The sequence below is a fragment of the Ptychodera flava genome, chromosome 6 (genome assembly GCF_041260155.1).
Source record: "Ptychodera flava strain L36383 chromosome 6, AS_Pfla_20210202, whole genome shotgun sequence".
Taxonomy (NCBI): Eukaryota; Metazoa; Hemichordata; class Enteropneusta; family Ptychoderidae; genus Ptychodera; species Ptychodera flava.
The window spans coordinates 35,549,809-35,815,292 of record NC_091933.1 but is presented as its reverse complement, the minus strand read 5'-3'; the positions used below and the strand labels follow the sequence as shown (position 1 = coordinate 35,815,292).

Below are 265,484 nucleotides of genomic sequence, written 5' to 3'. Positions count from 1 at the left end.
TACTCTTCCGATTATCTTGACCAATTTAACACATACGTCATAGTGTTTATGGGAATGTTTTCGACATAATCACATAATTGTTTGCGTTTAGCGTTTGCCCTACTTATCAAATTCGTCAAACGTTCACCGAGCATTCACTCTCGATACTTTGAACTTTGAAAACGAAAACAATTACCGAAGATGGTAGACTTTGGAATTTTGTTAAAGCGCTGAACGACCTAGCGATTTCCGTTCAACGCACGCACGTGTTTAATATCACCCGTTACCTGTGTTCAGGACATCAAAATGTCATTTTGCCGCAATTTAATAAACTTCATACGTAGGTACAAATGATATCACTGGTATCGTCAAATACTTACCCACCGTACATAGCGGTATCCAGCGACCCGTGTACTATACTAAGGGACGGACCATTAGATCTTGGGAGGGGGGTGGTCAAAAACAGAAATAAAAAATTTTCAGAGCAGAAAGTTAGGAAAAAAAAAATCTTCAAACTAGTTTGCAAAATAAAAAAAAAATAAGAAGACAAAGGCGTAAAAAAAAATCTGCAAAAGTCTTTAAAATTTTGAATTTTTTTTAGATTTTACCGACAGAAAGCAACTTTCTGTATTTTTTAGTACATCCTCCCGGCACATTTTAATTTTAATTTATACATTTAGAGTGACTGTATCCCTTATACTGGAAGTTGTGATTATCTTATCTTTTCAGGACTTTTGTATTCTGATCACTTGAAATTATGAAAATTATGAAATTATAGAACCTGTTTTCTAGTTGTTTCCTGCGTATAAACCAAGCAGGTACACTAGGTAAAACATTGAAACTATGGTATGGTTGTCAAGACAGAAAGTTGTATTTGCCTTTTAAGATCAAGGTAAACAGATGCAGGCCACATCAGTTTCATTTTTTTCACAGCATTTTATTGCAATGATGAATGCAAGAATGGGTGAACAAGTAGAAACACGTCAATAATGATAAACAACATATCAAGTCATTATGTATTATTTTGCTTTTAAAAAGGCATTTTCAATTCTTTTTCTCAAAAACAGCCTCAAAAAACAACAGCAACACATGTTTTAACATTCAACAATACACTACGTAGAATGCCATCTATCCAACAAATCCCAACACAAAAACACACAAAAGGGTTGAACTTTGAAAGTTTCTCATAGCAAATACTGAATAAATCTGCATGAATAATCGTTTTTGTGTGAGCAAATTTCAAAGAAATTGGACAAGCCCTTTCAGAGAATACAGATTTTTTTGACCATGAATGGCATAAATTGCCCTAAAAAGACAAATATTGAAATTACAACACATCTATACACATCCAATCAATTTGGACATGCTGCTACAGAGAAATAGATGTTTTGATCAAAAAAGGGCAACAATTGCTCTAAAAACACAAATATGCAAATTTAACTATATTATTTAGCTTATTTTAGCTTCTCAGTTTGTCAAAATCAATTGTAAATCATGAGATATGCATGATGTTTGGTGGGGTGAATGTAGCCATTTCACCACGCAGTAGAAAGGGAAGCCAGGAAACCAAAATAGTCAATTTTCAAAACTATAGGAAGCTATTGAGGAGCAAGAAGACCATGTTTCAGAGGAAGATGTGTAATCCGAAAAAAATGCTCCCAAAGTGCCACCAAATAACACCATTTTCATCTCTATTTTTCAAAAGCTCTAACAGCAGGAGGGGGGACACCCCGCTCCTGACCACCCCCCGCAAAAATACTCCCCAAGTGCCACCAAATAACACCATTTTAATCTCTATTTTCAAAAAGCTCCAACGGCAAGAGGGGGACACCCCCTCCTGACCACCCCCCGCAAAAATACTCCCCAAGTGCCACCAAATAACACCATTTTAATCTCTATTTTTCAAAAGCTCCAACGGCAGGAGGGCGACACCCCCTCCTGACCACCCCCCGCAAAAATACTCCCCAAGTGCCAAATAACACCATTTTAACCTCTATTTTTCGAAAGCTCCAACAGCAGCAGGGGGACACCCCTCTCCGAATTCCCCCCCCCCCGTGACCGCTTGCGTGGCCGCTTGTGGTGCTTGGCACCACATCTTTGCCCGCTTTATCTTCAGACAGCGACGAACTAAAAAAAAAATTATAAATCTGAAAATTTACTCTGAAAAAAAAAATTGCACAGCTAATCTCAATTGGAAAAAAAAAATTTCAGAAATTTACAATAGTAAAAAAAAAATTTTCACAATTTCATTGTGACCACCCCCCTCCCAAGGTCTAATGGTCCATCCCTAAGTGTACCTTATGTGGTATCACTCGGGTAACATGTGCTACCTGATTCAACACTGCTACTTCATACCTCTTAAATCAAGCATATTATCAAAAGATATATCAGGAGATTAACCTTTTCAAACTCCATATATTAATTCCAGATCAGGGTGATGGCATGTAAGAGGACACATGTGTATTTACTGCTGCTCCTTTGTGTAACTCTGCCGGTATCTTGGATTTTCAGTCGTCTGTTGGTCTCAGGAGGTAAATTTCTGTGCCTGCTTTAAAATCGTGTGATATCTAGTGTTTCACATTTCTACCTTTTATTTATCAATGCTGAAACGATTCCTTTTTTATTTGCAAAGTTAATATTGTGATGATGGAGATGTGTATATGTTCATCTTTAGATGTGAAGAATCTTTACAATGCATGGAAGATTTGTAATATATCTCTGTCACCAATGGATACAAGAATGATAGAATCACGTGACCGACAGAACGGACTCGTAGTTCTTCCTTCACACATGGTGAGCTCAGATAATTATGGTTCTGAAATCTAGTTTTTTTGACTTAACATATAAATCAATTTCACTGACTTTCTATTGCTTATTTATTTATTTATTTATTTATTCATTTATTTATTTATTTATTTATTTATTTATATGACATCCAACAGGCGAAGCCCAATAACTGGATGCATATTACACTATTTAAAAGTGACATGGCCCTAAATTAAAAGGATTATTCTGGTAGGTTGACAAGGCGGTGATTGACGGAATTCAGAACAAATTTTATAATCCTCGACGCTTCACATAAAAGTTATTTTCTTGGTTATGTCAGAAATACTTCGAAATAAAGATGTAAATGAACTTTTGCCCAAACTTTCCTCGGGAAACTTTAAACAATTTTCTTTCGTTATGAAGTATTGAAATCAGGAGTCACAGTGCAACGTTTTTGGAAAAGAGAAACAAATAAGAAACCCAAAATTAACCGATATTTAAAATCAAAAATGGCCACAATATCCTGTGTTAACGCTACAGAGAATGTGTACATTGAAGATTTTCACGCAAAGATAAGATTTTGAAAACATGAAGGCTGGGTTTCGACGGAACTCTGCTCAAAACTTTGGTGATTGATGAAAGTTAAAACATAATTGTTGACTGGATACCGTATGTTGTGAGTTCGATCCCGATTGTAAACACCATAGTTTCTACCCTGGGTTGATAACTCTGCTGGTGGACAGAATTTTCCCCGAGGCTGTCTTTCGCCCAGTAAAGTAATGCATCCATTGCTTAGATAAAGTTTGTGTCCGATGTGTGATAGTGAGTGTACGAGCGTGAGTGCTTCTTAGCTCTACAACGTGTGGAAGGGGTCATAGTCAGAAAAATTGTAACAACTGTAAACTCGGTTATTGAACCACTCTTTTTTGAGAGTGGGGATTTGGCCGAGCAGTTATGTCTGTTGCTTCTCTTCTTGGTGACTGGATACTGTATGTTGTGAGTTCGAATCCAATATTGTTAACATGTACATCGTAAAATTTAAATGTTGCAGCTGTATATGTTGACATGATGTATCCAGATATTATGCATGAAATACATTGTTTGTAAACAAGAAACTCGCACACGCGCAGTTCCGACGACCCCTTCCCTTTAATTTACTACACAGGCTTCGGAAATGAGTCCTGATCTAAGCGGTTCATTTGACATCAGGAAAACCACAAGGAGAACGCACAAAAACATAGGCCACATGACGCACATTTATAAAACTATGTTCGAAAAAATGATTTTTTTTTTGTATTGCTCTCTCGCCAGTTGTATTTCATGACCGTTAATATGCCCTCACGAAAAAGGTTAGGTCGATCGGGAATTTTTTTAGTATTTAAGTCATCAAATAAACCAAAGTTTAGGAAAACATGTTTAGAGGTATACAGTCACCTATAATCTAAATATGCCCATATATGGTCAAAGGGAGTTTCTTGGTATTCAAAATGCCCATGTGAGGGCGCTGTTTTTAAAAAGCGGCCACCCTCTTAAAATCTGTGATTGGTTAGATTTTCTCTTTTCATGGTGACTGTGGCAAAATTGGAACAGGTGACAGTATACCTTTAAGTTCGGGGTTCTTAAATTGGGTCAATCGATTTACTGGAAACATATTTGTTTATTCGGTCTAATCTCTACAAAGTCTCCTTTTCTTGTTGTGAGACCCAGCCTTCAAAATGTCCACTTTGAAGACACTATAACGCTCAAAATTTATTTAATTATTTATTCTTTATTTTATGCACTGAAAATTAATAAAAGGAAACCATCTTTTGATCTCAATGTGTAAAAGGTTAATCACAACTAACACCTAGGGCAAACTCGCCCCGGAAAAGATAAATTAGAGTAACATTTTGTCGACGGATTTCAATGCTTCCAACAATAAGTGATACTCGACAACCGTGCTGTCACAATTTTCTGTCAAGTACCGAAGTCTGTCATTAGTGTCACCAACAAACATCTTCAAATTCAAAAAATCTTCGACAAATCTGGTAAATGTCTGAGAAAGAAGGTACAGTGCTGATGCTCTGGAGGATGTGAACACATTAAAACTATTGTCTGCCCTGGCCCTGTCCCGTTAGAACTTCCAATTGCTTAACATCCGAATATATGGATCCATCGAACTAAATGCTGGTGTCAGGGGGGGACGCTAAATTATACGATGTATATTTTGTGTGTAGAAAAAGAGGCCGGGAGAGAGATAAGCGAGAAAGAGTAGAAAATAATTAGAAAAAGGCACACAGAGAGAAAGACAAAGTTTGTAGACAGATCGGTGGACAGACAAACATGACACATGATATGTGGAATATACGAACAATTTCATAAATAACAGTCATGTTACAAATCATTACTAAGATCATCCAAGCGAATCAAAAAACAATCAACTAAGCAAAGCAGGAGTCAAACAGGAGTAAAAAGGGACTGTTGCTTTTTCTCAACAGAAAGACAAAGACAAAGCGGATATCAACGAGAAACGGAAACATGTTCTGCAAAAACTGTGCCATGCTATTGGAAGGAAGAACTCAGGGCGTGGGATTATCCTGTATAACGACCAGTACAAGCTATTGTATTGTTCGGTCCCAAAGGTGGCGTGTACAAGTTGGCGAAGGGTATGGTTAGTACTGATGGGTCTCGAGAAGTCCACAAACGGTATCCATCACAGCGTTGTCCATGGAAAATACGGTCGCTTCTATCCCTCTCTAAATAAACTAAACAACAGAGAGAAAGTAAAACGAACTGAAAGCTATCTCAAATTCATGTTTGTCCGTCATCCCTTTGCGCGTCTGCTGTCGGCCTATCGCAACAAATTTGAAGTTTTTGAGCAAAGGACGAGTCGGGCTTTCTTGCCTAAATATGGTCCTCAGATTATACCCGGTTATCGATTCAATTCGAGCCTCTCAATGAGACTGAGTGGTGAGAAGACCGGCATACAATTCAAGGACTTTGTCCGCTATGTCATCAACACAACCGATTCTGCACAATTCGATGGACATTGGCGACCCATGGACCAGCTCTGCTCCGTTTGCAGCATAAACTACGACATCATTGGCAAATTCGAGAACCTGGCAGAGGACGTTCAGTATGTCCTGAGAAGAGCCAGCGTCGATCGTTTAGTTAGCTTTCCACTCACCGACACTCATGTGACTAACAGTTCGAACATTGAAACTCTCAAAAGATACTATTCTACGCTGTCTACCGAGGAGATAGTAAAGCTATACAGACTGTATGAAAACGATTTTCAATTGTTCGGCTACCCTTTCCCTGAAGAGTTCTTACTCTGGTCTTATTCGTCGTAATATGCTCCGTTGTGTTTCCAATAGTGTCCTACGAATTCATCGTTTGCTTGAAAATAGACTGACCACGAATGTGTTTGACAGCGACATTCATGGTTAAGAATTCGACAAGCAAGCTTTTACACGAAATTTTCGACCACGGATCGAGTTCTAGTATTAAATTACTCTAATATTGAAGAATTTCACGTTTCACACAACTACATCACAAACAAAAGACCAATATGCAGTTTTGAAGAATGTTATGTAACTTTATCAATGTTCATCATTAATTCCATATCTAAGGAGAGGTTTGTCAGTTTATCAAAAATATAAGTTGAAGAGTGTAATGTCCAAAGAATGTTGTGTACGTCCAATGTCATGAATCGACAATAACACTGGTGTAAACATGCAGTGCAGTAAATTCTGATACTTTGTACATACTGAACTGAGAGAATGAAAAGAACATGACAATATTAGGACATACTACTGTATTACTATGTGCAAATCTATCGAATTAGCTATAACACTGCACAATGCACTACCTAAGGGTAGACACCCTGACCTTCAAGTAATTATGTACGATTGCATGGAATAAATCACAATTTTAGATGCATAAGCTCTAACTTTTCAGACTTAATGGTACAGTATTGGACTCTGCCCTGAGGACAAGCCATGATTCTCTTTTGTAGGAAAAAATTCTTCATCTCAGACAAGTTTGGAAAAATATTTTCCTTTTTTCCGGCAACTACCATCTGCCACATATTATTTATTATGCAACAAAAGGTATTGTAATTAATGTAAATAGATTGCCTTCTTAAATTGAAAGCAATTTTTGCCACTCTTATCATGTGACAAGTTATACAACCAGCATACGTCTGAGATGAATAACTACATTAGTGAAACTTTATCAGTGTTTGTAATTTCAGAACTATGGCATGGATTCTTATTAAATTATCAATGTTTATTCAGTTGATTTGTCTTTGACATATTGTGGTTCTGTATTTTGCAGTTGGGTTATCACCAGATGGTTAAATGTTACACAATATTCATTTTGTAATTATACTGTGATATAGGCAGAAATGCCGTTTAGCGTATATCTATATCTATTACTTCACGTCATTCTGTCCAAACGTTTTGAAACATAGTTTATCATGGCCGAAAAAGGATGTCCATGGTTTGATGTGGCTAGTGTGGCCAAGTATCTCAACAGGACCTACAGTGCAGGTCAGTGTTTCACCTTTCACTTCGGTTCACGGGATGAAACAAACTTAAAGAGAAATGATTTCCACTTTAGTATCATCAATTTCCCACACCTCACACCTTACTCTCACCAGCTTATGGGGTATACATTTCCCAGCTTATTCGATATGCAAGAGCATGCAGTTCATATGGTGATTTTGTAGAGAGACAAAGCCATCTCTCTTACAAACTGCTAAGTCAAGGCATAGAGTATCATAGACAGAGTGGCAACACTTGCATGCCTTTTGTTCCATGGTCGTCTCGGTAGACTATTGGCTTTTCATATTAAAATGATGGTGTTAAACTTTTTGGAAGCTTGGTTTGTGGTTGATAATTACACGAGATTATGCGAAACATACGACGAGATGGCATCGTACTGCCAGTCGCGTAGCAACCATAGTTACTTTGTGAGCTCTCAGGCCAGAAACACTGCCTCACGCCAATCAAAACATAACACGCCAGCAGTTTCATAAACATGTCCTTTCTTGGCGCACGTGTAAAAGACGGTATGACTGACCGTAAACCATTGAGTAAAACCAGACAGTATCGATAAAAGACTTTCAAATTTGGTTCAAACACACTCATTATATATTCATGAAAATATGAGAGGAATTTTTAAAACGGTAAAATCCACTTTCCTGAAGCTCAAAACACTCCCGTTTTCGCCAGCACATCAATTCCGATCAGCACCACACGACAAGCTTTGTCGAACATTCTTTCGCTTAACAATTGGTGAAAATCCGAAAATTACCGAAGGGTGCATGGTCGGCACTCTTCGAAAAAGAGAGCCAAGAGCTTCGTGAGGCGAGGCAAACATGGATTGCTTACGTAACCGCTTCACGCCTTAAACAATAGCTGTTGCCACTCTGTCTATGATATTACTCTGTGGTCAAGGTTACACCAAAGGAAGACTTGTTTCTACATTCAAATGCTTTTTGGCAGGTATCGCAAGCTGGCAGAAAAATACAATACCTCTTTTCGAGAAATGATCGCTGATGATCTGCTGTAACCTTCGACCTTACTCGCACGTCGCTACGTGCGCTCTGCGTCTATAGTGTACACTCGTCTAGACCTATGGAGCGCGTAAGCCAGAGCGGCCTCGCAACCAACAAGTAACTGTGGTTTAGTCTCATTTTCATGTGGAGAGTTTGGTTTAGTAACGTAAGTTTCACACATTGACACGTCACTTGTTCTAATGGTTGCTCTTGCTTACCATGTACCACACGACAAGTACACAACCATGCGCACAGTTGGGCACATTCGACAATTAAAATTCATTATATTACCATGCGCTGCCCGTCGCATTTCGATTGGTCGAGCTGAACCACGTGACTGACCACAATACACAGTAATGGTTTGTTTACATGCCCGTGAATATGAATAATAAGATTAACAACTCAAAGTATCGTAACTTTACATCGCAAACGTAAATCATAATCAATCACAAAATACAATGGAGCACTTGTAGGTCAAGTTGAGATACTTTTTTCTGAAAACATCTCCGGATTTGCAATTCCTGATTTTCGAATTGCGAACTCTCGTGAGATTTAAGTTTGTGCGCATGCGCATTGACCGCAATATGCGTACTTCCGAACAGAGGTAGGACATATTTATCAGCGACTGTCGTAATTTACTCAGTGGTTGCTAAGAAGATGCCCGAGTTCCAGTGTGCAGTACGGGACTGCAAAGCTCACACCCGGAAACTCCTAAATTTAGGAAAGTACCCATGGATGTCTGGGGTGACTTTTCATCCATTTCCCCATCGGATATCGCAGAAATATCTTCGCCGTAAGTGGATCGATAGTTGCCGTCGAGAACCGTCCTGGCTCCCCAACAATTTTCAAGGGTTTGCTCGCGGCACTTTGATTCTGACAATCTCCCTTCTCCTGGCGACTGGAGTCACAATATTGTGCCTCATAAATTTCCTTATAATGATTGGGGCCATTCTTCGGATCCATCCCGTCCCAGAAACCAGTGGCAGTTAAACCGAGGGGTCGAGAACCATAAAGTACTACAGCCAGCGGAGGAGTTGCATGATCTGGTGGTTCTGGAGACCAACTCAAGCCCATCTCTTGAACTTGAAGTTGAGTATCATTACGGAACTCAAAAACGTATTCCGCCTGTCTCCATGAAAGGTGAGTTCATCATTTTTAACGTCCTGCTTGCGAAGGTTGCATCTGATTCTGAATGTAAGTATTTTTATTGCCTATTTGTATATTCATCACGCTGTCGATCGCGTAAGATGGGTACACTGGCCATTTCATCATTGTCGTCTGCTGTCAAAACGTGCCTATAAATAGTTTGCGTGAAGGAAAATTCGAATAATTTTGGATAGAGAATGGACAAACATGTTTTATTACGGTTATAAGTAAGTCGGGATGCTATAATTTATAAAAGTAAGTCGATTTTAAGCATTTAGTGAATCTTTGTGACCTAAATATTACTTTTTACTGCGCGTATGCGCGCGCGTCAAATGTGTCCTTTGTGTTAGCGTCCGCGTCCATATACGCACATAACATGTCTTTTGAACGAACGTGTTCCACAGAAATAATATAGTGGCTTTGCCGAAAGTGTGTTTTTCATATTTATGATGAATTCTAAGGCGATATTGGACCGGATACCATACTTGAAAAGTCCCTACCAATATCCCAGGCAATGTTTCTATTTTCCCATGGGTAGACATTAATTAAGAACTTTCAATGTTTTCATTGACCAGCACATACCATGCCATGCTAATCCAGTCTCCCTACAGTCTTTCAAATTCATAGAGAATGAAAAAAAGGAGACTGGCGGAAGGTAAGAAGGACAATGTTTTCTAAGGAAGATCGGAACATTGCAAGGGAAGTTGATAGTGGGGAATTACCCACGTAGGTCTTGTAATTTTACAGTAAATGACTGTATTCCTCAAATGTATAGTTGCCAAATTGAGAAATAAATAATCGATTTTGCCATCTTTTGATTGTCAGATGGAGTCTTTACTGTCACCAGCCCACCCAGTGAAGATCACTTATATTGCAAAACTGATGTGGATGAAGTTTCCAGTGTATGTGTTGCTACTCAAACAGAAATCACAGGTATCCACAATCTTCTTTTAGAAAACCTTTTCTGCACAGTGTTTTATATATTTGATACTGTTATGAGATTTCATTGTACCTTGTTTTTATTGTGTACCCATCCCTTTCAGATAGCTATCTGTTCCTCATTTTATTATTTGTGCACTTATCTCTTATTTCCTTCATCCCCTGGGCCTGTCTCTCTGGCCAGGTCCTTTGATTCTTAATCACAGTTCTGTTGTTGATACACAGAAAGGATATTTTATTCGCAGTCTAAAATTACAGGCAATAACAGATAATGTCCCTTTTAGACAGTAAAGTGAAACTTGTTATTTTTTGATTTCAGGGTCACATCTATTACAAATTAAAGAAGAAAATTTGCTTTTAAAACAGAAGATTCATAAATTGGAGACTGTTCTAAATGACACTGAAACACTACGGCGAGACTTGACTGTTGAAAGTATTCTTAAAGATGATAAGAGCTGTATGAAATACACAGGTAGAGTATTTTCTCCTTGAATCATACTTACACCATGAGATAGACAGTTTATATCAACTGTATCAAGGTATTGACTGCGTATAGATGACTCTTACTTGAGTTTCCATTTCAGTACTTGTGAGGCAGTAGGAAATATACATAAAGCCAGAAATATGCTTTGAAATTTGATGTTCAGGTTCGTCTGAGGGACCTTAGAATCTTTTTCCAATCATTGCTAATTTTTTTATACTTTAGACACATAGTTCTTTTCCTCCCATTCGGTCCTTCAGTCATTGTTCTCATTTGTTCTTGGTAATGTTTAATGGTGTCTGAACATGTATTGTTTGAATTTCCTAGTTTTTATTTGGTCGAATCTGCAATTTTATGCTTCAGTTGCATAAAACCTACTTTGACATATTTGTACTTTCCCCATGTACTGAAATAATCATGAATATAGTTCAAATCACTTGTGACTTGGAAATTGAAGCAAGTTTCACCTTCCTCCTGAGGGGTTGACAATTTGTAATAGGGGGGGGGCGGAGTTGGGAATATTTTTGAAAACTATTCCTAGCAGACATAAATGAAAATAAAATCCAGCCACAGATGGCTTTACAAAAAAAAAAGGACTGAAAAGATAAAAAAATCCTGTGAAGCTTGCTGAGAAAAAGAATTGCCACCTCATGCGTCTTCGAGACCCCCTGAATATCTTATGGTCCACCCCTTAGGATATATCTTTGTTTAAAATCAGAGAATTTTTAGTGAGGTCATCTATGTTATACTAACTGCATTTCTTTATAGTACAAAATTATTAATCATGGACCTTTTAATTGTATTTTTCAAGTCATTTCAGCTATTCATCCTTGTTTTGATATAAAATATGCATTTATCAATAGGTATAAAATCAAGGAGCCAACTTACTGATGTATTTGACATTGTGTCAGCAACAACAGCTAGTGGTAAAACCATCAGATACTGGCGTGGAAAATCTAGTGTCAGGTACTTACCTTGTTTCTATTTTATTCTATCATATTTGACAAACATTTTTGTGGCCCTACCCCAGTAATATTTGTTATACAGCTCCAGGGTTATCAGGTGGATGAGCATGACTTTGGAAGGGCTTTCAAATATTATTTGTTTTCAGTGGAAATGACAAAGTATGGCTGATGCATTTGAATTGTATTTATAGAAGGAAAAAATACATAGTGTACGTTATGTAAGGAGTGATGGAGGTTAAAGGAAATGATTTTCATTAAAGGGGAAGTTCACCATGGCTGATTTTTACATATGTGCTAGCTTTGGGGTCAGTTATTCAAGACACGCCACTGTCGCCATTTTCAACATGCAGAATTTTAAACAAAAACAGATCGAAAATAGTACCAGAAGTTGCATTGCTAGAGGCTTTTGCTTCAGGGAAAAAAATGCAAAGCTTGGCACTTCATCATGTGATACGGAATGGACCATTTTCCAATGATAATGGCATTATTCTTCCACTCATGTACAGACACACATAATCTGTGTAACGTGAGTCAACGAACAATACCCATTTTGAAGTGGATCCCTTTCGTAACAGCTGATGAAAGCATCAAGCTTGACATTTTTTCCCATGAGTCAAACCCATGATATGAAGCCCTAAAATGCAACTTCAGCTATTATTTTTAGCTGTTTCTGTAAAATATGTTAGAAATGGTGAAAGTGGTGTTCTTGAATAACCAACCCCAAAGCTAGCACATATGTAAAAATCATCCTTGGTGAACTTCCCCTTTAAAGTACTTTGTTGTTTGAACCAGACAGTTCAAGAGCAGCTTATGCTTTGGACTAATAATGGTCACAAGGTTTTTCATGAATTTTTTTACTAATTAAACTTTCTACATTTTTTTCAGAGAAATGAATAATGATGGACAACATAATGAGAGATCCACCTATAAAAAACCAGGAAGGAATAGGAAGCTTCGCCCTTTTCAAGAGTTCCTAATCACACTTTTAAGGCTTCGACAGGGACTGTCATTATTTATTTGGCTGATATGTTCAGTACATCAGCCACCCGTGTATCCCAGATTTTTATTACTTGGATTACTGTTATGAGTAATGCAATGTCACCTCTTTTAAAGTGGCCATCCAAAGAAAAATATTAAAAATATGCCTCACAGTTTTAAGATGAAGTATAGGGCAACCAGAGTTATTATTGACTGTACAGAATTTTATATCCAAAAGCCATCAATGCCGAAAGCACAATACATAACATACTCTAATTACAAATCACGGAATACTTGTAAAGCCCTTATTGGTATCACTCCAGATGGATATATCAGTTTTATTTCAAAGTTGTGGGGAGGAAATGCGTCTGACCGCCATATTACCAAGGAATGTGGGATAATTGATTTACTTGAAAGGGGGGACTTGGTCATGGCTGATAGAGGCTTTTTGATTCGAGATTTATGTTTAAAGAGGCATGCTGATCTTGCAGTTCCACCTTTTACACGCAAATGTACATGGGGTAAGGGGAAACATTTAAGTTTAAATGAAATTGTTCAGACTCGGAATATTGCCCGTTTACGTATTCATGTTGAAAGAGCCATTGAAAGAATAAAAAATTTTTCACTTCTATCTCGTACCATACCATTGACTTTGAAACCTGTTGCTAATCAGATGTTAGTAGTTGCTGCAGCATTGTGCAATCTCTATGAACCACTTGTGAAGAGATAGTGTGGTCCATAAGTATGTCTCATCTGTCAATCTGAGTTAATCTGACATTGGCCTCTGAGATTACTTGTGTGTCTCATTCCTGTGCTCTTAAACAGGTTGTTTTCATAAAATTTAGGTCCAATTCTTCATATATTCCAAATGAAATTCAATAATTTAGTTCCCAAATAGAAACCCCACACAACAAAAACAATGTTCATTTTTTATTGTCAAACTAGACTACTTCTATATTTTTATATGAATAACAATTTTTCTTAGCTTATGGTTGAGGCAAATGTTTTGATTTACAGAAACTCACATCAACCTTTCATAAAAGACCGAGATATTCAAAGAACTAGCACTTGCAGCTGTATATCACATTTTCTTGCTCAATTTCACTTTGTCATATTACTACCTTAAACAATACTGTTAAGATACATTGTGTCTTATATGTACAGCTCATATTGATTTATAAATGAAAAGTTCTGGATATTTTGAAGATTTCATTTTTTATTTCTGAGTAATAATAATTTTTACAGGAATGACTTGCCTTTTGATGTCATTAGTACAAGTTTGTGAGTTGCAAGTAGTGTGAGTGTTGATGGCATGACAATATCCCCTTGTCCGTTGGATACATGACTTGCAATTAGAACCTCTTTGCTGCTCACGATGGTAAAGCCACTGTGTCCAGGGATGTGCATTTCACATTGGTAAAATTACAGTATCTGGTGGTGTATACATTTGTAAGCTGTGTTGGAGTTCACGGTACATTTGAATAGATATGAAGAGCAGTTTTCTATGCTAATTAGGTGTCATGATCAGACGATGCTGTGTCATCACTGCTATAAAATTTGCCTTTAGAATATGACATTTACCAAATCTCAAGAATCATTACCAAGGCAACAGTAATTTGTATCACATATATAGCAAGCTTTTTATAAACTAGAACAAGAACAAACATTTAGCTTATGAGATAGAAAACTACCAGCAACTTTCACATTAAACATTAGGTAAAACCCATGACATGAACACATTTGTCAGTTTGAAACACCATGTACTCCATAATGACCTGTCATAATAAATTCTCTCCACATGTACATACGGATGTTTCCCTAAAAACAGTACAAAATCACAATACTCCACCTTAGCTAATGCCATCTGCATCTGTATCTGTGTCAACCATGGACCAGATCCAAGTTGAACATTTTTGTTTTCATCCATAGTTACATTATTTCGTTTGAGTTGAGTGTACTGCTCTAAAGTACAATCAGCGCCTGTACTTGGACACTTTATTTCAACAACCCCCCTACCATGACATTCACATTCAACCATTGCATCTGGGCTTGCTCCTAGATAAGGTTTATCTGGATCAACAATCAAACCTGTTTCCCAAATCTTAAATTTCCTATGTAATTGGCCAGCTTCCATACAGTACATACTACGTGCAACACTTTCCCTATCATTACCATATTGTGTATGAATGTTTCCAGAAAAATTGTTTTGACCGAAAATAGTTTTAAGGAGAGAATGAGTTGGTGATGGATTTTGTACATGTATGACTTGATGAGCAATACTAGCAGTTATCCTCCCTATTCTTTGTTTAACCCACTCTGATTCATAGCTTGACCCCTGGTATTTTCCTCATTTTATCACAAGTACTCTGTGTAAATTCTGATAAAAGAGACTCCAGTCCACCAGTGTTATGTTTTTTGCAAAGTTCTAAGAATGTAGGCATTTCCTCATCTGTATCTGAATCACTGCTCGAACTGCCAGACAGATACCGGATTGCAAGTGAATCTTCACTTGAAGCATGTTTCCACCTGAAACAAAAAAACAAAACAAACATTAGTGATTTTCAGATTTCTCTCAATATTACTTACATTGAATATATCATAACTAAAGTTATCGCATAACTTTATACTATACATATTCCAGTACTTATGGAATTAAGAGTGATGGCTAGCCTGTATCATAATTTAGGTAGGTATAATATGTATGGATTTTGTTTTTCTGTCTATATATCTGGTATAATATACATATTCCAGTACTTATGGAATTCTGAGTGATGGCTAGCCTGTATCATATTTTAGGTAGGTATAATATGTATTGATATATGTTTTTCTGTCTATATATCTGGTAGTCTGTGTATGTATACATTTTGTGTATATGTATCATATGTACGTATGTATGTATGTATGTATGTACCGGTATGTATGTATGTACATATATGATATGTATGTATGTATGTATGTATGTAGATACCGGTATGTATGTATGTACATATATGAGTATGTATGTATGTATGTATGTAGGTAGGTAGGTACCGGTATGTATGTATGTACCGGTACATATATGAGTATGTATGTATGTATGTATGTATGTATGTATGTATGCATGCATGCATGCATGCATGTATGTATGTATGTATGTATGCATGCATGCATGCATGTATGTATATGAATGTATGTATGTATGTGTGTATGTATGTATGTATGTATGTATGTATGTATGTATGTATGTATGTATGTATGTATGTGTATATGTATGTATGTATGTGTATATGTATGTATCTATGAATGTATGTATGTATGTATGTATGTATGTATGTATGTATGCATGCATGCATGCATGTATGTATATGAATGTATGTATTGTATGTATGTATATGTGTATGTATGTCTGCATATCTGCATGTATGTATGTATGTATGTATGTATGTATGTATGTATGTATGTATGTATGTATGTATGTATGTATGTATGTATGTATGTATGTATGTATGTATGTATGTATGTATGTATGTATGTATGTATGTATGTATGTATGTATGTATGTATGTATGTATGTATGTATGTATGTATGTATGTATGTATGTATGTATGAATGTATGTATGTATATATGTACCGGTATGTATGTATGTATGTATGTATGTATGTATGTATGTATGTATGTATGTATGTATGTATGTATGTATGTATGTATGTATGTATGTATGCATGCATGCATGTATGTATATGAATGTATGTATTGTAAGTATGTATGTATATGTGTATGTATGTCTGCATGTCTGTATGTACGTATGTATGTATGTATGTGTATATGTATCTATGAATAATGTATGTATGTATGTATGTATGTATGTATGTATGTATGTATGAATGTATGTATGTATGTATGTATGTATGTGTACCCATATGTGTATGTATGTATGTATTGTATGCATGTATGTATGTATGTATGTATGTATGTATGTATGTGTGTGTGTATGTGTGTGTATAGTATGTACGTATGTATTTGTATGTGTATATGTATATGTATGTAAGTATGTGTATATATGCATACACATGCATAGATGCTTGGATGCATTGATGAACTGTGTATGAGAAGGTATGTCGGCAGGAAATCTGGTCTGTATTATCTGTAATCTCATAAAGAAATGACAGCAGCAAAGTGAGAAGGCTTTAAGGTAAATACATCACTGCTCTCTTCATTTGATTTGAATCACATTGGTGACACAGGTAGATATAGGTTGGTAGGTAGGGATGCAGTTTAAGGAAGTAATGTGAATTGGATTGTTGGTCCATAGATATACCGGTAGGTAGGTAGGTATGCAGATAGTTTAATAGGTATATGTGAGTAGGTTTGTATGTCTGTATGCAGGTAGGTATGTCTGTAAGTAGGGTTGTATATATATATATATATATATATATATATATATAATATATATATATATATATATATATATATATATATATATATATATATATATATATTATTGTAGTATATGTGTGTGTGTGTGTGTGTGTGTTGGGGGTGTGGGTGTGTGTGGGGGGGTGCATGTGGGGGGGGGTGCATGTGTGTGTGTGCAGATAGGTATAGTGAAACGGTAAGGCATGTTGCCATGTACATTATTACCAATAAGCTTGTTAAAATAGCCTGCATCATAAAAGGCTCAACTTTGTCTAGACATTTTAGAGGATAATTTTTATTTCTTGATGTGTAATTTATTCAGCAGATTGAGCATATTGAATCACTTGCCTCAAAATAATTACTAAAGTTATAGAGTGAAATGGAGTGGAGACCTAGGCTTTATTTCACCATAAGATTCAATTGTTTATACTTGTGATGCTCTGTCACAACTGCATGCTCACCAAACAAGTTGACCACTCCTCTCTCCATGTAAAGACACCAAAGAATATGTACATTTGTCTGTTTCAAAGCTCACCTTTTTTCTAAATCATCTGGCATGTCAATTACTGGCTGATACATAGCAAGTATTGGTTTTATGAGTGGAGTTGACCTATTTGTTCGTACATCAATATCATCAAGGAGCTGTGGGGTTGCTGCCTTCTTAGGACAATCCCATGTACATGCTATGTCAGTGCCAACAAGAGTGTGTCGATCCTGATGTCTGTCAGTAAACGACCACAATCCAAACAATAGTGCTGCTACATGCTTACATGCTTGATCATCCCTATACAAAAATATTTAATTGTCTCAATTAGACATTGGTAAATGCAGCCTGAAAGAAGCATGGAAATAATGTATTGAATTAATTAAAGGGACATTAGCTGTTACCTTTGGCCATTTTTGGAAGAGCTTTGGTTCTGTGCTGCAACTATAATTCCTTATACTAATCCCCATATTTTGCAGAAGCAGAAATGCCTAGTATTCTATTTGTCCATGAAACCTCTACATGTCAATGTTGACATATGAATTATAGTCCAGACTTGAATACAATGGGCAACAATAACCATGCTTATTATGCTTAACATTGGCTGTGACAGTGTTGATGAACTAATATCCAGTATTTCATCATGGTTCAAGGATTCAAACAAAAACTCTACAAACACAAAAATGATGAAAAAGCTTAGAGTTAAAGCTCAATCGGTCTGGCATACTGGGTCATGACAAATGAATTGAGGTTCTGAATTAGAGATTGATGAGAAAAAAATTAACATTTTTATGTGATGATATGAAACAAGAAGATTTCTGAAAATAACATGAACCTTGATTACTTTCCTTCCTTATGACTTTGAGTTGAAAAATGCTACATTCATCCATACCAAGAAATGTTATTTATGAAATGTTTTAATTATTTGAATATTTAAATAAACAAGTTTTACTTACGCAGGGCACTCACAAGATGATGACATGATATTATTTTCTTCTAAAATTATCCAGATCTTATAAACAGCTTGCTGTTCTGTTTCCCTGACACAACTCCCCTGACATATGTGAAATTATCATTGTGCTTGCTAAGCTGTACCTAGAAATAACCAAACGTTTTCAACATATTGGTAAAACAGATAATAGAATAAATTAAAATTATCATTTTTTTCAAATTCACAAAAAAGAAATCAACCTACTTTATTAACATGACCATCATTATGCAACTTCCAACCATCAGATGACTTATATTTATTAACCATTGATTTTGACCATCCATTGCTGAGTAGATAGACTATCACTTGTGGAAGTTCAACATCTGGTAAAAAATTGAGGTCATCTTTCCACTCTCTTACACTATCTGGGTTGACCAACAATCTGCCATCAGTAGTAGTTCTTTCAAATTGAAAATAAAACAAGAAAAAAATTATTAGGTGCAATATCAAGGATGCTGTATTTGCTGTTGTCATATTTTTTCCAAATAGGAATAATGCAAATTGGAAATCTAGTTGATGAAGTTCATTATTATAAAGGGACAATAGCTGTCATATTTATTCACAGTACATTTTATAGCATGGGTTGAATGTCACAAACCTCTATACAATTTTATGAAATTGACTGAAGTTGATGTAAACCATACACAAGATATCATCTGGTTGCATCAATTAGTCCCATGTAATTAATACGAAGGAATTTTTTAAAAAAACACTCTATCACATATATAGAATAACGAATGAACCACCCTGTATTCTCATTAACATAATTGCAACTTCTCCTCCAATCAAATCAAAGGCCGTTTAGCCTACTTATGGGTGAGACTGTGAACTTTGCCCTTTCCTTTGCGGCGACGTTTGCCTGCGGATCCGTAGCCCGATCCCTTTGCTGGTTGTGTTGCCACTCCCCAACACAACCAGCGAAGGGAGTGGTAGGGCTACGGATTCACAGCAATACATATCCGAGATCCGAGTTTAATAGGGTCACGAACAGACAACCGACTTCTATTGCACCTATTTCGTGTGACACATGATACAACCACAGACACACTGCGAAAAACGTTAACAACGCTGACGCCGATTGCCTCACGTTTCGGAGATGCGGTGCGTGCCGAGATTTGCGTACAGCTAGCTAGCAGAACAATGTCGTTGAAATCTTTGTTATTACGTCGTTTGTCCGAGCGTCATTTTTCTAGATTAGCCAATTAATGATACATTTTAAGAACACGGTCGCTCCTGTGTTCAGACCAAATACTTCGTGCGGTATAGTTACATAGTTTCTGTGTTGTTTCGTCTGCCGATCAAGTAAGGCTTACATTTATCATGGAAGTAGCAATTGGTCTACTGCAAGACATGTAAATATATGGTGTTGTTGTCGTACTGTGTCATTTTGGATAAGATCTATTATTTTGCGCCTTCGGGTGACGCAGCTGTCAAAATCCATGATATTGCTTACATCTTTACTCAGGCTACTAATATTTTCCAAATCCTGCTGCGCGACGATTTTCCACCCCTCCCTTCCCCGTAAAAAAAACCCGAATGCTCCATAACCGCAAGGCCCAAAACGACTCAACGTTTCGCGCAATCCAGAAAAATTTTCTCAAAGCAATCGGATACATCCTCAAATTCGCAAAATATGTGAATCGGCCCAAAGCAACTCCCCCTTTGGTTGCCTCAAAAGCTTTCCGCCCTCATTTTGGAACACGCAAACGAATGAAAAAAGAATAGAGCAAGACGCTCACTGACGCGGATTTGGCGAAATTTGCTGATAATACGCTAAAAATCCCATGTATCAACTCCTTTGAAACAACATGTCACCCAATCCAATCGAGAAATTTAGTTTCTTCAAGCATTAAAAAGCTTAAGTTTCGATTTTTGTGTGAAAAACGTCATTCTAGAAAGTACTTTCAGTAAAAATTTACGATACAATTTCAACACGGTAAAAAAAAATAAATCACAAACCTTCTCCTTTTCAGAACACTCTCCCGACAAAAGTCATCACGCTCGAGTGGTACATTCCTCTCCTCTGCTGTCTTACATAAGTCTTCCAACTCCTGTTTTTCTGTAATTTGTTGTGCTCACTCCCGATCTCTCAAATACTTCTTCAATTCAACGACTGTTTTCGGCCGTGTCCTTGAAGCCATTGTTCGAAATGTTACGCAATCTGTTGTCCTACCGTGTTCCGTTGCTAAGATTAATACGCATGCGCATTTTCAGAATCTCGCGAGAGTTCGCAATTCGAAAATCAGGAATTTTTTCACAGCGCGCGTGACAGTGCGTCGCCTAATGCTCAATTTCTGGGGCCCAGTTGTCGTTCGCTCCTGAAATTTTCGTATATTTTGACGGTTTTCTTGGGTTCGCTGATAATATAATGGAAATAACAGACTCCGCTCTGACCATTAACGTTTCTTTGTGGGTGCGGGCTCGAGGAAAGCCAAATTAACGGGCTCGGCAAGCCTCGCTCGTTAATTTTTGGCTTTCCTCTCGCCCTTGCCCACAATACGTTAATGGTCAGCGCGTCGCCCGCTATTTCCATAGTGTTCGAATAAAATGAGTTTGTCGACAATGCTGGTTCAACATACCTGCTTTTCACAAAAAGTGCACAAGTATTTCAGTCAGTCCGACGGCAAGGAGGATGCAACTGTTAGGAGACGCCTCGGGGGAGACATGGACTTGAAATAAGGCATCTTTCACTTTGATAGAGAGACAAGTCCCGTAATCTTGTTGCAGACTAGTTGCAACGTTCCGACCAAACACCCATGTGGGTTTTCTTTTAGGGTATAAAAGCATGAATATCAATGGATAAAAAGATTTGAATATGAAAAAATATGTAAAAACCAAAAAAAGTGGAAAGGATAAAGACAAGGGCAGAAACGAGCAAAAAACACAGGCAAAACGCAATACTCTGCTTCAGAAATAGTAAAACATGGACAAAGCTGCGGTGGAAATACGGAATGCAGGTAAGTCACATTGATAAAATATAGTTGTTTTCAGATCCATTCTTGGGAAATCATTTCTTGACTGTTGTCACGGGATACGGGATTACAACAACAAGACTGAAAACTACATGGAGTCTCGTTCACTATCCAAAATATATGGTAACCTGTTACAGAGGATATTAATTTTGACGTCAACTTTGCTACAATTGCGTAATACCTAGACTTGTTACTTTCTGCCTAGTGACCAGTGTCTCGAACTTGCAAACAAGGCTATAAAATGGCAATGATAATTCGCGTAGCAGTGTGAAAATTTTTTGATCACACATGATGTCCACACATATAGTGGATGGTATGACGAGTTTACATTTCAACTGTATGCAGTGTATGTAAATAAACACTGTACATATTGTATACAGAAAGTGTCTTTACGACCACAAACACAGAATGTAGAGGGGAGCAGGTACACGCAAGACAGGAGAAAGAGCAACACCTGGCAAGCACTTAGGAGAAGGAACAACACCTGGCACTGTTTAACGACTTTGTATAAAAAATGAGCCTGTACATTGTTTCTCTATCCCGAACTCCTCTCGTTAGCTGTTACCCGAAGGGAGACTGTGACCTGTAATAAACTAATAACTGTCGATTGTGTTATAAAAGTGACATGCGTCTCTTTTGTCGTTCACTGATGTTAAGAGCAGTTTGACAGCTTTTCCATGATCTTTATGTATGATTAATTCCAATATGGCCATTAATAGTTAGCAGATAGGGCCTATTAACATACCAGATTTCGATGAAAATGATTGTTTTCGACAGGACTGTACGGCCATCCTTAATTTTCCATTGCGATGTATGATCGTGCTACGAATGTTGCTGCAGGCCTACTTGGTAACAGTCATACTCTGCTTAGTAGGTAACTAGAATCTTAAGGAGCGGACTCAAATATTTGTTGGTAGTCAACGACGTGGAGCTGATCAGTAACTACAGACAAACATCCGTCGTCGTCTGTTAGTTAACTGTTTTGTATGCAGAACTTTTTCCCGTCATCAAATCATCCTGTTGCTTCAAAGATGTGCATGGATTTGCAATTTGCACATTTTTTTTGTAGATTTTTCCACTCACTTTTCAATATTTCCCCTTGAAAATGTTTTGCAAGAAGTCTGAAGAATTCTATGAAGGAGGTCATTCACTTTGTACTACACATTTACGGAATTTCAATATTTCTGTATTTTGTAAGGATTTTTCTTTTCATATTGTTTGCTCAAAATAGTTTCTCTGAAAGCAATGGTTCGATAGCTTTCAAATTTAGTCTGTTTATTTATCTTTTGCCTTCATGAGAACTTGTTCCTATACATTTCAGGAAATTAAAGGAGTAAAATTATTCACGATATACTGTCGGTTCTGTTGTCAATGTATCACTTATTTCAATCGCTTGAGCAAACATTATCGTCGTCACGAAGTGGTTATACGTTAATTAGTAAATATTTCTTGTCTTCAGATTATAAAGTAATGTCCCGTAGGGGTGACAGTGTGTGTGGTTATATATATATATATATATATATATATATATATATATATATATATATATATATATATATATATATATATATATATACATAGATAAGGACTGTCATACCCTTTATCTTTTTTTAACTTTCAAATTTACTCTGCCAGTAAAATACGTTCAGCATTTAATGAAGATCAACACTAGCCTTACGTTGTTCTGTTTCTTTATCTGTATTCCCCTTCTGTAGGCATTTTCAACCTGACGAAGCCCTACTTTGGGCATGTTAACGGAAACACACAAACGTTGTGTCAAAATTATCGACAGGATAAACAGAAAATATACAACCAGATTAGTAAACGAGTGCAAATTTATTCATCCGATATATATATATATATATATATATATATATATATATATATATATATATATATATATATATATATATATATATATATATATATATATCGATAGATAGATAGATAGATAGATAGATAGATAGATAGATAGATAGATAGATAGATATAAAATATAAAACAAAAATTACTTAAAGTAGACTTCTTCTGTCTGATGATCGCAGGATGCATGAAACTTAAAGAGGCACTCCCACTTGGTAACATTTTTAAAGCACACTTTTTTAATGCCAACGGTCGATATTTGATGTGGCGACTCCGCGCGGATCGCGAGATATCGATAAAAACATGTCATTTCCCGAGCGTATTTTTCACATCCCGAAGATTTACGTTCGTTTCTGGTTATTACCCGAAATCCCCCGAAAGTGTGTTGTTGTGCTAATTGACGATATTCTAGGGAGTCCAAAAACGTTCGAACGACGCAATTAATTTACGTCCCACTGCGATGACTTTATATACATCATTATCAATGCCCTTACCTTAAGTAATTCTTTTTTAAAACTTCTAAGTTTTTGTCGTTTTCATTATTCTCAATCAGTTGTATAAGTTTTTTAAACAATACCACATAGATATCAGTTTTTACGTGTAAAATATTAGTTGCCTCTGATTACTACATTTTGTCGTCTGCCACATAGTTGCGCGTGGTTCGATATATAGCGGCCGCCGCGTGTGGTATGCGCGCATACCACGCGGCGGCCACTTTGTATCAACCGCACGTATCTGTGCTATTCACCTATGCGAATACTGGTGGAATCAGCAAACTTTGTTTTTCTTTTTTTTGCCGAGTCAATAAGACACGGCTTTCTCCCACGGGACATGACCGATCACCGACGCGAGTGGTACCGCTGTGGCGTACAGCAGCGTCAGCGTAGACTCGTACTCCATAACTTAGTTGACAATGGCCCCAGTGCCGAACGTTCTATGTTCGGAAGCTGAATTTAGGTGGGCCACTGGAATTCAAACTTTAACTTTTTTGAGGACATGTTTTTATCGATATCTCGCGATCCGCGCGCAGTCGCAATGTCAAATATCGACCGTTGGCATTAAAAAAATGTGTTTTAAAAATGTTACCAAGTGGGAGTGCCTCTTTAAGTAACAGATATCATTATTTTGTACTTGAAGTGATTTTGTGTTATTATTTATTACTCTCTGCTTTAGTATCGAGCACTGTAATTTCCCACGAGGACATCTGTAAACTATATATATATATATATATATATATATATATATATATATATATATATATATATATATATATATATATATATATATATATATTCACATTATGTTGATAACTCTCTGATAGAAGTATAGATTCTGAGGTCAGAGGTCAGAGTGAACGTTGAACAACTTGGTCTGCACCCCTCGCCAAGCTCTCCGTAGGGCCTACTATAGGCAGGTATGACAACAAAAACTCGTTAATTTTGCCTTCTTTTGAAGTGGTAGTGCGTCCGACATCAAATGAACTTCATAAAACTACTATGGCCTCTAAAACCACCAAGGGAAAATCAAACAAACTTCCAGACGACGACAAAACAGTTTGGCAAAGTGAAAAACCCAGGCCTAGTCGGGCCCTCTAGGTTGGCGATCTAAAATTTAGCGCGAATTCAAACACGTTGGAAATTCCCGCAGAGACTGAGTTTCGCAAAGCTATATTGTGCCTCAGCTGGCCATGTCGCGACGCCAGGGATCGCTGCCAAAATCAAGCATTTTGCGTACCCTCGATTGATGATTACTTTTTTGCCACCGAACACAGAATAAAGTTTGTGCAGGTTCGATTTTGCTTTTTGCTATTATTTGTTTTATTGAAATAGCCACTTGTAATTTGCATCGATCGCAGCCTGCCATGCCTCTGCGAGCGCGGGGTTGATTACCGTAAAAACCCTATCAATTCGACCAGAAAAAAATAATTACGATTTGAAATCGTCGAATAGGAAATTAAAACAGCCGAAATAATTTAGTGGTCGAATTAATTGAAACGACGATAATGAAATTTACGCGAGACATGTTTGCTATGTGGAGCTGCTTCAAAGCATGGACTGTTAACTTTTATGGGGTCGACAAATTCGCTATACTGTAGGTTACAAAAAACCCTCAAACCTAAAAAGCACGTGGGTGTACGTCACATCAAAATCAAAGTGGCCGCGATTACAGACGGAGCGATCTGTGACACTTTGCCACCGGCCACTCGATGGACGACCCGTAAGTTGACATCGTGTGCCGGCCCTTGGAAATATATTGCAACACCGTGACAGGCAGATTAGATAATCTAAGAGCGTTTAATGCATTAAAATTTTGTAAAAATAATAAAAATTGACATCACCGATCATAAGCAACGTGGTGTTGAAGATAACATTTTTAAGAGAAGTCTCTGACGGCCATTTTCTCAAAGTATGGTCTGACTTCGTAAAGTTGGGAAACCAACATCTGAAGATTTACTTCAACTAATACTTTTGGATTTGTTCTACTCTTATTATAATTTCTGGAAAGTAGATGTACATTTTCGATGTCTGTGTAGCGTCTATACTGAAGTCATATCCGAAAGACTATAACCAGTTCGCGACAGCGTAAACCCCCCTCTCTCTCTCTCTCTTTCTCTCCTGGCATTTCGATGTTTTATTTTGTCGACATTTACAGTAAATATCAGTTTGAAGTTTCAAGTCAGTGCTCAATGCAATAGTCGATGTCAATTTCCGGTATCGGGCATAGTTTCTGTCGTCACTCTAATCGTTAGTTTTGTCCTGTTATATTCGATATCAGACTCAAAACACAACGTTAACAACGCTGATAATATATTGCATATTTCGTATCGAAAACCGGTAAAGTCTGTGACACTTTTGCTTCCAAATAGACATATTAAAATGCACAGGGAACTTCGTGGTATGGCACTTATATGAATTTTGCTGTGGAGAAAGTCCATGACTTTTAAACTGGCCGTACAACCAACAATAAACATGGCGGAGCAATGATACCGACTTCAGAGACTGCGAATTTTTTTCATTGCGAGCACTGGTGAGACCGAGTCGTCGAATTTTTTCCTGCTGGCTTTTTCGCTTTGAATTTGAATTTGAATTTGATAATTACAGGTACATGTAAAATCAAGAAAGGCGTTCTCTGTAAATCAATAAGCCTTTTGAATATGAAAAAATCGGACATCTGAACCTCAACACGCAGTTTGAAAGTTGCTCTCCGAATCAGGACAGGGACATCGGTGAGGTCGGATTTCACGTAGTAGCTATGGAAACCGATGGTTCATTTATTGTAAGAAAGCATGTGATGTACTGCTCCTGCTCGAGCTCTCTTGGCCCGTGGACTTTCGCCGTCTCGCCTCTACACCGTCTATTACCTAAACATGCCAACAATCGATCACGTAATAGTGTTCAGTCTTCAAATTTGGATACATTAATCTACCAATCATCAACCGTCGAACACATCAAAAACAATGGTCGCGGCCACGGATTCAAGGACGTTCACACAAGTAGACACTCAGTGGCGCGCAGAATTGTTTTTACTAGTTTTGAGAAGTAGTCTTCTAAAATAACTTGTAATCTGTGTACTTTCGCACATCGAACCGATATTGTATGCCTATCACCGTTGAAGTTTATGTCTTTTATTGTAGAGTTGTTTTTATCCAAAACACATTTCCAGAAGAGTCCCAGAGCAGTCAAATGAAAGGATAACTGCTTCAAACGAATGAAATTGCACAACGAAAGAATGAAAATCAACAGCACATCGTGGACGTGTTTTAAAACAATGGCGCTCGGGAATGGGATTATTCTATCCTAGTGACGGGGACGGAAAGCACAGAACTATAAAGCTACTGGAAAAACGTTCTGTTTTTCTCGCGAATTTAGCAACTGTAACGACTCTTTATTCTCAAAGTTACTTACCTTTCCATAATAGAATTAAACTAGGTTTAGGGGCTTATGCACACAGTGCACAAGGATGTACAGCATAATGTTTTAAAAAGTCCTCTGCTGGGGACGAGCAGGGGTTTACACTCTAACGGATACAGTAAAACAATGGTCACGGCCATAGGTTCAAGGACATTCACGGGGAGACACGATGACAAAGACAGTCGTAAAATTGCTTAGACTTGTTTTAAGAAAATATAATATCTGGTCATCTGTGTACCGTTGCGCATCGAAACGACAAGTGCGGGCCTATAGCTTCGAAATTTTATGGGCGAGACATCACGACTGAGACCGACCGTAGCGGCACAGCCAACTATTCCGAATTGTGTGTCCGTGTTTAATGCAAACATCTCTGTAGGTGATTCCGGTTTCTCAATCAAATCCAAAGCCCGACATTGACAAAATTGACATAAAAATATGATGTCCGAAAATTTTTGTTTTATTCAACTAACTGATTCATCTCCTTTGACATCCCCTAAGCCACATGTAAACAGTCCGGAAAGACTGTGACATCGATGTCTCCCGGGCCCCCACGCATACAGCATGGCCATGCTCAAATATTTCTTCACCATTTTGCAAAACATCTTGTCAACTGGGCACATAGGCCACGTCTTTGTACGTTGGTCAAAACTGATGGCAGTAAAGGTCAGAATATAACATTGTTCAAAGTAAGATTGAATATGGAAGACGAAAATGCTTTCATCGATTGACAAAAATGAGAAGGAACGAGTCAGTAAATATCGAACTATAAAGGGGAGAACGAGACTTCCACGATTAATCAACTGGGAATTGTATTTCGATCGACAGATTTACACAACCAGAGAGAGCATTTTATTCAGCTTTAAAAATAAGTCACCGCCTTTCCATTTGCGTTTCCATCTACTCTGTCCCGTATTGGTATGATTGGCATCCGGGTTTCGACTGCCGTACTGACTGATACATGGTTATTTCTTCAGCTGTTTTTTCATTGTTTCGCGTAAGATACAGCATCTCTTTTCGTGCACAAGGCATGTTAACGTTTAGAAGGAACCAGTCACAGGAGGTAAGGATATTATATACCGTAGGTGAAATTATAATGGAATATTGAAGATGAAAAGACTTATCGGTCGACATAAATTGCCATAAACCGAGAATCGAGATTGTCTATGATTTACTAATTGGGAACAAATTTTTATTTTTTTTAAAATATTAGATTGATTCATTAACACAACCAAATAGAGCATTTTCTTCAGCTTGAAAAAATAAGTCGTCTCTTTCCTTGACACTGCCCCCCCCCCCCCCCCCCCCCATTTGCGTTTGAAAATACTAGTCTGTTCCCAGTTGGTAAGAACGCATGGAGCACACTTGAATTCGCTTTAAATTTTAGATCGTCAACCTAGAGGGCCCGACTAGGCCCGGCTAGGCCCGACTAGGCCTGGATTTTTCACTTTGCCCAAACAGTTTCGAGTTACTTCCAAGATGGCCGTCACAGTGCAAGCAGTGTACAGACGAGGTCTGCAACGTCGTCGGCCGCCGCAAGCCTTTCCCCCGAAACGCTGAAGAGTCTTATAAAAGAGTGTCTCCAGGATTTAGAACTAAAGGTAAACGGAATCTCAAATACCACTGACACGATTCTTGCAGAGCAGAAGCAACTTTTTGAACGAGTGTCTGTGGTTGAGTCCCGCTGTGACGAATTTGAAAAGACGATTCAATACTCCAGTGACGAAGTGGACGCTCTCAGACACAGTCCCCTGTGATCTATTCCGCTCTTGGACTATGCGCCCCGTAGACGTGTGTACATATGCTTGGGTTTTTTTCTCGCTTATGTACACACGTCTATGGGGCGAATAGTCCCAGAACTGAATAGCTCACGAGTGACTGTGCTCTTAGAGGTAAATGCCGGGACATGGAAGCACAATTAAATGACGTCTGAACCCTCCTCGTACAAAGAGTAGTCTTTGCACCTTTTGTGAACGAGTAGAAGAGACCTTGACGCATCTTTTTGTTGAATGTGAAAGTATGTATTTAGAATGGTTCCATTTTACTATGGGGTGCTTCTACTGAAGCCCCACAGAAACTATCCGCTAAACAAGTTTTGCTGGGTGACACCTCTTTCTCGGACCTTCTGAATCATCTGTTATTGATAGTAAAGAAAACAATTTTTGATTGTAAAATAAAGAAGATGATCCCTTCTTTAAGATTAGTGAAGATAAATATTGGAACTTCAAAGCAGACTGAACTAATATTGCAAAAAGAAATGAGCGATACAGAAAGTTTTTAGGCAAATGGTCGAATTTTGAAGTATGACTCCTCTGTCAGAAGTAGAAGTATGATGTATGTGTATGTATTTTCCGTATTTTCTTTCTTTTCCTTTTTTCTCAACTAAGTCATCTGTTTTAAAAGGGAAGAACTCGAAATAAAAAAAAAGTGTTTAAAAAAGTTTAGATTCTTAAGAGACTGTCAAGCCACCTTTTCAATTATTAAAATTGTAAGTACGCGTACGCATGCGCTCTGGAGGCTTATCATGAAAGAGTTCTTGTCACGAGATTAAATTGATGGAGGCTGTTTGATCAGTAGATCGCCTTCATACTGGAAAGGTTTCCATGACGCACATTATGAGTACACTGTCAGATCTTGAAAGGGGTGGTCAGAGTAATAATAGTAGGCATTTTTTCTACATAATTACTTTCAGCAGAAAGAAAAGCGTATTTTACCAAGAATTTCACATTTTGTTTTTCATTTTCCTCCACTATGCCTCTTTTGCAAAAGCATTATTTTTCATGCCTCATTTTTTATTTTGAACCACCCTTTCCTAGGACTAATGGTTCGTCCAACAGATTCATCTTTTATTTTGAACCATTCTTTCCTAAGAACTAATGGTTCCTCCCACAGATTGATCTTCTTAAAATTCTACATAATAACAGTTGAGGTAAGAAAACAAAGCTGCAAAGGTGATATTTTTTAAACAAATACTACTGCCCCATATAAGCTCATATATTTATGTATTGTAGCTCATTTGACATTACGGTGGAAAGTTGTGGTTTCGTTTAGATATCAAGGTAAGGAGTTTTTGTTGATGATATTTAAATGTAGTCTTCTCCCTTAAGTTTTGAAAACAACCACAAACGGTCAATCTGGACGCATTTTCGTAAATTTTAGGATCCTATTTGTTGGTGCTGTCTTATCGACAACCAGGTGAGCCCTAAGTGAGTGATTGTTCTTATTTTACACTTTCAAGAGTCATGCTGTTTGTATGTCCTGACAATCGATCTATACTCTTCCGATTATCTTAACCAATTTAACACATACATCATGGTGTTCATGGCAATGTTTTCGACATACGTATGATATTCACATAATTGTTTGCGTTTAGCGTTTGCCCTATTTATCAAATTCGGTCACCGAGAATTCACTCTCAATACTTTGAACTTTGAAACGAAAACAATTACCGAAGATGGTAGACGCTGGAATTTTGTTCAAGCGCTGAACGACTTAGCGATTTCCGTTCAAGGCGTGTGTTTAACATCACCCGTTACCTGTGTCCAGGATATCAAAATGTCATTTTTTCAGCAATCCACTAAACTTCATTCGTAGGTACCAGTGATACCAGTGGTATCGTCATATATTTACCTATCGTAGCGGTATGCAGCGACACGTGTACTTAAGTGTACCTTAAGTGTGGTATCACTCGGGTAACGTGCTCCCTGATTCAACACTGCTACTCTTAGTACCTCTTAAAGCAAGCATATTATCAAAATATATATCAGAAGATTAACCTTTTCAAACTCCATATTGTAATTCCAGATCAGGGTGATGGCATGTAAGAGGACACATGTGTATTTACTGCTGCTCCTTTGTGTAACTCTGCCGGTATCTTGGATTTTCAGTCGTCTGTTGGTCTCAGGAGGTAAATTTCTGTGCCTGCTTTAGAATCGTGTGATATCTAGTGTTTCACATTTCTACCTTTTATTTATCAATGCCGAAACGATTCCTTTTTTATTTGCAAAGTTAATATTGTGATGATGGAGATGTGTATATGTTCATCTTTAGATGTGAAGAATCTTTACAATGCATGGAAGACTTGTAATATATCTCTGTTACCAATGGATACAAGAATGATAGAATCACGTGACCGACAGAACGGACTCGTAGTTCTTCCTTCACACATGGTGAGCTAAGATAATTATGGTTATGAAACCTAGTTTTTCTGACTTAACATATAAATCGATTTCACTGACCTTCTATCGCTCATTTATTTATTTATTATTTATTTATTTATTTATTTATTTATTTATTTATTTATTTATTTATTTATTTATTTATTTATTTATATGGCATCCAACAGGCGAAGCCCAATAACAGGATGCATATTACACTATTTAAAAGTGACATCGCCCTAAATTAAAAGGATTATTCGGGTAGGTTGACAAGGCGGTGTTTGACAGAATTCAGAATAAATTCTATAATCCTCGACGCTTCAGGACATAAAAGTTAAAAAGATGTAAGTGAACTTTTGCCAAAACTTTCCTCGGGGAACTTTAAACATTTTCTTTCGTTATGAATTATTAAAATCAGGAGTTACAGTGCAAAGGTTTGGAAAAGAGAAACAAATAACACAAAATTCACCGATATTCAAAATCAAAAATGGCCACAATATCCTGTGTTAACTCTACAGAGAATGTGTACATTGAAGATTTTCACGCAAAGATAAGATGTTGAAAACATGAAGGCTGGGTGTCGACGGAACTCTGCTCAAAACGTTGGCGATTGATGAAAGTTAAAACATAATTGTTGACTGGATACCGTATGTTGTGAGTTCGATTCCGGTTGGAAACACCATAGTTTCTACCCTGAGTTGATAACTCTGCTGGTGGACAGAATTTTCCCCGAGGCTGTCTTTCGCCCAGTAAAGTGATGCATCCATTGCTTCGATAAAGTTTGTGTCCGATGTGTGATAGTGAGTGTACGAGCGTGATGCTTCTGAACTCTACAACGTGTGGAGGGGGTCATAGTCAGAAAAATTGTAACAACTGTAAACTCGGTTATTGAACCACTCTTTTTTGAGAGTGGGGATTTGGCCGAGCAGTTATGTCTGTTGCTTCTCTACTAGGTGACTGGATTCCGTATGCTGTGAGTTCGAATCCAATTTGAAACACCGTACCCTTAACATGTACATCGTAAAATTTAAATGTTGCAGCTGTATATGTTGACATGATGTATCCAGATATTATGCATGAAATACATTGTTTGTAAACAAGAAAGTCGCACACGCGCAGTTCCGACGACCCCTTCCCTTTAATTTACTACACAGGCTTCGGAAATGGGTCTCTTCAAGGGCGTACCAGATAGTTACCGTAAAAATTTGAGTGTCCCAGGGATGCATTCTGCCTAAAACACCTGATCTAAGCGGTTCTTTTGACATCAGGAAAACCACAAGGAGAACGCAAAAAAAAACATAGGCCACATGACGCACATTTATAAAACTATGTTAGAAAAAATGATTTTTTTTGTATTGCTCTCTCGCCAGTTGTATTTCATGACGTGTCCTTCAGTTCCACTGCCATCTGTCATATATTTGTCATGCCTTTTAGGTAGACAACCTTCATTTACAAAGTGAAAATTGGTTTACGAATCTTAGCAAATTCATTCAGCTGAGGAGAGTTATTTTATTAATTAAAATTTATATATATATATATATATATATATATATATATTATATATATATATATATAACATTTCCTAGCTGTTCTATCTCTGAAATAAGGGTGATTGTGTAAATTAATTTTTTTACATTTGGCGCCTCGTAAAAAGGAAACCATCTTTTGATCTCAGTGTGTAAAATGTTAAATACAACTAACACCTGGGGTAAAATCGCCCTGGAAAAAGATAAATTAGAGTAACATTTTGTCGACGAATTAAATGTTCCCAACAATAACTGATACTCGAGAACCGTTCTGTCACACCTTATTATCAAGTACTGTAGTCTGTCATTACTGTCACCAACAAATATCGACAAATTCAAAATACAAATCTGGTAAACGTCTGAAAAAGAAGGTACAGTGCTGATTCTCTGGAGGATGCGAACAGATTAAAAATATTGCCTGCCCAGGCCCTGTCCCGTTAGAACTTCCAATGGCTTAACATCTGAATACATGTATATGGATCTATCGAACTAAATGCTGGGGTGTCAGGGCGAACGCTAAATTATACGCTGTATATTTTGTGTGTCGAAAAAGAGGCTGGGAGAGATAAGCCAGAAAGAGTAGAAAATAATTAGACAAAGGCACACAGAGAGAAAGACAAGGTTTGGAGACAGATCGGTGGACAGACAAACATGTCACATGATATGTAGAATGGAAAATACGAACACTGTTATGGAAAATTGCACAAATAACAGTCATGTTACAAATCATTACTAAGATCAACCAAGCGAAACAAAAAACAATCAACTAAGCAAAGCAGGAGTCAAACATGAGTAAAAAGGGACTGTTGCTTTTTCTCAACAGAAAGACAAAGACAAAGCGGATATCAACGAGAAACGGAAACATGTTCTGCAAAAACTCTGCCATGCTATTGGTAGGAAGAACTCAGGGCGTGGGATTATCCTATATCACGACCAGTACAAGCTATTGTATTGTTCGGTCCCAAAGGTAGCGTGTACAAGTTGGCGAAGGGTATGGTTAGTACTGATGGGTCTCGAGAAGTCCACAAACGGTATCCATCACAGCGTTGTCCATGGAAAATACGGTGGCTTCTATCCCTCTCTAAATAAACTAAATAACAGAGAGAAAGCAAAACGAACTGAAAGCTATCTCAAATTCATGTTTGTCCGTCATCCCTTTGGGCGTCTGCTGTCGGCCTATCGCAACAAATTTGAAGTTTTTGAGCAAAGGACGAGTCGGGCTTTCTTGCCTAAATATGGTCCTCAGATTATACCCGGTTATCGATTCAATTCGAGCCTCTCAATGAGACTGAGTGGTGAGAAGACGGCATCCAATTCAAGGACTTCGTCCGCTATCTCCTCAACACAACCGATACTGCACAATTCAATGAACATTGGCGACCCATGGACCAGCTCTGCTCCGTTTGCAGCATAAACTACGACATCATCGGCAAATTCGAGAACCTGGCAGAGGACGCTCAGTATATCCTGAGAAGAGCCAGCGTCGATCGTTTGGTTAGCTTTCCACTCACCGACACTCACGTGACTAACAGTTCGAACATTGAAAGTCTCAAAAGATACTATTCTACGCTGTCTACCGAGGAGATAGTAAAGCTATACAGACTGTATGAAAACGATTTTCAATTGTTCGGCTACCCTTTCCCTGAAGAGTTCTTACTCTGGTCTTATTCGTCGTAATATGCTCCGTTGTGTTCCCAATAGTGTCCTACGAATTCATCGTTTGCTTGAAAATAGACTGACCACGAACGTGTCTGACAGCGACATTCACGGTTAAAAATTCGACAAGCAAGCTATTACCCGAAATTTTCGACCACCGATCCAGTTCTAGATTTAAATTACTCTAATGTTGAAGAATTTCACATTTTACACAACTACATCAGAAACAAAAGACCAATATGCAGTTTTGATAAGAATGTTATATAACTTTATCAATGTTCATCAATAATTCCATATCTAAGGAGAAGTTTGTCAGTTTATCAAATACAGATGTTTAAGAGTGTAGTGTCCAAAGAATGATATGTGTCGTCCTATGTCATGAATCAACAATAATACTGGTGTAACATGCAGTGCAGTAAATTCTGATACTTTGTATATACTGAACTGAGAGAAAGAAAAGAACATGACAATATTAGGACATACTACTGTATTACTATGTGTAAGTCTATCGAATTAGCTAACACTGCACAATTCACTACCTAAGGGTAAACACCTTGACCTGCAAGTAATTATGTACGATTACATGGAATAAAATCACAATTTTAGATACATAAGCTCTAACTTTTCAGACTTAATGGTACAGTATTGGACTCTGCCTAGACTTGGTTCAAGTCGATGAATTTTAAAAAAATAAAATCATTTATAATAGTTTCTCTTGTGTCTCTCCTATTTCGTACAAATCTATCCGGAATTTGGCAGCTCACGCCAGGTTTTCCCAGCGATTGAATGCGTCACGTTTGAGTCTGCGCAGTAGTGAGTTAGTTTCTGCCGGATTCCGGGTGAAACTCCGCTGTATAGCGTTCACTCCACTCATCGCGTTCACCCTACTCATCGCGTCCACTCACGCGTGCGTTTCACATGAAAGCAGAATACAAATCATTGCGTTCACTCCACTCAAACATTCACAAATCACAGACTTGAACCAAGTCTAGACTCTGCCCTGAGGACAAGCTATGATTCTCTTTTGTAGTAAAAAATTCTGCATCTCAGACAAGTTTGTAAAATTATTTTCCCTTTTTTTTCAGGAACTGCCATCTGCCACATATTATTTACATACAACAAAAGGCGTTGTAATCAATGCAAATAGCTCGCCTTTTTAAATTGAAAGCAAGTTTTGCCCCTCTTATCATGTGACAAGTTATACAACCAGCATACGTCTGAGGTGAATAACGACATTAGTGAAACTTTATCAGTGTTTGTAATTTCAGAACTATGGCATGAATTCTTATTAAATTATCAATGTTTTTCAGTTGATTTGTCTTTGTCACATTGTTGTTCTTCTGTATTTTGCAGTTGGGTTATCACCAGATGGCTAACGTTAAACAATCCGTAAGTGTGACAGCATTCCTTTGTAATTTTACCGTGATATATGCAGAAATGCTGTTTAGCGTATATGTCTATATCTATACTTCAGGTCATTCTGTCCAAACGTTTTGAAACATGATTGTTTATCATGGACGAAAAAGGACGTCCATGGTTTGATGTGGCTAGTGACGCCAAGTATCTCCACTGCATGTACAGTTCCGGTCACTATTCCAACTTTCACTGTGGTTCACGAGATGCAGCAAACTAGCTTAGAAAAAGCGTCACATGAAGAATATTTGTTAGCATGTCCCCTTACCCCCCCCCCCCCCCGAAACAGCCGCCTAATGATAACTTCCCCTTTCCACGGTTGCCGGATGTATCCCACATGATTATGTTAATATATGGCCCCTTCTGATGCCGGCCCGTATACATGCGATTGTGCAGTACCTTTGCCAAAGCTTGGCATATTTGTGGTGACCTTGCCTGACCCCTGAGCACTGACGTCATGTCACTACGCATACACACTACTTGCCAGTTGCAATGCGCTGTGGATGAACAATGTTGCAAGATTTACAGGTTGTCTCTCGACCAGATCTTGTAACAAACAGCCAATGATTTGTTTATAGTTTTCTTCGCCATGTTACAAGGAGTATATCTTGACAGGCACAGGCAACAGGTAAATTCGGCCAATGTCACAAAATCACAATACGAGTTTCTTAGAATGATACACTAATTTTACATATTCTTGACCTTGACCTTATAATGTGGAAGGGAAATTGAAGTTGTTCTTAATTGCCCTCCCACCAGCATATGACTGCTCCTCGCCGCTACCCACACGTTCAAACTCCCCACTGCTCTCTCCGCATCGGTGGCATGGCTTAAACCTCCTCAAAGTTCCATCGACCATAGCATTTCCGTCCCTCTACCAATTATATGGTACGGTTACAGGAATTTTCTCCCCGCCAATTGTAAAAACTGAAATTTCTCGCGTGCCCAAAGTAAAAATTGACTATTTCTCCCCACCCACTGATTATTTATAAATTTTCACGCCCACTGAAAAATTACGCAAAAGCATTTCATTGGCTGCACCTGTCTTGATTAGTTGCGAAATCAACAATTTTCCAATTCTCAAAAATTAGTTTAAGCGAGGCTTTCGTTCTAAAATAAACTTTAAAAAGAAAGTCAATTAAACAACCTACCGGAAATACCCAGCGTACAAAGGTACCCTTCCCATAATGCATCGCCCATGTGCCCATTGCCCGGAAATCAGACCCGAGTACAACAACATCGGCGCCAGGAATACAAACGACCACCTAGAAGTCACGTGATCGGACATCTTTTCAGATAACGCTGTGGTGCCACCCAACGGCCAGCGTATGTACGTCTGGACGTCATCACAAATAAGGATTTCAGAAATAAGCAGGCGAACCGCGCGCCACTGCCGTGGGTCATTTTGACGTTCAGGAAGAATACATACACGGAACGGCAGTAAGTATGCCAGTTTATCCCAATCGATGATTAAAAAGATAGCTACTTTACTAATTTTATACCATTAGTAATTATTCGAAGTTTTAATTTATTCTGGTAAATTTCTGTGTCGACATGGTATGCATTCATTTGGTTACTTTCTGTGTCGACATGGTATGCATTCATTTGGTTACCTCAAAAATCAAATAAATCATTTTCGAAAGTCGCAGAAAATTTAAGCATATCTATGGTACAGTATTCACGACAGATGTGCGGTCATTCAAAGTTTTCTATACATTTCCGCACCAAGACATGTGGTTACTGAACTAGTTCCATTGTATCGGCAATATCCTCTGAATGAACAACATGTAATTTATTTCTACCTATAGTCGTTTAAATTTCCTTATCTTACACTTCATAAGATGAGGGACAAGCCCTATCTATAACATAGGGGAATGCATCAGCTGCAATTTATGTGAATATAGACTGCATATCTGATATGATAGATTTCATATTCTAAAGTATTAACTTTAATAGCCATATTTACCTTATGTGTACTGTATATCTTTGTGGAAACTGTGTCGTCGCCTACATTTTAATTTTGTAATATCATTTTATCACTAAAATTGCCCAATAATGATAGATTTTGCAACTTTTACAGTGGGCGATAGTTGCAGCAGCTGTCGTTAATTACGCTGACACGTTCACATACAGAAAATTTCCGTCTTGCTTTACAGACAAATCGTATCAAATAATGTCTGGCACTTGAAATCTAAGAACAAACCATTCAAACTATCTTGGTCAATCCTATCGAAAGCAAGTAGAGTTACTCAAATGTGTCAAAAATGCAATCTTTGTCTAACAGAAAAGCTATTCACAATTAGTGCAGATAAGTCCAACCTGTTAAACAAGCGTTCTGAGTTTGTCTCCAAGTGCCGACACGAAAACAAATTTTACTTGTCCAATTTCCATCCAACCTACCACAACAAATGGTTTCACCCAACTTGATACTTAGATGTAAGCACCCGAAGTAAATTTCATACAATAAAATCTACCCATCTGACGATCCTGTGAATGCATAAAACTCAAGTAACAGATCGAAGTATACAGATGTCCTCGTGGGAAATTACAGTGCTCGATGCTAAAAGCAGAACGTTATGAATAATAAAAATAATAACACAAATTACTTAAAGTACAAAGTAATAATGTCTGTAACTTAAGTTTCATGCATCCTGCAATCTTCAGACAGAACTGAAATGGTTTTTACCTGACTGATAACACCTTCAAGATGCAAATCACATGGAATTGTTCCGTAAAAACAAATAAAGGAAAAACACAGAGCTGTCAAAGTTTATGATCTTTAAAAGACATAGACCAGGTCTTTGACGTCCTGCTCTTTTATTGACAAAGCATCGACGTACTCTAACCATTGACCCTCGAGGAAAACTGTTTTTCTCGAGGGTCTATGCTCTAACACAAGCAAGTGATGTAATATTTGTATATCAGAAAAGCTACACATTATCAATGCTGACAAATCTACGCTCTGAGTTGGTTTCAAAATGTCACCACCAAAACAAATATTATTTATCAAATTTTAACATCCTCTAGAAACAAAATGGTACGTCCCAACCATATAAACGGAAGTGTAGCTGCTAAATTCCTTTCTGTCTGAAGATTGCAGGATGCATGAAACTTAAGTAACAGATATTATTACTTTGTACTTGAAGTGATATGTGTATATGTATATACATACATACATGCATACATACATACATACATACATACATACATACATGCATGCACATACATACATACATACATACATGCATGCATGCATGCATGCATACATGCATACATACATACATACATACATACATACATACATACATACATACATACATACATACATACATACATACATACATACATACATACATACATACATTATAGATAGATAGATAGATAGATAGATAGATAGATAGATAGATAGATAGATAGATAGATAGATAGATAGATAGATAGATAGAAAGATGAACAATCTGTGGAACAGAGTTCTCTAACCCATTGCTTGCATTAGATCTTTCATTCTTTCTTAACAGTTCCCTCCAAATGAAACAACCTCCCCTACATACTGATGAGACATTTTCCGTTTGTAGGTCAAGATGAAGTACCGATGTGCGGTGTTAATAATCACAATATTGTCTTGTTTGGCCGTGATAATGGTGATTCCAATGGAGGATCTCAAAGGTGAGGATTTAAAAAAATCTTCACTGGTCATTCGAATTAGCTAACATTTTAAGGCAAACAACAAGCTCTTCAGTGTATACTATCATAGACAGTGGAGGGGGGAAGATATACTATGTAATAAGCTAGATATGGATTGGTAAAACGCACTCTTGTGCCATTACACACCGCTGTATTTGATTTATCTGGGATGACTCAATATCAACCTGTTTTGCTTAAAATGGCAAGCTTTCACAAATTTTATGCATATCTGACCCTACTGCACTCACATAGAACTCACTCAGTATGCAACGTGTGGGCACTAACTTTTAATTATATTACCATGACCTGTCCGTCGCATTTTAATTGGTCGAGCTGAAGCACGTGACTGACCACAACTACACAATAATAGCTTGTTTACATGCCAGTAAATATGAATAATAATGTCAACATGGTAACTTTACAACTAAAACATAAACTGTAATTTGTATAAAGATTACAATCAATCACAAACAAAATGAAGCACTTGTGGGCCAGGATTAGACACTTGTTTTCCAAAATATATTCGGATTTGCAAAGATTTTACAGCGAAGGCGACAGCGCGTCGCATCTTGTACATGTTCTGAGGCCCCGTTGTCTTTCGCGTAGGAAATATTCTTAAATTTTGACGGTTTTCCTGGGTTCGTTCATAATATAATGAAAATAAAGGACAACGCGCTTATCAATAAGGTTTATTTATGGGCGCTGGAGAGAGGAAAGCCAAAATTGACGGGCTCGGCAAGCCTCGCCCGTTAATTTTTGGCTTTCCTTTCGCTCTTGCCCATAAATAAACATTATTGGTCAGGGCGTCTCCCTTTATTTCTATAATAACATTACGACATTTCGGGCAATCAATATAGATTGTTGAATTTCATTCGTAGAATATACTGTCCTAAAACTTGTTTTAAGTTGTATTTTGCACAAAGGAGTATTTTCATGAATGAAAATACGTTTCATCAATAACTAAACCCATTCACAATTTTTCCCTTTGATGTCTGACACCGAAGAGGCAATGCATTCTTGCCGAGTCACCAAGACATTTCAAGCACCACCGATGAAACACGGCGTCAAAGTGGTGAAGGTAGGTAACACACGGACAGCAATCACTGACAAACAGTATGGACAGTTACTTGTTCTTTTGCATCAACGCAGGGGCCGTTTTGTTACATCAAAACTATTGCATCGATTCCGTAATTCGATTTTACTTTGTAGACAACCTGAGATTGGTGTGGTGTCAGTTGATTCAACAGACTCGCATGTAGAGATGCGGGAAAATAATCTTTTCATTTTCGTCATTCTAGCACAAGGAGTGAGGAAGCAATTTGGTTTATAAAAAATGTACTCGGGAAACGGTGTCAGTGTTCTCGTTTCCTTGGCAAAGAGACATAAATATTTTATTTTCGCCAACTGCACTTTTGTCTACATGTATTTGTTAGTTAATGAATTTGTGTCCGAAAAGAAACGGAATATTAATGATGCACCGTAATCTTAAATAATAACCGCTGCAATCTTGAAGGTTGAATATGTCATGAAGTAATTTAGCCGGATCAAGTCGATGGAGTGATATGTGCTTCCATGCGATGTATTTGTACAAAAGATAAGAACATGACATTTTCTCACCATTAAGTTTGTCTATTCACTTCTGTACCCGTAGTGTATGCATTCATTAGGAAAATAACAACTTATTTAAATTGATGTAGTTTCCCACTTTATTCAGCTACTAATATGAAATACAGTTTTTCCCCCATCACTAAATTTAGTGCATACTTTGTAATGAATGTGATTTGTACGTTCAATAGTCGACCAGCCTTTGCCCTCGAATCACGGATGTTGTAGTTAGTTTATCTTTTGCTTTGCAGCTACCTTTTGCAGGAATTAATAATGATAAAAATTGAAGGGAAATTAAACGTCGTAATGGACAGATCATTTCAAACCATCACTTTCTCCGTCCCTAACTATATGTGGTAAAAACAGGCTACATTAAACTTATTCTCATCATGGAAATAAGCAAATATTTGAATATTTTTCTATAAAAATCATAGCAAGATCGACCTCTCTCCTATTTCTATTCTCAGGAGCATAAAAGAAGCGAGATCTACGAAAGACGGAAAGCTATTCTGCGTAAAGGATGCAATCGTCTCAATGTCAAATCCGATCAGCATGGTCAAGTTCTTTACCTAGATAAGTACAAATTGTTATATTGTCCTGTTGCAAAGGTTGCAGTCACAAATTGGTACAAGGTGTGGTTGGTACTCTCTGGAATAGCTGATTCAACCAATAATATCACGGCAAACGACACCCGGGCAGCCAAAAACTTGAAGGCTTATCGCTATCTGGAGAAACTAACGATAAAAGAGCAACAGAAGCGCCTCGATGGCTATCTCAAATTTTTATTCGTGCGCCACCCCTTTGAACGCCTTCTGTCTGTCTACAGAAAGGGCGTTGAAATCCCCGGGGAGAAGTCCCCGATGTATGAGGCAATTGCAGACTTTCTGAAGAAACGTGATAGCAAGCGTAGGGAAGTCAAACATGTTAAATTCGAGGAGTATGTCCAATACCTCGTTGACAAAGCTTCTTCGAAAGAAGTTTTCAGCGATAAGAACTTGATACCGATTCACAAACTATGCTCCATCTGTCACGTGGGCTATGACATCATCGGCAAGCTGGAGGATATGAAACAGGACGCCCACTACATCCTACAACAAGCTGGCGTCGATGGGAAAGTAGTCTTTCCTGCAAACGATGAAGATGCTACAAAAAGTTCAGATACTGGGAGTCTTAGACGATACTATTCGAAAGTTTCGCCGGAGAATATCTTGAAGTTGTATCGTATCTATCAGTTCGACTTCAAGTTACTCGACTATCCCTTCCCTGACTCATATTTACGTTGGTCTGATATAGCGGGAAATTAATTATGGATTAAATGATGTTGTTTAGATTTAGTTTACTTTCAAATTTGATTAGAGACCCTAAAATGAAGTAACTCGGCCAACGATCTCTGTCTATCATACAATATGCCTAAAATCCACAACATGAATATGATTCCAAAAAAGCTGGTATGGTGATTCAGATTATGTGTATAGGACAGATCGGGCAAGATGTTAGCTAGCTCTTTGCAAACGTTTAGGTCGGCATGGTACCTCAGTCATGGAAGAACTGAAAATATACATTGCATCACTTTTCAATATTGCGTATTTTATTTCGCTGGCCTTGTATGCAGAATGTTTCTCGTTGTCGTGTGGTTGTTTAATTCGTCTGCACGCACTGCAATAGTGTTTTCATGGCGTTGCGGTGTCCTTCGTTGAAAAGAAAATCAATGTTCAACTATTTTTTGTCACTGTCCATGGATAAAATGAATGATTGGGAATTGATTTAAGATAGAATCTGGAAACTTACACGCTACAGTAAAACGTGATACCAGAACACCGTAAAACAACGTCAAAAAACAACCACAACGAATACAGCAATGGAAATAATCACATACATATTAGTAAATGCGGAAATATGTTGTCTACTTACAAGTAATTGAAAACACATTTGCTGTTCTTTTTGTACTCAGAAGTTTATTAATAAATTATATTGTCGTCAGTAGCCCGCTCGCCATCAAATCATGAATACATTGTATTATAATTTTGACCAGTTTGCCACACGACAAATCTTTTTCTTTTGTTGACTTTGGCATTCTATATTAAATCAAAAACTTTTGTTTGTTCAGTTTAATAAGTAGATAACAATAAAAAGTGATACTTGGGATAAATTTTTATGTTTTGCTTCAGAATGTTAATTTGCGTTCAGAAAACACACCGATGGTGGCGTAATAGGGTTACATGTTGACGTCAATGACGTCACTTCGTCAAAGATGGCTATGACTGAGCCTGACCTCTGTTATTGCATGGGTTTCATACAACCTGCGACCCCAGAAATGGTCACTGTACGGTTCAGATGGAAATTAGGTGAGGACATAGAAAAAATGTGTCCATAGTTTATGCCGTTACGGTTTTTTCTTTGGTTATAAAAATGGCTTTCAAGGGTAACGTGTTAAATAAACCAATGGGGTAGGCCTACATCTGTACAAGTGCTAAGTTATATACTTTTGTCGAGATCTGAACTTAGCGTAGGACAATACAGGTGCAGTGACTGTTGTACGATGTCCCAAAAGATGCAAATAATACTGGCTTTTGTATCCGGTCTTTCTAACCCTTATGCCTACTAGGCAGCGGAAATGTTCATATATGCTTGGTATTTGTTTTATGTCTCTTTTTTCAAGGGATAATGTCACAGAAGAAAACAGACGCTAAATTCTTCACCAACCATGGCTTCCCCATGGATTTCTCACACATCGTGTACCCGCGCTCAAACCTTCTTGCTGATTGGTGGTTGACAGTGAATTTCAAACGTTCTTCAGAAGTCCGTAAGCAGATCTCAGAACGGGTAGTATGGACTCTTTAAATTCCTGTTGGTGAAAGTGGATAGAAGTAAATTCTTTGAATGGATGCTTGTCAATATAAGGGGAGACATCGACATTTATAAGTACCTGTTATCACATATAAGGGACTGGTCAGTTTCTTCGGCCTGGGGGGGCGGTGGATTCATGGGGGTCACCCTGTTTTTGACTTTGGTGATAGGGGGGGGGGGTCACCATGCTTTTGAAATGCCCAATAGGGGGGGTCAGTGTGTTTTTGAATTTCGACACAGGCTCATCATTGCCTAAAATGCATCGTGTCAGCCACAAATTTCATCATTCAGTTGCATTTTTCGGCGCGCCCTTCGGGCGCATAACTTTAATAATCAGAAGCTTATTTTCAGCACGCCCAACTTTAACATATCAGGCATACATATATCAGAGATATCTGTATGTTCAATATTTTTCAGTGTGCTCTTCGATCACATTACTTTGATATATCAGAGAATAATACCATTTTTCAGCACGCCCTTCCTGTGCATGACTTTTATATAAAAGTAATATACCATACCAGAGATATCAGGATGTTTCATATTTTTCTCCGCGCCCTTCGGGCGCCATACTTTAATAAATCAGAGATATATGCCCGAGATATCTTGATGTTTGCTAAGTGAAACTGTACCATTATGAAATCTGCATTTCATATGAAAAGCGTGACAAATTCCTGATACTTTCCTGTTCTCTCTATGAGAATTCAGTATGAGAAAGCAACATGCACAAATATTTCACAATATATATTTGATACAGTGACTTATTTTAGAGATAGAAAAATGAAAAGATATCTTTCGTTGTCATCGATGCAACTGTTTTCCTTTGTGTCTCAGGTTTTCTGTAGAATGATGCTTTTTTATGACCAAAATAACAGTTAAAAGGGCAGTTTTTGTCATTATTAGCTATGCTTCTATGGTTTCAATGTTACAAGAAAAGGTCATCTCAGACACTGCACACATCAGATTTGGCTAAAATGCCTCTCTATGGCTCCTCAGGAAATTTAATTGGATGGCTGGCAAGTCTTAACACCCATCAAAATTTTTGATTTACTGCTTTTTTCCTCTTTGATATTAATGATTGACATCCATTTCTGTTCAGGACATCTGGTTAAGCATAGAAAATGTAAAATACATTCACAGCTCATTCAAAATGTACTGTATTCAAACTTCAAGATTGACACTTTGAAATTCCTATCTTACAACTGACATGTCAACAATTTCATTAAAACACAGAATGACAGTTAAAATATAAATGTATGTAAAATATTATATATATATATATATATATATATATATATATATATATATATATATATATATATATATATTTTAAGTCCACCTTTTGTTTTACAGTTGTCGAGTGCAGGGGGGTCACCCTGTTTTCGAAATTTGGGATAGGGGGTCACCCTGTTTTCAAAATTTGGAATAGGGGGGTCAGACACTTTTTGATGTCGGCAAAAAATAATCCACCGCCCCCCCCCCCCCCCAGGCCGAAGAAACTGACCAGTCCCTAAATTTGTTTGAAAACTATAGCATTCTGCTCTATGATTTGCCCTGAATTTATTCATAGACTTCTTTAACTCTACCTCAAAAGATTCTCGTCAGATTTTCAGTGTTCATTGTCCTTTGGATTGGTTGCCAATAACGATAACCGTTGAAATAGCTAGATATCACGACTGAGACGGCTTATGCGTCCTCTGGTTACAAGTTGGTGACAAATTATCGAAGGCAAATTCATTACTTTAAACCCTGCAGTCAGTATCGTGTGTAGACTTACATCGTCGACGGCACTGTTCTCTGATTCTGGTTCATATTGTCGATAGCCACGATGTCATCTTCATCCAAATGAAAGTCGAACACCTACAGAGTTGTGAAGAAATCAATTATCACATTGACAGGAAATACTTGTAGAAGTTACGGAATATACCACCCTGGGTTACTTCAAAGAGAGCAGCGACAATTTGAGATAGCGCATTTTCAAAGTATTATGCAATTCTGTTTTTGGCACACCACTCATTTCCCGCCCAATTATAAAATCCCCTGCCGTTTGGTGAATTGATGTACAATAAGCTGTCGTCGTGACATGTTCGATCTCGAAATTCCCAGCGGCGGTTCTTCCGTAAGTCGTTAAAACTCCGATATTAGTATGGTTTATCCGAGGTTTGAATCTTTGAGGAAAGCTACTTAGGCATTACAATTTTCGCAATCTGTAAAGTACCTACTTGAATATTTTTCTTGATACGTTCGAATTTGCTGCTCTTGGTGAGAACAACAAGGCCCTTGTCTATTGCGTATCTCACAGCAACTTGTGAGGGCGCTTTGCGATGCTTCTTGGCAACGGCATTAATAACAGGATCTTCCAGTAAGATTTTATCACCAGGAGAGTATCTGAGGGCATGGAACAGGACAAAGACATCAAACTTCAAAGCAAGAAGTTTATAATGACGGAAGCGATGGCCAGACATAAACACGAGGAGCCATTTTATAATTGCAGTCTATTCGTTGGTATATTGGAGAAGGGGAAGTTTGGCTGATGTCGATAAAGAAACACAATCTGAACGATTGTTCACCGGACTTACCCGGCTCGATGAGCAGTCGGTCCAAGGGGGCTGTAGGCGACAACTGTGATGTTTTTCGACTTGCAAAATTCAATTAACGCGGTGTTTGTAAAGTAGGGATTGACTTCAATCTGAAAAATTGATAAAATAAAGCCATTAATGGGCGAAGTACATTGAATTTTGACTAGATAATGTTTGCTTGAATAACAGAGGTCAGCATAGCTTTTCTCAGTCTCTCTCGCTGGTTTCACTTCAATGACTTTGAATTTCTCGATCTCAATTACCTTTCTTAAAAAGATGAGCAAATTTAGCTGTCGTTTATTTGTTTTTTCTCATTGACCGGGCATCGGTGAGGGATTTATTTAGTTCACCTTCATGGTACGACTTTTGGGTTGATGATTTTTTCCCAGTAGTGAGTGCTATATGCCGAATCTTTTCAAAGTACTTAGGACACTGGAAATGGCGTCCATTCGCTTCGAGATTCGCTGAATTGATTTCTTCAAAATAGGGATTCTGAACTGACAACCTCACTGAAAAAGTCGAGTGAAACGTCTTCGTCATTAATTGTTTTCAGTCGTTTGGGACAGCCTACCTGATTAATGACTGGCTTAATGGTTGCGACTTCAAGAACCCTCCGGATCTGTTTCTCGTTGAAGTTGGACAAACCGATGGACCTGACCAAACCTTCCTCCACCAAACACTCCATACCCTGAATAAAATGAATCATATTATCTACATTAACTCATCAACAGTCGTTGTTCTTTGGTGTATTTATTTCTGTGTGCTATGATACAGCTCAGTTGTTGCAGTATAAATGCCGCTCCATACAGAACACGGTTCTTTAATTTTTTTTAAGATTACACTTGATATAGCTTGTGATCAGGTGATAAATGTCCTATCTTCAAATGTTCATCTAAAACCGTATTCTTGCTTGCATTAAGTACTATATTACATGGTTTCATGATATTCGGTGAGGGCACACAGATATATGGGCCATGTGACCTATGTAAGATGCACTACTGCAAAAGTTTTTGCCAGAGTCAAAGTAAATTTGCATATGTCCATATATGGTGAAAGAGGTGTCGGTGATATCTACCACGGCAAGTCAGTGTTACTTACGCAGTTTTGGCGGCGCGCTTTTTTTTTGCATAGCCCCAAGTGAAAATCAACGATTGGCTTGTACAAATACACGTGATTCGGTTTCTTGAGGATCGAGTCGAAACTAATTTGTTTGCTGACGGCTTACCCTCGGGTGTCTAGGGGTAAAAACAGTGCTCTCTGCACTAAAATTACCTTCCACGTTTCGATGTAGTCGACGTCAGCAAAGATTGGATAACCATCATCTCCTTTAGGAAAAATCTGGTCACCTCTCTGTTAGCTCCAATAAAAAGTAATACCGCAGTCAGAAAATGCACTACCTTTCCACTTTACGCATGATACATCGACTACCAAGTGTCTTAGACAAATTTGAAGTTCAAAAGTTTTGCAAGTCGGCATCAGACAGAAGAAAACGTGCAAGTATGAGCAAAGACACTTGCAGGCGAGTTCAAAGAAGACTATTCATATAATTATGATCTGCCTGCGAATAGTAGCTAGCATCAGTTTGTATTGTGATATCATACTCGTCAATAGTAATATCATTACAGTATTACATATTATTATGAAATTACGATCATTGAAAAACCAGGTCTACATGTCCCACGTATTTTTCCGTTTGAATTTGAATTGATTTTGCATTACTTATCCATTTTTGTCTCATCAAGTTCTGTTACAATTGTCAGCATGAATTCTGGATTAAAAACCCACCTTGCAAAATTCTCGGCATGATCGATTTGAGAAGGCTTAAACTTACCTGATATGCGACTGGTGTGTGTATTAGAAAAAGATCCAAATATTCCAACTGGAGGCTCTCCAATGACCTCAAAAACCCGGACTTGACGTCATCTTTCCCATGATACGTGTTCCACAACTGAAAATAATTTTACTCATGTCACTGAAACTTGCGTGTCATATACTAATTGATAGAACTACAAAGGAACTCAAGCTCCTGGATATCCATGCAACCAGTTTTCAGAATTCAATAATCCATCTTACGTTAATAGTACAGGCTGTAAAAATTAAGTTTAAACAGGTTCAAATTTTACCAATGGCTAAATATACAGAGAGTAAGAGAGTAAGAGTCAAAGTAACGAACGGACTAGGAGAGCATTTAGGATATTACCATCGCTACAAAAGATTGGCAAGGTGCGGTAATAATAGGTGCGTACATATAGCGACTTCATGAAGAGCCGGTTCGACTAAAGTGTATTTTCCAGGTGCGACCCCCCCCAAAAAAAACAACAAAAAAAAACAAAAACAAAACAAAACAAACTTGCCCTGGTTTTCAGTAACGGCATTAAGACTTTAGTCACCGATATTGGATCGCAAATGAGGTATTGTCTACCTTGCTCGTGACAAACATATCCTCCCGTGATAGGCTTCCTCCGTCAAGTTTCCCTTTCATAGCGTTGCCGACCCCGACTTCATTACCATAGATAAAAGCGCAGTCAATATGGCGGTAGCCGGCGTCAAGTGCTGCCATGACAACTGCCTCGGTCTCGTCAGGCGAACACTGTAAGAGACAGTGTGATGTTATATGGAGGTGAAAGACTCCACATTCGCAGTTAATAGCAGTCACCTTCTCACTCCATATTGAAGAGCATGAGCAAAATGACAAATTTTTTACCCAAAAAAATGGCATGAAAGCAAAGGGCAGAAAAGAGGTGTTCACCCAGGTATAGGAACTACTAGTATTTGAATGATTCTTATATATGCATTCTTATTCTGAAATGTTACCTTCCATGTTCCAAGTCCAATTTGAGGGATCCTATGCCCGTCTTGTAAAGTAAGTAATGGAATGGTGTTGTTTGCTTCTGTCATAATGGTCGCAACTTGCTCGCTAAGCCGTGCAGTTTTTTAGTGCAATACTGCTACAGATATTCAAATGCCAGACAAAAAAACACTATGACCAGCAACTGTGTGACAGATGTGGCCACGTCATCGCGTCACATCTGTTTAACAGGCCACTCGGTGGAATTACTTGCTAATACTTTACAAATGCGAAATAGCAAATTTATCATTTTGGAGCTAGGTATTTCACATAAATTCTCTACTTACAAGTAGTGTAAATGTAAATGTGTCGAACTCTAACATTCAAGCTTTTGACACTGATTTGAACTGCATTGTTTATTGTGCTATTTTTTGCCACGTGTACTGAACCTGCTGCCAACCCAACCACAAAATGTGTTTACCCACTGAGCATGCTCCAAATCCAACCAGCAAATGTGTTGACCTACAACTGATCCTTCCATCACGGTCTACCTCAGTTGCGGAATAACCAATGTATGATCAGTACCATTAAACATTTAAGAGACCTGAATCGCAGCAGGACGCTTATATAAGTATGCCTGTATCTAACCACAGTCTCTCCATCCACAAATTTACCGGATCCGTTGGTCAGGAAATAATGGGATGAAAATAAATCGCATCCCTAACAAATCTCATTCCTCAATGCATATCAATAAGAGTGGAGTTTAAGTTGATGTGTGTCGTCGTTTACAACTTTGTAACTGGTTATTGAAAAAAGGTAGTAAGGTCGGTATTTTGTCATGCTTGAATCGACCAACACAGAACTTGGAAGAGAGTTATTGCATGCATTGATTGGTCATGAATTTGATGGGGCATGGATGAGCGGTCGTTTGCAGGTGAGCTATCAAACGCTAAAATGAGGCAACAGCTGCCTGGTAAATGGCATCGAGCGCAACAGGGCGCCATCTTCAGGCAGAATCTGCGCAGTGCGAGGGTGCTTCACGCTATTGTCGGTCTGGAAAGACTGAGACAGTGTGCACCTCGAAAGTAAAGTTTGCTCAAACTTTCCTCAATGAAACTTTCTACCATTCTCTTACCAAATCAATAATACATGTAGAAACCATGCGTCACCGTACAACATTACCTAAAAATCTATCGGACTCTTGAAACTCAAAATGTCCTGTATTAAACGGTGGAGTAAGTAGAGATCTTACAGAGGAAACAGATGTAACGTTTCATAATATAATAGGTTCTTTGTTCCTGAATACAAGTATGGTTATTTACCTGTTCTCCCAAAAGTTTGTCAAAATACCAAATGTCAGCCATTACACATTGCAGACAGCATGCAATGTCATTGTAGACCAATGAATTCCAATCAGGGCCAAAATTCAGTCGTCTACAACTTCGGACACGAGTCATGCAAAGCCTGTCTTGAAAAAATGAATGCAAGACATTCCGATATGATGTTTAGAGTAGAAAGAGAAACTGTAGTTTTTCCAAGCATAATATTTAGTAATTAGTGTGAAATGGAAAGATAGAGCCGACGGAGCTGCAAGGCGAAGGACTCAGCATCACTTTCACGTGAAATAAAACGATCGACGAAAACAACAGGTGGTGAACTCGTCTGTTTAAGAGGAGCCAAGGAACAAAGTAACACGGTGCAAAATCCCGTAGGCGAAAAGTAAAAGCCGCGGCGTGCCTCGTATGCATCATCAGAACTAACAAACGGATTTCGTAATATGCATCGCTTTCTTGACACGGTGAGAACACGACAATTGCATTAGCATGTTCCGAACCGCGCGTGACATTCCGAGATATCGCGAGAATATGTGGTTCGCAGTGGACGCGTTCTCGCAACACAGGACAAACTGCGTAAAACAGGACAAGTCGCTAATTACTTTAAACACTGCATAAAATATATGAAGTTGCAACCTTGCTCAGTTCTGCACTTTTTCTAGTTCCATACAAAGTTTGAATTGTATTACTAAGCTGGAAACCTGTTTCTACGGGCATGTTTTAAAGTCTCGCGAGATCTCGCAATCAGCGGAAAATCGTCTATTGCATTAGCAAGTGTTCAGTATGATCTCATCAAACACCGCCAATTTCTGAACATCCCAACGAAGGCTATCAACACTCCATAACTTTGCGCCTTGAATTATATTTCTTGGGGAATGCTCTGAATATGCCATACTGATTTATTTTATCACAGTGTCTGACAGATTTGTTATCGGTCATAGAGTCGCCATTTCCATACACCGTAATGCTGTTTCAGCAAAGTCATTGAGTCAGAAGGCGTTTTAGATGTTACGATTCTACAATATATAGCCGTCGCATTCTTCAGTGGAGTCTTGACCCAGTGTTTTGCTTTTGCCAGCATATTCTATCGCTTTGTGTATAAAGCGTGAGGCGGTGATGACGTCACCCAAATCTTTCAACTTACTAAACGAATAACGATACAATTTGTCATCGTCACAATATGGCAATTGTCTTTCATCCTATCAGTGGCCTTGTAACAAATGACACGTTCATCACAAACAGTTACCTGTCAGTTGAGTGGACAGCATATCTCACATACATGTCACAGATTTCGATCCGTTTGCCAAGTTGGCCTCACCCCCATCCTGCGGTAAGAATTCACCTTTTCACGTAATTCTACTCACTACCACTACAGCAAATAGGTGCAGCCAACGAAGCTATTCATTGAAAAAGCTATTCCGGGAGAAATTTTTGAGGGCAGGGGAAATTTTAATTTTGCTCGGGTAGGGGACATATTTTTAGGTGGCAGGGGAGCAAATTTTAGTTTTCTTTGTCGGGCAGGGCAGATATTGGTTATATCGGTTGATTGTCCCGGGGACAGGGCTTGGAGAAAAATGAGGACAATGGGGGAGCTACTTTAAAAACGGGGACAGGGAAAGTTGAGCCATGGTGTTTCTGGTAGAAGATCACTGCAGTATGTGTCTGCATGGGAATGTTAATTTTCAGGGAATTTTTTTCACACGGCACAGGAAAAGCGACAGGTTTTTCATCTAAGGGTAGGGTAGCTTCATGTCTGCAGGGAGAAATGGATGACAAATATTGAGGGGATTTTTTCCAGGGCAGGGGAAATCGGCAAGTCTTTTTCGCCGCAAGGCGGGGGAGCTTCAAAAATTGGCAATGGGAGGGGGAAACAGGCAAAAATAAGTAGGGAGTGGGTAAAAATAATTTTGAGTGCGGGAGGGGGGGTCAAAAAATTTTCAGTGGGAGGGCAAATTATGAACAGCTAATTTATACCCTCATGACTTAAAATTAATCAGTTCACACTATTTGTCATGCACAATATATCTTGTCGTAGTAAAGACCCCTTTTAAAGTGCATTGTTCGTTGGCTGCACCTGAGCAAAGCATGTTAATATGTATTGCATCGTTGTAAGTCTTTAGTCTTTTTTTACATAGACATGCAGTATTTATTCAAGCGTCTCATAAAATATGTACTTGCCCTTAGATATGAAAGAACAATACGACAGAGGTTCTGCACATGACATAACTCCCGGTGATATTAGGAATTGCAGCTAAAGATAGAGTCTCTCCGTCTGTTGATAAGTTGTTTACGGGTTTGCAATATCTTCTCCCGCCTCATGTCTTTATTTATTTACGTGCACGCTCTTTTACATGTGCCCAGAACTCCAAAACTCACGTGCAACAATTTATAATCCTTGAAAGATTAACTTCGTCGCAGAAAAATTTATCGGTTATACAGTGACATAATAAAAAAAGAATTCTCTGAGAAGATACCGGTAAATGTAGCCCGCCTGATATCAGCATTGAAGGAGACAGAGCCATTGAAATGGTCTGTTGCCCGGATGGGGAGGTAATAATGTCGTTTTGAAAAGTTGGTAAGACAAAACCTTGCAAAAACTTGTGGTGTTTTGATGACACATCTTCGCAGCATGATAGACAGCTCCCGCAGCGGTTCGCTCGAACAATTGCGTCAGTTGCATCACACTGGATAAGACCTTGCCATAATGTACCCGCATTTTGCCTATAGAGAATGTAACTTGCGTAAAAACTACGTGCTGTCTACAGAACGCACCCATTCGCTGTTGACATGATGTTTCTGATTCTGTACAATTTGACATTTTATTGTGGAACCTGTCTAAGTGTATTGGATTTTGGTAAAAATACACTTTGTTTAGAGATGTTTGCGTCATTAAATTTAATCTCTACATATTCTGTGGCCAACCTGTAGAGTGTACACAGAGTTCACCTCGCTCTGAAGTCATCTACAGTCTTTCCTACCCTGCTGTATTACTTGAATGAACTAGACATCTACTTGGACATATATTCACTGAGAATGATTGAAGAGAAACAAGGAATAAAAGAATTTCAGTAATATCACATTTCTGAAAATATCAAAGCAGTACTGTTATCTAGATGCGTTCCCCTCTCTCTCTCTCTCTCTCTCTCTCTCTCTCTCTCTCTCCCTCTCTCTCTCTCTCTCTCTCTCTCTCTCTCTCTCGTGTGCATTTAAGTCTTTTATCGTCTCTTCAGTATATTGATGTCTTTTACAACGAGAAATCGTTATTAAAACATAGCAGAAATCACGGTGGCGGTCGTATCATAGCCATGGGAACGGTTGATTTATGGCTGAGCGATGATTGTGTTGTCAGGCTTCTCAAAGGTTAAAAGAACGAAATCCATCACATGCATCTTTAAAGGTTAAAAATAACGGGGGCAGACTACAAATCCGCCCTTCATAACTCGTTTTCCCCGCGGGTATGAACCATGTCCGACTTCAAAGTGCATATCGATTTACAAATGACCATGAATGCAACTATTCTCCTGTTCCAGAGTACATTATGTATATCATATAGAGAAGAAATAAATGCAGTCTCGTTTTCTAAAACCCTATTGTAGCCTTTATCCCCCGGGATACCAGAAAGAGTAAGACAACTCTTTCCAAAACAGCATTTCAAAATAACCATCTTCATATACAAATGTTTCGCAGGGCTAAGAACGTTAACGCTTTTTGTCGGGTTTGTCGCCGGAGGACAGGTGCACAAGTCAATGCAATCACAGAATCGGGTGATTCCTACATCGCATTGATTATAAGATGTTTCAATACTCAACAGTCACCTTTACAGTCACTCTATCTTTCAGACACTCCGAGAATAAACATTTTTACAACATCTACGCTGTGAAGTTACATCCTCACAGCATACCTTTACATTATCCAAAATTCTTCTGTGGGATATACCAACTCATGATGAATATGGCATAGTTGTGTTTATGTTTATGTTGTTCTTAATAACGATATCCCATGTTGCAACAATGCAATGAACACCGGAGACCTCATTCGCTATTTACAAATACTTCTGCAGATGACGACCACCGGCGTATACAATATATGGTAGCCGGCACGCAGACATCAAAGTAATTAAATCACCAACTTTGCCCTGGTGGAAACAACCTGTTGCAAAGTTTTCCTGATTTGAAACGAATTATCGAACAAATGAGAATACGATACATCTGTCTTGTTGGAATTAAAATAGCTGTTTAAACACACCGATTGGGTATTTTTCATGTGTTTCGATGCAGTGATAAAAGTTTAGAATTCCAATAATTTTACAGTGTTATTATTGAAACATTCACCCGTGGACAATACGGATGCATACCATATACTTTGCATTCTTGTTGGCGGCGGATGAAATAACACACTGATATGGACGGCGCACAAACACAGTACACGTCTACACGTGTATTCACGCTCATCGTGTTTATGCAGCATCTGTGTAGTTCGTATGCAGTTTATGATAGAACAACTATGAATTATCAAAAGCTGAATAATGTCCTATTACAACATAGACATTGGAAAGATGAAATATGGCATAATTATAGAAACAATCGTGAAAATAAAGCTACGGCCCATCCTGATATTTTCAAATATTCAACTCATACCAAAAGATGCTCAGTTCTAATTTGCAAAAAAAAGGACTGTCGACTTCTTAGAGTTTGCTTAAACCAAATAAAATGATTCATATCCCTTATGTATTAAAATTTCTCGAAGCCTGCATTACTGATTCATGTTATTATATTTATCAATAATTTTTTTGATCAGAGCCATCTTTGTATCAAAAATTGATCATGCAAATATTCCCACGATACAAAACATCCGATCAAAACGACTAATTGGTTCTATTTTTTTCTATCTCGCTATATTTGTATTTGTGTGTAACATTTCAAGTCAGTTCAATATGCAAATTGTTCATAACATCACGACAACAAAGTCATATATGTAGTATGAAAATTGCAAAAACTTCGAAGCCTTGCATCGCACACGTGAGAAACAGCCAGCTAGCTGTTCTTAGATACAATCTTTGCAAATCATGAATGATACATAACCGATTCAAAGTAAATAAAAATTGTCAATTGTAAATTTCTCAATGTCAGTGAATGGCGGTAAACTGTAAGGTTGTCACAGCAACCTCGTGTTCTTTCATAGCTGATAGTTTGACGAATTTCAACCGACACGATTAAAAAATAATGTAATGTACATAATATTTGGCTAGTTATTGTACGAAAGAACACATATACGTGGAGTGCAGAAATACGGAAAATGAACATAAAGGTAAAATTATAAATCTTGTGAAGACTGCATCAGATTTGACGAAGCCTGTGAGCTAAGGAAAATTCTAAAAATAGTTACAAGAATCGTTCATATTCATTTCAAACTTGCATTTCATAATTTTACAATCATATGCATGTATGAAACAAGGAGACAAATTATTATAGAATGTGTAGGCTAGCCGAGAATGCAATGCTAAATGCTAGTTGCATAATTAATTATTTACAGGGTAAGAGTCAAGAAAAGTTCTTTCATTTTGAAGATTACTACCAACATTGATCATATATGTATACAGTAGTATGGAAAGACATTTAACGGCGTGTTAATGTAGTAAAATGTTTGACTCAATATTTATCCTGATATGTTTATATTAGGTGATGGAAAATCTATCAAAATTTTAAGTTTATCATACAACTTTCAAATGATTAAATAGTTAACACAAATCCTTTTGAAGTGAGTCATATGTTCGCTTTTAGAATTTGATGTCTGACCATTAGCGGATTTGCATACGCATTTGTCCCCACTCGGTTGCAATAGTTTCCGTCTTTGGTATTATGAACGAGTGAAATTGTGATTATACAAGCTCATGGCGATTATTTCCTCATATTCACTCGCCTCCTTACAGACTTCAGCTAATTTCGCAGCCTAAAAAAGGGCGGATGGTCTCCTGAATTCTGAATTCGTGTAAGCCCTCAGTACATTGTGACTGGACCCGTCACATCTCGCCTTGATTCCCTTTTTATTCAAATTTTGTCGTGTTTCTTATCGTTCAGACGGGAGAGTTGGTGAAAAGTATCGCATGAATTAATTCCAGACTTTTCCGGCGTTGACAGAACGAGACAGAGTCTTTTATGTAAAAGAATAAATGATGTGTGTGTGTCTGTGTGTGTCTGTGTGTGTAGAGAGAAGGGGTGTCATTGTCCCTTGATACAAATCTTTGTTATACAAAGCATTACTGTTCCTGAGGCTAATACTATATCTTTACGTATTTCAATATGATGCACCCATTATTCCCTGCCGGCGGTTTGTAAGATAACGAATGGCACGCCAACAATGGACATCTCACACCTAATGCGATTTTTTTCATGAGAAAACCTTAGGTCGTCTACCTGTAGGTACCGCAACAGTACTTGGAAATCATGATGAAAAGACACGTTCGGGTCGATGCGCTTTTTTTAGCGGAAGGCTTCATTGAGGCCTGAGCGCAACGATTCTCAAGACCACGTGTACTGTTTCATACCGCCAAAATCCACAAACGAAAATTGCCCAGGCCGAGTCTTTGTCCAGAAAAGGCTGAGGCTTTGTACTGTTTTATTAGTTTTTTCACAGTGTATACATAAAATCAGCAGAAGTGAGATTGTGTTAATTTTGAAAAGGAAACAGCTAACAGGTAGTCTTGCGTGACAGCCGACATGACACATTGTTACACCAATACGAATAACTAAGCAAGGAAGAAGGTAAATACAGAAATTTTATTGCGTTCCACAACGTAATCATGGACTAGCAATTAATTCAATAACATCTGTCTTTCAAAAATTTACCGAATAATGTTGCTCTTAAGAATTCTCAGCGATTAAAATATCTACTTTTTTGTCCTTTTGATGCATATTGATTGCTATCAAAATGTTCCTAAGAAATCTCCACTATTAAACCTGTTTGATGAAATGCAAATGTCAGACTGTTATTATACACTGTGCCAGAATAAACTTAATACTTTCCAATCGACGTCATACATATCATTTTTTCTGGGACATTTACAGAAAACTGTAGCGCACAAATATTAGAGTAATAGCACAAAGTACCAAGACACTTGGAATCTTTTAAAGGAAAGGGTCGCATTTCATGAAATTCGAGGATAGGAGCAAGCGTCTCCGCGAGTAGAGTGAAATCCAGCTTGCTATAATCGTCTTCATTGTCCAAGTCTGCGAGGGCACCGCGGCCGATGTGCGTACATACGCTAACACAGCGAAACAATGCATAAGGTAGATATATTTAGGTTTTAGCGATATGATAAGGAATGACCCAGTGACGTTCACGTTTCGCTAATGAATGATGTGGCCGCTGAGATTATATTTTACACAACACGTCCAATGAAAATGCATGATTCATATTAGTCCATTACGTCACAGATTGACGACGTCCAATTTCTCTTCTTACGTGATGAGAAATTTTCTTGTAAGAATTCGAACCCCAATTTCGAAAACTTTCATTTAGTTAGTGCATTTGGCCCTATGAAGATCATCTCAAATCCCTTCTAGACGTAACTTCATCTAATCTTCCAGAAAGAATTATACGTATTCTTTCAGAACCGATGGGCTGGACCGATGATGCTGGCTCAGCCGTGTTGTCGACGTGTACTCTGTGCGTTGACGATATCAATGACGTCACAGTATGGCTTACCGGTACCATTACTGTGATTTCTTAGCTGAAGACGTGTGAACATGCGCCAATGATGTCACAGTGAAACAAACGATACCCAGCGTCACTCGCATCGACTTACTGTCATCCATGACGTACATTTTGCCTTTTTGGTGCAATTTTAAAAACTGACGTACAAGACCAGGCCTAGGTAAGAAATATTAGCAAAGCGTACGGTCCATATCGTCAGGATGGAATTCTAGATAGCTAAGCTACGAAGTCCCACCTATGAGATGTAAAACACAGATAGTTGATGACAAAATCTAGGTTGTCAAGACGCAATTTTGACGATTTTTCCCGTCATACATGCCGTTTCAACATGGCGGCCTAGGATAACGTCGATGCGAAGGCAGCAGTCGTGGTAAGTTTTTACCGTTATTTTTAGTTTTGAAGTGAGAAATCGTGAAAAAATGTATCGCCTTCCGGGTCAAATATCATGGAAAATGCCCTCGTGAAGTATTTTTGTCGAACGTTTGGTATTTTTAGATAAGATAGATGTTAATTGCGGACTGCTGTGGGTCTGCTAAGCTGATCTGTGCGATATCCATAGAAAACCACGTGCGTATCAGTACAAGTATGGTACACGGTATGGTGCAGTGCAGTGCAATTTAAGATCTCAACTCGTTGACTTGGTCGTATACAACATGCGACTTCTACCATCTGATCTTTGAGATTACCGTATGTGCAGGGTCTAGCTTATTAAATGGTACTCATGCAAAGTTTGCTCTATTTCCTATTAGTATTGCAAAATCGCACAGATCTGCTGGTAGACCCACAGCAGTCCGCAATTAACATCTATCTTCTCTAAAAATACCAAACGTTCGACAAAAATACTTCACGAGGGCATTTTCCATGATATTTGACCCGGAAGGCGATACATTTTTCACGATTTCTCACTTCAAAACTAAAAATAACGGTAAAAACTTACCACGACTGCTGCCTTCGCATCGACGTTATCTTAGGCCGCCATGTTGAAACGGCATGTATGACGGGAAAAATCGTCAAAATTGCGTCTTGACAACCTAGATTTTGTCATCAACTATCTGTGTTTTACATCTCATAGGTGGGACTTCGTAGCTTAGCTATCTAGAATTCCATCCTGACGATATGGACCGTACGCTTTGCTAATATTTCTTACCTAGGCCTGAAGACGAATTCCATCCGCCTTAGTGTGTTGCCGGAGCGATAATTCATTAAACTCTTTCGTTGGAAGAAACTCGTCCCACCCATTACTAAATGGTATCACCTGACTTTCGACATGCTTACCTAGATTTCTCAAGACTGTTTTTACTTCGTCGGCACTGGCAATCACTCGCATACTAAAACGGGAGGTGACCTCCTCCCCTCCCAAACAAAGCTGACAGACACTCAGCGCTTTTTTGCGACTTTGCATGATGATGGACATGTTCAGTTCCCTCTGCGGATGAAAGCGTTGTACCGTTGCAGACTCGAACTCAGGTGAGTCAACTTTAATACGCCTCTGTGTTACGACAGTTTTGCCGACACATATTTTTTCTTCTCTTGTTCCACTTTTGTTTTAAAAATCCCTTAAAAGATTTGAAATCCCAATATTTCAGTTTTGGTCACAAGTAGATATAGCAGGCTCTATTTGTGTAATTTCTGAGTAAATAAGTGGCAAAGGGCAAAGGGCGTGACTGCATCATGATTGTCGCTGTAATGCAAACGCTAGGAGGGACACTGGAGAACCACTTCAGAAACCACGTCCTCCGAAGCTAATAACTGGAGTTTGTTTCCTCGTGTATCGTCACAGTCCTCAAAATAAACAACAGATTGTTTCCTGTGTCGCCATCTAGTAGGAAAGTTGTTTCTACCTTGTGATGCACATCCAGTGCAACCCTTCATTTCACCTTCCATGAGTAGGCAACTCTGGGTGTTATTTCAGGAGTGACTTGTTGATCTATAACCCTTGGAAAACATACCTTGTCCTTTTTACGACACTCGAAATGTAACTACCGACTTCAATTATTAGTAATCACTGCATTCAGACTTTCCCCTAAAGAATACAAATTTTACGGGACAGAATGCGGATGCTGTTCCAAAGACGCCCTTGCCGTGTGCTGTTGGATGGCGGCAGATGGTGACAAATTCTTTTAATGAGGCTTTCTTGGCCATCCTTTCTTACAATCACAATCCCCACGTAATTAACACACTATACGCAGTAAGCTTTCAAACATACATCATAAAGTGGATATATACGTACCCTTCGAGAAAATTAGCATAATTGTAATAGGGCTTCTATCCCGATATTCGTGATACTTACTCTTCAAGGTTCGACCGATCATCACTGCAATTTTTCTCCATTCCTCACGTATTAATGTACGCATACATGCATGCATGCATGCATGCATGCATGCATGCATGCATGTATGTATGTATGTATGTATGTATGTATGTATGTATGTATGTATGTATGTATGTATGTATGTATGTATGTATGTATGTATGTATGTATGTATGTATGTATGTATGTATGTATGTATGTATTACTATGTACATGTACAATTGAGTGAATTGGTTTGTAGTCGCGTTGAATACAAACGAAACCAACCAACCAACCATCCAATCAACAAAGAAACAAAACTAGAAACAAACAAATGAATACATTACAAGCATTTACAATTATGGTTATATAAATATTGCATGATATCTGTAGCCCAGTCGTTGAACATATGTTGTTGCCAAGAATCTCCTGAGGTTTTCTTGCAATCTTCATTACTAAGCTTTTGTAAATAGTGAGATCCCGAATTGAGAGTCAGTCCCACTGTAATAGCTGACATGGCAAAGGGATTAGAGTGGCACTGCGGGAGCAGCATATCAGAAAAGTAAAAAAATACGAGGGTTCAACATGTGTCCAGTCTTCAAAATATCTTTGCTTCGCAACAAAGTTTCGGCAACACACCAGAGACCTTCATCAGAGTAACAGATGTAATAAATACACAATGGTTAACTTTTTATCATAGTGTTATTTTACCACAGTCTAAGCAATTATTGATATAATCAGCGTCCTCGTTAATGTGGGCAATTTGCGTGTTGAAACGTAGTGTGAAAAATACATCATTGAAGACTTGAGACGGGTCGAGTCACCTATTCCATCAACTTGAGAAAAGCTTAATTAAGATTTTTAATAATGTATGATTGCAATCTTACAATTTATGATTTAAAAATGTATTTAGTCTATGATTTCTGTGTACTCTCTTGACGTGCAGGCATGATATTCTGCAATAGCACTGAACACATCATGTTTGGTTGAATTTCGCAAGAGGTTATTCCAAGAGACCATACTATTCTACAACCCTAAATTTACATATACGGCAAACTGTCACGTCATAAGGACATCATAGTATGTGATTTATTGAAATCAAAAGATCCACCCAACTGCCAATGAAGTGCATCCGTCTAGGCTTTCCCAGCAACTTTCGTCGCACTCCAATTTAGGCGAAATGTGAACTGTTGGCCACCGCGGGTAATAGGTCTTGGAGATCGATTTGATTTGTGATCTCCTCGCTAATTACTCCTTGAGATTTCATTAAAAAGCACTCGTGAACTTTACAGAATCCTCAAACGGCATGAGTTAAGCCAGATTAAAAGAAAAGATTTAAATGCAAAAGGGGATATCTATGATCAGCCTGCCGGCACACTCGAACAATGAAATTAACTCTCCCCTAGGCTAAAGAACTTCGGTCTTGATTACACAGCCTGAGTAAAAGATTAGTAACGTTGCATATATCATTACGTGTAATCATGCAGCCGAGAGAATAAATAATAGGTAACCTTTCTACATATGAAGATGACACCACTGGGAAAATTAATGATTAGACTAAAGTGGCTGGCATTTAGTATTGTAATGCTATAAAACCGATCTCCTCTGCCAGATTGCATGGGTTAACAGTCAGCGGAGTATGTATTTCGCATTATTAGAATGCACGTGCACGTTCTGCGGATCATGGTTTGACTCGTAACCAGCGCAATGGCACGCCGGGGCACCAGTACTCGAGGCGTCGGCGACTGTCAAAGCGAGACCTCGCAGTAATCTTTAAAAAAAAACCTGCAAAAACACTTGCCGGCACAGAACTGAAGTTCATCTCTCCGTTGGACTCCGCTGAATGCCATATTAGTCAAACAACCCAGAGCGGCAACTCGGAGCCACATAAAGGATTGATTGGTCTGAATCTTTCATGTCAATCAGTCACTGCAAATTTTCATGCATCCATCGACGATAGAAGAGGCATATTGGTCACGTTAAATAATACAACAACCAGAAGGGGCACCTAATTGTGGTGACGCGCTTTTCGAATGATCAAAAATGAAAATCAGCGACTGTTTACTATAAGAATACGGGCGAATTCTCTGCCTCTGCATACAAATCGCGAAACGAAGAGAAAAATATGTTGGAAGGCGTCGTACACGTCGGCTTGATAAGGAAAAAGCCGTTAACATTTCAAATATTATTCTTCACATCAAATATTCATCACTCGCCAATGTTTTCTCACCTTTTCTTATCGTGATCTCATCTGAATTCAACCATGAAATTAACTCTTTTTTTCCGATTTTCGAAGTAAGTTAATTACAATGTACTTCCGCTAAAACCAATACAGCCTGGATGGAAATTTCGTAGCTGGCGCAATACAAACAAACCAAAACAGGTGTTCGGGTTACCCATTGCCATATGTAATTCAATTTCGTAATGAAAGGGACACACCGACTGGAACTGGCTTAATTAAATTCCAACTACGCCCTATCAATCTCTTTTTTTTCAGCCGACGAGGGAAGGAAGTAAACCGCTCGGGAATTACTTTCTAATTTTGCTGTCTGTTTCCATCCTGCGCTCTGATTGAAAGATTGCGCCGTGATAGCTGAACGAGAGTAGCAAGACGTTTATTCTCCCTGGGTATGGAGGGACAGGCAGGAGCGATTTGAGATGTATATCAATCCTAGAAGAACATTACAATAATTGACTATCACGGCATTTGCAGTTCTCAGTTAGTGTTCAAAGTTCGATAGATGTTTTGATCTGATATGCTGGAGACTCTTGGATATACCAATTACAATAATTTCAACTTCATCTTCCCGCGTTATCGGTCCACGGTGATGATCCTGTGATCCTATTTTCGTCCGTCAATTTTTAGCGGAATCTTCGTTTCATGTCCGTGAAGGAAGACGTTTAACGTCATTATTCGTCGGTCCTTCTTTTCAGCATAAAGTTACCATGGTTACACACATGGTAACATTGTGTTAAAGGTCCATTACATGTCCATTCTGTCATTTTATGATTACACACTCTACAAAGATCAACACTTGCTGGCGTTAAATTTTATCATGTTCCGGTCATGTTTGACCAATTATCCTGGCCCATCATCTGAAGGCGTCGGAAGAAAAGCATACACAAACGAACAAACAGGCTGCTGCGACCGACATATATTAATGTTAAAATACCCAGTATTTGCCCTTTAAGATGGAAAAATTCACAAAACTTTTAGTAGCTGTGTCACCTGCAAGTTCTATAAGGTGGCGCCATAGTACCTTATACATCGGTCTTAACGATGAAAATTCTCCTCTATTTAGCAGTTGTTGCCTTCAGTTCAACTTCAGTGAGAAGCATTTTGTTTCCATCTTATTTCACATGTCTTACATAATCTCTAGGTGGTGGTATATTTTATCACAAAGAGGAATATTGTGTGGTAAAGTTGCTGAACCAAAATAGAATCCTGAATCAGATTACGTCACTTTGTTGATGAAATGTCATAACTTGAATCGCTTATTCTTGAAATTAAGAGGGGATGTATTTTATGTTCCGTATTTGATACGGACGATCGATCTGTACTGTTTGAGTCAGATTATACCATTCACTTTTACTGTTTTAATATTTCAGCAAATGTTTTGCAAACTGGAGTAGGGGAACGATTTTGAAAATAATATTTTGTTATTTAAGCGTATTCTAGTGAACATATTCCTCACTGCTGTGCTGTAGTAGCCCCAGAGCCCTTATCTTTACTAACAAATGATTGTTGATACGATTAGGTGATTTGCGGCATGTAGTAGTCCATGGAAACAACAATTACGTCTGACTAGGCCTCAGCATGGAAACCAATCTCAGACTAAAGTTTGATTCCACTGACAAGTACATGATAAACTGGGAACTGTATCACAGTCTCGTCTCCACTTGATGTGACTACCCTGAGCATGGCATGACAGCGTAAACGTCTTCTACGTGATTTCAAGGCTTTACATGCTCTGGACTCGTTGCCACACTTGATTCACATAGACGAGACATATACTGGCAGACGGCATACAAACTGGTAGGCGAAATACAAACTGACAGACGAGAGACAGACTGCTGACTTGTAGACGAGAGAGAAATATCAAGAACAAAGAAAGCACGTAATACAAGTGTTTGACAAATGGAAATAATTCTTGTCACTCGCTAAAGTTGTTGATAACAAAAGAGTAATGTTTGTGTAAGTTCGATTCTCTAAGAATTACAATGCCTTGTGTAACCCTGCAGCATTTACTAACGCAAGATCAATAGGCCCTATATTCGTCATAATTATATATACATATATTCACCAAATGAACACATGATTTACAATTGCATATAAAGATATACTGTACGAGGCACAGGCAAATTCAGGACATAAAGTCGATGGACTATACAAGGAACGGAAGCAGGAAGAGATTTCATCTGCTTCGTATAGAGTGAGCATATCCTGCCTAACACCTCTAGCACTTTGCCAAGCGCCATTTTGTAAGTTGTGATGGTTAGTTTCGAGGGAAAGACATTGTCCAATAAATACAGTCCGAAATATTTGATGAAGGAATGAACGTTAAAACTTTACATGCCGAGGATCGTCTGAGATTGCGTGATTTGTACTCCGATTCCATACTCATAGATCGATTACGCTTCTCGCTTTGTATCTGTATGACTCTGCTGGACTGCTGCCCCATGAATTTAGATTCATGCTGTGATGACGAGCCATCTAAATTCAAACCTCTCTTCACAAGAAGTCCTTGACAATCTTCACATATCAATGATGTCCATCGAGCATTTCTTTAACGTGGAGCTCTTTAATGTTCAACATTGAAAATGCATATGTCGATGACACATGGCGACGATTTTCTTTGAATTATTGAATGGACTCATTTATTTTGACCATTGATAGCCAAACGAAAGGTAAATTGAAATCATTCTAATAATCAGAAACTATAATAGGTTCTCTTCTGAGGTTTACATGTTGATGTCAATATACAGAGACATGTTAAAGTCGTTTGTGACGTTCACCCCAACTGGTTTATCCTGTTCTAAGCGTTAGGCACTAGTTATTACTTGCTCCGCTGTTGTTCGCCTTGAATTTTGTTCCAGGCTTCTCAACAATACTACCTCAGTCTATCACATCACAACTTCAGATTTTCTAACAAAATTGATATATTTGGTCAAGGAATAAATAAAGCGACAACAATTTCAGTTTAAATTAGCAATGTATCATGTTACAGCCTCCATGAAACGAGCCTTAAAATAATAGACACGTAACTCTCACAAGCCCGCCATTGTCTGATCATGAAACGAATAAACTGTATGTTGCTCAAGTCTCGATGCTTCACGAGTTGACTGGTTTGCGTTTAATGATTTAGATGGCCATAAATCAAACAGCTTCGATTGAACTCTAGAAAAAATTGAAGCGATCGTTAAACAAGACGACCTCTGGATAATCACGCCAGGTGTCGTTTTTGCTCCCAAGAGTTTCGTGCGAATATAATTTAATGGATTAAGTGGATGTCAATCACGGCGTCAGACCTTCACGCGCGATGAGGTTTCCTGATAACGAGATGCAATCAAGATCCTCGAAAATTTAGTGTCTTTATATCGTGCAACTCAAGAGACTTAACACTTGTTAAATCAGCAAAAAATCACGACATAGAAGGTTACAGAACTCTGAAAAACGCCCAATGGTTGAAGTCATACTCGCTTTTATGATTGCAGACGGGGTAAATTGTCAGGCGATGCTTTAAAGGTTCGAAAGGCCTTTGTGCAGAGATAGACTTTGACACACGGCTGTTAAAACATGATGAATAAGCATCGTTTAAATGAGTTCTCTGCACAATAGGTTAGGATTGCCTTCAATACAACACCTGCTCCTCAAGGTAGCGACAGAAACCGTTGAACTTGAAACCCTCGATCCATCATTTAACGTGATCTTCCGCTACTATTGTCGAATTCAACCTGACAATAGTCGGGTGTAATTTGGTTCATGCTTAATTGGAAGTCGACATCGGTCGTCGGAAACTCGGAAAAGAATATATCACTTGATAATTTGTGTTGGCAGGAAGAGAATTTTAAATACATTGGACGGCAGTGAGATTTATTGACTTGCTGTCGCGATGTTGACGTAAACATGGTACGATAAATTAGATTTTGTGAATGTCGTACATGTCAAGAGGGATGTTGTACGCACATCGAATTGAAATTAGGGGAAAAATCATAAAGCATTTTAATCCAGCAATGTTGGCATCATCATCTTGACAGTTTTATCCCCTTTCTCATTCAAGATTTATCAGTAACAAGTAAGTCGTAGATTCACTGTTAATATAGGAGCTGCTTTCAATAAAGCTGTACTGCGAACTGAACTCTAATGAACCAATTATCCATTCTAACAAATTCAACAAGCGTATGACAAAATGTAAGAAAAATTTATACTTATATCGTCGTTTTATGGCAAGTATCTGCAACCTTGATAATTTTTTTACTACTTTTTTTTTGATGTCAAATGCCGTTTTTTCTGTTCCCCGAAGCATGTTGAGATATATAGTATTCAGCTCGTTGTTTTTGATTTTGTTTTTGTTTTTGTTTTTGTTGTTGTTGTTCAGTGAATTCTGGTCCGCGCTAGAATTCAAGTGTGAACAATAACAGTTGCCTTCTACACGTGTAGACGCTGTATTGACAAGCTAAATGGTGGATGTTTAATCATACTTTGAGGAGTTGAACAAGAAACTGAAGTTGACATTGAACACAAAAATAGTGGATAATCATGAAAAGTTACAGTTACTGGCCCTTTAAATATCATAACCACGCCATTATAAAGTATCAATGTGTGGTTTTGGATGTTTTTCACAGCGTTTCTTTGATAGGCTGCTGGCTGTACTCTAAGCATACAAAATCAGGTCGTGAAGCCATGCTCGGGTGCATACAGTTGCAAGGTAAAATCAACGTTTTTTGACCGATTGTTATCGACTGCTGAACCAAGTAGTGGAATGTTGATGTTTTAGCATCTTGGAAGTCGACACAAGCGTAAAAAGCTGTTCGACTGACATAGGTATGAAAGTACTTAGATTCCTTTTCAAAAAGTATCGGGAAACACTTTCCTCAAAAAGATTTCAATTGAAGTATTGGCATGAACAGCGCAGCCAGCGGCAGAATAGGCAGGATGAAACTAAACTACAGCTTGAGGGAACAATTGCAAACTTGAAAGTCGTTGTGATAGCTCAATATTTCGCTCTTATGATAACAGTGCGAAGTACGACGATATAGTTGGGAGAGTCTCATCTTTTCATACCGACTAAATGAAAAAAAATATCCTTTAAGATGCAGCCTTAAAAAGAGGCAGATAAATTACTTCGATGAAGTGGTACTGTAGGTTTTGTTTGATTCATATTTTTTCGCGTACATTGTGTCACGGCAACCTTTGAACAGTTCGATTCAATGTTCTGTGAATGTAATGACATCTGACCATAACATCACCACTGATTTTGTCTTGTCACAATTTATTCTTCATGACACGCATTGTCATGTAACCGGAAATTGATTATGGGAAACTGGGGGTAAATGAAATACACAGGAAGCATGTTAAATCGTTATTTATTCATTATTACACACTGAGACGAAAGACCCTGATTAAAGTGCAAATATTGTAAAGTGACAGCCATTGATTATCAGATGGTGTACATATTTACCATGAGAACTACAGAGATCTTCAATTACATCTGATGACTCGAAGGTGAAATAAACTTTTACAGAGTAACCCAAATATCCAGTATGTGTGTTGTTTTGTTTTGAAACGAAACGTTCAAACCATTTAGACTGCCAAGCACCAAGGAAGATACCTTTAAGTATTTCAAATTAGTCTAATACGGCAGTTATGTCCTTAACAGCATCACCCTTGATAGAGGGAATTAGCTGAATGTTGTCGTTTTATTTCCTACACGAGGGAGGTGGGGGGGTTTAATTATTAATGTTGCAGTGCACATTGTCTAGCAATGTCAAACTTCATTTTTATCTTTTTCTTTCCCTGGAAATTTGCTGTTCATTCCGACCGGAGATGAAGGTGCTTAATATATTTATCTTCGGTGAGGGAATCAGCGTACTTTGATCGTACTTACACCTTTCAACGAGTTGAGCTTGATTCACTCTAATACTTTTCAATCAGATAGTTGAATACATATTAAAACAGGGAAAATCAACAGAGTTTGGTAGACGAGCTGTTAAAAGGTGAACGCTCGTACGTCGGGTAAATTCTAAATATGACATAAATGTGATATTTCAGAACTAAAACGCAACAACATTTGTTACCTATCTCGTCTATTACAAGTTTTGTTACGTATCTCCTGTATCAAATTTCCACAGGCCGATAACGCCATCTCGGAGCGGTGTGCGTACTTAACAAATAAAATGTGCCAAGTACGCATATTACGTGTCTGTCGCGGAATTGTCGTATCTCTCATGCATTTCAAGAAGTCGTTTGCATTATTAAGAGAGTAAATGACCCCAGGCTGGCTGTCATGGTGTATTTCACAGCGTTATAAAACAATGGGGAGCCCTAATCAATGAGCTTGGTGTCGTATCACGTCCCTTATTCCAACTTTTCATCTCATCTTTCTCATTTTGATTAAACGCCGGCCAGCGGTTGGTCCTGCAATCACCTACAGTTCGCGAACATGACTATTCTATCGAGCAGCGATTTCAAGTCATATAACAATTTACGGACGATAGTACAATTTACAGCAAAGCTCGCCAGGAACTTTGTAAGTTAGTTGCATTTATTCAGCAAACGAAATCGACTTGATGGTGCGGTTGTATAATTTTCCAAAGAAATAAACATTCCGTGTGGCAATTGATCCTCTCACAGCCTTGGGTATTTCTTCATCGTCTTAGCGGATGACTTGACTGCCGTTCACTTTATACTCTGGAGAATCTATAATATTATGTATCTTTTGTACCGTGTCTGTATTCGGATCTGCTTTTTTTATTGATGTTCTAAATTCTGCGAAATGAATGATTCAATTTACCGAGTGTTCTGAATGTTGTATGCTGGAGTACGCGCAATACATCACTGATGCTATCGAGCAAATCGGGGATAAACTACGACGGTAGACACAAGCAGACGTGGTGAAGTTGATAGAAATATATTTTGGGAATGTAGAATATACTAGTTCGTCGCCATATCCGTCCTACTTTTACTCAAGCCTTCAACTTCATTCGACCTGATTGACTATGAATGCTTTTCCGGCGATTTGATTGTGATTTTGATGTGTTTTGTAACAATCACCGTGAATAGCAGTTCAGGATGTGTGACATTATTGAAATGTTATTGAAACTTCATGTTCTCGTCCATGGACAATTGCACTGAGTCAGTGACTATATTACCGACATATATCATTGCCTATTATCAATACTGTGGTTGGAGGACAGAGGGCAGGTGTCCGGTGCCCAAGGTAGGGAGGAGGCAAGCTATATACTTTACAAACTTTGAAGACCAATTCCCAAAAAATGGCGTCGCCGAGGAATCTGATGACATTACCCGAGTTCACCTTAAAAAGTCAGAATTACTGACTACACAGAATAAGATTTTCGACAATGCTTTCAGGAAAACACGGCATTGCAACTGAAAAAATACCTGTGAAGAGCACATTTTCCCTGCGCTAATGCAGATTAAAAGGTATAGTTCAAGTGTTCGGTGTCATCCGTCGAGTAACCAGGGGCAACGGGAAGCACAAGGTTCATCGGACAAATCCCTGGATTTGTTCGTTAAATTCAATGCATACGATTTGGGTCCAGGTAATTAAAAGCAATATAATAAAAATTACAAAACGAAGTCAGTATCAACAAATATTGCTGGAGTAGTCTTCGTTACAACAACATGTGCAATGTATAGTACAAGTGTGTTTGTTGAAATGTAAATCACAGAATATTAGTTCCGAATACACTCATTATTCATTATTTTACCCATTTCTATGACGATACCAGTATATTCATTGCAAAAACGCAGCCATCTGATTAGTCGAGACGTGATATTGGGAGTGCTACATTCGCTATATAGCACACTTTGAACACACATGAGCTCTTAGTTTGAGAAAAGTATATTGTTTAGCATTGCAGGCCAATATTGCAATACACTGTCATGACATAATACTAATAACCATCTCAGCAAAAGGTATACCACTCGGTCTTGACAAGTTTACTTCATGTATGCATGTGTTATTCCTCTTCACTGGGCATGGCTTGTTGCTTAGATCACAGTCCTATTAAACATGGTACCGACGCGCAACAATATTTCATTAATTTGTAATAGTATCAGTGTAGGAGATTACAGATTACCATGAAAGTAAGTTTTTTTCATCATTTCATAATGGTGTCTATGTCCGATAAACCCCTTTTGGTGTACTTAGGCCGACTTGAAATGCCGGTCAAACATTTACAATACGTTAATTTGATGCATTTTGTAACTCACTCCAAATGCAAGTAGATTAATGCTTAGAAAGACTGTTATGTTATTAACATTGGAAACGGCGACAGCCTGGCAGAGAAAAGCTGCAGCACGGTATGATGTAATCAATACAAATGAGAATGTAACGTATAAGCAATATCAAATTGATATAAAAGGAATTATCACCGTTAAAAACAATGACATGCCAACGAATATAAAGTAGATCACAATTATCACCACCACCATCACCACCACCACAATCATCATCATCATCATCATCATCATCATCATCATCATCATCATCATCATCATCATCATCACAATCATCATCATCATCATCATCATCATCATCATCATCATCATCATCATAATCATCATCATCATCATCATCATCATCATCATTATCATCATCTTAACCACCAGTATCGTCATACGCACAGTGTGAATTTGAAAATAATCAATGACCTGTTTAATGCGATCAAGGTTGTATTACATTTATTTGGAAAAACGATAATTAAGTTTAAGTGTCATCGGCCGAGTTGATTCAACTCCCAGGTGAAAAGGGGTCAATTAACGTGTAAATTTCACAATCATTTCGTCCAAAAAATCTGACTCTGTAATTTCGAACTTTGAGTGTCGACAGCAAACAGATGGCATTATCAAAACGATTGTCACGAAGATGTCACTCTCGTTATTTAGGCGTTGCGTGTCTGCCACGATCCTTGGTGATTATAATAATGGCAAAAGTACAGTCTATAGATGACGCTACAACCTTTTTATGTCTTTAGGCGATTGGGGCACCCCATTTAAGGTTCGCGAAAACAAAAAGATATCAAACAAATACGCTGTAAATGGTGTTTACACTACTCATCCATATTATGTAACGTGGACCTGTACTGACAGTGACTAGTCAGACTTTGAAGAAAAACCCTATTCATTATTGAATGTAATAACCAAATTTCAATTAATAACCAAACTCACAGAGTAGATTGATGGATATCAGTTGTTCTTAAGAAAACAGATAAGTCAACTATTTTGCATGCAGTTCAATTAGTTTTGTGATCAATCAGCAAATTCATTTAGGTCCGACATTTCTCTCCAAAATGAAGCCTTTAAATCGTTTCAAAAGAGTAATTGTTGACTGGACAAAAAACCCTGTAGGTATATTGGTACATCTAAAATGTACACATGTTGAACATTTGTTTTTTTGTACCTTTTCCATGCTTAATTCAACTTGCAAGCTGCAGGCTACGGCTTACTTACTTTTTCTATTATACATGGAAGTAATAAGTAGCAAGATATCCCAGGATCCAATTCGGTAAAGATAGTCTCAATTCACTGAAAGAGAAAAAAAAAGCCTTTAGGATATTTATAACCTTTTCATGAGTCGTATTAATTGGAATTGTTCACAGAAATCTCATGTTTGCATGCCCAATCAAATATTTATATAAGAGTACATTTATTTTTGTAGTCAATTATAAAGGCATGCCAGTTTGAAAGGAGCAATATACCCGACCAAGTATGCACTGTAGATTTGATATTATCATTTGTGATGGTAATCTACAAACGTAAATCATATCGATTGTGCTTCTCTGCTCGCTGGCGAATTCGTGAGACACTGTATTAGCTGGCGCTAAGTCACTTACCTGCGCGTTGATTTACTGCGTGTGTACCTAGTACCTGTCATCATCGGTAAAAGTAAATCCGAGAACATTCTAGTGATGTCGTGAAGAAACATCTTGTCACGTATTGTCAGGAGTGGATGGGCGATTTGACCGAACAACAACAACTGAGAATCGAAGTTTTAAAAATCATACTCTAGAGGTAAGGAGAGAATTGTTTTCATCGTTATCCGTCGTACGGGCGACAAAATTGCCTCCTTGACGATAATTTGTCGCCGCTTGCGCATTAATTGCTTGCCCTATCGCAACTTTATTTCGATTTCAGACATTTTGAGGACGTTTCTCACTTTCCACTGTTGAGGTAAAAGTTCCCACCGTAGGCCCTATGCACCTAAAAATTTACAAGTTAGAACGATCAGTTCCAGACAACAATGTGTTCAATTATTTTACGTCATAAGTTTGAAATGATACAGTTGAATTCAATGTACAAATCTGAGCTGAAGATAAAGTTTGGTATCGGTATGTCGGATAGACAAAAGTTAGGTGTACAGTGAACGAGTCATCATACTCTTTTGACTTAAAACAGTAAAGTTAATCTCATATTTGCATGAACTTTTTGAATGCGGGAATCTAATATTTATCAACGCACTGCAATGCACAGTAATCTGAAGATTTTGGAAAGAAAAACATTAAAAATACCAAATACGGTTTCAATCAAACAGTTTTGAAATTTCGTACGTCTTAAAACGTCCCTGAATACCGTTAGAACTACATGAGAGTCCATTAACGAAAATCCTTTTCGTCGGTAAACAGAAAGGACCATCTGCAAGTCGTGTTCCTTGTAGCGGAAACTATGCTGCCAGCGTTTGTTTGCGCTGTCCGCAACCGTCTTGACATGTCTTTAATTTTATGTCACAATGTTACATCAACTCAATTCTTCTGACCACCAACATCCGTAGTACAAACATGTAGGTAAAAGATTACTGACAAACGGGGAGCTACACACACGTGCTCGCGTGCGTACATACATACATACATACATACATACATACATACATACATACATACATACATACATACATACATACATACATACATACATACATACATACATACATACATACATACATACATACATACATACATACATGTACAAGTGACTTACAAGTCCTAGAATCCACAGAATTAAAATGTTTGCATGGTTTCGGGCTCATAATTCAAACTGACAGCCGTTTGGCTAAAGCGCATTCCATATGACTATATGAATTTTAACAACCGTACGACACATAGGCTCCACTTGGACAATAAACTGACAATATGGTTCAATGACTATTCAATTTTCATATCGCATGGGGAATTAAAGACTTGAAGACCTACAAACGTTCTTTCAAATCGAAACCTCATGCCAACATTACCCCACAAACATGTTTATTTTTCTTCCTGTGATGCCTAATTCAAAGGTTATAAGGAATAAGCGATTTTGTTGAAATCCAAGATGGCCGACAAATGAACCCCGTGAGACAGTATTTGATTTTGGAACATCAAAATTCATTTACTGGACACCCTAAGGGTTACAAAAACGTCAGTTAAAATATGCCCATGGTGTGCATGGCAACCCTATATTCCGACTAGACTATATGCTCTCGATGAATAAAAATACACGGTGCTTTTCGTTTCACGATCCTTAGATATTCGATTTGCTTACTTCCTGCAAAGGTAGCAAACACAATGCCAAAATTCTATGCCTGTCGGATACCAACATTGTGATTTATAACTTCTCTGACACAAAGATGCAGTTTTCATTCAGATGGTTCCAAAGCAACTACAAGTTTATTTCCTTCGGCGTTCTCTGTGATATTGCGATATTAGGTGAGACGCATTACTGGTCTTCTTTGTAATTGAGAGGTTCCTCGGTCGAAATAAATAACAGAATTCTGATCAGGATATGCCTGGTCAGATCAATTTCCTATCTGTACCCAAAACGCGACAGCCATTCTCACTATGTTCAACCATATACAAGCAATTTTTCAAATAATCGAAAAGTATTGTAAGATGCGACACTCATAGGACGATTTCAGGATATATCCAATACTTTACAGTCACTTCCCAATCACATTATCCGTGCATGCAAATTTCAGCCTACTCAATTTTTGATTTTAGCAGATTACCCCAAAGAACGAACAGGGAACGATGCTTGAATGTATAAAACCATCGACAATAGACACATTTTCAAAATCGATCGGATCGCGCGCACTCAGTTTTGTCGAATGGTCACACGGTATTTCTGAAGAAGATTTCCAAGCGGCTTTAATGACGTCATGTGCCAAAATGAACCATTCAGCAAAGTAGAATGGTTTTGATTACTCGATGTACGTCGCATAGCGACAAGTCACTTCAAGTTAACAGACAAACGCTTTGGTTTATCATCGTGTGTTCATTCGATGTGAAATGAAGCGACGGTAATCCAAAGTAATATTAGCTTTTCTATGATACGAATTGTTATATGTGATAAGTAGAACTACTTTCTAGAAAGCAGTTATGTTGGATATTTTTTGAGTTGTGGAAATGTAGAACACGCTGAATAAACAGAGATAATACCAAGCAAAACGGAGTCAGTATGACGTAAATATTGTTGAGAGAAAAACGAAATAAGATCCGCAAAATCTGAAATCTCAACCATTCACCATATTAATTGATTGAACCACAAACACACAACGGTTACAGTAACACTTTGTATTGAAAGGATATTGTAACCTCCGTAAACGTAATATTAACAGCAATTGTAATAAAATCAACCACAAATGTAATAAAACAGTCAACCATTAATGTAACAACCCGGAACCACAAATGTAAGAAGCAAATTAACCATAAATGGAATAAACAAATTAACCAATAATGTAATAAAAGTCAACCATAAATATAATAAAATTGAACTAGTATATGTGATCATTGGTTTCAATGCCTTTAGTAAATAATAAACTTTAATAAGACGAGTGCAATATCATTGCAAAACTTTCTGAAACTAGGTTTCCGTTCCAAAACACAGAATAAAATACATTGAGAACACTATCAGAAAACGGAGAGATACCAATCAAACCGTTAGATAAAGAAAGTTGAACAGCAGTTCAAGACACTCATGATTACATAGCGTCAAAATAACTCGTCAACCAGTGACACCACACAAAGTTTAAAACAGACGACTCAGAACAAACAACAGAGAAAAATATAACCTCATATCAGAAACGTACGATACAAAACATGTTGACGAGAACATGTGTCTATAGTTCAATCTAGTAAAAACAATACGAACACTACCTGTGAACACAGTCACAGTAGAACAAAATAAGGCATCCTCGCTTCTCCAGTGAAAGAACAAACTTCGAGGGGGACAACATAGTAATACATGTACATACAATCTATTATTTGTTCCACACAATTTATCAACTGAAAATGAATTGTAGGCGAACGATGAACAAAGTATGGCAAACTTTCGAAACATCGCGTTAAAGGATTGCAGTGTTATACAGTCTTTCCACTCTGAAGTAAAGACTGCACTGACAAGCAAATTACAGTTGTCTCTCGCCGTGTCCAATCAGTTCTATACACAAAACTGCAAAACATAAAATACACTCACAAAAATGCACATACACTAAACGCAAACAACCAAGATATGAACGATGTGTGGAGTTGCTTTCCCAATATTACATAGATAAATATTAAGGGCTAATTCTTCGATTTCGATGACAATGTAGATTTATTACATTCATGGTTGATATTACATTCATGGTTGATATTTCATTTATGGTTGATAAACATTACATTTATCGGTGTTTTATTTAATACATCTATTGTTACCATTTTGTCTAAACTGAACCGTTCATGCAGGGACTGAGAAAATTGTTCGGTTTGGAGAGGTGTTTGTTTTATAGAGGTCCTTTTAACATATTAGAGTTCATTGGAATTGGATTGGGAGAAGGGTTCAGTTTAGACAGGTTTCCAGTTTAGAAAGGGTTCTGTTTAGACAGGTTTCACTGTATTACAATTATTATAGTTGGTGTTTTTACAGTGGAATTTGATCGAGTGTCCGTTTTGCCTTGCAGAGCTCGACAAGTCTACATGTTGCTTATCATTAGAAAAGTAAAAATTTGCAACAAATTGAGTCTTTGATGTTAGATTACAGCGCGCGGCGAACGTTTCCCATACACTGTCTAGTCTACAATCATACAGTCGTTTCAGCATGCCACTCATGCACAACAAGCTTGACACCGCACTATAGCTATAGCACATCATCAAAGTTTTCTTTCAGCTATTTGTGTACTTTGATTTGGTAAAACTCTGACAAAACGCTCTGGCATATTTTTCGAGTGTCGGATCTATATCTCGAGGAAAGTCCTCAACATCAACCGGACTGACTCTGGGCGTTTTTTTATAGTAGAACATTGTATTTCTTCAGCAAGGTAAAGAATATTTTGAAGGCAGAGAGATATCACCGTCCCCTCAATGCTAACCCGTTGCCGTGTATGATGTTGTCCGGGAAATCAAGTGCCAAAATACAGTGAATTATTTCAGAAACACTGGGTGTGTTATTCAATGGCACAAAATGTACCGTGTTGATTGAATTGCACTTGCATGTGCAAAATCTTCAAGTCTATTTTGTAGCTCAGAGAAGTGTCAATTGAGAAAGTTTCATTTAGCTGAGACAAAAGATAAAGCGGGATTAAAGTTTCATGCAGGAGTGTTTAGCATTTTCTGGTTGACAATATTCAGTGTTGTATCGTGTCAAACTTGTTGATAGAGTAGACTGCACTGGCAATACTACAGACTGCATGCTGAAGGAACTGTTGCCGTGATTGGTGACATCGAGAGAAGAAGAAAAGATTTTTTTTTAAGAATTTACTTGTTTCTTCATAAAGTTCCCAATTTAAAAGTGTGCACCTAAAAGAAAACTGGTGATGGGCATGTAGTGCAGTGTTATGCTTGTTGTGAGTGACATGTTGAAACGACTACAGTGATCGTGACGAGACAGTGTATGGGAAACGTTTGCTGCGCTCTGTAATCTAACACCAACCAAAGACGAAGACTGAATTTGTTGCAAAAGTTTACTTTTCTAATGATAAGCAACATGTAGACTCGTCGAGCTGTGCAAGGCAAACCGGACACTCAATCAAATTCCACTGTATTACATTCATAGTTGATTTTTGTTACATTTATGGGCGATATTACATTTATGGGTGCATTTTATCACAATTATGATTGATGTTATATTTATAGAGATTTATGGAGGTTACAGATAACCTCCTGAAAACCGCAGTTTTGTGAGCGATTAAATATTCTCAAGCTCATTCTTTGAACAGACAGCGGGTGGTTATGCATTGGGTGTTTTCCAATATAACTTTAAAAAGTCACAAATTATAAACCGCCCATTATGTATCACTCGATAACCTAGTAATCTAATTAATGGATTGGTTCTTGTAGGGACTGTAAACCCACAACGGGGCATAATATATACTCGAAAGACACATGAAATTTACCTTAACAAATAAATACTTAGCGTGTTCTATCAAGTAGCCCTTATATACTATACAATAAGGACGCTGCATTTTCATTTTTTCTTGGAGAAAACAAAGCTGGAGATTTCGTCTTTGGCACTCCAACACAGTAATGACACCACTCGGCACACTGTACACTGTGGAGATCCAACGTTGGAATGCGTCATAGCGTCCACAGTGTGAGAAACGTGTAGTCTAGTGTAGTAGAGCAGCGCCATCCGAAGGAAATTTGATAGCCGTTAAAATGCCACTTGAGAAAGACGGATAAATTGCGTCAACTGTCTGGACACATTACAGGGATCAGGGAATTTCTCTCTGTGTGTTTTGTTGACCACGAGTAAGACAAAGTGAAATCGCCGTGATTTGCGGAGCAGTTACGGATGTGGAGTTGTATATGTTGAAGTTTGGCAGGTAAAGTCACTAAATATCTTGCATATGTATAGCTGTAAATTTGCCGAAGACACGGTCTACTTTATGTAAACGATATCTGTTCACTATTTTGGACACCTTTAGTATTCTATACGACACCTGTTGGTTTTGAACTGAGCCGAGAACGGTCTGGACATGGCAAGTACCATAGCAAATGATTAATGATTGTTGTGAACAGTGGAGGCAACAATGGATAGCAGCCGCAATCCGATTTATCCGCAATTTATCCATGCTACTATATATCCTACATGTAGTTTGATAATACAGTCTGAGAGTTGACGTCTTTACGGAAGGAAGGGGAGGGGATAATGAATGAAGGTTGTCATCAGTAAACGTGTGATATTGTGCGCCAATTAGAACTTTAAAAGGGTCATGGTGTAACCCCGTTCCTCGGAACGAAGAAGAGATATCTCCATGAATACCCAGAAATAACAACAAAAACACCAACCAACAATATGATCACAGTCCACGGGTAGCAACCCGAGGAGTAAAAAAACTAATTGCTTATAGGAGATACTGGCAATATGGCACTTGTATTTCGAGAGAATTTTTCCCTTTATTGTCTAAGTCGAGTAGATCACAAAATATGCAAACGCGAAATTTGAAATTTCGCTATGAGAACTGATTTTACCGACGTCACGTCACGCATGCGCATTTAACGTGTTAGTAGACCTCTCAACTATAAATGAGTCCAAAATTCAGAAACGTGTATGTGTCAAATTTGATATAATTTTGCCTTTGAACAACCCAGTTTAAACCGCAAACTATCGTTAAAATAAAAGTAGTTGTCAACCTTTCATTTACATTCTACATCGCTGTTTGCTTTCTGCGATCTTCATGACCTTTCTAGAATGCTGACATACAGGCCCAACACAAAGAAGTGGCCAATGTTTTGAGACGGTCGCTGTTTATTCTCTCTCTAGCCGCTTCTCCTATAATTTTCAGCGCGGACACCTGTTGAGTCAGATTGGAACAGACGCGTGTCATGTGTAATTTACGACTGGGTAAAAACATAACGCTAATATGTTTATTGACGCCGGCGTGAGTTACTATGTTAGTTCAAAATTGTGACCTTAGAATTATACAGCAGGAATATTCTGTGATTAGTATTGCGCCGGACAGTCCCGGCATTTAGAAGCGCATGCATTTGAAGAACTTTGGATTTGACACACAGTAACCATGTATTTGTATTTCGCGTCTGATGTAGTTTGTGTCGTACAGGAACATTATGGTACCATCATTAGGCCTTTAGTGAGTAGACAGGGAATTCGAAAATTTACTATATCACGTTGTGACGTAAAATCACATTTTTCCTGTGAACTCTTTCATGGTGGCACTCACATGTCACTATTCGTTTCCAAAATCAATGTGACTGGGTATGGTCGTTTGCCGAGTTTTGTCTTTGTTGACTGTGAGAGGATAATGTTCTCATGATCGGTTTTGCAAACAAAATTATCAGATACGGGATCTCTGTTATGTGTACACTACATATGCACTGATAATCATACATGGTGTACCTACCGTCTCTGTGGAAAAACCCTGTAAAAAAACCCTGTCACACAACTGTACTCCACAGAACACCATCTCCAGAACACGGAGTTATTTTTGTTGTTACTGTTAGTTGCCCACACCAAAAATTGGTGTTCAAATTCTTTCTTTATTTTCTGCCTTCCACACCCCCTTCCGACGGTGCGAATCCCGTTGTCAGCACGTCAGCGCGGATTTCAGCACGATGGAAAGTGTAGGGATCACATTTTGACATTTTGCTGTCTCACGAGATGGTTTTGTGATAACTGTTGGGGAAAATGACACCCGCTGGTTGCCCTGCTGCAAGAGATGCACACCTGTGTACAGAAAGCAGATATTCTCCCGGCTCATTTTCAAAGAACATTGACATTTACACAGAAATCTTTCCCTCCGCGGCTGAATGTCGGAACATTTATGTGTCAGGAATCGACAAGACATCCCCCGGGTCCATCCGATTCAGAGTTCGGACTTAAGTTGCCCACGTTTTCTGGAAAAGATCCAACTTACACAACACCGAGTTTAACGACTACTCAGTCAGACACAACCAACATTAGTATTTAATAGTATTTTTAGTAGTAGCTTTAGTTTTTTGCGTAAGTTCTTCCTTGCCAGATTTCTCCTACTTACTCGATGGATCCAGTAAATTAAATCTACCAGCCATGAGCCTCAGAGTTACCGTCGTATGCATTGCTTTGTTTGTCAGCGTTTCCAGCAATCTCCACACAGAGATTGTAGCGCGCTGTGGATAATATTCTAACCTAGCTAGGTTATAATTACCCACACCGTGTAGTGATATACACTTGGGGAAAGGTCCAGTATGGAGAGAGACGGAATGGCCAAGTAATGAGACGGAGTACGACGATGTCTGTGACCAAATTCAACTCTCTGATTTTATTGCTAAACTCAACTCTATATATACAGTAGGGTACACTTTGATATTTACTGAGAAGATCTAAATTCGTGAGAAAAGGAAACATTCTAATAAACAATTTGTGTAGGCTTATTGACGTCCATATACAGTCAGTGTATATCAGCAGATTAAATTGAACACCCAATAAACAAACTGTGTGTGATCGTCAATATCTAATAAACAGTCGATCCGATTATCATTAATTAAAGAGAGATGACGGATCAGCCGATTAGCATTAATTAAAGAAGGGCGGAGATTAGCTTAACACACCTGTCCTGGTTTCCAACATCCTGCCGCCCGCGAAAATGAATTACAGTACTTTTTTTTTTTTTAATACACTTCAAATGAAAATTTCATGATTCATTCGTGTAAGAAAGAGATATTTGAAATTAAAACTTGCTATAAGGGACACAACGTAATATCAATATTGAACGGTATAAAGATCTATAAAATTAGGCTCGACTTTAAGAAAAATATTATGCAAAGCTAAATGTCTTTGTCTTACAATATTTCTTATTTCTAATCGCAAAAAAATACATAATCATTGTATCTCAAAGTAGTCTAAGTGATTAGACTGAGGTTACACAAATAGTGAATTTTGGATACAAAGAACTCTCATTGTAAAGGTGTCACATAGATTTACACGAGTTATGTAACAAGTGTCCGTACACTGTAATGTCCATTATTCAGTCAAAAGATAATTCTCTTATGCGTTTTCGGGCCTTTATAGCTGCTGCACGCACTGGTCGTGTGGTGTCAACGTTATTGTTGGATACGGAACGTATACCTTGAATGTCTACGTTGCTTTGATTGTCCTCTGATTCAAGATTGATTTCCAAAGGGTAAAGTTTTGTAATAGGTCTGTTAGTCTTGCCAGATCGCGTTCTTATGTAAGCAGAACGTGCCAAACCATCATTTCCTGTTTCAAGTCTTTCTACTAAAGCAAGTGACCATTTTATTCGTGGTACAGATTTATCTTCCACCAGCACTACATCACCCACACGAATGTGATTTTGTAAGGCCCCCTTCCCAGAGATTTTGTCCTGTTCACGTAATGCATTCAAATACTCTTGGGACCATCTCCTCCAGAAGTGATTGTGAATTTTCGCTAAATATTCGGACCTCTTTTGGAGGTTTTCATGGTTTCCGAAAGTTGGATCATTTAGCTCGTTTTCATCAACAGTGTAGTAAGGTAATGTCGTGATAGGACGGCCATGTAATAAATGTGAAGGGTTCAAGGGTGGTAGATCGTCGGAATCTGACGAACCCAGGTTCGAATCCTGGTCTCGGCACCAACAAATGTAGTGACATACACTTGGGGAAAGGTCCAGTATGGAGAGAGACGGAATGGCCAAGTAATGAGACGGAGTACGACGATGTCTGTGACCAAATTCAACTCTCTGATTTTATTGCTAAACTCAACTCTATATATACAGTAGGGTACACTTTGATATTTACTGAGAAGATCTAAATTCGTGAGAAAAGGAAACATTCTAATAAACAATTTGTGTAGGCTTATTGACGTCCAATATACAGTCAGTGTATATCAGCAGATTAAATTGAACACCCAATAAACAAACTGTGTGTGATCGTCAATATCTAATAAACAGTCGATCCGATTATCATTAATTAAAGAGAGATGACGGATCAGCCGATTAGCATTAATTAAAGAAGGGCGGAGATTAGCTTAACACACCTGTCCTGGTTATAATTATCCACACCGCGCTACAATTTCTGTGCGGAGATTGACTTTCCAGGTCTAGAATCCAGGGAAGCTGTGGCAGTGCTGTCGTTGATTACAAGTAAACACATTCAAGATATGTGTGTTTGTGTTTAAATTGCCTTGTCCCTTTATGTTCTCGTCTGTCTGTTTGAAATCTACGATGATTTTATTTTTATTCTTTAATGTTTCATTTCCCATTTCTGTAACTCTTCGTTGACATGTAACGCCGGGATTTTCGTTAAATTGAAGCAGGGCATTAACTTGTGAAAGAAGGTGAAAACGATATACGATCCGAAATTTGCGTATCGCTGTGATCCCCGCTTGTTCCGATAAATCCCCAGTGTTGAAAGTTGACACACATGTAGTAACAACATACATAGGACCGATAAATTTCAATCTCTTTTCCGCTCTGAATATCGAATATCTTCTCAAAGATAATTCCACTTCCCGTGTATGTAACCTATCCCACATGTTTTCCCCTTTCCCACTCCTGCATTCGTCCGCAAATCTAGATAAAGTAGTGGAAATTTTCAAGAAGGTCGTGTCACCTTGCAACACGGATATCGATACTCGATACGACGATTAATGCAGACAAACAAAGCTACGTTACATTTGCTCGCTGCCAGAAAGGAAAGCAATGTAGTGTGCACAGAGATTCGTCCCCTGTCTAACCTATTGTGCTGATCGATGATTCTAGTCGCACTCTATCCGGATTACACAAGAGAAATAAATCCTGTATCGTATCTTCATGACGTCATTGTGTTTTCTTAGAATCCGCGATACACCTACTAATCTTCTCAATGCCCAAGTGACATCGTCAATCTGTTCACATTTACATTATTAATTTCATGACATTGTTTGCATTACACTGATGCACTGTGTCCCGTCACTGACAGGAATTAAACCCGAGGCGGAAAACGAACAGCTGTCTCGTGGGATATATCATACCATGTGTAACCTTCGTTAAGAGGAGAAATAAAAGGGGGCCAACTTCACGCTCCGTTAGTCAAACTTTTCGAATTTTTCACTGAATTTTTTTTCGATTTAAATGAGAGACGATTGTGATATGCAATATTTTAAAAACATTAAGATGCAAATTTGTTTTTTGACGAACGGTCCCTTTTCGTAAATATTTCTTCCCCATTAATTTCCTATCTTACGTAATGACTACTCTCGTGAAGGCCCGCGTCGCGTACTGAAATACTCACTCAAATGTGAGCAGGGTGCAAATTGTTGGTCGAAGCCATTTGCTGATAGATATTTAGTCCCCAGTTATAATTGTGTTTTACGCCAGTTCACGTAGTCTTTTATATGTTGCCAGTCTTTCTTGGGCCCTTTTTATGTCAACTTTAAGATTCATGGATTACCTATTAGCATAATGTTGTTGTTGTTGTTGTTGTTGTTGTTGTGTTTCCTCCCAACTGACAGTATAATAGGAACGTTTGCTATTTGCACAAAAGCAGGGAAAAACTCATTAGGTGATAAAGCTAAAGAGCTTCATAGAAATGTTCACATCATCTTCCAAAGATAACAATGGATAACTTAGTATAAAATAAATGAATGATTTACAATAAAATCAACGATTGAAATTGTCACACTGGCGCCTACGTCACTCACCACGTGATTCAGCGCGTTCACATCCTAGTGGACATGAAACTTAATGTGTGATAACAGCGGGTGATTTATATTTAACTCTCATAGCCAGTTCTCTGCCACAAATCCAGCTTCTCTGTAGACAAGAATTGGGTTAAACCAAAATGCAGGTAAGAGAGGTGGTTTAATTCAAAGCCTGTTGTTCAATATATGTATAAAAAAATAAAAGAAATTTATGCCAGAAAACTGAAATGTAGGTTTAGTTACTTGCAGCAAGGAACGGTTTTATAACGGATACATTTGTGTAAATTACACAATTTATTTTCAGCTCGATTCACATGATCAAGGAAACCCCCGTTTTCCTAATGCACACACACTTACACACTTCGCTGCCTAAGGTACAGCAATTCATCTGAAGTTGTGTGTCTAAAGTGCAAAGAGTGTCACCTGAATCGCAACGGGTGATCGAAAATACCTAAAAAATGCGCAAATCGACAATGATTCGGCCTCTTAGATTGTAGAAGTGAAATTCTAGACTCTAACTCTAACTTTCTGTCTCAAGGCGTGGAATGCATGCATTGTGTCTGTATTTGTTGAAATTTGAAACTATTAATCTTAGGATAAATTATTGTGGCAGAGTAATTCAAATGTTTGCGTTATATTAGGTAGCATGCCAGTGATATTCGTCTCGGCTTGCCTGTTCCTATGTCGTCCGTTCGCATTGAAATCGTAGCCCAGGGACCAAAACGGGATGCTGGGTATTGCGTCATCGTTGCCACAGAAACGACGGTTCGTACTGGCCTTTCTGACATACGCATATGGCTTCACAGTTGATAAATTACGGTAAAGCTTCGTAACCGTGGCAACGGAGTGATTGAAAAAGCGGGTTTCTTTTTCGGATGGAAAGAAGTAGAACAGTGCGTTTCTTCTTTCGCTGTTACCGCTGAATTGCCCGTGTAGAAGACTCGTAAACAGCGATGCTTTCTGTTTGTCTGTCGTCTGCACAATTTCGGCATGGCATCGTGCATCGGCGATCATGACATAATCAGAACAGACAGAGGACGATATTGTTACCTTACGAGCATATGACGATAATACGGCAAATTGTCTGCCGCCTCGTTACATAAAATGTAAACTCACTGTGAATACTCGCCTTCAGTAAATTAGCACATTTTTCGTCCGAGAGATGTGCACAGTGAGTTATTATGATATGTCGCGAATGTGTCATATTCAATTATTGCAACTTTAATAAGACTTTCGAATGTTAATGTCACTCACTCCAGGGACCAGAATACCTGGCAGGGAGAGATTAACTGCAGAATAAACGTTTACATCCTAAGCCAGACCGTGATATTTGATGACATTTTGACCATTTGTTAACCTCGTGTTTAATCTAATGTACATCAACAAAGCCTTGGTAGTAATACTGTGCATTTATTGAATATCTTTTAAACAACAGTCGACAGATTTATGACCACAAGCCGTATAGATTAATAATTCAAATCAAAATTACACCAAAGATAAATTATGTATCTTTAATCTGCAGGATATGAGAGTCATATTCGTGCTTTCTTTCCCACTGGACAGTCGACCTTCGGTTTACCACCGCCGACGATGACTTAATCCTTTGATCCATTGCAACTTCTTAAAAATTACGAACAAAAGATTCGGCGAAACCGTTCATCTAAACCCCGCGAGACATGCAGTAACTCCAACATATAATAAGTCTTAATCTTAAAGGGTCAGTAGCTGTAACGTTTGACGATTTCTTTTCACTATTTTTTGTTTTCAATATCACCTACAGTTTCTTGTTCTACTCCCAAAGGCATGATGGGATACACAGTGTTACGCTTGTCATTCCACAGGCGCGTGGAGTGTTCAGTGTTGAGTATTAAAAGCATACCACATGTGCGACTCCAAGCGCCTGTGGTAAACTCAGCCTCTGTATGTGCAGACTGCATTTAGTTGTTGACCTCTGAATTCTAGGCAAGACTAGAAATTCAAGTGTTAACAATAACTGTGATATCAATCATACAAACAGAGGTAAAGTGCGCAAAAATGACTATTTAATCAAGTAGGTGCGTATTTCCTCGTATTCAAATGTTTATTTCTCTCTGAATGGCAAATAGATGCTATTTTGACAAGCTAAATGGTAGGTCTTTCAACATGTTTTTGGACGTAGAACTAGAACTTGGAATTAACATACAAAACAAAAAAGGTAAAAAAACTCATCCAAAGTTACGGTTACATGCCCTTTAACACAGGAGTTCTTACCCAATCATGGGTCGATGACAATGCATCTGAGTCGTATGAATACACGTGAAGTGCGTAAAAACGATTACTATAGTAGTGATAACAATCGAGTTATCAGTTAACATCAAATATTGATTTATTCAAGTAGGTGAGCATTTCCTTGTGTGTTCAAATGTTACTTTTCGCTGAATGATATTTCTACTGCAACATGAATTTTGTTCAGTAAAACAGTTGTAGTTTGATAGACTCTTTCGACTCTGCTATAAATACATTTGCTACCCCAAATATTCGTATTGGCAACATTGCACACCCGCCTGAGTTTTGAGCCTTTGCAAGACCCCATGGAGACGGCACCATATTGGTAAGGTTTCACAGAAATAACATATATAGGATTTCCCGGTCTTGTAGACCCCAAATTTGTTTATCAAAGATATGCTTGTCGCGGACTAATGTAACACAGTGAAATCTGTCTTCCTATCGGCACGAGCTGGAAAGCAGCCACGTGATGGTGATACAAATTGCTAAAGACATGTGCGCGCACGAACCGCAGCAGAAATACGTCTACTCCTTTGCTCATATGCAGATATTGTTTTATTTAAACCTCTATACGTTCACCATCATTCCCACAAAATATCGATTATTTATCAGTGACCTTCCTTAAATCCTCTTTCTCCACAAGACCTTGGACTGATGTTAATATTGCACAAACGTAAACAGATTTGCGGAGCTTTCATGATTGAAAATGGCAATATGTCCCTTCTCCTTGACCTTCGTTGCAGTTCTAAAGGCCTCTAAATAAACTCAACGTTTTTCATCGGTAGCGTAGGCAGTGTCGACTCAACAAAAGCAAGATTCGTTAATAAAAATGTGACAGTGAACACAGCATGGTCGCCCACTCCCCACTTACTGTAATTACATCTGTGGGCCATCCCTTCACCAGGGTTGGTTGCCGACAGTTATCGTCAATGCATCGGGTTTTTTACGCAAACTAGCTCAGACAACTGTGGCTGATATGCTAGCTTTTACATACGATTAGATTAACTAGCCTTGACATCGGATTCCGAAGGATTTCTCTGGATGCCTCGAGTCGTATTCGGAATCGAATTGTTGGGGAGCTTAGTAAAACGTGCAAATTGGACACGAGTAGGTACCTGTGGCATGCGTATTACCATGAAAGTCAGGGGGACTCGGTGATTGTCCAACGTGATCAAGTGGTCCATACGAGACGTTGGATACATTGCATTTCGTTTAACTGCATTTGTTAAAATCTCGTGTCACCTACACTCGCTGTTCACTGGCATATGTTAAAGCAAGTTGTTATCTATATATAGAGTGACGTAAATAGAAGTCCAAATGGTTCGCCTATGAACACGGATATTATCATAACCCAATGGCCCTTAAGGACGTTTATCTCTGACCCTTTGGACGAAATGAGTTGTAAATTTGAATTCTGATGGGCTGTTTGAAACATCATCCCCATAGAAACGTCTCACTTGTATTCTATAAACAAGTTGCCAGACGGTTTCTGAGCAACAACAAAACATCAACCCTTATCTATTTCTGAACACGTCCCTCTGGCTCTGAGATCAACATTGGATGAAAAGAATGATACTGACTCCGTTTTTAAGAGACTTTTGATAACTTTTGAAAGTATTTCCATTATTTACACTCCATATAACAAGTTATTTTCTTTTTCACCTCCCTACAATACATTGATTTCAAAAGTCTTCGACTCACCAATGTGATATCATGCAAACTGAATCCCCGTCGGGACTTAAATCAAGTCATAAACGATCAGCCATCACATCCATGCAAGTTATGTTGAACGGTAATTACACATTATACAAACAAAGCAAAAATACTGAATACACGTCTCAAAAAGTTACAGCTATTAAAATGGAGGTATGATGCCAAATCGATCATGTAGATGCCAAATTCAACATGAACTTTACAAAGGCAGGGTTTATCGACTTTCTTTGGGAAGAACATTAGCGACATCTTTGATATAATTAACTGACAGGTATTCTTTGATTCTAATTAACCATAATTAAGCGAAGTTATTTAGTAAGGCAAGAACCCTTTTCGAGGAACTGCAGTGAATGATGGGCATGCATTACTTAAGAACTCAGTAAATGCATTATTAAAAAAATCAACAACTTTAAGGGGACAGTAAAATATGTTCACAACTGCCCTGCTGTTGCAATTTGCAGTGCGCACGCGTTCACCTCTCGTCAGTCTCTCTTCACGAAAACGACAACTGCCTCCGAGTCCTGCCAGCTCCAAAGCTACCCACTCGCACGGCCCTTTCGCCGCCATTTTATTTGGCTCTCACGTACACACCGCGCCTCTTGCTATAAGCGATCAGATATCTACAGATTTACATACTTTTCGTGTCAAAACGCCTTTTAATTAGATGTTGTCGCTGTCTAAAAATGTAGGCGTGATCCCTTAACCGCTGAAGAATTTCAAAAACTTATGCGCAGACGACGGTATTCCAATCTATGTAGCCCGCTGGACTCTTTCAAAGTTGCCTGCAAATACTACGGGAATAAATTTTCCAAGTCAGTGACGGGACAAAGTATGATCAATGAATAACATAAAATAATAAAATAAAATATTCATTTTGATCTATTTTGTGCCAGATGAAATAGTGGTCTTTACGTTCGGTCCTTATGTTCGTTCCAGGGGAAATGGCACGTTGCCGACGCAGCTGTATGTATCTCTGTACTTGACGTTGGCCTCTATATCAGATCAATTTCCTTTCTTCATGGCAGTTGTCAAAATTGTCAAAAGCCATGTGCAACTGGCCGGATACGAATGTACTCACCGTGAAATTGAATGTCGATGATGCTTCCAGAGGTTTCATTTTTTCATAGCGGCGTGACACAGGGCAGTTACAGGATCCCCTTAGGGAAGGCCAATGTTCGTGTTTCCAAGGTTATACCTTGAACGTGTTCGCCTTGAGTATGAGTGTTTGAGTCGATAGAATAATTTTTTTCGCCGGGCCATTTCCTTCAATCATATCTCCAGTTAATGTATCGCTAATGATCAATGAGTCACAAAGCCAATCAAAAGCATTTATAAAACCAAAAAAAAATCATTTTTACTGTTTAAAATACGCAAATGGAGGATCAGCAAGTTAGAAGCTTCTTCTTTCAAAGAGATAATACTTCGAGGAGTTCTCACATACATGATGAAGATTCTAAAAAAAGGATAGAATTCCAGAATTCGTCGTGATCTACTGAGTGACGATACCAGATATGTTTCGTTTGATTTTACGACAAAATCCTGGTTTATTTGAAATCATCATTATTAACTTGCCGGTAGAAATTACCTATATTAATTAGGTGAAAGCTGGACTCTCAGCGAGTTGTTATCAAAGCTAACTTGTTTCAGAGGGTGATCATGATTAAATTCAACTGTACGTTCTTCAAATTTCCATTCAATTTTTGGCAAATGAGTATGCCCATCTACAAACGTTGCTACAGCATGACGTTCCTTCTGACACTGGAAAAAGGAAGATGATGATATTGCTTTAATATCGTTAGCAAGATTCTCTTCGAAAATACAGGTCTCTTCTATATAACCATTCTTCTGTGAAAGTTTTTGCGGTGTTTAAAAAAGTCTTCATCACACATTAACTTGAAGTTGATTAAATTCATCATTGTTTAAATGATGCAGCATAATTTGAATTCAAAGTTGTGGTAAAAATAGTTGTGTCGATCAAAAACAGTGCTTACAGGACACGTGACTTCGATTTAAAATTCAATACGCCGAGGAATTTTGAACCACCGGAATCTAAGAAAACCAAGAATTTCTTCTTGAACATTAACAAATATAACCGCGGAAATCACACGGCAACACCTGAATACAATCTCTAGTCAGTGCGAGGCCACGGTGTGTGAAATCTTGTCGCATGCGAAAAGTAATTCCTCCATTTGTGTACTGACCCTACCGTGACCCCCCTTCCCACTTCAAGTGGACCCCGAAATTGCAAAGTAGATCTTATCGTATGTTATATCATTCTTCTTACGATTCCTACGCTCAGAAAACTAATCAAGGTTTGACCCCTACCCCCCACCTCCAACCAAGAAATTAAGTTTCACAATCCGTCAGCCGTATGATAGCCAGCTTCTTACTTAAAGTTTGCAATTTCCTGATCAAATCTCGAAGGATTATCATTTTCCTCCGGTCCTATTCTTCTATTGAATTTTGAAGCAAAGAAAAGTGACTTTAAATCTTGTTCAGATAATTAGCCTGGGAAAACGTCACTAACGATAAGAAAAGATGTACAAACATCGACAGCAGAGGGGAAACCGCTTATTACTGTTTATAATTAAAATCACTCCATCGGGGAATTTCTCTTATCTACGGCTCAGTGATGACAACCATAAGGAAACACTAACCCTGTTTTATTACGTGGAGACTAAAACTTTGCTTTTTTGATGATCCCTTGTAAAGATAAATCTCAAAAGAAACGGCAGGGACAACACTATTGATATAATGTGGGCGAGTTTCTAGATAAGCCGCTTGGGGAGGTCCCGTCCTCTCCGCTTTCAGTGCGTTTCAAAGTCTTCTTTTCCTCGGATTTTCCCATCACATCGGCTTTTCTCATTCCTCTTACTACAACGGACCTTACATCTCTGGGTCTTATCTTAATACCTGTGCAATAAAGTATACCTACTTGATTCTTTTCGGAGCAAAGGCACGTCAGTTTCAAAATATCGTTAAATCCTGGAAAGACATTCCTCGGAGAGTCCATTGCGTTCTTAGCAAAACATACCCGAATACTGACTCCCCAGCCAACTATATTAGATTCGACTCTTCTATCTTGTCTTTTTATATTTTACTCATAACAGGCATATTTCACATTGTGATAGCAATCTTTAACTTGGCAAATCTTGTAACCCTCCAGTGTCGAGGTTTATAAATATTGGTTCATGTAATTTCCGCTTTGTTTCGGTTGTTTCTGTATCTGCCACTTTCTTTCAATGGTTTCAACAGGTCTTCTAATTTTGGTACAGTGACAAAATTACAAAATATGCGAGAGATAATGCTCTGTAAGTCCTACAGCATATCAATTTAATTTTAATTTGATATATAAGAACAAAGTCAGTCTTGTAACTCGTTTTTTTTTTATTTCAAATCTTGCATACAGTCATCAGAGACAATACCAGACACTTTTCAAGAAATGGCTTTTGGACACCGTGGACCGGAGGCCCAAGCAGTGTCTCATGGAGCCATAATGTCTGTGTGTGTGCGCGCGCGAGTACGCGCTTGTTTGTATCCGTCTGCCCGTCCATCCGTAGTCGGATATTGTCGTGTCATAACTTGGAAGCCATAGGTCAGAATGTCATGCAATTTGGTACATAGCATCATCATATCGCTAGATCTCATTAGACTTTGGTGGGTGTGGTCTGCATAATTAACAGTCATTTGCATACTTCATGAATTTGCGCATTAGACTATATCTCAATAATCATTCTACAAAATTTGATGTAATTATGCAGTTACTCAAACTGTTATATGGTCTTAATATGTGAAAACTTTGGCGGGCGTGACATGCAGATTATAAGCTCATCTGCATATTTAATGAATCTGTATTTAGGCTGCATATTAGTTCTGGATGCACCGATTTTGACTGGATCTATTTTATCCATTGGTCATACTTAGTTCTATATATGTTGTCGGGTTTATTAGCATCACATTCTTACTATTAGCTTATTTGCATATTTAATGACTTTCTGTAAATAGGCTATATATCGACACTGAGAGGGCCGATTATGACCGGAATTTTCCAATGCAATGATCATACTTAGATCTAGTTACATTGTAAATTTGGTAACCAAGACAATTCAAATTAATAGCTTATATGCATATTCGATTAGTTTCTGTAATTAGGCTATATATCAATATTTAGTGCACCGATTTTGACGGAACCTCTGATATTCATTGATCATACTTAGATCTAGTTATGTTGAAAGTTTTATGAGCATGAGATTCTTATTACTTGCTTATTTGCATATTTAATGAATGTCAATAATCTAATCGATAGGACCATTTTGTGTCACTGCCGTGTTAACTTTACAGGGCTGAATTTTTGATACATGTACTTCCCTATCATTGAGATAACGTTCTCGACTGCTGTTCCACGAGACAAAATAGGTGCTACATGCGGTGAAATAGCGGCAATATAGCTCGTTTTCAGGAAGACAGCGAATCCTTCAGGATTACTGTAACTGTGAAAGGAGATTCTTGTGATAAACGCGAAAACCGAAAATACAGTCTATCGAGGGTGTATGACAAAGCTCTTAAGCCAACCTTAGGTCAGAGGGTTCCTTAGAAGTCAGTCACCGACCAAGAGACTGGTTTGCACGTGTGATATCGAGTCAATATACGGTATTTTAGCCCAAAACAGAATAAACACAATAGCATGAATTAACTTTTATGTAACTGTATCAACAAGTTCCGGACAAATATATTTGTGAAAGCAACAGTGATGATGACGATGATGATGATAAGCACAAAACAGCTAATTAAGAGAGGCGCCATCTTATCTCAACTGTTACCATTCAACGAATTCATAATAATTCTAATCTTTCACTGGGTTTAAACTGACAACTCATGCAATGAAACACATGTGGCATTCCATTTTAAATCTGAATATTACCTCGGCACAGCTTTGAAACAAAAGAATGTGAAATTCGCAGTTTGCTGATTAATGGTACATATCATAATAAAATCATTTCTAGTCATCATCCTCGACATTAATTAGTAATAACCGTGAAAGTTAAGTAATTAAAAATCAATCTAGAACATATTATTCCTGTGCCATCGATCAAACAGGTTGGTTGTACAATATCCTGTATGCATGGACAATTGCACATTGCACAAAACGTACAATGATTTATGGACCGCATTGATCCCGCATTATGTTCACGGATAAGAACGCAGAGGGACGATTTAGTAATGGAGCCCACTTTAATTAAACTCGTATATAATGGAAAGTAATGGATATCGTCACACAAAATATTGCCTGCTGCAAAGAGTCGTATTTGTGAAAACGCTGTTTCTCGTGAGAAGCAATGTATCTCGTGCCGTTAGCGATATCAGTCAAATAACGTGAGTGTATTCTAGTAATAAAGTGACACAATTGACGAGTTCGGTGTATTATGCAATTATTTTTTTATCCTTTGCGCAATCCACGACCGCTGGAAGAGTGATAAAGGGATGTCATGGCGCCGTCACTGTGGCTTTGTCGTTTGGCAAATCATAGATACTCGGACTCTCAAACTTGTCCTTTTTTTCTGAAATACCACTTGTGGGGGTTCATTTTAAAGCCATCTGTGTAAGAAAACTTTTCACCGGCTCAGTTTTTCGAAAGTTCATTTTTCTCCGTAGAGTTAACTCAGGGATGGCGGCCATTTTGAAATTTAAATATCGGTAAAATCTTGGGTTATTTGTTTCTCTGGTACCAAAATTTTCAGGGTGACCCCCGATTTTTATTTTTGATTTTGAAAGAGAATGGTTGAAATATTCCTTAAGGAAAGTTTGAACAAAAGTTTACGTCTTTCACTTTTGAGGCGCATACTACCTTAATGGCTGTAAGATTCAAAACCGGACTGCTTCAGTCGTTCTTTAACAGTTGAAACAATGTATGTCACTCAAAGGTGAAGCGGTTTAGTCATGTATTTTTGGTTGTTAGTCAGTGGTGTCATCAACGGCATTCATGTATTTGTATCAACATTGTGACTTGCACGTCAACTGTTCTCCACAAACTCACACAATGCTGTCGACTCCATTCAACTCTCCTAACTGTAAAATCATTGCATATGAGGCATTGCTATTTTGTACACGCAGAACGAACACAAGCCCTGAGTTATTAATACATCAGATTCTATACAATAAATGTCTCAATGTCTTTCAGAAATAATCCACAACCTTGTAAAGATTAGATTTTATTGCTCTTACCTACTTCAATGCAGTTATATAATTTACCAATATTGCCAAACGTCAATCACAAGGCACACACTAAATCCAAAGGCTTTTTCAGGTACAGAATCGATTTAAGAAAAATGATAACCAATAAACAACAGGGATTAATGCGGATTATGCTGAAATAGAGTGGGCTTTCTTATCTCTGTTGCCGATGTCATTGAGATAATCTCATATAGCATTATTTTCTTCCAGCTCATCTTTGTACAATTTTCGAAGTTGTAATCTCCTCAGACACCAACCATAATTAAGGTATTAGTTCGTTCGGGTGAATTGAAGGTACCATTACGTCTGCTGATCTACAAAATGAAACTTTCAGCAGCAATTTATTCGCTACACACAACTGTCTTTGTGTAGGATATTGCGAATTTTTATGAAAGCCGGAGTCATTTGCGGCAGGTGGAATAATTACAAGAGAGTCATATAGCCCGTCGCGGAGAAAGTGTTTTATTGACGCTAAAAATAGAGAGCAGAAAAAACGGATATGGACAGGAGAATAGAGAGATATATCCGGGCAGACAAACAAAGCAATTAATTTAGACGTATTTACAGAGCTACTGAAGAAATTGCCGCAAATCACAAGTTAGGCGGCTAAGCAGGGATGCTTTAAAGTCTGTTGGCTATTTGACAATGTATCAGTGACTTCAAGCGAGGACGAGACTGGCAGTCATTATAAAAAAACGCCCCTTCACAGCAGGACCGACACAATTGTACACTCACTCTAACAGATCAGATTTATAGGCATCAGACCATGTGCACATCCAACAAGTATTGTTACACATAAACCATTGATATAGAATGTAGCCTAAGTGGGTCCTTCTATGAGGGCTTGCTATGTCATGGCGGGTCTCAGCCTTTTCTTCGCCTAAAATCATTGACAATTGTTGCAATGGCAAGATAACTCTACACCGTGCGCGTCTGAACGGCGGTTTCAGGTAATTTCTAAAGTATATAAGAGCGAGAGAAATTGTGAAACAAATTTAAGGAGCGGTCAAGGACAGAGAGTCTGTCGGGGAGGAATAGACAACCAGGCAGAGAGAGATAAATATGGGAGTAAGGCAAGAGATGTTGAAACAGTCACTGAACACAGACGGATGGATGGAGACAAGTAAGGGGATAAAAGCTGAAAGAGATGGAGCAATAGAGAGAGATCGTATACTTGAGCGTATTTTGTTGATCTGAACTTAGAGTCTGTTCTTAATGGGAGCATCTCTTATGCAGTGACTGAACTTGAACCATCATTGTGTTTTTGTTTCCGATTTGTCATTTATGTGAGCAGTAGCGGAGAAGGAGATAATTACTGTCAGGTGAAAACGATGAATAGTGGTAAGATGAAAAAATTGCGACATGAGCGATCCCATGATGCAGTTTATTCTTGTTGTACTAAAATATTAGGCTACGACTTTTCATTTCAACATTAATTTCAAATTCGATTTTTTTATGCCTTATTTGATGAAACGATAAGAAAAACTGTAAAGTCATTCAGTAAGTTTTTTGAATGTAATCATACTTGTTAATCATGAGCTAAAATGACAATTACCTACATTCATAGTAAGAAATTGATTTGCGTACATCCTAACTTTCAGATACATGCTTGGGCGCACTGTCGATCCTTGCCGAAAAATATTGTGTTGACGGTTATTATGAAAAGTGTTCTGGAAGAACATGTCGACTTATACTGGTCATTTTTGCTCTCAGAATATTATGTGGTGATGATGTATGTCTGTCTGCATCGCAGTGTGTCTGTGTGTTTGCCTCGGGCATATGCAGTGCCGATGTCTATCTGTCTGTCTTGCAGTGTGTCTGTGTGTATCTGCCTTGGGCATATGCAGTGTTAATGTATATCTGTCTTGCAGTGTGTTTGTGTATCTGCCTTGGGCATATGCAGTGCCGATGTCTATCTGTCTTGCAGTGTGTCTGTGTATCTGCCTTAGGCATACGCGGTGCCGATGCATATCTGTATATCTTGCAGTATGTATGTGCGTCTGCCTTGGGCATATGCGGTGCCGATATCTATCAATTGTGTGAGCCTACTGTTCTAATGGATGACCAAAGAAACCCTAATCCGACCGAACCAAATCTTGTCAAAGCGATGTCTTCTTTAATCTCCAGATATGATTACCATGTTTGTGATGGCATGGTTTGCATAATTAGGCGTAGTAAGCATATATATCATTTCAAATATGCTTTTGACTTGAAGAACATCTGGTCTGAGGATAACCAAGCTGTGAGTCATGTAGATGATGTCAATTGCTCAAAATTTGCATACGAGCGGATCATTGCAAATTTGCACCCACTTTACATCTCAACTCAAATTTCCAATGTGCGTTTCTATTAGAATACGCTGCCCAATATTACAGAAGTTGGTGCACAGAATCTTCATAATCTGCAGAACTGAAAAATAGTTATACTAACTTTGGAATCAAGTAAATCCCTGCTAAATATCTGGCAAGGGTCCAACATATGAAAGGTTGGTAAATAGATTCTTTAATGAAAGATTTCAAGAGATTACACTGACGTGAACATAGGTTTTCAGTGGCAGCCAATCAGTCAGTTTCGAAAAATTATAACAAAAGGCGGTGTTTCACGTGGATGTACTATTCATTGGTATTTCTAACAAACGTGTTGATCAAAATGAAAATTTGTAAATGAGAGTTAAAACTGTTAGTAAATGTTCTCCCGCTACGATTTTAAAACAATCCTCTCCCCTCTCCCTCCCCTCACGATTATATCACCCTCTCCCCATACCTGACAAGGAGCACCTTCCGATGGTCCATTTCTGATTACAAAACTTTCATCTCCCCTCCTCGTCATATCACTTTGCCCTCCTAACCGACAATCCTAACCGACAAACCCCCGAAAACAACCGAGACACAATCTCTGCCCTCCCGATACTGAAAATTTTTGCTCAACCATTATTTATCGACCCGCTGGTACGAGAAATGATCCATGTTGGCCGCCTACAAGCGAAGAGATCGCTTGCAGATGTAACATATTTTTCCGCGACATCTGTCAGCTGTCTCTAAGTTATGACTGTCTATTACATGTGCCATTGCACTGTGGAGGGAGGGCGTCCGTTCCGCAGAGGTCACTTCAAGACATTAGTTTGTTTTTATCAACCTACAATTTACCGGAGAATTCTCAGCTCATACATATGTTATTGTCCTATATCACGATAGCGTCAGGTTACTGTTCCTACGCGTGACGTACACATAGCTAGTCTCCACAGTGCGGTTCCCCTCCTTGGCTGTACCTGTAACGTCAAAGATATACTGCCACCTGTTCCAATTTTGCCACAGTTACCATGGAAAGAGAAAATCTAACCAATCACAGATTTTAAGCGGGTGGCCGCTTTTTAAAAACAGCGCCCTCACATGGGTATTTTGAATACCAAGTAACGCCCCTTTGGCCATATATGGGCATATTTAGATTACAGGTGACTGTATACCTTTAACGCTCGTATTCTTACGTTCACTTCACTGTTTCTGTCGGCGTACTTTCCTCATGAGTCTCATCCGTATCTTACCACCTGATCTCGCAGAACACCTCGTTTCGTTTGTGGGCTGCAAGATGGAATGTCGGCTTAATAATATTTCATGACCGAAATGCAGCGTGGCTCAATAATTACTGTGTTTTCGTGGCAACCTTCGCATGGGTGTAAATTGCTGTCTTGGCAGAGAATTGAAATGCAATATTCCCTAGTTGTAAATCACACAACACATTCACACCTCACCTCTGCTGAACTCCCGAGGTATACATTGATACTATTAGCACATAATATAGCACAATAACTCACAATTAGATGAGTAATATGGAGAACCCTTAAAACCGTGGAGAAATATTACCCGAGAACCCTTAAAACCGTGGAGAAATATTACCCCTGACAATATCGGTAAACGAAAAGATTCACCTTATCGAAAGTAAAAAAAATATTTTAGACCAAGATTGGCTATGTGAACACAAGCGGATAAAAAGTCTGATTCCTATCTCCCTCCGTCCCCTGTTTCTATCTGTAGTACATACGTATTTATGCATCTGTTTGTTTTTATGTATGTATGTATGTATGTATGTATGTATGTATGTATGTATGTATGTATGTATGTATGTATGTATGTATGTATGTATGTATGTATGTATGTATGTATGTATGTATGTATGTATGTATGTATGTATGTATGTATGTATGTATGTATGTAGGTAGGTAGGTAGGTAGGTAGGTAGGTAGGTAGGTAGGTAGGTAGGTAGGTAGGTAGTAGGTCTACAGGTAGGTTGTGAATGTCTATCTGCCCGTCTCTCTCCCCTCTCTGTGTCTGACTCTGCAAAGAAAGACTGGTCAAGTCGCTGTTACAACTTTCAATAGATGACGTCATTCCATTTATACATGTATATGCCACAGGAGAGCTTTAGGTCTGTTTTGCTGATATGTGACGAACACTTAATAAGTTCTATAATTTTGGGTTTTTCAGTTTGTATGACTTTGCCGCGAAAGGAATGACGAAACAATGAGCAAAAGTAAACGAACGAACACACCACAGTTGTCCTTTTAAACATGCAAGAATTGAATTCGGTTACGTTGTTGCTCGTAATCAATGTAGTTCAGAATATTAACGGACGTAGGAGATTCTAAGAACCCGTGTACTACGTCATCAATGCCAAATTAAGCCATTCATCTATATGAGACTGACCGCTTATCAGACCGTAATATCCGACCGGAAGGCAGAAACAACTAGGCCCCGGAAAGAAGCAGGACAGACAGATTCACATACCCGCAGCCATCATTATTGACTAGTAGCAATTAGCCTTCTCAGGAAGATTAGCTTCTCGGGCAATGATTTGACATGTCTTTGCAAAACTGCGGCACGTAACTGGCATTTTCATAACCTTAACAATTATTTAGACACATGAATGTTTTACATTTAGCGAATATAATTTTATTTCTCTATTGAGAAGCGTGAACTGTATGCTCATCATATGTTTGGTATATGTAGTTTGCACAGTAAAAATTTCAAAATTTGACGCCGTGAAGGTACCAGTGCATGCGCCGTCTACGCGTTGCATGCTGGGACGTTACGTCATATTCTGCATAGCCGAGCGTTCAACAGTCGACGCCGTGTTCAGCAGAGTAGCCGACTGTTCCAAGAGCTGCCAGGGAAATCAAAAGATGAATTTAAAGCTAAATCTTTGAATTGAACAACGCATGACTCATATCAAGCGAGGTCAGACTATGTGACTCTTGTGGAGTGACGTAACATAGGTCGCTGCGATCTCGAACTTCAATCAAGCCATCTCTCTTTAACGTCTTATCATCCTGCCATCATTGCCTCTTTCAGAGTTATATGATCTCCTCGTCGTTTAAAAATCAATTGTGTCAGGCAAGCTAAGGTTCTCTTGTTGCTGGCAGTGGAATAGCACGTAAGTACAATCAATTCTCTTACCCTAACAACATTGTGATATTCAACGGCATAAAATACTCGGCTTTTTTTAATCGCTCACTCAATGCTCGCTCACTCAACGCTCAAGAACTGTTGATGATGCGATATTGGGCAAAGCTATCCCTAACACTACGCTTACTGCAACAACAGTCAAAAACTTGTTCCACGGGACATTGTTAAATTTTCATTATTTGTAGTCTATTGAGACCGGGCTGATGATAAACAATGTGAATGATGAGGGGCGAGTGTTTCGTTGAAATCTCAACCGATGAAGTTCTGAGAATGCCAATTATCCTGGTATTCTAGATTGCAATTTTATCAGTAGAGTCGACACACAGGAAACCAGAGCGTCGGCTATCTTTTGAATCGATTTAAATGTATACTCTCATGCTTTTCATCAACCTTAAGAATTTCTATTGGAATATTGAGCAAATGTGCCTTTGAGTCCGACACTTATTTCCGGCGTATCATCCTAATCCGTTCACATCAAGCCATATTAGTGTACCATGATAACCAGTGAAGTCGTGCCTCATCAGAAGAAACCAAATTTACCCCGGCTTTCCGTTGCTGATCGGTTTGATTACGTCACTAGATACTTCGCTGTGATTTAAAAACTCCAGTGTCGACCCATTTGCTGACGATAAGACATGAGAATTTCTTCGTCTCCATCTTTCTATCCTTGTTCAAAGCTTTTCCGTCAAATGCTTGCGTTAGCAAATGCATTGATGATATTCTGACGATTCCCGACAGGTACTAAAAAAAACGATATTGCTCTCACATGCCCGATTTATGTGTAACACGTTCGTTTAAATGTCAATGGACCTCTAAAAATCCTGGCACGTCACGCTTGAATTAGTAAACATGACATTTGATATCGTATTACACCGATTACGTGGTCTTCGGGCTTGACTCACTAATAACTATAAATCTTCCTGGAAGCACATACAAGGTATAAATTTGACTTCGGTTTTGTAAGAGTACCACATTGTGACGGTTCTGGCACTATTCTTGCAGCGCCAGAAGATATTTGCATTTCAAACAGGAAAGCATGAACGACGTGTCAACAAGACTATTTTTACCCTGTGTATCATAGAAACTCTATAAAGAAATACATGAAGTTGAATCATTGACTGGTTCTGTAATATAATCCTGATGACGTAATATGGTTCTATCGACTTGACCTTGAATATTTGGAAAGTTACTTATTTGTCTTTTGGTTTTTTCCTCTGTATGATATACAAATGTGGATCCAAATTCAGTTCACTAGCGAACTTAAGTGATATGTTAAAAACAATTATCGGAGTTGATTACTTGCTCACCCTCAAAGTTTGTTGACCCTCAGATACAAGACATGTGACGATAACCACTAAATCATCGCTTCCAATTCAATTTTATATGACAAGACCTTCGATCCTGTCACTTCCATCCATTAATCCTTTCTGTCTATTTTGATGAAACTCTGTTCTCATGAATAACATTTTAAAATGAACTAATTTCTGGCATTAATGTGCGTACCCGGGATCTTCACGTGATTTATTTGCGTTTCGTGTAAGTCGAAAATAAAACCACGCTGACCTATGCTTAGAGCTGTAAATCTCAGAAGCATATGAGAGAGTGAGCCTGTTTTGTGTGATCTCTCTCCTTAATCACTTTCTTATTATCTCATTTCAATACGCGAGAGATTATAGGCGCCCTTGTTATTTCACCACAATACCGGCACACGAACGTTATTTACCGATTTTGTCGCTTTACTTCACACAAATGCACTTGGTTCAAAATTGTCGGTAGGCAAATAATACATCATTTTATAGTAGCAGCTGATCAAATTGATCCGTTTGTGAAAATTAAGCGCCATATGCATTTATTCATTTTGTGTTCTTTTCCTGCACAAGAAATACCCATTATTTTATGTTTTCAGATCGCTCAAATTCGATCGAACAACCGTGTATCGTGAGCGTGGGTCCCTACATATATAAATTTGTTATGTACGGGGGAATATTTTCGCTGCCATTTTATATGCGAGATGAGCGAGACCTTCAAGTGGAAGATTACACAGCTGAGTCAGTATTGGCTGTCTGTAAAAACGTGAGGGGCTTTTAATCTTTAACTCCATCAGGAGTTTCTTACTGCGGAGCTTAAGATAGAAACCAATGGTCTAATATTGCTGAAGTTTGTGTATATTTTTGTGCACGCTTTGGATACACTTATTTCAGCTCAAAGGTCTTGTCCCTTCTCATGTCTACGTTGGGCGCTTTAAATAAAATTGTTTGTTTGCCGTCTGCTTGCCGGTAGGTTTTCAAAGAAAAATTAAGAAAACAAACACATTGTTAACACTATTAGAGAGAAAAAATATTATTTTTCCAAAAGAGACCAGATAAAAAAATGAGCTTATGTTAATACACTTGTGAATTTTGTCCTTGTTTGTTTTTTTTCCCCGACTGGCTGGTAGGTTTTTCAAAAATCCAAGGACGGCAAACAAAGAATGTTCGTGAAATGGCCTCATTGAATGTAACAACGCTCGTCGAGTATTTTAAAGATTTCCATTTTGGAAATTTTGCAGAGTGACGTCGACAGAAAAAATAATTGTGTTTTTTACTCCAAGTGTTTCCATAAAGTTCAGCGCAGCTCCCATGGACAAAACATGTTGCATATATCCCCACCACAAGTTCAGATATTTTAAAAAGAACTTTGAAGTGTCGCTAACTCACCCGTAAGGTTTGTCATTCCATAGAAAACGATATCGGCACGTATTGTATCTGATCCAGGACTGTCGTACAACGAATGGGAAACTTAAATGCAGCACCTTATAAGGTATGATGACACTTACTTACTTGCAAGACAAGATATGATTATTATTGATTCGACCTTTTTATACAATCGCAAGATAGCATCATATTGTCAGACGAAACCGTTTCTCCTGGTGTAATTTTTTTCTTTAAATTACTCAGAATATAGATGTCATCCCTGATATATTTACGTGTAAGTAGAGATCAGCGTGATAGTGAAGCGAGGTGTTTGAAACCAGCCGTTTGATCTCAGAATAGATCCCCTTTATCAGACTAAATTTCGTGAAATCGCATGCCGGGGTGAGCAGTTTAAAACGGAGATCAGCTCGGCAGATTGGTTGCCTAGGCAACATTGCCATCGCTGAAACGAGCTCGCCGAAGATGAGATGCAAAGTTGTGATAATACCAGATGTGGTGGCATTGTCGCCACATCTTTTACTGCAATATGTATTTATGGGAGCTTTTCTGTTCGCCAAATCGGCGATTATCTTGCCAGTTTTCAAAATGCGAAAAGAAAGATTGGCCTATTATTGCAATTTTCTGAGTGTCGGGGCTCTGCAATGTTGGTTTACTACAGACAACACATGGATGGTTAAACCTATTTAGATTCTATCTCAGATTCGTTGTGAGAGCAGATGCTAAGATATGAGTGTGAAGTTTTTCCAAAAGTCACCTTTTTATCTGAAAAAAAGTTTTAACTACAAGTATCGCCCTCGACGGAAGAAAACACGTCGGGTACCCCAAAAGTTTTCCCTCAAAGTCATCGGCAATTATAATTTTCGGCAAATTTTCGACAAATACTAGCCAGAAATCATGTTTTATGACAGTAATGAAAATGTGATGAATTTTCAGGCTTGAAAACAATCAGCTTTATTAATTTAATATTCTTTGCTCGTCGTCTGCTTTTTTGGCTTGTCGTGGCTGAGATTTTCACTCATGTATTATGCATTAAACATACCAAAATTTATAGCCTTTGCTTTTCATCTATTTTCACCTAAAGGATAAAATATTACTGTCAACCTCACACAGTGATCGGTTTTTGATATAGCGAATAAGAAACCCAGGCTTACTTAAGCTTATCAAGTGGAGAATGAATTCCCGCCAAAACCCTGATCTTCTGTAAAATCATAGTGTCAGCTGGTGACCTGACTTAATCCGCACTGCCTTGAGAGGTAAACTGTAAGGGATTTACCAGGGTTGCTTATGTACAGGCCGACTGTCACATAGGCATTTATGAAAGAGAAGATCTGCCTCACTCATGAAAGCGACGGGAAGGTTTCACTTTTCAGTATGCTTATTCAGCTGTGAAAAAAAATAATCACTTCGCCGACTTCCACAGTGCTTGATAAGGCGAGCCGTCCTCTTAGTGATAAGGCAACATGAAAATCACCCAGAATGATGCTTCCATGGCTATGCTACTAGCTGAACGCATCCAGGATATGTCAAAAATTTCCTAAAGAAGTTATAATTAGTGTCCGTTACTGCCATTTACCAGGTAGTCTCTTCTATTGAAAAAAGGAGAGAAAAAGAAAATCGGTTTCTATCATTGGCTGAATGCTTGATATTTTAAGCCAAAGAGAAAAAAAAACTTATGCAACCAGACGGATGTAAAATGATAAGAAATGTAATGGCCTAAGATTTTTTCAAACCTTTTACTTAGATTTGCGCAGGGTATCAAAATGTTTGCATTAATTTGAGAGTCCGGATTGCCGCTCTAGATTTCTCTAAATTTGGGGACGATTCGGTTTGGTCTGATATCATTCTGTTACCTGGGGCGATCTAACTGCAAAATACCACCGTGATTGTATTCCCTTCACTAAAATTAGCAGAAAATATCCATAGGCATGCCACAAGAGAAGACATCCTAACAACTCAAACCCTTATTCGTGATTTCTCTACCATATTCCACGTTGAGCCATATCTATTCGGTTATCGACGCCTGACACAAAAACGTTTTAAAATGTCAACAATGTTTAAGTCGACAGCGTCAGCAATTTTCCCACTGTTAACGATCTGATCTCGTGCAATAGAGTTATTAACCTTAGTGTGGTGAGTTTGTGTGTGCTTGAGCGTCGTATATCGGTTGTAAGCATTTGCTATAAGGTGCGGTGTCAAAACTTTTTAAAGTTGGGCTTAAAAGTTATTTGGTCACCATGGATGTTAGGCATGTTTATTTACAATATATGAGTAGCACTGCGCTATATTTAGGGTGGCCCTCAAGTGAAAATCATTAATTGCTTGTTGTACATGCAGATGACGACAAGAACATTTTACACGCTGCACGTTAAGATACCATATTAACAGGATTGATATTAGTAATGTGCGTTTCAACTTGTTATTTGTGAAAAAAGGAAAAGAAATGTCAATGGTTAGCGAATCGGAAAAGATCATCACATTGTTATTTAATGATTATTAAATTCGGTCTTTTTGACGTTGCTCTGCTCATCGATACACGTGTGAAATGGACAACATGAGTTCTGAATGGTGACATGAAACGCATCGGATTCCTTCTGTACAGTATTTGGCGCTAGTCAGTTGATCCTGTCACTGTCTGTGACTCTTCTCACGTGCATGAACATCACGCTTCTGGTCTAGTGGCGCAAAGATCTGTCATATAACCTCTTCGCCAGACAGGTGCAGCCAACGAACAATGCACTTTTAAAAAGGTCCTTACTATGATAAGATATATTGTGCATGACAAATAATGTGAACTTACTAATTTTAAGTCTAGAGGGTAATTAATTCGCTGTTCATAATTTGCCCTCCCACAGAAAATTTTTCGACACCCTCCCACACTCAAACTTCATTTTTACCCACTCCCCACTTATTTTTGCCTGTTTCCCCTCCCCACTGTGAATTTTTGAAGCTCCCTCGCCCTGTAGCGAAAAAAAACTTGCCAATTTCCCCTGCCCTGGAAACAATTCCCCTCAAAAAGTTTTTCGCCAAGCCCTGTCCCCAGGAAAAGCAACCGATATCCGCCCTGCCCTACAAAAAAACCCAAAATTTACTCCCCTACCACCTAAAAACATGTCCCCTGCCCTAGCAAAATTAAAATTTCCCCTGCCCTCAAAAATTGCTCCTGGAATAGCTTTTTCGATGAATAGCTCCGTTGGCTGCACCTGGCCAGACTTAGATTTCTCCTCAATGTGACAGACACAGGCGGCTACCACCTGTAACTTTCTCAGTACACAAGCGGTCGAATGTCAAAGACGTCACAGTAGATCGGAGACCACATTTGATACTGGTTTGCCATGGGTGGGATAACACGTACACAATCCATTCTATGACCAGTGGCACGTGATGTCAGTGACATAATTCTGTGACGTCTTCCCTGAGAATGGCGTAAAGCCCGGCGCAACACCACAGTATTCTACGATATGGAGATAATCCGTAACATTACACTCGCATCACTAACGTAAAGCCTGAGTAATGTTTCACTTCACGGATTACAGTCTGGATTTTAGCAGAGTCACTTGAAAGAAGAAGACGAAAACCAGACGAAATGTCTCGAACGAAAATGCGTCGTGTATATTTTATCTGGTAATGTAATGTATAGCATGCAACAAGTAGAATATGAGTAAAATTCATTCTGCACAAATCCCCTTGCAAAGATATGCCTTTATGTGTCCAAATTTACTTTCATCAAGTTAAAATTTTCTCTCATGTTTGCATTCTTCAGCAAAGTTTGCCACCGGGCTTTTATTGCAACGGCCATTCGAACGTGTAGCCGACTAAAAGTCAAGTTTTTTTTTTAACGCTCTTTTAACCTATGTATCAATTCTTTCATGATACACCCGTAATAGCCATACCCAAATGTATGCCTTGAGTTCATGAGGTCAGGTCAACCTCTGCCTCTTTCAGGTCGATGTTGATGATCTTCTCTCATATGGACATTGAAGCCCTGTGATTGGTCAACAAGCCAGCATAGTTCCAAAGGAGGTCGTCAAATTTAGGGAAACAAATTGGCGTGAGAACAGATAAGGGCAGCACGTAATTATGAATCAAACCACATTAAGTTATTATCCTCATTTGTAAAATGAGTTTGATGACACACACACGTTTCAATAATATATGTTGAGACGCTTTAAAAAATGGGAGTTGAGAGCATTATAGATGACCCGAGCCACCTCCTTAAAGATGATCTAAAGACACCCGGAGGAACCATCAACGATTATGACAAACTCAATTTTTAATCCTCAACTCGAGAGAAACAATGAAAAATGTATTTCAGACTCATGTTTACGAGTTTATGCCTTCGTTATGGTCAGCTAACTGACAATCTAGCAAATCACGGGACCTCGATATCAAGCCTCGGAAAGATTAATCAATACTCTAGGGTTATTTTTACTTAGCTTGAACTGGCTGTGCAACTAACGTTTTCAAGTGAAGTGCGTAATCTTTCTTCATTCGCGTCGGAGGTGTTTGACTACTGTTTGATAAATTTGCACAGATCGTGCAGTAAGTGGTCTATCGCAACTTTTATTTGACTTCACAGTCGCCGTGTGCGGGGATTGAGGCGTTGGTTAGAGTAGTTTGACCCTATCTGTATCGATCTGTTGATTCAACTGTCATTTGCAATACATCAATTACCATTCTCCGCTACCCGTGTCATTGTGTCAATGAAGTGTGGCTATTAGCGCGAGTAAAACTAATTATCCCTAACTGCTGGCTTACGATGTCGGAATCCTTAAAATACCCATCCTGCTCACGGTGAGTCACCGTAACCATGGATACATTCACGTTCCTCTTTTCACGTCCTTTCGTCTGATTTGCGCACGCTCCGAGATGGACTAGTGCTTTAACTGTACCCATCGATTTCACAGTGACTACCGTACCGACCCCAGGATGTTATAGTTTACAGATGCTCTTCGAAATGTTTCACAAATAACATCGTTTCCATGAAAATCAGAACGGCTTATCACCGATGCGTCTAAGGGCCGTAAGTTTCTCAACCTGTTGTGATAATTGTTTTCTTTGCATTTGCTCTATGCGTAGTTAAGCGTACATTATTTGATGTGCATCTACGTAAAACAAGGATAACACATTTTTCGAACATGCTTTTCTAAAAGTCTTCCGCTCCCAGTGTTGGTCGAACTCGCTGTATATTTGGCAGTATATTTGGCAAATATACTGTGGCATTTTCTTATTTGCCAGCAGCGTTGTACGACCTTGGATAACGTTGCCGAACTTTCGATCGCAGGCAACAGTGATAACATATAGGACTGCATCCCTGGTAAAAGTAATGACATCCTCGATTAGTGTGAAAATGTTTGCTTCGAACAGTTAAAGGTACACGGTCACCGTAAATTTGCAAATTCCATATATGGTAAAGGGAGCGGGGCTTAGCGTACGTACCGTCAACTGATTGTTGTCAAGGATGCCATTTTCTTCACTGCGAAGTTCATATGTTTTCGTCGATACGATGGACCATGGACGTAACCAACAGTCGTCTATAGCCCTATTTGGTGCAATTGAAGCCGTTACGATGGAAGTAATTGAAGGGGTAACAGTGTGTGACCTAACTGTCGCAGAAACCCAGTCTACTTGATCAACTATTTTGATCAACTATTACTGCACTATGTAACAGTTGAACTACGTAAAAAGACAGCATTGCTTGTCAAGCTGTTTTTTATTCTGTTTTCATATCAACTGAATCTCGTCTATAGCGAGATAGATGTGCCGGTTACGTATGGTATAGCCTTACTCCGATATCATCTGCCATTGATGGCCTTGTTTCGTATGTAACAACGCCACTAGAGCTGCCCGTGGAGGTAGCACTCTAATAATTATGGAAAGTGAAACGACTGACTTTGAGGTACTAGGTGCGTCATAACTCTAAATGCGGTGACTCATCTCAAATCCTCTCTCCGTCTTAAAGATTAAACAGTGATGCCGTTGGACAGGACCACGAGATGCCATTTCATATCGCGAATGCACCGAGGGCTAGAACACAGTATCAGCTCGCTCATTCTTAGCATCGATGAGGTTCTGTTGACCTGGTTAAGAAGTTGACGCAAGCTAAGAAACAATACACCGCAGCTTTTAGCCATTTAACATGAAATATTCGGTATAGTTGCGGTACCATGCGTCATTGTCAGTGAACTTGTACAGGCAAGAATATTTAATTTCACCGTGAATGACAGTGTGAAATGTAATCGTATAATTGCTTTATCGGATCAAACGAATAGACCTAAATCACTTAGATGTAAGAGGCTGTGCAAACCCTTAAATTGAAATCGCATTATCAAAGGAACGAGATTTCGATAGGGAGAGTTCGAGTTATTTGTTGATCGTCATAGACACAGAGCGAGATGTTTCCACGTTTCCTGTAAAAAGAAAATACCCTCTCAGAGAGGGAGATGATAGCAATGGGATAGGAAAGGGATGTGTAATTATTAATAAAATCAGTTCCCCACTCTGGACAGGTGGCAAGATTTCAAATGTTGCTCATACTTCGGCCCGGGATAGTCGCTGCTTAATCTATCGACTCAAAATGTTAATTTTAGCGAAAACGAGACGAATTGATTACGTCGATTCGCTATTAATATTTATCCATTATAATACTGATAGAAAGTCACTTACATGGGTACAGTAAGTTTTAAACTTACCAATATCACAGAGTAATATCAGACAGAGTAGCAACAGCTATTGTTTAAGGCGTGAAGCGGTTACGTAAGCAATCCATGTTTGCCTCGCCTCACGAAGCTCTTGGCTCTCTTTTCCGAAGAGTGCCGACCATGCACCCTTCGGTAATTTTCGGATTTTCACCAATTGTTAAGCGAAAGTATGTTCGACAAAGCTTGTGTTGTTGCTGTCGTGTGGTGCTGATCGGAATTGATGTGCTGGCGAAAACGGGAGTGTTTCGAGCTTCAGGAAAGTGGGTTTTACCGTTTTAAAAATTCCTCTTATATTTTTATGAATATATAATGAGTGTGTTTGAACCAAATTTGAAAGTCTTTTATCGATACTGTCTGGTTTTACTCAATGGTTTACGGTCAGTCATACCGTCTTTTACACGTGCGCCAAGAAAGGACATGTTTATGAAACTGCTGGCGTGTTATGTTTTGATGGGGTGAGGCAGTGTTTCTGCCTGAGAGCTCACAAAGTAACTATGGTTGCTACGCGACTGGCAGTACGATGCCATCTCGTCGTATGTTTCGCATAATCTCGTGTAATATCAACCACAAACCAAGCCTCCAAAAAGTTTAACCACCTTGTAAGCTCATTTTAATATGAAAAGCCAATAGTCTACCGAGACGACCATGGAACAAAAGGCATGCAAGTGTTGCCACTCTGTCTATGATACTCTGTGCCAATATTAAAAAGATAACCTGAAAAGCACGAGGCATTGGATAGAATAAAACACTTCGATATCTTTCCAAATAATTCGGTGCTAATACGAGACATCAACGTCTGTCCAGTGAAATACTAGTACTGCATTCTTTGTCCACCTGCAATTAACATTTATGTCGTAACAATGGGTTAGAATTTCGCCTTTACGAAAATGTGGACCCCCCTTTTCGGTTATGGCGGACAATAAATACCATGCTCTTGCTTTGATATTAAAACCCTGCGTTATAAGATGCCCTGTCCACAAAACCCTACCCATTGTCTAACGGAAATCATACTGTCACGCAGTCCTCAGACAGTACCAACCCAGTGGGTTGGTGCTGCTGTAGATTCAAACACGCGCATGCATGCAGCTGTTCTGTAAGATCATCGCGAATCTCACAATGCTATCGCCACCTGGCCTAAACATCTCAATAATCTGCAGCATCGTATATCATTTCAACTTGGTGACATTACGTATCGCGAAAAATGAAAGGACATGTTTGAATTATGTCCTCCTTTTAATCTTAATTGACATCACCATATGACCTACAAGGTTTGATCACAATGTAAAACAAGATATTTGTGACAAAGCAAAGAGGGTTGCCTTTGACCACAGTGGCTTATTATATGTTTTCTACCAACTCCATGCGACGGGGCCTTTGTAAGACAACGGAGTCAAACTAGGGGAATGACGTTTTACAAGTGACCGTCTTCCCTCCTTAAACGACAAGACTACCAGAAACTGTTCATCTCATTGTGAAATATTGTAAAGCAACAGTGCTACTCAGTAGTGTCGTCTGCGCATTTATGCTCAACGGTTTGAGCGATCTCGTTCAAAATTGTTTATCACGTGGGTATCGAGATCATTACAAGACGCTACATAAAGACACTTTTGAAATGCTAATTATCACCAATGAACCTAGAAATCAACATTTTTGTAAGTTTTGGCGTTTAATGACTCAAAATCAGAGTCTTTGTCAGCATTTGTCTGATGATTTGCATTTCTGACGTCGTCAATTTATTTCGTTGTAAACGTAAAGATGGTTGAATGTTAATTTTGCGTAATGGCCGCTTTTAATTTTTGTCGTTCGGTTCAACGTAATAAAATGTAAATTCTGATAGCCTGAAAGTTTTTATAACCATGGAAGGAGTTACACAAAAAAGTGGAGCGTTACGACCCATTAAGGGCAAAGTGCTCTCTCGGTGCATTTAATGTTCGGTATTCAAAGTTTTATTGACAAACTCACAAAACATTGGCAGAGTACGATTAGCCAGGCGTCCAATCTTGAAATGAGAATGATATTTATAACGTTTATATGTTCCCCCTGCGTCTACTTTGGTGCGGATTTTTCAATTCATCGCCAACAAGCTTACAATTTTCCCTTCAACTGTGTGGCTTCAATAATTGAAAAGCTGGTACTTCAATTATGCAAGTGCTCGTATTTGGCGGAGATAGATCTCGCAGAAATTCCAGCCGAAATTCCGCCGAAGGGAAGTCGTGGATTGTTACATGTTCGATTCTCCGAGGAGCCACCATATCTCATTCCTGCTACACGAAATTCTGCAAAACCTTGCAAATAAGCCCCTTGTCGGAGTATCTAAGGCCAAATTGTGCTCGCAAGCTCTTCTGCTATGAAGTAGAGGAACTGTCACGTACGCAAGCCGTATCCTAGTTCCATACACATGATCTCTAAATGTGAAACAATATACTCCCCTGTAGAAAGTATCGCCGATATTTCTGTCTTAGTAATTAGAGGTTATTACCCGATATCGCCTGTTGCTGTGTCGTATCAGCATGAATGTCATTTGTGCTGCGTCAGACACTCGACTCCGTCTCGTGTCTGACGCAGCACGATATTACACGAATGCTGATACGATGCATGGCACTGGCGATATTGGGTAATAACCGATTTATCATATACTTATGCAATCTTTTATTTTAAGGCTTCATTTTTATTTCGCTTGCACATAAATATGTAAACATGGGTGTAAACAGGCTTTATTCATAAACAACATGTATGCGGTGTCTTCGCAGACGTCAACACCACCGATAGATCCTTCATACCTCAATGAACGGTTACACCATAAGAAAAGATACCGGGACTTTAAAAGATAGTTGCACGGGAAAATCTTTTTATGGTGCAATCGTTACCGGTCAAAAGCTCCCCTCTGCTTTAAATCTCTCCCTATTTCGATAGTAACACGGAGCGGAGAGAGGCGGCCATTTTTGTGGTTCACATTGTCATATCAACAGGTGTCGCATGTGACATTGCTGTCACGCCAAGCGCCCAGTACCTGTTCGGAGGTAGACTGTGCAGTGCGAACAGTAGAATATTTGCTACAGCTTGTCTAAACATTACAAGAACTTTAATGGAATAACCACGGTATAACATTACAAGATTCAACTCCCTCCTTTAAGCCATTCAAAGTTTTGTCGGCAACATCGCATCGTTGACGGAGAGCGGCAGACATTTTGTTTGTATACTTTGTTTAAATATAATTTGCAATGTAGTTCGGGAACACACCAAAACTTGTGACGTTTTTCGTGTATATTCCGACGTTTACCGTAAAATATCACGGCTGATTTTTGACGGTAAAAGTCATCAGGATGGGGCGCTATGTGCATGGGTATATGATATTGATAGAATATCGATCTTTGTCTATGTAAGCTTACAAATCTTTGCTTTGTAAAAACACATCGCCAGAGTTCTGAACGTTTATTTGAATTAATGAAGCTGTCGGTTGTTAAACTTAATATCCTTAACCCTTCCAAAGCTCTTACCTATTATAATATACGACAAGCATCTTAAGAGATGAGACAGAACTCCTTAAAATCAGAAGATAAGAACTATTGTCTTTTTTCAGTGTTTTTGTGTGTTCCAACTCCAGCTTCTCGGTTTACCTCGTTTAGTCCGCTGAATTACATCGTACTTAGCAACTTAATACGTTGTGTACACGTTATTTTTTGACAAGAATTTTCGATCATTTATCAGTAATTACAATGCATACACCGTCTGTGATGAAAGATAAGTGGTGGGAAAGGAAATGCTTGCAGGTAGTATACCACATATGGTAATATACGGAAGAGAAAAAATAAAATAAATTTTCACAAGATACAGTAACTGTTACTTTCCCTTTAAAGTATCACTTGTTGCGCATACAGGCATTGTTGGTAGGAATATATTTCATATATATATATATATATATAATATATATATTGATAGAGAGCTAGGTAGAGAGCTAGATGGATTGATAGAACCATACATACATACATACATACATACATACATACATACATACATACATACATACATACATACATACATACATACATACATACATACATACATACATACATACATACATACATACATACATACATACATACATACATACATACATACATACATACAATAGACTTTCCATTTACAATAAAATAAGAATCAGTGTAATAATATTCTCTCTGCTCCCAGCTGTTATTGATTGACTTCTCATTTGCATGCCGTGAAATATGCATTAACTCGCTCCGGTATGATAGGCGCATCGGCAGCAGACGGCCACTGAACTGAAAGTTCAGACTCTGTCTCCCCAGTATACTGTCGGTGAAATTGAAAAGAAATGATCCAGTGAAAATTACGGTTTTATTTAGAATTGATGATATCGAGATCTAGTTTTCAGAATATATAAATTCTATTTCTCAATGTCCCCTGCGAGTTTTCATGTGACATTTAATACCACGAGCAATAGATAGATTGTTAGCCGCGGGAAGTCAAATGTACCATAAATTGTCAGCCAATAACACATTTTACAAGACATATGTACGAGGAAAATTACATTTAAACAAGAAAGGATTACTTTTTAAGTTTCTCTCCGATGAAAATAATCAGTTTACAAAGGTATTGACTTCACATTTACTCCAGCAATTCAACGACTATGGGGAAAAAACACGTAGCGGGTTAACGTTTCGAGCGCGTAGGAATACCGGCAACATTTGAATGAAGTAGAATCGTACACCACCAGTCAAAAATCCAATAGATTGCCACAAACTCAAATCACTGCACTTTCCTCCTCATTTTTCGTCCTACCATACACGGTCTAGGTACACAGACAGCTCTCAGTGGTGCTAAATACTTGTTGCCATCAGGAAAATGCGAGAAAACCTAGCGCAACAGTTATGACAAGAACGGCAGAATCCTCTATCCAGGGCGACGATACATCTAAACCTCGCGTGATGCCGAGACACTATTACCGGAATTTTATTAAAATAGTGGAACAAGCGTAAAATAGTGGAACAAGCGAAACGACCCTGCTCCACTATCTTGATTATTCCGTAAACATTTCATATAGCAACCTCATCCCCTATCACTCGTTATCACCGTCTTCTATTGTCACAACCCCGGTCCTCACTGAGCAAAACCGTTGTGAATATGGCGTGTCTGCATTTATATAGCTCTTTTATGATTTTCCTGAGGGCTATTCAGCTGTCAGTTTATGGCATCTAGCTTAATATGCCCATCAATGGAAGTCCCAGAGCGTGAAACGCATAAAGCATGTTATCTGGTCATGATAAAAGCACATCGGTACCTAAAAAGCGAGACGATTTCTAACACAAGGATCACCGGATCACTAGCATCGATATGCAACTCTTTATGTTGACACACGACGAAGAGACATGCGAGCATGCTGTTATTCTTTAAAATACTTCCTTTTGAATTGTATCGCACAAAGTATAGACCGGTATTATTTTTGTTTAGTTTCATTTCTGACCATATAAAGATTTTGTACATATATAAGAATTTCCATTGTTATAGAAAACGTCTTTTCCCAGAGATGTGCTCTAGAAGTTAGTTTTTTCATTAGTAGCACGACTCGGATATGCCACTTCATTAGAAATCTGCATATGAGAAAAAATAGCCATATCTTTTAATTATTCACCCTCTTGCTTTGTAATCAACACAGCACATTATGAAGTGGCAAAAAATTCAAGCACAGTATAATGCCTAAAAGCTTTCGGTCGCGGGTAAACCGATTCTTCGTCTTCACAGACTATTACGGTTTCTGGTAGTCACAATCCTGACCATTTCTGCGTAATGTTCCAAACTCCGTGATATCATAGAATTCATACTGCCATTTTTCCCTTTGCCGGATCAGCGTGGGAGCTGAGAAACAACGCCTCTTTGATTTGTCGCTTTTTTCTCTCATCTTTTTACGGTCTATGCCGACGAAATTTCCCTGACACTAACACTCTGCTTAATGGTACATTATGAATGTATGCAAAACTGTCTTTCAAATGGACATTCCTCAAGCCCCAGCCACTGTCACCGGGCAATATTGCTTCATTTAAACGTAATTCATCAAAATTCTCTCAGAAACGACGTCTGCATCAATTCGAACGATGATCGATCATTGAATTTGTCAAATTTAATTTATCAATACCGATCTTTGTCAGTAAAAACATAACACTATTAATTCGACCACAAAAAAGTTCGACGACAATATTCGAGGAAATGATTTTATAAAATATTATACTGGTGAAATATTGCCACGGAAATGGCACGGTGTATGTAATGTCAAAAAATTCTTTATGGTTAGATTTAAATGATGTTCGTCAATTTGTAAAGTCCCCAGCATTTTCAAGTTACAGTCAGCAATAATATATGCAGTCAGTGAGCAGCTCAATGTGACATGAAATTGACTTTTTCCCGCCCGAGCGACATCCAGTCGTCCAGCAATCATTCCTAGAGGCGGTTTAGCAAGTTCAGATGTGTCGATGAGAAAGGCAGTGTATCAGATACTGTAGTTATGATTAAAAATTCAGTTATTTCGCCAATTTGAATGAATTTAATATCAATGCGCTGTGAAAACAACCATGACTTGTATATCTAGACAACACCGTCAGTCAGTTCTTCTGCTGTAGTTGTCATCGTTTAATTAGATTTAGTAGAGTTCAATGTTTGTCGTAATTTTCCCGGCAATTATTGATTTTGCGGATGACATTTTTTTCAAGCATATAATTTAATGAATTTTCTCCAAGAGCTTACACGTTTTAAAGACGTTTGTAATTATGTTATTTCCGTGTTTTATTTCGACAGCTGTGAAACATAAACCGCGTCCTAAGACATTTTCTGTCATGCCGTGTAAATGTACATATAATCTGGTGAGCTAGTCGGCAAAGAACGTTTGGACATTGATACAAATAAACGCATACCAAGACCACCTAACGATCTCGTATAAACTTGGGAACCCCGTTACTATCACCGGCCTCTATTGCAATATCGTGTTCATGTCGAAGAAATGAACAGGAGGTTGCATTCGCGACCATACCCTGACTTCAACACTTATCTGCCTTGACGACCGGATGATATTACACTGATTGTGCAAATTGTCACCTTCTCATGATTTAAGTGGCGGCGGCATCACTCTTACTTTGATGAGATACCGCCCACTGACCGCCACCTTTTGTCAAGGACTCACTGCGCAGGCTCACATTAACGGGCATGTCACTCGGCTGTCTTACACAGAGATCGGAGCAAAACAGCAGGATCTGTGAAAACGCTGGTGGTTCATTTGTGTTTGCGTCCACGCTTCCCGTTTCCTTACAGTTTGGTAAGTGCCTTTCCCTACCATAGTAAGATGTCAATGCCTGCATCATTTAAAGTCTTTGCACGATGATGTCAAATTTTCGATGATAAAGGCAACTTTTGTATTCGAGAATACAATGCAGAGAGAGCAATGGGTTTAGGTATTTAACCTATCGTCTTTACAGCTTCCCCTTTTAGCTCGTCACAGAAGTAATTAGTCGCTGTGAGATTATTTCAAAGGCGTCTCTCACAATTTGCGTCTAGGAATCGATGGACACGATTAAGTATTTGAGATTACTCTTGCAGATAATTTACTGTGGGTCTGTGTATGAAAATAGGGAGTGTAAAAAGAGAGGAGTTATTTAAAATACACCGTCAGCGTGACCAGGTATCCAATACCTCCATGACAAAAACAAAGCAGCTGCTGAACAAGATTACGGAAATTCGCTGTTCTCTTATGCAAGTCTGCAATGAAGGGAATGGTGATATTCAAATTAACATATAGGTCTGCCTCTCCATCACTATACGGCCGCTGTTTCGATGCTACACGGTGCCTCGGGATATTGTGCCATAATCAATACGTCTGTAGACTTCTACGTACTCGTTCAGACAAACATGTGGATCACGGTTGCTGAACTTTTGGCATGCTCCTTTATTCGTCGCAGATCGGGCGGCTTGGCTTTTCCTATCCTTTGTGTTTTTGTGGGATACGTCTCTTCCCCCGTCGACACAGCTTACTTGGACGCTACGATTGGCGGCTAACAGCGTTTACTGTACAGCTGTATTGTATTTCAAAATGCTGACGAAGGAGTCAGTGTCATTTACTTTCTCCTGTGGAGTCTTCCCCCGTGATCGTAGTTAACGCAATACTCGCATCTTAATAGACCCAGCATACAGAAATGTGCCTAGACTGGAGATTTAATCAGATGAAGGTATACAAGTATCTGCTGAAGACTACATCTTTTCAAGCAAAATCTATACGCAGTGATATCCATTTCGCACCCTGTGAGCGATATTGTTATTCCTCAAATATTCAAAATGCAAATTCGCTCTCCGTCTGGATGTTTCGTTTTTACACTAAATCGATGAGGGTAACTCTGCACGTAGTCGACCTCCTTAAACCCATTCAGGCGTAATACTGCCTTCGCAGAAAATCAAACACAATCGTTGTATAGGATGCAAGTTAATAAATAACATACGAATTTCTAAACCTTTTCGCGAAAAATAAGAGTTTGAGGCATTTTCCACCGTCTTCCTTCTCTTGAACGCAGATTGTAACACCGTTGGCGTTTTAATGCTTTTAAATTAAAAATCGTGTTGTGTTCTGCCCTGTCACAGTAACGATAAGGACAACGCCCCGATCTTAACCTTCACCCTTGGCCTGACGTCTAGGCCACCACTGTCTCATTTCTACTGTGTTTTTCTTCTTAAAGATCAACCAATTTTGCTGTAATTTTCTTTAAATTGTTCGTATAGAGATATAAATAAGCTTTATCGGTGTTGTTATGAAATCTCTTATTTACCATATATGATGGATAAACATTGGATATTTCTGCAGAATTCAAAATTATTCAACAACCATTTTCTGAAGGGCATTTTCAAATTTACAAAGGGCATGCCTTTGTTGCTTTTGAACATGAGTAATTGTTGATTTCTAAATACAGAAAGATCAGACTATTATACTTTTTGTGGCCTTCGCTTAGGATGTATTTATTATAGTTTATATAAAACTATTATTGCCGACCATAGCTTGGAGAGGAGGCAATTATTATTATTTTTTATATTAGTTTCCAGATTTCGTTTACAATCGTAATTACAAATAAAGACACATCTCATGGTGAGCACAATAACATGAACACCTAAAAATTGAAATGGCAACCTTACAGAAAGTGAAAATATAGTTATTTAGGCTTTGGGTTATAAAGTATTAGTAGTTTGGGTTATAGAATATTAGTAACCTATCTACATATGACTTTCAGGCAAATAAGTAGCCATTGTCTGCCATTGAAACATGTTGAACGTGAATAATTGCCAACTGTCCTGGCGGACTCGATTTGTGCCCATTGTGATTGGATAAGACTTGACAGCAACAATGTGACGTTGATCTTTCATTATAAGTCGCTTAATTGCAACAACTTGACAGTCATGAGCAAGAGGGTGTAATTGTTGGCATCCTGCCGTTAAGCCAGGCGCTGTCAATATTGCTAATTGACATCGTCAGGGCCTTCTCACATGCACGTGTATTCCCTCGTGTGCTTGGACCATGGTGAAATTTTCACGATTTCTACTTTAATTGCATTCTAGAAAACTTGCATAATGGTGATCAACTAAACACTCCTAGGTGGTGTCAGATGACCAATCAAATGTTCTTTATGACCGTAACATGACCAACAAAGAAACGTCAAACACAGATAAGAAAGATAATGTTTTAAAACTACACCTTTTACTTTGTTTTGATAATCTTTTTTAGTTTAAACAGGCTCTAATGAGAAGTATTTGGCAGCGTAGTTTACTTTCACATGAGCAGTATATTTATGTAATTCTTTGATCTGACAATATAAATTAAACTGAGAAAACATTTACTCTATTTAATGGGACAAACAGACATCAACTGAACACATTATGTCCCTATCTCTGATTTCGGAATATTTAGATCAGTGAGAAATGCAAACAAGACACGACTTCTACTCACTATTAAATCGATAACGTCGTCTGGGATCTGATTGTGCACGCGTGAATGCCAATGTGCGTGTGACCAAAGTACTGTCATGCGTTGTAAGGCGAATCCTTAAGAATGTCCATTTGTCACGTTGACACAAAAGGTAATTCATAGGCGAATTTGTTGGATATCTGATAAAAATGGTCGACTAACTTTGCGATTTATTTAGGAGGCTGAATATTGACAGCACTATGACAGAATATGTGGTAGATGGTCGAAATAATGCACTATCTTGACTATATGTATTAAACTGACAGTGTTTAAAATTTGGGGACTAAGACCACGGCTTAGTAGGTCCACAAAGCAAGCTCAAAGACCCCGGATGAACTGTCTAGACGGTAGTTAAACAATGTTACTTCATTTCATGTCGCTCGGCCAAATTAACCATCGGAATGTAGTTTTCATGTCAATATAGTACAATGGTGTACCTGGTATATGCAAGGAGCTGTTTACATATGCTTAATTCCCAGCGATCTAAAATGAGTTAGGTAGCGGCACATACTGCAAATACAGTCAAAAACAAGGAGAGGAACAACCAGGAATGTGAAAATGTTTTAATAAAGGGAAGTAAAGTAAGATTGACAGTGTCAATTGGCAGATTTACAGCCGCTTGATCTTGTGCAAGCTCTACAAATCATCTGTAATATGTCGATTTTCCTCTTCTTTGAGAAAGGCTATCGATTTTATTGACCGAAGAGGTCATTTATTTTCTACAAGACAGCGAGTTGCATGTACTGTCAGGTAAAGCTGTGCTGGAGTCGATACGCCCAACATCTCTTCAGCTATTGGCTTGAAAGCCATTAATTGTCTCGATAACAAGTACAGTCTGGACTCAATAAACGTTTAACTCATTCGGTCAGTGTAAATTCGCATATACCTATATGCACATTGAAAGAGGCGTGTCATCCATTTTAGCTCATATGTTCAGATACGTCAGCTATTTCTGTACTGGTATCAGTGTGTCTGTGTGTCAGTCTGTCTGTCTGTCTGTCCGTCCGTCTGTGTTCTGTTTCTGTATCTGTCTGTCGGTGCGATATCTCAAGAAGGGCGTGTCGGATCGGCATCAAATGTGGTACATAGATTCTGTTTTTTATAGCAAGAACTGGTTAGTTTTTGGTTGGTGTAGCTTGCATAATTACCTGTGATAATACTTTGCTTAATTATTTGTTCATATTCTCAGAATTACAGTACCATACCTTATAAATCTTACAAGTGTTGATAAAGGAATGATATAACAGATTTGAAGGTCATGTGGAAATTTTGTGACGATGGCTCATTGTATATTTAATGAACTTATTAGGGATATATATCTGGAATGGTTCGACGATATTGGTTATGTATATTTAAAATACTGAAATAGGTCAGCGAAAGTCGTGTAACATTTTTTACATCAGCTTATAACTAATTTGCATATTTAACAAATTTTCCTAAATAGGAATGTATGTCTTGATAGACTTGACCAAGAAAGTTGATGAAATATGCTAAGATGATGATTTGATCGTGTAACGGTAGTGAACGACATTTAGCATTTTCACGTCAGCGAATTGTTAATTTGCATATTTAATGACCTTTAACAATTGATGACATTTAACTGGAAGGACCTGGCAAAAGTTGAGAAAACCCGCTATATATAATGATCAGACAATGTTCTTGTGGTAGTGAAAGACATTATGCATTTTAGCGTCAGCCGATTTGTGACTTGCATATTTAATGAGATTTCACTATTTGAAACATAAATCTTGAAGGACATGACGAAGGGTGATTAAACGTGCTACATTAAGTGATAATCCGATGATATGACAGCAGTGAGAGATTTTTAGCATTGTCATTTCAGCTAAGTGCTAATTTGTATACTTAATAATCATTTCAGTAGAAGTTACGCATGATAAATGTTGCCTGTGATGTTGATCATAACAACATTAATGCCGTTACAAACGCATGGCAATAACGCCATAGAAACATGTCAATTTACAGACAACTGCACCCTATACTGAAATACGAAAGCATTTTCAGTTCATATCTGGTTAATCATGGAACGTCTGTAGCCCAATGTAGTATATGCGGCGCACTTTAGACATGACAATCCAAGTAAAAAGTCGGTGATTGCTAATATAGATACAGGTGACCGATTTCCTTTAGAGTGTCATCGCAATTATGTGATTTCTTCAGCCTTGATCGATAAATCAATGAAAAAGTCGGCCATTGCGTCCTTGTTGCATGGCTGATTATTCGATAACTATGTCTCGGATTTTTTCCCCGCTCGACTTCAGTGGAACACACGCCGACAGAAACAGGTGGCTTTTTGACTCGATCATTCGAAATTTAAAGGACTTGTCGCCCGCAATCTATTCTCAGATCTTTCCGGTGGGCAGTGTACCGTGTCTGTCTTATTTTGATGCGTCGCCCTAGTAAATGGGATTCATTATTTTCTCATCTCGGCGAGACTTACGAAAACTAAATCTGTTTTGAGTTTTCCTCTTGGCCTTTCAATCGCAAATCTTATTTTCTATTTTCATCTACCATCTGCGAGGATACTCAATCCGTGGACCTACCTAGGGTTACCGATACAATCAATCTACTGACGTTTGCGGGAAGTTCACACATTGTATTTAATTTCATCCTCTTACTGTATGCTTTGTGTACCTTTCACATTACATGTTGTGAACTCCTTGTAGGTGCGCTGGCGGTTTTTATTTATGTTTCTTAAACAACGTATCACTGTATTACAGTTTAGCTAGGCCGTTTATATGATATGAGTATGTCTGCAACTACAGTTTATGAGATTTAAAATTTACATTGAGTGAACTATTTTACTCCTTTAACTACAAATAGCGGTGGTTCTCTATGGTTTTACCCTACAGCTAGTCTGGTCTGACAACATGTATCGGTGCAAAATAACATAGGAACTGTAATTTCCGAAGCAAATTTCTTAACCGCCACCACTACTGCACAGTACTAGAGATTTCCCACAATACATCACGATTTGCACTAACGTAGATTCCCCTGTGAAGTCTACCATGTCTCCCATGTGTAGACAAATTCCTGGACCACTTGTAAAAATTCTGAGAACGTACTTTTAAAAACACCTTTCTTCTCAATTCCCATTTTAAAGGATTAAGAAAATTGTGCTTGATTGAGAGAAGAGAAAGGATTTTTGTAAATTTTCCACTGATCGTGTCCTCAGCCATACAGAATAAAGTGATGGAAAGTAGGGAGACTAGTTGCACCTGTTTTATGAAACAAAAGGATATTGATTTTTTCCAAATAGAAAAGACAAAGGAAATTTACATGCTAACTATTTTCAGAGAATGACCCCTTCAGTTGGTAATAACTTGCTTCCCAAAACTGTGACATTTGTAGTACCTGAAGAATGTGACCTTTATGGTTATTTTATTGATTTCTTTGAAATTTATACTACAATATTTCAACGTACTTTTAATAAATATAATTAATCAATTATCGTGAGACTTCACATTATTGCTTTTATACAGAACTGAAAAAGTTATAAGAAAACTAACGTCGTTGGTACAAATCGAATAGCATTGTGGGTAATTTACTGTACTGTGATACTGGCTTTGAAATTTGTCGCCTGGATAGATTCTGTTAAGAGTTTCGAAACCCGAGTGTGGTTTCTCATCAGTCGCAGTGTAGATTCTTTCCTTAGTTTGTGTTTGTGAAAATTTATTTTAATGCATTTTAGTGGTCTTGTTTTCCGATTTGCGAGGCAAGTATGTTAATTTTGGTCACGTTGTGAGTCCGTTTGGTGGTTCGGTTTGTTTGTTCTATATTTCTTTACTTCGGTAAATTTTGTTTTGACTGGTGTGTCTTTTAGATTTTTGCAGAGGTTTGTGAAGTTTTAGGCAATAAGTACCACTGCGGGGTAAGGATTTTATGTTTATTGGATCAAGATACTTACAAGTATCCTAGTTGATGTGCTTGTTCTCGTACATTTTGATAAATAGTTCGTTTACTTTGTTTACTCTTTGTTCTGGCTTGTTGTGTATAATACTGAGTGTTGCGTAATTGCCTTTCGCATTCGAGTACGTAATCGTTTGTGTTGACAATAACGAAAAACCGACCCTTGTCGAAGGGTTATTTTCCCGAAATTTGTCCATTGTTTGCAAGCTGGTTTATCGCGATTCTTTTGGCACGCGACATGTTTTGTTTCCTTGTTTGAAAGGGTATCTCTAAACTTAACTATGGCCAGGTTTTCAAAATTTGATTCAAGGGAAACCGTTACTATACTTTGATTGAATTCTTGGCTTTAGATGTCGTTAAAGTGTGCTATTTCACTGTCATCTAGTACAATTTTCCAAACTCATATGGAATCAGCAATGTTGTACTAAAAGGACAAGAAGATTTAAGTCAAAATTGCCCTGTCAAATGCTACTCATTTGGATAATTTTAAACCTTGAATCAAGTAGCTCGGCCGTTTACTAGCATCAGTACCAGGTTGAAAAATGTTCAAAATATCTTAAACTAGAATTCTTCCTATGTTTCCAAAGAAAATGAGCACTTTTTTGTGCCATTTCATGTTGAATACACAATTTTTTTTTTAATAATTCAGTTCCGTGTATTTATGTATTAATATACCTCTTTCAACACCAACAAACACCAACGTGAGCAGAACGCAGTTGTTGATTCATATTTCACCCCTTTTTGTTCCTTCCTCTACGAAAAAGTGCACATTTGTGCCATTCTTAATGTGTTTTGAAACTAAAGTTCTCGTATGTTCGAAATGAAGTATGGATATTTAAAAGAAAGCATCGTTTGATCACAGCTACCGTCAGCTCGGTAAAGTGACTCGTTGCAATCATTTTATTTATTTATTTGTTTATTCATTCATTTGTTTATTATTATTTATCTATCGTTTTGTGTTTGTTTGTTTGTTTGTTTTTACGCTTTTCCGTACAATAATATTTGAAAACCCCGTGGAAAGGTAGCATTGAACAAAGATACCGTGATAGAAATCGTGGTTCATGGAAAACTGCTGTAGTTTCTGTCATCATTACTGCAAGCTGATGGTCTGTCTATACAGTCAGCTTTCCGTGACGAGTTTTCTTCTTTGGTCAATCGTTGCTAGTATATTCACTTAGCTCACCCATGGACACCAAATTTAGCGTCTCTATCTCTGATAAGCCATTTCAAGGATCTCTGAATCGTGAGATAATCGATGAAGCATTGTTCTAGACTGTCACTGATGGTCAAAACTCAACGGCCGTCACACCGTTAGCACTCGTCAGTCTGATCGGAAGAACGTCTGTTTCTATGTCGAGGATATCTCCAGTGCTAACTAAGTGATCATGGCGACACCTGCATATCTCATGATCTCATTTCAAAAGTGAGCCTATAGACGGTCGGGCTAAACCATATCTACGCGTATAAAACAAGGTTCATTTATTCAACCCGGATGTAAGATAACTGCTGTCACGTCGAAATTACTGACTACATCGGTTTGCAAGTGTTTCATTCTGTACAATGCTTTATAATCCAAGTGACGCAAAGACTGACAAGCCTTCGATGAATTTATTTCCGAGTTGAAATACCAGATTTCATGTGTTTTACTTACTGGTGTTTTTTCACAGCCTTGAGGAGAATGAGATCGTTCAATAGTAGTTTATATATGTCATTTTTGATATATCAAAAGCGTGCATTCTACGGTTGTCGGAAATCAAATAAATTTATTTGTACGTTTCTTTCATAGGACCACGAGGATCCAAATACGAGATCTGCATAATAATGATTGCATTAAACCACCTGTTTGAGTGCTTTACAAATACGCGATACCTGATGATTAGGTTTGAAAGTCAGATAATCGCAATCATACCAATCCATAATCCAATAACACTATGTCAAAATTGTAAGACAATAGTTGTAAACATAGACACAAAACAGCACAGAACAGACAGTAAATGACGGTACACAAACTAAGTCAAATTCATGAAAGAAAGATATATGGACCTCTGCCAAAAGACCAAGAAGGATGTCAGGTGTTTCGAAAATAGTAAGCGCATCCTGCCCCACATGTGGCACCCGCCATATATCAATCTGTAAGTCAGATAGGTAGTGGTCACTAACTAAGGCCCATGACTTAGAAACCTCGGTCTTAATTTAATTTCCATATCACGACATTATTGGCGTAGGAACTGGTACTACACTGAGATAACAACTATTTTATCAAGTGTTAAACTACACAGTGTTGAACTTTAGTAAATGCCAACGCCTTTTTCGATAGAATGGCCTCCTATTTTTTCAACTACTACTAAAAAGATGTTTTTGTTCTTTTTTTCACAGATAAACGTTAAAACCGTCGGGAATCAGGAAACCTGGAAGGAATCTGAATCTGAATCTGAATCTCCAATAAGTGAAGATGGGATATTTGTATGGCTTATCAACAACCGCCCTGCGACAGCAATCTCTGCGTAAATGATGATATTTCTTGAGAGTTTTCTTCACAAACCGGACAATGGATAGCTGCAGACTATACATAATTCGGAGAATTATCGAGGAACCCCCGTCGTGAAGATTAGTGGATAGTTTAGACACAAACATTAGCAAAGTAGGAATTTCAATCTAGACCATAACGTAGTAAAGTAGTATCAACTTCGTGAGTTTTGTGTTGGTGTGTCTGTTTGTGTCACACGATTGATCCTTCAACATATTTTTTCATCGTCGCAATCAACTTTATCTGGATTTATCGGCTTGGATACAAAGTCGTTCACAGAGCCTGGGTGTCACGTGTTGTAAAGCGTAGCAGCGAGCATTCGGACGAGATGGCGAGTGAAGCGCCGACATCGAAGTCTTCGACACACCGGAGGAGACGCCATCAGTATTACAAACATAAAGCATTTCGAACTGACTCTGCCTTAGTGAAATTAGCAATAGCTGCAGGTGCTGGTTGCCTTTGGTCGGCCTTCTACTCGGGTATGTCATTTCCATAGTTTCTTCTTCATGTCTTCGTTTGTGTTGTTTTTTTCGTAAATCTCTTATTTATTAAAAACGATAGAGATTTCACACCTTCTAGGGTTTACATGAAGAATAAATAAAGCAGCGTACACAAATCACGAAAAGCAAACAAAGCTCATGCCCAAAACTTTGAAAATTAGGAATATATCCCCGTTGCTGAAAATGGTTCGTGTCTAATTTGTAGCTCAGCGTAGACTCACATTTTAACATAGCTCTTAAAGGCTTAAAGGTGTACTGTCACCTGTTCCAATTTTGCCACAGTTACCATCGAAAGAGAAAATCTAACAAATCACAGATTTTAAGCGGGTGGCCGCATTTTAAAAACAGCGCCTTCACATGGGCATTTTGAATACCAAGGAACGCCCCTTTGACCATGTACGGGCATAATTAGATTACAGGTGAATGTATACCTTTAAAGGCTTCTTAAAGGCATTTCTTGTCACCTTACCAGTACTTGCTAACGCACGATTGCCACTTAAAACTCCCGTATTTATAAAATAAATGTTACAAATCTGTAAGTCGAGCTCTCTCCCTACATACCTCCTGGCTATGCTCATTCTTTGCCAAATACCACCTTAAATATTTATACTAAATATTTATACTTATTTACATAATACTTTGTTTGTGTAGTTATCTTTTCCCATAGGATGCACATTGTCCAGCGTTCCCCAAGTATACTTCCCATTTCCTAAAAAATAATGTTCCTAGAGTTCCTCCACAAAAAGGGCAGACAGTGATAAATGTGCCTGTAGATATCAATGTTAGCTTTGGTATCAAGAATAACCTTAAACGAGTGACTTAAGCGATCATATATATATATATATATATATATATATATATATATATATATATATATATATATATATATATATATATATATATATATATATATATATATAATCTTGTAGGATCCAAAGGAAGGTGTAGGTGATGAGTTAGCAACCTTACTCACCATGCACAGAGGAATGGAAAGTGATCTCATGTAATGGACTGGAACGACGTCATTTATCCGACTGGTCCATTGTAGCTAAGTTGGTAGAGCATCCAAAATGTATTCATGGAAATGTAGGATCGAGTCCCGCATGGGTCACCTAACTTTCAATGTTACCGTCTTTAATCAAACAACGTGATCAATTAGCATATAAGCTTATAGTTCATCTTTCAAATTCAAGTCCTGGACCAGTTGCCATCGATCACTAAAAAACGCCAAAAGACAAACACTTTTGCCAGATCTTTCGTCCCCCCCCCAAAAAAAAGGATGCTGAAGCTTGAAATACACATACATCTTACACCATCGTTGTAGTTATTAGTATTATCATTCAGATGTATCGGTATCAAAGTGCAATGACACGTGTCATTCGTTTACTCGTCAACCTGGTAATTACCTCCATGTTCAGGCATTGACTTTCAAGAAGTCTTTTTTTGGCTTTTATGTGAGATCAAAGTATTAAAGACAAAATAGTGTATTAGTACCAGACGAAAGGACTGTTTCTCTAGAATTCTCATACCTGACAGTTCATTAAATGCAGAACAGTTTGATTGTTGATTGTGTTTGAAGAGTTAAACGTATCTAAAGCTTCCAAGCATAGCATACACTGCTTTTTAGCATATGTAAATGTAGGAGCTGATTTTCTCCTTTTGAGTCGAATATATACTTGTCTCTGAGATCGTTTGTACGGCTAAGAAGTGTATTGACTTTCGGGATATCGTATTCTTGAACATGCACAGCTGTCATCTTTATCCAGTATGCTCCAAATCGTCAAATAATATTCCCTTTGAGCGAGTGACAGTATCAAATTTACATTAAGGTTAGTCACCTAATACTGGGCTGTCGTACGTGCGTCGTTAAACGCGGCTTGGAAACCGTTGCCAGGTTTAGTTGTCTCCAAGCGCCAGGCATGTTGTCTGATTTCTGCTTTTATGTCATCTTGTCATTCCGTGCAACGTTACATTCCATCTGCCGGAAAAAGAGCCTTGCGGTTGAAGCTTTCATCTCGATGTTGCGATGACATTGATTGATGTAGATGGAGTCCATCAGATACACTCTCACGCTAGCCAGGCGACACTATTCTGACAACACACACCTTTAACATTTCCTGTCCCCATACACCGAGGTAGGTTATAAAGTGTGTTCCTCGCGTCACGCTTCGCTAGAATGGAGTTTCTTCTTACACTTGTTGAACCCTCGCAGTGACGACTTTCGCATATAGCTAACAAATTGATGGCTGCACACGTGTCTTGTTAACGTTTCGCGACATTACATCGACCTTGGACGTCAAGTTGATGATGATGTATGTTCAGTGCAGCTTACTTCCTATCAATGGTTTTGTCATTACAACTGAGAATTGTCGATTCCTTTCGATCTGAAGTATTAAAGGAGATCAGTAGATCACGGAGTCGCTTGCAGTTTCGGTCAGCCATAAATAATCTGTTCATGGCAAATAGCCATTTAAGGATTTCACTGAATTATTTATCCTTTAAAAATCCGCTGGCGTGCATAAGCGCCGTACACAAAAAGATTCTTTAAATATGATTTAATTTTTGGGTTTTAGGTGCATAATATGAATGACGCTTTACATATAATTAATCACCAACTAAGTAACATTTGAGTGGCAGTAGCAGTAATCGCGTCCGTCTTTAATTTCAGTCTACTCAAAGTAATATTTACATTTCTGAAAATGCATGTACGCTCAATTATACATTCGTGTGTGTAGTTTGCCATTTTGCAAAATTCAATCCATGCGATATTGAGTCATTCAAATTTTAAATGTCATGCAAAATTCAGCTATAGTCAAGCAAGCTTTTCTACTCAAATTTAATTAAGATGCCATTTACATTTATAGCGTCTTTAAATTCATTTTTTTTAAAGTTTCGGGTTTTTTTTGACATTTCATTTTTTTCCTTCCTTGAAGGTAGTACGCACCGCGAAATTTAGAGCCTTAAATTTTTGCTGAAACATTCCGCAATGCAACTTATCAATCCTTGCGTTAACTCTATGGGGAAATACAAAATTTTCTATTTTCAAAATAAGCCCTCCCCCCTCCAAAAAATGTATTTACTCCAAGAGCTTCAAAACAAACCTCCACGAGTGGTAGACCAAGTAAATATTGCAAAAGTCTGAGAGTCCGAATTCTACCTTGTGTGACCAACGTTGTCCAGACAGTTGCTATGGTTAGAATTGACGCAAAAATCCTTTCATAGCGAAACTCTGTGTTATTACATCACGTGTTCACCATTACGTAACACCTCTGAAATCAACGGCGTCTTTTTAGCGTTACCTAGTGTTGATGACGTCATCGATTCTCAAGCATCTCAGTCAATATTGAGCAGAGCTCTTTACTGAGGTCACGTGTAATCATACGTGGCCATTCTTGTTGTAGTCTATATTTTGGGGAAGGTTTCCTGAAATCAGAATCCGATGTTTGTCAATGTGTATCCAATGCACGCAAATTTGAGCCTGTACTGATCAAAAACACGCTATGCTATCAATCTTCTTTATACCTATGTCGTCTATATGATAATTTTGAATAAAATGTCGTCTGATCTGCGAACGCAATGAAAACTAGAAAAGTAGCTTCATCACGGCCAATATGATTATAAATATAAAATGGAGTGACGGGGAGACAAAAGGGGTTTCGATTTGCCATATTCTACAAATATTGTCGACATTACCAGTGCACTACTTATGAAATCACATCCTACGTCGCTCATTTCACTTTAGTGGGTCAGTGAGTGAGTCAATGAGTCAGTGAGTGAGCGAGTCAATAAGTGAATGAGTAGACTTCGTTATAAATAGCTACTCTAGTAAAACATGCCGACTTTAAGCTTCCCCATCCCACCAAAAAATAACAAGCGTAATTTTTAATGAAATCACGGTACCAAAACATCAGCAAGTCTATCCTCGACTACTTATGAAATCAAAAAGAACTCTTTGTTATGTGCTAACTTTCCCGTTTTCTCGAAGCAATGTTGTAGAAACACCTTTATTTATTTATTTATTTATTTATTTATTTATTTATTTATTTATTTATTTATTTGTTTGTTTTTTTGTTTGTTTGTTTGTTTGCTTGTTTTATTATTTATTAACTCTTCCTCTGAGAGGAAGTGAAGGGATGTAAGTATACTTACATAGACATCATTCAGCCGCTCATTTCGCGGACTGAACACTACCTGGCGAAGACTACTACTCTTTGTGTGCTGTGCATTATATGTTGGCGATTGAATTACTTGTGACTAACTGAATTGCTGACTTGCAGCTTGCCATCTGCGAGAAGTATATTATGTAAGTGGCGAAAACATATAAAGAGGGTAAACAAAAACCTTGCAATGAGCTTTACAAATGGTGATTTACACCTTCATAAAATTTCAGGTCTGTCTGAATAAACCTATCATTCAATCAGTCAGAAGACATTAAACAACTGATGGGCAGGATGTTCTACTTTTACAGAGTTGTTTACCAAATACCCGGTCTGGACTCTGTTCAGAAATGTTTAGAGCGTTATAATCATGCTGACAAACTTTTTCAGAAACAAAGTCAAAAATATAAAATTCTATGTGTGTCATTGTGTGTTTCCATACCTTTAAAATTCTCCATACCCATCAAGTTAAGTGCCTGAGTGACTGAGTAAAAACAGGCAAAGGGTACGGAAAAAAACTGCATGTATATGTTGAACCCGCATTTCTGCCTCCAAATCCCAAATCGGAGCTTTGCGTCAGATCGGCTGAGTACTGCATCAGCGAGTGAGTGGGTAAACTAATACAAAACCTTCAGCAGGAAGTTCCATTAGACGAGGAGAACGAACCGTGGACATTCTTAATGGACACACTGCTAAGCCTCGCTCGATAACAATATTAGACTTAGAGTATTAGAAGTGAATACCCGATGCAGACCTGAAGCGTCGGTCGTCGAACTCGCTGGATGAGGCCACAAATACATGTTTTGGACCTTCGTGTCTCGTGACAACTGTTCATATCACATGTCACTTGGACGATTTTGAAACCAACATCTTTGCACTGTCTTTGTTTTTGTGTTCCGGAAGATAATTTTACTGCAAACGAAGAGGGGAGTAACCACAAGTGTCGTTTCAACTGATATCTAAGTTACCGTCATTCCAAATTCAAACTAGTGGTCTTTATTTCCCTTAACTTTAATTCCATAGAAAAAATATCTGCACTTAGCTTTCTAAGCATGTGTTTTTTTAAACACCAATCACATGATAGATTCCATAATTCTTTAACTATAACACTGTAAAGCTGGAAAATGGAAATTTGGTTTTCTATACTTTTTGAGTAATGCCGTACTTATATATATGACGTAAAATATTGATTAGATGGTAATTGATATTCAATATGAAACCATTTTCACTCTTGAAACACCTAAATATTTATAGCAAGAATCATTCTTGTGCAATTGATGTTATTGTAGGCGCATAATCTGCGTCACTGAGAAGGCACGTATGCATATTAAACCACGTAAAAGCTGACTATACAAGTTACCCCATGTCTTGTTCCCTATGTCTTGGCTGGAAACAGTAGAAATCAGTGCAATATCGCATAGCTGTTTGCTTAACCTGACTTAACTTTAGAGTTTCACGCTGTAAGGCGGCGATCATCAAAGATTAGACGACGATGTCTGATGATCGTCACATAGCCTGAAACTTTAAGTCAAAAAACTCTCTCTCTCTCTCTCTCTCTCTCTCTCTCTCTCTCTCTCTCTCTCTCTCTCTCTCTCTCTCTCTCTCTCTTCTCCTCTCTCTCTCTCTCTCTCTCTCTCACGCCAAAATAGCAGTGCTCTACAAAATCATCGAAACATAATCTCAAATAATGGCACATACATGTAGGGTAATTTGATAGAAATTCACGGTAATTAAACTATGATTAATGGAGCCCTTAGTATTCCTACCTATGTCCACTTATCATTCGTAGCGCGTTTGTGTATCATTCGACATTAACGCCGATCCCCATGGCGTTGACGAGAAGATAAGATGATGAAGTATCACAATTTACATCCACTTCACATGTATTTCACGGAAAGACACATGACCGGTTACATTCAACAGGTACTTTTGTGCGAAAAGAAGTTCGACTTTTAGTAAAACTTGCTTTTATAGCGATTGAAAATGTTTTGTTGACCTAAGGGTCGTATTTTAGAAAGAAGTTTACCCGGATTCTCCACCTTGTCTATTGTAGAAAAAAAGCTGGAACTGGGGACTAGTGATGTTGTATAACAAGTATAAAAATGTAGTCTATCAATTCCTTTCAATAATTATAAGTTACCTTTCCGTATCCGAATGTAGACTTATAGCATGCTCTGGAGTTGGTGCCAATCACCGCATACGCCCATCGATTGCCATTAATTTGTCCGAGTAATTGTATTATGCAGATCCCTCGTGAACACATACCGATAGAGCTTTCAAAGGTGGGTGACATTGTACGCGAAATCGGGGAATTACTGTAACTTATCCATCAAATTTCAAATCGTCCATTATACTTGGTATAATAAAATCCAATGATTTTCATCGCAAACGTAAGAGTTTATGTAAATCCATGTCTGGCACCCTATATTTCAAAAAACTTATCGGGGCATGTGAAGTTTATGGTTACAAATCTTGCAAACCCCTATTTCCTGCTGTATGTTATCGTTGAATACACAAGTTCCCTCTTGTCACGAGTTCTACGTCTCTGTGACAGGGCAATTTACATGCAACAGTATGTGTACGATGATTGATGACCGAGCTAAGTTTTTCAAATAATTGGATTCAAAATGATCGATGCCTTCGTTTTATAGGTATTTGATGTACACATGGATTTTATTCTCTAAGAGTTTTAGCAATTTACAGAACTATCACGTCTACACGTCTACTCTGCTGATAACGGAAACCAACCAAGCAAAATTACAAGCCAAATTCCTTTCCTAATTGGATCTTAGGCACATATGCCCAAAATAATCTACTATATATTCTCTGCATACATACAATTCGGAAACATGGTTGTGCACTGGTAGTTGTGCACGGATATCTCTCGTCCGTATGGGTATTTTAAGTTTTTGATGCTAATCAGGACTTCACAGCCTGTGAAGCATTCTAACGGTTGCACACTTTTCTCGGCGCAACAAACGAGTGATTATATAGATTAGCACTGAAGTCGGGCAATATCGTAATCATTCGTAAATTAAACTTCGTGTCGAATAATTACTGCTTACGTTATTCTTATCTTTTCATTTTGTCGATAGGTTCTCGCTTTGTAGCTTCCCATCCCGTTTTATTTACCTTTAGGGAAGAACCAGTTGATTCCATAGGGCTAGAGGATTTTTAGAAAAAAAATTGTCGGCAGAAAAGAAAATGATCCAGTAATATCTTGAGAAAAAAATGATTATTACAGACCCAAGAAAAAAATTGTCAGAAATTTTGGGCAATCTAACTCTCATTTGGTGGTGCTAACATTTTCAAAATACATGAGGATGTCTTTTTGCCAGTATTGGTGATATAAACGCACAACAAAAGTAAGGTCAAAACTTTTTCCACAAAAGGCCTTTGTTGTATGTTACATCCGGGCAAACAGATTTCATGGTTTATTTTGCAATAAACATTGTCATGATCAAAACTTAAATAGAGATGTTTTCTAGTGTTAACCAATGACATGTAATTAGCTCGAGAACCTCATTTAAGCAAAACCTAGTCAAGAATTACAAATTTTAATTGCTTCCACATATGGGAAAAAAAATGCAGAACAGACGATTGAAAAAAATTGCTGCCACAGTGGTGGGAAAAAATTGCTGCCATATTCATTTCTTCAGCCCCCCCCCCCCGGAATCTAATGGTTCTCCCCTTATGGTATCACAACAAGTTTATACATTGCCGATAATCGACTATTTTTATGCAGCAAAGCTTGCCGCGAAACCACAAGATCGGTGCCAATTATGCGTGCAGAATACCTCTGAAAAAACATATCTACAGTTGATTAATTGACAGATCAGAATGAATTACAGAGAGCGAAACCGGGCTTTAAATTTTCATCTACCGAGCACAGGCACGAAGCAATATCACTGAGGTATTTTGGAAGGTTTGCAGGGACTTAAAAAGTTCCAGAATGGCATTGTGAGCATATCTTCGTCGAGAAATTGAAAAACGTTCCGTCTTTTCGAGAGTACTGTGTTAATTCAACGTTAAACACCGGAAAGAGACATCTAGAGATCGAGCCGTGTTTGTAACGGTTACTTCAGACAGAACATGAATGCATGTATTGGTATATGACTTCGTCAGCGTCAGCCCTTGTGTAATTTTCTCATTTCTTCCGACGAGAAAATTCGTAATGAAATCAACCTTAACTCGCTTAATTCCCCGAAGCCCCGATGAATCAAAAAAAAAAATTCCATGCAGCAGCCGATGTCGTTACATGAAAAACGAGACCGACTGTCTGCTTGAATTTCTACGCACGTCTGAACAAACGAAGTAAAAACTAATGAGTACGGCTTCTCTGTCTAGCCTTCAGGCAAAACATGGATGTTTATTAAAGCAGGGCGCATGAAGGAAATCTTCCTATGCGTTTTGTTACAGCCAAACTTCCGACGATTTTCAGATCATTGTTACAAATTCATGTAACCACTTGCCCGCAAATGCCACGGCCGTTACCTAAAAAAATTCCCGGACTAAAATATTAGGTCTTACAACAAGATAGTCTTTTCTTTGGTCTGTTTCAAACGGCTGAAACCTCTCCTTAAATTTACAAAAAACAGACAGCAACTTAAGGGCTCATTTTCTACAGCGTTATAATATTCCGTCGCTACTGATATTCCGCGTGGACAGCCCGACATCCTTAACGTTTTCAATGGCAGATTTTGAGGGAGATCTTGATGTTTCCTCTCTATTTTACCATTTTCAAAGTGGTGCCTATATAATTGACCAACTTTTGAAGCATGTCATGTTACATCATAGTATAAAATGTCATTATAGAAATCACCACTCTCTGTTCAACTAATGGAATTAGAGAAAATTGAAGCTTGGTGTCACGTTAATTTTTTTAATGCGCAGTTTCTGCGATATTACGCTCAAGTATCTCTGAATATTCTCATTTCTACTCTTTTCATGTAGATGGTTCAGTTTGAATGGCAGCGTTCGATGCGGTGTCCAATGCTCTCCTTGTGACGACATTTTTGGTTTGTTTGTTTTTTCACCCAATCCGTCATCCAACAAGCAAAAGATGAGATACCTGCTACCATTAGCCGATAATGCATTGAGGAGTTTTAGTGCCTTGCTCAAGGGCACAAACACCGTGCTAGAGTCTCGAACTCACCATGTCATCCTCCGAAAGTGAGTTTGGTATCCCTACCACCGGCCCACGGTGCCTCCAAACATTTTACCAGGTTCTACCGAATTCATATTGATCGGTGCGTGTGCAAGTGATCCGAGCAAACAGTGCGCATGCTTGCCATGATAAAACTGACGCAAATTCGTGAACGAAGTGAATAACCTGGATAAGTAAGACATGGTACATGTACTTATTTGTCGTGCTTTTTTATTTTACCTTACTTTGAAATGGTGACTGACATTTCAGTGTCCTGGTACTTTCAACAGGGTGTTGTCAAAACGTAGTCGGCCGTAAAATACACCCGTAATGAGACATCATTCGTCAGATGCCCAATGATGTATGGGGACAAAACGGCTTGAAAATCAGAGCACATTATGGCCAAGCTAATTGTGACTTTAATAGGGACTTTAATACTGATGTCTCCCAGGCTCAATATCAATATCCTCGTGGCAGGCTAGTAAGAAACCGTAATGCATCCACTCATGACATCCATATTTCAGTCAGTTGCCCTTAGCACAACAGTTGCGCCCTTTATAATCCAATACTGTTTGTGGCAATTAGATCAGCGTGTAATGAGTTCTTATTCTTCTTCTGTCATCAACCAGAATGACAATATCCTGTGGGTTTGCTTCGGGACTTTGCCCACACATATTACGCGCTTAATAGTACGTATTTCAACCTTGCTAATATAGAATGCTTATGATGCTCACGCTGTAGTGACTTACATAGGAAGGGTAGGCAATATTGGAATAATGAACTAAAGTAAACCATAAAACTAGTACATAGATTGCGACCACACTTCAGAGTTTAAACGGATTCTATTTTTGTGTCAAAGTATTCCAGGAATCTTAAATTTAGTTTCTGGATAAAATCGGTAAACAACATTGACGCGGAACCGAATAGTCATGCAGCGGTTACTATTATGGTAACCGAGCAATTTGCTCCACGTTTCCCTCAAAATGTAAAACATATACTGCCACGAATGATGGTCTCCCTGCTTAACTGTACAAACACGTTCGTTCGTTCGTTAAACTTCAGATTACATTTTCGGTTTACATCGCCGAATACATGGTCCTTTCTGTCTGGAAGCAATCATGTAGCACCGGGTGACAGTACCTAGCACCCAGGAGTCTGCGCATGAACAGTAGATGAGTTATCTCGCTCATATGTCTGTCGTCTGTTAATTCTGTACCATAAAAAATATGATCAAGTATCAATTAATAAAGTGAGATCAGATTGTTTAAGTCGGAAGTCGGAACAAGACAGAATTACAGACGATATATACACAAGTACATGAACATGTGTCCATGCCGCACAGTATTCTGGGTAAATCTACCTCCTTAACACACTTCCACATTTATCAATATTCTTTTGCCGTAGCGTTATATTTTTATCGTGTTGCAATCAGCGTAAAATCCACTCGCATATTTGCTACGGTGTTTACGGGAAGGTTGCTAGACGTGTATAACTGGTGTGCCAAACAAATATATTGGAAATCCCAGAAAGTCGTTCAACATTTTAATGAAAAATCTAAGTTTAGGTTCTCGAATGTTCGGCTTAAAATCATGCGCGGAACGATTTTGCAGAGGGAATGACAAAACAATTTCAAAATCTGGTACATAAAGTTTGATACAGATGTAATTGCTTCCAGAGTTTTAGCTTAGCCCGGTGTATGTAGTCCGCAGCACGTACAAGAACACAACACTGAACTTTGTCAACCTTTAATTTGTAACCTTCCGTTCAAAGTGACCGTGAGTTGACCCTATATTTCACGTACTTAACTCGCTTTTTCATTTCCTTGAACTTCCGCGACACATCAATTCATTAAACTTGACACCCCTCCCCCGCTGAATTACCAAGTTTTACTGTCAATGTCATGCTTGAATGTTCCTGAGTTACTGACTTCAGTTCAACTTTGTTTGCCACCCAGGCGTCGATGCCGAGGTGTGTCCGAGATATAAAGACTTCCTGGGTCGACGACACGAAGAGATCGATTGCTCGCTCGATGAGAATGGACCACACTGCTGTGGACTGCGCAGTCTCCTCTACTGCTGCAAGGATTTCAATTACTCCATATCAAATGACAAGCATGTAGCTAACATCATTGATAGGTAAGTTACGAGTGTACTTCTAAGAAAGGGCAACAATCCAAGTGATTTTCATGTTGTGAATATCCCCTCTCTTTATTGAGTCACTTAGTTTGTATTATCATCTGTCACAGTAAATCCACGATTTATATATTATTTTTACTATAATTTTATACTAGTATATTGATGACGAAAATACAACGATCTGATTGGTCGAAGCGTGAAAGGAACAGTGCAAAATTAGCGTTATAGCCCAATTGGAACGAACATGTGCGAGCTCTCAGTCAGTGAAAAATCCCCAAAACGTTTCACGACTGATTTCAATAATCTTAAAGCAATATACCACCCCGGCAATAGGTATATCTCTCGGTTTTTACCAGTTCACAGCAGATATGCATTCTCTGTAGCTCATGCATGAACTGGTCATCTCATGGCATCTAACGATTTGCTCCTTATAAGGCACAAAGAACGTTCTAACGTTCAAAAAGAGCATGGGAATAATATAAGACCTAATTATATTTTGTTGAAAAAATGAGCTCTGTGCTGTACTTTGCCATGCACGCATTCAGAGTTCCTATAGTAGCCAGGTACATGTACAGTCGACGCGATTTCGCAAACACTTGTTTACAGAAAACAACTGCACCGATCGGGATTGTGACATACCCCCAAGGGTGAGCGTGGCTGATGATTCTTTTTTGTCGTTCGTAAGAGATTCATAGAATTTGCGTTACAGTTGGAAATTGCGGATGGAATCTTGACAAATTTTCCTCTAAACAATTCGTCAATGAACCACGTACAGTTCTTAGGGTAATTTAACTGTAGAAACCAATTCTTCTCGAACTACATGGATTTCACTCCCTAGAGTTGAGATACAAGGGGTTTGGTACTTTACCCGACGGTGGTCTTCATATCCGGCAAGCTTAAATGCATCATATTAAACCTCGAAGTCGGCCATCTGATTACTATGGTGATATCATGCGTCCGGGAAAATAGCAGAATTATTAAATCGAGCCAAGAGACTGACATGCAGCTCATATCATGCTTACTGATTACTTATACTGATATAAAATGAAGCCTAATTAAAATTCATCAGTGAGGGCTTTGATATGGCGTCACAGTCTACTAACCCTTGAGGTAAGCTTAATAAAAACCGAAGACATCTAACTGGCACATCGAAAGGTAAAACCACCATCGATAATTAATGGACATGAAAGGCAATTTGAACACCTTTTTGTTACGTTATCCATAATGAGGAGAAAAGATTTGGTATGTGGCAAAAAGTTCGCAATTCTATGTGCCATAAACAAGCAAAATGGCAATAATATAGAAACGACACACAAAATAGAGCGACAAAATCTTCGTTTGAAAATGCAGTCGCAGTTGCCCAGGGTTTGAAAATCTCCCATTGTATTGCACTGTCCATGTGCAGGTCACAATGACTTCGTAATTATATATCAGGCAAATAAGGCGGGAAAGTTTATAACATATTCTTCCATCTTTTAATCAAATTTTACGTGCCACTGATATGTTGTTGCATCAATGGAAGCAACTGGACGACAAAATGAACTGCGATTCTTTCAGGGCACAATCAACTGATAACAGTATTTTCTGCAAAATGTCATGCTTGTAGATGTCGCAGGTGCGTCGAGCGCTTAAACTAAAAACTGATGGCGAATATTTATATGTTAAAACGAGGATGCTGGCGATGCATTTATGCTCCTATCAAACACTTTCAATTTTATCCACATGCTCCTTTTTTAATCATTCTCTTTTTCTGTTTTACTGACATGTAAACAGCTGAATCTAAGTTTAAAAATCAGTTTCCTTGATCAACCCATGTGTCATTTTATTCTTGAAATGTCAGCTCAAACATTATCTATCACCTCGTCTGATATGTAGGGTGGAAATATCGAAACACAAGTAGGTTTAAGAATCCATCTTTAATGACAGGTGAACGCGAAGGAGGGTGATCTTATCACGGAATGCCCTTTTAGCGCCCATCAGTGACATTTAATAGGTTCACATCACGAAAAGCTGGGATGTCAGTGTAACTCAGTCAGAGAGAAAGGGCTTCTCGTTTTGCACAGTGATCGATATCGGTCGTTTCACCGTAAAACGTGAACGAATATGGTCGTTGACTGAACGCGGTGTGTATGAGTGAACAGATCTTTTAAATGTGAGAAACAGACACAACTCTGGCTAGTTTCTATCGTAGATCTCTTTCGATACCATGCTGAGTGAAGCATACCTATTCAAAGCGCACTCATGCAGAACACAAGTTCCCTTTTACGCGTTTACATCAATATTCTCAGATAACACTAGTCCTTATTGTACATCTGTCCATTTTGGAAAGAGTCACTTCAAAGTAACAAGTGCACGGATAAAACTTTGTACTTCAGTAGAACGACGATAAGAGACATTGCAACAACACGACTTTTTTCACAGTTACTGCAACACCCTGACAATATCTCATTGGTGTTACAAGCGTAGGTACTTCAGTTGAAATGTGTTTTCATTGAATCTGCTAGTGCATGTCCCTAGACTGAAAATACCTCGTGATTACCGAATCTACGTGAGATTGTTAATCAGTACAAAATACGCAAACTTCCACAGGGTTATGTTTGATCAGTGTTTTGTGTTTGTTTTGTTGTTGTTATTTTGTTATTGTTCTACGCTTTACAAAGAAATGTCTGTATTTCATGAATTAGTTTATTTAGACGCTTGGATTGAAAATAGGCATTTGCGTCTAAGGGAAGAATTTCTTTCAAATACTGAGAGAGCAACTTTCCCAGTACCTGTTTGAAACACAACTGTGAACACGGCAACGTGCATCTTCATCTGAGCCACTTCATAGCAAAGTCCGTTGCCCTTTTATAATTTAAATAATGGAAGCAGCCAAATATTTTTCACATGATACTCACGTAAGAGATGTGTAAATTTCGCAGAGAAACTAACCTAAAATACTTTTCTGAAATAGGACACTCCGCCACCACAAAGCCTCATTAGCGATTTAATTCCAGTCTTGACGTCATCAAATCAGAAAATAGATAAATACCTCTTTGTCAATTTGGAAAGAATGCGTTTATTCATTAATAGAGCGTCATAAATAGCACCAGTAGGTCAACTCGAGGTCATGAGGGCGTTATCATGATTTAATTACCATTGCTTAGAGATGTGACAGGGCCTCAATATTAGACAGTAATATTTAAAGACACATCAGGTACACATAATTATGGATATTCAGTATATCTTATTTGTGATTCTATCTATCTATCTATCTATCTATCTATCTATCTATCTATCTATCTATCTATCTATCTATCTATCTATCTATCTATCTATCTATCTATCTATCTACACATCATGTACACATAATTATGGATATTCAGTATATCTTATATATATATATATATATATATATATATATATATATATATATATATATATATATATATATATATATATATATATATATAGGCATACATTATTCTCTCAAAAGTATTTATTGCGTCATTCAAACGATAGTTTTAGGAAACAAAGCTGTCAACTTTGTCCCAGTAGTTGGATCCCAGAATGCATTTCGATCAGACAGAATTTCAGGAATCCCCGGACAAACGAGGAGTTTACCAAAAGACTGCTGTTAATCATTAATTGGAAGGATTTATGGCAGTGCTGATTCACTCTGCGGGATAATCCAGGTCTCTAGGGTAGGGGAAAGTCAAGATAAAGCCACCTACGACATTGTGATTCATTGGAGTGCCATTGTCATGTCGTAAAAAGGAAATACATTGCAACCGCATAAAACAGATTTGTAACATATGGAAATACCCCTAAAGGGATTCCGTGCAAACGATAGAATGGGGTAAAAATAAATACATAAATCTAAAACCGTGTTTCTGATAGAGTGGCTTCCCTACATAGGGCAATAAAGTCGGGCAATCGTTATCAGTCATTATATTTATTTCGAGGGCATGGGAAAAGTGCAATGGCAGTATTTCCACTTTGACCTGCAAGAAAATATTTAGGATCTTCGGTTTTGAAAAAGTGTCGGTTGGGTTACCGAAAACCCACCTAACTAACTTTCTATTTTGCTTTGTCTTTGGAGACAGGGGAGGACAAACCTTTGCTAATTAGACAATAAACTTTAAAACGGGTGCCAATAGAAGTTGGGCGTGCGATCAGTATAAATATTTCAGAAAAATCATAAATTTTTGCACCATATGTTAAAAATCTCAATAAAACAATTAGACATATATACATGAAATTACTTATAATGAATATAATAGCAGATGTTATATATTATCGGATCGACATATTTTGTAGCTTTTTTGTTTTTTGCTTGTTTATTGCGAACCTTAAAAGTGCTTTTTTGTATAAAGTAGCGATAAAAGGGACCGATATGGTGTTTTGTGATTTGCTCAGTTCGATTTCTTTACTCCACTAGGTTCCTTGTAAACTTTTAGGGTTTGGTAAGAAATACAGAGAGGAGTGTTTCAGAAGTGGTCGCAAAATGTTACTTACTTAGGGGTCCCAACTTTGAGCCGCGGTTTAATAGAACCCCGGGGAAGTTTTAGATTTTCCACTTTACGGGGGCAGCTATTCTTAATTTTTAGCCCGTAAAGATCTCCATGCAACACCTTGAAAGGTAAAACCTAGTCATCACATTGGAAAAATAAAACTATATTGGGTTGAAATATTTACAACCGATTGTTTGGTCTCATACACTTTGACCATAAGCTGACACTACAAAAAGTGATTGGTGATCATAAGATACAATGCTTTGAGAGAAAGTAGTAAAAGGTATAAATTAACTGATATCCTTGTGTATCGGGAAATAAACGGAAATTTTGAATTGTCGTCTTCGAAGTACTATCCCGGAATATTCCAGTCTTTTCAATGACGTCATTCATTCAAAGCAATAAGTATTGCATTGCGATATTAAATTTACGGGCAGCGATCAGCTAGCTATTCGATGTTGTCTCCATTCCTGGAATAATTTGCATTCAAATATGGCTGCATACTTAATGATATCAGTCTTTGATGATCGTCATGATGACGAAAAATTAATTGCTGGCCGATATACCTCTCATAGCGAAACTAAATAATACTTATTATTCTCGATAAATTAATGACTAGTCTTGCAAAAAACGATACGTATTTCCATTTCATCAAGTCGACTTTTTGTTGAAATAAATTTCTGTCAATTAAAAGAGCGATGTCTCTCTGGGGACTTAATAGAATCCCTCTCAACTCTGTTGTTGCTTAATTCCTAGTTAATCACTCGATCATGGTAATTACAGCAATGGTGGATGGAGTTATGTTTGAAATCAGCAGTCTGTTATTATAGCTGTGGGGGCTTCATTACCTTCACCGACATGATTAATTTGTTCGCTTTTCCCCAGCTCCCACAGTATATATTTCACCCTCCGTATTCAAAATTCAACTCAGCGTGAGAGACATTCTAATCATGTGCACAGTGTTACATCCATGAGCTCACGTTGGGCTTCTCGTAATGATTTCTGTGCTCGTATCGTAAAACTACACCCATTCCTGTTTCCAAGAGATTGATTACGTACACGGCATCTTTAGTTGATTTCTGAAATTGGCTGATTGCGTAAACTCTACTGCTGTCTCTAACGAATACTGTATGCCTGTCTCGGACTGTGGAACATAAAAAAACGTTTCTATTACCAGAGGAGTGATAGCAACCATGAATTTCAGATAGAATGTGCCTCGAGACCGAAATACTTCAAGGGCCAGTAATGCCAATTTTCGACCATTTTTCATGATTTTTATTTTGTGCGTCAATTGTAAGTTATTATTCTCCTTCTAAAAGAATGTTGACACACCCACTATTTAGCTTTGTCAACATAGCGTCTATATGTGTAAAATGAATTGTTATTGTTTACATTTGAATTCTAGTCTGGACTAGAATTCACCTGTCCACGATAATAATGCAGTTTTTCACTTTACAGGCTGAGTTAACAAGCTGAATACTGTGTATATCGATATACTTTGGTGAGTGTAGCAAGAAATTATGGTTGACATTAAAAACATAGTAGTGAAAAAAATCATCAAAAGTTATCATTACTGGCCCTTAAGTTCTTACTCATACTTTCCGCAAGGAAACTTTCAACTGTGCTGTTACCAAATCAAGAATAAAAATCAGAGGTTACCGTGCAAATTTTGGTACAAGAGAAACAAATTTCCCAACGCTTAGCGATACTTGACATTACGTATAAAAACGACCGCCATCCCCGTGTTAAACTTTATGGGAGAAAATTAAATTTTCTATTTTCTATAGAAAATTAATTTTTTTATTTTCTATTTACTTACTCCAACCATAGTTACTTTGTGAGCTCTAAGGGCAGAAACACTGCTTCACGCCAATCAAAACGTAACACGCCAGCAGTTTCATAAACATGTCCTTCCTTGACGAACGTGTAAAAGACGGTATGACTGACCGTAAATCATTGAGTAAAACCAGACAGTATCGATAAAAGACTTTCAAATTTTGTTCAAACACACTCATTATATATTCATAAAAATATGAGAGGAATTTTTAACATGGTAAAAACTCACTTTCCTGAAGCTAAAAAAACACTCCCGTTTTCGCCAGCACGCCAATTCCGCTCAGCACCACACTACAACAACAACACAAACTTTGCCGAACATACTTTCGCTTAACAATTGGCGAAAATCGGAAAATTACCGAAAGATGCATGGTCGGCACTCTGGCGAGAGCTTCCTGAGGCGAGGCGAACATGGATGGGTTACGTAACCGCTCCACGCCTTGAACAATACCCGTTGCTAGTCTGTTTCTCTATTTGTCTGTGCTTATAGACAGTAGAAGCTGCACTACAAGTTGAAGTAACGAGCGATCAAACTAGAAGGTTGAAATTAAATATATTATATAAAAGTGGACAAAACGATATTTACAGGCAGTTAATCAAAACCGAGACACAAAATTAAATGGTCTCTCAAAGCGTCATTAATTTTCACACTTCAAATATCAATTACCCTTGTTAATTTCAAAGCTACTTACGGCTAGACGAGTATCAAATTTGAGAAGGGTTCATTTCAGAAACTATTTTGAAAATTTTACTTAAGCACAAAATGGAGCAGAAAGGTGTCAGCTGTACGTAGTTGACTTAAACACCATACGCACAGGATAGGGTATCAATATATTGTGTAAAACGTATCTTCTCTCTGTCTTTGCCATGTTATTGGCCAAAATACAGTGCGGCGTTTCAAAGGTTAGATTTACAATTATTTAATGTTGGGAATATAATTTTTTACGACAATTTACCACTTCTGTGAAAATATGGACAGCCGATGAGTAAGTTAGTTAAGTCATTTTATCTGAAAACAGAAGTAATCAAGATTTGGCTTCTACATCGAAATGCATACCATTGAAAGGATTATGTGTTGTAGTTGATGTCGTTAGTTTTGTTGCTGTTGTTGTTGTTGTTGTTGTTGTTGCTGTTGTTGTTGTTGTTGTTGAAAATAATTAAGCTTACATCTGTGCTACTCCAAACAATTTCAAGGAATTCACCGTGAAATGATTCAAGTTGTGTACGTGGCATATTGTTAATCGTCATTTCTGGCGCCTTTTTCGTATCGTTCACTGCTTTTCCAACAAATGTTGCTAGTCTACCCTATGATAGAAAATCTACATTAACAACTTTAACGTCTGCGTCTGGAACTCATTGAAAGTGGCAAAGTCGCTATCTTTGCAAATTATTTTGGTCATTGTTGTTTCATATGGGAAGTTACTTAAGCTTTTCTTCTCACCGAACCATGTTGAATTATAAATCATCGGAGCTCTACTCAAACCATGAGTATGCATATAACATATTAATATGCCGATGACGTAATTTATGGTAAGTACCATCAATGGAAGCATTTATCGTGCATCTACAAGCAAAGACAGAGTAGAGATCTGACAATTTATCATGTTTCAGTGACAGAATAACAATGAATAGTTGCTCATATGAATAAAAATTAACCAATAGTTTGAAAAGACAATGACTTTGTCCCTTTAAAGGCAATCCTTGTCAGAGAAAGTGACGACGCATTTTCCCGCAGTGAAACACGCCAGGAGATGTTATGTCGGTAGGCAGTGCGATTTTTTGAACTGAACAAACAAGTCTTAGACATCACTGTGTATTCACTGCAATGGGCTACGTGTGTACTCTCACTCTGTCAATGCAAACACGTCAAGCTACATGAGAAATTGCGTTGCAGACACATAAACCTTTAACGGAATGCAAACACCGAAAGTTCATTTCAAATCGGTGGATCAATGTAATGTAATCACAGATTACGTGACTGTACTGTAAAAAAACATGGATGTTGGCTGTTGTTTTTAGCGCCATTGTAAATAACATCCCTGATGGTGCATATTATACACTGACCTCACATCGACATTGCTTTCTCCGCCTTTCCCTGCAGTTTTACAGAATCAACTTAACAATATTATACAATCGATCTGAAGTTTACATGCAACTCAACAGAACTCGAAACTTAGGCTGTTAATAAACTGTCACCGGGAGTTCAAAGCATTCCATAAACTGTAGTGAACTTCCTAACATGGAAAAATTGTTGTAATACGCAATGGTCAAATATGGTCCAATACCATACGTAGCGAAAATTATTTCCCAATTACTACACGTGTCACGCCTAAGCGTTTTGTGAAGAATTCTTTGCTATGTCTCCAACAACCATCGCACAGGGTATATTTATCTGAAAATGTGTTATAAATATCACAGCAGAAACGGTCGCTATAGCTTCATTTAAAATACCCAACTAGCTTCTTGATACTGAAGGCTTGCGTGACAGATCACTGTGCCCAACTTTGTATAATGTCGTCGGTTGGTGTAATTTTTCAAATAAACCATCGTCCTTGTCTAGATGAATCTGACTGCAATCTCGCGTATGTTTATTATCTCAGAATGCGGTTTTGAATCTCTTGATTACAATGAACGTAGCTTTTTGTTGTTTGCTCGAGCAAAGCAAAGAGAAGATTTTACTTCCAAAAAGAAACAATTTTATCTTTTCTATCGGACCGTAGGGTATTCAGTAGTCATTAATGATAATAAAGAAATATGAAACATTATTATTATTGTTATTATTATAAGGAAATATGGTATGAAATTACCGTTGTTATTATTATTTTCATCATAATCATCATCATCATTATGAAGCACCATTGGCAATGTTGAATTCCTACCGAAGTTCGCCAGCCGAGCGAAAAGTACTCTGTCTACTCTTTACATGTAGATAGAGTACTCGGCTGGCGAACTTTTGTAGGAATTCAACATTGCCAATGGTGCTTCATAATGTTGATGATGATTATGATGAAAATAATAACAACAAAAATAATTTCATGTTTCCACATTTCTTTATAATAATGACAATAATAATAATATGTTTCATATTTCTTTCTTATCATTAAAGCCCCATTAGCTGCTAATTTTATGCATTATTTTCATGATTTTATTTTCGAGCCAGAATTGGTTCGTTTAAATTTACTGAAGGACGTGTATTAAAGTATCACCTTTCGCTGATTTTGACCATGCCTATAAGTTTTAACAGATGTAATAATAAATGGGTGCCGCACCCATAAAATGGCTCCCCCACGGGAAAATACAAAAAACAGTATTTTCCTGCACATATACATCGTGATCATTACAGAAACAAGAATGATGCCATTTGCTTGAATGCATCACACGATGGCTAACAAATTGTTGTTGTAATCTTTATTTTCTCTGTCATATGACAAGTTTTTGAAAATTGCGGGAAATCTAAAATGACGTTAAAATCTTTGAATTTACATGTCACTCACGACACTCATGGCAGCGTTATACATTTTTTCAGTCTCTAATGGGTCTTATTCTAAGAAACATCTTGGAAAACTAAGGATATTTTGAGATAGGTTTATTAAACATTTGCAGCTATTGGGGCTTTAATGACTACTGAATACCCTATGATGGGACTGCACATTCTAACCACACTAGGTCCCAAGTATACCCACTACTACAGGGCACTCTGCTAGGCAAAGTTGATCATGCAAACTTCAGGAGTGTGATGGATTCTACTCACGACAGGTTATAAAATTCATTCAACTACAAAAGAAGGGAAAATAGATACATCCAAACATCTGTGCTCATTCATATGCAATTTGCAATTTTATCATTTCACGACGCTTTGAAGTACAATGGAGGAAATTTCGACCCTCTGGGCCATCGATAAGCTAGTGGTTTTACGGCTCATCTCTGAAAGCTACCGTGCATTGCCCGTATGGCGCGTGGCATGACACGTTTTGTCCATTTTAATCTGCGCGGATGGTGATGTACAATATGGATATATCAAATTACGGAAATGGAGTGAATTACTTGCCACCGAATGATTCGTTCCGAAACAGAAGAAGAAGGAACTTAATTATACCTAGTGGTATGATTGATTATAAGTCTTTCCTTATTTTACCTTTGGGTTCATGCGCCGACATTTCATCAGGAAACGATCCTATCTAAAATTGCTTCCTTCGAAAACTTTACCACGGTGATTTGCCGTGTCTCGTCGTTTGATGTAGTACATGTCTGCCGGGATCTGTCCTGTGAACTAAAAAAAACATGTTCCGCCGCACGATGCCATCAAGTATTCTGGTGTTTGTTTAATCAATTAGAAAAGTGGATGTCGTGACTCCGTACACAGCTGTATATATCTTTGGAGCACACTGACGAGACTCTACGAGATTTCTTTGCAAACTCGACTGACAGGTGAATGATTATGTCTGTGCCTTACGACATGTCTGCGACTACTTCCCGCATAATGCCAACGAGACTCTACGAGATTTCTTTGCAAACTCGACTGACAGGTGAATGATTATGTCTGTGCCTTACGACATGTCTGCTACTACTTCCCGTCTAATACCAACAAGTGAACGACACACTTGTGCACTTTTGAAATTTGAATATCGATTCAGAAATCGAAACATTTTTCTTGGCGCAAAGAAAGGTACATTTTATCATATGTTCTCGAGTATTTTTTAATTCACCAATATCCCATGGTAGAACTTGATTGTGTTTGGTCAACCCTCCAAGGCTTTACGTATTATTAAAGGACCAGTAGCTGTAATTTTTGATGTTCTTTTTTCGCTACGTTTATTTTAAATGTCGACTAGATTTTCTTGTTGTACTCGCAGAAGAATAATGAGATACACAGTATTCGGCTGGTCAATCAAGCCTGTACATGTGTAAACTTCATTGTTATTGTTGACAAGCTAATTCTGGTACGGACTAGAATTCGAATATAAACAAACAGTGCATTTAAAAAAAAGTATAGACGCTGTGTCGACAAGCTTATAGTAAGTTTTCGGTATTGGACAAGAACTAGCGACTGTCATACAAAATAAAAAATTATGAATTAGTCATCAAACGTTATAGCTACTAACCCTTTAATATATGTCTGATCAGGGTTTTTACTTAATAAGTCAGCGGTTTATAGAGTCTTAAAAGCACATCACTATGACAAGGATACAACGATTTTCTTATGCTCATTTCACACTGAGCGCCGTATTACAAACTGAAATTGAACGCTGGAAAAAAACTCTAGACAAACGAGTGATATCTTGACTCATCAAAAGTAGCAAACACAAACTGTAAGCTTATGCTGTGCCAAAATTTGAATGTTTTGAGTTAGCATCAAGTGAAATCTGATAGCCATTTCAGATGAAATATGACAACGTAAGATATTTATAGGGAAGAGAAACAAATAGATGGTGTTAATTAGTAACCATTTTAATAATTTAAAGTCAACGTCGACGTCATAACATTGTTTATGCAAGTAAAGTTAATACAGGTAGAGATGTTCATACTTTTTCGATGAGTATAGAATATCCAATGTAGTGAGGCTGAAAAAATATCGCACAGAGGCGCTAGCTGTGTAGGTTAACTCATATTCAGAACGAAGTTTTGCTCTACTATGCAAAGATCGGGCCGATCACGTGAGCTCGAAAACTACACACGGCCGCCCAAGCGATTTCACAGCTTGAGAGGGACATCCTTGTGACGTCATTGCTCTGTTTCCCGTAATCGTTTTACCAGTCCAGTTCAAAGGTCGTTGCAATGCGTAACCCTGGTGCCACGCTTTTACATCACGTCTTGCTATCAACACCTTGGAGACTTTTATTCATCGTTCTTGCGTACGACAAACCCTTGTGGATGTCAATATTGAGACACCAATGAAATATCTTCTAATGTGTTGAGTCTTGGATTGATCTTATTATTGATTCAGTGACTGTCAGTATGTCAGATCTAATAAATCCTACTTCCAGTTATATTTAACTTATAATAAATATTTGACAAGCTTTGGATTCGGAAGCAGTGATTTCAAGAGGCTTGACAAACCTGTGAACGACAACAGGAAAATTTCACTGACCGATGTGCAAACGATGGTGATAGAGACGCCCTCAACGAAAGAGTTTGTTAACGACTACCTAAGTAATTTTTACAGCGGTGTTACTCACGACTTATTCAGTAAAACCTCTTTCAGAATACCGACGCTCATCACGCCCTATTAGTCTTGGATGATTTATATATTTGGTATTTTATATCACTGAAATTTAAAGTTTCACACGCTGAAAATTTGCAGTGCGTTTTTAGGTTGAAGGTTATCGGGAAGTCACCGTGTTAGTCACCCGTTAAATCAGTCTCGTCAAGTTGTGTATGCTTACAATACTGACATCGCGTTATTTTGCCGAATAAAATACTACTTAACGTTTCCTATTTGATCCGGTGTACGTGACACTTTAGTAATCGACTAAACGAAAAAGATACTAAAGAAAACACGATGTCTTCGAAGAATCCCAGTAGCGACCTGACTTGGCAGCACAACGGGGAAAATGACAAACCGCGTAAATATCCTTTTATCCTCTCCAAGTCTTCGTTCAATCTAATGGGATGATTCGCGTGTATTCGTTTATTCAATTATTTCATACACTGTCTTTGTTTGCCAAACCCCATCCTATTTGTTCGCTAGCTTCTCTTCTGTTTATCTTTCATTTGACAAGTGTAAGCCTGGTTTTACCTTAATCGACAGTGTGTAAACTACAGAATTCCAATGTCCGAAATCGAACATCAGCCTTCGGGTTTAAGGACTGTATAATTAGATTACTCTTGCAGCCACGTTGTTTATTCCATTACAAGTCGGTGGAAGACGATAGATAGAATCGTCAATTGCCTCTTTCCTACCGTCCGTGCTTGACGTAGCAGAAATACAATCTCAGGGATAAAATACCGTCATCCAATAGTACCGAATGCATCCTTTGGGTCACAGGCATAAATTTGAGATGGCAACAAACCATCTTAAAAACGAGTTTCAAGAAATAAACAATGACAGAAACAAAATGCGTATTGCAGTAGTCAATAAGGATTTGTCTCAACGGGGATTCTAATATTCGTACATTATGCTGACAGCGACGACCTTCAGATGATTATAACTACACGTTCATTTGAGGATTTACGTTGTATTTTCTTTCGTTAACGCCCTTGCAAAGAGCATTCTTTCTCACGACATTTTGCTACAATGGCCTATATCAATACTGATTGTACAAGTGTTGAGGTTTGTGTTGTACGAGCCGGAACACCTTTGTATTCGTTCACTATATGCTTTCTCTGCTTCTGAAATGAGAGCGATTGCGACGTGAACTTTTGAAAGGGGAGGTCGGTATATGGAAAGCAAACAAACTACACGTAACAACAATTAGTCTAGACGAAGATGGCCTTTTACTCTTACTGGCATGTATCTTGCCGATGTTCATGATGGTCTTACACAAACAGAATATTTAAACACCTCATCCGCATTTGCTTGCTTTGATCTCACCGCAGTGGTGACGTCATTGTGCCCTTGGATCGGTGTTTTCCAGTCATTCATACCGACAGCGCAATTAAGCTCTTCTACCTGGGGAAGGGTCTCACCTGAAGGTTGTGTCGAAATATTTATTTGTATTGAACAAGGTCGGAAAACGCCGTCAGCGATGGCTTTAAGAGGAGCACTGTTGTGAGACGAGGAAATACATTTAGTCTGTTGGAAATCCCAGGGAAGAGCAAACCTAGAGAGAATACAGCATGCAAGGGGCGGAAAAGCTAATCAAGAACCGTCTGTTTGGCTACGAACGATGTTGTATGCCTGCAGGTGTAATCTCTGTCGCGCAACATCACATCTTCTGAACAATCTATGCAATATGATTGTTCCGTGTGTAGCAAGTAATCAGGTTCACATTCATTTGCCGCTTTCTCACGTTTGGAAACACAGGAAAAACTACGCACATTGCAAAGAAAATTCGCGTATCTTCAGTGGTGATGAAAGTGATGGGTGCAAAACGGTGAAATCACTGCAACATGCTGTCCTGTTCTGTTCGTTTAAGTACAATACGTTTACATTGTTAGTGTAGCATTACAAAGACAGGCGTAGTTGTAGTTGTAGATAAAATGATTGGGCACATGTCTGTCGTCTGTCTTGCCCTATCAGTATCAACCCAAGGAGGTCCTTGTCATGGACACGAGACCTGTAGCTGACACATTCATAATCCCCATACAATTTAGAAAGATTTGAATTTAGGAACAGAGTCCTCTTAATATATAATATATCACTTAATTTCGCATTTGAAACCTCGGCTGTCATTCTGGTTCTTTTTACCAAGTAAACCTAATCTTATTTATTTCCGGGAGAAAGAAATTGTCATGTAGAGTGTTATCTACCAACTCACATGTATGTCAACATTGCACGCTTCTGCTATGTATGCAACGTGCCGAACATTCTAAAACGAGGATACACTTTTATGGAGTGACTGAGTGAATAAACTTTATTTCATGAACAAGCAAAAACCTCGTTTTCATTTTCTCGAAGTTTCAGATGACAAGACAAGCTGCCGAAGTGAACGCAAAGTATTTCATACATTGAATCATAGAGGGACTGTGATTGACTCCATATGGACATCTGGAGATAAAATGATTGATTATCAAAACAGTTAAAATTGTCACGTACAAAAGTAAATGTTATTTTTTTATCGAAGAAAAGCGATTGTTTTGCATGTTGGTTTACGCAATGATCCATTCATATAACACCACAGCTTTGATTTTATTACTGTTGCATAATGGTAAAACTTCTATTCTACAGGTTCTATGGATCAATACGACCAGCTGCAGCTGTTATTCACTCATAATCCCGGTCTTTTTACTTCATGTTTCAGACAGATTGTAATTCTGTGTCTCCTGTGTTTCTATAGACCGTCGACCTCCTCCCCCCCCCCCCCCGCCATTTTTACGACTATCCTAGTAAAGTGTCATGACACTTCAGGAAATATTATGGCTTTGACTCCTCTGAACATTCAAGATTATTTTCATGAGCTTAAATTGCTCGTTGAAAAGTTTCCAGATCTTGCTTTCTTAGCGTGGCTTCGTCAATCTCTTTGGTAACATTTCGTACAAAGCTGGAGTGGGTGAAACATATCTTGAGTAGTAAAGCAACTGAAATTTGTCGAATGGTTGTCACACAAGCATAAAGAACCTTTGTGGAGGCTTTCACATCTTACGTATGAAAACCGTCTTTCTGGGGAATAATTCCGACTCGATCAAACTTTCTTGCTGATCTTAAGATTTTTTCCCTTCTATTGCAGATCATTCAATAAGGACGACATAATGATGATACTGCTGTACATGGGAGTAGGACTCCTTTTCGCGATGACTGTATTTTTCTACAACCACTGGTGCGGAAACAGATCAAGTACACGACCCTAAACCACAATGCTGGGAGGAGTGATTGTCCATCGACGCAATGGGCAGATTATACGATTACCGTTCATAAAACTAAATTGCCCGATACAGCACAGTACACAAACAAAGAACATCGCGGCCTGAAAACAAATTTAGTGACTCAAAGAATACTTAGAACTTTTAAATAATATCATGAGAAGTACGCGCTACCTGGGAATGTGCAAGTCTCGCCAATGCACATTAGACCGTTGGACGTTGAGCACGACTCCTGTATTAGATCTCTTGCCTTGCAGTAAATACATCAACTTTCCGATTGGCGTCTTTGTATCGTTGATGATATCGTCCGAAATATTAGCATAACACACAAGCATCTTTCCTTCGAATACGCTCTGGTTTTTTTACTGTTACATCTTAAGGTAGTATGCGCCTCGAAAGTGAACGACTTAAACTTTGCTCCAGCTCTGCTCAATAATCTTTCAACCATTCTCTTTCAAAATCAAGAATAAAAATCGGGAGTCATTGTGCAAATTTTGGCTCTAGGGAAACAAATTAGCCAAGATTTAAGGATATTTGAAATTCAAAATTGCCGCTATCTCTGTGTTAACTATATGGAGAAAAATAAAATTTTCGATTGTCGAAAAATTAAGACGGCCAAAATTTCTCTTACCCCAAGAGCTTTAAGATGAGCCCCAACAAGTAATAGATCAGAAAAGAATTGTAACATTTTGAGAGAATATCTGTCCCCGAGGCGCATTCAACTATAACTACCAACCCTATCTTCAAGCACGAAGTTTTTCGCTCCATCAGTTTGACTCAACTTTATTACTTCATGGAGACCACAAAAACTATCAGGGTTAGTCTAGATGCAGTGAGGTGGGAATTACCCGACATGCCCTCAGTAAATATCAGTGTGCGGAGCCGCGATGATATCATGATAACTACACGTGGGTTGCTCAGCGAGGCAGAGCGATGTACTCCTTGGTTCTGATCCGGGTGGATATGTTTTTATCAGCTTGACCGGGCCACGTCATTGATGAGCTAATACCGACCAAAGAAGACGTTTACGGGAACTCAAGATGATCCTTTTAGACAAGTCCAGACGGCAGACTCATCCACCAAACATTTCCAACCGTCTTGTAAGAAGCATTCACATAGATCACTCCAGAAAAATAAAGTATTTCACCCGCTGGCGGAGCAGAATCATTATCAGAAGTTGAGAAAGAATAATTGTCAACAGGATCATTCCGTAGATTAGTGGGGCATGCACCTCGCTCGCCAGGAGTAATCCAGACCTAGTTTGATTACGAGGTACTGCGTCAAGGTGCCAGCATTACCCTTATTAACAGGGATTATCAGCAGAGATCAGATGCTACACATTCGCTGTAAATCAGTGTTCATGTCTAGACAATTAAACCGAAAATGGCTCCATAATCTGTTCGCTAATTCCACCTGCACCCATAGCAGGTTGAATTGATGTGCCTCATTTCGACGTGTCTCCTGGCAGAGAAGACAGAGTTTGAAAAATAAAAACCCTTAACGAGTAGTCCATGTCAGTCGATGCTTTTAATTAGAGCGCACACGCAAAATGGTTATCCATTCATCGAAGACAGTGAAAATAGAGAGATAGCATTCCATCGGGAAGAGTATCAAAAGCACCAAGTTTCAGAGGGCGAAAATCTACAACGCTTTTTAAAGTTGCCGTTAGTAGTAACGAAGTCGGAATTTAATTACATCGACAAATCAAGCCTTTTTACAACTGGAGCTGAGGAAAGTAATCCATTATCTGTGTAAGCTTTAGTTGAAAGTGATCATTTGTGACAACTTTCGTACTGTGAATGAACTTGTTCAAAACATGTCATTGATGCACACCAATACGAAAACTGTGTCAGGGAAGTTAAGTCCGAGTCGTAAGATGGATGGCGATAAATGAATTGAAAGGAGGAAGATGATACCTTCGTTGCTTTTTGCTGCGATAAAGTAACAGCGAAAATGGTCGTCTATAATTCATAAAGAACAAACCCACATTTTGTTTCATTGTGAATCTCGTTCAAGCCTACCAGTTTTTTCCCCCCCACAGACGTATTTATTCCACTTCGGATCCCGCCTCCCAAACGTAGGTACAACTTGAAAATTCAAGGAACGTCTTTATTATGAGACTTTAACACGAATTACATGTCTGAGATCATTGCTGTTGCAGCCTTGGAGGGACCGAATTTCTGCTTTTAGACGATCCAGATTTTCATTGCGCACGCATGCGCATACTCCACATGTTAATGAACAGTCGAATACAAGACAGGATTTATCGCACGAAGTGTCTGTTGACCGAACCTCGAACTTCCATCATTTGAAACATAGCCCATTTTTATGAATACGAAGACGTCACGAATACTCTCTAGAATAAACAACCAAATATTTCAAATTACAGAAACTTTAACAGTAGAAAATGGCGCGAACAAGCCTATTCCGTTTTGTAGCTTTTTCAATCGAGGTGCTTTTAAAATGAAATGATGCATGTCGATTTTTTAAAATAAGTCTACACCGACCTTTTTCAGACATTTTCACAGGAAATGTTTAAGCTTGATTTCTTTACAAAGAATTGTGATTGATGTCAAAATTTGTATTGACTGTCGATGGTTTATAACAGTAAAATTTTTACAATAGCCCTCTCTCTATTTCCTGAGAGAGTTAACCGGAAAGCCGTAAATTTACATGACGATATATTTTCTGTGCTTGTATTTTCTTGTCCTATTTCAAAGCAGTTTTTTGATATATATAACTTCATGCTTTGAACAGTCAATGCACTTCTTAATATGCCGTGTTCCATTTGTGGATGGCAGTTGCTGTGCTGTCGGAACTCTAACCTTCTCGTGCTTTCCGAGACTAAATTACACCACGCGCTTGGATCCCAGACACAGTTTCGGGCTAATATCGTGTTTAAATCGTCCTTTTTTTTGCCATGTTCATAGTCTCGACGATGCACAGCAAATGAGAGGCTATATCTGTCCCGACCGCGATGATTACTGCGATTAGATGTCTGATTCTCCAAGCGGCACCTTCGGCCAGTCAACTCCGTCGATGAATGCACTCGCTCGTTACTGTGATGTCTGACGCCTGTCATCAGCAAGGGATGCCAAGTGCACACAATTAATAAGAATGCACCTGTCATTTCTATCCATTAAAAAGGTCGTTATTGGTCCTTCATGGTGTACTTTGATGGAAATCTGCTCTTTTTTTACCAGGCTCACCAGCATTCTTATCAGATTCCGTCTGACAAATGACAGTATCAGTTTTTGAGTCTGGTTTACATGTAATCTGTGATCACTCGGATTCAGCCCTTGTAATGTCTTAGTTAGGATTTTTTTACATCCACCTTTTACCTGGTACAAGCTGTCTTTGAATTGTCTGTCATAACTTGATGGTCACTTACATTTGAAAATGTGTTGTATTTTTGTCTTTGAAATCATATTATCAATCGACTCATACAAGTCACAAGTAGAACATAGTAGCCTCTGATTGCGTAGATGTTAATACATGATAATAAAGGTTTACATTAAGCCGTATAGTTACAGAGCACCTCGTTGCGTAATTCAATCGCACGACAGCATTCAAAGTGTTATGAGTTTGCATAACAATTATGGGCGTTGAAAGCCTGAAACACGATCCTTGATTTCGATTAATTTTTATAACATTGTCATTCGGTGAGTTTAAGTCGCTTTCTCTTTCTATAACTTTTGTTTCAATTTATGTTGTTCCATTGATTGTAATCGGAGATTTCACATTTACTCCGCCATTTCAGTTGAAACGACAAAATTGTATTTATTGCATATCATTATATTTATCAATGTTTTGCGACAAGGTCTCATTTACATTCCTGTTTGCATATGTACATTTCGAATTATAACATGATTTTAAAATGAGAATAAACCTTCGAGAGCCTTAATTTTGTTTCCATGAGAAACTTAGTGTGATACTTGGCGAGCATGTAGGTGAAGAGTGCTCATATTTAAAATTGACCTTCGCACATCTTATCCATTTGTCATTAGCAATCAACATATAATGTATTTCACAAGTTAACCCCGAGAATGACGCCCTCTGCCGGTCATTTTTTGTCGCTGTTATGGGTGCAGTGATATAAGTTTTTCAGATTTCTCTGAAACCTATTTTAAGGGCACTAAAGTTTTTTTAAATATCCAAGAGAGGTCTTGGAGTAGGCCTAAGTTACTCTAAAGACGTTTAGAAATCTGTGTTGTCCTCTTAAACACCAAAATATTCCTGGTGTAGAAGCAAAATCAGTGTGGGTACTAAATCTTCCCCAAATCCTCGGTGATGGAGTTAGAGGAACAATTGAATTCGATATGCAACATAGTTGACGCAGTACAGTTGCAATAATCTCCAACTTAATAAGGAAGCTATTATGTACCATTTGTTTATATGCACGTAGCTCTCTGTGACCAGGTCGAATACAATATCGACTCTATGAGCAGCCCCTCATCGCACCAAGCTAAACTTCTTGCATAGCATCAACGAGTTTTTCATCACAGTTATTCACGACATTTCAGTGTGTACCATTTTACATAAGCTCTTGAGACATATTTTGAGTAGAATGACGAAAACGATGAGTACGAGTGACTCATCTGTGTAGCAGCTAGAATAATGGTGGCAAAGAGATACCCTGTATGGTATAAGAGGAGCCTCACAGAGCTACACTACTCGCTGTTAAAATCTGTAAATAATTAACGGAACAAATTGTGCAAATTGTGTGTAATATCACGTGACATCGAATCGTCATGGTAGCGTACCACAGCTCGACATTTAATTTGATAAAAGTTAAAGAGACTTTAACATACGATTTTTCGGTTGTTATGTTTTCATCTCACAAACACTTTCTCTGTTTACTTCCTAGAGCATGACGGGAAACATGCATGTACTTGTACGATACACATGCTTGTTTACCTACTTTGCGAAGTCACATCACTATGAATTCACCTCCTGACTTTAAGTCCGAGTTTGCCCTTTTGGAATGCTTGACCTTGACAGACACCGTATATAAACGAGAACTGTATACGATGTTATAAACCGAATACTGAATCTTATGGCATGACGCAGGTTACAGTGTATACGGAAACGAGATTCCTACTCTCGTCCACTAAAGATATGTTCTACGTAGAACAAGGCTGTCTTAATATTGTATGCAACGAGGGGCATTCACTTAAAGGGCCATTATTTGTAACTTTTGACCATTTTTTACCCCGGAAAATTCCATGTTGGAGGCTCATATTTGTTGCAAAATGTTGTTTTACGAAGAAACAAACATGATTAGTGATGTTATAGCCACATAAAACTGCTAATTTTTGTTCAAACGTGTTGCCCTTCCGAGCTCGTTTGTTGACGTCTGGCATGCTCGGCGTGCTGGGGAGAACGCAGATATTGTGACGCCGCGATCACGCGAAATGTACAAGTTCACGTTTATTGCGGGATCAAAACAACATTGCGTCGTGGATTGCCAGACATCTGGCTACGCAAGGTGCTCGGACAATGGACTACGACGTAAGTACCGGGCATAAGTAATGAATATTTATTTTGAAATTGCTGTAAATGGCTCGCGCAGGTGCAGAAGAATGCCTACGTTGCAATCCGCGTGTCAACAGAGTTTGTATTTCTGTCCGGACAAAAATTGAAATTTTCGTTGTAAAATCACATGTTATTTAGTTGTAGGGCACGTAATGTTTCCGAATAAAATGCGATTCTCTGTTATTTGACAGGCTATTCAACATGAGCCAGTGATCATTTCAATCAAAACAAACGGAAAAATCGCCAGAAGATACAGCTAATGGAACTTTAAAGAACAGAAAGTCTGAAAGTAGACAAACAAGTCAGACCGGATTTTGCAAATTGAACATTTTATTCTCTGTATCAATTTCGGAATGAAGATCTGTCTTCGAACAGGTATATAATTATTATATCCGCCGAGCCATTCAGCGACTACCTCAAAAAAGTTGAGGCTGTAATTAGCATTCCTACGCCTGAAGGTTTGATAAAGGATTGATAACGCTGACGACGTTTTGTAATTAAATGATAATGATGTCTCAGATGTGGTCCGTTTATTGAATCATAGACTTGGGCCGTGATTAGTATCATCAATATGAAACGTATGATGCATGTCGCTAATTTCATCAATATTACATTTGTAGCTTGGGTAAAATCCGAGACAAGCTGACTTAGGCTATAGACAACAATGGATAATACATATCGCATACGATGCTAATACACTTACTGTTTTAGCTAAAGGCAGTAATAAGACTTACATTGAAAATAGAAACGTCTTTGCGAACAAAGACGGAGTGCGTCTTAAAAGTATTTCTTAGTTTGGACTTGTTATGCGATGACGCTGGTAACGAGATACGAGTACTTGTTCTAGTCTTGTCTATTTCAGAAACGGATCGGGAGGCATAATGATGAGAACGCACTCATTTGCATCCGCTACACACTTTTCTTTACGGTGGCTATCCTCATCTACGTCTTTCCCAGTAAAGGATTAGATTAGTGTAAGATAAGAAATTTTGCCAAGAACATCACAGCAGAGATGTAATACTGAAAGACCCATAATCATTCTGCAGACGAAGCAACAAGGCTGTTGTTTTGACCAGACAAATTTTAAGGGAGCTTGAACTGTTGAACCTCACAAACTTACAATACTGAAAATACCCATAATTCAGTCTGATATTTGTCAACAGATCGAAAAGGAGATTCGTGTATCTAGGTTTCTAGTTGTTCGTGTTGCATAATAATTTTGTATGGACTTCATGATGGCAGTTTTTTTGTGAAAGGAGATATCTATTTTGCCAAGGTTTCAAATTTGCAGATGGCCATAAGGTACATCCTTTAAAAGAAACCTGGAGTACCGTTTGCACCTGTTTTGTCGACATAATTTATAGTGTTTGAAAGGAACGGCATGTATGTGTCGGTTCAGTACGGTCAGTGACCGCCCAAGCTGGTCATTTAAGCACTAAATGCTCCTTTTTACACTTAAATTGTACCAGACTCTGTACGCGTGTGCCTTAAGAAGCACTGAACTTATAACAGGTTGCTTGAGGCAGAGCACACTTACAACCCTCTCATGGACGCTCGATGCAAATTTATCTCTACTTCAAAAGCATCGATATGCAGGAGAGTTGTCGTTCCCGAGATTGCATATATTTTGTAGAAGGTTAGTCAGGTTATAAGGGACTATTATCACCTCAACTATTTCATTGATTTATGAGGTCGTGAAACAGTTTAATTGAACACACCACGAGGGAAATGATTAAAACCGTCTGTGGACGATTTCAGGTTCAGTTCGCAGCAACATATAAAAAAAACCATAATGATTCCCCTCTTGGCATTCCACTTTGAACTCCTTCATATAACTTATCCTCACAAGGACACAATGACTAAGTCAGTCTCTCTCTCTCTCTCTCTCTCTCTCTCTCTCTCTCTCTCTCTCTCTCTCTCTCTCTCTCTCATACAAATATAACCACGTACCTAAATTTGTCCTATATAACTTAACTCACCATTTTGTGCTTCACGGGTATAATGAAAAATAGAAGTATTCTGAGGGAAAATGCAAACTTGAGGTAGTGGCATTCATAAATGTACTCAGAAACTAAATTAAGTCATGACAATGACCAAGAAAACCATCAGGGAGAACAGACAGACAAGAGAACATCGAATCGCTCTTTGCCAAATGTTCGCAATTACATGTGATGTCCACGCAACGCAGCCTTGTCTTGAAATGAGAACAATCAATAGTAAATATAAACAATCCTTGGTACCTATGTGTCGTGCTGGACATGGACTCAGAGATACAGCCCATTACTTGAAAGAAAGTGTGATGCATGAGCTCGCATGGTGGCGCTAAACGTTAAAAGTCACCGGGAATTCCAAAATGTAAACAGGGGGCCACTGACCGTCATGACATGTTTGGTCATCTTTCATGTGGACAACGGTTTGAGGTTGTCCTCAGAAACAAACAGAATGGAATTAATGCACTGAAGATTATTTGGTGTGGTACAAGATACATTTCTTGGGAAATTCATCACTATTAATTGCACAATCCGATATTTCGACAATCTGGCCTTTACTGAGACATGTGGTCGACAGATGCGTATGTGCGCTGCTGCGTAGTCCGATGGGTTTTAACCAACAACACTGCTACATTCTTGCTTTTTCTAATTTCAAATAGTAAATTGATTTGAAGTGTGCTTGAAAGGTAGCAGAGCAGAGGTTCTTTGTGGGAAGAAACGCCGACAGCTTTTACATAAAATTATTTGTTATGAAGCCATTTGCCTCAACACATAGTGTATGTCTAAAGTTTAGCTGCATATACGGTGCTGTGTTCAGTGACAAGATATCTATTTGTCGCTGAATAGACCAGCATGGCATCATTACAGTACCTTGACCCTTTGACCTTAGTTTACCTTTTGGATCTAGTGATGTTTCGTCTTCTGAAAGACATCTCACTATTTTCGTCAAAACAATTTGAGTATGATCCATCCAGCCATATTGGTCACCATGGTAACTGATGGAAAATATTTGCATATGAAAACGTTTCTTTATTCGGTCGGCGTTTAAGAGTCAATACCACAGTACGGGTACGGTTTCCCGTCATATTATTTTTTGGAATTCAGTGAGACTGAATAATTCAAACAGATTGGTTATTGTAGGTTTTTAATAGCCAACATCTAATATTTTCATCAATGTAATGGACGGATTTGCTTCGTTAGTCTACATGAAAGGAAATTCTTCACACAGTGCACACTCCACAAAGAGTACAGAAAAGTGCCGGTGTACAGAAGGGACGAAGTAATGCGTGTCACTGACATTACCACAACTCCATCGGGAAAATAAATGCATGGACGTGTGAAACACATATGCTTGGTGACTTTTACACATGTAACTACTACAAGGTACACTCGCAACTGGTTTGTTTTGTTTCTTCATCTTTTCAAAATACGATTACTTTTTATGTCTAGACGCGACGCAAACTCAATCCCACTAGTTTCAAACAGAAAGTCATCTGAGGGGATTAGGATGCCTTATTCATAATCTGGTCACCGACACTTCGTTACGTGTATTTGAGTACCCAACGATACTGCATAATTTGACCATTTGCCCAATAATATTACACATTAACCCAAATTTGTACATTTTCATGCTCTGTCTAGCAAAGTGCTCGTATCGGTTTTTCTAAAACATGACTAATTATAAATTGGAGGCTGTTCAGGTTTCTCCGCAATAATAATTAAAAATTCGTAACATCGCACAGAACTACTCTAGCGTGACCACTGAGTTGTCGTTTTCAAACAATACAGTGCCTGTCACAGAACCGACACCGATGCTGTGTCGAATTACTTCAACCGTATCTGGATAGCCTTGGTGACATAGGGTTCGCCGTTGAGCTGTACCTGCTGCAAAGGGTGACTAGAAAATGCGTTTATCGAATACACGACGGAATTCACACCAAGCTGCCGACTTAGCTAGCTGTCACATGAATTTGTTGCATGACTGTTGACAGTTTGCTGTACTGGGTTCAACGCTGATACCGCCACGTAACATATGCCGGCAGCGGTTACCGTCGAATCCGGAACAGACGCCGCCATTTGACGTTGATTTGTTGCAAGTACTGCACTTCCTCCTGAAATTAAAAATTCCTCGATTGTAAGAAAATTATGAGCAGCCTTATTTGAACATTATGAATTTATTTCCCTGATGTTAAAAATCATTCAGGATTGTAATTACATAATCATTTGAAGCAAAAGTTCATTCGCTATATACCGAAAATACAAAGTAAGCTCTCGGTATATGTTTAACTATATATTCCGATCTTTTTTATTTTTTTTTTTTATTTAGGTTTTGGTCGATGTTGTTTTTTCGATCCAGCAGGAAAAATTATGAAAAGTGAATAATTTTCTCTCCCGTTCCGTTTTTCTCTTACGTTTTTTTTACTTTTTTTTGTTGTTTTTAATTTGTATTTGAGTAAAAATTGTCCTGTGATTTGTTTGATGATTGTTCGTTTGTAAATTTGTTTGATTTTAATACCAATTAAGGTAGTGCGAGTATCGGAATTGATAGACTTAAACTTTTGCTAAAACTTTCAACAATTCCCTTTCGACACAAGGAACAACTTGGAAATCAGGGATCATCGTGCAAAATGTGGCACGTGACACACAAATTACCCAATTTCCCGACACCTGTAATTCAAAATGGGGATAATTGAATTTTCGATTTTCTCAAAAATAACCCGGTGAAAACTTTGCTTACTCCTAGTGCTTAAAAACGAGCCCTAAGCAAATGCTAAGTGCTAGCCAAATATCCCCGAGGCGCATTCTACAGTACTAGTTAAACTACTTTAGCATATTTTCTTCTGCACATATAACACACAGGTCGTCGTTTCGCTTCTGGAAACATACAGTCAGAGTTTTGATCCCGGAAAATGTATTTTGCCAGCTGTTCCCTAAGATTTTAAAAGTACACATATCTTAAATATATCTTTTAATCGTCAGTAAAAGCATTTGCCATTATTTATACAGAGGAACACAATATCAGCCACCGTAAAACCTGTCGAATGTGTTCGTTACTTTAATTTGGAAATTTGGCTTTGGTCTGAAACCTTCGGCCCGAAATCGAGTAAGACCTACCGGTGACCGTAGACGTGGATGAATATCTGGTGTTCCGGGAGGTCGTGCGGATGCAACAGTCATTACATGGACGAAAGACGCATGCGCAGATGGTCACAACAACTGCGACGAAAAGAACCACGATGAGGCCGACGACGGTTCCTATGACAACAACGACACTGTTGAGAAAACAGAGAGGCGAAGCACATCTCCTTAGGTAATCTGTAGTGACGAGTATCGTGAAAAAAATGCTGGTAAGAATATTTTCTAAGAGCTACCAACTTATCTACTCAAGTCTATCAGACTGAACTTCAAAATTCAGGCTTCCTAAATATAACGTGTGGCGAGCAAGAAGTTTGTGATTGTCTGGTATACGAAGCATGGAAACATTCATCTGGAACTGCAAGAGAAAAGAATATTATTCGGCGAACCATTTTTTCAACCTAAAAGCAAAGAATGGCAGTGAAATGTTTGCAAATTTCATTATTTCATCAGCATGACCATTTAACATCAAAAAAGACCAAATTTATGTTATGAAGGGTAAAGTGGTTGACAATGTCACCATGAATAGATTGAATATCAATTCAGTAAATTGTAAAATATTGTTTATCCGATTTAGGTTTTAGGTTTTTTTTGATCAGACGTATTGTTTGTTTCTATGTTGTCATTGCTTCAATTTTTTACTTCGTTTGGCCATTTTCCTAAGACGAACAAAGACATACTTTTACAGGAGACTGGCTTTTCAAGAAACGGTGCGAGCAATGATTAGCATTGAATGTTGGATCAGTCATGTGTTCATGCAAACCTATTGTATTGCGCAAAAGCTCGAATGATCTTAAAATAAACTTGCATCTCTGCTCCAGAGAATCACAAAAGCCGATTTCCCGGATTAAAGTCTCCGGAAGGAAACTTGCAAAATTATTTTGCAGGAAGTTGTAAAGAACGGCTTTTGAAATCTCCTCCATAATTGTCGGTCATTGCTGTGTAGTTGACAGCGATCAGCTGGTTCATGTGCATAAATTACGATGTACGGATTTGCTTTCAATTTATAGATTGCCGCTATTTGATTGGATGGTAGGTGATATACTGAAGGCTGTTGGTTTCGTTCATGAGCTGGTACCGCTTTGATGTATTGAGTGGAAGTTTACATAGTGGACCAATACAGTAGATTTCACAAGACCTTTCTTGTCGCGGAAATGCATGATTCGTGGTAAATGCTTACTTGGGAATCACGATGCTAGCTATAAATACATTGGAATTAAAATACAAGTAGCCCCAAACACGGCCTTCGACTTATCTTACACACAATGAATTGTTGAAAGCTTTTTATCAAAATCAATCGAACCCTTGTTCTCAATTTGTAGAGCTCGGTCCTTCAACGTTTCATGTCACCAGAGTGCTTGAAGTATTTTTACAAGATCTCGCGCGGTCACGTGCACAAAATCATCATCGATAGCAGCTTTTTGTGACAGGTTCAACGTTACCTGTGTTTAAATTACCTGACTTTTCCAACAAGGACATCGTCTGGTTTATCAGTTGTGGAGTCAAGGACAGCTTTCGGCACGTCATTATGCCCTGAGACGTTCACACAGCAATTGTGACCGCAACAGAGTTGGGGATAGCAATCAAACTGTTCGGACTGTACACCATGGCCGTTCAGATTTCCACCACATATATGTAACCTCACTCCAACGCCAACTTGAAGATATAAAATAAAATGTTATAATAAGTTGTAAAGAATAAAGAGAAATGCGTGTTTTCAGGGTCAGCGGAACGCCAACTGATTTCTTTGAAAATTTCTGTTTGTTTTTAAAAATTGTGAAATCGACGTGAGATAGTGAAATCTACGTGATAGTTTTTATCGCGAAAGGAGGGATTCAAAGACAATATTCAAACCGAAGTACGTACGTATGTATGTATGTATGTATGTATGTACGTATGTATGTATGTATGTATGTATGTACGTACGTATGTATGTATGTATGTATGTGTGTATGTATGTATGTATGTATGTATGTATGTATGTATGTATGTATGTATGTATGTATGTATGTGTGTGTGTATGTATGTATGTATGTATGTATGTACGTACGTACGTATGTATGTATGTATGTATGTATGTATGTATGTATCTATCTATCTATCTATCTATCTATCTATCTATCTATCTATCTATCTATCTATCTATCTATCTATCTATCTATCTATCTATCTATCTATCTTGCTATCTGTGCCCGTATATGTACCTAGTTAAGCTTAAGGCTGTCACGCGAAAAATAGAAATTGCAACCAAATTTGGACTTTGTAATCTTCGTTCAATCGTATAATTGTAGAATTGACATGATGTTTTCACGACTTACCCTGTGCCATATGCTTATCTGTATTTCTAAGGAATAGGTGTCCAGCTATTTCTGAAACGACAGTGTGTTTGTTTACTCTAAGGCAACATAAGTGAGAAAAGCTTCAGTGAAAAACGCGTGTTTGCCATCTGCAGTCTTATCAGCGGCAATCAACTGTTAATAGGATTTGAAAACAAAACTGCAGTCCTTCGTCCGGATTGATGTATAATCTAATTGTCTTGCTATATGCAGCTTCATCAATCTTTGATCATCTGATCTTACACTGTGACTCACGACACGAAGGGATGACATGCGCATCAATCGACCAAAGAGATTCAGAGTTTAAAAACCTGTCAAAAAAGGAACGGCCACATATTTTCCTTTTATAAATGTCTCTGTGAAAAATAGTCGATCGAGAAAAGTAAAATTGCGAAATGTGTATCAAGTTTGGTATTTCATCATGCTCTAGATAAAATTTCATGTAGGGCCTACTGGCTGGCTTGAACGTTAATTATCAAATATTTCCTGATTATTATGATCAGTTACATGTAAACGTTTGTTAAGCAAATTTCGCATTCTCGACGAACTTACTGATGTAACGCTTCAAAACGCCCTATTTCGCCCAGCCCCGCTTGAGACCCCTCAAAAAGACCGTGTTGGAAGCAATAATACTCCACTGTCGACTGTATGAAATTCCATAACGTGTGAGGTTCCTCTAATAATATAAATTTTGTCAGTTGTCTTCAAAATTCTAGAATTGCACTCCCACCATGACATGGTGACTATTCTTATGTGTTTCAGCCGTTGGCATGAAATCACAAGGCGAATCAAGAAAAAAATTAAACATTTCGGCAAAGGTGACATAAATATAGCAACGAGCGGAAATTCACAAGCGCAATAATGTACCTAATGCCCTAGTAACTGTAAGGCAAGTCGTAATTTACTCCAACAAATTGCATCCATGACCTAGATATTTTGTCAAGAGAGTCGAGCAGAAGCAGTTTGGAAAACATACGTACCTGTTGCTATAAACACCATAACATTAAAGGTAATTAAACTCCAACTTGCCATTAAACCTTATATATTCTCTTCACACGTTGTACACAGGTAAATATTTTCAACACAGGGCCTCTTGCTCAGTGACAGGCACGTCTCAGTTCCCAATCGTCAAAACAAACAGCGCTCCCAACGGCTATTTGCGATTATATCAGTGGCGCCAATTTCACGAATTTGTTCTGGCATTCGCCGTAAATCCTCGTTAACCTGCCGAGCTATCACGGCAGTTTTGATTAGACATTAACAAGATATACCTGCTGTCTTCAGTTTCCTTTGAATCCGTGTCATTTTCTCTGTTCAGAAATCGCTAGGAGAATCGTGGCATAGAATGATGGCGGATGCAGCAGTCGCGAGATACAGCCACTTCGACCTCAACCTTCAATCTTGCCATTGATACACTGAACAAAAAAGAAGGCACAAGTAACATTCTGTCCTTCACAGTGTGAAGGTGTTATCATTTAGACTAATCATTTCCCACTCAAGGAACTAAACTTTGTGTAATCACATGTATACCATCAAATGCCAAAGCACCATTTTATTGCATAAACACAATCTCTCGAAACACTTTGTCGCCTCGGAGATATGTACCAGTTTCCTCTACAGTGAAATATTCGAATTCCTTCGCAGTCACAAATTATTTTTTCAACTGTATCTCCCATGTTAGTTCTCAGAGCTTCATGAGAGCTACACAGGCGTGCTGTGAGCTGGGCAGTTTTTGCATGTAATAGCGTAGAGTTTATGCTGTGAGTTTATGCTACATTCCGACATTCTCATGCGTAGACTATCCTCTATGAGAACGTCGGAACGTAGCATTAAATTACAGCATAAACTCTACACTATTTAAACTACCCAGTTCACAGCACGCCTGTGGACACCTAGTTAAATAGCATGAATTGCTACAACTCCGCAAGGACGTTGACATTTAATATCTGAACGTAAACTATATGAAAAAATGAATTACTTGTCTCACAATTAACTTTGTCCATGTCTATCCGTACGCAATTACAAACCAAATTCAATCAAAATCAATTCTACAGCAACGCTCTGTCGCAGAGGGCGCACACGTCTCCATTTTCCACGCTCAAGTGAAACCATCCCTGATGGGATCAACCCTCCGAGTTTGATTTAAAATTATCTGCTCAGATGAAGACAATGTATCTTATTTAAAAGACTTACAGTAAGTTGGCGATTTTGTAGAGTTTAGACCTGATGAAAACTGAAGGTAAATGATACACCGGCATCCTCTCTTGTCAATAGTATTGCGGGAAAATGTATTATCTGTTTTAACGAACAAAAAATACAGGTATTGTGTAGTCCAATCTTGTTTTATTCTAACCAGTTTAAGGTGGATACGCCTCGGGGACAGATATTTGGACTCTTAAACATTTTTCAATTCTTTCTGATCGAACACTTATTAGGGTTCATTTTAAAGCTCTTGTTGTAAGAAAAAATTTAACCGTCTTAGTTTTTCGAAAATTGAAAATTTTATTTTCATCAATAAAGAGGGATGGCGGCCATTCTTAACTTCAAATATCGGAAAATCTTGGGTAATATGCTTCTCTAGTATCAACGGTGTGCGATGACCCCCGATTTTTATTCTTGATTTTGAGAGAGAATCTAAGGATTCTTTGAGGAAAGTTTGATCAAAAGTTTAAGTCTTTCATTTTCGAGGCGCATACTACCTTCACGCGCGTATATTCTTACCTGTTTGGTTTGTTACACCTCTAGTTAAATATAACTCTTCAACCTGATTCCATGGATTATTTATGTAAACTTGCAAAAACACTTGATTCAACTCTGTCGTAAATTAACCATGGGTAAGAACTTCTTATTACTTCGCTTTTCGATACCATTGCTGATAAAAATCTGGACAGAGGTGGAATGTCGCTCGGTTGAATAACATGGGAATTGAAGTAGGTCAGAAATTCGACTTTACCCTTCTAGGGACGCTGGATGGCCGTCGATACAACAGCGTAGCCGTCAACCAGTCAGTGATATAGCTGCAATGATAAGATATTCTGGTGAAGTTCCTTATGCTAGCTATTTTAGATTTAGGGACTCTACAAACTTACATGGGAGAGGCCCTGCGCTTTGATGGTCATAAAGTTTTGCACATACATTTGGGGGAGGGTCACCCGTTTTTGTGCATATATAAGAAGGCAAGATGTGGCCGATAATGGTCCTGATTATATATATATATATATATATATATATATATATAATATATATATACACACAATATATATATATATATATATATGTCTGTGTGTCTGTGTGTCTGTGAAGAGAGGAGAGAGAGAGAGAGAGAGAGAGAGAGAGTATGATTACGAGATTCATGCACGCTCAGCACTACACAACAACAATAACACCAACTTTGCCAAACATACTTTCGCTTAAAAACTGGTGAAAATCCGGAAACTACCGAATAGTGCATGTTCGGCACTCTTCGGAAAGCAGAGTCGGGAGCTTCCTGGGGCGAGGCGTACATGGAGGGAATTACACAACCACTTCACACCTTTAACAATACCCGACGCTAGTCTTTTTTTCTATGTGCCTGTGCAAGTGCACATGTGTACACGAAATTTGATTTTGGAATTTCATGATTAAGTTGATTCACCATAGACGGAAGTCTATGAGAAAACTATGAACTTTTTTAAGATACAAAGTACCTGCGTCTGTGCATTTATAGATTTTCACAATTAATAAAATGTATATATGGTAATGAGAATCAGGTGATTGAAAAGTGCAGATGTGAAAAACATATATGATGTAATATCGCCCGAAAATACCAATTCACTTTACGTGGTAGTCTAGTGGTAAACTGTTTACAATTTTTCCCCTGCAGAACTCGCTTTGTCTGTGCATTTATATGCACATATTGTTAAATATTCACTTTAAAGCTGTTGTAAGTTTCTCGCCAAACAATAACAGCGCACTCTTTACAACTACATGCCTTACTACAAATGAAGGCAAACATTACAGCTATTGTCTCTTGTAATTTTGAATATCCAATGTACTTCAAGTAGTTGCAAGACTTATGTGTTGTGAAATGTAGTCTCCTTCTCATCGAATTGATTGAATTTTTGTATAAAAGTCATTATTTACAATGTTTGAAGAGTACTCCTTGAAAGGTCATAGGTCTAATGAGAAATTATACATCAATTAAAATATGATTGATATGGGCTGTGACACGCAAGAAGATTAATATTTTTCTTGAAAAGTTTTTTGAAGGGTCATTAGTTTTCTTGCTGTGTAATTTTGAAAAACACTGGCCCTCCCCCTCGGGTTCCTTAATAACAAAGTAACACTTAATTAATAGATACAATACAATACAATACAATACAATACAATACAATACAATACAATACAATACAATACAATACAATACAATACAATACAATACAATACAATGCAATACAATACAATACAATACAATACAATACAATACAATACAATACAATACAATACAATGCAATGCAATGCAATACAATACAATACAATACAATACAATACAATACAACAGCTCTTTATTATCCCAAAACGTGGGCAATTCTTTGTACGACAGCGGACAAGTTAAAAAGTTACAATGATAAGACATCTATAAAATATTTAAAAAAGGTCAGTGACGTTAAAACACATTAAAAGCAGAGATGACTAGTCGTTTCTGTTTTGATTCAGTACAGAAATTGCAGTGGGAATGAACGAATGTTTTGATCTGTTTGTTCTAGTTATTGGAACCCTATAACGTCGGCGAGATGGTAAAATATTGAATTCCTTGTAAAGTGGGTGGTGTAAAACTTGTTTTTTATACAATATACTGAGACTTGTTTGTTGTACTCCAATTATTTTACTACAGATGTTTACTATTCTACCAAGTTTGTTCTTGCACTGTACAGTGAGGTTTCCAAACCAGCAAATGAGCGAAAAAACTTAAGACACTTTCAATACATGATCTGTAAAAAAGCACAAGCATCCTTCTGTCAACTTTGAAGAAATTCAATTTCCTCAAGAAGAACAGACGCTGCTGGCATTTACATAATATCATATTAATGTTATCCTCCCATCGCAGCTTATTATCCAAAATAGAACCCAGATGTTTGTATTTCTCAACAATTTCCACTTTTTTACCATTGATAATTGTTACATCAGCTAATGGTGCGTCTTTCCTGAAATCTACACACAAATCTTTGGTCTTATCAATGTTAAGTTCGAGGAAAGAACTTTTACACCACTTTACAAAGTCATCAACCACTGGCCCATGATTTCTTTCATGATTTTGAAGTAGACTGATTATGGCAGAGTCATCTGCGAACTTAATTATAAATCTATCATCATGGTGATTTCTGCAATCATCGGTATATAGAATATACAGAAGTGGTGACAGTACACAACCAATAGACTGCCAACAATGAAGGTTTCTGCATACGTGCGAAAAACCAAAACAAATTTATGTCTATCTAACGTCGTCTTAGATATATAAACCGATGAGGAATGCTTAATGTGATGTAAACTCATCAAGTTTGACAGCAGTTTCGTTAAGAAGGCGGGAGCGATTAGCTGATCAAATCCATTCTTGTGAAGATTAGATCTGGCTGTTTTCGAATCTCGTGGTTGTGTTTCCAGTCTTGGGATTTCGCCCAATATCCCAACCTTGTGTCACCTAACAACACCAAAGTTTTCCGTTTTTGTCTCAACCTTGTTTGTTTGCTTAGCAGCTTCATGTAGCCTTTTGGAAGTGGCCTATATTTAGTCTGATTTATAGCTTTGCAAACAAAGTACGAACCCAGCAAGCTGAGATCGCTGATGTGCCTGTGTGTCCCTTTCAAACGCCTATGACGTCACTTCTACATGTCACACACGAAGTACGAGATGCTTTGACAGTGTCATCATAGTCCGTGGGCTAGAGGGGGGTCTACGTGCACCCCCCACAGGATAACAAACCTGTATTTTTCAGAAGCCTTGGGATCCCTAGAATACGAAATGGAATTTTAACAGAAAAAATATAGGGATGGAATAGCTGTTATGGTCATGTTTTGAAGGGTACCGCAAAATCACGATTTTCCAAGCCAAATGCATTTTCGTCAAATCTGTCTTCTTGTAAGTCATGTGCTGAGCTCATTTTTTAACATAACCTCACTTGTTTGGTATCATTAGAAAGGAAATTTATTCCTCTTTAAGATGACATATTGTACTATGCAATATCTGCTACAGTTTTTGTCAAATATAACCAAAACTTACCCCTTACCCCAAAATTTAACATTGCAAATTACAGTAAATCTCAAATTCTAACAATTTTTTAGCTAGGCATAATAAAAAATGCAATGCTTTGTCTGAAATCTGTTTTATTTCATACAGGGACATGTCAGAAATATGAAATAGACTTTTAACAGAAAAAATATTGGGAATCTACAGCTGTAACAGTCATATTTTGAAGGGTACCGCAAAATAACAGTGTTGCAGATTTGCATGCATTTTTGTTAAAACTGTCTTCCTATAAGTTATCTGCTGAGCTTGTTTTTCAATATAACCTGGCTTGTTAGGTATCATTAGAAAGATAATTTACTAATCTTCAGAATGATATATTGTAACATGCAATATCTTCTATAGTTTTCATGATATGTAACCAAAACTTACCCCTTACCCCAAAGTTTACATTAAAAATTTCTGTCATAGCTAAAACCAAATTCTACAATTTTTTTAGTTTGACACAAAAAATCTGGCCCTTTTTGCTATTAAATCTGTTTTATTTGGTACAGGGACATGTCAGAAATATGAAATGGACTTTTAACAGAAAAAATATTGGGAATCTACAGCTGTAACAATCATATTTTGAATGGTACAGCAAAATCACGGTGTTGCAGATTTGCATGCATTTTTGTTAAATTTTCCTTCTTATAAGTTATCTGCTGAGCTTGTTTTTCAATATAACCTGGCTTGTTAGGTATCATTAGAAAGACTATTTACTAATCTTCAGAATGACATATTGTAACATGCAATATCTTGCATAGTTTTCATGATATATAACCAAAACTTACCCCTTACCCCAAAGTTTACATTGAAAATTTCTGTCATAGCTAAAACCAAATTCTACAATTCTTTTAGCTTGACACAAAAAATCTGGCCCTTTTTGCTATTAAATCTATTTTATTTGGTACAGGGACATGTCAGAAATATGAAATAGACTTTTAACAGAAAAAATATTGGGATCTACAGCTGTAACAGTCATATTTTCAAGGGTCTCGCAAAATCACAGTATTGAAAACTCGCTTGCTTTTTTGTTAAATCTGTCTTCTTATAAGTCATCTGCTGAGCTTGATTTTTGACATAACCTGGCTTCTTAGGTATCAATAGAAAGGTAATTTACTGGTCTTTAAAAAGACATATTGTGATATGCAATGTTTTGTTTAGGTCTCATGAAATAGGACCAAAGCTTACCCCATACCCCAAGGTTTACACAGCAAATTACTGCAAATCTGAAACTCGACCTTTTTTTACAATTTATTAACTTTATATACAAAAGGCAATGCTTGTATGCAATCTAAGAAATCTGTGTTTTTGTTAGAAAAGTATGTTACAAATATGAAATTAACTTTTAACAGGAACATAATATGATTTTGTAGCCTTTTGGATCATATTTGGAAGGGTACCCAGGTATCAGGGCAAATTTGCGTAAAAAAATTGCTTGAATTTGATATTAGCTATGACAGTAGTTTTCGATGTAAATTTTGGGGTATGGGGTAAGTTTTTGTCATACTTCATAAAAATCTGTACAAGATATTGCATGTTACAATATGTCTTTTTAAAGACTAGTAAATAATCTTACTAATGATACCTAACAACTTACATTATATTCTATAAGAAGCTCAGCAGCTGACTTACAAGACGATAGATTCAACAAAAATGCACGCAAGTCAGGAATACTGAGATTTTGCTGTACCCTTCAAAATCTGACTGTTACAACTACAGAATTCCAATCTTTTTTCTGTTAAAAGTCTATTTTATATTTTTGACATGACTCATTACCGAATGAAATAGATTTCATACAAATAAATGCCTGATTTTATATGTCTAGGTAAAGAAAATGGTAGAATTTGATTTTAGCTATGACTGCAATTTTCAATGTAAATTTTGGGGTATGGGGTAAGTTTTGGTCATATTTCATGAAAACTATGCAAGATATTACATATTACAATATGTCATTTTAAAGATTAGTAAATTATCTTTCTAATGATACCTAACAAGCCAGGTTATATTCAAAAACAAGCTCAGCAGATAACTTATAAGAAGACAGTTTTAACAAAAATGCATGCAAATCTGCAACACTGATATTTTGCGGACCCTTCAAAATATGACCGCTACAGTTGTAGAGTCCTAATATTTTTTCTGTTAAAAGTCTATTTCATATTTCTGACATGTCCCTGTACCAAATAAAATAGATTTAATAGCAAAAACGGCCAGAGATTTTGTTTCTAGCTAAAAGAATTGTAAAATTTGGTTTTAGCTATGACTGAAATTTTCAATGTAAACTTTGGGGTAAGGGGTAAGTTTTGGTTACATATCATGAAAACTATAGAAGATATTGCATGTTACAATATGTCATTCTGAAGATTAGTAAATAGTCTTTCTAATGATACCTAACAAGCCAGGTTATATTCAAAAACAAGCTCAGCAGATAACTTATAAGAAGAAAAATTTAACAAAAATGCATGCAAATCTGCAATACTGTGATTTTGCAGTACCCTTCAAAATATGACTGTTATAGCTGTAGATTCCCAATATTTTTTCTGTTAAAAGTCTATTTCATAATTCTGACATGTCCCAGTACCAAAAAAAACAGATTTTATAGCAAAAACGGCCAGATTTTTTGTGTCAAACTAAAAATATTGTAGAATTTGGTTTTAGCTATGACAGAAATTTTCAATGTAAACTTTGGATTAAGGGGTAAGTTTTGGTTACATATCATGAAAAGTATAGAAGATATTGCATGTTACAATATGTCATTCTAAAGATTAGTAAATTATCTTTCTAATGATATCTAACAAGCCAGGTTATATTGAAAAACAAGCTCAGCAGATAACTTATAGGAAGACAGTTTTAACAAAAATGCATGCAAATCTGCAACACTGTTATTTTGCGGTACCCTTCAAAATATGACTGTTACAGCTGTAGATTCCCAATATTTTTTCTGTTAAAAGTCTATTTCATATTTCTGACATGTCCCTGTATGAAATAAAACAGATTTCAGACAAAGCATTGCATTTTTTATTATGCCTAGCTAAAAAATTGTTAGAATTTGAGATTTACTGTAATTTGCAATGTTAAATTTTGGGGTAAGGGGTAAGTTTTGGTTATATTTGACAAAAACTGTAGCAGATATTGCATAGTACAATATGTCATCTTAAAGAGGAATAAATTTCCTTTCTAATGATACCAAACAAGTGAGGTTATGTTAAAAAATGAGCTCAGCACATGACTTACAAGAAGACAGATTTGACGAAAATGCATTTGGCTTGGAAAATCGTGATTTTGCGGTACCCTTCAAAACATGACCATAACAGCTATTCCATCCCTATATTTTTTCTGTTAAAATTCATTTCGTATTCTAGGGATCCCAAGGCTTCTGAAAAATACAGGTTTGTTATCCTGTGGGGGGGGGTGCACGTAGACCCCCTCTAGCCCACGGCCTATCAGTGACACGGGTCAGTTCAACGTTCTCATGCTCAACTTTGTCCCGTTCACGCTGAAATACTCTGGCGTTATTCGCACGAGTACAAACTTAAGCCCCTGGACTTTACCAGTAATATATCCACAATGATAAAGTTAATGCTAGGGTGAAACAGAATAGCAATGTTTCCAGTGACCTGAAGTGCAAAAGTGATTTCACCACTTGTGCTGTTTCTCAACCTAGCCACTGAGTAATAAACGCATATTAAACAAATAAATATTAAATAAACGCATGTTATTATTTATTTCACTACTCATTAGAGTTTGTCAAAATCTGATGTGATAGCGATTTCTAATTAACGCCAAGGTACAATTTTCTGGAAATTCCCATGTTTCAATACAAACTGTTGACAATGGTGTGAATACGAAGTAGTAAGGCGATCACTCGGGCCTATTGCCGCTTTGCAAATCACCAATCATTAGCCTGAGAAAAACAAATTATCATAAATTTTAGTTTCTGTTGAACAAAGAAAGTCAACGTTCCTTCTATAGGAGATCCTGAAATCGACCTGAAATCGGCTGGGCACACCAACCTATCGCAGGCCATTTTGAATAAGCAGCATTCAATGTACGCGTCCAATGAGAGAAGAGCAATTGAAAGACAATACGTCATCTGGCACGTGACTAGTTTGTCCACCGAAGAACGTCCCCGGATCATATGTCCCGGGGACATTCACGAGATTTCGCGAGAACTGTATTCGGCGCATGCGTACAGCCATGTTTGATTTACGGCGTGCGTGTAAGGTGTGCTGTGCGAAGAAGTTGTAATGTTGTATTTTCCACTCGAGTCTTGGTGGTTTACTTTAAAAAGTTTCTTTCTGGATTACGAATCACATCAAAGCAAAACCCAGACTATTCATCTCATCATTTGGAATCAGCTCTCCAATTTCTACTGCAATGTCCCTGGATCATTCACAGAAGAATGTCCCTGGATCATTTTAAGTGGTAAATGTCCTAGGATCATTTGTATTGGTAAATGTCCCTGGATCATTCACAGAAGAATGTCCCTGGATCATTTTAAGTGGTAAATGTCCTAAGATCATTTGTATTGGTAAATGTCCCTGGATCATTCACAGAAGAATGTCCCTGGATCATTTTAAGTGGTAAATGTCCTAAGATCATTTGTATTGGTAAATGTCCCTGGATCATTCACAGAAGAATGTCCCTGGATCATTTTAAGTGGTAAATGTCCTAAGATCATTTGTATTGGTAAATGTCCCTGGATCATTCACAGAAGAATGTCCTTGGATCATTTGTAGTGGTAAATGTCCTAGGATCATTTGTAGTGGTAAATGTCCCTGGATCACTTGTAGTGCTAAATATCCCTGGATCATTTGTAGTGGTAAATGTCCCTGGATCATTTGTAGTGGTAAATGTCCCTGGATCATTTGTAGTGCTAAATGTCCCTGGTTCTCGCCAAATCTCGTGAATGTTCCCGGGACATATGATCCGGGGACGTTCTTCGGTGGACAAAATAGTCACGTGCACGTCCGCCTGCCAAGGGTTGTATGCACATGCGCGTACATTACATGCAGCTTATTCAAAATGGCCGTCGCTGGGTTGATGTGCTCAGCCGATTTCAGGACGATTTCTCGCCAGTAGCATAGGGTATGATTTGTGCCTATAGGCAAACACTAATATCACGTACGGTGATTCTTTTAATGATTAATCAAGTCGTATATAGACATTCTACATATTAAATACGATTATTATCCCAGCAATGTGCCAAGCGCCTGTGCCCAAGCCTCTCCAGTCGACTTTTTCCGGCTTTCCGAAGTTTGCCCGACGCCGTATCTCATAAGGAAATAACTATTTCACACCTCCGTAAGCTCCCCACGGGGGTAACGTCTAGGGTTTCCGCTTACGTATCAGTGCAGTGTCCCCCTTCACACAGTTGCGAGTGGAGTGATACGTACCGGCCGCCGCGTACTATGCATATATGCATAGTACGCGGCGGCCGGTACGTATCACTCCACTCGCAACTGTGCTACAACACGGAAGGTTGGGACCGCGATGCAAATCAACTGCATGAACCATGTGAACAGCAACACTGGACGTTGGGACTGCACTAGTTTACAACATGGAACGTCGGGACCGCAATGCAAATCGACAGTAACATAAAACGTAAATGGGACTGTGATTAAAATGCACTACAACCATAGGGCCTCGCACAAAAATCCGTCCCCAGGGATAGGGATGGGGTAGAGGTGTCTAAGCACAAGGATCTTATTGCTATGTTTTTCTTTATTTTAATACGTTTGACTATGATATATATTGCCAATAAAGATTTATACTACCAACCTTTCTTTGCAGCTTTGGTGCCTTTGTCTTATTTTAGCTCTGGTTTTGTAACGATTTCTTTTCAACTCGTTCGCCGCGAAGTTTTGTCACTGTGTTGCGTCTATTATCTGACCAGTTTGATTGCCTAATTCGCCAAGCAAGCAAGGTAGTAATTTAGTTTATTATCTGATGAGTTTGAGTGCCTAATTTGCCAAAGTAAGCAAGGGTAAATTACTAATCTGTGGACGCTGTCACCAGATTATCACCAAGCCAACAACAAGCGCACCAGCAAGGTATCTTCAGTTATACCACAGGCGACCCATTAAGTATTACTGAGTTTTTCACACTGTTTTCTCTATCATTTTCTCTTCTTTCTTCATGCTCTGAATGATCGGAATAAATAAAATAAATGGCTATAAAAAGCTTATAATAGATGCAGCATGCTGATAAAACGTTTACGCAAGATTGTCAAGGGCAGTGCAAGACCAAAACACCAAAGTTTGGCAGAATAAACCTTTATTAGCAATACAACAAAACACCTAACCACCCCTGGGGACGGACACATAGGCTACCCCCTATGCTACAACACGGAAGGTTGGGACCGCGATGCAAATCAGCTGCATGAACAGCAACACTGAACGTTGGGACTACCATTACATGTAAAATGAACAACAACACGGAACGTAGAGATCGCGATACAAATCATCAAGGTAGATTTACACCTCCATGATACAAGTCGACAGCAACACGGAATGCGTGGTTGGGACGGCAATTAAAATGAAGAACAACGGGAATACTGGACCACGCGGCTCGCGATGAAAATCGACCTCAACATGGAATAAGACCGCGATTAAAATACACAACACGGAACATCTAGACCGCAATGCAAATCAACAGCAACACCGAACGTTGTGGCCGCGATTAAAATGCGTATGTCTGCTACGTATAGCAAAAGTTTCAATTCTCGCGAGCGAGCGTTCCTATCACTAGACAAAATGACGTCAAATTTATCGCGAGGGCTCGATTGCGTGTGTCTATGTTTCAATTCTCGCGAGAGTTATTTATGCATGCTGAACATTAGACTAAATGACGTCAAATCTCTCGCGAGACTTGGCTCGATTGTAAATGCACACGACGGAAAGAACGCAATAATATGGAAGTAGATACTGTTTTTTGTGAATCGCCGAGAGAGAAGCACAGATCAACAAAAGACAAAAAAACACGTTTTTTCTTTATTTTGCCATATTTTTTAGACAAAATCTGTTTCGCCACTGTGGCGAATTAGAATCGATTTTTTTTCGCCACTTCGGATTTCAATTCGCATTTGCGAACATGGCGAATGGTCAGCGTGAACACAGGTGGGTTGCACTGATCGCACAAGAGACTTAAAGTGACTTTGTTTTGTCAGCGGTTACCGGGCAGAGATAAGGCGGTGTGGGACTGCTACACCGTTGTGACGTCACAGTTGGCCAACCATGACCCCCGCTGAGGACGTGACCTGAGTGACCTGAGTGTCGCAAAATGACCCGATAAAAACCACGCATAGAAATATCAAAAAAAAATTAGCACTCGTGCGTACTTTTAGGTTGCAATTCTGTTTCGAGTGTAATAATATTGCCCCCCTGGAAGATATTCAGTCACAAGAACGGGATGATTTCACCAGACTATACTTATAGGTTTTGCTGGTAAATAACCCGTTACATTCTCCCAAATGGTCTGGTTCGGCGTCAACCCTTTGGCTTTCTTTGTGAGTAAAAGTGTGTTTAAATAGTCTGCTTGGGTCAGGGAACCAGACTAAGAGTGTGTGCTCAACCAAATTCGTCAGAGGTTGCAGCGGCCCTGACATGATACAACCCGGAAATTTACGCGTCCCTGTGGTGTCAGTGAGGTATCTACTATCTGTCCTATCGTTGATGCTGGAATCTTCTGTTCAAGGTTAGAACACCAGAGACAGCAGGAGTAGTGGCGAGCCTACACGAACTTGTGATTATGAATAACTTTCAAGTTGGAAACTGTATTGGACGAATGCACATTTGTACGTCAGTATGAGTCGCCGTCACGGTAGGCTTAATTGCGTTTGTGGTTCACAGAGACAAACAGGAATTACATACTAGGTAAAGTAAGCTTCAAACCTGTATCGACTCTACTTTTTACTGAATTTCAAAGAAGATATATGATACTTCAGCATCACACTTGTATGGCACCGATGTTACAAATACATTATAGTGATTACAAAGACGCCACAGCGGTACAGGCAGCACCGTAGCTGATAGCGCTTTTAATGTAGTAGGGACTACACTAAAAGCGATATCAACTACGGTGCTGCCTGTGGAATTCGCCATGCCACATTTCTCTTTGTCTATGGCTACACCCAGTGGAGTCAAACGTTCAACCGTTCACCCCAGATGGTTATTGCCGCGGAGAGCCATTAACTCTTTGGGTGCTGCAATTTTTCCCGCCAAAATTTTACTGCAACATTTGGCCAGTTTTTATGTATTTTTCTGTAATAATTTTGATAAATTTGGACCAAACTGACATCACATTTCATTGCCTTAATTTTTTTTAATTAGGCCTATCATAATTTTGGCAAAGAAACTGGAAAAATTTGACAGGAATATATTTTTAAAGGCGACAAAAATTGACTTTGGCGCTCAAAGGCTTAAAGGTTTAGTGAAGAATAAGACTGAATTTTATAGCATTTTTATTTGGACGAATAAAATGGTCAAAAATACTTGCATTGGAATTTTTTCAAAACTGCGCTCCCAGTTCCGAGTAAAGGCCCTAGCAACGCCCTTGGCAACAAAGATACAAATATTCGGTAATCTTCGGCAAATGTCGTGCATTACGTCCATTGGAGAACATTGACCGCCGGCGCTATTCACGAGGATGCTTTTGTGTGCATTCGTTCATGCCTAAACGCAGACTATACAGGCCTAGGTAAGAAATATTAGCAAAGCGTACGGTCCATATCGTCAGGATGGAATTCTAGATAGCTAAGCTACGAATTCCCACCTATGAGATGTAAAACACAGATAGTTGATGACAAAAGCTAGGTTGTCAAGACGCAATTTTGACGATTTTTCCCGTCATACATGGCGTTTCAACATGGCGGCCTAGGATAACGTCGATGCGAAGGCAGCAGTCGTGGTAAGTTTTTACAGTTATTTTTATGTTTTGAAGTGAGAAATCGTGAAAAAATGTATCGCCTTCCGGGTCAAATATCATGGAAAATGCCCTCGTGAAGTATTTTTGTCGAACGTTTGGTATTTTTAGAGAAGATAGATGTTAATTGCGGACTGCTGTGGGTCTACCAGCAGATCTGTGCGATTTTGCAAATACCAATAGGAAATAGAGCAAACTTTGCATGAGTACCATTTAATAAGCTAGACCCTGCACATGCGGTAATCTCAAAGATCAGATGGTAGAAGTCGCATGTTGTATACGACCAAGTCAACGAGTTGAGATCTTAAATTGCACTGCACTGCACCATACCGTGTACCATACTTGTACTGATACGCACGTGGTTTTCTATGGATATCGCACAGATCTGCTTAGCAGACCCACAGCAGTCCGCAATTAACATCTATCTTATCTAAAAATACCAAACGTTCGACAAAAATACTTCACGAGGGCATTTTCCATGATATTTGACCCGGAAGGCGATACATTTTTTCACGATTTCTCACTTCAAAACTAAAAATAACTGTAAAAACTTACCACGACTGCTGCCTTCGCATCGACGTTATCCTAGGCCGCCATGTTGAAACGCCATGTATGACGGGAAAAATCGTCAAAATTGCGTCTTGACAACCTAGCTTTTGTCATCAACTATCTGTGTTTTACATCTCATAGGTGAAACTTCGTAGCTTAGCTATCTAGAATTCCATCCTGACGATATGGACCGTACGCTTTGCTAATATTTCTTACCTAGGCCTGTATAGCCCATTTTTACAACTTGAAGGATGTTTATTTTAGGAAGAAGTTATTCGCACCGCAGAGAAGGAATCTAGATTTCTTATTCGTCCCGCAGTGGTGCAAATAAAAGGTTTTTTTTATTCGGCCCGCCGCGGTTTGGATAAGGACTGAACGTTTACTTCGGCTCGCAGAAAAAAGAATAGATAATCCCGCAGCGAAAATCGTCATACCCCGACAAGGATCAGGGACATGTTAAGGGACGGACCATTAGATCTTGGGAGGGGGTGGTCAAAAAACAGAAAAAAAAATTCAGAGCAGAAAGTTAGGAAAAATCTTCAAACTAGTTTGCAAAATAAAAATAAATAAATAAGAAGACAAATGTGTAAAAATCTGCTAAAGGCAGAATTTTTTTTAGATTTTACCGAAAGGAAGCAACTTTCTGTATTTTTAGTACATCCCCAGGCACATTTTTAATTTTAATTTATACATTTAAAGTGACTGTATCCCTTATACTGGAAGTTGTGATTATCTTATATTTTCAGGACTTTTGCATTCTGATCACTTGAAAATTATAATTATAGAGCCTGTTTTCTACTTGTTTCCTACGTACAAACCAAGCAGGTACACTAGGTAAAACATTGAAACTATGGTATGGTTGTCAAGACAGAAAGTTATATTTGCCTTTTAAGATCAAGGTAAACAGATGCAGGCCACATCAGGTTCATTTTTTTCACAGCATTTTATTGCAATGATGAATGCAAGAATGGGTGAACAAGTAGAAACACGTCAATGATGATAAAACAACATATCAAATTATCATGCCTATCATTTTGCTTTTAAAAAGGCATTTTCAATTCTTTTTTCTCAAAAAACAGCCTCAAAAAACAATAGCAACACATTTTTTTAACATTCAACAATACACTACGTAGAATGCCATCTATCCAACAAATCCCAACACAAATACACACAAAAGGGTTGAACTTTGAAAGTTTGTCGATAGCAAATACTGAATAAATCTGCATGAATAATCGTTTGTGTGTAGCAAATGCTGAATGACAAATATCTGAAGAATTTTTCCACCACAAAAAAGAGCATGATTTAAACAAATCTTAAGGTTCTTATGTAGCAAATTTCAAAGAAATTGGACAAGCCCTTTCAGAGAATACAGATTTTTGACCATGAATGGCATAAATTGCCCTAAAAAGACAAATATTGAAATTTCACCACATCTATACACATCCAATCAATTTGGACATGCTGGTATAGAGAAATAGATGTTTTGATCAAAAGAGGGCAACAATTGCTTTAAAAAGACAAATATGCAAATTGCACTATACTTTGCAAACAGCTTCTCAACTTGTCAAAATCAAAATAACCAAATAATCAAATAACACCATTTTAATCTCTATTTTTCAAAAGCTCCAACGGCTGGAGGGGGGACACCTCGTGCCGCTTGCGCGGTCGCTTATGGTGCTTCGCACCACATCTTTGCCCTCTTTATCATCAGATAGCGACGAACTAAAAAAAATTATAAATCTGAAAATTTACTCTGAAAAAAAAAATTTGCACAGCTAATCTCAGTTGGAAAAAAATTTTTTAGAAATTTACAATAGTAAAAAAAAATTTCACGATGTCATTGTGACCAACCCCCTCCCAAGATCAAATGGTCCATCCCTAAACAGACAAAACGAACTTGTGTCGTCAAGTTCCAGGGAGAACGACATCGGAATTTATAGGCCTACTTGCCCGGAAATCTTTGAAACGGAAAGACAGGAAAGAAGTTCGAAATCGTGTCGCCCGAGTCGGAGTATCGGAACTTTACTCTAAGTTGACTTCACTCACTGCCTGTGGCATAAAACGACTCTAGACTTTTAATTGATTTATGTCTTCACGATCATTGTGCAATCCAACTGAGTATGATAATGACGTTATACATGTAATGTGTTTCAAGTATTGGTGTATCAAAGCTTGGTAGTCGCCATTAAACCATCATCATTATCCATCATACACAGTTTTGCATTGGCTTTCATCTTATCTAAGTGATAGAACACAAAGAGTACTGATATCCGACAGTTTGTCTGAAAAGTGTAGTATCAGATTTGGTGTTCCACAGGGATCTTGCCTTGGACCGGTTCTGTTTGCAGCTTATTCAAGTACATTGTTCCACGTCATTAACAAACATTTATTATACAGTCATGGTTATGCAGACGATACACAGCTCCTGAAAGTGTTTGCACCGAGAGCTGATGATGAGACCACAGCACTTGAATGTGTACAAAACTGTGTTTGTGATATTCAAAATTGGATGTTGGAACATAGGTTGAAACTTAATGACAACAAAACAGAAGTTGTGATTTTTGGTACCAAACAACAGCTCGCCAAAATAACTTGTGACTATGTTCAAATTGGTAATGACAGAATCAAAGTTGTTAACAAGGTTCGTAATTTAGGAGGATATCTTGATTCGACCTTGTCGATGGAGCACCATGTCAACCAGATTTGTAAAAAAGCCAGTCACAGCTTATATAACCTCCGACGTATTCGTCATTATTTGAATCAAGACACTACTGAAATTCTTGTTCACGCTCTCATTAGCTCCCACCTCGACTACGCCAATTCAATCTTATATGGCATGCCAAATCAGCATTTTAATAATTACAGCGTGTCCAAAATGATGCAGCAAGAGTGGTAATGCATCTGAGAAAGTATGATGGTGTGACTGACTCACTGATCCAACTACACTGGCTTCCAGTAAAGGCCAGGGTTAATTTCAAAATTATCTTGCAGGTCTTTAAGGCTCTAAATGGTATGTCACCACAGTATATTTGTGACTTGGTAGAAAAAGTCAGCGTTAATAGGTATAATCTGCGGATAAATTCCAGTATGAATCTTGTAGTACCAAGATCTTTCAACAAGTATAATGATCGTGCATTTGCAGTTTGTGGTCCAAGGTTATGGAACTCACTCCCACTTGAATTAAAGTGCATAACAGAAATTCAACCTTTTAAATCAAAATTAAAAACTTTTCTTTTTAAACAATTTTATCAACTGCACTGATTAATTTTTAATATTATTGGACATTTTATGAGATTTTTGTTTAAATCTTGTTTTGTATTTTTATTGAATGCAATACTTTTTATTGTTTTACTTGATGTAAAGCGCTTTTGAATGTTTTATTGTAGAAAAAGCGCTATAGAAATATATTAAACATTAAACATTAAGGGTAGCGGTAAAGGCTATTTTTGCATCAATTCTTTTCTCAGAGTTAATTAAAGTTTCGAGTGTTAGAATCAAGATATTTAGTTCAAATTTTCAGGATAACTCCCTTAGTTAATACTTTCTCCAAAGAATATAAAAATGTGTATTTGTAGCCATGATTTTGAAATATGACACCAATCAATATTAAAATTTAATTTATCATATGTTTTACATTAATAATAATTGGATAGTATTAATATTACCAAATTAGTTATAAATATGTTGACATTATTAATTGTAAGATTTGTACGGCAGGATTTGTAGATAAAATTTGTTTTTATGATTTTACATGGGTTTACATATCAAAAAATTATTAAAAAATTCTTTCAAATTTCAAAATGTGATTTTTCAAAAAGTACTTCAAATACAGGAAAATTGTGCCGTACAAATCTTATCTGTAACCTTGTGAATAGGCTGTAAAAATTCCATGTCCATATCTCATTTCAAAGGTTGGATTAAATTGGTATAAAATTATGTACGAAAACTGTGATTCTGTCAAAAATGTTGAAAACAAGCCATATTTGCACCCCTCTTTTGAAGTCACAGAGCAGTCTTTTTGGTTAATCTCACTTTTGACACCTCTTTGACACTCAAAGAATCTAAAATTGCATTTACAATAGCAGTCATGCATTCTGAATGCAAGCACTGCCTTGTCAAACTTTCCTGAAAAACAGTAAAAAATGACTTTCCCTTTTCAACCATTTTTTTAAAAGCTAGGGGACCTCTACCATAGTTAATACATGAAGGACTCCCCAACTTCCTCTTATTTGATCAGTTTTTCAGAAGTTTCAACGGGCTATAACTCTGCAATGCCTATGACCCCAAATGTCTAGTTTTTTTAATTCCACAGAGAATGTTGACTACTTTTATGTTTTAATAGTTTTATTGAAGTTTATAACTGACGCTCTAGCCTTTACCGCCACCTTAAACATCATACATCCTATCATTAAACGGCCCAAGTTCCCTCTTTTTCCCGATCCATAGTGCGTATTGGAGGCTTCCAACTGCAATGTTTGAAAGTTAGTGACGTGCGTTTGTACCAATTCTTTATGTCATGTATCCTACATAATAGATTCAAATACAATATGTAGCAGAATCATCTCCAGGCAGGCTCAATGGTCCAGCTTATGAGTGTTTCGGTGGCATAGGCAGAACTCATTTTTCTATCATTTAATTTTGTCAGCGTAGCTGCCTCGGCAAAGCATCACAGTGCTTACGCTGTGCAGTCCATGGCACGATACTTTTTTTCAATTGATTTTGTTCTCACGATGTTCAGGCCATCTAAATGAAAGTTGTGGCTCAGGCGATATGTACTTATAATGCATCCAATTCGCACAAGGGATGGAGAAACGGGGTGGAGATAGGAGTTGGGAGGGGGCTTAGCCAAAGCCGGACACTTTCGCCATACTCCTAGGGCTAGGCGTGAGCGAATGGTCTGGAGAAGGGTGATGTAGGGGATAGAGAGACATCCAGACAGATAGACAGACAGAAATAACGGGAAGGGGAACATTGGTCACATAGTAGGAGGCGAACGCTGCAGCAAGGAAAAAAGACTCAGTAGTCGGGATGGAGACCAATGCTATCTCATTTACACGGTGGGCCACTCGGCCCATGGCTTTGCTGGACCAGCTCACAGAGCATATCATAAATTATTGTCTGAATACATGAATTTATGTGCCCGAGAGCAGGTGACAATTTGCCCTTCGGCGTCTGGCAAATTGTCTCGTGCTGCGAGGGCACATAAATCCATTTCTCAGGCAATAATATTGTTATTACATGGCTCTGCACAGCCAACGCTATATGACATATAATTACATGCAGGGAATTCTCAACTAAGTTTACCATTATCGATCAGCACCAAACAGATTTGACGCAAGTCAAAATGGCAGTGCGCGCATGGATATTGTTGGGTTTAATAAGGTATTTCAGCCATATTTGTGAACACAAAAATGCAACAGCGACTGAAATGTCTTGCAAACCAATATGTAGTGGTCCCATTTCAATCTCACATCAAAATACATTTTGTTACAGTTTGAGACTGCAAGATTTTTTACATGATTGGTCTTTTCTGCTTTTCTGTCTTCTCTGGCCTCTCTCTCTCTCTCTCTCTCCTCTCTCTCTCTCTCTCTCTCTCTCTCTCTCTCTCTCTCGCCCTCATGCGGTCACGTTGAACACGGCCTTGAGAGAGCTCCGATTTTGGATTTGTTTTCCTGGCACTGTGAGTACTTCTCGTTCAATCTCGATTCATCGAGACTGTTTTGTGCCCTTTTTTGGTGTGTGTCACGTTTTTGATCGTGTATTGACTTGCTTTGCGGCGATTCTTTTAGATTCTGTCTTGCAGTAGGTCTGGTTGGTTAGCCATATCAATATGGCTGCCGCCACGCCAACTCATGATTCGGAAAGCGATGTGATTGGAAACTTTCTAAGCTTTCCATAAAGAATAGCCTTAAGTTTGATAACTTGGACGGAGTTACCTTGGATGATTTTGTTGAAAGTGTAGCGAAAATTGTGAATCCCGATGACATTTTGGCTGCCTCACGAATGAATAAAGCTGTTGTGGTTTTCTTGAAAATGATTTCGCAGGTCACACAGGTATGCACTTCAGGTGTACATGTCAATGACCTGTTTGTAAAACCCACACCGATGATCCAACCAGCTACTAGAGTTATTATTTCAAACATACCACCGTTCATTCCAAATGCCTTTCTTTGCGAGCAATTGCGTCGATATGGCAAAGTTCTCAACAACACTTTTCGCCACATCTCCTTAGGCTGTCGGAACCCCGATCTCAAACATGTGAAATCTTTTAGGAGACAAGTCTATATCGTTCTAAAACCAACGTTCAAAGACTGCAATGGGGTATTGCAACTTCTTTATGAAGGAAAATTTTATCCCGTTTACATATCAACAGAACCACTCAAATGTTTTCAATGTGGAAGTCCTGGACATATACGAAAGAACTGTCCTGGCAAAAATGATATATCGAACAGTAAAAATTCGAGTAATTCTGAACAGAACTCTACCGAATCCCTTAAAGAACGTATTATTGTTGATCGTAACGATACTTATTCGCCAAATTTGCTGACGGAATCAGAAGCGCAAGATCCATCTTCTCAAAGAAGAGAAGAAATAATCGATAAAGCAACAACAGAGGCCAATTTGAATCGTCAGCATACCACAGGTGAACAGGAAAACACCACAACACCTGTTCTTACAAGTAATATTAACAACACAGCTAATAATGAAAACATTGTTATTGAAACAGCCGAGGAAACAATTGATGCAATTGCAACCCTCGACACAGACGTCCCCATGACGTCACAAAACAACACCCAATCAGATCAACCAATAGAGCCAATAAAAAGAACGATCGATAGTGTTGATGAAGACAGTGACGAAGACGAAAAGTCACATAGCCAGAGCAAGTTTCAGGCGATTTCTGATACCGAAGATGAACCTTTAGACTCGCCATTCAAGTACAGACAAATTGCTACGAAATTCTCAGACACAACCAACATTGCTTGTAATGAAGCAGCCAGTATAAATGAAACAGCTTCCACTGGCGAAGAAATTAATGACAGTATCGAATGCAACGTACGCTAACATCATTCCAAACTGTGGCCGCTTTTCAATATTAACTACAACTAACAGTGATGACTCAGATAGCGACTCAGATGAAAGCAGTCATAATATTACTCTAGAATCTGAAATACAAACAGACGAACTGTCACAATGCAACACCCTGCCATCACAAAAGAAACTTGCTCTTTTTCTAGATAACATAAAAACAAAAAAAATCACGTTGAGAGATGCCGCGAATTTTGTCCCGATTTTAATAATCTGCTCAAAGCTCTGTCACTTGCTATAAAAGCACCAACCACTGATAAACCTCTGAAGCAGAGAATATGTAAATTAATGAAGAAATTAAAGAGTGACTTGAAAAAGAGAGGAAACGAATCACCACTGTAATGAAGCGTTCTTCTTTCTTTTTTCATATAGCCAACATGATGCACACAATTCTCCCCCTACTTATCGTGACTTGCCTCTCAATTCTTTCTAGCAACACCCGTGGTTGCCGAGATGCACTGAAGCGGTATACTATACTTGAAACGCTTAAAACACAGCTCAAATGTGATTGCTTCTTTCTTCAAGAAACGCATACCACCATACGTATTGATGTATTGTCAATGGATGATTGAAAATCGGTTGGTTTTAAATGATGCTAAGACAGAAGTGATCCACTTCTATTCAAAGTTTAAGAAATCACTTGATCTGTCATCTCTTCGAGTAGGGACCACTGATGTTACTACGTCTAAATCTGTTCGTGATCTTGGTGTTTATTTAAATTGCTGTGCAGATATGAGTACTCAAATTTTGAAATTATGTCAGTGTGCATCGTTCGCTCTACATAGAATTGGTCGGATTAGAAATGTTTTAGATCGTTCAAACACTGAAAGACTCGTGCATGCTTTTGTAACATCACGTCTCGATTACTGCAACAGCTTGCTGTTCGGTATCGAAGACAAATACCTCTGTAAACTTCAGTTACTTCAAAATTCTGCTGCTCGTCTAGTTACACGCACAAAAATGCATGAACACATCACACCAGTGAGACGTGAGCTTCACTGGTTGCCTATCCATGCTAGAATTAATTTCAAAATTCTTCTTTTTGTGTATAAATTTTGCATGATCAAGCACCTGCTTATCTTTCTGATCTTATCACAGTTCACGTTCCTAAACGGTTTACACGCTCAGCGTTCACACCAATTTTGGAGCCGGTGAACTGGGAACAGAAACATTTTGGTTACCGTTCTTTTCTAATGCTGCTCCCACTTTATGGAATGCCTTACCAAAAGAAATTAGATTGTCACCATCTGTTGCCTCTTTTAAAACATCTCTGAAAACATATCTCTTCAGAAAGTACTATAATGATTAAGTCATAGTTTTGATGTTCGTATCATGTTGCATTGTAGAGGTTGTATTTTTAACGGAGTATTTTAATGTACGTGTTGTATTTTAACCAGAGCATTTTTATGGTACTTTTATTATTATTGTATTTTCATCTTGTATTTTATTGTAAAGCGGTTTGATATTTTATTGATGGAAATCGCTTTAGAAAAATAAATTATTGTACTTGGGCCTCAGCCCAAGTACATTTGTTTTCATTCCGTGGGAAAAAACTGTAAGGTATAACCATTTCTGGCTGAGACCAGGGAGGGCAAAATGTATTGGCTTCATCTTTCTTGGCATAATAAATGGCGTAATGATGTTAACTGAATGGAAGTGCTGCTCTCAGCCAGTCTTGAATAAGTGAGATGTGAATATAAATGCTTCTCTATCTGAGTTCTGGCCACAAAATCTTCTGAATATAATCAAAATGTGCATCGAAATGCAACAATTAATGCACCCTCCGTTTCCTAGGCGATGGCACGACCCTTGCTACACCCACTGGACGAGCCAAAGTGGGAGGGGTAATTTCGGTTTGTCGAACAGGAGGGCTCGAGACCAGAATTTAACATTTAAACTTGAAACATGTTTAATCACTGACAAGATGTGGATTAGTGTTAATCAAAGAGAAAGTTTGAAAAGGAAAGGTTTTATATCCCGGACACAATGAAAAACATTAAGACTGGAAACTGTACCCCCGGTTGAGAATAGTAATGCCCACAGCGATGGAGAACACTTATCCTTGAGCTGAGAAAACCAGACCATCATTTTGAAATAGAGCTGCAGATTCGAGAAGCTCGTTAAAAATAGCTAGGTACACCCCGTAAGGGGTGGTTTCGCGTCTTGAGGGCAAATTTCGCCTCCTTCATTTAGAAATCGTACGTTTGTTTTTCCAGGGGAACACATCATTTGACACAAAATTGCATGAAAAGGGGTCGCCAGTAAGCACGTGGTCAAATCTGGCATAAGAAACAATATGAAATGTTGGGTAAAGCCAGTCCAAAATAAACTGATTTGAACTTTTGTGTTTTGTAATTTATACCACTGCAGTAACATGACTTTTTTTTGACAACATCACACAATGTAATACGTTTTGAAACTGAATACTCCGACGTATTCTGTGTCCCTTTGCTAAAAAATACGGTATGCCGATTACCATGTAAGGAGATGATGACGTCAAGACAGATTTGTAGTGCGTTTGGTCTTGGATGGTGCACGAAGTTTTGTCGAGGTAGCTTGTGTATTTATTTCCTAAATGGGAGATATTAGGGTCGATCTAAAAGAAGGCCGAAAAATGTTATGATACTCTAAGCGAGCTGAACTCCAATGCGAATGGTTGGATAATTTGGAGGATGTCTAGACTGATCTCGTCTCATTAAGATTATTTGGCGGTCAGTATTGAATTTCAACTGCGTCACAAGTTTGCGTCGAACGGTCAACGAACGATATTTTAGAAATCTGGAGACATGGCACATCGCAGTTTTATTTTAGTATTTTATATTTTACAAAAGATGTAAGAAGCAATGATTTTGTTGAAAATTCTGAAAAAAATATAGGAAGATTTGATCGCGAACACATTTTCACTTGGGGGTCAACTAGCCCTGCGTACGATGCTGTGTGTTCCGCTGCAGCTAACCGCCCCGCTCACCACAGCCCTGCAAAGACCCGTACGTTGGGTCGGTGACTTCAAATCCATTTTGGGACTTGACGTAAAAAGCCAAATTACTGCCGAAATTCAGCGTTCTTGGGCCAAGTCGTATCCCAGCCTACCTCAGCTACTCGATCGCTTCCAAAAATGACAGTCTTTTATTCACTTCTCGTAAATAACCGTCGATGTCGGCAACTCTCTCGCTGGCCCTGCGTACGATGCTGTGTGTTAGCTGTAGCACATAGCATCGTACGCAGGGCTAGGGGTCAACATGGGGTCGCAGCCATGTTGCCTCAAAACTTATTTCTGTCTGCACTCAAAACTCAAAAATGTCGCATATGAACCTGAAAAATCAATGTAATTTTGCCAAACTTCGGCGAAATTTCAGCCTATAGACAAAATTTCATCTAGGTAAGGTAAATTTACTGAAATTTGATCGACAAATAATCCTGAGCTTGAACGTGACAGCTCGCCTTCTCCGGGAAGTCATGCATCCGGCCAGCTGCCCATATGGCCGGGTGCATGAGATTGTTTTCAAGCGACGGCCGCAGACCGTACGGGGCTCTGGATATGAACCTACCGCCGGTGTAGCTGTAATAACTGTTGCGTTGTTTTTAATCACCACGGACGAAGTCCGAGGGGACGTATAGGTTTGGTCATGTCCGTGCGTCCGTTCACGCCTAGTACCCAACCCCATACAGATGCACGTCGATTTGTTTCACAATGCTTTAAAATTTGGCCGTGTTAGAGGACTTTTTAGTTTACACCTCCATAGACTCCCATGTATAAGGCAGTTCTCCATAGATTCGCATGTACGATGCCAAGAAAAATAAAAATTTAGTTTCTCATCGTATTCATATTGCCTAAAGGATGCAGTGACACAGTTTTTTTGTCCCCACGGATAAAGTCCAGGGGCTTATAGATTGGCTCATATCCGTCCGTGAGTCCATCAGTGAGTCCATCGGTTCACGCAGATATCTCAGACATTTTGACAAAATATCATGTGACCTTGGTGACCTTTGACCTCAAATATACATTATTGTCCATAACTCAGTAACCACAAGTGCTAAACCTTTCATATTTGGTATGATGGGACACCTTATGACGCCACATATTGTACCCCATTAATTATGTGCATATCTAATTATGAGCGAGCCAATAGAGCAAGAGGTCTGATTTCTGGTATATAGGGATAAGTTAACAATATAATTTGTTTGACAAAACTTCACGTGACCTCAATGACCTTTGACCTCAAATATACATATTTGTCCACAACTCAGTAACCACAAGTGCTACACCCTTCATATTTGGTATGAAAGGACACCTTATGATACCATATATTGTACCTCATTAATTATGTGCATATCTTATTTTGAGCGAGCCAATAGAGCTGGATGTCCGATTTTTGGTATATAGGGATAACTATAGGGTAGAAATCTAAATATGCCCATCTAAATATTAGACATCTACCATCGAGAACAAAAGAAATTTGCTGTAATTTGAATATTTAAGGAGTTTAAGCAATTCCCGCTATAAATAAAGAACCCCTGCCTCAAACTCCACAAAAGTTGCTAGACATATTTTGCCGTTGTCATGCCATTGCTTCGTTTAATAACCAGTTAATCAAATGCCTCATTGACAGGAGGAAATTCAAGACCATATTTGAATAGTAGTATATATTGTCCTCAAAATTACTCTATCACGGCCCAAGTACTCATTGCCTTCAGCAATACTGCCTTGTTATTATTATTATTATTATTATTATTACGTGATGAACCTCTTTGGAAAGTTGTATGGCGGGGCCAGATTGAATTCTCGCATCTTGATACTCATTCAAGCGGTGTTGCAATTCTTTTTCACCCGAACTCATGGACTGAAATCCTTCAGAAGGAAGACATCATTCCAGGACGTCTTCTCCACGTTCACGCTAAACTTAATAACACCAACTATCATTTCATTAATGTCTACGCGCCAAATGACGGTCAAGCACGTATTGATACATTTCAAACATTACAACACCTTATTGCTCGCTTAGACTCCTCACCCGATCCCATAATCCTTGGTGGCGACTTTAACTGTACTTTAGACGCAAATACTGACAGACGCAGTCATATCGAACCACACGCGCTTTCTTCTAGCGTACTCGGTAAAACTATAAAAAAGTTCTAACTGATCGACGCTTGGCGTCAACTTCATCCCAATGATTTGAACTATACATGGCATGGCAATAATAACGCACATGCACGACTTGATAGATTCTACATTAGTAAACACATCACAAACAGACTTCAATCAGCAATGATTGTGCCTGTTTCGTATTCTGACCATAATATTATTCAAATATGTATTAGCCAGAAAGAAATAAACATAGAAGTGCTCACTGGGCACTAAACACTTCATTGCTCGATGACGAAAATTACAGAATGATTATTATTGAGTACTGGTATGAGTGGACCACTAAAAAGAACGATTTTCCTTCCATTCAAGAGTGGTGGGATGCAGGTAAACTTCAGATAAAATTGCTCTCCCAACAGTACAGTATAGGGCGTCGACGAGCTCAAGCAAGAGCTAAGGAAAAATTGATGAAAGATCTCTCGAATCTAGAAAACCAAGTGTCAGCAGATCATATCAGTCATGCAGAATACGAAAATAAGAAAACTGAGCTAAATGAGCTTCTCAAAACTTAAATCAAGAGGAGCCTGGGTCCGGTCGAGGTTTCAATATATTAACGAAAGCGACAAATCAACACGTTACTTTTTTGACCTTGAGCGTCGCAAGAGTGCGCGAAAAATGATAACACATCTCAAATTGAATAACAGTGATGAAGAAATCATTGAAGATCCAGCTGCAATACGCAAGATAGCCAGAGATTTCTATAAAACACTTTACACTCCAGAACAAATCAGCAAGGATCAGACGGATAAACTATTAAGTGACTTGCCACAACTTAAAAATGACACTAAAGAAGCTCTCGAAACATCGATCACATTTGATGAACTTTCCAGAGCTGTTAGAAAACTTGGAAATAACAAAGCCCCAGGTATAGACGGCATTCCGGCCGAATTTTATAAATGCTTCTGGAGTGTTATTGGAAAAGATTACCACGAAGTCGTTCTCCATTCAGTACAGACCGGTCAACTCCCTCTTTCTTGTCGTAGAGCAACAATCACTTTGTTACCGAAAAATGGCGATAATGGTCTACTAAAAAACTGGAGGCCAGTCTCAATCTTGTGTGCAGATTATAAAATCCTGACAAAAGCACTCTCTTTGAGATTGAAGTATGCCCTAAATGAAATTATCCACTTCAATCAAACCTACTGCATTCCAGGAAGAACCATTTTTGATAATATACACCTCATCCGTGACACTCTGTCGTATGCAAATGAGAAACAGTTACCCCTCGCTGTGCTTTCAATTGACCAGTTACCCCTCGCTGTGCTTTCAATTGACCAAGAAAAGGCCTTTGATCGTGTTCATCACGACTATCTGTTCAGTACTCTGACAGCCTTTGGATTTGGTAATAACTTTCTTAACTACATCAAACTTATCTATAATAACGCCGAAAGCATTTTAAAAGTCAATCATGATCTGACCACACCTTTTGTCTTTGGCCGTGGCATCCGTCAAGGATGCGCTTTGTCCGGGCAATTGTACACAATATGCATTGAACCTTTTCTACAAAAATTACGGTCTGGCGCTGCTTTGAATGGTTTTCCACTGCCTTGCTCGGATTCTAGAAAACACTATCTTTCTGCATATGCTGATGATCTCAATATCTTTGTCACACGTAATACTGACTTTGAAGGTATTCGATACTGGCTTAATATTTATCAGGGTGCATCCAATGCAAAGATTAATTTTCTGAAGTCAAAAGGCCTGTGGGTAGGCAAGTGGCAGAATAGGAAAGACTCTCCTCTGGAACTTGCTTACAACAACAAAGTTTTGAAAATTCTGGGAGTTCACCTTGGCAATGACGTTACCTTTATGGAAAAAAACTGGGAAAGTTTGTTAGATTCAGTTGCAAGTACTCTTAAAAAATGGAAACCATATGCTACTGTAATTTCATATCGTGGTAGAACCCTCATTATCAACCAGTTAGCTACTTCCAAACTCTGGCACAAACTACAGTGTCTATCACCACCACGTACACTTATTCAAAGTATTCAAGTGCTTCTTGTCAATTTCTTCTGGCAAGTGAAACACTGGCTCCCTCACGATATTTTGTATTTACCAGTGAACGAGGGTGGTCAAGCTCTTGTGCACATTCAGAGTAAGATTGACAACTTTAGAATGATGCATATACGTAAAATACTTTATGAAAATTCTGATCACCCTATTCATAACTACGCAAAGTATAATATCGGCAAATTTGGTTATAATAAATATGGCGTCCACGTTCTAGCTCTAAAAGTCCCACTCTTTCCACACACTAATAATAACAACAGAACTCAGCCATTTTATGAAGATTTGATAAGTACTTGGAAGTCACTTGATGTTAAACGTTCATTACCCCAACCTTCTGTGTCTGATATTATGTGTGAACCTATTTTCCATAACCCCTTAATACTTCACCCAGTTCAACAGTCTCCGCTGTTTCTAAGACATTTTATCGAAGGCGGAGTTATAACGATAGGAGATCTTATTAACCGCACTGAAAAGCGTAAAAAGAGTACACTAGAAATTCAGACAAATGTTTCAGTTTACTCCACAAGAATTCTTGACCGTGCGATTCAACTAGTATGGGATGCAATACCTAACAATTGGCAATCACGTCTTGATCAATTCTTTCAGGGTAACTGTACAGGCAGAGACCCACCCAATTCACTTCAATTTAATATTACATTACCTCACAGTGGTATTCAGAATATTGAACCGATTAACTTCAGTAAACTTTGTAAAAAAGAGCTTTACTATTTGCTTATTAAAAAGATTCATGTCAATCATGATCCAGCAAGATTACCCACTCCATGGCACGACTTGTTGTCGGTTTCCGATGATGTTAAACCAAACTTTCAGACCATTTATTGGGAACCTGTCAGTAGACGAGACAGTGACCTTCAATGGAGAGCAATCCATGGCCGCTTAGCAACCGGACGCTTCCTATTTCTCAGCAATAAAAGGGATGACAACAAATGTCTACATTGCGATGAAATTGAAACACTCTTTCACATGATTATTGAATGCAGAGAACTACAGGAGCTACATCGTTATCTCGCACAGTTGATACAACAAATCATCGAGAAAGACTGTTCCACTCCTTTGGTATATCCTTGGTATACCAAAAGGACCCAAGATATTGCGACACGCTAACCAACTATGCTACTATCTCATGATTACTGCGAAGGTAGCAACAGTCTATTGCCGGTTAAATGAGAATCCAGACCCACTGAAAATGTTCAAACAACGTGTAAGATGCAGAATAAGTGTGGACTATAACTACTACAAAATGAATGGAAACTTACAAACTTTTAAAGATATCTGGGCCATCAATGATATCATATATGTGAGATTGATAACAACAATGAATTGATCTTTAATATGTAAAGTGTTAAGTCAGCGGAGACGAGTTGTTGTATGATTACATTTCTACTTTTATGACTCTGGAGACTACTGAGTTTCTTTACTTTTCACTTCATTTGACTTCATTTTGATATTCCGTGTATATAGACCTTGTGCAATGTAATATTATAGTGATATGTAATTTTAATAAGCAATGTTGAATATTAAAGACATTGTGAAAAACTCAAAATAACTCTCTCTCTCTCTCTCTCTCTCTCTCTCTCTCTCTCTCTCTCTCTCTCTCTCTCTCTCTCTCTCTCTCTCTCTCTCGCTCGCTCTCTCGTGATTTGTTCAATTTCAGGCTTTGTGGATTTAGAGATGAGACCATACTTCTATCGTTATGTGAAGAAGAAGATCATTTACCCTGGCATTATCACAAGTTTATTTGTGCTTTGGTTCCGTTTCTACCAATTGCACACCATCGATCAGCAGCAAACCGGACCGTCCGTACTCGTCCCACCAATGAAATCTTCCCGCGATCAGAATCGTAGAATATGCATAGACGACAAAGGTGAACTCGTCCAGGATTCCCGCTTTAAGGATCTCGATTTTGGTACTGGCCGTGCATCAAGACGACGCTTTTCAAGCAGAACATTATCTGATGTCCGTTGTGAAGACAATATCACCCGACCTCACAAACTTTTTGCTCCTCTACACAATGTTTATAATTTCACAGCCATTGAACAGGTGCCGAGGAAAATCGTACTGCAATATGACAATTTTAAATTATCTCCACCTCACTTACCGACTATTGAAGATCGTTTGACTTTCTGCGCAGGACGAGGCGGCCACGATTTGGTTGGCCGCAGCAGCCAACATCTCCTTGTTGGGAAAGTGAATATCGTACGTAACGGTACATTTGAATTGCCCTACGACTGTGGATATATGAATGATATGGAGTTCTTATGTAAGCAACATAAGTCTGACGTACATGTGCATGCGTTAAGTCCGCTGATCGTGCCACAGGCGTACGCTTACCAACACTTTATAGATGGTACAATGCCGAAACTGATACAGTCGTTGGACGTGCTGAAAATACCAGAGGTCAAAATACTCCTGGAAAAGCCGAGAAACCAAATCATTTATGAAATGCTATCAAAATTGAACATTTCAACAGACAGAGTACTATGGTACGAACCTAGAAAAATTTATTCGGCTGATTACCTGGTCATGGCTTGTCACGCGCCTCCTTTACATCCCGTTCTGTGGAGGAAAATGCGAACTGTATTCGGCGTGCGCTCAGCTGCCAATCCCGTTGGGGCAGGTCGTGTGGTGCTATTTACGAGAAGAAAGGGGGCAAAAAATATAGGAAGAAGGATGATTAATTTAGATGATGTCATTAAGGCTTTGACTTCTCGTTACGCAGAACGGTTTGTCGTACTTGATATTGGTTTCCAGAAAATCGGCGAAGCTGTGAGGTTCTTCAGAAACGTTAGTACTATAGTGGCGGTGCATGGTGGCGCTCTCTACAACATGGTGTTCGCAACTCCGAAAACAAATGTAGTTGAAATTCTACCGTACGGAGAACCTCGCCATCACAGCGCTGTCAATATATTCTGGGCTCAATCTGAACTGCTCGGTCTTCCGTACTGGCGATTGTACGAGAAGACCGTTTCCCCATCCAGAGATCTCGTGGTTAATATATCGAAGCTAACGCTGGCCTTAGACGCAATCGACAATACGTGAACTCTGAAACCACGTAACGAACATTTCTAAACCTTATTCTGTTTACACAGTTTAGGTATACCTTTCAGGCGTTCATAATTGACATTATTTTTGAATAGTTTGTTAAGAAATATGAGGGCGTCTGTAAATGACTTGAAACTGTCCTCTTTGTTCAAATAGGCAACGTGGACGACATCAAACAAAATGCACACAGCACCTTTTTGAACGCTGCATCCATAAAAAGAACTGTACACAATAAATTTGGTTTGGTAAATTCTTTATCGCATATTTTCACTTTACTTATTTTAACAATTTTAAAAATTGAGGAAAAGTCGTACAAAGGGGAGACCTATTGGATTGCTTTGGGTGGAGGATTTTTGAATAACAAAGTCGTCGGTGTGAGGAGAAAAGACTGATCCAGTGATGGCTTCAGAAAAAAGTCCCAGTAGATGTGCACAGCTTCTGCGTAGGGAAAAACAATTTGATTCAGGCTTTGACGATGTGTCATTTCAACATTCTCCCGTAAAAATTTGACTTTTCGCCGCTCAAATAGAGAATGGCGCCATCTTTGCAGTGTAGAGGACGTTCCCACATTGCATTCATTGTCTCTGAACTGGTGGAAACTTTTGCCTTTGAGCGATATTAGGGATAGACCATTTGATATTCGGGGGAGGTAGTACGGCGCGCCAAATGTTTCAAAAATATTTATCGTCATAGAGTAAAAATAAACTGTCATTTTTTCTTTCTAAATAAAGTCTTGAACGTGTATTAATAATAAAGAAAAAATTTCTTTCGTCCATATCATTTTATTTTATTAATGTACTTTTTCACAAAAATAACATTCATTTGAAAATATGTGTCAATAAATATTTGAATGTGTCTGTACAGATAAAGATGACGTGCAACCGTCGTTCTCGATTGAAATAAAAATTCGATGGAATTACGGAAGAAAATAAACGAGAAAAGTATTATTGCAAAATAGGGGAGAATGTTATGTAATATTTAATTGTAAAATACCCTTTAAACCGTAATGAGAAGATAAACTGTTTGCAAAAATTTGAAAATACCACAATCCCATACTTATTGACGTACATACACGTGTATTTGATATAAAGGTGCAATGAATGCTGATTATTAAGGAAAAAAGTAAAAAAAAAAATCAAGCAACCACAAAAAAATATTGAAATGCTTAAAAACAAAACCAAAAATAGTACTTTCACTACTACAAAAAAACAAAGCGAACCACCATCAGGTCTGACTAAAAAAAGAAAGAAAATCACAACTGAAAAGTCGACCGAGATCGCGCTGGCGTTGAGGCTGAAAAGAAACCAAAACGAGGTCAGCTTGAAAAAAACCAAAACGAGGTTACAAAAAAAAAAAAAAAAAAAAAAAACGAAAACGAGGTTACCAAAAAAAAAAAAAAAAAAAAAAAACCAGTAGAAAAAAAGAGGCCCGTTCGAGAAAAGAATTTAGAGTGGGACACCCCGCAGAAAAAGCCAAACCTATAAATTGAATAATTCTCAATCTGATTGTTAGAGTTTAGTGCCAGAGGCTTTTGGATCATCACACTCGGATGTTGGACAAGATATTTTGGGTATTTCAGCGATGACTCTCAGCTTCTAGTCTTCAATATCATCCCATGGACGTCCAAGTTACCGATACGTCCCATTCTATATTAAACAGTTACAAGTGGACAAAACATTCGTGGTGGTTCGTCGGCTGCCAGCGGCCCCCTCGCTCATGGCGTGCCTCAATGTACCCCCTTGAGATGGTAAGCTAGCGGCCGGCGGTCCCGTCGCTAGTACAGTACACGCCGCGCCGGCGACCAACGATCCCCTCGCTGTACAGTGTAGGGCCGCCTCTCCCAAACCATAGACAGTCTGTGCCAAAGCCATGGAGTCCTACCCCAATAAAACGATGGCTAGCCGCTAGGCCACGGTTACATGTGTGATTCGATACAAGCGGCCGCCGTGTGGGTATGCATAGTTGCATAGTAAGGGAGCGTTCAGTTATTATTGCCGGGGGTGGGCCGGCAAAATCCAGGGGGGTGTGTCACCTCAAATTTGAAAACTGCAAAAGGGGGGAGGGTGTCATGTATTTTTCAAACAGCTCAGAGGGGGGGGTCACTTAATTTTCATAAGTATCCGTCCCGTCTAAAAGCAGTTTCAGTGTTCAGAAATTTTCTGGGAGATAAAAATGATTCGTTGCATGATTTCATTCTCTGAAGTTATTCACCTGTAAATCTGAACAAAAGTATAATTATCTGTCACATGAACATCTTGACTTGACAACTCTGAGGCTTGTCTTATTGTAAATCAAGCTCACTGCACTGAGGGCCATGAACAATTCCTATTACTTACATATTAGAGATATAGCAAGTTTTGTCAGGGAAATTATTTAACAGTTACCTGTACTGAGACTACTAGTACCATGAAAAGAGAAATTATACTTTTAGGTGAAATTACAATATCATAATTGTTGTCCACATCTGAACTTTTAAATACCCTATTTGAATCAAGTACATTTGTATCAATTATCAAACACCTGTAAAACCACAAATTAATTTAGTTTAGCATTGTAAAAAAATTATTCTTAGTTTTCTCATAGACTCCAATGTATAGTGAATCAACATTTTGGTGAAATTCCAAAATCCAATTTCTTGCACACACATCAACCTTTAACCATCCTAGGCTAACTAAGTACTTTAAAATGAATTATCAAATGTCTATAAATACACAGATTTTGATAGTTTTGTATTGGAAAAAAAATTATTCGTTTTCCTCATAGACTTCTATGTACAGTGAATCTACATTTTGGTATAATTCCAAAATCCAATTTTTGGCGAACACATCCATTTGTTACCACCCTAATCTAATCAAGTACATTGATATCAATAATCGAGAGTACATAAATACATGGGTTTACCTATTTTTGTATTGGAAAAAAATATTCATACTTTCCTCATAGACTCCCATGTATAGTGGATGAACATTTTTGGTGAAATTCTAAGGTCAAACCTTTTGTCCACATGCCAGTTGTAACAACCATATTTCATTTAAGTACATTTATGTAAATTATCAACTATCTATAAATGCACAGATATAGTTTTGCATTGAATAAGTATTACATAGATTTCTCATACATGTATGAGAAAATATATGTATACCATGTATGGTGAATCAACATTATCAACAGCTGATTTTTAATTAAATCCAAATATCAAAATTTTATACACACACGCTTGCAAAAAAAATTGCGATCCTCCAGTAATTTCTGTCAAACCCCTTTAAAGGGTAATTTCAAAATTATAGCACGTCAGAAGTGGAAATCTGAGCTTTAACACCTTTTGAGTTTGTAAGGAAGGTCATTTGAAAAAATCTAAGCTCTTTTTGGGGGGGATTCTATTGCTCCACATCTTTACTCAAGCAATGTGAGGGGGGGGGTCATGAAATTTTTGTCATCTTAAAAGAGGGGGTCATCAAGTTTTTGGTACAATGGGTAGGGGGGTTCACTTATTTTGACTGATGTGCAGGAAGAATTTGCCGGCCCACCCCCGGCCATAATAACTGAACGCTCCCTAAAATGGCACGCGGCGGCCGCTATGTATCGAACCACGTGTAACCGTGGGTTTAGCCTCTAAACGGAGTGTGACAAAGGAAAAAATACTCAGGCTAAAACACTCCGTTTAGATTCGAGGCAACGTTTTCAGTAGTACATGTAGAACGCGATCGCGCCCGACTTGACAAACACTGATCAAGCAGCTGCTATTTCTCTGTATAACTAATTAATGTAGCTGTGGGTGGCAGGGCTGTGAGTTACCGGCGTTACACGGCCAGACCGTATAACGCCGGTAACTCATCGCCCTGGCACCCAGAGCTATGTATAAGCTACTGCACAAATATTGTAGCTCCATATATTGGACTGTGTGGAAATAAAGCTTTCTGCAGTGGGGATCGACATGTCGTGTATGTGCCGGTCTAGCCCTGCGAGTATAATGAGAGTGTCTGGCGTTGCGAAGGCCGGACACTCTCGCCATACTCGTTGGGCTTGTGCCGGTCCTGAGGGATCGCGGTTGCATCATAGTGCGTGTTTATAGTTGCGTCGCTCGTCTTGTCGAACACGGAAAACGATGGACGTTCTCTCAACACGCCGGCCGCTATGTATCGAACCACACGTAACCGTGTAGAAATCATATAACGGCGATGACAGAGCGGCTCGGTGCAAGGCCTGCATGTGAGCCCCCTGCCGTACCGCACCTAAGGCATCCATATGTTCGCAGTGTTGCTATGAAGGGACATGGGTTGTACGTCTCGCTCGTGATCTGAACTGTGGACTGTCTCAAATTGGCTCAGTTAACTTGACTCTCTGGAACTATTTAAATAATAATACATGAGAGCGAGGGCAATATCACGATTTATTGCCTGCCCAAGGGATGGTGGTCATGATCGAAATACTGATGATGCCCTCGCCTACGGCTCGGGCATCATCAGTATTTCGATCATGACCACCAGCCCGAGGGCAGGCAAAAAATCGTGATATTGCCCAAGCTCTCATGTGTTATTATTTTTATTACACCGAACAAGCAAACATGCAAAGGAACATGAACACAAAGACTTCTCTCTGGCACTATTCACTGTTAACCTTGACGTTCTTTAGGTGATATTGCACTTCACTTCATCAAGTACGGTTTCAAGTAGCTCTGCTCGGCTGGGCCTAGCCAAACAGAGCTAGGATTCACTGAAGATGTCAAAGTTATCACTGAAATGCTCAATTAATATTTCGTCAAACATTTGAGTATGTGGTGATCGAATTCCCGGCTGTTGGGGATTCATCGATCGAAGGAAACGTGAACCATTAGATTTTTGAATAAATTAATTGTAATTTCGCGCGTTTGGGTTTTTTTTGTGTGGCGAGTGCTCCGGGGTTTTTTTTGGTTTTTTTTTTCGTTTTTTTTCCGTTTTTTCTTTTTTTTTTTTTTTTTGCTGTTTCGAGTGCTCATTTGTTTTTTCTTTCCACAGGCCCACGCGGTTTTTTTTTTTTTTTTTTTTTTGCTGTGTCCATGGCATTTTTTTTTTTTTTATTTCATTTTATTTATTTATTTATATTTTAGTCGATGATGTCCACTTTAGTCTTGAGCCATCACTGCCGAATTTTTTCTGTGATTTTCTCTCTTTACTGTTAAAAGCCGCTGGTGGTTCATATTATATTTTTGATTATCTACAATAAGTTTTTTATGAGACGTACTGCTTTTTAATTTTCTTAGGTACATAAATAATTTTATGTATGCATGGCTTTTTTGTCTGATTCTTTTATAATGATTTTCTGTATGTGGTTCACATTTTAATTTTTTGCAATTTTTTTTCCGAGTGGTACTAGTGGTTTTTTAGTGATTTTCCTGTGATTTTTGTGTACGTACCCCTGTAAACATCTTATACTTTTTTCGTAAAATCAGCACTAATTGCACCTTTTACGCGAACTATTATACGTGTATGTATGTCGATAGGTATGGATGTAAGACTTTTTCAAATCGTTGAAAATTGTTTATTTCCTAATTACGCTTTAAAGAATATTCTCAAGTTAAAATGAAGTATTAAATGACATTTCTGTCTTTTGTTTTTTAATTATACTTTTCTAACTTATTTCCTTCCGTAATGACACCTAATTTTTATTTCAATCGAGAAAGACCGTTTATTTTTGCACTGAATCGATAAATATTTTTGAAACATTTGGCGCGCCGTAGAGGTAGGAAGGTTGATTGGGAACTTTCTTCCTGCTTAGCTTGTTACTATTATATCAAATTTGATAAATTCAGGTAACTTTTTTTCATTTTGCGCTTCCAGAGTAATCTAGTTTTTTCTAACCTAAGTGCCAATATTCCCTCTTCTTATATTTGAGATTTTTTCATGACGTGACTACGGCGCGCCAAATGTTTCAAAAATATTTATCGTCATAGAGTAAAAATAAACTGTCAAATTTTCTTTCTAAAAAAAGTCTTAAACGTATATGGATAATAAAGAAAAAAGTTCTTTCGTCCATATCATTGCATTTTATTAATGTACCTTTTCATAAAAATAGCATTCATTTGAAAATACGTGTCATTAAATATTTGAATGTGTCTGTACAGATAAAGATGACGTGCAACCGTCTTTCTCGATTGAAATAAAAATTCGATGGAATTACGGAAGAAAATAAACGAGAAAAGTATTATTGCAAAAAAGGGCAGAATGTTGTGTAATGCTTAATTGTAAAATATTCTTTAAACCGCAATGAGAAGATAAACTGTTTGCAAAAATTTAGAAATACCACACTCCCATAAACGAGAAAAGTATTATTGCAAAAAAGGGGAGAATGTTATGTAATACTTAATTGTGAAATACCCTTTAAACCGTAATGAGAAGATAAACTGTTTGCAAAAATTTGAAAATACCACAATCCCATACTTATTGACGTACATACACGTGTATTTGATATAAAGGTGCAATGAATGCTGATTGTAAGGGAAAAAGCAAAAAAAAAAAAAAATCAAGCACACACAAAACAAAATATTGAAATGCTTAAAAACAAAGCCAAAAATAGTAATTTCACTACTACAAAAAAACCAAAGCGAACCACCATCAGGTCTGACTAAAAAAAGAAAGAAAATCACAACTGAAAAGTCGACCGAGATCGCGCTGGCGTTGAGGCTGAAAAGAAACCAAAACGAGGTCAGCTTGTAAAAAAAACCAAAACGAGGTTACAAAAAAAAACAAAAAAAACGAAAACGAGGTTACCAAAAAAAAAAAAAAGTAGAAAAAAGAGAGGCCCGTTCGAGGAAAGAATTTAGAGTGGGACACCCCGCAGAAAAAGCCTAAAATGTAAATTGGATAATTCTCAATCTGATTATTAGAGTTTAGTGCCAGAGGCTTTTGGATCATCACACTCGGATGTTGGACAAGATATTTTGGGTATTTCATCGATAACTCTCAGCTTCTAGTCTTCAATATCATCCCATGGACGTCCAAGTAACCGACACGTCCCATTCTATATTAAACAATTACAAGTAGACAAAAACATTCGTGGTGGTTCGTCGGCTGCCAGCGGTCCCCTCGCTCATGGCGAGCCTCAATGTACCGCTTTGAGATGGTAAGCTAGCGGCCGGCGGTCCCGTCGCTAGTACAGTACACGCCGCGCCGGCGACCAGCGATCCCCTCGCTGTACAGTGTAGGGCCGCCTCTCCCAAACCATAGACAGTCTGTGCCAAAGCCATGGAGTCCTACCCCAATAAAACGATGGCTAGCCGCTAGCCCACAGTTACGTGTGTGATTCAATACGTAGCGGCCGCCGTGTGGGTATGCATAGTTGCATAGTAAAATTGCATACCACGCGGCGGCCGCTCTGTGTCGAACCACACGTACATGCACGGATGTAAAAACATCCATGGTACATGTAACCGTGGGTTTAGCCTCTAAACGGTGTGTGGCAAAGGAAAAAATACTCAGGCTAAAACACTCCGTTTAGATTCGAGGCAACGTTTTCAGTAGTACCACAGTCGTTTGGAGAGCTATTCAGCGCTGGGACTATTCGCCCCATAGACGAGTATATAGAAGCGAGAAATACGCTTCTGTATACTCGTCTATGGGGCAAATAGTCCCAGCGCTGAATAGCTCTCCAAACGACTGTGGTAGTACATGTAGAACGCGAACGCGCCCGACTTGACAAACACTGATCAAGCAGCCGCTATTTCTCTGTATACTGATTGATGTAGCTCTGGGTGTCAGGGCTGTGAGTTACCGGCGTTACACGGCCAGACCGTATAACGCCGGTAACTCACCGCCCTGGCGCCCAGAGCTATGTATAAGCTACTGCACAAATATCGTAGCTCCATATATTGGACTGTGTTGAAATAAAGCTTTCTGCAATGGGGATCGACATGTGTATGTGCCGGTCTAGCCCTGCGAGTATATAACGAGAGTGTCTGGCGTTGCGAAGGCCGGACACTCTCGCCATACTCGTTGGGCTTGTGCCTGTCCTGAGGGATCGTGGTTGCATCATAGTGCGTGTTTATAGTTGCGTCGCTCGTCTTGTCGAACACGGAAAACGATGGACGTTCTCTCAACATGCCGGCCGCTATGTATCGAACCACACGTAACCGTGTAGAAATCATATAACGGCGATGACAGAGCGGCTCGGTGCAAGGCCTGCATGTGAGCCCCCTGCCGTATCGCACCTAAGGCATCCATATGTTCGCAGTGTTGCTATGAAGGGACATGGGTTGTACGTCTCGCTCGTGATCTGAACTGTGGACTGTCTCAAATTGGCTCAGTTAACTTGACTCTCTGGAACTATTTAAATAATAATACATGAGAGCGAGGGCAATATCACGATTTATTGCCTGCCCAAGGGATGGTGGTCATGATCGAAATACTGATGATGCCCTCGCCTACGGCTCGGGCATCATCAGTATTTCGATCATGACCACCAGCCCGAGGGCAGGCAAAAAATCGTGATATTGCCCAAGCTCTCATGTGTTATTATTTTTATTACACCGAACAAGCAAACATGCAAAGGAACATGAACACAAAGACTTCTTCGAGTAGGCCTACAGTTCGCCTTCAGAGTCCGGACCTCAGCGTAAAATGTTGTCAGTGCCGAGTCTAGGGTTGCCGCTAAAGTTTGCCAATCTCCCCGGTGGCGTATCCAAATTTGTTGCTTGCATAGTCGCTGAATACAGAAATTGCATTCCTTGTTGCCATTTTCGTTTGCTGTTTACTTGCATCAAAATATCGTCTAACTGTGCCGGTGACAGCTCTGCATGACGTTTCGCAGCCATAAGTTGCCAACTGCAAAGTACAACAAGCGAACGACGATTTGTTTTGCGCAGAAAGGATGCGCAGTAAGTAAAATGACGTCATCCATGTAATATCAAATGCAGAGGGCATCATCAAGTTCGCAGAGGGCATCATCACGTTCTTTTACATGTCACGTGAGTCGTGTTTAACCAATGGCAGTGCACGCTGAATGAGTGAGGTGTAATAATCACTGTTAACCTGTACGTTCTTTAGGTGATATTGCACTTCACTTCATCAAGTACGGTTTCAAGTAGCTCTGCTTGGCTGGGCCCAGCCAAACAGAGCTAGGATTCAAGTTGTCAAAGTTATCACTGAAATGCTCAATTAATATTTCGTCAAACATTTGAGTATGTGGTGATCGAATTCCCGGCTGTTTGGGATTCATCGATCGAAGGAAACGTGAACCATGAGTTTTTTGAATAAATTAATTGTAATTTCGCGCGTTTGGGTTTTTTTCAGTGGCGAGTGCTCGTTTGTTTTTTGTTTGTTTCGGTTTTTTTCTTTTTTTTCCGTTTTTTCTTTTTTTTTTTTTTGCTGTGGCGAGTGCTCATTTGTTTTTTCGTTCCACAGGCCCACGCGTTTTTTTGTATTTGCTGTGTCCATGACATTTTTTATTTTTTTATTTTTATTTTATTTTATTTATTTATTTTTTTAGTAGATGATGTCCACTTTTGTCTAGAGCCATCACTGCCGAATTTTTTCTGTGATTTTCTCTCTTTACTGTTAAAGCGGATGGTGGTTCATATTATAGTTTTGATTATCTACAATACGCTTTTTATGAGACGTACTGCTTTTTAATTTTCTTAAGTACATAAATAATTTTATGTATGCATGGCTTTTTTTTCTGATTCTTTTATAATGATTTTCTGTATGTGGTTCACATTTAATTTTTTGTAATATTTTTTTTCCCGAGTGGTAGTAGTGGTTTTTTAGTGACTTTCCTGTGATTTTTGTGTACGTACCACTGTAAACATCTTATACTTTTTTCGTAAAATCAGCACTAATTGCACCTTTTACGCGAACTATTATACGTGTGTGTATGTCGATAGGTATGGATGTATGACTTTTTCAAATCGTTGAAAATTGTTTATTTCCTAATTACGCTTTAAAGAATATTCTCAAGTTAAAATGAAGTATTAAATGACATTTCCATCTTTTGGTTTTTAATTTTACTTTTCTTACTTATTTCCTTCCGTAATGACACCTAATTTTTATTTCAATCGAGAAAGACAGTTTATTTTTGCGCTGAATCGATAAATATTTTTGAAACATTTGGTGCGCCGTACAATAGCGATGAACACGAACACTGTTCTTGTTGATACGGCTTCCCATAATTCCTTGCCAGCGCAGGGTACTAAGAGATATGAGAGGAGTCCAGTAGCGTATGATACCATTGCTACCGTCAACTTTGGTTCAGGCTTGTCTAGCAAATAAACTGCAAGGTGGACATGGGGCACGCAAAATTTATGATGGTTCTATCGCACCGTTTGCATGAATTGCTTCAACCCCGCATGGATTTCGATATTATCTGAACGAAAAGCGTGTGGAAAAAGTAGTTATAGGTGCCAAAATAAACTTTCTTTTGTACTTACCTATGTTTGTCCGTCAGCAAGTAAATCAAATTCAATCTAACCCGATTCTACGGCGATGCGCTGTCGCAGAGGGCGCACACGTCTCCAGTTTCCACGCTCTAGTGAAACCAAGTTATCCCTAATGGGATCAAACCTCCGGATTTGAATTTGATTTATCTTCTTAGCTAAAGACAGTGTATCTTATGTAATGGACAAAAAGCAAAGTCGGCGATTTTGTACAAAGTTTGTGAGTTTAGACCTGATGAAAACTTAAGGTAAATGATACACTGACATCTTTTCTTGTCAATAGCATTGCGGTAAAATGTATTATCTGTTTCAAAAAATAAAACACGGGCGTTGTGGGGTCAGATCTTGTTCAGTCTAACCAGTTTAACGCGCATGTATTCTTACCTTTTTTGTTTATTACGCCTCTGGTTAAATATTATTCTCCAACCTGATTACATGGGTTATTTATGATAACTTGTAAAAAACACGTGTCCGCTGTGTTGTAAATTCACCAAGGATAATAATGTCAAACAGTTTTTATTACTTCGCTTTTCGATACCATGGCTGATAAAAATCTGGACAGAGGTGGAATGTCGCTCGGTTGAACAACGCGGGAACTGAAGTAGTTCAGAAATTCGACTTTACCCTTCTAGAGACGCTAGGTGGCCGTCGGTACAACAGCGTAGGCTTCAACCGGTCAATGAATAGCTGCAGTGGCCACTATATGCTGGTGAAATTCCCTATATCAGTTAGTCTAGATTTAGGGACTGGACAAATATACATTTGGAAGGCCTGGTGTTATAGGTTGTAAATGTTTGCACATACATATTTTACCATAAGAGAACAAGATGTAGCCGATAATGGTCCAAATAAGTTACTTAAATATATATATATATATATATATATATATATATATATATATATATATATATATATATATATATATATATATATATATATATATATATATATTTATATATATATATATATAGAGAGAGAGAGAGAGAGAGAGAGAGAGAGAGAGAGAGAGAGAGGCATGACACTTGAGTAATATTCACACATGAGAACGAGGGCAATATCACGATTTATTGCCTGTCCAAGGGATAGTGGTCATGATCGAAATATTGATGTTGTTCGAGCCGTAGGCGAGGGCATCATCAATATTTCGATCATGACCACCAGCCCGAGGGCAGGCAAAAAATCGTGATATTGCCCTAGCTCTCATGTGTTATTATTTTTATTACACCGAACAAGCAAACATGCAAAGACACAAAAACACAAAGACTTCTTCGAGTACAGTTCGCCTTTACGGTCCGGACCTCAGCGTAAGTTGTCAGTGCCGAGTCCAGGGTTGCCGCTGAAAGTTTGCCGATCTCCCCGGTGGCGTATCCAAATTTGTCGCTTGCATAGTCGCTGAACACAGAAATTGCATTCCTTGTTGCTATTTTCGTTCGTTTGCTCTTTACTTGCATCAAAATATCGTCTAACTGTGCCGGTGACAGCTCAGCATGATGTTTCGCAGCGACAGTAGCAAGTACAAGCGAACGACAATTTGTTTTGCGCAGAAAGGACGCGCAGTAAGTAAAATGACATCATCCATGTAATATCAAATGCAGAGGGCATCATCAAGTTCGCAGAGGGCATCATCACTTTCGCATAGGGCATCATCACGTTCTTTTACATGTCACGTGAGTCGTGTTTAACCAATGGTAGTGCACGCTGAATGAGTGAGGTGTAATAAATTATTACTTTGTACTTGAAGTAATTTGTGATGTTGTATATAACGCTCGAGCTCTGCTTTTGGCATCGAGCACTGTAATTTCTCACGAAAACATAATGTGCACTGCTATATCTGTTTGTGAGTGCGAGTGTGTGTGTGTTCTTGACAAGAGTAGGATGACAATTTCTCCTCTAAATCTAACTGTATCTGTATATGTATATGTGTTTTACAACTGATATGTTTACTTTATTTATTGGCAGTCGTTATAAGAAGTGCATGATTTTATTATTTCACCAGAAATGTTGAATTCATTGTACACATGACAGTATATCGGCAAACAATGAACATTTTTCATGTGCAAAGCTGGCTATAGCTGTACATTTATAGATTTTAGACATTTGATATTAATGTAATTGCCAAGAATAGGAGGTTACAAGTGTACATGTGTGCACGAAGTTTGAATTTTTAATTTCATCAGAACGTTGATTCACAATACAATGGAGTCTATGAGTGAACTATAAACATTTTACAATATAAAACTATCTGCATCTGTGCATTTGTAAGATGTTTGACAATTGATAAAAATGTATTTTATTAGAATAGGGCCGGTGATTGATAATGCAGATATGAACAAACATGATAACGTACTTTCACCCGAAAACACCAATTTACTTTACGTAGCAGTCTAGTCGTACATTTTCCCTTGCAGAGCATGCTATATCTGTACATTTATATGTACATATTGTGAAACATTGATTTTGAGACTGTCATTAGTTTCTTGCAAAATCAAAATATCGCCTCTGTACAACTACAAGCCAAAGTAAACATGATCATGAAGGTAAACGTTACAGCTATTATCCCTTTTGATTTTGAATTACCAAGTGTACTTCCAGTAGTTGATATAATTATTTATTACGAAATGTTGCCTCTTTTTCATCATATTAATTGAATTCTTGCATAGAAGTCTTAATTTATCAAGTTTAAAAATTATTCGTTGAAAGGTCAAAGGTCAAATGAGAAAATTATATATAAATTAAAATATTATTGATGTGCTGTGACACGCAGGGGAGGGTCACTTTTTTTCAGAGTGAAAATTCGGAATGGACTATTTTTCTTCAAATACTTTGGAAGGTCACTTTTTTCCGTGCAGCGTCATTTTAAAAAACACAGCGCCCCCCCCCCCCCACATAATTTCTCTCGGATTCCTTAATTACAAAGCATCGCTGTCAATCTATAGGTTGCCTGCAATGAAGGTTCCCGCACACGTGCCAAAAAACCAAACCGAATTATGTCTATCTAACGACGTTTTAGATGTATTTTTTAACCGATGGAGATGCTTATTGCGATTTAAGCTTGTCAAGTTTGACGACAGTTTCATCGAGATGGTGGGAACGATGAGTTTACCAAGTTCATTCTCGTGAAAATCAAATCTGGTCGTTGGCGAATCCCATGGTTGTCTCTTTGGTCTTCGGGAAGTCAAAGGTCTAGTGGATCCTCCAATATCCAAACATTGTGTCATCTAATTCTCCAAAGTTTTCCGTTTTTGTCTCAAACATTTGTGTTTGATTAGCAGCTTCATGAAGCTTTCTTTTGAAGTGATCTATATTTAGTCTGATTTATAGCTTTGCAAACAAAGTACGAACCCAGCAAGTTAAGGTCGCTGATGTGTCTGTGTCCCTTTAAAAACGCCTATGACGTCACATCTACATGTCATACACGAGGCACGAGATCCTTTGACATTATCACCAGTGACACGTGCCAGTTCAACGTTCTCATGTTCAACTTTGGCCTAATCCCGCTGAAAAACTCCGGCGTCATTCGTCCTGGTACAAACTTAAGCTCCTGGACTTTACCAGTAATATAAATGAAACTGTAAATGCTAGGGTGTAACAGAACAGCAATGTTTTCAGTAATAAAGCCCCCCCCCCCCCTAAGTGATTTGACCACTTGGGCTGTTTCTCAGCCTAGCTACTGAGCAGTAAACTTCCCTACATCTTACAGGTACATAAAGCAATCAGTGTCTTGTACCTAAATTTCACTTCTCATTAAAATTTTCCCACCTCAGGGGTAATAGTGATTAATTAATTAAAGCGAAGTTACAATTTCCGGGAAAATTCGCAAGTTGATGTTTCAATACAAACTGTATGTTGATAATCGGGTGTGATTAATTACGAAGTACGCAATCACGCGGGAAAATAGGCGCTTTGCAAATCACCGAGCATTAGTCTGAGAAAGGCAAATAATCATAAATACGAATTCCTGTTGAACATAGCAAAGTCAACAGTTCCTATACAGAAGAGGCTAAACGCCAGGTGTCGTCTGTGAGCGACTAGTTGGAAACCTTTTGAAAAACAGCAAACAAGTTCTATTTTATTGGCTACAGCAATTATATTTAGGGGCCCAAGCCGACCGGCTGGGCCCCTATTGGTTTTATAGGAATTCAACTTTCTTCTTCTTCTTCTACTTCTTCTTCTTCTTCCGCTCTTTTTTTGTCGACCTAGAACTCAAACACCGCTTACCGCAAACTTCTGAAACTTGCAGGGCTAATAGGTACCTATGAGATCTCGTGCACCTGGGTATACAAATTTCGATTGGTCACGTGACCTGGCGGCCATATTGGATTTTCGAAAAATACCGATTTAATTTTAAAAATCTTCTTCTCCAGAACCAACATACAGATTTAGCTGAAATTTTACTCATGTCATCCTTAGAGTGATCTCTTTCAAGTTTGCGAAAGACGTTTGGATCGGTCACGTGATTTGGCCGCCATCTTGGATTTTACGAAAATCGCAATTTAATCATTAAAAATCTTCTTCTCCAGAACCAAAACACCGATTTAACTGAAATTTTGCTCATGTCGTCCTTAGAGTGATCTCTTTCAAGTTTGCGAAAGACGTTTGGATCGGTCACATGATTTGGCCGCCATCTTGGATTTTATGAAAATCGCAATTTAATCATTAAAAATCTTCTTCTCCAGAACAAACACACCGATTTAACTGAAATTTTACTCATGTCGTCCTTAGAGTGATCTGTTTCAAGTTTGCGAAAGACATTTGGATTGGTCACATGATTTGGCCGCCATCTTGGATTTTAGGAAAATCCCAATTTAATCATTAAAAATCTTCTTCTCCAGAACAAACACACCGATTTAACTGAAATTTTACTCATGTCATCCTTAGAGTGATCTCTTTTAAGTTTGTGAAAGACATTTGGATCAGTCACATGATTTGGCCGCCACATTGGATTTTCGAAAAATCGCAATTTAATCATTCAAAAACTTCTTCTCCAGAACTAACACCAAAATTTTTTCGCAAACTTTATAGGCCACACTACTAGATGCTATATAATACATTTCAAGGAAATTAACCAGGCAGTTTTAGAGAAGAACATTTTTAAAGTATTATTTTTCTGATTTTTCAATGACCTTTGACCTCCCCTATACCTCTGCAGCTAAGCTATACAAATGGCTTATTCTGGCCTATGTAAGAGTCATATCGAATTCTGGGCAATCTAATAGAGCAAGAGGTCAGATTTTTGGCATATAGGGATAACTACGAAAAACAATTTTTAAAAAAAAATGTCACATGACTTCGATGACTTTTGACCTCAAATATACATATACGTCCATAACTTAGGAACCACAAGTGCTACATCCTTCATATTTGGTAGGATGGGAGACCTTATGGTGCCATATCCAGTACCTCATTAAATATGCACATATCTAATTCTGGGCAAACCAATAGAGCTAGAGGTCTGATTTTTGGTATATAGGCATAACTTAGCAATACAATTTTTTTGACAAATTGTCATGTGACCTCAATGACCTTTGACCTTAAATATACGTATATGTTCATAACTAAGTAACCACAAGTGCTACACCCTTCATATTTTGTATGATGGCAGACCTTATGGTGCCATATCCGGTACCTCATTAAATATGCACATATCTAATTCTGGGCAAGCCAATAGAGCTAGAGGTCTGATTTTTGGTAAATAGGCATAACTTAGCAATACAATTTTTTTGACAAAATGTCACGTGACCTTCATGACCTTTGACCTTGAATATATGTATATGTCCATAACTCAGTAACCACAAGTGCTACACCCTTGATATTTGGTATGATGGGAGACCTTATGACACCACATCCTGTACCTCATTAATTATGCGCATATCTAATTCTGAGCCAGCCAATAGAGCTAGAGGTCTGATTTTTGGTATATAGGGATAACTTAGCAATACCTTTTTTTTGACAAAATGTCACGTGACCTCGATGACCTTTGACCTTGAATATACGTATATGTCAATAACTCAGTAACCACAAGTGCTACACCCTTCATATTTGGTATGATGGGAGACCTTACGACACCACATCCTGTACCTCATTAATTATGCGCATATCTAATTCTGAGCCAGCCAATAGAGCTAGAGGTCTGATTTTTGGTATATAGGGATAACTTAGCATTACAATTTTTTTGACAAAATGTCACGTGACCTCGATGACCTTTGCCCTTAAATATGAGTATATGTCCATAACTCAGTAACCACAAGTGCTACACCCTTCATATTTGACCGCCATATTGGATTTTACGTAAAACATGCAATTCCCACTGACACGTACAGTAACTATGAGATGATGTTCAAAATCATACTTTTCCAAGATCGAATTTTGCACAAAATATCATTAGTGCAAGATCTTTCAACCATGTTATCCGCTTGGGCCCCGCCAACGCTGCTTGCAGCTTTAATATTTTCCATTTTTTATATGTCCTTATCGTTTCGTTCTTTCCCTCCCTCTCTTTTCGGGAATTAAAAACTGTTCCCAGTGGCACTTACTTGCACACTTTGGTTTAGAAATGAATACATGATTATGCAATCCATTGTATAAGACGTTTTATCAAATATTAGTTTCATTAAATCATCTTGCTTGCGAAGTGCTTTTAGTTTCACTCCCATACTTCCTTCTCCTGTGAGTAACTCCGATGTAAGGTATAGTTTCACTTTGCTGTGTCACCCCAGGTGGACCATAGACAGTATCTCGGTTCTGTTGTGTACGTGGGCAGACTAAATGTGATTAAACATTATTGGTTTCCCGCCACATTGACATGTGGACGCCATGCCATAATTTCCGGTCGTGGCGAGCAAAGGGTATAATCCCCGATTTAATAGTTAACCCGGAGCCTCGCCCTTCAGATCATAAAACATGGTGGTGTCAGTGAGGTATCTCTCTGTGTATGTGTGTCGTTGATCCTGGGAAGTTCTGTTCAAGGCTTTGTTTTCGTCAGAACACCAGAGACTGCAGGAGTAGAGTGGTCAGCCTACACGAACTTGTGATTATGAGTAACCTTCACGTTCGGGAACGGCAGCGGCATTAAATGAATGTGTACTTGTACGTCAGTCTTCCATTGGCCTTCGTTGCGTTAGTGGCGAACAGTCACAGAGACAAACACGAATTACATACTAGGTAAAGTAACCTACAAACCTGTATCGACTCTATACTTACTCTATTTTCTACCGAATTTCAAAGAAGATACTTCAGCGTCACGCTGGCGTGACGCCGATATCTTACATTAAAGTGATTACACAGACGACACAATGGTACGTACTCTTTAGGTACAGTGCCATACATAGGCAGAAGTCCAGCCTTTACAGTTGAGGCAAAGACACTCCAAAATGGAGTGGCCATGGTAATTGCCACGGAGAGCGGTTAAACAGGAAAGTTGGTAGATGATAAGGAGAGATATGTAGCTCACTTCAATTTGAGGATGTTGTTGATGTTTGTAAGTTGATAAGCATCAGTTATCTATGGTAAGAATTGATAAGCATTGCTCTCAATCAACGTTAGTCAAGTGTGTAGACATACAGCAGTTTTTGACGAAACTAGTGTGACGCCTTGAGATTGAAACTCGTGGGGAATGGAACACATTATACTTTCCTATGAACGTGTGCCATTTCCATACAAAAAAACAGAACGAAGGAAAATTGTCAAGGGTTTCAGTACGGTAAACCTTGGTTTCGGTATGGTTGTCTGTCCACTCTGTCCACACAATCTTACCCAGAGGTCAAAGAGCTTCCAAGAGAGATACCGAGGTTACAAACATCAATTAATCATTGATAAGGATTCAAATCGCCTACTTGACATGTGCTGAGTGCTAGTGAAAAAAATATTTACGTAAAGGCCTATGTATGTATGTATGTATGTATGTATGTATGTATGTATGTATGTATGTATGTATGTATGTATGTATGTATGTATGTATGTATGTATGTATGTATGTATGTATGTGTGTGTGTGTGTGTGTGTGTGTGTGTATGTATGTATGTATGCATGCATGCATGTATGTATGTATGTATGTATGTATGAATGTATCTATCTATCTATCTATCTGTCTGTCTATCTATCTGTCTCTCTATCTCTGTATGTATCCATGTATGTATCTATGTATCTATGTATGTACGTATGCATGCATGCATGCATACATTATGTATATATGTGCATGTATGTATATATCTACTTGTGTATCTATGTATGTATCTATGTATGTGTGTGTTTGAATATATTGTGTATATATGCCTTATGCATGTCGTCCATGAGATATTTATTTATTTAATTATTTATCTATTTATTATTTATTTACTTTTGTAAAGCTAAAGGCAATTTACAGGCACATAAAACACCAAATCCGAGCAAAGTGACAAAAAGTAACAACAAGGTCAAAAAAGTAACGATATTCACATAAAAAGGAAAAGAAACACACAGAACAGAAAAAGTTAAAAGCAAGCTTTAAAGGGTAGTCTACGAAAGCTAGAAGCTTAACTAGACAAATTAAGGATATCTTAAAAACAGTTGCACCAATTACCTTCAAATTTTGTATGACGATGTTTATGTATTTGTCGGCTGCACATTTATTTTCAGTTGTTGTGTAAGCACTGAAAATATGCAAATTAAACCTTTTTCTCCAAAATCACCTATCATATATCAGTAGAATTTGGTAAACAGGTCGCTAGGGATGGCCACACTCAACGTTCTTCAAAATGGCATGAATTTGAATGTACAAATTTTGGGATTTTTCTGTTATTTATCTAAATAAACATCAAAAGCTTTCTTGTCTGAAGCCACATATCCGATAGATTTGAAATTTGTTTTTAAGATCCTTCATGTAACTTTTTTCAAATGAGGATGAAATTTGCACACGTAAATTGTTTATATGTAATATATATATATATATATATATATATATATATATATATATGCGTGTGTGTGTGTGTGTGTGTGTGTGTGTGTGTTATATGTTATATATTACACACATATATGTATATATGCATATATGTGGTATAAGTGTGTAATATATATAACATATATCATATATACACATATATATATATATATATATATATATATATATATATATATATATATATATATATATATGCTTATGGAAAAAACGTTTTCCTCAAAAAGCGTGTGCCCAATATATTTTAAATCTGATAAGTAGATTCCTGAATTTAACTCCATTGATATTTGTCTAAATAACGATTAAATATGTCTACGTATATTTAGGGGCCAATATGCCCCGGCCATATTTGGTAAAGCTCTGTAGAGCGAGTTACTAATTGTGATGCGAATCTTCCTAGACTAACCATTCCCGAGTATCAATCGTGAAATTGATAAGCCCGGCGTTTTTGAAAATTGCTATGTGTTGTTGATCGGCAATGCCTAGGCACACAATGAGACGATTACGGTATATAATAGCGTCAATCTCATTTCTTTACATCCCTCCACATTTCTCCCATCTTTGATGGATAACGTCGCTTTCTTTCAGTATGTTATTGTTTGCTCTGTAGAATTGAAGAAGTCAATTACATTGATCTGCATGTTCAAATATTCTGAGAGGGTGATCAACCATGTATGCAAATCGACCCCGCCTAAAAACGGAACTTAACAAAGAGAGAGGCAGTATCAGTTCTGAAGCCAATCAGCATTCATTTGTTGCTTCGAACGACTCTGTCTATTACAGCCGCTCTAGAAAATTACAGCCATTCTCACAAATTACAGCCTTTCAAGTTTGTGTAAGCCCTAACATGACTAAGACGACATTCCTTAAAGCCCCAATAGCTACGAACTTTATGCATTATATTCATGATCTTATTTTCAAACTAAAGTTGCTTCGTCTAACTGAAGGACAATTTACAGAAATATCATTGCTCGCTGATTTGGACCATGCCTACGCGTTTTAACAGGTGAAATAATAAACGAGGGAAAAGGACGAAAAATGCAATATTTTATGCACATACATATCGTAATCATAGAGCAACCAAGCATGATGCCATTTACTTGAGCGCACGACACACGATGGCCAACATTTTGTTGTTGTAATCTTTATTTTGTCTGTCACATGATTAATTTTTGAAAATGGCGGGAAATCTCAAATGATGTTGAAAAGTTTAAATTTAAATGCCACCATCCACGCTTATGACAATGTTATACACTTTTCAGTCTTGAATGTGTCTTATTCAAAGAAAACTCTTGGAAAACAGGATATTTTGAGATCGGTTTATTATACATTCGCAGCTATTGGGGCTTTAAATTTAATTTTGGATTTAATGCGGTATCGTAGGCCTATTTGTAAACACGAAAAAGCAAAATGGAACAGCAACTTTGGTTCATGTAATTTTCCTTCAAACCGATATGCTGTTGTCCCGTTTCCATCTCATCCCAAATACATCTTTTTTACAGTCAAGATTTTTTTGACATGGTTGGTCCTTTTCTGTCTTTTCTGTCTTCTCTACCCTGTCACTCTCGATGTGTCTGTCTGTCCGTCTGTCTGTCTGTCTCTGTCTTTGTCTACCTCTCTGTCTCTCTCTGTCTCTCTCTGTCTCTCTGTCTCTCTCTCTCTCTCTCTCTCTCTCTCTCTCTCTCTCTCTCTCTTTCTCTTTCTCTGTCTCTGTCTCTCGTGATTTGTTCGATTTCAGGCTTCGTGGATTTAGAGATGAGACGATACTTCTATCGTTATGTGAAGAAGAAGATCATTTACCCCGGCATTAGTGTATGTTTGTTCGCGATTTGGTTCTGTTTCTACCATTTGCACACCATCGATCAGCAGCAAACTGGACCGTCCGTACTCGTCCCACCAATGAAGTCTTCCCGCGATCAGAATCGTAGAATATGCATAGACGACAAGGGTGAACTCGTCCAGGATTCCCGCTTTACACGATCTCGCTTTGGTACTGGCCGTGCATCAAGACGACGCTTTTCAAGCAGAAAATCATCTGACGACCACTGTGAAGACAATATCACCCGACCTCACAAACTTTTTGCTCCTCTACACAATGTTTATAATTTCACAGCCATTGAACAGGTGCCGAGGAAAATCGTAATGCAATATGACAATTTTACATTATCTCCTCCTCACTTACCGACTATTGAAGATCGTTTGGCTTTCTGCGCAGGCCAAGGCAGCCTCGATTTGGTTGGCCGCAGCAACCAACATCTCCTTGTTGGGAAAGTGAATATCGTGCGTAACGGTACTTTTGAATTGCCCTACGACTGTGGATATATGAATGATATGGAGGTTTTATGTGAGCAGCGTAAGTCTGACGTACATGTGCATGCCTTAAGTCCGTTGATCGTGCCACAGGCGTTTGTTTACCAACACTTTATAGATGGTACAATGCCGAAACTGATACAGTCGTTGGACGTGCTGAAAATACCAGAGGTCAAATTACTCCTGGAAAAGCCGCAAAACGAAATCATTTATGAAATGCTAGAAAAATTGAACATTTCAACAGAAAAAGTACTATGGTACGAACCTAAAAAAATTTATTCGGCTGATTACCTGGTCATGGCTTGTCACGCGCCTCCTTTACATCCCGTTCTGTGGAGGAAAATGCGAACTGTCTTCGGCGTGCGCTCAGCTGCCAATCCCGTTGGGGCAGGTCGTGTGGTACTATTTACGAGAAGAAAGGGGGCAAACAACTTAGGAAGGAGGATGATTAATTTAGATGACGTCATCGAGGCTTTAACTTCTCGTTACGCAGAACGGTTTGTCGTACTCGACGGTGGTTTCCATAAGATCGGCGAAGCTGTTACGTTCTTCAGAAACGTTAGTACTATAGTAGCCGTGCATGGTGGCGCTCTTTACAATTTGGTGTTCGCGACCCCGAAAACAAATGTAGTTGAAATTCTACCATACGGAGGACCGGGCGATCACACCGGTGTCAATATATTCTGGGCTCAATCTGAACTGCTCGGTCTTCCGTACTGGCGATTGTACGAGAAGACCGTTTCCTTCACCAGAGATCTCGTGGTTAATATATCGAAGCTAACGATGGCTTTAGACGCAATAGACAAAACGTGAACTCGAAAACCATGTAGCGAACATTTCGTAAACTTAGCCTTCACTCCAAGCATTCTGTTTACAAAGCTTAGCTACATTTTTCAAGCGTTCATAATTGGTATCATTTCTGAATAGTTTGTAAAGAAATATGAAGGTGTCTTGTGCATGACTTGAAACTATCCTTTTTGCTCAAATACTGAGGCAACAAAGAGGACATTGAACAAAATGCAGATACTTCACAAAATTAAATACGGCATCCATAAAAAGAACTGTACACAATAAATTTGGTTTCATAAATTCTTTATCGCCTATTTTTACCTCTCTTATTTTTACCATTTTTTTAAGAAGTGGAAAGGGCGCACCAAGGGGAGATATATTGGATTTCCGGGGTGTTGGGTTTTTGAACAAAACAAAAATTGTCTGCGAAAGAAGGAAAAGTGCTCCAATAATGGCTTCAGAAAAAATGTTCCAGCAGATTTGCACTGCTTCTGCATATGGTAAAAATAATTTGATGCAGGACTGACGATAGAAACAAATGTTGTCACGGTGACGTAAAAAATTAATGCCACACCGATTCCCTAAACGCCCTCAGATATCAAAGTGTTCTATCCTAAGTAATATTGTGTACAATAACATCTTTCCATTGGACATTAACTATACCTTTTGACAATATATTTAATATTGTTGTTCTGAGAAAACAAATCAACTTTCATCTTCTTCTTCCTATAGTTTGTCGAAATGCAAGGTTTAACTTCGCAAACACATGGCACTGTGTAAATTTTGCAATGTTATCGCTGACAAATAAATTAAGTCTGGACTAAAACCGAGTTGTCAACAATAAATATCGGACATTAAAGGTACACTGTCGCCGTAAATTTGCATATTCCATATTTGGTAAAGGGGCGGGGCTTAGCGTACTACCCCGTAACACCTGTAGCTGTCGGTCCTCTATTATTGATACGTCAAAGGACAAGCAGACGACGCTGCTAAGTATGCCATGGCTGGTCGTGTGGGGCGCCCTTTTTAAAAAGCGGCCACCCGCGTAAAAGCTGTGATTGGTTAATAAAAACAAAGGTGAACGAATACCTTTAAACAGTCAGAATTTGTGTAGATGTGTCAAAGATAGCACATTTCGACATGACTTGGGAAGTAGGACAAGACACTGTAGTTTACAAACAGACAGAAACTAATCGAAACGCGTTAAAACTTTCAGAAAATGAAAATGCTAAACCATTTGTACATGGGAAGCACACATCCAATGTACTAAAATATTTTGAGACAGTCTAAATTGATGAGCCTCATTTCGACGTGCAATAGCTCTCTTTTGTCCGAAGATACAGCTTTTAAAACCATAACGAGATGTCCCTTTTAGTCACAGTCGCGTGTGGTCGTGATACACGGCGGCCGCTGTGTGGTATGGGCACCCTTTTCTAATGCGTACCACACAGCGGCCACCGTGTATCGAACCTCACGTGACTGTAGATCACACATGCTGATGTGTCTGTCTGTGTCTAGTGTCTATGATGTCACTTGTAAATTTTAGACACGAAGCACACGATGCTTTGACGATTTGATCAGTGACATGTACCGTTTCGACGTTCTCCCGGTATAGGCCGAACAAAAAAAATTGTGGTGTTCCGATAACCCGACCTACCCTATTTTTTACCTGCTGACCCTAAACTTTTTAGAGCTACGTAAATACGGAAGTGAAAAAAAGAAAAGCAAAACCTGTAAAATCACGTGTTCGTTACTTGGTATTTTATTTTTGCTTGAACGAAGATGTCTTTTATGTGTTTTTTTTCACTTTGATATGAATGATACATTTTTCTGGAAATGTTGTGGCCAGAGTTTGATCGCCCTGAACACCTAAAAATGCATATTTAAAAATAAAAGTGTTTTGGAAAAAAAAAATCCTGCCGACCTACCTACTCTTTTTTTGAAAACCATTTTATCGTAACAGCTCGAAGTTTTTTTGGCCTAACCTTTAGCCTTTTAATACCCGCTCCGATACAATGGCGCCATCTTTGCAGGGTAGGAGACGTTCCAAAACTGCACGCATTGTCTCCAAACCTGTGGAAACTTAAAATTTTGAGCGATATTAGGGGTAGACCATTTGATATTCGGGGGGGGGGGGACTGGAAGATTGATTGGGAAATATTTTTTCTATTCTTCATTTGTTATTATACTTCAAGTTGACCAATTTGTGCAACTTTTTTTTTTACTTTCCCTCGCAGAGTAATCGATTTTTTCAGGCCTAAGTCATTATGGGGTGTCATATATATATATATATATATATATATATATATATATCTATATATATATATTATATATATATATATATATATATATATATATATATATGCTGCAGATATGTTTTTGATTTTCGAAGTTTCAACGGTTCTGTAATACTTTTACTCAAATTAAGGGCATGGCTATTCATTTGGAATGCAGCTTCTATTTAGAAATTGGTACGTGTATCAACATGCTTTAAAAGACAAGACTCAGTCACTATATAAGCACAATCAGGCATTTGGCTATTTGAAGGCAAATTCTTGTACCCTTGTTTAAATCTTGTCTAATTGCAGTGCAAATGCTGTGCTTCAAGATGCTCGATATTGAAAAAGAGGAGTTCTTGAAACATTCAATATTGGGAATGGGGTGCGGGAACCCCTTCAAAAACCTTTATTTAATTGATAATTGATAAGTCACGCTAAGCATGGCTTTGTAAGAACAACAATCAACATCAAGATATCCGAGGCAGGCTATGTGGACAGACCGATTTCAGTATTTCGGATATTTTTTTTGAGTAAGGAAGAGAAACTGTAGTAGAAACACAGCAAATAAGTAATACTACAAAATGTGTTAAATTGAAAAATTGGGTATAGTAAAAACATGCAACTGGAAAATTATGATTTAAAATCTCAATCATAACAGGTCATTAAGAACTGTTTGAAAATGCAAGTAAATCAGATATTCTTTAAATCAGGCGCCCTAAAGTCGCGTCCAAAATGAAAAGGAAAGACAGAGAGTAACTGTCGGTGAATTATCTTTAACTTCATGTTTTCTTGTCATCTCTCTTTTCTACCATGCTTGACTTGATTATTTTTCAAATGCAGCCTCTTCGCGTTTCCCCCTTCCCCATCTTCCAAACCCCAAGGATATCAAATTGGCCACCCACTACAAGTTAAGCTAGGTTTAGTTTTAATTTGATTTGATTTGAAACGCAAAGTCTGAGACGACGGTAGCGTTTTTCCACGACAATTAGACTGGCGGGAAAATTACCACGTGATAACCAATGTAATTATGTAAGTCTAGTCTAACTTTGTAGAGAACTTAGACAAAACTCTTCAGATCAGACCTTTGACAGTGAACGACACGGTCGCCATTCTTGTAATAAAGTATACGGTTGTGTTACAATCTTCATCTTGGTGTGTCAGCTTCAGTTACTGAAAGTATTACGATCCAGACTGGTACCTCAACTCGTAATTCTCCTTAAACTACGAGCGTGACAATTGTATACTTTTCCAAATTATTCTCCAGTCATGAAAGTTGATACATGCCACAATATGTCACTGTATCTGGAGTAAGTCTTTGGATAATGGGAAGGTGGGTCAACTTGCATTGGGTGCAGCACTTCAGAAGAAAAATTGCAAAAAGTATTGGAGCTTTGTTGTGTTGAATGAAACAAATATTCCGTTGATCAGAGACTAAAGTGTTGGATACTATTCAAAAGGTGCATCCTGTCCCGACTCCGAGATAAAAATAGACTATTGGAACAAGCGGGAAATGCCTGTCCTCTTTCTGAAAGCCCCGCCAAATGAGTGATCCATGCTGGGCATCTTTTAGTTCGGTTACCCAGATTGCACTTCGGGACTGTCATCAATTCTCCGAGCAAGATGACGCGGTACGGACAAAAGCGATACATCGCTGGAGCAACTAGTCTGTGATGTAATTATTATGTTTTGAGACAAAGTCACGGAAAATATAACTCAGTGACTTCAAGGTTATGTAAAAGTGGCGTTCGAAGTTCCGTACTTGGTAATAAGTGAGAGCCAGCATGACTTGGGTCAGTTGTATCGTAGTTGTCTGTAAATTGATCCAAGTGACTGTTCCAAATCATTACTTAGAATTGCCTTTGAAGCCACTCCTTTACATAAACTTGAAGCTGAACCTGGATGCAATAATTCAGTCTTCGTCGTCTTCGCGAATAATTGGGCGAAATTGCTGTGCCTCTTACAAGTACAAGCACAATCGATCAATTCTTAAAAATGCAAACTAGTGCGCTTTATTTTTGTGTTATATTCAGCATCCTGATCTGTTTTTGATTTAATTTTGTTAATCCACTTTCTAGTTTACACCAGTTTACTGATATCTTCAGGTATGATGTCTATTTTCAATGTATTCATGTATATCACTTGTCCATTATCATTGGCTATATTTCCTAATTCATCCTGCAAGTGGGTCTCAAGAAAACTATGCGTAAGTCACTTCTGTAGACGGCATTATTTCCCGGGCCTTAACGTTAAGCGTTTGTCTAGTATCGTCTTCGTGAATGCAAGATTAAAATCTACTACTGCAAGTTTAATATTTGATTCAACACTTTCAATTCTTTCATCAATACCCAGCATTATAAAGATTTACCCACCAACGTACTTGAATACTAATGACAAAATTGAATATTTCTCCTTGATTCCAGTGTATTCTTTATTGAAAAGCACAGAATTTACCTCGTAAATGAAAAAAGGCGTTACAAAAACAAACGAGGAAGTAAATAATAAAGTAACAATAAAAAAACCATCATGACAAAACGATTTGATAAAAAGTAATCGAGTTAAAGACAGAGAGATAAAAATCAGATTACATTTCTGATAGGTGTTCCATTTCAATTTCATACATGACGAAAGTTTACTGAGCTAGAGGAATTGATATGGCTTTATTTTTCATTAGGAATTCTAATTTGGTAGGCATATCATATAAAATGCTTCGTGATATTTAGCTGCCGCAGCAGAGGTTTCTTTGACTGGTGTAAAATTTGAAAGAAATGATTAAACAGTGATGCAGCTTTCAAATTCAATACTTTTTAAAATATTCTGAATGTGTTGAAAGATTGATCGTACATTGCAAATTTTCCGCATTACTGTGTATGTGAATTTCAATTAATACACGATTTCGTTTCGTTCAAACTGTAGAATATTTAATATGAGAAGGACAATAGAGATTAAAAACGACATACATTTAAGTTTGATTTTTTCTTTTATTGTTCATTTACATAATTACACAACAACACATTCATGTAAAATTATGTCAGTTTTATCTAAATTTAAGCTGACTTTTTACACAGAGAATTACATCGTATGATGTCGCAGTTCTATGTTTGCTTTATCGTTCATGTTTTGCGATTTTTTTGCAACTTTTCATGTTTGTAAGGCCATAAACTACAAGCTATGCTATGCTAAATTTGGCAACCATAACGCAGCGGTCACAGGTCAAGCTATTTACAGCAAATGCGAGGAAGTAATCTAACCCTTTGCCACTTTCACTCTTGAAGTCACGTGATATTTTTTGGTCCAAAGTCTCCATGTCCCGTACATTACTGGGTCACTGGACTGAAATGAATTTTTTTTATCTTATAACCATCGTGTAAAAAGAGCGTCGGTTTAGATCTTGTGAGGTTTTCGTAAGATCTTTGATAGGAGCTTACTAGCGGCAATATTTTAGGGTTTAACTTCCGGTCAATGAGGTAAGCAAGCCTACTCTATCTAGCTATCGAATCACACTGATGATCTTCGCAATAAATTTGATCTATCCTTCTTCGTTCAGTTTTCTATAAGTTACAAGGTATTAAAATTAAGAATTCAGTGTATGGAAAATCGAGGAAAAACAAAAAACTCACAAGGTAAGGAATCTTAATTTTGACAATGGTATCGGTTCTGTTACAAGAAAGTCATCTGTCTTATGTACAAGTCTTTAGAGAAAACCATTCACCAAATCGGTTTTTGTTGTCTCCCTCTATCAATGTAATTTAGGTTGGATTACATGTTAATCCGCTAAGCCCCCAAATACAACCTTCACGTTTCTTGTACGATATTTTCCCTATCTAGTCGTAAGCGTGCTAACAATGACATTATTGTCGATGAAAAATCTTAAAATTATAACAAAAACGACAAAATAAACGAATAAGTGGTCAACATGAAATCGAGTGTTGAACAGATAAACGTGTTCTTAAGCTTACATTGTGGTGTAACGAAACCAAATGCTTGGAGATCAACTTAAACACGGAATCGCCTTTTACACATTGCGATGTTACCATGTCAACAACGCTACATGTCTTTGAGCTTTTAATTCTAAATAACCCATGAAAGGTAAAGGAGAAACTGGAATGTGTGAAGTCACAAGTAAACGTACAGTTACAAAAATCTTTCGCACTCTTGCGGGCGCCCTTTAATTACAGAATGGTCATGTTTTGAGTATCAGATAATTTCCACGATGTAGAGTGAAATGCTGAAGGCATCCGCGATATAAAAAATATACCATGGGAATATATAAAAGATCGAAAAGATTCTCTTCGACTACTTGAACCGTATACATTGTGTGTTTTATAAATGGTTTAGCTGTGTTAGTTCTGGGAACACATTTGGCAAAAGCGGTGGTCACAATTGTTCACAAGGTTACTATGTATAAATATTTAAAAAAAACTTGCATATTTGAAAGCACAAGAAAGCTAGGGCATCTTGGATTCTTCGGGAGGTGCAGTGCAAGTGCGATAGAGCAAAAATCAAGACTCTTGATTTCTTGTCATAGACGGTGATTCCCCCCCCCCCAAAAAAAAAAAATAAAATAAAATAAAATCGTTGCTAATAGGAAGCAGCTAGAATCCTTTATACAAGCTATAGTTACAGCGCTCCGCTAGTAAAATTGGCGGTTGTCGATTTTTGAAGCGAAGGAAGGAAGGAAAAATGCTTCAGTGAGATATTGGTCTGCTGCATGGTGGGCCCTGCCAGGGAGGCTGTGCAGAGATGCGGGAAGAAATGCTGGAATAGCTCGCCATGCTGGATAAACTGGACAAGCTGGAAATACTGGAATTCGATCCTAAGATTGATGCTGGAGTGGAAAGGGCGGAACTCAAAAGAGGGGAGTAGTAGTAGGGCCTGCTGTAGAGTGTTGCATTTTGTTGAGAAGCTTCTATTGCGTGGGGAAACTGTGATTGCTGGGGAGATGTGACGTTAGACACGGGGATGGGAATGTCCGGAACCGTCGTCAGGTGCTGGGTCAATGCCATGTCATTGACGGGTGCAAATTCGGTACTATTGGCGATAGCCGAGGCGAGTTGCCTTGGGTTTACTGTGAGCGGCACGAATCCCGAACCAGACGGATGTAAAGCGAAGATTGGTACGCCAGCGGCCAGGGCCGGATGTATGGAAGAGACGTAGGTATACCCTTTTGAAGCTGGACTAACATTATCGTCCTCAGCTTGACAATGTTCTCCTGGAGATGGCTTCACTTGAATAATCATGGCACTATTGAGCTTGTTGACGCTCTGCACAACCGAAGATTTTGCAGAATAGCCGTCATTTCTGGCTTCATTTGCTTCCGTAGAACATTGAATATGTCCGTTTGCATGGCCTCTTGAATTTTCTTTAGGCTCACTGTCGTTTACCTCGTTGTCAATCTTGTCGGAAATTTCTAATTTTCGCATCCCCGAATGAACGCAATCACGCTTCTTAAGTGGTAGTTTCCAACTCTTATCACCCGCAGAATCTCTGTGAGCACTTAAGTTTTCATTTGATTTGGACATTTGGCGCGCTGTCTCGGTGGGCTCGTTATCTTGTCGTGTTTTATGGGCGGGTACCCGGACAACGTCTGTGTTTGCAGCTGATCCATCCACGGATGTGCTCAATGATGTCATTTGTCGTGACCTGGAGTCCTCCACGCGTGGCTGTGTGACTTTGACCTGTTCAGAGTGATGATCGGGATCTGGTGGAGAGATCATATAAATATGCCTGGGTTTAATATAACATTTTTGATGTAAGAAATTAACAATTTATTTAACCAAATATGGAAAGTAGCCTACTTTGACGATAAATAGTCGTAACCACAAGCATTGTCACATGAACAAACAATACCCGTTCAAAATTGAAACGCCGGGTAATCACGTGGATCTCAGCCAATATGGACACTATGCATACCCCAGTAAATTCCTTGTGCCAATCTCTAGCTTCGTGTTACTTTATTAAAACGTAAGAAATCGATGTAACAAACTTTTGAATGTTAAAGTTAGCAGTATCATTGCATCACGGAGATGTTCTCTTGAAACTTAGGAGAAGGGTGTATATATCAAGGTTTCATGTAATGTTCAATACCCTTTTATACATTCTGATATTCAAATCACAATGTGCAAAATTAGTCCAATAGTCATCCTGATTTTCTTCAAGTTCAATGTCCTAACCAAAGGAAAGAGATCTGTGGGGTTTTTTCTCGCTAAAAGATGGCACAGAAATCTTTAAGGGTCATAAGTAAATCTGCCCGAAGGACGATATTGCCGTACCGAACATTTTGGCGTTCCTTGTGAAACAAAGGATGCGGTATGGATTTGGAGGAATTATTTAAGCATGTATTGAAGTCACTATGTTTTTTTGTTTTGTTTTTTTTTGTTGGTTTTTATTTTTTGCAAGAATGATCACTTCAACCTACCAGTTCTCGTGGCATCACAACACTGCATATGATGTACATTTGTGTACCAGCAGAGGTCACGTGTCTGCATATTCTCCTTTTGTGCTAGGTGTCCAGGAAATTCACCTGAGCCATTACTCCAGTTTTGAACGTTTTCAAACTCATCGGGTTTCTCTTTCTTGATTTCTTTGGGTGGCCCTGAAGATGAATAGAAAACACGACTTTCATTTTAAACGGGTAGGCTTTTTGTTATGTGGCTTTTGCCTTTTCCCCATTTCTCGGCGTTTCTTGATGACAGATAAAGTTGTTTTAGTACTAATCACTATAGTTTGGATAAATCAGGCTTAGAAAACCATCTTATTCAAAAACAAAGTTGAATAAGGTGAGTTGGACAAAGTTACCGTAAAAACAGGATAAAATCACAATTGTGACAATTACGATGAGTAACCATTTGTTGGAAGCCACTCATTGTGGTTCTCCTAGCTAATTGATGGCGGCTGGATGGATCATGGAGGTAGCACAGAGATCGATGGACAGTGATTTACTTTAATCATGAAAATTTCTTAACGGAAAACTTTGAAATCCTTCTCTGAGTAGAGGTTGTTTTCTGTCAGGTTAGTGTCAGTCGACGGCTACATCTATCCATGGATGCTGTACATATCCATAATCTATCTTCAAAACGTCGAGAGACAACTAACTGTAATCTCTTCAGCGATGTCGTAAGTGTGAGCAGAGTTCAAAATACAAATGGCCGCACCCCGTCCCCCGAAACAGGGTAAATACTTTGTCTTTGAGCAAAACTATCACAAACAAACAAGGTCAAAGTACCGAGCGCGATTTACCGTCACCAATGACAAGAGCAACGGGGGAAACAGATGACGTCATCGTCGTGCTGGGTGCTACCACCCACCGAGAGTTAAAGTAACACCGCAACATTTGCAAAACAATGGTGATGTCAAGTGATTCGCACGTGAAACAAGTTACATGGAGATAAAAACCCTCAAACCAACGTTCACGCGATAAAGCTAACATCACAGTACACTAATTCGACGGCGGGGGCGCTCTTCGGTACGGTTTCGATCGGCCCGCGCACTTTAATATCCACTTTATTAAAGGTGATCACGTGAATCGGCAAACCCAAACGCAAGACGTTGTGGACACCATGTGGAAAAAAATACGCTCCACGGTCGTTTTCGCCCAGGGCACAGCTACAGCAAATACGAACTGATGCTGACAACTGGAGATAGAGATACTATTGACACGTACTTCATGATGTACCTGTCTCTGATATCATCGCTGGGGCTCTCAGCAAGAGATCAGAACATAGACAAACTGATACCTCTAATCATGTCCCATTTGAGAAGATCTCGACAGTTGTAAAGTTAGTACCTTCACAAATGTGACCAGCCAACTCGTACGAGCTTCCATCATGAGGAAAATAAGTTTCATAATGGATAAAATACAGTTTTTAAAGGATTGAGTCATGAACGGCGTGCAACATTCTTTGGTATGAATATTTGTAAAATTGATGAAGAAAAGCAGAACAAACTTGTACAAGTATATTAGTCAACGGTGGTATGTGATAGGAGCTTCCACGGAACTACTGACTTTAATATCATGATCCAGAACTGGTTTATATCTGTGCATAATCTCTCTCTCTCTCTCTCTCTCTCTCTCTCTCTCTCTCTCTCTCTCTCTCTCTCTCTCTCTCTCTCTCTAATAGGGCACACATATCCCTGTAACTGCTAACGCACAACGGTAAACCGAATACCGAACCTCTGGCATCTTACACAAGTTTAAGTAGTGTTCTGTTCACACTTGTCTAGCTTACTGTGTCATTTATTGAGTCTGGATTGTCTGAATTCATCGGAGACTCATTGTTCGGAAACTGGGTTGTCTGTCAGATGCATAAAGCATGTGAGAAGTTAGCAGTCGCGTTCATTTCCATCAAGCCATTTACCAAAAGTCCCTGGCATAGCTGACCATGGATTATGCAAAGAGAGAAACCAACTTTGGATCGTGGTACTGAAGTCAGCGGGCCTGAGGAAACTGGCTGGATATACAAGATTCGTGGTTAGGTCCACTGGTAAGCGGTAACTATGTGAAAAGCGTTATCGCAAAGTCCAGCTAGCCAATCATCAATAGGTTATCTGACCACTTGACGGCTATGTTTACAAGTATGTACCACTAAGAGAAAACAACCAGAAAATTTGAGTCATCAGAATTGATGATTGGCAGGTAATGGTGAAAATTACCAACGAAGTTGTATATTCAAGCTAAATCACCGTCCCGTCACCACCGAATCAGACTAGACCATTGTTAAAAAATATTATTCAAAAACGAAATGGCTATTTTCGCCTGGTTTCCTTTCAGCAGAGAATGACGACACCGCCCAATTTTGACCTTCAATCCCCCCCCCCTCTGTTTTACGACGTTCACTGAACTCAAAATCGCTTCCATCGGTTTAAATTAATAACTAAAAAACATGAATATGAGAATAACAAGGTAAATTCTTGTTATCCTTATCTTTGTTAAAGTCATCAAGGCCGAGTATGCCATGCTTTCTGTCTTGATGGAAATTCCGGGACTACGTACTTCACGTCGAAAAAGAAGAAGTCAGCTGGAAATTCGGCGCCATATTTAGTATTGGATTGTAAATTTCGTACACTCAAAGCGCAGCACCAAACACTAGAAATGAGAGACGTTTGTATCACCTGACAACCATCACGTTCCGTGTCCCACTCAAGAATGCCGGGGGAGATTAGCGATAAGATAAGATTGTGTGGCGATATGCGGTCTAACACGTCCGCCTTTTGTGTTTCGTGAGTAGGTTAGTTACCGTTTCAAACGATTCGAAAACTCGCCAGATAGCTGCGGCTGTAGGTGTGGGTTTGATACCTGTACCGTTTTCCGCGTCGGCAACCGATGCCATAACCGCACCCTGATTTGTCTAAAAGAGAATGCGCTCGCCAACAGTCGTGATGGGGTTTTATGATCAAGGTTCTTGTCTGACTTATATACAGAACTGCGAACGACACCAGTTCATGCTAAGAACACAAGCTTTATTACTGAACACGCCATGAGATAAAAAGGCGCCAACCGGAACACAACTGTAGCAATTACATGTAAAGGCACCAAAGCGCATGCACCGAATGTAATAGAACACCAAAGGATAAACATTTTTTTGGCGGGAGATTATAGTCCACAGTCATTGGATGAAAGTTACCGAAGAGTCTGATTGGTAGACGGATAACACATAGGCTCTGCTTAGTCCTATTAATAATGTTCAAATGATGTGTCATTTGTTCTCCGACATTCTCCCGGCGACGAAAGATAATCTTGAACACTTTCAATATGAATTATCAATAAATGATTCGTTTGAACAAAAAACTTAGAAATTTCAAGAGTTAATTGTCTCAACAGTTACAACAATTTATGAAAGTTCGGATATTCTCATCCTGGCTGCAATGGCCGCATCTCTGGACGGTCTCCCCGACTCGGGCGGGTCATTGGTTTTCTCAGCAGAAATTTCTTGCCGATGGATGTCTTCCCGCTCGTTCACATCTTTGTCTTCAGATGATGATAATTCTTGAGAGGCTACCTCAAGAGGGTATAACTTGTGTATAGGGCGGTTTATTGTCGTCTTGCGTGTAGCATTCAAGTCCGCTGCGATCTGTATCCATTGAGAGTTCAATTCAGCATCGAGCGGTTCGTCCCAAGGGAGCCCGCGTTTCCATAGTGACTGCACAAAGAGTTTAGCTTTGATGTGAACTGGAGCTACGAAGCCCAGTGGGTCGTACAGTGTAGCGGAGGAACTGAGAACATCTCGTTTCGTTATCAATTCATTTGGAATAGGCTCGCTATTATTTTCTGAGTAGGTCATCGTGTCGCTTTCTGGTTCCCAACGCAGGCCGAGTACTGGTACATCATGGAGGGTTCGTAGATATCATCCTGTTTTGCGAGTTCACATAGTCGTTCACTGTTGGACGTCCATGAGCGTAGCTTGAACCCACACGACTGCATGAGGTGGTTTGCGTCGTTGTAATATGACACGGCCTTCTCATCAGACTCTGCACCGTCTATCACATTGTCAACATAAATATTATGTTTGAGGTCATCAGCTGTCGGTATGGAGGCGTTACTTTCCAAGTGGGTCTTGATTACAGCGTTGAGCATGAATGGGGAACAAGCCGCCCCAAACAGAACAGACTTGAATTGATAAACATCAAATGGACTTTCGGATCACGAATGTCCGATAACCAAAGAAATTTGGTGTATTGACGCTCGTCTTCCTCTAGACGTATGTTTAAGAATGCCTTTTCAATGTCACTGACGAAAGCGATTCGGTTAGCGCGAAATCGTAGCAAAATGGCAGGTAAATCATTGATTAATGACGGCCCAGTTTGAAGACAGTCGTTTAGACTTGCCGAGTCAGCATTTTGTTTGCTACTGCAGTCGTATACAATACGTATCGGAGTGGTAACTGAGTCCTTCTTGACAGCTCGATGCGGCAAATAATGTCCTTCAGTTTTGTTGTCATCTTGAATCTTCTCGACGAAGTCTCGGCGCAGTTGATCGGTGATGATATCGTCATATCTCTTCGTTAAGTCAGGGGCCAAACGGCGAACCATAGCGCGCGTGCGATTTTCAGTTGCCGCATAGTTTGAAGGCAGTGGCGGATGATCAGTTTTCCATGGTAAACGGGCTATGTATTTACCATTTTCAACACGTAGATGAGTGTCCCGATATGTTTCGAAGTCGGTATTTTCATCATTTTGCGAGTCTGCCTTCACTCCGATGAGCTCTAAATTCCACCAGTTTCGTATGTCATCGTCGGTGTGTGTTTCTACGTTCACGTGATGAATATTAATGTCAGAGTCCAATTTCCCACGCTTTCCAGTAGGACCGGACAACAAGTAGCCGAACTTAGATGATATTGCAGTTGGACCTGCCCGCGCACGATATGGTTTCCAACAAAGTTCCAATATTGATCAGCTCCGATGAGTACATCAATTTCCATAGTTTTAACATTGGAAACTGGGTGGGCAAGCTTTAATCCCCGTAGATGTCTGAGTTGAGTATTTCTGCTGACACGTGGTTGAATAGGTTGGACGAATCTCGGGAATTATCAGGGCGTTGACAGTACTGGTATGTCCATTCTGTTCGTGCAAAGTTACCATTGCACTTTTCATGGAATGAATTTGTTTCGAATTGTCCCGAATGTTGACAGGCTAACGTTCTCATGAGTGTCCGATTTCAAGTTGAGTTTGTCAGCAAATCGCTGCGTGATAAAAGTTCTGTTGGACCATCGTCAAACAGCACGGTAGCGTTGATAGGTTTCCTATCGCCGACCGACATAGGAATGACTGCCGTCTTGAGGAGAACCGATCCGTTGGGTGTAGATTTCCCCTTTGTGTCGTCTGTCTTCGCCAATGCCACATGAACTTCAGAAGTTCCCTTTTTCTCAGACGTTGTAGCTGATTTGGTGTCATGAAGGGTAGAGTGATGTTTACGCTTGCAGATCTTGCAAGTGTAACGAGACTTGCAATCGCTCACGCGATGCTTTCCAAGGCAATTGTAACAGAGACGATCGCGTTTGACAATGTCTAAGCGACGTTTCGGGTCGGTGACAACTTGGCAATCACTTGTGTAGTGATTTCCCTTACAAAACACGCATGTTTTGATTCTCAAAGGCTTTGTTGTGCGCGTAGATGCGGCCTTAGTATGAAATGAAGCGGTCATATTAGACTGTGTTGCTGTGTCCGCAACCGATAACTCATCGAGTGGAACTCCGGCTTGAATGGCGTCGATTTCCCGTAGGATGGCTTTGCGCAACTCTGGTAAAGTCCAAGCCTTGTTTCCGTGATCTCTTGCGATTTGTTTCCGAATATTGTTAGGTAGTTTATCTCGAATCATGGGAATGAGAAGTTCTCCATAAGCGTTCTCTTCTTTGCCAAGTGATTGTAAACCGCGAATATGACTTTCTAATGTGTCATAAAACAATCTCAGACTGTTAATGTCACTCGTAGGTTGAGGAATCTGCCACAGTGCAGTCATGTGCGCATCGATGATCAAATGATTCTGTCCGTAGCGTTCGATGAGTAGCTCTAAAGCATGGTCGTAGTTGGAGTTTGTCAAGGCGAGACCGCTAATCGTACGGGCAGCTTCATCAGTTAAAACGCTGCGTAAGTATGTGAACTTTTGAATGTTCTCGAGGTTCTTATCATTATGGATGGACGATTTGAAAGTGTCGTAGAAACTCACCCACTCGAGTACGTTTCCTGAGAAAGTTTTCAGCTGTAGTTTCGGTAATGCGACCGTTTTCTTCGATGTGTCTTGAGTAGCGGTGTCGGAGTTCGCCGATGGGCCAGTCGCATTGTTCGGTTTGTTGTTTTTGATGAAATCAGTGATCTTGTCGTTTCTCTCGAATATCTCGGACATGTAGTCGCCGGATTCTTGGCTCGCAGCATCGTAGCTTGCTTCATCCGTATTATCTAAGATATCTTCTTCGATCTTAGTTAAAGATTCGTATTTCTGAGTTAGTTGAGTGTTCAATGCTGTGAGTATCCTGTGAGCTTCAGTCTTGTTCTCAGCTGCAGCGAACGTTGATGTGAGTTGTTCTGCACGGTTGAACAGCCTCGTCATTTGGGCACGTTGTCCCCTGCGCTTGAGTTTCAACTTGGCCAATTTCGTTGCCAGTTGCTCGGCTTGAGTTGGTTGCTGCTCCTCGTCAGACATCCTAATCCTGGTCTCGGCACCAAAAATGTCGTGATGGGGTTTTATGATCAAGGTTCTTGTCTGACTTATATACAGAACTGCGAACGACACCAGTTCATGCTAAGAACACAAGCTTTATTACTGAACACGCCATGAGATAAAAAAGCGCCAACCGGAACACAACTGTAGCAATTACATGTAAAGGCACCAAAGCGCATGCACCGAATGTAATAGAACACCAAAGGATAAACATTTTTTTGGCGGGAGATTATAGTCCACAGTCATTGGATGAAAGTTACCGAAGAGTCTGATTGGTAGACGGATAACACATAGGCTCTGCTTAGTCCTATTAATAATGTTCAAATGATGTGTCATTTGTTCTCCGACACCAACATCGATAAGCCGCATCCTCTCCCCGGGCTACGACTCCAATCTCAGGGGCAGCACAAAGTCTGACCGCTTACATCATCTAAGTCCCGACGGTATTTCCGTTAATCAGTCATATCAAATGCTGTACAAAGTTGAAACTAAGGCACATCTTCATTCAAAGTCAACTACACGTGTACGGCCGAGTAATCACATTCCGAAAGAATCGCTTCGGAGATACCCGTCGATAGTGCGGGACACAATCTGATTCACGTCCGAATCGACATCTTTGGTGGAACTAAGCGATACGAAAGTTACGATTTGAAATACCAAAGGCGTCTTAGACTTCATTATGTAATACTCGTGACCATATTCAGGAGGCAATATACTCAATAACTAGTCGTCTTCAGTAAAACTAGTGCCTTAGAGGAGAACGCGCCTCGGGGACAGAAACTCATTCTCTCAAAGGTTAACAATACTTTGATCTACCACTTGTTGAAGCCCATTTTGAAGCTTTTCGAATAAATGAAGCTGTTACGGGCTTATTTTGGTGAAAAATCCGAAATTTAATTTATTCCCTCCCCATAGAGTTAACACAGGGATGCGGCCATTTTGAACTTCAAGTGTCGGTAACAGTTGGGTTATTTGTTTCTCAGTACGAAATTTTGCACGGTGGCCTCTGTTTTTTCATCTTGATTGCCAAAGGCAACGGTTTGAAATCACCTTGTCCAAGGTTTGAACAAAAATTTGCGTCTTTCAGTTTTGAGCCGCGTAAAGAAAAGTTTTATGTCGTGAAATGTACGGTGAGAAGTTCCACTCTTACGGTGTATTTGAATATTTAGAGGAGATCTCACCAGTTTACACCGCTGTTTTTACTTTCAGCTATTCTCCTTAGACTTACACCATGATTTATATACCCAATGAGTAACCGTGTAAGAAATTATTGTTTTTACTTTTTTATTTATTTATTTTATCCTTTTTCGAGTCCCATTTGATTTTCTGCCCTGTCAACTGCCAAATCTAGCACTTCTATTGCAAATCTAGCACTTCTATTGACAGGGCTTAGAAACCATCGTAAAAACTTTACCTTATATTTTACTCCCTAACGGCTTTTGTTGGAGTAAGTGTAACATGAATCGCTTGCAGGATGTGGCTGAATATAAGTTTATTATGTCTGTAACTGTCGAAGCAGTTTCTTTCAACAGTACCGCTAAGCAATTACATAAACTTTTATCGTTCCTGTTTCGGACTCCGGCCCGCGAAATAAGAACCGTAACAAACAAACCGCAGAACAGTACTCTTTTTTGTCATTTCATTCCTGTACAAGGTCACAATGCTTCCCGCCTGGTAAATACAAAAAAAAACTCCAAGTGACATCACCAGACAAGCTATCTTGTTTGCCTGATACATATCTCACATTCGCATCACATGGCGGTTATCTCTTGTTTGAAAGGTCGCGTTTTCTGGTGGAATCTCTTGTTTGAAAGGTCGCGTTTTCTGGTGGAATCTCCCTAAAGATATGATACTTTCAGCGTTCTTTTCATCCCCAAAACGGAATATTATAAGTACTGCAAATGACAACGATGGAAAATGGACGCACTCCATTGAAATTACTTTGACAAGATGCCCAAATCTCAGACGATCTTTCCCCAGTATCCGCACGATGCATCATGGGATGTTTGACGAATACCATGGGAATTTACAGTCAAAAAAGCAGAAATCAATAACGTGTAAATACCTTGGTCATGTTGTCGACATTCCTGCAACTGTCGTAAATGTTCCACTGCTTGTTGCAAAATTTCCGCCTTCTCTAACTTTCCCTTGAAAGAAAAAAAAAGTGTATCATTGAATCAATCGTAGTCGTGAATATATTTGCAAACGTGGTGAGGATGTTTTGAGGTGAATTGGTCGGAAATGGGGGGGGGGCGGTGTTTGGCACCAGCCTCTACTATACTTGGACTCATGTGACACCAGGCAACCTTTGTGCAGTTACCTACGTCATTGCGTTACCACCACTTCACCTCTTCAACTCGACCACCTGACGAGTGGCCAATAATTTCTGCAACCTCGATAATTTCGTACCACCAGGAGTAAAGCTTACAGGGGACACAGTGAGCCGCAACGGCACGTATGCACATCTGCTTAATTTCCCACTTTGACACCACTCCAGTTTGACATCACTCGGCAGTCATCGTTTATAAATAGATCCTTCGAAGAAGAAGCACTGAATTTAGTGATAAAATTTTGTCACCGTCGACTATTGAATGTGCCGTCCGCTGAATTCAGAGCCATTGAGATCATTTGCTTGGTTATCGGAAGGAAGAAAAATTTCCGAAATTCGATGACGATGTACAAAAATGAGACTGTGCAAGTGGATCATCAAATAAATTTGTGGTGATTTAGTCGATAGAGCACAATGTTTAACTTTTGCACGCTAAAATACGTGACTTATAAAAATTTTAGAGGCAATGGGTTCATAACCTCGCAGTTCAACTATCCCAAATTCTATCCCCGTCTTACTTTATGAAGATATCCTTGAGCCAGGAGTCGTGTGAACCAATTTGACCCCCCCCCCCCCACCTCCACGACCACCACCACCACCACCACGGCAACTAAAAGATACGATCAGCGTACTTGTTCCACAATCAGCGAGGATGGGTACGGTTCCGATGTCATTACCCTCAACTTCCGTGGTAGTGAAAGCGCACCTGCCAAATAGTTTCTAAAAGGTTCACGGACGGACATCTGTTGGAAGTTTGGCTTTAAATTCAACACGATGTTAGAAGAAAGTAATTCGGATGATCTGGACGGACCGAATCATAGATCTTGGCGCCATCAATACAACGAACAGTGTGTGCAAATTACCTTTCTGTTTGCTGTTGCCGGAACGAGACGACTGAGATCATTCAGGCACCGATTGATCCTGTCTCTCCTTCGCTTCTCGATGATTCTGTGCGATATTGATTCCTGTAAAGGAAACGTTGAAAATCCAATGGTCGAGCTATAGCTATCGAAAATCTGTAGTGTTGTATACAACACGGGCTATCACGAAAATGTAACTAGGTATTTCTTAATACAAATGCATGACGCTAGAAAGAATGTTCCTCCATTACAACCTGTAGAGTATTCTTTATATCTCAGTGGCGTCGACATGTATATCTTCTGTAAAACGGCGACTTTCGAGTGAATCGTGCTTCTTTTGAGAGTAATGAATGTTTAGATTTTTTACTTAGAATATCAAAACACAATGATAACTTTTTACTCTATAGGGAATCAATCGATTCAATCACCATGATATGATCATGCGGTTTCTCAATTTTAATTTCCTCCAAAAGACAAACAACTCTTACCTTGGTCCTTTTGGCAAGTAGGTATTCTGCAGCCGACCTATGGTCAGCTTTGTCATAATCGGAGGGCCTGAAAAAAATGATAAAAAATGAATAATTTATTTCAATTATTCTGTAAAGTGTTTAAAAAACGGTTCACAGAGATTATTATGTTGAAAGGCCGCCTGCTTACATCTTTGCTAGTTGACGACACGTGAAGTCGATGTGATCCATTCCTCGCCTACTCAAGTCTCGGGAGGAATAACCCGTTGCTGACGTGACGGAGGTAAACGGCCGGCCTAGTCATGTGCCCTCAAAATAGGTATCAACACGCCTGAGTATGAGTGATTGTCGAGTACCCGTCATGTGGCACAGACATAGTTTCGGTGTCACGTCAAAGTAAAGGGTGACCACAACTCAAGAACAGGGCCCGTACGTGTTCATTTAAAGTTTATGGTTAGAAATTTATGTTGTTGTTTTTCACTTTTATGTTACAATAAGTAGCTATGATATTTACGATATGTCTGTCAGCGGAGCACTGCGGTATCACCGGAGCAAGGCCGATCGGGTAACTGATCTCTGGCGTTATGACGCAAACCTTCGACATTGATTAATATGCTGATTAAACAAAGCCAGTTTCAACGGTGTCGCTTACATCAAGTTGCGGTCTCACGTCGTTGACAGAAGTCTAGATGCTCGATCTTTATGACAAGCAAGTTGGGTTAGATCACAGTCCCTAGTGGAGGGACTGTGGTTAGAGTGTGTCAGCTCACGTCGCCGAGAATTCTGCCGCGTTACGGGAACCTTGAAGCGATGTCCGATGACTTCTTGATCACGCACATCCTAAATCGCCTCGTTTGAGATTAGACAAATTTCTCTTTACGATGTCTGTATAGGGAAAGTCTTATACAGCGTCGCTATCCTTTCCATGGAGTGATAAGAGACCGATCGTCACAGCTGAACTGATCGTTCATAAAGCTGAATGATTTTGTTTTCAAATTTTGAAAATCGAAATACTTTGAGCGTTGGTTAGTTGGCAAAGTGAACATGACTGACTTGATACGCGTAATTCTCTTTACTCGCGAACGAAACCGGGTATAAACTTGACGCGGAAAGTGGAATCAGCGGTATGACAACAAAAGCGACACTGACAGTAGACTCGATATGTGAAGAAAGTCCTTAAAAGACAAAATACGAAACGCGATATTTTCCTTCAACGTTGTTCAAATTGAAACCCTAACATCAAAATTAACGATACAGCAAGTCATGAAAATCAATATTGAACTTTACAAAATGATTAATTAACCCTTTAAAATAATTCAGCAAAGAAAAAGTGACAATTGCACTTACTGTTCTATCTTGATCTTCTTCGGCCGTGGGCCTTCGTCAATTTGATCCAATCGTTGTCTGTCTTTCATCTTGGCTGAAAGAGAGTTGTCAAAGGAGCTACGAGTTACTACCCGACTGAACTAGGTCTGCACAGAATGGTCGTTGCCCCCGCCAAATAACTTGGTTACTTCCGACCACCTGTTGCGTCGACTATCACTCAACTTCTGGACCGAATGCAAGGTCCGTGCGTTTATCACCGAGTCCTTGGTGTGTCTACACGGTGTGTTTCGTCACCGGCTGGTACATGAGTTACGGGCCGGATTACTGTCGCAGTCACTGATGTCACGCGACAAGAATAGCTCACGTGCGGAAAGCCTCACATACCGATTTTGACGTAAATAAAGTTTAAAATAAGTCCGGTAAGAGAGGGTTGTACCATTCTCGTCAGAGGGGAGTCGGTACAGACCTGCACATTTTAAATACCACCGACATCTTTCCTTGATCGTGAAAATGAGTCAGTATATATCCTTTCTGCATGTAATGAAGGAATGCTTGTTAATTCATAATATTGGCCACGAAGAATAAAGTACACACATAGTGGGGGTCTAAAAAATTGCACAAACAAGTCCCACGACTTGGTAGTGGCGAAACATAACCTTTGTCCGAGTTAATTGTAAACTCAGAGTCACTGATCCGACATACTTTCCGCTGCGTGCGCTTGCTCAACAACATCAACTCACATAAAACTCAGAACCTGTTCTCGTTATGTTTAAACGATCTTTGACCTCATGATTATGGTTTCTATATTACCGTACTTTTTATGAGTCCGTTGAAAGTTTCCAGTCAAGGTGATGAAGCATTTACTATTTAATGCTGCTGTACTGGTCGATATTGGTGGACAATATCACGCGCATCGATATACACAGCTAGGATAGTATGGGAACTTGACTTTGGGCTCATCATGGAATTATAACATCATAATTGATACACTGGCGGCCAAATTGCGTTTGTAAGAGGTGATCCCGTTCTGAACACAAGTGAAGATGCCGATCTCATTGAAATAATGCTCCGCAGGCATCCCATCTCCATTGAATATTTGCTAATTCCTGATTCCAATTATCGTGGTCCTGACAGTGTTATCGTGTCAACCGTAGTGAGACGCGTGAGTTGTGTTAGGAGGTGACACGGCTGTCCTTTCCTCTATATTCAACCGTCATCACAGTCTCGTCATGTTTTCAATACATCCGAACCTTGGATGCTGCAAATGACGGTCCAAGTTCACTCGGAGAAAAGCGCACAGGTGTAGAATACCGTAATTTTTTTTATTGCCAACCCCTAGCCTGGTGGCGTCTTCGCCTCAATACAGTCGGTATTTGATTCATTTCGGCGGTTGGAATTAACACGTGCTTTCTAACAATTGATAAAGTTTTACGTCAGGGCGCGCTTTCTGCATGAATATTTAAAAGTGTGATTTTCGATCAAAGGTTCTAATTCATTCAGTCTTCTTTCTGGCTGCCGGGTTGTTGATTGGGATTCTGAATGCATTGACATTGAATGCAAGCCCACTCTACTCTGGAATCACACACAGTGTCACAACGACAACGTGTTGTCTGGATTGACTGTGAGAACAGCATAGAAACATTAGCAATGATAGGTATGGAGCTATCGTGGTAGAGTAACCGTGTGCGGTATCACTGCGAAAAATATAGATAAACTTGAGTTAGTCTGCTGTCGGTGACCAAGTTTGCACGCACGACCACGGCTAGTGGTACCATGCAGGACACATCATCACGAAAAAGAGCTTCATTATCGGTTGAACAAAAATGTTTTTGTGCGATACAATTTTTGTGTGGGTCAAAGTATGAAAACAAGGGGTCTGAAAACTATCATGTAGCCGAATCATAAATACTTTATTCAGATTTCTTCTCGAAAAGCACCTTTACTGCATGTTGAAATTATCACAGTTGTTTATTCTAAGACTGAGAGAAACGAGTAACGAATAAACTTGCGAATCTTTTACAGTCTGTACAGTGTGGATCAGTGGAATATATCTTTCATCGCCTGTAGTAATTTTGATATTGGTATCTTTTACCTGCCTGTAAATTATAAATTTGCATGTCCACTCGTTAATATTTTCAAAACGCCCACTTTGGGTATGAGTCATCGTGTATGGTAGTAGGTATTTATTATTCCCGGTGTTTGCAGGACTCAATGCCACCTAGGTCGCCGTCCTTTCGTGCAACCTTTGTCACTCGTAAGTTGCAACCTTGCAAAATTACGACAAGGTACAAGAAAATTTGATGTACTCATTTGTGCAAATTTTCATTCACTGAGGTGGTTGGAAGGATGCTTGGATCACATTAGATCACATTAGATCACAGTAGATCACATTGATCTGTCTAAAATGTATTGATAGATTCCTTAGTGTCGGTTAATAATCGTGTAGGGCACGTTTACTTTTTACATCCGAAAAATCAAGGCAGCTGACGGTCGATTTTAAGAAATTAAAACCAAAAGTATTTTCCTGTGGAAATATATTAATTATTGTAACCTATTTTCAAGAACATTAAGATTTTGAGGAGAAAATATTACCTTCGCGTAACAACCCTCCAGCTAGTATTTGAAATATCCCCCTCCCGCCTATTGATTTTTCCCCTCTCCCTACCTTCACCGGTAAATCCCCCCTCTTCTATGCCCACCGAAACACCATCACCTGCATCACACCCGGCTTCAACTGCCCTCCCCCAACCACACAAAAGTTCCAGCAAAACAACTCACGACATGAGCAAGATAGTTCGAAATCCCCGCCCGCTTGTGACAAAATTGTCTGTCAACCCACCCTCCTCCCATGAAACGGAGACATCGCTTGCCCGACCAACAAAAATCGCTTGCAAACAGCTTTTGCACGGCTCTTAAACTTAAGAGAAAAGCGCTGGAGCCAACATCTTTTGACCTCAAATTATGTAATTGTCAAAAACATCGGGCAGTTTCTACCATCGCCCTGCCAATGCACCGTACTTGTTTGCAGTCCAAGTATTTATAGACGAATAAATATCAAACGGGCAAATTAACAAAAACATCATTGGAATCAAAAAGAAGACTTGTGAACTTTAGAAGCAATATTTCAGGTTATCTAATCACAGCTGTGACAAAGTTCGGCCATACTTAGAAATTAGGAATGTGACATATCTATATGTGTGTGACGTAATTCATTGGTATACTTCTCAGACCTCAACACGCCGATAAGATGCGATTGTCACAAAATGTGAATGATATTTCAAACTGACCTGCCCGAGTTAGGACAGATATTGCTATCGATAACAGAATTCTATGTGATATACGTTGTCATGACTCGGGGGACAGTTGTATGTAGAATGACTCAGTAATTATGGGAAGAAGCCAAATTTTGGTCACAATAGCTCGACTGGATCTCATTCTTTTAGTTCCTGGTTGAATACGTGGAAGTAGTTTTAATCAATTTGGATGTTTATCTAGCAGTTGACGCTGGATTGAAGGTCGTGTTTTCCACACATTTGGGAAGTTTGTCTTTTACAAGTATTTCTATGTTCACACTGGTTCTGTCGCGTGACTTGCCTTCACCCTGCCCACGTGCCCGCCCATTACTTTCAAATTTTACTTTGAGTGTTCTAAACCGCTCTGGATTGAACAAACGACCAGTTGTGTGTCCGTTAAGTCATTAACTTCAAAGGCAAACTGTAGCCTTATTTACATCGTGTCGTGTGATTTGCTGTCGAAGAATTGAATTCGCCGAGACAACTGGCAGCATCGTTGCAATGCGGTGGTTGGCCACATTGTTTCAAGACGTGGTCTAAATCTATACTTAATTAACAGAAGCATGCAGAGTTCAATAAAGTTGAAGGGGGAATTATTATCAAGGAATATCCATGAATCCTTGGAAAAGACTGGGTCACATCTGAGGCTATTGGAAACTACCGGTTGAGCAGACGGGAGAAAGCTGTCATTAGCGAGTGGACAAATCTCAACGGCCCGCACTGACAAGCCTTATTTCATATTAGATAGTTACAACTGATTAATTCTAAAGTGTGAATATATGCCAGTGCATCAGTGAAACAGAGGATATCAATGTTGATGATCTTGGTCGGGACGTGGACGGTGCATGGACGGTGGTGTGCCCGCTTTGTATGTCGATTGTATTTTTCTATTTTAGCGAAGACAGGTATTGTATAAGGTTTAGACTTGAAATGATGTAGCCATGATGGAATACTTTTTCTGTATAACCAGTGTAGGTCTCTATTAAGGAGGGCAGATTATCTCGAATATGCGGCCACGGCTACCTATACTTATAGAACCAGTCTTACGATGTCGAAATATTCTGGTCAGACTCATAGATGTTGGGAATAGATCGCGACATGGATTTGTTCATAAGCAGACTATATCGCAATTAATGATCGCCGATACCAGAGCTCCTAAAATTTACGACTGTGATTTTTCTCCTGCCGATAGATTTACGACCGTTAATATTAGTAAAATACAGAACAGGTTGCACGTCTACCATTAAAAGGTTAATTTTGAGAGATAAGCTGTTTCGACTCCGAGGACCACACTAACCCTTGACAGACTATCAACAGATTTCATCAACTATTGTTACAGTATCTAAGGACACCAGGAAAGCAAGCTATCGTACCAAAAATAAGTTGTTTTTCCGTGGTGCCAAATTTATTTATATTATTTTTTTCATTCTGTCAATCTTGTCGTCATCATATTTCACCTGTCTGACCCTAGCACAGTGTCTGACCGACACAACACCGTCGGACGCGATAAGCGTGACTTGGTGCACGTTTCGCTGTTGTTCTAAGAGTAAAAATCGATGACACAGTCCACAGCAGTTTCGTCAGCTGTCGTCTTTCATAGCATGGGTTGAAGTAGTTCCTGTTCATTTTGGTAGACTTTTCACATCTCTTGTCGGTGTTAGCTAAGTCACTTTATGTGGCGACCCTCTTAAAGTGCGAACATATGCGGGGGGTACAGTATTTGAAAGTGCTAACATTAGGCCTAATACAAGTTAGAAATCAAGTCATACACTCTTGATTAGGGCAGACATGTACACAGTTGATGATTTTTCTCCGAGCAGCGACAACAAGGCAGGTTGGAAGTAATTCCATCACATGTCTTAATGTTTGAAATAAAATATAGTGGAGTAACAGTCGTTTGTAAACCAGTCAATACACAGAAGTTAGTTGAAACCGTAGAAGATCTGCGGGCTCTTGTTCTCTGTATTGCCAACGGACTTCATAACGTTGATTGGTGTTAAATCATTCCACTGTATTAGTGTGACCGAAAACATAATTCATCGGTACACTGTCACATTATGTCACGGAGAACACCGACGCAAACCTAATATGTTTAGATACATTAATTTATGGTTCCGATGCGATTTGTGATCTTGGAAATGCCCGACTATTCGAGCTACATGTAAAGATAAAGATACCGTGATTGGAATTTTCACGAACTTCCCATAAATCTTAACAGACGACACATTGTCCATGTTGAGTCGTTTTCCCGCCCTCACCAGCGTCGCTTAGTACGGAATGGTACGCCTGCCAGAGGAAGGTACGTTTAACCTCAATCTTCCCAGAACTTTGGACAAAGCCTCTGTGGACCATGCGCACAATTGCACGTTCTGTGGACACGGAGTGGATTGATTATGAAAGAAAATAAAACGTCAGTCTCCCTCATTCACCTTTGAAAGATGTCCGTTTTTTGGCTCCAAAACAAGAGTCTGGCGACGTATTGCAACGTAACATTGTGCTGCCAGCTGCCTCAAAAATGTAACATTTTGAATGCCGAGTTTTCGGAAGTTTTTAATAATTTTTCAATTTCGGACTTCAATGAACAGTCATTAAAACAGTTTTCAGTGTGTAGTGACGTGCGTAAATGCTCAATCAATGAAATAGCAAAAATGATTCGACTCCGAGATACAAACAACTCTATCTCTTCGACAAGGCAACAAATGTCTGCCTCTTAGAAATCATCATACAAACTGACCAGTCTTCGACAGATACTGGATCTAGAAATTGCTCCTTTTTGACTACGCACGACCTTTTTACGAGGAACAATGTGATTCAACGAAGTCACCATGACAACAAATTAATTTATGGTTCGATCAACTCACGTGAGTTTTGATAGCATACGCTTGATTGCAATCGGGTATTGGCCACTGACCGGCACTTGATGTAATAAATAGGTACGGTCTAAAACATCTATGCAACTTCCAAGTTCAAGAGTACATCTAAAATTCGTCATTCGAGAATGTTCGCCGTCGTTTGAACTGCACGCCTATAGGCCTACTGTGAGCAGTCACATTAGAGGGGTCATCATCAGCGATGTCTCATAGACGTTAACCGATGGCGTTTGAACTTGGCCCGTTTTTATAAGATTTTGTCTGTATGATTCTTAATCCTTGTGAATTACCCATGCTTCTCTTTGACTCTTGAGGCCACGTGGACAAGTTCAAGCGATCTTCAGTTGAAGCGATCTATTTGATAGTGTGGCACCCCCGGACCGGAATCCGCGCTCGGTTGAAAGTCACGGGTGTCATGAGCCGAAACGTGCTTTCTTCTGGCTTTTACATGCGACCAGCATCTTCAATCCCCATTTTCGAAATCATGCCTCGGGCACGTGTAGAGTGTCCATGCTTTTAATAAGGAACATGCGTTGCTGTTTCTGTAATAGTTGGTGATCGACTGATATTCAGTTGTGGAGAAACATGGAATAAAGTATTGTGTGTCGGTGATTCTGTGGTTTCGGTTCATCGTTTAACTTAATATTCTGAGAGTCATTAGCCAGAAATGCCGTTTGATCACTTTTCATTTCAGAAAATCGATTCTGTCCTTTGTTCTCAAGCGTTTACTAAAAGAGGTGAGAAAGTAATTAATGCATTCATTCATTTCAGCCTAGAACAACTTCGAGAATTCTGATACACCAAGTGTCGATGGTGATGATGATGATGTTATTGTTGTTTTTTTTGTTGTTGTAGTTGTAGATGTAGTTGTTTTCGTTAGTGGTGGTGTTATCGGGCTATTTTAATGCTGCAGCGGCTGTTGTTGCTGTTGAGCATCGTCATCGTCATCATTTATCACCGTCATAACCTTCTTCGACGTAATCGTCATCATCGTCGTCATCGCCACATCGTCATCATCGTCGTTGTCCTTTCACAATTCAGTTGGACATCAAACTTATCCCAACCATTGCTCTTCACTCCAGCTATCTCAATATCTATACATGTGCCTTAAAGGAAAATTCTCTGTCTCTGTCTCTCTCCCCCCTCTCTCCCCCACTCTCTCTGTCTCTCTCTCTGTCTCTCCCCTATCTCTCTCTCTCTCTCTCTCTCTCTCTCTCTCTCTCTCTCTCTCTCTCTCTCTCTCCTTCTCTCTCTCTCTCTCTCTCTCTCTCTCTCTCTCTCTCTCTCTCTCTCTCTCTCTCTCTCTCTCCCTCTCTCTCTCTCTCTCTCTCTCTCTCTCTCTCTCTCTCTCTCTCTCTCTCTCTCAAACCAAAAACGCAAGAAAGGAAAAAACTGAGTAAAGGGGGAAACAGTATAATAAGACTAAAAGGACAAACTTCGATGCCGTCATACATGAAAACAGGCACGTTTTGTTACATCAGTTTGTTAGCTCGATAGATTCGAAAACACGACAATAAATGCCAGTTTACAACTTAAGTGACCTAAATGATCAAAGGAAACGGTTGGTAGCTCTGATGTGTTGAAATGTTCGAGAACTTTGTTAAACAAAAGTTGCTGAATGAGATCAAATTGCTCTTTCGAAGGACGTTTTCACTGCAGTCATTTTGATTCAAGACACTGATATGAGGATGTCAGGTTTAGAGATTTATCTTAAAGCAACCAAGTACGCGATGTGGAAATGTTTATCGTGGACGTAACCGGTTGTTTTCCCTCGACGCCGCTTTTGAACATCTAAACACAGTCACGCGCGTCCTCTAAAAATTATATTCTTCACAAGGCTGGTCAGGGTATATCTTTCTTTATCTAGAATTTTATTGCTGAAATTATGTCTCCCAATTATGTCTTTTGCCTTGAACGTAACAAGGCCGCCGCAGCACGGGAATAAAGTACACGGTGTGTTTTTTGATAGTGAATTATACTTAAATGGGCTCTGATCACCAAGGATGGCTCCAAAGGACGCAACTGACATTGTCATGGTGGTCGTACCTTGGACGACCTTGAGATGGCGAGTACATACACACTGTACTATCTGCTGTCCAACCCGTATAGCCTCGGTAGCTTCCCCATTGTCTCTACGAAACGTTTTTGAAATAAGGCAAAAAAAGGAAGATTTATTTCTGGTCCTTGACATTCAGCAAAAGTGATGCGATGATGCGATTTTCCCCTTTTCTACATTTTTTATTTCCAACAATCCTGGTTTGGCACTATTGATGCAACTGTTATTGTCTTTCATCATTGGCCGCAAAATAATTCCATTTTCTTTTAGCATTTTTGGACATAAATCATAACAATTTTGAATTGAAGCCGGCCACCACACGAAATTCTGACTCACCCAGCATTATACGTGGAAATAGACACGACGCGCGGGTCCTGAAATGACGCACGCGCTGACCAGAAACAAATATATTTTTTTGGCCTAAAGCCAATACTCTCGAACAATTTGTAAGGGACGTCAATATATGACAATAAATATCATTTCGGCGGGAGATTTGTAAATTCGCTCAAGTTTTCGGTTATCCGTCGCTCCTGTGAGCCAGCGTTTTCAGAGTTTTTAATATTACATGTACTTTATGTCAGTATTTGCCTCACAGAATCACCTATGCAAGTTTTCCCTTTCCGTACGAGGCCGCGTATTGGTTAATAAATAATCTCACCTATGGAAGCTTTCCCTTCGTGTAAGATGTGGCGTCTTAGTTAATAAATTATTAAATTTTAACATACCCCGATATCCACTCTGAGCTTCATCATGTCTGCAGCAAACTGGTGCATAAGTATGTACGTATACGCTCAACTCAGTTCCAACAATTACGACGGAACGCGTTTTACTAATGAGCGCAAACTATTATAAAGAAATTAATTTCTCTTACTCGAGCCACAGGGTCCGAGCGTTCGAATATGATCGACAACTACAGGCTTAATAAATCCTACCTTGGTTTGACGAAAAAAAAACACAGTCCCCACACGATATTGAAATCTGCCGTCTTTGCCAGAACTGTCCGACCTAGCGACACCTCTCTTTTTCTCCCCGAAAGCAAACAACTACGGTCCGTTTTGAGTGCCCTAGCTTTATTGTGAAACTTAGACATAACAAATTAATCATCGTTCGAAAACTTACTTCCGTTCTGTCGTCCAATGCGATAATAGTCTAAACTTTATCGGAGAAAGCCCGGAATACATACACTTTGCGATATATACACAACTGCTATCACCGTAACTTACAAGCACGCATGCTCAGAAAAATTGGGACCAAATGACGCATTTCTACCATGCTTTTCGACAAATTGAGATGTTTTGAAATGTTGACATTGTGAGACTTACACAACATGATCTTAGTTCCTCTCTGATATTTTCTATCTTTGAGATACATCAAGTTTCTCCGGTTGAAACAAATGACGTTTGCTTGGATACCACGTGTGTCAGTACCCAGCTATATCTCCAACACCTGTCGGGCAATTCGTGGTGATATACTTGTGTATGTTTTCCGTCGGAAACCATTTATCTCCCGCACGTGGTTTGGCCATCCATCCTGTAGACCCCAACTTCCCATGCTCCCCTTTTCTCGAATATTCTCCGATTCTCTAGAATGCATTTTTGGAGGGTTCATCATTCAGGCATTTCCATTTTAATTCGCTCTTTGCGTTTCGACCCAAATCACATTGCGCTTTTTCCAAACCGTTGCCATCTCGAAAAAAACTCGTCACGGGTTTGCGTATGAATTATTGCGTTTACAGAGCCCCTCAAAGATCACCTCCCCATTGTATATCCCCTCAAGTCGATACGGCTGCTTATCCATATCGGGATGTCTGAATATTTATACAGGCAACGCCCTCACGTGATGACCTGACATGCACAGTGAATGGGAATGAGATATTGGCACGATCCATGCCCCTATACATTGTACATTTCATGAAACCAGCAGCTGTTACATGTGCTTAGCCACCCGGAGAAATATAATTGTCATCCACTGAGTTGCCTTGTTGACTGTTTTTCGCGATATCTGTGGCTCGAATGATGGGGACTTGTTTGTAAATGAAGAAGTTTGCGAAAAAAAGGCGATGAGGATGTGCTATTGGACAAAAACTGAAGCGATAGAAACAATGAGGAAATTTATTAAATCTGTCTATTTGCTGGACTATTCCCGTAAATGCATCTCATCACTTCTGAAGAATAATTTATTGAAATGTAAATGCTCAAAGCTTTAAGGTGGCGAAGTCCCCGTCTACAATTAAATGGAAATCATGTCCATTTTAATTGCATCTTCATTTAAACTGGTAGGTCTCGTAGTCGTAGGGTGGAAGAACTTTGTAGCACAAACTTCACGTTCGACATTATCATCATCGATAACACAAAATTTCCCTGAAATGTCCTCAAATGTGAATTTGTGTCTTTCATCCGTAACACCATTGTGCCACGCGATCTTTGCTAGTATGTACGCCATCCCCTGACCTAATTCCATCACCCTTGAGTAATGCTGAGTTTACGTCGTGTTTGTAGTCGCCTGGTGACGCGAATTGACCAGACACTTCAAACTCGAAATTTCCTCTTCATCCTGGCATGGGTTGCTGTTTTGTATCTATACCATCTGTGGCTCGTCGGCCAGCATCCGTCGCCGCCGTCGCTGTCAACGTCGATCCAGAAATCTGTGTCTGTTGACTCTCGAGCGGAACTCACGTCGCTGAAGCAGAACGTCGCCTCCGAAAGCGAAGAGACGGAATCGGCAGGCGAAAGTGTAATCGACTATCCTGATCGGTCGGAAGGCGAAGATGACGCTGAAACGGCACAAGGGGTCATGGTTACAACGGAGAAAATGACATCACGGATGGAGACAACAGGTTTCCCAGTCAAAGTCACAACACGCGGACCGGTAGAAACGGATTCAAGAACAGGTATTGACTATGATAAGCTGTTTGCCATGAAGAGTCCAGATACACAAAATGTTGAGGTTAGAAATGCGCTGGAATACGAACAAAACTGGTTCAATGGAACGCTTAGACCCCAGGATCACCCGGTGGTTCCGAACATCGCCCACTTTGTCTGGTTTACCTGTCGTGATTTTACATTCTACCACCTTATCAGTTTGCTGAGCGTGTACTCAGTCATGAAAGCCGACAGGATTCTCTTTCATACCGACTGTGAGCCGACTGGCCGATGGTGGACCGAGGCTAAGCTTATCCCAGTCCTCGAGGTGATGTTGCTGGAAATGCCGACGTCTGTCTTTGGTCACGAGCTGAATCCGTTTTGGTCAACTCACAGCGCGGATGTCGCCAGGCTGCGGGTACTTCTCGAGTACGGAGGCGTCTACTTCGACCCTGACGTCTTCGTCGTGAATTCGCTGGAACCGCTGCGGCATTACGATTTCGTCATGGGCCGACCCCGTGAAGGGAGGCTGAACAATGCGGTAATAATTTCAAGAAAGGACTCACGGTTTTTGAGACTGTATTACGAGAGCTATAAATTCTACAACGAGAGCTGCTACCTTTGCAATTCTGTCGAAATCCCGAGTAGAATTGCGTACTTTAATAGAAATCTAATTCACATCGAACTATTCACATTGGTTTGCTCGGTTCGAGACCTCTGGAAGATTCAGTTAAATGAGAACTTCGACTGGAAGCACACGCGGTACACCTTGCACTTCTTTGTAAAGACCCCCCTTGAACAATTGAATCCGGAGAGCATAAAGACATTGAACAACACAGCCGGCGAGGTGTCGCGATACGTATACTACAACATGAGAGAGGTTATTCCAACAAATATCACACCTCCTCGATGGTGGCAGACGTCAAAGTGAGTAGGCGATGACAGATTTTATTTTTTTTGTCTGATAAATTTAACGGCGACTTGTTGACTTTCAATCTGAAAACTTATAAGTGCAAAGCCCGGTCTTCTTTCGACGCCCTTGCTTGTAAACAATAGGTTTGACATTATTAAGAACATAATCTGTATGATATTTGTCGCTCTGTACGTGCTCTTGGTCTTTGCGCACGCGATTTTGATTGAAACACTTGAGTAAAGAAGGAAATAAATGAAAAGATGGATTCAGCGGCAAACAGTGGCAACTAAGACGGGGAAATTTCATGGCATCGTAGAATAGCAAAGTCACAAAGCCGATGAATTACATGAAGCGTTCCTCTTTCCGTTTGTAGCAACGGGTTCCTTCAGTCTGTTGGCCCATGAACGGTGGCGCTCCACTTTCTTCGAGTGGCCGCAGTTCGAATGGTGTTGAGACCCGCAAATTCACAGGCGAACTAGTACAAAATAGTCTGAGAAATATGATATTGATATCACATTTATGAAATATCGATATTATCAATAAAACCGTTTTGGTACCTAGTCAGAGTTGAGCTTCTTTTCTGCTAAGCAATACTTGATGAAATCACTGAACGTGTATAAATTACATATACTGGACATCTTAATCTACGGCACGTTCTATTGGACGCGCCATAGAAGTCCGTAGACTACGATATCCAATATAATTCATGCACTTTCAGTGATCTTATCAAGTATCGCTGAGCAGAAAGGAAGCTCTACACTGTTGTAATACCAAAACGGCCGTATTGATAATATCAATATTTCATAATTATGATATTAATATCGTATTTCTTTAACTATTTACTCCTAGTTCGCCTGTGGCAAATTTCCAGGTCAGCAAAACACCATTTCTTTAATGCTTATGCACAATGCTTGTTCTTTCAGACATCTTTCGGATCGTCAGACGGAAATCGAAACGACATTGCGCCGTGCCGAACGAGAGCACCAAGAACAGCTCTCCCAGGCGCAAAACAGTGCAACTAGCACCCTGCCTGCACCAAAGAAGGACGAGCAAGCATCGACTGGAGAGGGAATTGCAAAAGAGCACGTAAAGGCTACACTTGAACGGAACAAATATGTCATCGTACCCAATATCGTGCATTACATGTGGTTTAATTGCAAAACCTTTCACTTTTACAATCTGCTAAGTTTGATCAGCGCCTATCGGATCGTGAAACCTCCAAGAATTTACTTTCACACGGACTGTGAGCCGACGGGTGTCTGGTGGGAAGAAGCGAAAAAGATTCCAAATTTGGAGGTACTCGACACAGCGCAGCTGAAAGAGATTTTCATGAGTCCTATCAACCCCAAGATGGCTGACCACTCAGCTGATATTACTAAGATCGTTACGCTGTTGTCATTAGGTGGCGTCGTAGCTGATGCCGACGTGTTCTTTGTTAATTCACTGAAACAGCTGCAATATTACGAATTCGTTATGGGTCTGTCAAACGATGCTCGACGTGTTTCAAACAGCCTTATTCTGTCTGCGAGAGACACCTCGTTTCTGCGTCTGTACTACACAAACTACATGAAATACGATGGAGAGTGCCGTCTCTGCAACAGCATTCTTTACCCGACCCAGCTCGCCAATGAGCGCAGTGAACTTATCCACGTCACCCATCTCTCAATCGACGGCTTGCCAGAAAAAAGTCAACCCTGGCAAACGGGAACCTACAAGACAGTCAATTGGAGAGAGAAGCGTTACGCCATACAGTTTCCGATCGAGTCTCTCGGTAATCTTGACCCGATTTCTATCAGGGCACTAGAAAGCACCGTCGGAGAAGTTGCAAGGTTCATCTACTATGGTAAGCCGAGTCCACTCCCTCCCGATGTAAAAGCTACTCCATGGTGGAAACTACCACAGCCAATACTTCCTCCAGGTCCTCCAGGGGTAGGAAAACCCTTACATTCTGATAAGAAGGGGGACGATGAGGGGGAGGAGGAGAAGAAGAACAAGAAGAAGAAGAAGAAGGGCGACAAAAAGTCGAAAAATAAACATCAGCAGAAAAAGAGACGAAAAAACCAGTTAAACTTGCACTCTCTAGCCATTAGCTAGACGGACTGTGATTTTTACTTGTCTGCAACTTTGGGTGGGTGGATGCTTAACTTAATTTGGTATAGTTTTTTTTGTTGCATTATTCTTTAATAATACCATTGTTACTGTGGTAATAGACGAAAAGATACTTGCAATCGGATGAGCAGACTGGCTAAATACAAGGGAAGTAATCTGGAAAACTAAGCCCGTGCGTCGTACTTATAACTCGCCGGTGAAAGTAACGTTTGGCCACGTCTCTCCATCAGTTCAGCAATGTATGTCCAATGACAAACTATGCTTGACCGTCGCAGTCGGTCCTCAAATCAGTGATGTGGGAAGCGATCGGGGAAAATGGGGATATGGCCCCTCCTCCACTTCCTAGAAGAGGGGACACAATACTGTTTGCTCATTTTCCCGAACTTTTCGATGGCTTATCAATAGTTTTGCTATCACTTCCTGATAAGTAAGAACATGTCACCAAGGAAACGCCTTCCAACGACATTTGCGCCATAGTGTTCAACGCCTAGGAACGCAAAATCATCAGACCGCCATGAACGTCTTGCAAGAGGTTGAAGAGTATCTGATCAAGTTCACGGACAGTCAGGAAATCCATGCTGCAAACTATCTAGAAGAACAGTGTATCGAAATGATCCGGAGATCGATCGGTAAGAAATTCTGCAGAAATGCTGCCCATCGTCTTGAAGTCGGATGAAAATTTAAAAAACGTCATTAACATAGGAAATAGAAGGCAAATGTCAATGTTTATCACTAATAAAGACGAACGGCTGAAGTACTTTGGTCGTTTCTGATGCGGCAATGATTGGTAGAAATGGCGGCAGTGGCAGAAGACGGCTATCTTCTTCCGCAACCGGAACGTTATAATTCATATCGGGCCTTTGTCCATTCCGTATAAGTCCCATATCTTGTATAGTTAAATTTCGCGAATGTCTTTCCCTAAGCCACATCTTTAGGGAAACCGTGTCAGGCCCTCATTGCAACAATAGTTACCGTACGTAGTTACGTATCATTTGTTTACATTGTTCATGTTGCTTGTTTCATCTTGACTAGGGGATAAGAAAAATAGCTATAGTTACAAGGATTTAAAGAAGATATTATTGCCCATGCTGTGGCCATAGATTTTACAAATGGTAGAACCGTGCCCGTGCTGTATGGTGGCGCTAAGCAATGAATGTTGAAGGATCGACCAACATTAAGCTCTTGCTCTTTTTGAAAAAGTTGTCTCGAAGGAGGATTCACAAAGTCTTCTCTTTCAGACTCGTAAGAATGGACATCAAGAGTCGAAGTAAAAACTTTCCGATCAGAGAAATAAAACTTTCACCGATATTTGAAACTCGAAATGACCACCATCCTATAATAAACTCTACTTAAAACATTTCGACTTCCACAAACACAAGTCGGCAAAATAACCTTAATTTTCTGTACAAATTGAAGAATCGAATCCAAAACAAAGAATTGTAAGATTTCCAGAGTTCCACAATGTGTCCTAGATTCCTAGTCTGTCCCAAAATGATGTTTTCTGTACGAAAAGTAAAAACTGACGATCAGGTAAACTTCATAACATGTGTTCTAGCAAAATGGCACATTGAAATAAGATAATCAGTGGGCAGTAAAATAAAAAATAATGTTGTAGCAATACGGGACGGGCAGTCGGTGTACTTAATGGTCGGTGATTAAATTATACAGTTGTCGAAAACGTTTGTTAGCCTGTGTTTTAATTTGAATGACGTGGCATTACTGAGTCCATGGCTGACTGACGCACAACATGAACTTAACCTTACTATGTAAACGGCCGGGTACTAAGTGTAAGTTTTACCACGGTCCCTCTAGCGGTGACAGAGGGACCGTGGTTTTACACAGTCAGATATGTTTCATTTCATCTACCGTTGACGGAAGTGAGAAAAGTGAATTGGACGAAAATTTTCCTAGATAAATGCCTGCGTGTATATGTATGCGTACGTGGAGGTTGAGGGGGCAATTGCATACCTTCTACACACCTTATATTATCACGGTAGGTTAAGGTGAGTGAGTGCGAGAGGATGTCTATGTGTGGATATTAGATGAAATGAGTGAGCTCGCGTTGTCTATGTACCGTCCTGTTTCGTTCAGACGAATTTGTAGACGGCTGCTGTCATGACACACGGGGAATGCAATGCGAGTAGAATGGTGGAATATACTTAAATACCAACCATTAAATCTCTCACGGATATATTTAATCGACATATGACACGCGGCATTGTCACTGTTTACAAACGAGGGGTACCAGGTCCACTGACATATTTGATAAAACAGCAACCATGCGGCTTACCCTTGCGGACATCAATACCGAGCCTGTGTCGTTACATTCACAAAGCTGTGCACCACTAATCACCATTTATCTGACATAAACATTATATTCCCTTTTATGAATAATCTTTTGAACCACGTCACATGATCAATTGCCGACATAGGTCCTCTACCTAATTGAAATGTATTTTTAGAAAATTTAGTCGGGTTAACAGAATTAATGCTGATCTTTACGACAGTTTTGGTGATTGCACCGAATCGGATTAAAATAAACGTAAGCAATTAATTCGAGTGCAGGACAATAGATGCAAATTCAGATAACATTTTCACTTAATTTTGTTACAGAAACAACGAACACTTCAGTTTCTTCTACTTATCCCTAAATGATGTTGGAACACAGAGTAAATTATTCTGTACAATATGAAAGATCATCGTTGATCATTCTAGTCCGGACCAGAATTCAGTTGTCAACAATGCCACGGAGCCCCTTCTAGCCCCATCACAATGCCATTTGACATCAACGCATGTAGGTTACATTGACAAGATGAACACCCTGCAGGAATATCGGTCTGGTTCAAGGAGTAAAACAAGAAACTGCATTGTAAATAAATATAGAACAAACATATTCGGAAAATAGATCAAGCGTTATAGAAATGGAGTGGTGGAACGTTTATGAGTCGCCCTGCTTATGTTTCGTATTCGAGCACTAATAGTGGTAATATGGAGGACATTTGATGCCAGACAGCTGTTGTCATCATAATCCGTCAATGAATGATGTGAATGATGTGTAATTGTGTTTTCATAATCATCAGTACAGACAAATCGTCATCAAAAACAGAAAACAAATAATAGTGTGTGTAGGCTGAGCAAATTTGCAGATACCTCTGTGTGTCAATGAGAAATATGCGATTCGGAAAAATGGCTTTGAATTCGTATTTTGACCGAATTATTTAGGCCTAATTCCGATTGGCAGCGAATGCGACCACACTCTTTGACTTTCATACAATATTTTATTAATTATAAAAATGAAGTAATACGAGAAATTACATCTTATTTCAAGTGAGGTGTCACTCAATGATTAGCAGATCATATTGACAACGCACCGACAGCTGTCGCTAAAGAGACCTAGCGTCATGAACACGTCATGAATACAATCCCTGGGCCTTACGGACTGGTCAGTTTCTTCCGCCGGGTGGGTGGGAAAGTGGATTCATCTGGGGTCAACCTTTTTTGACATTGGTGATGGGAGTCGCGGTGTTTTTAAAATGCTCAATGTGGGGGGGGGGGGGGGTCAGTGTGTTTTTGAATTGCAACAACATGGGGTCATACTTCCTAAAATACATCGTACCAGCCACGAATTTCATATCACAGTTGCATTTTTCGGCGCGCCCTTCGGACGCGTAACTTTAATATATCAGACATATATTTTTCGACACGCCGTTCTGCCACGTAGCTTTAATATATATCAGAGATATATATCAGAGATATCTGGATGTTTGCAAATTGAAAGTCGCTTACGCAAAGCATCATACCAGCCACAAATTGCATCATTCAGTTACAATAATTTTGATATATCAGATATACATCAGAGATATCTGGATGTATGCAAACTGAAGGTCTGTTTTGCAAAGTGTACTAATCATTATGAAATCTACAGTTCATATGAAAAGCATGACAAATTACTTATTCTTTCCTGTTTTCTCTATGAGATTTCAGTATAAGAAAGCAACATGCACTAATATTTCACAATTTATTTGATACAGTGACATATTTTAGAAAGAGGAAAATGACACGATATTTTTCATTCTCATTGATGTAACGATTTTCCTTTGTGTTACGGGTTTTCAGTAAAAGGTGATTTTTTATTCATGACTAAAATGATAGTTAACAAAAGGCAGTTTTGTCATTATTTGTGTGTTTTTATGGTTTCAACGTTAATATAAAAGGTCCTCTCAGATACTGCGCACATCAGATTTGGCTACAACTAATAAAAATAGCTCTCTATTTATTCTCAGGAGACGTAACTGGATGGCTGATAAGTCTAAACACCCATCAAAGTTTTTGATTTACTGATGTTCTCTCTTTGATATTAATGATTGACATCCATTTATGTACAACCGTTCTTGACATCAGGTTATGCATAGAAACTGTGAAATACATTCACAGCTCACTCAAAATACTGTATTCAAACTTTGAAATTCATATCTTACAAGTGACATGTCAACAATTTCATTAAAACAGTGAATGACTGAATGTTTTAAATATATATATTACAAAATACTACATATATTACAAGACACGTTTATATATATATATATATATATATATATATATATATATATATATATATATATATATATATATATATATGTATGTATGTATCTTTTTGTTCTACCTTTGTCGTGGGTCTCTCTGTTTCAGTTTCGAAAGTTGGAAAGGGGGGTCAGCCACTTTTTGGTACCAGTAAAAAATATTCTACCACCCCCGCCGAAGAAATTGACCAGTCCCTTAAAACCCCGGGGGTACTGCCACAGAAAGTCATATGGGTAAATGCCACCCGAGCGAGTCACTTTTTCAAGAAACAAGTCCCTAAACATGATAACTTTTCATCTATGGGTCAGTAAGAAACAGAACGCTCCCATAATATTGGAAAACTTCGCATGCAGAAGTATAAAAATTACACCAATTTGTCAACTAAATCCCTAACAATGAGTAAGATTTTTGGAATATTCGTAGGCACATATTTTCAACTTGGATTGCACAGTCCCAGAGTGAAAAAATTGGAGTAGCCCCCCCCCCCCACTCACACACACACACACATCGGGCTTGAAACATACCGACTGCAAACTCTGACACCATAGCTGCAAGTGAGTTGCATTATGGGAACCTATGATACGATTGAAGTATCGTGGAAATGAATCACAGTATTTATTTGATGATATTCACACACACTTAGATTTCTGCGTTTTAAAGAAAAATAGGATGTGCAGTTGACTTGGTTCAAGTCGGTGAATTAAAAAAATATATATAATCATTTACAACATTTTCTCTTGTGTCTCTTCTATTTCATACAAACCATACGACCCTGTACTGTCTACGTACAAATAATTTGAGATTTCGCAGCCCAAGTCAGGTTTTTTCTAGCGATCGAACGCGTTACCTTTGAGACTGCGCAGTGGCTAGTTTTGCCGGATTGTGATTTTGGGTGAATTCCCCCTGTATCGCGTTCATCCCCATTTATCGCGTTCACCCTATTCACATGTTTCATATGAAAAGAGAACACAAATCATCATATTCACACCCCCTAACACGTTCACAAATCACAGACCTGTACAAAATCTAGATGTGCCGCTTCAAAATGAGTAACATCGACATGGAGCCATAGACTCTGTCTACAGTGAAACTTGTATTACGTCACTCACATGTAGGCCTACTGTTAGATCTCCATGCTCTCTCTCTCTCTCTCTCTCTCTCTCTCTCTCTCTCTCCCTGGACAGATATCATGTTGCTAAATTTTATTGGTATCTTGTCTATAAATTAATCAACAGGTGGTTGCCATGCGTATTTAGCACCTCGGCTAACATTCTGGATGTTGAAATCCGTTCAGTGATGCTTTCAGCTGTAGATTGCTTGTTAATCACTGCTCACATTATTCCAGGATAGTTATTCCCAATGTTTTTTTCTGTCTTTCTGAAGAAACACTCCTTATCGTATCGCACCTTTCCGCCAAATAAACGAAATAATATCATACCAGTATATTGATGGCGTAAATACAGCTATCTGATTGGTCGAGACGTGAAAACAACCATTCGCGGTATAACAAGCATAGAACAAGCGAAGGGTCTCTACAGATATGGAGTAAACTAGTAAAAACTCTCCAGGTGTACCCGTCGCTAGGGTGATTTATATTTAAATGGAGGAAACGATTTAATTATGAATAATAATTATTCCGTGTTTAAAGGAGAGAGAGAGAGAGAGAGAGAGAGAGAGAGAGAGAGAGAGAGAGAGAGAGAGAGAGAGAGAGAGAGAGAGAGAGAGAGAAGTTTTGGGGTAATGTATTGAATTTCACAAACTAGAGTAACCTTTAGACAAGTGTGGTGGTACTAGAGTGAACTCAGTCCCAATTTGTACATGTACTTGTATTAAGAAACCCTTCTACAATTAACTGACATGATGAGATTACAACGAAAGCAAAGCAAAAGCAAAGCCACTGAACTTCTTCAAACGCCTAAATTTCAAGGTCATACCTCAGACAAAACCCTGAAAGTTCAGGTAAGAGGAGCGAAGAGCATTGGCCCAAACCTAAAACAGACCTTAGAGCATAAGACCAACTTTACTCGTTCAGAAGGTTGTACCAGAGTTTTGGCTTACTTCCTTTTTGCTGTAGATTTTCGTTCCCATAATAAATCAGCCTCGAAACCTCACCAAGTGTCGTGTCTAGAGTTTTTATCGATTCTGGGTTAAGCTGATCAGCAATGCGCCAATAGTGTAAGGAGTATTTATCACTTTTCCAGTCGATATGCCCGCTAAGTTGTTCGCGAAAGTACTCTTTTTCAGAACAGGCGATCGTACAATACTCAATGTGTATGAGATCTCTGTTTTCGTAGGCTAGCGTGTTTACCCTAAGCATCGAATCGCACAGGTAGCAAGTGTTGTTGTACTCTCTGTAGCTCTCATAGTACAGTCTCAGAAACTTTGAATCCTTGGCAGCGATGATAATACCGTTGTTAAGTCGCTCCTGCCGTCTTGGCCTGCCCATGACAAAGTCGTAATGGCGGAGGGGTTCGAATGACTTGACGGCAAACACGTCGGTATCAAGGTATATTCCTCCGAACTGCATCAGTGCCTGGATACGTCCGACGTCGGCCACGTGCTGGGGCCACCACGGGTTGATCTTGTGCCCGAATATAGAGCGTGGAGCTTCTCGAATCAGGACCTTTAAGACGGGGATCAACTTCGTCTCATTCCACCAGCGACTGTTCGGTTCGCAATCTGTGTGGAAAAGTATCGATTCTGCTTTCAAAACACGGTATGCGCCTAACACACTTAATAAATGGTGAAACTTAAAGTCGTGGCAGGTGAACCACATGAAATGGACGATATTTGGAACCACAGGTGTATCGTGGGGTTTCAAGGTACCATTGAACCAATCCAATATGATCGAGTTGGAGACGTCATCTGAGAGATCCGACCCGTCTTCTCCATCACTGACGTTACTTGGTCTTGTTTCTTCGGCGACAGCCACTGGCAAGACTATCCTTTTCGATGACTTGTCTTTCCAGCCATAGATGTTATCTAAATCAACGTGATCAACGGCCCTTTCGATGTTGGCCTGGAAGCGTGCAGCTTCCCAGTCGCCACGTAGGGAACTTGCCGGACGGGGTGATGGGGCAGAGGTGGTCATCATCCAAAGACGATATGTCCACAATACTAAGATCCAGAACACGAGGACAGCGATGTCTTTACGGTGGCCGATGAAAAAGGGGGCCAGCCGGTTCGCAACTCGGTGTAACACAGATACTTCAGGTGTATTCATGCTATCGTCAACTTGCTCGGATGAAGTAACGTTTAAGTTCAACGTGGGGTACACGTAATTAAAGCTGGCACAGCTCGTACATCAAAGTCCGTACATCAAAGCCGCTACTTAGTCAGTGATATCACTGAGTGTCATGATGTACACCTCCAACGAAATCTGATATTTCAACATTAACCGCTGCTCCAGGGTAGAATTCAAGCAAAACTTCAGCAAAACGCACCCGCGAGATGAAGAGACATTAAAAATAGTTAGTGTTGCATCGCGATTGCTCATGTCAATAAGTGAAAACTGCTCTGTTAGTGCAACGATGGCTATTGTTATTGCACAGATTATCGGCAACGCAATAAAACAAATGGAACATCTGTGCACACTTCTTTGTCTTTATTTGCATCATCTGTACCATGGTTTGAATTTCCAAATCAGCGGCCTGCACTCGTGGCACAGAGATTGCTATTCTGGACACGCATAAATCAATTATAACCTCAAAGTGCGTGGGGGCTGGAGTTCAAGTTGAATAGTGAGAGTGTATGTATTGTCATGAATGACTGAGTAAGCCTCTGTCTCAGTTCGATTGTTTTTGCAAATTATAAGGCGGCTGGAGCAGGAAGCAAAGTAGGATTGGGAAAATACTTGGAGGGGGGAGAGA

At 38.8% G+C, this 265,484-nt stretch overlaps 12 protein-coding genes across 22 annotated transcripts in view; 8 read left to right on the top strand and 4 right to left on the bottom strand.

Annotated features, from left to right (window-relative positions):
• The window catches only part of LOC139134341 (carbohydrate sulfotransferase 9-like), a 7,082-nt gene extending 340 nt beyond the window's left edge, over nt 1-6,742 (top strand). Inside the window, exons 2-4 of the mRNA XM_070701219.1 lie at nt 2,408-2,510; nt 2,654-2,772; nt 5,223-6,742. Of these exons, the coding sequence (XP_070557320.1) occupies nt 2,417-2,510; nt 2,654-2,772; nt 5,223-6,077 (1,068 nt within the window). The 5' untranslated portion in view covers nt 2,408-2,416 and the 3' untranslated portion in view covers nt 6,078-6,742. The remainder of the gene's footprint in view (nt 1-2,407; nt 2,511-2,653; nt 2,773-5,222) is intronic.
• Nucleotides 6,743-8,808: 2,066 nt separating this feature from the next.
• Nucleotides 8,809-12,934, top strand: LOC139135621 (uncharacterized). The gene is made up of 5 exons (XM_070703112.1): nt 8,809-9,427; nt 10,259-10,366; nt 10,692-10,844; nt 11,717-11,819; nt 12,704-12,934. Exons 1-5 carry the CDS (start codon nt 9,421-9,423, stop codon nt 12,903-12,905), a joined length of 573 nt encoding a protein of 190 aa, XP_070559213.1. The 5' UTR covers nt 8,809-9,420; the 3' UTR covers nt 12,906-12,934.
• A 1,058-nt stretch (nt 12,935-13,992) lies between these two features.
• Nucleotides 13,993-19,522, bottom strand: LOC139135620 (uncharacterized). Its single transcript, XM_070703111.1, has 4 exons — nt 18,873-19,522; nt 18,634-18,772; nt 17,729-17,977; nt 13,993-15,322 (listed from the first exon to the last, which is right to left on the bottom strand). The coding sequence occupies exons 2-4, from the start codon at nt 18,657-18,659 to the stop codon at nt 15,118-15,120; spliced, it is 480 nt and encodes a 159-aa protein (XP_070559212.1). The 5' UTR covers nt 18,660-18,772; nt 18,873-19,522; the 3' UTR covers nt 13,993-15,117.
• Nucleotides 19,523-21,591: 2,069 nt separating this feature from the next.
• On the top strand, nt 21,592-35,461 carry LOC139134467 (carbohydrate sulfotransferase 9-like). Its single transcript, XM_070701327.1, has 5 exons — nt 21,592-21,625; nt 28,873-29,012; nt 31,216-31,318; nt 31,462-31,580; nt 33,918-35,461. The coding sequence occupies exons 1-5, from the start codon at nt 21,592-21,594 to the stop codon at nt 34,506-34,508; spliced, it is 987 nt and encodes a 328-aa protein (XP_070557428.1). The 3' UTR covers nt 34,509-35,461.
• A 1,941-nt stretch (nt 35,462-37,402) lies between these two features.
• On the top strand, nt 37,403-43,053 carry LOC139135618 (carbohydrate sulfotransferase 11-like). Its single transcript, XM_070703109.1, has 4 exons — nt 37,403-37,603; nt 39,739-39,829; nt 40,852-40,925; nt 41,920-43,053. Exons 2-4 carry the CDS (start codon nt 39,745-39,747, stop codon nt 42,754-42,756), a joined length of 996 nt encoding a protein of 331 aa, XP_070559210.1. The 5' UTR covers nt 37,403-37,603; nt 39,739-39,744; the 3' UTR covers nt 42,757-43,053.
• Nucleotides 43,019-49,847, bottom strand: LOC139135619 (aldo-keto reductase 1B-like). Its single transcript, XM_070703110.1, has 9 exons — nt 49,690-49,847; nt 49,298-49,465; nt 48,707-48,823; nt 48,148-48,225; nt 47,447-47,563; nt 46,876-46,985; nt 46,519-46,684; nt 46,074-46,156; nt 43,019-44,297 (listed from the first exon to the last, which is right to left on the bottom strand). Exons 1-9 carry the CDS (start codon nt 49,771-49,773, stop codon nt 44,267-44,269), a joined length of 954 nt encoding a protein of 317 aa, XP_070559211.1. The 5' UTR covers nt 49,774-49,847; the 3' UTR covers nt 43,019-44,266.
• A 10,139-nt stretch (nt 49,848-59,986) lies between these two features.
• LOC139135616 (uncharacterized) lies at nt 59,987-157,958 on the top strand. 8 transcript variants are annotated; one of them, XM_070703102.1, is made up of 5 exons: nt 59,987-60,177; nt 100,364-100,445; nt 126,178-126,807; nt 138,086-138,266; nt 153,922-157,958. In XM_070703102.1, exons 3-5 carry the CDS (start codon nt 126,657-126,659, stop codon nt 154,040-154,042), a joined length of 453 nt encoding a protein of 150 aa, XP_070559203.1. In that variant the 5' UTR covers nt 59,987-60,177; nt 100,364-100,445; nt 126,178-126,656; the 3' UTR covers nt 154,043-157,958. The 8 variants fall into 8 exon arrangements, with proteins under 8 accessions (XP_070559203.1, XP_070559204.1, XP_070559206.1 ...); XM_070703103.1 differs by lacking the exon at nt 100,364-100,445; XM_070703105.1 differs by lacking the exons at nt 59,987-60,177; nt 100,364-100,445 and adding an exon at nt 73,070-73,256.
• Nucleotides 157,959-162,709: 4,751 nt separating this feature from the next.
• Nucleotides 162,710-170,189, bottom strand: LOC139135615 (uncharacterized). 2 transcript variants are annotated; one of them, XM_070703099.1, is made up of 7 exons: nt 169,773-170,189; nt 169,245-169,346; nt 168,323-168,466; nt 167,034-167,084; nt 166,173-166,371; nt 164,695-164,852; nt 162,710-163,691 (listed from the first exon to the last, which is right to left on the bottom strand). In XM_070703099.1, the coding sequence occupies exons 3-7, from the start codon at nt 168,354-168,356 to the stop codon at nt 163,534-163,536; spliced, it is 600 nt and encodes a 199-aa protein (XP_070559200.1). In that variant the 5' UTR covers nt 168,357-168,466; nt 169,245-169,346; nt 169,773-170,189; the 3' UTR covers nt 162,710-163,533. The 2 variants fall into 2 exon arrangements, with proteins under 2 accessions (XP_070559200.1, XP_070559199.1); XM_070703098.1 differs by lacking the exons at nt 168,323-168,466; nt 169,245-169,346; nt 169,773-170,189 and adding an exon at nt 168,032-168,314.
• Nucleotides 170,190-180,895: 10,706 nt separating this feature from the next.
• On the top strand, nt 180,896-200,955 carry LOC139135614 (uncharacterized). The gene is made up of 2 exons (XM_070703097.1): nt 180,896-181,186; nt 198,701-200,955. The coding sequence occupies exon 2, from the start codon at nt 198,718-198,720 to the stop codon at nt 200,083-200,085; it is 1,368 nt and encodes a 455-aa protein (XP_070559198.1). The 5' UTR covers nt 180,896-181,186; nt 198,701-198,717; the 3' UTR covers nt 200,086-200,955.
• A 16,408-nt stretch (nt 200,956-217,363) lies between these two features.
• On the top strand, nt 217,364-223,626 carry LOC139135613 (uncharacterized). Its single transcript, XM_070703096.1, has 2 exons — nt 217,364-217,651; nt 221,161-223,626. The coding sequence occupies exon 2, from the start codon at nt 221,178-221,180 to the stop codon at nt 222,543-222,545; it is 1,368 nt and encodes a 455-aa protein (XP_070559197.1). The 5' UTR covers nt 217,364-217,651; nt 221,161-221,177; the 3' UTR covers nt 222,546-223,626.
• Nucleotides 223,627-227,203: 3,577 nt separating this feature from the next.
• LOC139135612 (uncharacterized) lies at nt 227,204-252,226 on the bottom strand. 3 transcript variants are annotated; one of them, XM_070703093.1, is made up of 7 exons: nt 252,084-252,226; nt 242,954-243,026; nt 241,628-241,694; nt 241,143-241,244; nt 240,016-240,097; nt 231,216-231,392; nt 227,204-230,498 (listed from the first exon to the last, which is right to left on the bottom strand). In XM_070703093.1, the coding sequence occupies exons 2-7, from the start codon at nt 243,019-243,021 to the stop codon at nt 229,486-229,488; spliced, it is 1,509 nt and encodes a 502-aa protein (XP_070559194.1). In that variant the 5' UTR covers nt 243,022-243,026; nt 252,084-252,226; the 3' UTR covers nt 227,204-229,485. The 3 variants fall into 3 exon arrangements, with proteins under 3 accessions (XP_070559194.1, XP_070559195.1, XP_070559196.1); XM_070703094.1 differs by lacking the exon at nt 252,084-252,226 and adding an exon at nt 243,748-244,087; XM_070703095.1 differs by lacking the exons at nt 242,954-243,026; nt 252,084-252,226 and adding an exon at nt 241,797-242,058.
• A 1,092-nt stretch (nt 252,227-253,318) lies between these two features.
• On the top strand, nt 253,319-258,708 carry LOC139135611 (uncharacterized). Its single transcript, XM_070703091.1, has 2 exons — nt 253,319-254,939; nt 255,849-258,708. Exons 1-2 carry the CDS (start codon nt 253,624-253,626, stop codon nt 257,017-257,019), a joined length of 2,487 nt encoding a protein of 828 aa, XP_070559192.1. The 5' UTR covers nt 253,319-253,623; the 3' UTR covers nt 257,020-258,708.
• Nucleotides 258,709-265,484: the final 6,776 nt, after the last annotated feature.

Coding starts and splice junctions, on each gene's coding strand:
- LOC139135621 (XM_070703112.1), top strand. Junction 10,367..10,691: donor TACTCAAACAGAAATCACAG/GTATCCACAATC, acceptor TTTTGATTTCAG/GGTCACATCTATTACAAATT. Junction 11,820..12,703: donor CGTGGAAAATCTAGTGTCAG/GTACTTACCTTG, acceptor CATTTTTTTCAG/AGAAATGAATAATGATGGAC.
- LOC139135620 (XM_070703111.1), bottom strand. CDS start 18,659: ATGTCATCATCTTGTGAGTGCCCTGC. Junction 17,978..18,633: donor TCATCTTGTGAGTGCCCTGC/GTAAGTAAAACT, acceptor ATTTTTGTATAG/GGATGATCAAGCATGTAAGC. Junction 15,323..17,728: donor CCAGATGATTTAGAAAAAAG/GTGAGCTTTGAA, acceptor TTTTTGTTTCAG/GTGGAAACATGCTTCAAGTG.
- LOC139134467 (XM_070701327.1), top strand. CDS start 21,592: ATGGACAAAGCTGCGGTGGAAATACGGAATGCAG. Junction 31,319..31,461: donor TCGTCTGTTGGTCTCAGGAG/GTAAATTTCTGT, acceptor GTTCATCTTTAG/ATGTGAAGAATCTTTACAAT. Junction 31,581..33,917: donor TAGTTCTTCCTTCACACATG/GTGAGCTAAGAT, acceptor TTTTCTCAACAG/AAAGACAAAGACAAAGCGGA.
- LOC139135618 (XM_070703109.1), top strand. CDS start 39,745: ATGAAGTACCGATGTGCGGTGTTAATAATCACAATATTGTCTTGTTTG. Junction 39,830..40,851: donor TCCAATGGAGGATCTCAAAG/GTGAGGATTTAA, acceptor CTGACACCGAAG/AGGCAATGCATTCTTGCCGA. Junction 40,926..41,919: donor ACGGCGTCAAAGTGGTGAAG/GTAGGTAACACA, acceptor TTCTATTCTCAG/GAGCATAAAAGAAGCGAGAT.
- LOC139135619 (XM_070703110.1), bottom strand. CDS start 49,773: ATGACAGAAGCAAACAACACCATTCCATTACTTACTTTACAAGACGGG. Junction 48,226..48,706: donor ACACACCAGTCGCATATCAG/GTAAGTTTAAGC, acceptor TGGAGCTAACAG/AGAGGTGACCAGATTTTTCC. Junction 44,298..46,073: donor AGAACAGTGCCGTCGACGAT/GTAAGTCTACAC, acceptor TTTCACCAACAG/GAATTTAAAGAGTCCATACT.
- LOC139135616 (XM_070703103.1), top strand. CDS start 126,657: ATGGCGAGTGAAGCGCCGACATCGAAGTCTTCGACACACCGGAGGAGA. Junction 126,808..138,085: donor TTGGTCGGCCTTCTACTCGG/GTATGTCATTTC, acceptor TTTGCCACCCAG/GCGTCGATGCCGAGGTGTGT. Junction 138,267..153,921: donor GTAGCTAACATCATTGATAG/GTAAGTTACGAG, acceptor CTTCTATTGCAG/ATCATTCAATAAGGACGACA.
- LOC139135615 (XM_070703098.1), bottom strand. CDS start 168,083: ATGGCAAGTTGGAGTTTAATTACCTTTAATGTTATGGTGTTTATAGCA. Junction 166,372..167,033: donor AGATAAGCATATGGCACAGG/GTAAGTCGTGAA, acceptor TATATCTTCAAG/TTGGCGTTGGAGTGAGGTTA. Junction 164,853..166,172: donor GTCCTTGTTGGAAAAGTCAG/GTAATTTAAACA, acceptor TTTTCTCAACAG/TGTCGTTGTTGTCATAGGAA.
- LOC139135614 (XM_070703097.1), top strand. CDS start 198,718: ATGAGACCATACTTCTATCGTTATGTGAAGAAGAAGATCATTTACCCT.
- LOC139135613 (XM_070703096.1), top strand. CDS start 221,178: ATGAGACGATACTTCTATCGTTATGTGAAGAAGAAGATCATTTACCCC.
- LOC139135612 (XM_070703093.1), bottom strand. CDS start 243,021: ATGAAAGACAGACAACGATTGGATCAAATTGACGAAGGCCCACGGCCG. Junction 241,695..242,953: donor AAGAAGATCAAGATAGAACA/GTAAGTGCAATT, acceptor CATTTTTTTCAG/GCCCTCCGATTATGACAAAG. Junction 240,098..241,142: donor CGGCAACAGCAAACAGAAAG/GTAATTTGCACA, acceptor TTTTCTTTCAAG/GGAAAGTTAGAGAAGGCGGA.
- LOC139135611 (XM_070703091.1), top strand. CDS start 253,624: ATGCTGAGTTTACGTCGTGTTTGTAGTCGCCTGGTGACGCGAATTGAC. Junction 254,940..255,848: donor CGATGGTGGCAGACGTCAAA/GTGAGTAGGCGA, acceptor TTGTTCTTTCAG/ACATCTTTCGGATCGTCAGA.